The sequence below is a fragment of the Parambassis ranga genome, chromosome 9 (assembly GCF_900634625.1).
Source record: "Parambassis ranga chromosome 9, fParRan2.1, whole genome shotgun sequence".
Lineage (NCBI taxonomy): Eukaryota > Metazoa > Chordata > Actinopteri > Ambassidae > Parambassis > Parambassis ranga.
This window is the reverse complement of record NC_041030.1, coordinates 18,455,051-18,739,063: the sequence shown is the minus strand read 5'-3', so window position 1 is coordinate 18,739,063 and position 284,013 is coordinate 18,455,051. Positions and strand designations below refer to the sequence as shown.

The 284,013-nt window shown below is 43.0% G+C and overlaps 17 protein-coding genes across 29 annotated transcripts; 8 read left to right on the top strand and 9 right to left on the bottom strand.

The window, feature by feature from the left end:
* Positions 1-27,022: 27,022 nt before the first annotated feature.
* xbp1 (X-box binding protein 1) lies at positions 27,023-29,040 on the bottom strand. Its single transcript, XM_028414913.1, has 5 exons — positions 28,657-29,040; positions 28,066-28,162; positions 27,722-27,838; positions 27,461-27,627; positions 27,023-27,335 (listed from the first exon to the last, which is right to left on the bottom strand). The coding sequence occupies exons 1-5, from the start codon at positions 28,890-28,892 to the stop codon at positions 27,155-27,157; spliced, it is 798 nt and encodes a 265-aa protein (XP_028270714.1). The 5' UTR covers positions 28,893-29,040; the 3' UTR covers positions 27,023-27,154.
* Positions 29,041-41,774: 12,734 nt separating this feature from the next.
* Positions 41,775-96,620, top strand: znrf3 (zinc and ring finger 3). Of its 2 annotated transcripts, none has more exons than XM_028414272.1 (8): positions 41,775-42,227; positions 72,774-72,896; positions 88,514-88,588; positions 90,117-90,248; positions 90,949-91,056; positions 92,144-92,311; positions 94,383-94,485; positions 94,565-96,620. In XM_028414272.1, exons 1-8 carry the CDS (start codon positions 41,991-41,993, stop codon positions 96,289-96,291), a joined length of 2,673 nt encoding a protein of 890 aa, XP_028270073.1. In that variant the 5' UTR covers positions 41,775-41,990; the 3' UTR covers positions 96,292-96,620. The 2 variants fall into 2 exon arrangements, with proteins under 2 accessions (XP_028270073.1, XP_028270072.1); XM_028414271.1 differs by having other exon boundaries at positions 90,946-91,056.
* Positions 92,209-101,668, bottom strand: coq5 (coenzyme Q5, methyltransferase). Of its 2 annotated transcripts, XR_003671264.1 has the most exons (8): positions 101,461-101,668; positions 101,025-101,174; positions 100,713-100,931; positions 99,504-99,610; positions 99,268-99,356; positions 98,761-98,872; positions 98,274-98,477; positions 92,209-92,287 (listed from the first exon to the last, which is right to left on the bottom strand). XR_003671264.1 is itself a non-coding variant. In XM_028414273.1 (7 exons), exons 1-7 carry the CDS (start codon positions 101,660-101,662, stop codon positions 98,376-98,378), a joined length of 981 nt encoding a protein of 326 aa, XP_028270074.1. In that variant the 5' UTR covers positions 101,663-101,668; the 3' UTR covers positions 96,954-98,375. The 2 variants fall into 2 exon arrangements, 1 of the variants encoding a protein (XP_028270074.1); XM_028414273.1 differs by lacking the exon at positions 92,209-92,287 and having other exon boundaries at positions 96,954-98,477.
* A 2,169-nt stretch (positions 101,669-103,837) lies between these two features.
* On the bottom strand, positions 103,838-155,962 carry kremen1 (kringle containing transmembrane protein 1). Of its 2 annotated transcripts, none has more exons than XM_028415163.1 (9): positions 155,591-155,962; positions 135,982-136,144; positions 128,251-128,342; positions 115,347-115,471; positions 113,596-113,752; positions 112,546-112,878; positions 108,274-108,513; positions 107,619-107,703; positions 103,838-106,795 (listed from the first exon to the last, which is right to left on the bottom strand). In XM_028415163.1, the coding sequence occupies exons 1-9, from the start codon at positions 155,670-155,672 to the stop codon at positions 106,636-106,638; spliced, it is 1,437 nt and encodes a 478-aa protein (XP_028270964.1). In that variant the 5' UTR covers positions 155,673-155,962; the 3' UTR covers positions 103,838-106,635. The 2 variants fall into 2 exon arrangements, with proteins under 2 accessions (XP_028270964.1, XP_028270965.1); XM_028415164.1 differs by having other exon boundaries at positions 108,316-108,513.
* A 12,890-nt stretch (positions 155,963-168,852) lies between these two features.
* susd2 (sushi domain containing 2) lies at positions 168,853-183,371 on the bottom strand. The gene is made up of 14 exons (XM_028414233.1): positions 183,002-183,371; positions 182,622-182,820; positions 182,194-182,342; positions 181,632-181,980; positions 181,353-181,554; positions 181,162-181,247; positions 180,812-181,080; positions 179,631-179,774; positions 178,924-179,076; positions 178,215-178,466; positions 177,749-178,027; positions 177,468-177,644; positions 172,797-172,893; positions 168,853-169,583 (listed from the first exon to the last, which is right to left on the bottom strand). Exons 1-14 carry the CDS (start codon positions 183,069-183,071, stop codon positions 169,532-169,534), a joined length of 2,478 nt encoding a protein of 825 aa, XP_028270034.1. The 5' UTR covers positions 183,072-183,371; the 3' UTR covers positions 168,853-169,531.
* An 86-nt stretch (positions 183,372-183,457) lies between these two features.
* Positions 183,458-185,934, top strand: LOC114441138 (retinol dehydrogenase 14). The gene is made up of 4 exons (XM_028413923.1): positions 183,458-183,825; positions 184,037-184,279; positions 184,367-184,669; positions 184,839-185,934. The coding sequence occupies exons 1-4, from the start codon at positions 183,705-183,707 to the stop codon at positions 185,096-185,098; spliced, it is 927 nt and encodes a 308-aa protein (XP_028269724.1). The 5' UTR covers positions 183,458-183,704; the 3' UTR covers positions 185,099-185,934.
* Positions 185,935-185,936: 2 nt separating this feature from the next.
* LOC114441139 (protease-associated domain-containing protein 1-like) lies at positions 185,937-188,519 on the bottom strand. The gene is made up of 5 exons (XM_028413924.1): positions 188,306-188,519; positions 187,944-188,044; positions 187,725-187,834; positions 186,763-186,930; positions 185,937-186,668 (listed from the first exon to the last, which is right to left on the bottom strand). The coding sequence occupies exons 1-5, from the start codon at positions 188,379-188,381 to the stop codon at positions 186,548-186,550; spliced, it is 576 nt and encodes a 191-aa protein (XP_028269725.1). The 5' UTR covers positions 188,382-188,519; the 3' UTR covers positions 185,937-186,547.
* A 1,601-nt stretch (positions 188,520-190,120) lies between these two features.
* On the bottom strand, positions 190,121-191,828 carry il12b2 (interleukin 12B 2). Its single transcript, XM_028414820.1, has 7 exons — positions 191,752-191,828; positions 191,404-191,485; positions 191,047-191,298; positions 190,865-190,967; positions 190,579-190,772; positions 190,335-190,483; positions 190,121-190,243 (listed from the first exon to the last, which is right to left on the bottom strand). The coding sequence occupies exons 1-7, from the start codon at positions 191,752-191,754 to the stop codon at positions 190,121-190,123; spliced, it is 906 nt and encodes a 301-aa protein (XP_028270621.1). The 5' UTR covers positions 191,755-191,828.
* Positions 191,829-194,490: 2,662 nt separating this feature from the next.
* Positions 194,491-196,751, bottom strand: LOC114441324 (transcription factor BTF3-like). The gene is made up of 6 exons (XM_028414198.1): positions 196,672-196,751; positions 195,864-195,932; positions 195,662-195,775; positions 195,198-195,399; positions 195,050-195,106; positions 194,491-194,858 (listed from the first exon to the last, which is right to left on the bottom strand). The coding sequence occupies exons 2-6, from the start codon at positions 195,930-195,932 to the stop codon at positions 194,812-194,814; spliced, it is 489 nt and encodes a 162-aa protein (XP_028269999.1). The 5' UTR covers positions 196,672-196,751; the 3' UTR covers positions 194,491-194,811.
* Positions 196,752-197,185: 434 nt separating this feature from the next.
* On the top strand, positions 197,186-201,712 carry utp15 (UTP15 small subunit processome component). 4 transcript variants are annotated; one of them, XM_028414228.1, is made up of 14 exons: positions 197,193-197,357; positions 197,693-197,733; positions 197,904-198,082; positions 198,457-198,572; positions 198,721-198,813; positions 198,910-199,094; positions 199,466-199,644; positions 199,762-199,887; positions 199,966-200,101; positions 200,233-200,317; positions 200,665-200,820; positions 200,901-201,002; positions 201,112-201,245; positions 201,348-201,712. In XM_028414228.1, the coding sequence occupies exons 4-14, from the start codon at positions 198,483-198,485 to the stop codon at positions 201,649-201,651; spliced, it is 1,590 nt and encodes a 529-aa protein (XP_028270029.1). In that variant the 5' UTR covers positions 197,193-197,357; positions 197,693-197,733; positions 197,904-198,082; positions 198,457-198,482; the 3' UTR covers positions 201,652-201,712. The 4 variants fall into 4 exon arrangements, with proteins under 4 accessions (XP_028270028.1, XP_028270029.1, XP_028270027.1 ...); XM_028414229.1 differs by having other exon boundaries at positions 197,198-197,316; XM_028414227.1 differs by lacking the exon at positions 197,693-197,733 and having other exon boundaries at positions 197,186-197,316.
* Positions 201,713-204,935: 3,223 nt separating this feature from the next.
* LOC114440780 (rho guanine nucleotide exchange factor 28-like) lies at positions 204,936-231,854 on the top strand. 5 transcript variants are annotated; one of them, XM_028413262.1, is made up of 37 exons: positions 204,936-205,027; positions 205,263-205,372; positions 205,701-205,887; positions 208,009-208,192; positions 208,668-208,869; positions 209,006-209,081; positions 209,980-210,026; positions 210,443-210,524; positions 217,764-217,885; positions 217,985-218,367; positions 219,022-219,196; positions 219,648-219,759; positions 220,766-220,808; positions 222,041-222,130; positions 222,649-222,772; positions 223,474-223,618; positions 223,885-223,940; positions 224,915-224,972; positions 225,497-225,650; positions 225,881-226,005; positions 226,086-226,226; positions 226,313-226,563; positions 226,644-226,769; positions 226,874-226,991; positions 227,069-227,323; positions 227,399-227,475; positions 227,560-227,738; positions 228,232-228,332; positions 228,405-228,602; positions 228,687-228,818; positions 228,983-229,116; positions 229,206-229,253; positions 229,369-229,473; positions 229,601-229,762; positions 230,153-230,404; positions 230,483-230,831; positions 230,913-231,854. In XM_028413262.1, the coding sequence occupies exons 1-37, from the start codon at positions 205,006-205,008 to the stop codon at positions 231,098-231,100; spliced, it is 5,313 nt and encodes a 1,770-aa protein (XP_028269063.1). In that variant the 5' UTR covers positions 204,936-205,005; the 3' UTR covers positions 231,101-231,854. The 5 variants fall into 5 exon arrangements, with proteins under 5 accessions (XP_028269063.1, XP_028269064.1, XP_028269067.1 ...); XM_028413263.1 differs by lacking the exon at positions 222,041-222,130 and having other exon boundaries at positions 230,910-231,854; XM_028413266.1 differs by lacking the exons at positions 204,936-205,027; positions 205,263-205,372; positions 205,701-205,887; ... (2 more) ...; positions 209,006-209,081; positions 209,980-210,026 and having other exon boundaries at positions 210,409-210,524; positions 230,910-231,850.
* ykt6 (YKT6 v-SNARE homolog (S. cerevisiae)) lies at positions 230,562-245,874 on the bottom strand. Of its 2 annotated transcripts, XR_003671212.1 has the most exons (9): positions 245,674-245,874; positions 245,196-245,348; positions 244,939-245,021; positions 244,650-244,750; positions 244,465-244,569; positions 244,148-244,213; positions 243,845-243,946; positions 242,684-243,752; positions 230,562-230,575 (listed from the first exon to the last, which is right to left on the bottom strand). XR_003671212.1 is itself a non-coding variant. In XM_028413269.1 (8 exons), the coding sequence occupies exons 2-8, from the start codon at positions 245,297-245,299 to the stop codon at positions 243,717-243,719; spliced, it is 597 nt and encodes a 198-aa protein (XP_028269070.1). In that variant the 5' UTR covers positions 245,300-245,348; positions 245,674-245,874; the 3' UTR covers positions 242,014-243,716. The 2 variants fall into 2 exon arrangements, 1 of the variants encoding a protein (XP_028269070.1); XM_028413269.1 differs by lacking the exon at positions 230,562-230,575 and having other exon boundaries at positions 242,014-243,752.
* On the top strand, positions 231,962-237,017 carry osmr (oncostatin M receptor). Its single transcript, XM_028413268.1, has 17 exons — positions 231,962-232,114; positions 232,216-232,370; positions 232,454-232,601; positions 232,847-233,119; positions 233,229-233,352; positions 233,447-233,595; positions 233,687-233,820; positions 233,909-234,047; positions 234,157-234,242; positions 234,320-234,533; positions 234,627-234,812; positions 234,920-235,021; positions 235,351-235,506; positions 235,595-235,747; positions 235,829-235,910; positions 235,992-236,058; positions 236,386-237,017. The coding sequence occupies exons 1-17, from the start codon at positions 232,048-232,050 to the stop codon at positions 236,896-236,898; spliced, it is 2,748 nt and encodes a 915-aa protein (XP_028269069.1). The 5' UTR covers positions 231,962-232,047; the 3' UTR covers positions 236,899-237,017.
* Positions 245,875-249,171: 3,297 nt separating the features above from the next.
* gck (glucokinase (hexokinase 4)) lies at positions 249,172-252,457 on the top strand. Its single transcript, XM_028413488.1, has 10 exons — positions 249,172-249,341; positions 249,428-249,590; positions 249,725-249,879; positions 249,985-250,104; positions 250,190-250,285; positions 250,374-250,473; positions 250,580-250,763; positions 251,260-251,415; positions 251,505-251,738; positions 251,812-252,457. The coding sequence occupies exons 1-10, from the start codon at positions 249,279-249,281 to the stop codon at positions 251,957-251,959; spliced, it is 1,419 nt and encodes a 472-aa protein (XP_028269289.1). The 5' UTR covers positions 249,172-249,278; the 3' UTR covers positions 251,960-252,457.
* A 494-nt stretch (positions 252,458-252,951) lies between these two features.
* myl7 (myosin, light chain 7, regulatory) lies at positions 252,952-254,153 on the top strand. The gene is made up of 7 exons (XM_028413491.1): positions 252,952-252,961; positions 253,070-253,171; positions 253,404-253,479; positions 253,559-253,663; positions 253,746-253,824; positions 253,912-253,960; positions 254,049-254,153. Exons 1-7 carry the CDS (start codon positions 252,959-252,961, stop codon positions 254,151-254,153), a joined length of 519 nt encoding a protein of 172 aa, XP_028269292.1. The 5' UTR covers positions 252,952-252,958.
* A 1,335-nt stretch (positions 254,154-255,488) lies between these two features.
* Positions 255,489-259,896, bottom strand: agpat9l (1-acylglycerol-3-phosphate O-acyltransferase 9, like). 2 transcript variants are annotated; one of them, XM_028413489.1, is made up of 14 exons: positions 259,798-259,896; positions 259,369-259,573; positions 259,220-259,286; positions 258,169-258,317; positions 257,938-258,083; positions 257,631-257,705; positions 257,459-257,548; positions 257,289-257,382; positions 257,100-257,215; positions 256,767-256,822; positions 256,528-256,613; positions 256,299-256,427; positions 256,045-256,124; positions 255,489-255,879 (listed from the first exon to the last, which is right to left on the bottom strand). In XM_028413489.1, exons 2-14 carry the CDS (start codon positions 259,510-259,512, stop codon positions 255,768-255,770), a joined length of 1,344 nt encoding a protein of 447 aa, XP_028269290.1. In that variant the 5' UTR covers positions 259,513-259,573; positions 259,798-259,896; the 3' UTR covers positions 255,489-255,767. The 2 variants fall into 2 exon arrangements, with proteins under 2 accessions (XP_028269290.1, XP_028269291.1); XM_028413490.1 differs by having other exon boundaries at positions 259,369-259,594; positions 259,798-259,843.
* Positions 259,897-264,224: 4,328 nt separating this feature from the next.
* On the top strand, positions 264,225-279,156 carry LOC114441198 (A disintegrin and metalloproteinase with thrombospondin motifs 12-like). The gene is made up of 24 exons (XM_028413999.1): positions 264,225-264,342; positions 264,446-264,807; positions 269,165-269,342; positions 269,458-269,666; positions 269,743-269,826; positions 269,930-270,054; positions 270,169-270,318; positions 271,312-271,455; positions 272,060-272,204; positions 272,278-272,370; positions 272,442-272,587; positions 272,674-272,843; positions 273,189-273,322; positions 273,455-273,575; positions 274,464-274,708; positions 274,802-274,943; positions 275,092-275,218; positions 275,499-275,709; positions 275,855-276,937; positions 277,007-277,159; positions 277,352-277,528; positions 277,651-277,797; positions 277,884-278,037; positions 278,214-279,156. The coding sequence occupies exons 1-24, from the start codon at positions 264,225-264,227 to the stop codon at positions 278,327-278,329; spliced, it is 4,734 nt and encodes a 1,577-aa protein (XP_028269800.1). The 3' UTR covers positions 278,330-279,156.
* Positions 279,157-284,013: the final 4,857 nt, after the last annotated feature.

Sequence of the window (284,013 nt, the reverse complement as noted above, 5' to 3'; positions counted from 1 at the left end):
GCAATCTCATCTTCTGCAGTTTCCTGCTCTGTTATTGCATTTACGATGCTTTTGATTCAGCCCTCTGTGGTGCTGTTAAGACAAATGCAATACTAACAACACTGTTCAGTGTGTGTGTGTTTCTCCTGGGTGTTGTTGAAAACATGCAGGTCAACCACCACTTCACAGAGCATCTCTAAAAAGAATCCGTTTTTTTTTTAAAGCACACATGCCGTATGTACTTGTACATGCATTTTCAATGTATTCATATGCTCTATAGAGATTTTTGTGCCTGCTCAAGTAGCACAGACTCAGCAACGGTGTCCCGGTTTGACTTGAAAAAAGATCTGCAACAAATGAGCTCATCCATCAGCAGAAGTGTGTGGGGACAAGGGGGAAGAGGAGGAGGTGGAGGAGGAAGATGAAGAGAGACGGAGGTGCGGGGCAGGGGCCGAACACAGGCAAGGCTGCTTGTGAAGAAGCCTGACAGAGAAATATGATGGCTGTGGCATTTCCACGCCCTCCAGCACCTTCTCTTGTCCTTTAGACATTCAGTGTGAAGACTTGAGCCTTGTCCAGTTCATCTTAAGTTCTGTCATATGTCTTAAAAGTCATGACATTAATAAGTGGAGTAGCACTTTTAACTCTATTAAAAAACACATCAGGTCAAATTTGAGCTCTTAACTTGTAGGTTTGTGCTCGGAAACCCTTGGGATTTATTTATTTTATAGACCCCAATAAAAAACTGAAATTACAGACATTCTTCATGAATTTTCAGTCAGTTTGTTTCTCCTCTCTGAAGACCTCCTTACAGATGACCCACCACTGATAGGTGAGCGTTCCATTAACAGCAACCCTCCAGATTCCACAGGAGGAAGTAAGGTGCGACTGTTAATGATTAAGCCCACATTTATACTCCTCTCACACCGTTATCCAATTCATACTGTAGGAAAACACTGATTTATCTTGCACACCGAGGCTTTTTTTTTACTCATTGCAGTTAATTATGTAGAGATAAATTGCCTGATTATCTGTCATTTCATTAAACAATGTCATCTTTACTCTACTACTGGCCTGCTGCCCAATGTGCAGGGGTTACATTGGGATGCAGCAGAGTCTTTCATGGGTGAATAGTGCTTTGAGCTCCAGAGACGAAAAGGATAATACTTGCTTATCCTTTTAGATTTTTAAGTTTTTCTTTCTTTATCTTTTCTCCACAGTTTGCTGGTGTTTTTGTGTCCAGACTGGAAAACAGTGTCCATGAGGAAGCAGCTGGACCACACTAGGTGAGAGTTACACCTCTAGTTGTTCGACAAATTCCACCTGCTTTATTTTCTCAGTATATTCTGTTGCTATAAATCAGTATAGCATAATTTCCTCTGAACAAATGTGGACTGCAGTGACACGTATTTATGGAAAAAAAAGCCATTTAACAATAACATGGCACATAAAAGGGAAAGCTGCAACAGTTTGCTCACTGCAGGTATGCTCCTGCAGGCTGTGGGGTCTTGGCACTGAAAAAGCTGTGGCATTTTGGTTGGGTGTGTGTTTTGTGTGTGTGTCTGCAACCCCCTAACCCCACCACAGGGTGTAGAGACAACATCCTCTGGGGCCAGCCAGGGGTACTTCCAACCAGCTGACATTTCTGACAACCTCTGATAGAGCCCAGAGTGCTGAATTATTCATACAGGTGTTACTGGGAAAGGTTGCCATTTTCACAGGAGAAACGTAACCCCCATATGAATTGTGGCTGTTTATCCCTGCGAGTGAATACAGTAGTAATGATTTGGGGCTGCGGTGACTTTTAGGCCAAATGGCAGTCCCTTCCCTGTCAGCTCACATGCTGAAAGCTCATACATCTCACTGCCTCTCTAGCTACAGCAAACCTCTTAAACTTAATCAGCCTGTTTTTTCTGTTCTGACAGGTGGAAACATTTGACACACAGCTGTCTGTTTTTCAGCAATACCTTTTGTCATAATGGAAACACCAAACATCTGATAATCACGCTTACCTCTTTCACCACTACATGCAGCTTGACCCAGACCTGTTTTATCACTTACTTTTTAATGGCTTCTGGTCTTCATGCACAACTTTGTCATATAACAGAATATGCTACTCTGAAGCCGTGCTGAATATGCCAGGTAAATCTCTCTTCATTTCACTATATACCAGAGATTTGAACCCGATCTTTGTATTCACATTCCCATGCTGGGGTAGGCTGCAGAGTACGCTACAGTCAGCAGGAGTGTGTTTGATCTTATGGTGGAAACTTATGGAGAAGCATGAAAGAAAAGCTTCTAATGCTGCAAGTAGATTCTCATTTGTTGTCAGTGACTTCTCGTCTTTTAGTGCTTGTGTTAGCTAACAACCCTTGGAGGTGGGCTGGTGCATTGTCAGTTCACCATACCAGAGATAGTATGCACACCCACCTACAGTGAATCCACACATTATCAAGCTGTTTTGTACACCCTTCTTGCCAATAGGGGGTGACAAAGGTTCCAGACGAGTATAAAACAATATCACAATGTATTGTTTTATTGTTGCAGGCAACAATTCTGAAATAAAGGCATAATAATGTGAGGGAAAGTGGTAACTTCTAATTACATAATGTCGAATAATATATTTCAGGTGGCTTAATCTGACTCTGTCACACACCCCACACACACCTACAGCTATAATCATCTATTTTTTTCCCAAATTATGGAGGCAATTATGATACAGGTATGAAGATATTCACATGATTCACCTTGCTTCACTAACTTTTCTCATTTCATTTTTTCCCTTGCATGTCCATGTAGTCATAATTCAGATGCTCTGTGAAATTATGTGTTGTTTGGCCACCATGAGAGACCGATTTGGTTTCATATTTCATGCAGTTTCCTTCCTGTTTTGTCTCAGTAGTCACTACAAAGCCTAATGAGTGGGATTTGGCTCTTACCCTCGCCTGTGCTACACTCTGTCATTTATGACTGCACCAGCTTGTGTTGTCACGGTCTGCCATTTGTCTTTGGCGATGTTGACATGAAACATCCCGCGTTGTCTTGTCAACACCACTGCGAGTCCTGTTTCTCATCGCACTGTAGCTGACAGAGAATACTGCCAAAGTTAAATTCTGCTAGATATATAATCAGGATTCGATTACCAAATGCATCTGAGCTCATTTATGTCATGGAGTTGCAGAGGTTTGTGTACAACATTCATTCTTCATTCACAGAGATGAATTATGATTGTATGAGTGTAGAAGCCTTGAGTAGATTAGTAGGGAGCCACAGCATCTTAGTTCGTTCTAATCACTGTAAAGATTCTTCACCTACCGCAAACCCTATCTCTTTTGTTGCCAGGCAACAAGCTGAAACCCAAGGGCTTTCACAATCTGATCTGTAAAAAAACGGTCCCCCTCCACCACCACCACCACCATGCTACCACTATGCATAAATGTCTAAATTCTTTACATTCCAGTCAATGGGTTAACCACCTGGCAAAACTGCCTTCCAAGCGTTGTCATCTGTAGTTATCTTTTCACGCCACCCTCTGATATGTGGTCATGATTCACACTCACAAAGAAGAATACGTTGCTATTGACTGCACAGAGGAAGAGAAAAAGCATAATGGGGTTCCACTTCAGAGGGTCTCGGCTTGCAACGCAAAGTTTCAATGTGTGTGCTTTTTGTATTGATGTTACATTGCCTGCTCTGAATGCCTTTTATTTTCTTGTCACTGCAGTCTGTCATTGATTCAGAAGTATTATTCTGTCCTCCAGACTACCTACCTACGCCCCTTTCTTCATTGTTAAGCCTTTTATGTTAGAATGAAACAGTTGTTGTTGTTTTATCTGTGCATGTTGTGCCTCAAGCACACACAGAAAAACACCCTCCGGACTGCCAGTTATAAGATATTAACCAATTAAAATAAAGGTAAAGTGAAAGAGTCACTTTAGCGCCATGAGCTAACAAAATTAGTCATGTTTGAGGCAAGGTCACTGAGCCACCTCCCACACTCTTGGCAGCAGGCAGCTACTCCTGGGAGAAACTTTTTGCACATTTGAAGCTACGAGTCATTAGCGATGCTGATGGAAACACGCTTTAATTAAGACTGCTGCTTTTTGGACTTAGATGTCACATCTGAAGATTAATAAGTAATATCGGGGATGTGGTGGTATGCAAACAGAACAGATATGCCTCCCAGCTAAACTGGTGCACTCTGTGTATCACTGAACAGAGCCAAATTAGCATGCTGGAACACAAGTGCTCTGTGCCCCCCTCCTAGGCTGAAGTGCTTGGCTCCACTTGTGGGCGAAATATTACCAGCCAGCTGCTCGCTAGATAACAAATAAGAACTGGAGCAGCAGAGGGTTGGAACATGTGCAGGTGTTTGTGCCTTTTATTCGCCTCCTTTTTACCCTATGCAAAGTAAACAAAAACCCAACTTACCTGGAAATGAAAGGTCACGAGAATACTGCAGGGTCACCGTGGCTCTGGGCCTCAGTTTTTTTGCACGTGGTTTATTTTTATGTTTATGTAGAAAATGTATTTTGGGCAAGTGGAATGATGTCGGACAAACATAATGAGAATTTCCCTGCACATGAGAAATTGTAGTTTCTCTGTAGACATATATTTGGCCTGTGTGCATTAAAACATTAGATGGAGTTTATTTTATGAAAAAAATCTAAGTATAGATTTCAATAATAATAATAATAATAATAATAATAATGCATTGGTCTTATATTGTGCTTTTCTGCTCTGTTGGGCAGGCACTCAAAGAGCTTACATTGAGTTGCATTATTCATTTACACCACATTCACACAGTGGCAGTGGTAAGCTACCAGTGGTAGCCACAGCTCCCCTTGGGGAGACTGACGGAGACCGACTGACGGCCTCTCCGACCACTGCCGATTCATTCATACGCATTCATACACCAGTGAGTGCACTGGAGGCAATGCGGGTAAAGTGCCTTACCCAAGGACACACAACAATGACTAGGGAGGAGCTGGGGTGGAACCACCGACCTTGCCCACCACATCCTTACTTGCAGCTTTTTAGGTGCTAGGCTATGCTGTTGTATTGCAGATTGACACTTATGACTTTAAACTCTGTTCTTGTTCTTATTAAAGTTTTAGTTTTTCAGTCTTATGCCACCAGAAGTAAAGAAAATGTGGCTTCCATATTTTTTTTTAATGTGTTGAATATTTTAAATTATTGTCTGTTTTTGCCGTATCTACACCTCACACCTCACTGTTTTCAAATTATAGCTTGGAGTCACTCATTTGGACAGCTGATTCTGGAAAAGTAATAATTTTCGGTATCGGCAGCCCTCCAATATACACAGTGATGCTGGGTTTTTGTTCCATCCTTACATATATTTTTTCCCCCTTTGATTTGATGTCTTCTTATCTTAGAGTCTGAGTCATATTGAAATTCCTATTGACTGCTGAGGTTCACTGCGACTTTCATTTCATTTTAAAGCACACACAGTCCTGTAATATTCCTTTTGAAACCCAGTTGATTTCAACAACAAAAGGAGAATACAGCTGCCGCAGTGAACACCACCTTGACTCTGAACTGCAGCTCACTATAACAAGCTTTGTAGCAGCCTGCACTTTGACCTGCTTTTTCTCAGACTCTTTCACTCACAAGAAGGCAAACTACTCATGTGAAATGATTAAGAAACGCAGAGCTCTCCTACCTTAGCTGGTCTCTTGGCAAAGTCACCTCAACATACTACTGAATCTTTTAATTTTCACGCTGCTGCCTTAATGCAAAAGCTAATTACGCGTGCAGTGTGAGGAAAAACAAGCAAACAATATCGGAGGAAAGGCTATGGTTGGGAGCTAAACCGCCATAATTAAGTCATTAATCTGGCCAGATGTAGCACGTTTCGCCCATAATGCACTAGTTAGGTGTCATTTGTGGCTGGCTGCTGCTTCGGTGTGCTCTGATTTGGATGATTTACAGGGAGGCTGCAAGCCTTGTGACTATAACTCATAGGCTTAGATGGTATTTTTATGTCTCTGACAAAGACAAGAGATTAATGTGGAAGCTTAACATTTGTGGTTTATGCCCATTTTGTTTATGTTTTCTTTATATTGTGTCAGTATATATCATTGTAAAAACGTGCCGGCGATGACTGTATTATTTATCGTGTGCTCTTTCCTTTGCAGGCATCTGGCATCTGCAATTAAGCAAGGCCACAGCTTCTTCTACTGCTGCAGAACGAAGAGGTGGTGGAGGAGGAGGAGGTGGTGGTGGTGGAGGAGGAGGAGGAGGAGGAGGAGGAGGAGGAGGAGGAGGAGGAGGAGGAGGAGGAGGAGGAGGAGGAGTCAGCAATGAGAAAGGACGAACAGCAGGAAACCGAGCCATGACCTCCTTATCTCCTCTACATAGGGTTAGGCAACACACATCGCCTCACTTCTTTTCCTTGAGGTTAGTTTACTGGCTTTGATGCACATTGTGTATAATGTATACTCTTATTTTGCTCTAATTTAAACCTAAGCCTTGACCTAAGATTTTATTATCTGCACTTTTGAAGAGTGGTTTTTGGGCTCAGTGGAAGCTCTTGGTGGGTAGCCCACAGGCAGACAGCTGGCAAGGATTAGATGGCCCTCATTGGTCACACGAAAGTGGTCATGCCTCATTTTTGTGCATAACTTTAAGCCATCATAACGTACAGTTAACACGTTTGTTGTATAGCAGTCGTGAGCTGGAGGACCTTATCTGTTCTTTGCTTTTAACATAGGTGTTGATGAGGATTCACCTGCATTATAGTGATGATTTTTGACACTCCACTGCTGCCGCTTTCTTTCAGAGTAGGAGGCTGTCATTTAGAGCTAGAAATAATTGCAAACCTGTAGACAACTCTACAGATGCGCCTCATTGTCTTCCAGCATCACCTGTTTTTTTAGTGAAAATGCCACGCTCAGCAACGGCAACCTCTCACCAGTCCCTGACCTCCACCTACAGTTGAGTGATGCTGCAAGGTGAGGTTACAGTATACAGTCTGGCTTATATTTAAAGGTATTTTTGATTTTAGTGCATCACCACATCCTGTAATTACAGTAAGGAAAAAAGGGGTTAGGATGTTTGAAGCACACTCTAGGGGTTCTCTGTACATTTTCGACCCTCTCTTGTCTGTCTTATTCGTTTGATTCCTGTCTAACAGCTGTGTTACTACACCTCAGCAAACATCAAATAAGAACAAACAAACAGGCACATTCCTGAATATTTAATGTTAACGCACCTGAAAATGACAGTTTCTCCTGATGCTTTCAGTTTGTATTTCTTTCATACAGCAGGCTCTTTTGATGATGGTGAACTGCAGCTAACCTTTTTGTATGAGAAATATGTCAGAAAAAGTTTCCTGTGACAAATCTGCCTCGTTAGAAAATCAGGTGTTGGCTGACAATAAACACGGAGAGAACGTGGGTTCACAACAGTGACATTTAGTGTAGAGGATTCGGCAGCACTGCTGTCTGATAAATAAATGCTAGATTTAAAGTACAGTATGCACCGTGCAAGGTGTTTGTCATGTTCAGGATATAATGATGATTTCAACTAAAGTGATGCTAAAACCAGGAGGTCTCCTTGTAGTGCTGCAAGAAAGAACACACAATGGTGCCATACCCATTACTCAGATGCAAGTTTTTACACCAATAGACAACCTCACAAACGCATCATTTGAACCATAATGTAACCAAATTCTTAAACTGCAGGTCGGTATAAAGACTGACAAAATAACGGCTCCTCAAAAGTAAGGCCAAAACGTGTCAAATGCCCCCTGGTGGCTGGCTGCAGCATAGGTCATAAATCCTGCCTCCTCCATGGAAGGGGACGGGAGATGGACCACATAAAAATACATTTTTCCCCAGATAGGATTTGTTGCTTGTTGGCTAGTTGCCAACTGCCCCACCTCCCTCAGCTCCATGTGCTAAGGTTGACACAGTTGCTAGAGCTTCCCATCCTAATTCTCTTTATAAACCTCTTCATTTACAGCCTACAGTCAAAACGTATTTAAATTGTAATGTTTTCATCATTGGAGAATAATTAGTAGGCCTACATGTTTCAAAACAGTGCAGATTCACTTCAGGACTTCCTACTAATTCACTTCCTGTAAGTAACCTAGTTTATTTCTTTGTAATATGAATGCTAAACGGTATGAGTTTCTCTCCATCTTTATGGGCACAGGCGTTCTTTGCGTTTTAGTGGCTTTGTTTTATGCATTTCTACCGGGACAAATCCAAAGCCTGTGTTTATCATACATCACCTCCAACTCAATGTACATTTCCTCTGACACTGCATTATTAGTGCTGCTGCCAGCCTTGTTTTCTGGTGAGACCTGGTGAGAAAATAACAGCCCTGTTTCAAAGGCGGCTATACCTGACATCTGACAGATCCTAATCTCGCAGACCATCCGCCTGGGAGTCAAATGGCCTTGTCGATAATGAAATGAGCTTGGAGTGACCGGGGGGGTGGGGGGTGGGTTGGGTTAGCGACATTTGAGCAGAAACGGCAGCAGAATTCATATTGTGTTTGATGTGTTAGGAGAGATCATGGGAATAGATGTGGTCATAAAGCCTCGAAGCGTAAAATTGTCAGAGTGACGGACGGCGCCGTTTGACTGCAAGTGGCACTGTAACCATGCTTTTAGACAAATGACGTGTGGTATTTGTTGCCACTACAGCAGCTTGTATGTTTAAGAGGCCTCTTGTTGTGTCAATGCTTTCATCCACTATAGAAAGCTTGGCTATAAATGAAGGATATTGCATACAATAAGATCTGCAGTGGCTCCTTTTAACCCCTAACAAGGGGCACTACACCCTTACTTGATACAGTATTGTTTACTTTCACATGTGAGCCTATAATCAGAGACTTTTCATATAAAATACAGACCAACAACCACACAATTACAGTAAAAATGGTAACATAATCAACAGCTCTATACAAAAAAACCCATAAATAGTCAAAAGCTGGTGTGTTCTGTAATTTGAGCAGCATTGTAAAAATAAACATATTGGTTTTCACTTTCATTTGTCTTCAGACATGCTAACAGAAGTTTAATCATGTTTCCATAGTAACCAGTGTGGGCTGACTCTTCAGCAGTGATGCAGTATTCAGTGTAAATGACTGGATCCGTGACTTCAAATCTTAGCATGAGTGTATGAATAACCTGCAGCTTTGACACATAAGCAACAAAACTGACGAACTGTGAGGTCGTTTATTAAGGATTTGATGACCATCAAATGGTGACAAGTCCCATTAGAGATGAACTACGTAGATACAACCACAGGAGGGCGCCAAATACTAACACGCTGGTCATTTATAAGTCCTGAAAATATCAACCTCTTATAAAGTTTGTGATACATTTTCAGATAAAGAATTGAAATTAAATTTTTTATTTGTTAGCAGTTGTTGGATGTAAAAGTATCTTTGAATACATTTTTTCCTTAAACGTTAAAACAATTTAAATTACGTTTGTACTAAACAAGAACGATTGAATACAGATCTGTTATGGTTAGAGTATTGATGATGCCAATTCTTATGAACTTATAAGTATGTGTATTTATGTGTATTTGTCTGCTGCAGGGAGGTCATCTGCTGCCAGTACTGCTGACTGCTGGGGGCACTAATACCAATACTGAACTGGCCCTTCACCACCTGCTGGGACCCCAAGTAAGTCACACTGGGGTTAAAGGTTATTGCCACCCACCCACACACACACACACACACACTGCTGACCAATGATTAGTTAGAGCACATACATGGAGTAGAAGTGGACTCCTAAATGTGCTTTTTTTATTAAGAAATACACAGAATAAGCTCCTGATTAAAACTCACACACTCTAAAATTAATATTTTTCATATTTAACTTTTTTATGGATGGTATAAGAGTACATCTGGAGATTTTTAACTGAATATTTCCTGAATTTGCCGTGTGCATCTGTTAAATCTTGACCTGTGTAAGTTTATATGTTCATGAATTATTAATCCTGCAGTTATTTTAAACAGCATTCACTTCTGACAGGATAATGGTTCATTGGTGATGAACAGTAAGACACAAAAGCACAGAGAGCATTAGGAATATTTCAACCACTGTCTTCGTACTCTGAAAAAGCACCATACATAATGCATGAACTGTCATTTACTATTTAACATCTATTCAGCCTCTTGGGGCTGTAGTCCAAAGGCTAAAGCATGACAGCCATAAGGCTTATTACAGCACTGACCTCTGCACACTGACTGATGAGGACTTTCTGTCAAATCTGCACTGTTTTTTTTTTTTAAACAAGTCTCCTGAAGAGACATCTGTACTGTAGTGGTCCTGAAAATGAAGGGTGGTCGTGATCAGGTGCTGCAGGCACAAGCTGACACAGTGCTGGATGAAATATAAAGTCCAAAGCTCCAGGGGGGGGGTCTAGGCTTAGCAAGGAGATTGCATTCTTCCATCTTCGCCACCCCCCACCCTCAGGCTGCAGCTCCCGTGATATTGACCCACCACAGGCAGTCCACACTAAGGTAATGGAGAGAAAGTGCAGAAGCAGCAGCTGTGTGGGGCTTAAACTCATGTTTCAGGGCTGCTAGTACACCTGCAGCTGTAGTCTGATTTAATTTCTCAAAGGCAGGTCTGTCTACCTCTTTGTGTGTCTTTTTAGAGATTTTTTTTTTTAACATTCTTTGATTTTGATCTATGATGATCTTTACAATTTCCCTCCTACACTCATTCTGTTCCTTTTTCTGTGAGTAATAGGAAAGACCACAGATTTTAGTGCTGCAGTTTCTTCAAGTGTCAGAAGGGACCTGGGCTGTGAGAATAGATGAATTCATAAAGTTTAAAGGCGACAGCACCTCACTTTCAATAATTGATAGAAACATGAAATAAGTGGGAGGAAAAGAAGAAAAAAAAAACGCCACAAAGAGGATTTTTCGGTACCCAAACATCATCATGTTACAGCCCTCAGGGCCTTCACTCAGCTTCAAATCCAATTTCCCAGAAAGTCTTAAGCTTTATGGGCCAAATGATCCAGCTGAGGTATTACTGTACAGGAAGACAAGGAGAGAATAAAATGAAACATTATCACAAGGTTACGACACTGCTGAGCCCTCCGCCAGGCCAGGAGCAGTGATGTCGGGCATCCGTCTGGAATACAGCGCAGATTTTACGATAAAATGAATTATGATTTTGATAATGGCCGGAGCAACTCTCGAGCTGTCTCTGCCTCGAAGGCCGGTGTCGACTAGTGGCGAGTCGCAGAAGGTCAGCTGGGTGATAAATGCATCACAACAGGGGCTATCATTTTCCATTCAGAGACACTGGCCAAGGCAGGACTACAATAAACACACCGAAGATAGAGAGAGAGGGAGAGAGAGGGGCATTGAGGACAAATTGGAGACGTTTATTTCCACTAAGGTCTCTCTGACTCCTATTTCCTGTATTTATATTACTAAATGACTTGGCCAAATAGTGATGCATCCTCTGAATTATCAGTCAGGCACACAGTTGCAGTGGGTGACATGTTTCCTCGCTTCCGCTGCTAACACAGGCTATTTTTAATCAGTCCCGCCCAGACCATCCTCTGGCTCCAAATACTCACTGGAGCACCAAATGTGTGTTAATCTGCTGCTAAAAATAGCTCCAACAAATGCACTATTTACTCCCTTTTAAATAAACTTCAATTAAAACATACTGCAGAGCCCTGCTGTTTGTTTTGCAGGTGTCCACATACCTCCGGCCTTAAAGGACTTTCGAGTCTCTTCTGAGTTCTGGACAAACTCTTGATCTCAGTGGGAGGTCAGAGTTTACCCAGAGCTCATCTTGTGAAAATCCTCTACCTGCCATGCTCTATAAAAAGAAAGAAATCCTCTATTGTGACAAGCAGCTGCACATACACACACAGAAAATAAATGACAACTGGCTGCACTCTGCTGTAGAGCTAAACCTTAAATCTTGATGCATATTCAGTCAAAACAGTACTCCTAAATAAATCTTCACAGGCACACTTATGGAGTGGCGGTGGAGGACATATGGAGTGGTTCTGCCACTTTTGCTGAAGTGCCATGCTTGCTTTTACACTGATAATTAGGCTGATGGGAGGGTGTCACACTCACTTGAAGCCTGGGTCTTCCCTGACAGACACATGGAAGAGAGGCAACGGCAGAAAGAGAAATATGTGTGGCCTCTTTCTGTGTTGCCTTCAGTCGACAGAGCGGTCTCGAACTTGGTGGTTTTGTGCCCTGTTTCATGACTTTTCTTTATGTGTTTGTGCATATTGATGCACATAGATCTGATACCATACTCCCAGGGAGCTGAGATAAACTGAGATCTTTCTAACATCATACAAATTAAATCTGATGCAAAACACAGATGTGAAAGCTCTCATCGGTCACCTATGCCAGGTTTTGATCAGTCCCTAGCAAGGTGATGAATTTCGAGACATAGTGGGGCAAAGAATACATTTCGCAGCACATATTGACACTTAAAGGGACTAATGAACATTAGGAGTGTTCATCATATCTCAAACATGCATGTTCCCTTCCCATCTTCTTCTGCAGAGGCCTTGTGGAACTCCTTCCCAGCACCCACGCAGCTTCATTGCTTGGCCTCACCTCCACCACAGTGAGCAAAAGCAGATGATGCTTTTGGAAATAGTGTAATGTTTGGATTACAATATACTTGTAATGTACGCACATTTCTGGGCCAGGGATGTCATAATTGAATCAAAAAAGTATCTTGTAAATATTCTTATCGGCTGCGATGGGATTTGAGACATGTAATGCAGTCCATTGGTTGATTTTCTTGAAGGACATTGGGCGAGTCCAATGAAATCTCTCAGCGCCCCGCTCCCTCCTCTGCCCTCCCCTCCCTCCTCCACCCGAGTTAGAGAGAAGTGAGTCTTTGGGTCCAACTTAAAGTGTTAGTTAAAATGATTAATCATTGGTAGGTAGCCAGAGAAAAAAAAACAGATTATTTATAATGAACATTCCTACCTCTCTCTCACTTTATCTCTCTGTTTTTCATACTCTTTATTTCACATGGATGTGTGGTCTTGCTGAGGGCCTAATAATTGTCTTATTTGTATAAACTTCATTAAACACTAGTATAAAGACATCTCTAGCAGTGTTTCAGCTGAAAACACAGCCTCAGCCACCACCTGCTGAGTCAGAAATGAAAGCTGAAATTAGAGCCGGCCTGTTTGATATTTCTTCTCTGGGCGATCAGAGACTCAGACCTGCTTTGACCTGCACTGCTTTCCAGAGTGTGCTCCTTCAGGCTTCAGAGCAGAGTATAATTAGTCATCTGATCTCGACACCACCTCCTCCCCCCAGCCCCCGCCTACCGTAGATTACAGGTTTCATATCATTACCTCCTGATGAAAGACTGTTGAGCTAGTTGTTGCTGCCTGAGTCATTGTCAGGTTGTTGTTTCTTCTGTTTCCTCTCCATTACTCTCTCTTTCTCACATTTTTTTCTTCTCTCTTCTCCCTCCCTTTGCTTCACGCTCTCATTCTAATCATAAAAGGAGTCCAAAAATCAAAGGATTAATTCAGCGTCATTGGTTTAAAGCAATTAACTGCTGTTCCAGCTAATCCCCAGAGTTATGTCTCAAATCCAGAAATTGGCCACTGGAGATGTGCAGCTCTGCCCACACTACATTGTTTTGCCTGGTAAATGAAGTTGAAAGAGGAGCTCTTGATTTTCAAAAAAAAGGGTAGTTTTTCAAACTCTTTGATGGGGGGAAAAAAAAAGAATTGTAAAACTTTGAATAATTAGGAGGTTTATCTTTGCATTTCAATGCTTCCCCCAGTAGTTTTTTAGCAGCGCAGATAGTTAATCCGCCACATTCATTTGGGGTAATTAAAATAAGAACTCTATTTATTCAATCTAAAGCCAGCCAATTTGCAAAAGTTATTGGCTATTACAATTTTGGCTGCAGGTTTTTATAGCTATTCCTCATGAGAAATCGTGCGGTACATTTTAATAAGCGCCTCATATCCCTGATTTTTCACACTGTGATTAATTTTGTCACAGCTCATAGAGAAGTTGAATCATTTAGGCTGGTATTTAACATTTTAATGAATGCTTTTTTACTCTGGGGAAGATTTATTGTGGCATCAGAGCATGTGACATCTATGTATAAAGTAGTGGTGCTGCTGCTTCATTACATGTTAGGGGGAAACTTTTCTCACAGTTTCATGGTGTAGTAACAGCATTTGAGCACCAGGGGGAGCTATGTGATCATGGATAAAAACACTTCAACTTTGTAGTACTTTGTTGGTATGTATGCATCATAGTAAAACTTTGCAGATCCCATCATTTGTATTTCTACAAACTCTTGTATTCCACCTATATTTTTAGAACTCTGTCAGTCCTCTTATCATATAAGTAAGCTGTAGGGCTGTAGGTTTGTGCATCAAAAAACCTTTTAATTACAGTACTGTACAACAGTTACAGATGGAGAGGGGTACACATTTATAAAATCTGATATGACACAGACTGATGGTCTACGCTACATTTTTGGCAGTCCTCTACCTCTGTGTTTCTGTCAGCCTGAACCATAGTAGCAACATAAATCCCTAAATGCTGCCCATTACATGCTCTTGATCAAAGACTCAAGAGCTTGAAGCAGGATCACTGGACTTGTTAAGAGTTCCTTAAAGACGTTTTGCTGACCCAAGCAACTTGAATGAAAAATGACCTGGATGACTGAGAATCCTCATAGACACACTGTGACTAGAGGAAAAATCCCTCTCACCCTGGAATGGTTGTGTAAAAAAACAGAAAGAGGCAGGGAAGACGAAGCTGCCGATGAAAATGTATTCTCCCACTGGCTTTGTGGTGACAGCCCCTCAATTTGTGCATCTATTTTTAGTCCCCATCTCACTGGAGTACATTCTTTGTCTGGCCTATTTACAGTTATAAAGACCTTTTAATTGATCTGGAAGGCTGTGTCAGGAATCTGCTGCAAAGCAGGAGAAGAATTATGTTATTGATGAGTTGTAAAACATTATCTTGAACATTGATGCTTTCTACTACCTGATATTTACTTTGGCTGTGAAAGGTGTGATCACATGATTACCACCATTCAGTGACTGATTACTAGTGCTTCTTTCAGTAAGTAACCCTTTCAGTGATAAGGAGTTTGGACCAGCATTTATATTTGACTTGAAAAACAGATGCTAATATAATCTTATTAATCTTGCAAATTTACTCTAAAGATACAGTTATCTTGGGGCACCCTGGTACAGTGGGTAGCACTGGTTCGATTCTGGCCTTTCTTGAGTTTGCATGCTCCCTGTGTCTCAATGGGTTGTCTCTGGGTACTCTGGCCCCCTCCCGCATTCTAAAGACGTGCTTGTTAGGTTAATTGGTGACTCTATATTGCCCATAGGTGTGAGTGCGAGTGTGAATGTTTGTCCGTGGATAGCTCCAGCCCCCTGTGACCCTGTACTACAGGACACGGTGGATACAGAAGATGGATGGATATAAATACGTTTTAAGGTGCTTTTTAAAAATGGGGGCGTTATGTTTAATCTTTGTTATCTCAGGAGACACAGTGAAGTATTCTCATTTTTGTTTAGCATAAAACTTTACGCTCTTCCATTAACAGGTCATACTTGCTTCTGTAACCGTTTTCTTTTCCAGTTTGGCTGCACCTAAGTCTAAGAAATGCTTGTTCGTTGGGTGACCAAACCTGCTTCGATGCCAACAGACATCCCAACCACACCCATAGTCCCTATAAACAGATACATCTGATACTAAATCTATAGGCTAAAGGCCAGATTTAAACATTGTTCATCATTATACAGGTCATCAGGGGAAGATGAGGTGTAATACCTTGTGTCATTCTGTCAACAAGCTAGATAACACGTCCCATTTGTTACATAAACACATCACACAAAGCTATTGTAGTCGTTTTAAACTGTTAACTGGGTGGAAACTGTCACCCAGTTCCATTGTCACATCTCAAGTTGCTAGTGAGTCTGTGATTAATGACTGGTGCAGAACAATGAATGAACATGCAGACGTGCCCCAGATAACCACAGGCTGCACTGGAAGACCCGAAACATGAGCTGTTGCCTATAGAAGTAATCAGGTGTCAAACTATAGCTTAGCATTATGTTATGTTTCCATCTATCCCTCACCCTGTGTCGTCTAATCTTAGTCCTGGTATTGGTCTCCAGTGCCTTGTGTCACATGACCGGATCCCACCACTCTCCTCATCATGTGACCTGTAAGCCCCAAGACACAGAGGCAGTAAAAACAAGTGCAGCAACAATAACAAGTGCTATGCAGCCTGTTGAAGACATTATCTAGTGTGGAATGTGGAGTTGGGGCAGCTACTCTGGGTAGATTTATGTTTGCACACATCTGTGGATCGGCATGCACACGCCGCACACTGTATTTGTTGCTGCATGATGTTACAGCAGGACCTGACAGTTGTGTCGTTGTGTGTTGTTTTTGTTTGTTTGTTTTGTGGTGTTGTCCTCGCTGTCGTCTTTGTTAAAGACCTCTGTAGACGGGGCCCTAGCCTGAGGAGGTGTGCAGGGAGGGAGCGGTAATCTGGGTGGGGGGAAGCTGAGTAGTTTTGCAGACCTGCAGTGCCTCAGGGTTCAACCTCAACTCTACCTAAAGGTGCTCCAGGGTCTGGACCAGTAAGAGCTCCGTCTGCCTGATCTGTGTGTGGCCTTCCTTGTACACATTGAGACGTCTTTCATTAGATTTTTGCACCTTTTTCAGAATCACAGTAGAATCATTGTGCACTTACAAGTTCTGGTAGTTTCCTCCTAATCCGTCCCCAAGCCTGACATAAACTCTTAGACACTCCCCTGAAACCATCAATTAGGGATGTGCCTCATTTGAACACTACCAGACACTGGACCCTCTGAACATGCTACTGCTGGTCAGGAATGAGGGGGGGGCAATACATCCTCCCCAGACTTCAGAGCAAATATCTGAAAGTGTAATGGCAGGATGCAGGCTGATAAATGAGTCTTAAGGACAGTAAAGATGGTTCACTGATTTAGTGGGTCAGCAAGGAGGAACTGGCCGTGGCAAAATGGTTTCTCTCTGTGTCAGTGTTCCTCTCTGAAATAAAAATAAAAAAAAAACAGTTGCTGACTTGCAATTTTTCACGTCAGTTATTGCATTCAAACTAAGTTCACCACAGCCAGCTGCAGAGAAAATGTCAACATAAGACATATCCCAGCACCAACAACACAACAGTAAAGCTTTAGATTTTGTAACTCTATAGGGACATGGTTTTAGACATGTGAAGGCAGGGATAAAAGTATTTATTTATGAAGAAGCAAGAAGTAACAGCGCTGCATGCAGTATCTTTCATGTTTAATCTGTGTCTGTAGGGCAGTCTGACATTCACTCGACATTGACTCGAGTTATCACTCACAAATTGATACTGTATTTCCTGATTTGATCAAATCTTCAGTTCTGTAGCTCTGAACTTGTGTGTGTGCACCAAACTTCCTGCTTCTTGTGTTATTTCTGCATTTTGTGGTATTGAGATTTCATTGCAACTCTTGCTATCAAACACTACAGATGTTTCCATAGTAAAATTAATAGTAAACTCACCCCCTTCCTGTTGATCAGAACACTTGTCCCAGAATGACCCACTCTATTCGACGCTGTGTTTTTGACCATCAGATGTCCTTTTGAAAATGTAACAGGCCTCAAATTTAAAATTTAAAAAGCTTTTGTTAAATGTGCACACAGATGATTTAAACAATGGCCTGATGAGTAAATAATCAAGTATCCTGACACTTTATGGGGCTGTTGAACTCAGCTAAACCCTCATATTGACCCTTAACCCCGGGCCCCGCTTTCTGATCTGGATGTGAATAAATGCGGCTGATCCGTGGCTCTCTGCCAGCTTAGAACAATGAACTCTGGTTCACTTTTATTGCATTCATTAACATTTTGGAGGAATGGAAAGATGTGACTGTAGATGATTAAAACAAACTGGCCAAACATGTTGTTTCAGTCCTCTTTCTGACAAGGCCATCTTCCAGTAACTTCTCATCCTCTTTATCCAGTAATGATAAGATGTTCTGTGTTTTCGCCATGAGCTGGGAGAGGTCACAGTCACTTCGGTCTGTGTGTGTGTGTGTGTGGTTATGTGGTGTCAGAGCAGCACTATATAGGCTAAAGGGGGAGAGAGAGTCTTGCCTGGAAGAGGAGGGTTGGGATTGGGAATGAAGGCAGCAGCAAGCCAGCACACATTTCAAGAATGCCACACAGTCTGAGAGCTTGAGATCAACCAACCCCCACACCTTCACGCTAAATGGGGGTTGGATGGTGGGTGCGGTGTGGAAGGGGAAAACACAAGGGTGGGTGGGTGCGGTTGAGTGGGGGAGAACAAAAAATTCTTTCATTTGAACTTCTCACTGAGGTTTAAAAGCCCTCGCCTCCGGGTACAAAACTCAAAATTGTGCAAAATATTATTGCAAATAACTAAAATACTATTAAGTAAAATTTTATGAAAGAATGTTTATAATATTCTTACATTCCTCTGATTGTTGCTGATTTACCCTCATGCAAATTTGAAACCTAAATTAGATTTTTTTTTAAAAAAGGGCAATGTCAAAGGGGCATTTCACCTTTTTATAGTTTTTCCCACTCAGCGTGACAAAATTAGGTGCAGGGGGCTTTCTGGTCTAAAAAAAATAAGGATGAGCCATCAGTGATGTATTGCAGTAGTACATCAGGTCAAATTTGTAAACAGAGGGTGCATGTGTAAGGCAGTAGAAGTCCAACAAAACATGATTGTGAATTGCATTTTGGGAAAATATATTCAAAATATTGGGATCTACTTCTACTTCTTTAGCAACTACTTCATTCTGCACTTGCCAGAAAAATGACTGCAGTGGTTAGTAGTGGGTGATTTATGACCAATGTGTTGTAGACGCTTATTGGAGATGGCAGACGTTTTTGAGGATGGGAATTCTGCTGGAACAGGACAAACACCAACAAGACGAGGGTAGCCTTTACTCCTGATTGTTGCACTTTCTCTGGCACTGCCCCCTGTAGATATGCATTTACAAAGCTCTGCGTAGGACACTGACATAGAACCAGCACAGTACTATGATAAAAACTTTGTATTCAATTCTGACAGAAGACATTTGTCGCTCCTCTTGTTTTGGCAGTCATTGAACAATGCTGTTTTTTATGTTTAAAAGCAGAATTTACTGGCCAACATCAGTGTTGAGCTTGGTTTGTGCATCTTTAGTCGTAGTATGGTCCAAACAGATGTGACAGATGTTACAAACACCTGGTGGTTTTTGCAGCAACAGTAAAGAGAATGTTTCAACAGCTGGCCATGAACCCCATATTGTGGTCCGAGATATACAGTAGGGTTTAAGTTTGAGACGGTGTGGACACAAACAGCTGCAGACTGTTTATGAATTGTGGGTGTGTTTAGACTTTCTGTCATAAACACTTGTGTTTAAAGCAGAGAAGAAAAAATCTACTACTGATCTGAAAGCAGAGCACAGCAGAGTGTCAAAGACAGTATGTTAGGAGATGAAACTACAAAGAAACTGATCATTAAAAAGAAACTGAAGTCTAAATGTGGTAGCTGTAATGAACAGGAACAAGATGAAACGGCATGAGATTACAAATTAACATTTATGAGGATAAAGGCATCCATGTATCAGTTTTAGTCAAAGCTTACATTATGAGTGGAACAAGCTTAAACTTTGATCAGTGCCAATACAAGCTGTCACAAATAAGAACAGCTGAAATGATATCTACCAGAAAATATGTTTAATTAAAACTGAGAGGATTGAGATAAGGATGAATTTGTGTAGGTGTCCTGATGTCAAAACCCTGTGTTCTTTCCGCTCCGTCATATCAAAAAGCAGAACAACCAAGCCGCCTACAGGAAAATTCAATATTTACTCTCCTGCAGTGGCAACCGCTTTGTGCATGTGCAGTTATGACAGTGGATCTGGCTGCGTGCGGTATTTGCTTAAGTGGTGAAAAGTTGTGCAACGAAAAGCTGAAGCTATCTTGGAGTTACGTAAACGAGTTGTATTGAAAATCAACTTTAAATTCAGACATAAGCGTTTAAGTTCAAATTCTTTAATCACCATTAACCCTCTGTTGGCAGAAAGTATGACATTGCTACAAGGCAGGTTCAGATCAGTTTCCATATTGTATCTCCCTGCTTCTGCTTGTTCCCTTAGTTAACCCTTTGTCCTACTGATAAATGCCCTGCAGCTGGCTCTTTGCACATGCACTCACTTTTATCACTGCTCAAACAGTTGAGGGCACCCAGACTTAAAGTCATTTACACACATTTGCTGCCCTAAAATGTTTTTTTTTCCCAGAGATCTATCAGGATCAAAGCTTGATTAGACAGACTTCTGTGTCACTTTGTAATTTTTCCCCAAGTTCAAAGTGACTTGTCACACCAGTACACATTACAGGTCAAAGAAGGCTAAAGACTGTATCTTCCCTGCTGACCAAAATAGCTGCATAGTGTTATCCTAAAGGAAAGAGGGAAACCACCTGTTGTGGGTAGAGTTGGTAAAAATTTGCTGCTATACTGTTGCCTCTGATTATTTTACATCTGACTGTACAGTTTGTCCATGTCATTGTTGAACAGTGATGTAGTCGTCTCTCAGTAGAATGGAGGCAGACAGTCATAAAAAACACCCGTGAGTTCCACAGAATCATTTGACTGGGTCAGTGAATGTCTCTTTTCCCATTGAGACAAAAGCCAGATGTTGGTAGGTCTTAGGCTACGTTCAGACTGCAGGTCTTAATGCTCAATTCGGATTTGTTGGTGAAATCCGATTTCTTGGTGTTTACAAAATAATATGCGACTGCTACCACTCTCCTGTGTGAACGGACTGTGGCCCTGAAATTACCCGCATGCGCAGAAGAGGACACGATGTCACAAAATGTGTGCTTGTGTGGCTTTGTTTATGTTAATGTCCGATCGTTGCCAACATAATAACAACTAAATAATATTAAGAAGAACGCCGAGAAGGAAGAGAGCAGTAGCTGCTGGTGCGATAGTAATGTGACTGCTTTTAACGACAGTAACTTCCTTCATAATTTCAGAATGACGAGAACCTTTGAATACGTCTGCGAGCGTCTTTCTGTATCACTTTCACGGCAAGAGAGTCGACATCTCCCTCCTCTGTGAGCAAGCGAGTTGAAGTTGGGCTCTATTTCCTGGCAACAGGCGCTCGTTGCTAACTACACCGCTTGTCTGCCCGCTCTTATGTCGCAGAATTGTGACGTCTGTCACCTTTCGCTGGTGCAAAAGTCGGATATACGCCGCATAGCCGTTCAGACTGAGGTCGCATTGCAAAAAATCGGATACATATCTGATTTAGGACCACATATGAAAGTGGCCTGGGTCAGATATAAAAAAAATCGGAATTGAGCTGTTCAGAATGTCATGACAACATCAGATACAGGTCGCAAAAAAATCGGATTTGGGTCACTTTATTTTGACTGCAACACTGTTCTCTCTCTAGTGTGACTCAAACTGATGACTGTGGAAATGTTTAATATTACCACACACACAGTACAAGCTGTGACAGCTCAGGTGTTCCTGATGCAAAAACATGAAAGCTGAAATCCCAAGCATGAAAGAACCAGACTTGTGTATATGTTTGCATGCCTGTCTGCCTGTGCTCTGTGATCATCTTCAACTTGACTGATGCAGAGAAGCACAGGCTGATGGATGAGCCTTTATAACCTCAGGGGCCTTGTTCAAGCTGGCAATGAATGGACACCCAGAAGTTATGGACAGAAAAATAACAACTCTATTCTAAAAGTTTGCTCAGACGGTTAGCACTTCAGAATTTGAATTAGATTAGTCATTTAGATTAAATAAAAAGATAGACTGTTTAAATCCTCTTGATCTGCTGTGAATCTATATTACGTGGGTTTGCTGACTTTGAGAGAGCTTCAAAGGAAGAGAATCTGTTTCGCAGTGTAGGAGGAATCCAAGTGATTAATGTTTCCTTCCAGCCGACAGGCTGTCTCATGCAGACCTGCCACATGTACAGGAAGTGAAACCATGGCAATGAAGCCTTGTGTAATGTGTGACGCCAGTTCTCCCGCAGCATGCATTAGCTTGTGCCTATTAAATATCTCTTCAGGAAGCCTGGACTAACCTGCTGTCAGAGGCTATACCAACTGTGTCATCATCTCATTTTTTCCCTAATTGCTGACGTTAGGTATGGTTCCAAACAGTCTGCTGCTCCTGATGTGATGTGTGAATTTATATCTAAGGTGAATGTGGTCATCATTGTTTTGGGGGAAAATGTGCATATTTTTGTAGTCTGCTTAAATACATTATGCTTCCTGCTGTTGCTGGTGGATGTTTGTCCTTCACTGTGATGTGCAGTTTGACACACTCATTTACCTGAAATGTGGAAACATTGAACCTCATGCGCTGACCCAGGGAACACTATTTGCACAGAGGTGTGCTGAGCTAAAATCCTTGCAAAATCTACATTCAGTCCCACACGTAGAACTGCATATCCTTGACTTTCAGGAACACGTCTGGATGCCATAAGTAGCCTCAGTGTTCCTTCAGGGCTGTCTGTGCTGTGGATCAGGCATGCATTAACACACTCCACTGACCCTCCTTTGTTGCCACTGGTAACTGAGGATAACGATCTCTCTCGCAGCTTGAGAAGGCCACCTTGACTGAGCACAAGAGTGTAGTGTGTGCGTCATGGATCACATACTGTCTTTGTTTTCACATAGATTGACACACCTAAGAAAGGGTTGACTTGACTGTGACAAACAGACGAGTTATAAAGTCATGTTTTTTCTTGCATAATGATATATACTGCACAATCCTGTGGAATGTGCAACCTGATTTAAATCCAGACAATAGGAACATGCACTTTGAAGCCGGAAGACTGTTTGAACAAACATTGCTGGTTAGTAAGAGGTGACTGAGGGCAGCAGTGAGTCTTTTTAAACACGCTGGTCATTTGTGTTCCACAAACAGACGGACAGATGTTGTTTGTTGGCCATTACGTAGAGGATGACTCACTTTTCCACAGCTGAATCAATCATAACGTGCCCTAAATACCAAGGTTATACCCCCCTCTTTGTAGCTTGTGATCAGCTACTCGTCAGCCTTTTAATAAAGAGAGACATTTGAGAGATCTTCGGTGGTTGTTTGGGTCATGTGACCGTGACTTTTTCAGTGTTATCATCACACCCCCAACCAGCAACGCCATTATCATTACCCCTCACATGAGAAATCTGTCACATGAGCCTCGTTATGCGCTTCTAGCTGCCTTGACCTCTTGTTTGCTTTACACATGACTCACTTTAAATTCTGTTTGATCAGGTGCTTTTCTTTTTTTTCTTATCTTTCAAGTTGTCAATTTGCGTACGTGTTCTGTTATTGTTTCGCTTTAAATGTTCATATTTAGAACACAGCATAGTTTAAAGAGATGGGAAGTTCCCACTGTAAACCTGTATTTACATGGAGGTGGCAGCTGTCCGTGAAGGTTTAGCAATCCTCTTTATAATACTGCTGAGCGTAGTAACTTGAGACATGCGGTAAGGTTTATCCAAATCCGTGCATATGGTGACAACAGTGTCATATTAGCATGACAAATCTGGCTCTAATTTAGGCATGAACTTTGACTTCCAGAACTAAGTTGATTTCACTTTGGTGTTTAGGTGTAGATTTGGGCTCTTTTTACACATAAAAACACACTACTTGGTGGTAAGTTGGGTTGTCAGTTGTTGAATGAAGGCCATGACATTTAGATTGTGGCGTACATGTGGTATTTAGTTAACAACAAGTTAGCACATTGATGGGTACAGCTGACTGCAGTGGGTCATGACTACATCCTGTAAAGGCTTCAGCACAGAATGCAAACAGATTATAGAGTTTGCAGCATATAAAACAATACAAAACCTTATGGATTCTAGTCAAGCTTGTGTGAAACTGACAGGCTTGATTACGAGAAGAACCCGATCAAGTCATTTATGGCAGATCCAGGGTCATTTTGTTTAGTTATCAGTGTTTTATTGACTTTGATAAATTATTAATCAGGCTGCTTCAACCAGCTTTGTACAATTTAACCTTTTTTTTCCTGCTGCTTAGAAGAATGTGTGTCGTTCCCAGAGCGATTTTAGCCAGAGCCAGTTAAATGAACAGCCAAAATGATAAGACAAATTTGGACATCTCTGCCTTTGGCTAGTTACTATCCAGTCACTTTTATGTTTAACTGGGATTAAGAGAAATGAATAAGAATATTAGGAGGTTGCCTCAGAGTGCCTAGCAAAGCCTTTACCTTTGTCTTTTCAGTTTCAGTTGAAAATTTGAATATCAATTCTTAACGGTGCTTAGTTTCAAAACAGCTGACAGACAGAAGTAGCAGATAGGCAGGAATCACAGTGAAAGACGGGAAAAAGGGCGAAAGCAATACCAGCTATAACATATATATAATATATATAATATATCCTCAACTTGTACTAATGTTAACCACATGATGTAAAGACTTGTTTTACCTCACATACACCAAGTAGAAACCAAGTAGAAACAGAAATCTGTTTTCCCTAAGTGAACCAGAATCTACAGCCTGAAATCGAAACCTGCTCTTGCTGATACTTCTCAGTTTCAGCTCAGCAGCTGTACAGCTGATTTAGTCTTTGCTGTGGTTGGTATGTAGAAGACAGGAAATGGTGAATTTCTCACCACACTCTTTTTTTGATGCAGCTGAAGTGTAGGCAGGTCAAAGGATGATGTGGTTTCTTACTACGTACACACACACACACACACACACACAGAGATCAAATTTCCAATGAAATCGCTGATTTAACAGTTTTGTTGTTTGTCTATTCTAGATAATGTGCCGCAGTGCGGATTTAATGCAGAGTAGCTGCTGTGAAACAAAAGGAAGGCTGAAATACAAAGCTTTGTAAGTAGTAAAAAGGAGTTAGGTGTAATGCAGACGGGCAACGTCGTCCTGCAGAGTTGAGATCAATTACATCAGTGCTGCATCTGAAAACCTGATCTAATCAGCTCACACAACAACAGGGACTCCAGGGTCTTTTGTCCCCTGGGCGGGTCACACCAATCACTGCCTCAGATCCTAAGGAGCAACTGTTTCTGTCTCTAACACACAGAATGAGGCCTCATTGTGATGAGAATAAAGGCTACAAGGAAAAGGTGTTTCTGTCTATTCTCACCTCAAGCAAAATATGTCAACAATACTCAAATTGACCTATTTTCTGTGGGGAAGCAACGACTAAAACTATCTCAGGTTAGACTCCCAGGAAACTCCCAGTTACATTAGAAGTGTTATGTAACACAAGCAGGCCTGCTTCCCAGAAAAGCAGCAAGGCTGTGTGCTGCATTAGAGAGACACAGAATACTGTATAAACACTGTGTCTGCACATGGGAGAGTATATCACAAGTGGGGAGAGGAAGGTGACCAGATATCTGTAGAGAGGCTCTAACTTAATAGTTGTTAAGTAAACGTGATGAACCTGTTTGTGAAAACACTCCCAATACATAACCGGTGCTTCTTCATACTGAACTAATAGAGTGGGAAGCACTCGGTGCTGTAATTAACTGTCATTAACTGTCATTTTCATTATGAAATATCTGTCAGGGAGAAACATGCTAAAGCCGCCTTAATAATAGTTCCTTTTAGATGCTTGGAAATTCCTGTTTTTGACCAGAGATCTTGACATGTTTTCAGTGTAATGGCCTCGTTCATTCCATTCAACATTTTGGCTTTTGCCCACATGATAAACATATCTAGTCATCATTTGTGTTAGTGCAAGTAATTGTGTGTGCTTGCAAGCCCAAGATTACAACATCCAAGTTACTCTTATACATGTGAGGAACTGTGGAACTCTTAAATGGTAAAGTGAGAGTTGTATGTGCCTGTGCCAAATGGCCTAATCACCCTAGTCTGCATGCAAGAGACTGCACAATTCTTTTGTGCCTGAGCAACCAAGTTACACAAATTCCAGATCCTGGTAGAATCCCTGTGCTGGACCTTTCAGCCTTGACTAAATCTTTTCTAATACAAATTCCACAAGAGGCATTTAGTGTTCAGATGCACGGTAATAATAAAGTCCCAATTTTGTGAGGACACGGCAGTTACATGAAAGAGAAAAGACACTTGGAAATTCTTCTCCCTGTATACATCATTTGTCATTATAGTAGAGTAAATAGAGTCTGCATCAAGTGTGTATAAGCAGCAGTGTCCTGTTTTCTGACATGTAAACACTGGCTGCACGTACCATGCATTTATTCAAACAAGGAGACAGGATGCAATGCAAAAATTTTTTAATGCAATGAGAGCAACTACAAGGAGAGCGATCGAAAAATTAGAAGAAAAACGTTTTTACATGCGGACATATGACTCTGAAGCTGAATACACAAATAAATAAGTTGTAATATTTAAATGATCGGTCCCCATTTCCCCCTTTTTTTTAAAAAAAAAATTACAGAAATACTGGATTCCACACACGCCTTATCTTGAACAGTGAGTGAAAGATTTGTTAATATTAAATCCTCTGTACGATTAAGTTATGCTGAATAAGCCGTCTTGAACTCCCACCTACCACAAGTCATTTGAGCGAGTGGTACAGACCTGCTGTAATGTAAAGGAGATTATGTGCTTAACTTTAGCCTATATACCAGCCAGTTCAAAGGTGTTCTGTTACTACGCGGCTTTGTGTGCTGATGTGTAGTTAGTGAAGCTACACATTAGTTCTCATATATTTATATACAATATCTATGTTTTTATATTGTAACTTAAAGGGCAGAGGGGTTGGATTCAGACACTAATAAGCTGGGGGAAGAGTTCATTAGCAAACATGTCATCCCATGAGCACAGGGGAGAGGACATGTCACTGAAAGGGGAAGGGGACCCTTCATATCCAGAGTCGCTGTAGGTGTCCGCAAGACAGGCTTCCTTATCCAGGCTGCTGAGGGCAGGAGAGGAGGCTCCAGAGATCAAGCCATCCGTCTGGCTATCACAGCTGGGGATGACCACTTCTTCCGGTTCATCTTTGATGCAGACGGTTTCCTCCTCAACCACCACCTCAGTAACGGGATACTCAGCCACGTCAATCTTGTCATCCGCGCCGCTCTCCAAGTCGCTGCACTGCCCGCTGCTCACCTCCTCCACGGGCTTGGTGTAGATGTGGTCAAAGTGAATCAGTTCATTAAGGGTCTCCAGCTTAACTGATGAGGCCCCCAGAGGCGCAGGTGTGGTGGCAGGTACTGGGTCGTCTCCTTCAACCAGCAGCACCTGCGGCTCCTGGCACTCGTCTTGTTCACAAGACTTGAGGAACAGCTCTGGGTCAAGGATGTCCAGAATGCCCAGTAGCAAATCAGACTAGTGTGGGAGGGGGAAAAAAAAAAGAGAAACAGGATTAGCCTGGTAACCCATGACCCGACTCTAGTGTTATAGCAAAGCTTTCTTGGAAGTCTCGGATGCACCAATCTTTGGCAGAGACTTACCTCATTGTCTGCATTGTCAGGACTATCTGTATCCATTGAGAAGTCTTCAGATTTAGGGACTGCTGGGCCTGCACCTGCTGCGGAGGCACACATAGCCTGAGTGCTGCGGACTCAGAAGACCCGATCCCCAAACCTGCTTCGTTCCCGGTGGACAACAGAGCCTGAACCTGTGAGCAATACAAAGAAAAAGTGAATAAGATTTTCCAGTCCCAATTTCCTGATTCCACTCTTTACGTCCTTCTACATTCGACATGAACCTACCTTCTCTTTAGAGTCAAGGGTGTCCAACCCAAGTCTCTGTCTCAGTTCCTCATTTTCTGTCAGCAGGCCGCTTGTTTTTTCCCGAAGCAGCCTGTTTTCAATGTGAAGTTTCTGATTCTGTGGAAGAAGGAAATGAACAGATGTTAATAGGAAGTAAAGCACGACCCAACCAAAATAGATTTTTTTTTTACTCTAAATCGGAAGTTGACCATGCTCAACATAAATATTATAGGTTTGCATATGGTGATTCTGATCAGTATCATTTTGGTGTGTGTCCAAGTTGCACAATATCAAAAGGGCATGTTGGTGATGAGTAAAGATGGGTGTTCCCAAACAAACGTTACCTCCAGCTCCAACTCTAGGACTTGTTGTTCCAGCTCTCCCATCTTGGCTTTTTTCCTGTCTCTGGCTGTCTGTGCAGCCACTCTGTTCTTGAGTTTCCTGGAAAGAGGAAGGAAAGAAAAAACACATGTTTTTAACACATTATTTCCATGATGCTGACTAAGGCTCCCCCTCTGCCCCTCCTTTGGGTTCACAGTACTGCGCAATCACCGGCCATGTTCCTGCCACGCAGGCATAACCAGGATATCAGTGTCCTGCTCTGTAATAGAGCCGGGCGAGTCCAGGCTCAGTCAGATCATTCAGATAGCAGTTTTGACAAGCTAGTTCAAAGTACACAGTCGATTTAATGAGCCTTTTAACGGCACCATGAGCCAATCCTAGATCGCTTAGATAACCTGTTTTTAATCCTATATACTTTTAATGCAATCGTAGATTTAGTCGCCCGTTTTGATTGAATAAGACTACTATTGTTCAGATGAATGGATCGATATCTTTGGGCGTGTCTCCGTCTAATTCCAGGAACAATGGCCGCGTTTACACTACTTCTTCCCCTCCGGCTGTATAATTATAATGAAGATTTGAGTGAAACTAACCTGCGGAGTGCTTTCTCCTCCGGACTCAAATGTGTCAGCCTCTGTCTTTTTCGCACCGGCGGCCCCGCAGATGAGTTGGAGTCTGAATCCGACGACATCTGGCTGGCCGATGACGGTAAAACGACAGAGATGGGCCGGCTGAAGGCCGTCTGTGAGCCGCTGGAAGAGCCGGTTTGCTTCCCGGATATCAGGAGCACTTTGTGAGCTCCTGCGGTCCCTGGTGCTACCACCACCATGTTGGAATATTCCTTGTTGTTTGCTGTTTGCTGTCAGGAATTATCGGGTACCGGTTCTAAATTCAGTTGAACCCTTCAGGTCCCACTGGTCACCCGATCCCTGACTTCGCTCTCTACTGCTTCACTAGGGGGGGCAGCGTCTCCGCTCTTTTCTACTATCGTGGTGACATCTGATTGGCTTACGGCGGCTCTGACGCAGTTCCTTCGCGGCGTGTGATTGGCCGCAGGGCTGACTTAATGTTGCATTTGAAGCTTCACACACTGCAAAGTTAAATCACCCCAAGTTTCCAGTCAAGGTGATTTCCCGTCATCTCACTGTGCACCACACATACACAACAAAGCTGTAGTACTTTCTCTGGAGCTGACAAAACATTGCATCATTCGAACTGTTGCACATTTGTGTTGTGTTTACCCAGTCTGTACAGTAAAGACTAACAACACCGGTAAATATATGACAGTGGTTATGAATTGAGATTACAACTACATCATAACCTTTATTTGTTTTTACCTTATTTTAGTGTTTTGAAATGTGTTTACATTTTGTCAGCAGGGATGTAAACACACTGGATAATCATGGTAAACAAAGCACTTTGGAGGCCAGTGACTAATTTTTCAAATACGTCACACTAGAGAAAAAAACAAGTCAGACTCATCTGTTGGGAATGCATGTTCATATTTTATCTGCAGTTTAAATCGTGCAATCTTTTGTTACGCAGTAGTCGCACATATTGATCTACTCCATCTCTGATCAGCAGAAAAGGTGGAAACACAAAGAGTCTTGAAGTTTTCAAGTTTCCTCATTCTTCTCTTATTGACGGGACGGAGGCAACAAGTTTAACCACTATGATGGTAAAATGTTTATTTCCTTCTTCCTGTAAAGGGATTGTAAGACCGATGGATTTGTGAAGTGTTTGTCCAAGAAAATTTAAAACAGCTTTAAGAAAATCATCATTTCCGTAACAGAATTTTGAAAATTCTGCAGCAGTTGGAATCATAGGTGTGATTCAGTGACAAATAAATGATGAAAGGTAGTTTAATACAGCAGAAATGACGCAGTTTTGTTCAGACCCAGTAATACCTGACACAAAAGGTTTTTTTTTTTCTTTAGTTTTTTTGCAAGTCAACAAAAGAGCCGGATGTGGTGACAGGAACAAGAGCTAGATCAGCAGCCTCACTGAAGAAAACACGTTAACCACATGTTTGAATGAAGATCTGCAGTGTAAGATAGGAGTGAAAGGACAGATACTAGTTTACAACTTCACAAGTGAGATTGTGTCCTACATGCTTACGCAACCACCAGAAAACTTCTCAACCGGCCTTGAGTATTGTGTCAACAAACACATCTTTTCAAGTGATGGTCCTCCGCTTTCAGGCTTCAGTTAGAAACTGTTAAGAGGACACACCTGAGCCAAGTTCACAAGTACACTCTCTTTCTGTAGCTGCTATTTGTCCTCAAACAGGAATTCACATTTTTACGGCATCTGTCCACCATTGTTGTTTACAGCTCGAAGCCCTTTGCCCCGGGAGTCTGTCACCTCAGCAGGAGTTACTGCAGCAGCTAGAGCAAACACTGGCCTGTTTGCAAAGCTTCACCGGCTCAACAGAATCAACATCGTAGAAAGTGAGAGCCTGGGTTTATGGTGGTCTGTGTAGGACTGAAAAAAGAAAGAAAATAGGATTTAAATGCAGGATGTCCTTTATTTCCTGTAATATCGTTTGGTTAAAGCAAACGAGGAAACACATTGAACTTCCTATTTTCAGGTTTCTTTTATGTCAAGAAAGAGAGATGACCTTCACGCTATGCTCAGATAGTTATTTCTGTCGTTGGAAAGTCACTCGGGGACATCCCATTAAGTGTCACATTTGTCATCAGAGAAGTGACCTGCTGTATTTCTGTAGCTGTCAAGTTATGCAGGAAGAGGTGTAACACCTCAGGAATCCAGAAAATGTTTGCTAGAGGGAAATGTTCTACCTGTGTACCACAGCCAAGCTTCCCTTCCTTCTGCCAATGCATGTAGCCAGTGGTGGTTTGTCATTGATCAAACGATGAAGAACTATGTGTCAGTTAACAGTCAAATAACCTTTGTGCTGTGCGTTTTAATGCAAATCACAGTGCAAAGTGTTTCTCCATCATTTCATAGCAGAACGCCCCAATGAGATCACAGCATTGTTTTAGCCTATAGGACAGGCTGCTGTAAGTACTTAATGAAAATCCTCTTAATGCACGATTTGCTGAGACGGGTGTAACAGCACTATGTAAGCACCAGCAATTACAGCTCATTAAATACAGTGTAAGAGGAAGATGTTATTAAAATGTGGAGTACTTTGCTGCATAAGAAACTAGAGAGAACTGTACCTGCAGACAATACTTGAACTAGATTTGAAGAGTGGCAAACAATAACAGAATCAAAGACCAGTTTCACACAAAATCCAGCAGAGTTTTACTGTTTTATTTGTCTCTTTAAGGCTCTATAAACAGCAGCCTGCTAGCATAGCCTAGCAGATAAGGAATTTTACAACTTATTTATGCTTGAGTAGTTGTAACATAGACGTAGCGTATACTTAATTATAAAGGCCGTAAAGTTTCAAACAGGACTAATCAGCCTAACAAAAACCCCACTGATATTTGCATTCAAAGTGAACTCCACCTGGTCTAGTATTGTTAGAGTAACGATGGTACGCTGACTTCTATTTTAAACTAGAGTAAGCAGACCAAAGCTTTATTCAGAGGCACATGCTATGCATATTAAATGTTACGACATTAGCATAACAAGACAGCATCATTAATGTGAGACTTTGTACCTTAGTGAGGGGAAAGACAACACAGTGTTGCTCTAGTTCATGAAAAACTTGATGCACCCAACCTTCTGACCACACTATTCAATTCAATTCAATTCAGTTTTATTTATATAGCGCATATTACAATCAGACATTGTCTCAAAGCGCTTCACAGGAACTACACCACAATGTAGGCATCAAAGTCTCTCCCCTGCATTGGTGGTATGTGGTGTATCGGCACTAATCAGCAGGCAATAATCCCTTGTAACTTAGACTAAAAGGCACATGCACATCAAAGTGTCTCAAATCGCTTGTGTCCAGGCCACAAAGTTGTTCTTGGCACACAATAAAGACCACCACAGCCGACAGCCAGCTAGTGTAAACATTCTGCATCTGCATGAGAGGAGAGGCTCTCCAAACCAGCAGGGGGCAGTGGTCTGTGTTCAAAAAGAATCTTAAGATTGGGGGATATAAACACCACTACATGGGCTTCAGCATGCTCATTTAGCCAAATGACTCTGTTAAGGTTCCATCTAAGGAAAAGCAGTCATGTCTTAAACAGGCCCTTTATCCTATTTAGGGCAGAGTATCTTGTTAAGTTGTATTAAGCTGAGCCTGACCAATATTCATATTATTATTTTATCTCTATGAAACAGCGGTAGGTTAAATTATTGACAGAGGAATTGAGAAATTAAAACTAAATATTATCATGAGACTAATTGCCTAACATTACACCAGCAGTGTTAAATCATTGGTTACACAATGTGGATTCAGATAATCTCCCCTGGAGACTCTGAGGGGGGCTGTGTGCACAGTTAAACCTATGTATAGTCTGCCTAGTCTTGATTCAACCAGTACTTAAACATAGTCACAAAGCAGCAGTGAGGATCCTCCCTGCAGCTTAAAGTTGGACTCTGTGATTAAGGTGGGTGGGTCCTCCAAACCACCATTTTACATGGACCAGTTCTAAAACAGTTAGAATAAATCTATCTCAGAGTGTCTTATTTCTTCCAGATGGGAGTGTTGAAAAAAAGTGTGTTGTAAGATGTAACCGTGATTATGATTAAAGCTGTGGGATTCAAACTGAGGGCGTTCGTATTATTCTGTCTAAGTACACTGTGGTTCGTCATTTGTCTGCAGCGTTAACGTCTGTCTGAGTTTACTCTCGGCTGAGTCCCCACTAGAAAATATCTGTCAATAGGACAAGTCAACAACTTTTACTCAATTGTACATAGTACAATGCTTGTAAAAGACTTGTCCCGCGTGAGGCTCGAACTCACGACCTTCAGATTATGAGAGGAACACAAATTAGACTGGGATGAGGCCTGGATTATTGTATAAAGTAAATTGATTACACCAAAAATAACTATAACCAGTTTATTTATATATGGACTAAATGACAGTTTGAGGCTTCAATACGATCAGTTATGTCCAACACTACGCTCTCTCCTTATAATAATCCTAATTAAAAGCAATGTTATTTATATACATACATAATACTTTCATGTGCTTAATGCTATCAATTTAGCGTGGTTTATTTTGTTTTATTCAGTGAAGCCTTGTTACTACAGTGAAGGCATGGCATGTAGGGTAAACAGTAACGCCCATGTGTGCTCTTCAGGGCGGCCCCTGGTGTAAACGGCGGTGTTGTGGGTAAAGCTGGGCTGGTCAATAGAGGTGAGTGGGGTCACACCCTGGGACAGCAGCCAGCTGCAGGGGGTGGAGGGGTGATGTGTTTGCCTATACCTCCTTCTCAATGCACATACCTCTACTTTCCCACAATCCAGTGCGGTGTTTGTCTGGCCTGGAGGCTTCCTACACCCCCCACTTCTGTCTCCTGCTCATTTCCCTTCGCTTTTATTTCTATGTATTTTACTGAGATGTCTCATGAATAGTTATCATTTACACTTTGCATAACCGTTGGCTTGCTGCTGCTGCAGTTTTATTTTATCATAAAGGGACAGTTCACACCAAACTCAAATGTAATATTCCTATTTTATATTTTAGCTATGTGCATTTATGTATATTTGAGGTGAGCTGTCCCTTTAACACTGAAGTATGATGCTGGACCAGCCTCTCATTGAGTTATTTGACCCAGCTCTTAGCAGCTGGCCTCATATCTGAGTATATATATGCACTCACATATGCTCAGATACATATATATATACTGTATATATGTGTGTGTGTGTGTGCCAGCCAAGATAAGTTGCTTGCTAATTTGCATATACAGTTTCTGTGCAACACCATCAGCTCTGTCCTTCCCTTTTTTGCCTCTGGTGCTTCTCAAAATGTCTGTGCTTTTTAATAGGGGTCAACACAACAGCCAAGCCTTCTCTGTAAAAATGTCCCTAATTCCAACTGGTAGAACAGAGCTTGTTGTCCTTCTTCTTAGAGTCTCTGCAGGCTCTGTGTCTGCCCAGATAAGCCGTGCTTTGTTAGCACAGAGAGCTGACATAGCTCTGTTTTTGTTTGATGGGCCACATTTTACTCTCTGCTCTCACTGTACTGGCAGACAAACAACAACAACTCTATTTGCCAGCAGCGACCCTGTAATGTTTGAATACTGGTTGAAGATAATTCAGGGGTTTTGTAATGACCTGTTGATGCTGCTGTGCACATGTTGACTTTGGTCATAGTCAAAAACAGTGGACATAAGTGATGCTATGCCTACATTTATATCTTAAAATTGAGTCTCACATAATTTGCCAACAATTTGGCACATTTGGCAATAATATCGGGCTCATACTGTATGTGTTTAAGGCCAACATGCATGATTTGGTATGTACTTGGACTGATGTGATTGGCTCCACTCTGATGTAACCCTGATCTGATGCAACACAGAGGCAAGAAGGAAGATGTGCTTCCCTCAGAAATGATGAAACCTGTCTTGCATTTATCACAAACTGCATCTTTCATCATAACTCTTACTTCCTGTACCACAAGTCTCAAGCATTTCAACACAACTGTTAAAACGCACAACATTATTTTTCTTCACCTACTACACCACCTTCTACGGTCTGGTTAAAGGCATGATAATGCAGAAGTGATGTGTCCTGCTGCCCCCTGGTGTGTGAATTAACTCATTACAATTCCAGTTTGAACTGAATTACAATAACTTCTAATACTGTAACTAACTAATACTGAAACTTTTGATAATGGTTTGCATACATCTGATACTTACAGCTTCAGCACTACAGGAATATATATTATATATATATATTATATATAATTTATACATTTATTTTGACAATATTAATTTCATATAATGATCAAGTGATAATTTCATACCCAAAGGGATGAATGTCTACACAACTACTGCATAGTTTTCTGCAGAAATATGAAAATGACAGTGGAATTGGATGGAAATGACAAGCAGTTGTGTGGTTGTGGTCCCAACAGCAAATAGACTTGCTTCTTTTTTTTAATTTATATTATGTTTATTTAATACGGACAAAACAAAAGCATTGTTACAGTTTCAACAGCAACCGATGCCCTATCCATAGGTCATCTAGCTAATATCTAATTTACAGACCAGGTCCCTAAACGGGATGGGGGAAGTTTGCTCTTTTAATAAGTAAACATAATTGTTACATCATTGTGAAAGCGTCTGTTTGAACCTGGACCACATGGTTTTAATGCCTTGATGAGGTGGCCCACGATGGGCTGTGAAGCAGCCAGACTTAATATAGGGTTGGAGATTTTGAAAACTCAGTAAGTCAGCCAGATTTCGAAAGTAAACACACGCCGCTTTCTCTCGGAGCTCACCCTGAAGCCACGCCTCCCAATCACATGGACGCGTATTACCTGAAGACGAGCTGCGGTCTGTGACTTCGGCCATCATGCATGTACCTCTCTGGTGTGTGCAGAGCAGAAAGAGAGTGACAACCAGACAATACTCCGCGTTTTAATGCCAAACTGCCGAACTAATTGGTTGCTATCGGATTGTAAAGAGAAGTTACTCTAATTTAACAAAAAGTGCATCAGAAGGAAATCTCCTACCCTACCTTTAAGCCTCCTAGGTGAGGGCATTGGCCTGGACATGTATGGATATATGGTATGCTGCAACTTGTTGACTAGTTGTTATAGGAAAACAGGACGGTAATTCTCACAATCATCAGTGATAAAGCTGCTCATGTTCACCTGAAAAGTGCTGCTTATAATTTGTATAATTTGGTTTTGGAAACTATAAGCGGAGCACAATGCTAGGTCAGAGATTAAGCTTCCAACATAAATATTGCCAGTAAAACACACATAAAGTGATGTGGAAATTGAATTTGTGTCAACCGGCTACTAGTTTGAGTCTCTTTGATGTCTCCTTTAACAGGATCCTGCGCTGGTGTGTATGCATGTCTGTCTGTGATCGTGTGTGTGTGCACCCATTACCACATAATCAGCAGAAAACAAAATAAGTCTCGCAGACATCAAAGAGACCCAGGAGGGAAGATGATCTGTTTTCAGTCATGGTAAACCGCACTTCTCTCCCCCGACTAGTTCTTCCAGTCATGCCTCACTCCAACCGCCGTACTTACATCTCTACTGCCACCCGACCACTTGGTGGCACATGTGGCAAAGTGTTCATACTATGTCAGCATGTCCTCTCACGCTAGATCCCTTCTTTGAGACCAGCATGAGTGATGTGCAGAACGGCTTTTCATTTGGGGATTTAGATGTTTTGGATTTGGCTCTCTGACGCATTGTTTTTCTCCACAGAGCGATGATCTGTGTTTGCAGTCAGAAGAAACAAGGGAGCTGTGGAATGGGAGATATACTGAACCATCAGTGAGAGGAACAAGGAGTTACTATTGAAGGAAGGTGAGGAGAAGAACGAGACTGAAAGTTGGTAATTTGGTATCTTGCCACAAGTGGCAGAAACACAGATGGGCTCAAGTGCAGATTGTGATGTCAGCTGATGGTTTAACCAGCATTCTAACTTTAAAGTAGGAGAAGAGAAGAGCAATGCAACACAGACCGAATAAATATTACCTTTTGTACACAGTGTAACATTAGTACCACATGTAATATTTCCTGCCTGTGAGCACAGAAACAGATCTTTCTACTACTTCATATTTTAATTAGAGAGGTTTTGCTCCATGCAGTTTAACAGTTGAGATTTCTAAAGCAGAGAAAGTTACCAAACATGAACATAGACCCGCTGTTGTGCACACACACACACACAGACACTCTCTGGAGGTGTCTCGTCTATCTCCTGTTTCCCGTCTTGTTTTCTCAGCCTTGTCGCCACCAGGCAAGCCCCACACTTACTCTTTGATCACTGATGAGGATATCAGCCATGTTTTCTCTTGTCTCCGACTCGGTTTTTGATTTATCGGAATAAAAATGACCTAAATATTGCGCCTACAATGCTCACAATAGAAGTTGTTCAGCTCCGGTTAAATTACCACTCTCTGCTTTCTTTCATCTTGTTGCTCTCTATGTGTGTGTGTGTGTGTGTGAGAGAGAGAGAGTACAGATTCCATCCGTCCATCCATCCAGTCCTTTGAGAACATGTTCACGCCTGTGTGAGTGTATCAACATCATATCCCCCTATGCTCCTCATGTCTCAGCGCAGATTATGAGCATGGGAGCTGACTGAAATGACTTTGAATTCTCCAAAGCCGCTAACCCCTGGGAACATACCTGTTCTTGTAAGCCTCAAATGCACAGGTGCCTCATTTCAAAAGACTACAGCCCTCCTCTCTTGTTCTCCCTCACTCCTTTTTCCTCACCCATTTTCCCCACCTCACCCCCAACCCCGCTCTCTTACGACTGCAACTCTACCCCTTCGACTGAACTAGAGCCTATTGATATACCTCCGCTGGTCTAGTCTGCACTTCAAAGTCGACTTTCACCCTCCAGCCAGATCCGAAGGGGGCAGGCCGACCAGGAAAGAGCCCCAGCCCCTGAATAGTTAGGACTTCAAAGTCTGCAGCACTTAGTTCAGGGCTGTCTGAAAATTGGAAAACACCTTTGAAAAACTATAGGCAACTGATGGTACTGTTTGTTGCCCGGGAAGTTGATAAAATATAAAAATATGATTCTGACAAAAGCAAAAATGGTACTTACTGGTATAACTGAGTCCTCCACCTTCAGTCAAAGATGCTTATAAAAGAGTTGGAAACCTTTACAGTTTATATAGCAAACATTTATTTTGAGTGGAGTCTCTGTTTTGGTCTTTGGAGTATTGTTGGCTAAGCAAAAAAGATGAAAGTTGTTGAAAAGCACCACCCTGTAATTTAATGCATTGTTTGTTTTAGTGTTTTAACTTTAAAATTTCATAACAGCTCATTTATTTTAAAAATGTGTATTATTATTATTATTATTATCAAAGGACTCTCCTCCACTGCCCCCTCTGAGCTCGTACTTTCCCCTCCATCTGTCTTCTCAACAAATAATTCACTGCAGAGTTTCATGAGAGTTTCCCACTGCGGTCTGTGCAGTGACATCATTGCAAACATGCAAAATACTCTGAGCTGCCTGGAGTCAATAGTCATCCCCATACTGTGTCATCATGGGGAAAGCATCTCCCATAATGTGGGGGGCTGAGGGGCCCCCTAATTGCTTTATGTAATAATATGCTGTAGTGATGCGCCCTTTTGGGAGCCATGAATGTAAACGCTCCCCCTCCTCATCATCTCCTTTCTTCATTAAAACATAACGTCAGCACCGTGCCAACAAAGAGACAATTCACAGAGGCTGGGAGCCCAGTCAGTGTGCGCAGAAGACAAGGATGCATTCAAATGCTCCCTTCGGGTGTTATTTGTAATTTTAAACCATGATCATGTGTTTATTTTATATATTTATTGAAGTCAATTAAGGCAAAAGATTCACAATGACATGCTGGAAAGAAGAGTGAAAGTGTGTGTGTGTGTGTTCTTCAATTTGGAAGAACTGACTGTATCTGGCATTTGGCATTTTTCCCCCAACATTAATGGAGCTTGATGCTATTATTTTATAAGGACCCAAATTATGTTAGCTTGTTTTGTCTGATTTATCCCTAAACAGGCAACACTAATTTTTTCAAAATTAAAAGGCTTAAACTTTGAAGAAATGTGTCATTTTGGATTCATCTTATGGCTCCTCAGAGAGAATAAACTTAAAGAAAAAAAGACACAAATGATCTTAAATCAGCTAATGAATTCCACTCAACAAAACACATCCCTGAGCTTTGCACACTATTTGGAGTGATGGCACAGAAATGCACAAAGCCGAGCCAGCTATCGTGCTTCAAAGCCTCCCCTCGTCCTCAGTACTCTCTCAGCCTAAACAAGCAGACAGCTGATCCTTCTCATGGTGGCCTGAAGTTTAGACACTGGTGCAGAGAGACCGGAGCGTCAGGAGAGGCTCCACAGCTGCTGTTCAATCCAAGCCGGACAATTTGTCAGATATATTTTTGGAACTTTGATCATGTTTACTGATCTAAAATCATCAAAGTGCCGAGAGATGAGTTGTAGCATTAAAATTTTAGAAGCAACCAGCAGAGGGCAGACTTGCAATAAAAGAGGAGCGTTTCTCTCAGTGAGCAATTGGATCACTGTAACTTGTGCATTCTGTGGTCCATTAGTAAGCTGATAATTAAATATAATTTCATTCCATCATTATGCCTGCAGGCGCTGCGCCCTTTAAAGTGCCATCAGTTATGCATTTATTCATTCTGTGTCAGAATCTTACTGGTGTGTGATAGTGAGAGTGTCGCAAGGCAGCTACAGCACATGTGGTGCAGATCAGGATTCATAAAACTGAGTGACGTCCAATGTGATCTGTAAATTATTGTCATGCTGGAGGCGCTGAAGAACTTCTTAAGTTTCAGCTTTGAATTGTTTTCCGCCTCACATTTTTCTTGTCTTTGTGTGTATGTGTGTGTGTGTGTGTGTGAGTCCAAACACATGTTGACCATCACGCTTTCTTCCAGAGGCTGCTGCATTCTTGACCTAAAAAGTCCTCACAGTTGGTTTTCATAATCACACTGCCACACAGCTGACAGCAAGATGAAACCTTTTGTTTTCTGGCCTCTCTTTTTGGACATCCATCACTGTGTGGAGCTGGCCCTGCATCTGGGAGTAAAAAAACTGTGGAATTTCTGCAGCAGAATCACTCTGATTTATGCATTATTCTTCTCTAATAGTTTGTGATAGAGTGATTAAAATCAGAGGCTCTTCTAAACGTAGCAGCCTACATTAAACACAGGACAGTGCATGGATAGTATCCGCACTTGCATGGTACTATTTGCTCTTTTTGTGGATTGTTCAATTTGCACAAAGCTTCAGAACGTGTTTATCTCTTCTTGTCATTGTCCTTTCATTGTGACACATAATGAAGTCTCACACATGACGAAAAGACTCAGCACGGAACAGACTCTTTATTCACAACAGAGAGGGACTGAAAGGACAAACAGTTTAAGAATCGTAGATAATAAAACCAGTCTGTATCAATAAATGCATGATGAATCTATCCAGCCACTTATTTGACTTGCTGCAGACAGAAATTATGTCTAATTACATTTGCCTGGAAGGATCTATGATCAGGCCTGATCATAGATCAACGACATCTACTTTGAAGATCTAAGGCAACAGTTAGTTGGAGATCTGGCGAGCAATTATACGAGTACCAGTGACCTGTGACCTGCCTTTGATTCACGAGGAGAACTGCAGCTTATGAATAAACATAATGTGGAAGAAAGATCTGAAAAGTTTCCTGTCAGCACTGAAAGAAATGTCCTCCTGTCAATAGATATAGGCTTTTTATTCGGATTCTTTTTTCCTTCACCTTTAATTTTCCACAGCATTATTAAACAAGATGACCATGATGTGAATTAACAGCTCTGTAGAACATTTTTCTTAAGTTTTCTCTTAACCCTACACAAATTAAATCAACAGTAGAAAACACAGTTTCCAACCTTCTGTTTTTCTACTATATCAGATAGAGCATATGATAATATCATAAATAATCCAGCGCAATTTTGTCTAAATTGACACTGCAGAACAATAAGGTGTGCTGTTTTCATGCTTTCATGCTGGTTGCATTAGAAGTATCTTCTTCTTTTGTGCAAATATTTTTCCAGATTCTTAAATATCTTGCTGCAAAAGAGGCCGAACACACAACGATCAGCTAAGGAGCAACTTGACAAATAGCATTTCTATATATTATGATGAATAATGTGCTATAAGGTGTCTTTATCACCCTGGTAGGGCTAATGTTTTTAAGCTTAAGATTTAAGATTTACTTTATTAATTAAATTTTGTTACAATGACCAGCTTGCTGCATATTCTCCCATGTATTGCACAGCTATTTTCTAAAAACTTTTGATTGAAAACATTTTTTGCAGCCTTGAGGCGATCCTGATCATTTATATTCAAAATAAATGGACCCTTAAAAGTAAAGGATGATGATGCCAAAGTGATGTGAAAAGTGTAAACAGCATCAGTCCCAAGTCAGTGTGTTATACAGGGGCTTTATACATATATATATATATATATATATAATATATATATTAATGTTTCACAATTTTGTCTCAATGTAATGCAAGAAATGTTAAATTAAAACTCCATTAACTCCATTGTATCCTGTTGGTGAGCAGATCTCAATGAGAAAAATTAGCCCGGTTAAATCATGAAGCGTCCTGAAGAGGGTAGTGTTTGTTTTAAGGTGGACCGGCAGCAGCAAACGTGTCAAACTCGGGGGAAACCCCGCCACTGAGACGCTAGGTGTTGCAACACTGGAATGAAAATTGTTTAACTCCTTCATATTCAACCACGGAAACAGAAATAATTCATAATAGAAGGCGTTAAACATCAAGAGTTGTCCAACAGTTAAGTCACCTCGTTGTGGTGCGCACCGCAGCCTGCGGGGCCTCCTTAACTGAGTGCTGGCACTTCAGAGTGGGGAGTGCAAAGGAGAGGGTCAGAAAGAGTGGTGGGTGGGGATATAACCCTTTTGGGAGAGAGAGAGAGAGAGAGAGAGAGAGAAAGAGAGAGAGAGAAAACTAAAAAAAAAAATCACGTGTTTGGAGATCAAAAGAGATCCGCTTTGTAGAGGAGGAGGAGGAGGAGGGTGGGAAAGAAAGAGGGAGAGAGAGAGGGAGGGAGAAAGAGAGAGAGAGAGGCAGCGTTTGCAGGCAATGTAATTGACAAGGCTCGCAGTGGTGAAATAAACACGCTTCAGCCCAGGCGCAGTTTTTATTGCACAATTCTGACTCTTTTGACGCATCGCCCGCCGCCACCGCCGCCGCCGCGCACACACAGAGACCTGATTTTTCAATTACTTCACCCGATTAATTAATCCGTGTGAAATTATGTCCCGATCGGCGCAGATCCAGCCGGCAAGATGATGATTTTACCAAGGAGAGGCTCAGATCGTGTGCCCGACGACTCGGTGGTGGTCCTGGTGTTCTTGGTGGTCGCCGCTTCTCTTGGTACCGTTCTAGCCAAGGATACAGCCTTTGTGGAAGTGGTACTGTTCGAGTCCAGTCCCAATGGAGATTATACTACTTACACGACTGGTTTGCAAGGACGCTTCTCCAAAGCAGGAGCCACTATCAGCGCGGAGGGGGAGATCGTTCAAGTACGTGTAAAAAGTCTCTTTTTAAAGCAGCAACAGAACCGGGGACGCGGGGTTTTAAATTCACCAAGCTGCCCGTGATCAAACTTTTTCCACAGGAGCTGAGGGGGGGTTGACAAGAGTTGTATATTGTGTGTGTGTGTGTGTGTGTGTGTGTGCAGGCGGTGTGTGAGGATGGTACTAAGCTTGCAAGCATATGCGGTCACAAGATGGCTCCTATCTTGTGGAATTCATTCACAGGGAAAACATGCTCTTGCAAGTTATTTTGTTGATGTCTGGAGCTCACTTTAAGCGCTGCTCTCTCACACACAGACACAAACACACGACTTTGGAAAGAGTTTTCCCAAAATAGACAGAAATCCCTGCAAGCGCTTCCAACCAGAGTTTGGCAACTTTTTTTTTTTTTTTTTTTTAACCGAGCAGGCTTTTACGCATTTCGCAAGAGTAGGACGGCTACTGGGGACACAATCCGTGCGCACCTAACCCGCTTCAGAGGCCAGTTTTGGGTCAAAAAAAAAAAGTGACACATAAAACCATACGTGCTCATTTTAAAGGTGGATTGCGTGTGTTTTTACTCAGCATGCCAGCATAAAGAGGGACCCACACGTCCCGCCGCCTGCGCCCCTGTCAGCGCCGCGTTTGAAGTCGCATGTATTTGATTGTAAATAAAGCAACAAGAACTTCAGTCATCATCATCATCATCATGGAAGAAACATCCATGTTCCATCTTTTATTTCCTGGCCCCAGACAAGTGCACTTGGCTGCAGCTGGTTATGCTTGGATCCAACTTTGACTGAGTGGAAGTCACTAAACTATGAAGCTTTCCCCCCCAGTGCCAAGTGTTTATTTGAAGTTTTATAATTCTTGCTTAATCTGCTTGGCCACTGTTTGTAAAGCAAGAAGTTTGGGTCCCGGTCATGTAGCCAAAAGCTTCCATGTTATATGTCTCCTGACTCACCCTGCTGGGATGCATGCAGCTTTTTTTTGTTGTTGTTGAATGTCAATGCATTTTGTTTGAAGACTTAATTTGGTTAATTTGGATGATCAAGTTCTGAACAGGGTTTTTCTGAACAGTACCACACAGCACAAATGGTTGTTGACAGCTTGTTTTCATGCAGTTGAAAGTGTTGCGTTCCATGAGATCATGGTGTGTGTGTGTGTGTGGTGAGAGGGCAGTTCAGTGAATTTATCTTTCTGCTACACGGCTGCATCTTTCCAGCTTATTTTTTGTTTTTCCCCTTAAAATAAAAGAAAGCTGATACACAGGGATCAAAGGATGGGGACACTCAGCATAAAAATGGGCCCTGTTTATACTCGGTGATGGCCATTTGGCGCCGCTCAGCAACCGCACAGAAATGTCGGACCTCAGCTTTACATCGAAAGCCACATCTATTTAGGTTTGCTTTCTTTACTAACATAGCTTCTGACCACTTAGAGACAGCTTATATTTTGTCAGGCTATAATGAGGGGCAGTTCGTCCAGCGTGGGGCACTGTCTTAAATTTCTTATTGCGTACAGTCACCAAAAGATTTATACAAGACAACAAATGACAACCATACAACCTGAGGAGTATAATTTTAAACTGGTATCAAATTCCCTGCTTGTAAATCCTATGCTTGTGAAATAACATTGCAGTAATGTGTTGGGAAATGTCTGCGGTGTTGTTCTACACTGGTATCGGGTTGAAGACAAATATTTAGGTTCTTGTGCCTTCTGTTGTCACAGTGACCTCTGCAGCCATCGCAATGCTTTTTCTGTCAGGTTCAGTCGGAGCCTTACAGTCCTCTCCTCTGCTGTTTGATCGGAACCCTGAGGGGTTTGCATTACCGTGTGTGTGCAGCAGTGGCCAGGCCTCAGCAGGTATGGGTTCAAATACAGGGTGAAAAAAAAAATGGGGGGCTTTGGCAGCGATCCTGAGCAAAGATCCAACCACGATCACCGCTGAAACGCTCCCAACTCGCCTTCGCTAATTCCCTAAAGCTAACAACCCCTCTGCTCTGCCTGAAGAGTGCGAAATGTGGCACACGCTGCCGGGGCCAAAAATAATAAATTAACTTAATTTGCTTCTTGCTCTCCTCTAAGAGGAGGAGGTGGGGGTGGGAGGATGGGAGGCTGGGGGGGCATGATGACGCAGATCTGGCCACAGTGCCAAACCTCAGGCTTCCCAAGCTGATTGCTACAGTTCAACTCGGTAATAGCGAAGTAATCAATGTCTCCTCAAATCATTCTGTCAAGAGATGGATGTGTGTGTGTGTGTGTCAACAACTTTAATAGTGCAATTAAAGTTTTGATTCTAGCCAACCGGTGATGTGCTAGTTGTCCATCCTGCCAGGTAGTTAAGTGTATTCACCTCTTGTCCCAGATTTAAACACTTCCTGATGAGACTACTTAAGTACCTGCCCCGTGAAACCGCAGCAATGCTCTGGGTTCAGACTCATTGAGTACATGCAGCCTATCTGATATATAGAGAAACACTTATTTTGATCACCTCTGATAGTAGCTGTATACTTCTGTTGTACCTTTATCTAATCACTTCTTGATGATTGTATGAGCACCTACACCGGCAAGATTCCAGCCTCCAGATTTGCTGAATGTATACTTTCTGTGTCTGGGGTTTGTACGAGGATCAACGTGATTTCATTATTCATCGGATGTTGGTGTACCCAACACAGTTGTTTGTGAGGGAAATCCAAAACAACCTGCTGGCTTTGAAAGGAGAGGCTATGTGATAAGAATATATATATATATACAGAGAAATGGTCCAGACTTAAGTGTGTATCTGCACGGACTCTCCAGTGTTTGTGTTGTTGTATAAGTCTGGCTTCCCACCGGTGCGTTTCTTTCAATTGTCTGTCATTGTTGACATTGATCGCACAGTTTCTCCCGATTAAAACGACACTAAGTCTAAATGCCATCTGCTGCTCATCAGTCTCCATTGTCCTTTAAAACACCAGATCGTCTTTTCTGCAGCGAGATGAGCCGCGATGCGCTGCGTGACTTCACATCTGCCTCTGATTTCCAGCGGGCCCGTGCTGTCAGCATGTGAGTGAGGAGCTGAGGCACGGACGTGGCAGGGGCACAGAGAGGTCCAGATGGAACTCATAGTGTCGTCGGCCAGAACCGAAGGGAATAATGTGGCTTTTGCCTGCTTCCTCTCAGAGGGGACACAGAGCATCTCCTGGATCCAGTGTCAGGAAGAAGAGGCTACAGTTTCCCCAGCACCCATGAGCACTGTCACCTTTGAACTCCCATCTTCATGCATGTAGAGTGCCAGGAACTAAAGCTGGGAGAGACTTCATGGTGTGGTTCTTTTGAAAGTGGCATTTTTGTTTTCTGACTGGATGTGCAGGGGGAAAGTGGCGGTTTTCAGCTAAGACAACGATGAGCTTAAATACTGGAGCTCCTACCTTGGAGTTGGCAAGAGTTGTGTCGCGCTGCATTTAGACTATAATGAGAGCTTTAGTGGTTTAAGGCATCCAGTGCGCTTTCTCACCACAGGCTGGAAACCCCAAGAGGCCATAATGGGCCGGTCCCAGACGGTAGGTGCCAGGGACTGGGCCACTCCCAGCGCCAAAGCAACAGTAGCAGTACACAAACGCTGGTTTAAAAGGTTAAAAGTGCTGCTCCCTACTTTTTTCCATTTATTGGCTTGGCGGTCGCAGCTGTATTTTAAGTGCTATCGTCTCTTAACCGCCACCCTGTTTCACTTTCATGTCGCAGCCAAAGTAATTTGAGGCTGCGTTTCTCCCCTTTTTGGAATAGAACAAACTAAACTGTTTTTCTCTTTCTCTTGCTTAACACCCCCCCTCCCACATAATAACTCACCCCCCCAACCCCTACTCTGCTCTTTCTGATGCAGCCAGAATTTGTTACGCATCCTATATATTGCATGTGAATGACTTCAAGTGATGACTACAACTAAGCAGCGTCTCTTAAACCTCAGTTGTGCTTGGGTGCCTGGCCGGCCTGTGAACTGTATTGTGTCTGGAACTTTTGGACGTAGTTTCTTACCTCACTGCAGGTTTGATGTTCTTGAATATAAAGGTGTTAAACCTGTGCATTTCTGAGCAGGAACAAACTCCATATTTACCTTCATTATCGAATAAGTTACAAAAATGATTACGTTCGGTCACTCTTGTGTCATGTATGTGAAAGTTTAAAGTTTGATGTCCATAACGTTCGTGGTATTTTTGTTTAAATAAATCGAGAATTACAAGTCTGTGCTGTCTGACAAAAGTCATCCTCTGCCTTTGTTTTACAGGCTGATCAGCTACAGATGTCCACAAGGACATGGTGGCAGTCAAAGTCTTGACTTTGCACCATTTTCCAAAACAATGCTGAATTGTTATTTTTAAAAACATGTAACCGGAATTTAGATTAACCTCCACCTGTTGTCTACCTTGATCTCACCAACCCCTTCTCTGTATACACCCCTCCCAGCAGGCCTGTTGTATCCTGAAAATGCATATGTTGCCCTGGGTGAACATTTAGGCATATGTCAATCTTAAATACCCCCAATTTCCTGTGAGATTGTTTGGTACTTGTCCAGACCTCTTTTTTTTCTTCTTTAAATTGGATAACGCTGTTATCCCCTGCTCCCCTCTCCTGCCCCTGGCTCTTTTGCTCTGTCTTTTCCTGTGTGTGTGTGTTTGACTGAGCCTCACATTCCCTCTCAGTGCACACAGCTCTCCACCTGGAACAAGTGCATGTTGGTACTGGTGGCCCCAGTAGCTATGTTAGTTTCCACTGGGCTGAATGGCTAAGCAGATCTTTGATGTTCCACTCCAAAGGAGAGATTAACAGTGCTCACTGTTGCTTTCTCTCCAGCATCCAGGCCTCTCCCAGGGGAAGCTCCGTTCCCCAATGTCACTCTCCTCCTGATCTGCTATCGATTTTGTGTCCAAGTTCATTCGTAAGAACATCCTGTCTTCGTCCTCTGCGCTACACTTCATTGATGTGAAATATGTTGATCCTGCCTCGTCGTGAGATTTCTGTCTCTGCTAATGCACCGCAGGTCTGTCACACTTTTTACAGGTGAAGAAGTGATTTTGCACACTGCACATCTACACTCTGGTTATTTTTGTGACGAGATGAAGAGGAGTGCGCAGGGCGGGGGGAGGGGAGGGGAGTTTGGGGGGGGGGGTTCACTCTCTCTGAATAGTGCCTGGAGTGTTTGCCTGCGTTTGATGAAACGGTGCTGAAAGGCCCAGTCCATCCCCTCAGCCCACATTTTTATCCACTGACACAGAGGGCCTGCAAAACAAAGGCTAAGGGGTCGAGGGTTATGAAATGACAATGCTAGCAGCAGCTCATCCAGGCAGAGGCATGCTTTGTTGTGAGCCAGGAATGTGCTGACTAACCGTGGAAGGCCACAACGCCAGCCTCCCCCTTTTGTTGTACTTTTTTGCCAATAGACTAGGAAGGTAGCTGTGGAAGGGAGTCTATTTCACTGGTAACACTCCACTCTACACTTGCCTCCTTCTCCTCCTTCCTTGTGTTGTTGTGGCCTCCATCCTCGTGCATTTGTTCTCTTAAAAGAAGGAGTCTTTCCCAGTTGAAGAACACTTGGTTCAACGTTCTTTCTTTTGTGTACATCATTACATAATGATCAGCTATCTACGTCTAAAAATGTAATGTTTCTGTTAATGTAGGACGGATCTGCCCTCGTGTCACTTTGATTCACGCTAATGGCTCAACCACAGTTTTCATTTTCTCTGGTCATTGTTCGAGAAATCCATTACTGGTTTTGTGCACATGATCATTCTGAGCCTAATGCATCATATTAATGTTGTGAGAGTCCTCCTGACATCCTTTTTGTCAGAAACCCTGCAATTTTTCTTTATCCCCCCCCCCCCCCCCCCCCCCCCCCCCCCCCCCCACCTTTAATGGATTCCTACACAGCCGTGGCAAAGGGTCATTTACAGGGATGCCAGATGGGGACATAGCTGTTTCAGGTGGAGGCCCCCCCCAGTGACCCCATTACATTTATCCATGCTTCCACACTGCTGTCTTGGACCAGTTTCTCGGGGTTCCTTGTGTGTGTGTGTGTGTGTGTGTGTGTGTGCAAGTAGATGTTGCGGTAATTGGGAAATTCTGTGCTGCAACACAATGGGGCCAGAGGTATGATGGATTGGGCTTGCTTGGTCAGATGAGAACAAGCTGGGTTATCACTGCGTTCTAGTAAAGATATATCGCTGCTTCTTCCCACCTCCTCCTTTTCCTGTTGCAAAAGATGTGCCCTAGATTTGTGAAATGAAAAATTGGCTTTTTATGTTGTCCCTGTATCATGGGTATGCTGAAGATATTGAGGATACATATGTGTTGAGTTTCTTTTCACTCTCTTGTTTGCTAACAGATTCCAAAGTTTTATTATTATTTTTGAAGGGCAACTGTTTCTTTGCAGTGTAGCTGCAACCAAGGGTAAGATGAGTCACTATTTCTTGTAGCTGTGAGAGCAAAACCTCTGCCAGCGGAATCTGATTCTCCTTGAATCCCAAAGGGTCAGGTGAAACTCTTCCTGTTTATGAATCTGCAAATATAGTACGCTTACTGACATACAGAGCCAATAAAAGCTCTATAGTACAGCCTAGGGCTTTGATAAAGCCTCCACAATTCCTCCCGTCCTTCCCCTCCTTCCCATGTCGGCGGCTCAGCTCTGGCCATGCTGCCGCTCTCTCTCTCTCCAGCCTCTGGACCCTGAACAGGGAGGGGCCTGTGGGGCTGGGTGAATAGCTGCCGGGAGTCATGCTGCGGGTGTAAACCACATGAATGTGCCACCTGGGCAGATAGGATCAGGCGAGGCGGGGAGGCCTGGGAGGCCATGACGCTCGGCGCAGCACCGCGTGCTAACATCAAAGGCAGTGCTGAAGGGGGTGGCGGAGAGGAGGAGGAGGGAAAGAAGAGAGTGAGCGAGGGCTGGGCCAAACTCTTCAAAGGCCTCTCTGACTAATGCCGGCCCTGATATGCAGCGCTGCAAAACTGAACGATGATGTAATTGCAGGCCTTCGAGCTAAATCCTCTCCCATACAAATAAAGGTGGAGGTGTTCCCTTGCACAAGCACAGTAAGAAAAAAATACTGCGAGTGTTGAGTTGAAAGCACCTTTGGGTCACCCGCTGACAATATGCTACTGTGGACATTCTGACAGAACCTGACATAAATTCAGTCTGATTTCAGTAGATTCAGGTTAATCCACTGGGCGTTTCTAAAGTACACAACAGGTGGAACAGAGTTGACTTTGTTCTTTGTAAAGTTTATACAGGGCTTGTGCGTGTGTGTGTGTGTGTGAGACAGAGTGTGTACATACGCTTCTCTTGTAATGTGTGTTAAACCGTGCATGACCACAGATCCTTTTAAAAATACCCCTATGATCATCAGGCTTGATAACTCATTGACAGCTCCCATGACAGCGGAGAGGCGCTCACTGCAGGAGGGAATCTACCCTGTTGAGAGCAGGCGACAATAATTCACTGTTGTTGATTCAGATTGCCAAAGGTTATTTGCATGCCTGTGATTGAAGTTCCTTCTTCCTCCTTGTTTTGTAGGTGCCTTTTGATGTTAAATTAGCAGTAAACAGCTGCACTCTTATTTATTTGAAGTTCACGCGGAGGTCGGCCTTTTAACTCCTACATCCTGGGTCGGATTGGGAAGTCAGGACTGCGGCGTGCACAAACGCTTTTGTTGCATTTTGAAAAGAAAGAGACATCCTTGTTTTCCTGCAGTTTATGATAGGACCATCTAGCTAAACGCTTCACTACAATGGATGGAGAATAACTTTCCTCTCTTTGTTTTTCATTTTATTGCTCAGTCACAGTCTGTTAAGACACTGGAAATGAGTAACATGAGTAAAATATCTCCTAACCAGCAGGTTCATATGTTTGTATTCACTACGTGTCGGTGAAAAAACAGGCTAACGATCAGTGTGGCAGGTCACAGGTGTACCTTCAGTGCTAGTCAAGCTTTCCAATGACCAATTGTGTGTGAATCATTGCAGATCAGTGTGTAAAGTTTAACAGGAATCCTGTGGTGCAGACAGCATTTGATTTTTGCCTCGTTTTTGCCTCGTTTGAAAGGAGGACAAACAAACACATGCACCTGTCATGTGATTATTTGTCACATTGATAGCCAAAAAAATGGCAGAGAAGCTTGTTGCAGATGGATCAAGTTTTGCTTGTTAACATTGTGAAGAGTTTTGTGCTCTGACTTGACATTTACACAATAGCATTTAGAAGATAGTCTTGACTTTGGCAGGTTTTGGCTAATGGATATGACATTTTCAGACATGCAAATTTTTATCTATGCTCCTACAAACCCGCCCGTTCTCACCTTCCGTACTCTGTGTAAACTTCAGCGTATATGAAAAGGTCAGGACAATTACTCACGACCAGCTGTGTCCATTTCTTTCCCCTTGCCATCCATCTGTTCACCTCTCGTTGCCCTTGTATGTTGCTATAATGAAAAATGACCCCCTCCTCTTATGCTTATCTGGATTCATTCTTCTGTCACATGTAACAGTAGAAAAGCTGCGCTATTTTATTTTGGTACAATTTTCAGAAAGCCCAAAGATATCTTTTGCTATTCTTTGCTGACAGTATATGGCCAGTTTCTCCAAACACACTTGGCTCGCTAATGATAACTTGTCCTTGGACATGTCGAGACATCTAGTTTCTCAGAAGGCTGTTTTGAGAGAAAGGACAGATGGAGTGGGAGAAGATGGAAATGACAGAAAAAGACGGGCCAATACAGCCCTTTGCTATTCCTTCTGCATCCCACAGGCATGTGACAAAGTCAAATTGTCACCCCCAGGGTGACATGCATCCCGCAGGCATTTCGAAGTAAACACATCTCGGGGAATGTGGCTCTGAGCTGTGGATAGTGGCCTCACCATATAGTTGGAAGCATCATTCTGTCTCGTGGAAGCAAGAAAGATCTGAAATGTGCGTGTTGTTTTTGTTTAAAACCCAGTTAAAAGTCACCCCAGTACTCATTTTCAGAGCACATACTGCCATTCTGTCATCACAGGTGTTAGATAGCATGCAGCGTACCCTGTTGTGCGTTCTCTTTTACTTGGTCTCTGAATTGATTCTGATTCCCCCCCATGCAAGGTCAAAGGTGCAAAAACAGCCTAGAGCCTTGAGCCTCACATGCCTCTTTAGTTTTGCATCAATAAAGGAATGCTTTCACTTATAGTATTTGTTTTCTTATACAGAATATTAGATAAGAAACTTCACAAAATCCTCAAGTTGCTATTTTTTCTTTCAGTTTTTGCACAGATTAATTAAATGATATGTTCATTATTAGTTGTTTTAAGCTGAGCGAACCCATAGCGTTGACTAAGTAAGATGGTAGCTGTTGCAGTAGAGCTCTAACAAGATGTGTTATTGTGCCTTACCACACATTGTGCATCACACTTACCTATTCTAATCTTTATATGCAAGCCTTGCTGTCAGGTCTCAAAGGTGAGGTGCAAATGTAAAAAAAAAAAAAAAAATGCTAATTAAAACCCATCTGTAAAACCTGAAAATGTTCTGCTTCCTAGCAGATGAGTCAGTCTGGTTGTTCTAATGGTTTCCAGTAAAAATCTGCATCTGCTCACAGAGAGGATTTTATGTTTCCTGTAATGGCTTCACACGCTGCTGTGTTTTTTTTTTTTCTGCAGCATTGCTACCAAAATGATAACCAGAGGCTAGTGCCAGTTTTACAGTAACTTTACAGCACCTCTTACACCAGGCTGTCCTCGTGCCATTTCCCCTTTGGCAACCGCACACCGTGTTTTTGGGTCAGCTTTTCTGCAGCAATGCCTCAAGCTAAGCTCACGGACAGAGGATTTGGTAAGGTACTGATGCATACATTCGTCATAATTACTGTTTTGCAAAAGCTGAAGTTGGAATCACCCAGGCAACAGGAAAGCTTCAGAATTCAAATTAGAGTGTAGGACTGAGCTTTAAAGTTGGGGAGAAAGGCTGTGTTCTGTTTTTGGTTATAGCATCCCTCCTTTTCTGCGTCCTACCTCCCTGTTGATTGGTTTGTAGTTGGCATGGTGCGTTCATTCCCGTGGGGTGAAAGCAGCAGGGGAGAATGGTGAGGAAAACCCTTGAGCTCTCTTCACAGGCACAAAACAAACCATTTCATCACATATTGAAGCAGCTTCACTTATAATCGTTCTCACTGATGTTTCTTGCTCTGCTTCTTCCCTCTGTCTCCTTTGACTCTGTCCACTATAAGTAGGGAAGGAGGGGGGGGCAGCATGTATGAATGTGAGACCACACATGCTGTGTCAATGTTTGCTGGAATAATTAGAGACAATGTGGGCCAATAACGGGAGGAGTGCAGTAACCTGAACTCACTTTGTTCTGCCCCGACAGCAACACAAAAGCCATTCACAGATGCACAGATCCGTGGGCTCCGAGCAGGAGCAACTGCACTTTTAGCCGGCGTAGCACACAGCTCGGAGGCTAAGCAGGAAAATGGATTGGCTTCTATGGAGCTATGCTTTCACTTTACCAATTTGTGACCAGGTTAAAGAGATGCTGATGTAACTCCACAGGCCTTTTTTTTTAAGAAAAAAAAAACTGCGTGCACATCCCTGCCACCAACTCCAAAAAAAACAACCCTACCCCTTGTCACCCTCCCCAGTCATCCAACACATGTCCCTGGCTTAGAGAGCCCTCTTTAACTAGAGGATATCCGGCCGCCCGGTATGCAAAGAGCCTGTGGATTCCTGACACGAGTGCTAGAGCTGGACTCAGAGGTGACTTTCAGCGTAGCCAGACAACTGTTGGATTAACAGGACACTTTGCGCTTGACTCTGAGCCAATAGAAGGCAGCCAAGCCAGGGGCAGGTCGTACTTGGTTAAATACAGGCTAATAGATAGTTTGTCACCTATATGTAAGACAATATTTAAAGAATACCAGGGCTGGCTTTATCCGGGGAGAACAGATGACGGAATTTAATCACACATAATAAAATAATGTAAAAAAAATGAAGCTTTAAAGTACAGCATGGACAGAAATACTACCTTATCCCCCCAAACAATGCACATTAAAATGTTAGCTGCTGGTGTCTTTAGCAAAAATGACCCACAACAGTGCTCACACCCCTGTGGTGGACCAACTGGTTTGTCCCCCTCCTGTGTCCATCTTGAAAGGGGACACCGTTATGGGATGCATACATCCCTTGGAGGTCGCTGGTGTCATTGTTGCACCTGTCCCCTCCACTCTCAGCCTGTGTCAACAGCTCAGATTTATTTACATTCACTGTTTTCTCCTCCAGCGCGCTGGACTGGAAACGGCAGCGGAGGCTGTTGTGATTGCTGAAGAAGAATATTTCGTGATATTTGTTTTTCCTTCAGCAGACGGTTAGAAAGTCTCCACTCCACAACAGTGATCCTTGCTATTGCTTGTGTTTCGATATTTATAGGCTCTTGTCTGTGAACTTGATTGCAGTCGCTTCTTGTTTGTTTTTTTGGACAAACCGCATACGTCCCAAATCTCACAAAGAGCTAGTTTGCTTTAAAAATACACCATATAGACTGAATGCAGGGTATTTCCCTCCAGGAATAACTCATCCTTTTCTTTAACACTTTGTCCATCTATATTTATTATTTTTCATTTTTTTTGTATGACAGGGCCTCTTCTTATCTTTGTTTTTAGCCTGAAGACAAATAGCAGCTCTCATTTTATTTTTTTTTCCACACACTGTTCTCCTCTAATCATTTTCAGATTCTCCTCTCATTCTCTCCTCTCACCCTTTCTTATTGTCTTCAATTTTTCTCCCCCCTCCTCCTCCTTCGCTGCCTTCCCTCTCTATCTCTCCTTCTCTTTCCATTCCACAGGGCTGATGTTCTTTCTGTATTTCTGGTTGCCAATGTGTTCCTCATCACAGCTTGTGTTTCCTCTTATCTACAGTTCTTTTATCAGTGGCCGCCACACATGCCCAAGAGAAAGGGGAAGGGGAGGGAGTACAGAGGGGTGTGTGTGTGTGTGTGTGTGTGATGCTATCGGCAGGTGGAGACTTTCACCACAAGAGTTCAGGGGCCCAATGTGGCCAGAACCGGACCCAGCCTGGAAGGAAGGGTCTGACATAGCTCCCCCAGTCCTCCACACACCTAATTCAGCATCATACACGAGGCTTCTTTCTGGATTTGATGGAAGTTAAAGTCGTGTTTACCTTATGCTCCATCACTGTGTTCCCAATATTTATCTTGTGACCTTCTGAACAATTCCGGGTGTTTTTCACTCCTGTCACTCAAATATGTCTTTAGTGTAACACAACGCAGCTGTAAAGCTGTAAGTTCTAACAAAAAGAAATCAGGACTTTCTTTTGTTGAATTTGCTGAATTTCTTTGTTGTTGATTCTCCATGTTTCCATATATGTAATATGTAATCAATCTTTGAAACAATGAGAACTCAACAGGACAGTTTTCTAATCTCCTCTTATACACTTACATGAAGTTTTTCTGATAAAACCCTACATCTTATTTGATGCATCCAAGGATCATCAGAAAGTGATGGTTGGAGGTGTTTGGCATTTTAAAAAAACACAATTGTTTATTATTTTGTATTCGGTGTGTTTGTAGTAAAAGTAAATGTTGAGCTTCCGGCACCACAAAACTGGAAAAAAATCCTCCACATACAGGAAAGTAGCGGAGGGATGATGGGATAGAGCGCTGGGTAAACCAAAGCACAGGCTCACAAAAGCCTAAAATGATATCGCTGGTGGATATCTGGATGCTTGGGATGCCTTGGATGGCTGCTGTACACTTTTGGCTTTGTCTTTGTGGGGATGAATAGAGGCCTCTGTGGTAGTGATGACAGGCTTCTCCAGGCTGGGCCCTGGCTGGCTGGCAGACTAGGTGCTGGAGGTCTGGAGACTTCAGCACTCTCATAGGGGCAGAAGCCCGACAGGGGATGCTGGTCATCCTGGTTGTCTCCACAAAAGACACTCTGTTCTCTGCCCCTTGTTATTGCAACATGCCTGTTAGACACAGGTTTCGGACCAGATATAACCCACACCTGTGTTTTATAGAGTTAGATGTGTTATTGGCAAATGTTGGGGTCATACAGCTCTGCCTCGGGGAAGGAAACAGTTCACTAATCAGTTAATATTTTGAGCACAGATGACAGAAATTGATGCATAAACAGCAACAAGGAAGCTTTGATTCCTGTCTGCTGGCCACTGTTGGCTGGAGTGATGCTAAGATGTAGCTGCCATAGCCGTCAGAAGAGGTTTTGTCATTCGTCATTCTGCTCTAATACAGCAACGCTTACTGGCCAAGACAAATGTGAGGTAAACACACTGCTCACTGGACTGTGTGTGACTCATGCTCCAACATGCTAGCAGCACACCCTGGAGACACTAATGACAGAGGCTAGCTTTCATCTGTTCATGTTTTCTGAATTATTAACACAACAAGGAGAAGCTGCAAATGGTCCACACGCAATGTATGGAGAGTGGGAGTTCTCTCCCAGACCCTTGACATGCCCTCTGAATCTGTCCCCGGTGCCCCTCTTGAAGATTCACAGAGCCTCTTTGATCTGCATGCTGTCCTCCCAGCTGGGAGGCCAGGGGATGCAAGCAGCTCTTTTGGTCTCTCATTTCAAGTCACACATTCTTTCCTAAGGACCCAGAGGTCCTGACCCATAGCTGCAATGGAATTTCATACGCAAAAAATAGGTCGGACTTGCCAGGCTATTTGAATATTCACTCACCCTCTTTTAGTATTCATCATCCTTGGGTCTTCAGGATTAGGTATTCATCATGGAGGTGATGCGTACTGAAGCAGCCACAGAGGGACCTTCGCAGACCTTTCATCTTCATCTGTCTTTAATATTTTTATCACACAGGCTCTCAAAATGCCTTTCAAAGTAGGGTGGAGTCTCAAACCAACTGCTCCTGCAGACAGAAAGGATTCAATGTTTTTCATATTGTCATACATTTAGCCAATTCTGCATGGAAGGTCTGACTTCCAGCAAAATCTCTAATTCTTATATTCTTTTGTGACCTGTTTGAAATTACTGTAACTTTCCATAGTTTTTTTTTCCTGCTTGTGATTTGTCTCCAGAGGCAACATTGGCCATCGCTGCCCCTTTCAAAGAAAAGGTCTTGCAACCTACAATCCTCTTAGATGCAGAGCCAAATGCCCCAGAGGTCACAGTCGGCTAAGTGGTTCCTTGTTTCTAATAAAAAACAAATCAAATCACATGGATCCCTGTGGGGCTATAACACCCTAGTTATGGACTCCGGGAGAGAGAGATAAGCATCTTCCAGATATCCTTATACAAATGTATGGACGTGGAAGGAAGTCGTTTGCTTTGACTGTATCATTTATAAGCCACAACATGCTGAGGAGAGTGGTGAAAAGCATGAAAATCTCTGACCACTCAGCGATGGAACTGTCCTCTCATCTGTGAAATGACCTGATCTTTAGATGTTGGTCATTACCGTTTCAAAGTGCCCCAGTAACGCTGTGGAGAGGAAACGCTTGGTGTAAAGCAAAGTTTGATGTTTAACTCTTCAAGCAGCAGTTATCCCCAGGTTCTGCTTACTCCGACCCCACAACTCTGCTCTCTCTCCCCAGCTCCATCCGCCTCTACCTCTGGCAGCGCAACCAACGAGGACGAGAGGAACAATACTGCATTTGTGTGCCACTCTGCACTCGGCCTGCTGCTAAACAAATGTTCGGAGGAATTCTAGTGGCCGGCCTTGCCCCTGGGCCCAGGCTGATCCCACAGTGACTTCATAAACACTCTCTGGGGCGATCAAAAGAACAAATCAGCCTTTATAGGGAGCTATATGGTAATGGAATTATTTCCACACCAATTAAAATTTATTTCTCTCGCTCTCTCGCTCTCTCTTGGTCTGATGTAGACTATTTGCTTTGCATGTGCTGGGGAAAAGGGAAATGTTTCTTTGCCCCATACATTTTTTGGGAGGTGCAGTCTCTGTTATGGGCGGTGTGACAAAGGCATGACAGATTATACCACTTTTGTCTGCCGCTGATGTTGTGGTAATCCTTAGAGGGGGGTTTACATGTCTCATCCTGAATTGTTTATTTTTATGTGGATTGTTTTACATGAGGCGGCATTGCAAAATCTTATGTGGGTTAGAAAATCACAAACAAATTGAGTGGGAGAGTCTAGATCCCTTCCCACAGTGGAATGTATAAAAATCTAGTGACCCTGTCCTCAGGCGGTGGTGTGGGTTTCAGTCCATGTGGCCCTGAGGTGACTACAAAAGGATACGTATGTGCAAGAGCTTGGATTACAGAAATAATAGTTTTATAGGCTAATTTAGCCATATTTGGGTAATTTACCGACGTACCCAAACTGGAAAAGTCTCATCTGACACACAGAGCAGACTCTTTTCTCTTAACCTACCTCACCTGCTAACACCTGCTACTTTTCACCACCTCAACCAAGCCTCAACTTGGCACCTTTCTGCTTTTTTGAGTTGTATTTATTTACCTCCACCCACTAATGGAGCCAACCATTGAAGCAACCTCAACACCACCCCACCCCTCCCCAACCTTTCTCTCTGTCTCTTTACTGCTCGCCTGCACAATAGCTTCACTCGGCAGAGGTCCAAGAACAGTGTTTGTCCGATCACCGCTGCAGCAGCCCCACCCCCCTTTTATTGGTGTATGTGGAGGGACAGTGAGTAAGTGAGTGTGTAGGTTTGTGTGTGCACATTGTTTTTCAACCATCCAGAAGGAGGTGTGGCTGGATCCTTATGGTAACCGAAATTGCCCACCAAAAAAGTAGAGCTGGATGCTTGCTATAGAGTCACAATGTAGGAGGAGTTATGTGGAGCATCCAAGGTTGTGGAGGGACGGTGTTAGGTGACTTGCAGCTGGAGCACGTCCAAGCCCTCAATGGGGAAACTCTTGTGTGTCTTTGAAAGTATTAAATTATCAACACAAAAGATGAGCAACTGTGTTGTGTGAAAATATCTGGCTCTTTGATTAGGAAGGCAACATTACAGAGAAAGAAAACAGTCTGACTGCTTTGTGAGATTCAGCATTTTAAATCAGGCCACACACACACACGCTTACGGATCAGATTTGGATGAATATCGCTGAGTTTTGTCCCCACATGCAATGCTGAGGTGTTCTGAATTTGCTGCAGCTCTGATTTGTGCCTGTGATTGGTTCCTCTCCATAGCAACAGTGCCCGAGGCACATGGGTAGGGTAGTCTGCAGAGCTGCCTGTAATACCAAACGACCAGGAAAAATCATTTTTCTGCAGTACATACATTGTACATAACGTCTGCTTATGGTATCCTTAGATTGCCCAGGACACTGTTGTGTGTGTGTGTGTGTATGTGCTGTGGAACATTGAAGGAAATGAAGTGAAAGTAGCACCCTGCTTTTTGCAGCTTCTCAGTTAAAAGAGAATGCTTCAATACCCTGAATTTCCCAGCTGCTCTGCCAGGGTAGGGCCTTCCCATTCCCTTTTGTCCATGCCACTGACCTCCAAGCGCACTGGGAGCTCACCTCTGCGGTGCCTGGCCCACAGCCGGACGGTTGATGTGGACATTGTTGGAGCATTGGGTTCCCCTCACCCGGGCAACCAGGCCCCTTTGAGCCCTTACCCCTCACTGTTTGCCCAGCCACTCTTTCCTCCTCGGCCCACTCTTCTTCTTTTCCCCCTTGCTGTAGAACTGAAAGGAAGCTTGAGAGACAGCATGTTGTTTTGTGCTCACTGCTTGGTTATGCTGCTGGTGGCCGGCTTCCTATGGTGCACCAAAGCTCCCATTCACTTTCTCTCCTTCTCTTTTCTTTGACCTCCTCCAGGGAAGGAACCACTGTTTGATCACATTAGGGGAGAAAGAGAGAGATCAGTGGTGCTTTTGACATTCCCACTAGCTTTTGACAGTCTATGTGCAGCTGATCAGTTTGCCCGGCACCAGCAAGTGGCCTCTTTTGAATTTCTCCTTTTGCTTTTATGTTTTTCAGGCCAGGCATTGTGAAGCCTTTTGATTAGAATGTGTGGGTAGAGCTTAGCAGGACTGCTGCATCATTTCTTATTTCACACTTTTTTCTTGATTCTGCTCGCTCTTTTGTCGAGAAGAGCTTGTGTTGACTGTTTTTTTTTTATATAAAACGTCAACTTCTGCGATCATATCTGCAGGAAAAACGTGCGCTCTTAAGTGAAAGAGAGCCACGGTGGGATGCGGATGCACCACTTTAACTAAGTCTTTGTGGCGATCAAACCTGAATCAGTCCGACATTTCGGCCACTAAAAAAGCAGTGATGCAAGTACCACACAGTCATGAGTTGTAGAGGTTTCTACAGAAGATTTGTGTGTGTTGAATACATTTTTACATTCTACTTTTTTATAATTTCCCCAAGTTATTTCGATAGCATGTCACCCTTTCGAGCATATTAAAGAATGCTCACGTGGTTTTGTGTATGACCACTGAACATTTATTGAAGGCCGTGCTTACAAAGAAGGAGAATCCATAAAAGGCTTAAAGGAGAAGGCCTCTGGAATCTTGTTTTATTTATGCCAAAAATGCCCAGCCACAATTAACCAACCACAACCACTCTGAATGTCAATTTAGGTCATTTTCTACCCTCACAAAAGCCCTGGACTTGGAGCCCATGAAGCAGAAAAAAGCTGATGTAATGGGTTTAAGAAAATCTCCAAGGGGAGTCAAACCTCACCCGCACAACCCTAACTACCCCCTCCCCTCCCCTCCTCTCCCTCCATCTCTGTCCAAAATCCCACCCCTTAAGCTGGATCCATACTCCGCGAGACAAAGAGCGGAGAACGCGCTCCACGGGTGGTAAGAGATACAAAAAAAAGGTCTTTTCCGCACTGAGGTACCATACTCCGCGAGACGCGTGTGTGCAGAACTCCTCATACGGCCCGCCCACTAAACTATAAGGAAAGACTTTACTGAGTTTTTTTACACACCACAAGGACTTGTGCCATGGCAAGAGGGCATTATACAGAGAGGGTGCCTGCAACAGCGTGAGATGTCCGGCGATGAGTTGTGAAAATGCGACATTAAAAGTAACAATAGCAAAGATTCAGTGTTTGTGCCTTTATGACCACATTTGCACATCTACTGTGTTCCAATATGCGATACTTCAAACTGTCCGGTGATGAGCTGTGAAGATGCGACATTAAAAGTAACAATAGCAAAGATATACAGACATTGTTAACGAGCCTATTATGCCCGGGTATGTAGGAGTATATAGAATGGTAATAACAGTCACCATCTGGTATGTGTGAATGGCTGTCTGGAGTTATTGGTGACAAATCACCCTGACTTGCCTTTCTTTCTTTCTTTTATTGCTCATCATGCAAAACCGGTATGGTCTTATCTAAATCTGTTGAATCAGCGCTGTTTATACACCTACCTATATACCTGGAGAGGCTCTTGCGCTTCTCCACTTTCATCACGCCCACAATAAATTCCGACCAATCACAGCATGGTTGCCGCACAGCCTTGAAAGACAAAGTTCGGCCCGGACCCTGTGCACAGGAGTGCGGATCAGCGGGCGGTCAGAGACAAAAAATGACGTCATTTTGTGGGCGTAACGTCTGCAGGGGGGGAAAATGTCTTTGTCTCGCGGAGTATGGATCCAGCTTTATCCTCCACCCTTCAAACTTCTCCAAAGTGGTCACCACCTTCAGTCAACAACTAGAAATGGCTGCTTTGATCCATAGAAACAGAAGGTCTGACTCCAATTTTTTTAAAGAAATAGTTTGAGCTTCTTCACAACAAAAAGTTTTGTGACCAGAAAAAGAAGAGTTGATGTTTATGATTCACTGATTTTGTGTTTGGGATGGGGGGAAGGGGAACCAGGAGATGAAGGCAGAGGGACGAGGGAGAAAAATAAAGGAGGAGAGAGAGAGGAGGGGGAGAAATCCCAGCCTTGGCACACACACACACACACACACACACAGACTCGGTGCAGCGCAAAGCACAAAAGAAACCTGTAACGCCTCCAGATTCCTTCTAGTCGAGTATCAAAGACCTGCTTTGGTTTAGAACAAGAGACTAGTGGGTAAGATAGAACTGAGTGAGCCAGTGAACCCAGCGCCGGCTCGGTTGGGTGCTGCGAGTTAATCTCTCAGATAGGATTTTTCTCCCTTCTTCTTCTCCACCTCCTCCCTCTCTTTGGGGATATCGGTATTGCTGTGTAGCTCTGAATAGAGGGACTTGTCTAACCTGATCACTGGTCAGAATAAGCACAGGGAGAGGCTCAGAAAACACATGCAGAGATGACTGCTGCTTTCAAGTTCGGAGGTGGGATAAACCTGCCCACTGGTCCATCCTGATGGTTTTTAGAATAGTTCTGTTCTCAGACCTCCCAGTATTTTTTAAGAATGTTTTGAAAAGATGGTTTAAATGGACGCCTCACATGAATAATAGGTTTTTATTTAAGTCTCTTGTGACTTTTCATTTCACTTAAAACCCTTAAAAAATCGGTTTTCAGGATCCTAAAGTAGTCACGGGTACTTATCAGCTCCCCAATCATGGATGCTTGATAGACCAGTAAAGGGATTTCTTGTTGGATCATAGATACACAGTCATTGTCGTCACATACAGTATATCAATATGACTAGTATACAAACCCATAGTCACCCTCTACTGTGCATTCTGTAATGGCATTGTTTCAGTGGGAAAACCTTGCATGATTTGCCTTATCATTGAAGCTGCAACAAAGAGTAAACAACGGGGTGTTTGGAGAGCTCTCCCCTTAATAAGGAATCTAAGAAGGATGTCAAATGACATTGAGATTGAAAAGGCATTGGCTCCGTTTATTCACATTCTGATTTCCTCTGGAATATTATTGGCCGGGCCTTGAGCTCCCAGATTGAGTTCCCCCCCAGGTTGTCATGAAAGGTGATCATGCAGCCATTCACAGAAACAAGAGCAAATGAAAGAAAGAAAGCGTAGGGGAGAAAAAAAATCAGATGCAAGCTAGCCAGGAAAAGACCTGGGAAATTGTTAGAGGCTGATTCTTTGTGCGCCAGTTTTCACAAGGAAAATCAATCTCTCTAACCCCCCCTTGACCACTTATTCCTCCCTGTTTTCTTTAAAGGCCGCTTCATTTGAAACAGAATCATGAGGATAATTGCCGGTGACACTTAACACATTCCACATGTGGTCTGACAGTGCCCCCCCTTGCTCTTCATCCTCTTCCCCTGAGCGCAGCGTGACCTTAACCATTCAACCCGGAAGTGATGCCGGGGAGCACTTCCTCTGGTGTACTTTGAGACCCAGTAAGTGTTTCCTAAAGAAAACAACTCAGAGGCAGCCGAAATCTGAAACCAGTACTAATGCTGGCTGCCTCTCCACCTTGCCTCGGTCTCCCTCCACAAACCTTTTGGCCACAGGGGAAGCAGAGGTAACAGAAGGGGGGGGGGGGGGGTTGTAGCTCTTACTGTATGAAACCCACCGTCTGTGTACACATTCATTTAACTGTGTGAACATGTGCATGCACTGTAAGTCCAGTTCACATTCCTCTCAGCTCTCACTGGCAGGGAGTTACAATCCTCAGCAAACACACTGTGCGGTGTAAGCCAATGTTCAGGTTGGCCGCGTCTAGCCAAGCCCTGACAGACACCGGCATGCCAGGCCAAAATGACTTGTTTGTGCAGTTGTCGTGTGGAAGGTCATTCACAACATTGAGTGTGTGTGAGGACAAAATGAACCTGACCTTTGCAGAAAGCCCTGTCTGTCTCTCCTTTGAGAGCGGCTGGATTACAACACTCATCTCCCGCTGTAACTGTCACACACACACACACACACACAGTAAGTCCACAGTCACTCTGATTTCATGTTCGGCTCTCTACTTTGATACGCCTGGGCTACTGTGCATATTTGGCAAGTGACTTTGGTCATCTGAAGTGTTTCCATCCTCCTAATATCTCAAAGCATCAGGGTTTAGGTGCAGCTTTTGATTGCATGCCAGCAGCTCTTCTTAGATCTCTACAGGCCACCTCTGCTTTCACTCTCAAAAGAAGTCACAGTGCTGGCTGAACATGAAGTACTATCATCTGTTTTAACATCCACTGAAAGTTGTCTGATGTAATCAAGTAGCAAAAATGAATACAGAAAACTGCAGCTTTTAAAAAGCTACTTGGAGCTGCCCCCCCTAAATATGTCCAGCTCCATAGTCTTCCAGGTTAAAATATTTGCAACCTGGTAAAAAAAATCTGACACTCCATGCCTGGAGTCAGGCAGTAGCAAGAGGCTGATGGCCTGAACCCCGGCTTGGGAACTCTACAGGTAACATCACAGAGACTTGGTGCATTGTGGACTAAACATGACTGTTGTGGGTTTCTTTGGCTGGTTGTTGGCTAAGAAAATTAGCCCCCCCCCCAAACTTTATGGTTTGCCCAAAGTTGCCGCCACTCCAGAGTGCTGGTGAGGGGGAGAAAGAGAAAGATGAAGGAGGAGGTGTAGGAGAGGAAGGGCAATATGGGCCTATGCTCTAATCCCATTCCAGCGGGCTGAGCAGCAGCTTGCACTGCATTCCACAGCTCTGGGGGCTTTTTGGGGGGGGCGGAGGAGGGGAGGGTAGAGCAGCATTCCTCCATGGCCAGGGCCATCAAAGACGCCGCACAACTTCAAAGGCCACTCAGAACCTAGGTGTTGATGACTGCAATCCTCCCCTCAGTCCACTTTTAGCAACCTCAACCCCTTAGCCCTCTAACACACACACGCACACACACAGCAGAGCTGGCTGAGCCAGGTATGTGCACCCTCCAGCCTTCGTCCTTCCTCACCAGCCGCTCTGCAGCAGCATTAATCATAGCTCATTAAGTAGTGACATTGACTTTTGTTTTATGGCAAGGGTTGAAGATAAGCAGGGCAGTCCGGACAGGGGATGCCGCTGATGTTTGGGGTGGTGCTGGCAGTTGTTCTAATGTCACTGCACAGACGCTGGTGATGAACAATGACATTTTTTTATTATTTAAATAAAACGTCAACAATATGGTGCTTTAAAGGATTAAAATGAGGATTTGTGGTTCTGAAGTTGTCTTTTCACGTGTACCCACCACACTGCAGTCGTGTGCCGTATAGAATTGTTTATTAATGAGGCGCATTTTCTCCACTAATTAATTCACAGTGGCGCCTTGATGCTGACAAATTTATGCATGTGTTCTTCTACTTTTATAATCGTTGTCATACGGACAGCAGCCTCTTCCACACAGAGACAATATGTGTATCTTGCCTATTGTTACTTTATCTTTGTGCGTTGATGTTGAGACCTCTGCAAGGAAGTCAGTTTCCACTCCCCCACCCAACTCCCACCGAAATGGTGGCATCCAGCCCGATGTTGACCCCTGAACTTTGTCGGTCTGTTCTTTGTTTGTGTCACTCTAGGTTTTAAAGACTGAAGAGCGGAAAGTGACACCAGAGAGACTTTTTAGTGAGCATACACACACACACACACACACACGCCATTGACAGTTTCAGGATGCACTCGCAGAGAGTTAATAGAGTCACAAGCTCGGCGTCGTGCTCAGTGTTAAAGCTGTCAACCCCAGTGCCGTGTGCTACATATCAGGACATTTACATGATATTAGGTGTCCTCTGCCAGCGTCCCCTGCTCACACTGAAACCATGACACTTGTTTGCTTTGCCTGTTGCTATGAAGATGGCGTGGAGGTGATTTTCAGGGGAGGTTAAGGAGGGGGCACAGAGGCGGATGAAGAGTCTCGCATCACAAAGCTGCAAAGGGCAGGGCCTTCACAAAGGAAAAAAAAAATACAACTTTAATCCTCCAGCATTGACAAATCCCCCATTTTTTTTAGTCTACATGTTTATTAAACGTCTTTTTGCTGGTTTAAATTGCCAAAATAAAAGATGGATGCACAACTAGCTTGGTTAATTGTTCCTTTAGTCCCAATGGAGAAGACAAAAGGGAGGAAGTCTTCATTATTTGAGAGGCGAAGCAGAGGGATCCCTTTACGGTGATAATGTTACAGGAGGAGGAGTGTCGGCCCCACCTGTAGGGCCCTCCCAGCTGCTCCGCTGTAATGTGATCCTGCTCTCTCTCTCCTCAAGGCTACCAGCCCTCTTTGAAGTTATTTCTAGTGCTGGGAAAGAGGGACAGAGAGCCACCGAGAGGGGCAAAGAGTGACACAGAGAGAGAGAGAGAGATGTGCATGTGTATGTAGTGTGTTAGTGCATGCATTTAAGTTTGTGAGTCTATTTGTGCATGCTATACATAGAAGGCTGCAATTCAAAACTCCTGCTCCTTTCTTGTGCTCAATCCCCCCCCTCCTGTGCCACCTGACATTGAACCTCAGAGGGAGGATAAGAAACCTCCCAGATACTTAGTTTTGTTCCAAACATACTGTGATATGAAGTGAATGAATTAAACCCACAATAATACTGTTTATCGGCTACAAAACAAAACCACACAATACCTCGATTGACAGAAAACTGATAAAGCAAGTTAGACAGCAGCAGGGAAAGTTCACTGAACAGTCACCAAAGTAAGAATCTTGGTCTGTCTGACATTTTTTTCATTCCAAAATGTTTTTAACTTGGTTACCTAATTGGATTCTCAAGTTTAAAGGAAGTTCAAGGTCACTATTTGGGCAAGACGTTGGTCATTTTTGTTGGGAGACAAACAAATGTCAGCAGACTTGGCGTCTCTCAGGCTGGCTTTGTTCTAGTTTTTACAACATCTCTATCGTTATATCTTATATAGTGTGTCCTAATTAGGGGTGGGGCGGTTCAGGAAAAAAATCCGAACGTGTTTCGGTTCGGGGCGCATGTTCTGTTCGGTTCTGGATCTACGCATCAAGTAATACAGCATGGAAACGAGTGTTGCCAACTTGGCGTCTCTCTCGCTACATTTGGTGCCTTTCCAAACTTTTTTTTTTTATCAAAAGCTACTAGTGACTCTCTGGTGACTTTTGGAGACTGACGTGAAATCATTCTGCAGTCAGGCTACTGTCCCCGACAAGCAGCGACCATCAGCTCCTCTTAGTCTCTGTAGCTTCACGCAGCAGGTTCAGCTGCAGGCAGAGCAGAGAGACCCACAGAACTCTGCGTCCAATCGTGGGCAAAAGCTGCCGAAGATCCCGTCAATGCTTACAGAGTGGGATGTAAATAGCATATTTCAATGGCAAAAATAAAATAAAAACACGGACATCAGTACCGTTAGCTTAGCCTAGCGTAGTCATAGAGTTCAGGCTATCCAACTAGCGTGTCATCAGCAACGGTGGACAAAGCAACACACGTTCTCTGTCCGATGGTGTGTGTCTGTGCATGTGTCTGTGTGTGTACACACATCGTGCCTCTGTGCGCAGGCAGCAGCGCAGAGAGAAATGACATGCTGCCGTGCAAATAAGATAAATAACATGAGCTGTTTAGTTTGTTTAATAAAGGAACAAGGTGTAGACCTGTTCCATAGGAAAGGTTTTCTTAAATGGCTTCTGTTATGATCTGGTGCTATATAGAAATTAAAAAGAAATACATTTGACTTGACCTGATGTAATGATGGGGAAACACTGAACTGATTCTTAAATATGGTGAATGTTTGTGAAAGGCTGGTATTTCCAGAGTGTTAAAAGTAGAAAAAACCTCAACAATGTGAACCGAACCGAAAACCGTGGCCTCAGAACCGTGATACGAACCGAACCATGGATTTAGTGAACTGTCCCACCCCTAGTCCTAATGCACCATTTTGGCACAGACACATCACAATGATGTGCAGCCGGCCTTCACCTCTGTTAGTTCTTTGATGTCTGGTGCAGCCATGCATTTAAGACCGGTGTTAACCTCCCCACACCCAAGGACACTCACTGTAAATCCTCCTGGTGATGCCCGAGTGACTGTCCCCCCCCAACCTGTACCAGAAGCTTAACCTCACAAAGCCTGAACTAAAATGACTTGCTTAAGAGAGACTCCTTGTCCTTGGCCTGCCTTACAGAGGGGTTTTTCTGAGGTCAACATTTGGATTTAAGGCTCAGTGTCAGATTTTGCTTATCTTCAAAATGCTAAAGGTTCAGATGTGGCAGTGATGGAGGTCCCTGTGCTGGCAGAGAGAGGTCATTTTGTCTGTGTATGCACACACATTTTGCAAAAAGAGTTCGGGTGAGCTGCAGCATGTTTGTAATTGGTTAAAGCATGCACCCATGTCTTCCCTGCAGGGCACTGGAGGGGTAGAGTTGACTGCGTCCTGACCGCACAACAGTTTGTTGTCAGGAAGGTAGCAGCAAAGTGGCTGGTGGAGGTGCTGTGTTGACATTATGGTAGTTTGTGTGATTTGGCTCGCTGTTTTATGCTCGTTAGCGGGATATTACATAATAGAGCGTCCATATTGTGTGCTGGTTTGTTTTGCAGTTATTGTAGGCTTATGAGGCGGGAGGGGCTTTGTTGTTTGAATGGCAATATGTGTCTGCAATGATAGAACAAACCTTGCGTGTGTCCTATTTTTGTGAACGTAATACATTTTCTCATTTTGAACATATTTTTGGCATGACCTGCTACCTTTCAGATGCACACAAATAGTGTGTTATACTCATAAACATTGTGTTTTTTCATATAGGCACAGTTGGGAGTGTGTGAATGTTTTGCAGATGGCCTGTGTGTGTGCGTGTGTTGGTGTCTAGGACTGAACATCCTGTTGCACACTGCTCTGAGAGATGTGAGGTTTTAAAAGACACCGCATGTCCCAAGGGAGGCTCTGTAAGCTGTGATCAGACATGCCCACCCTGCTGTCCGTCCCATCCCCACAGCCCTCAACACGACCGCCTGCCACCTCTGTTGACAAGACTGGTGTGTTATTCCAGGAAGTTGACAATACTCAGCCTCCCCGCACCCCAGCCCTGATAGCAAGGGAGGTTGAAGCACAGCACTGGGGAGGGGATGGTTTTGGTGGATGTGGTGATGGGGGTGGAGGTCAGAAGGGTCAGCTGAATTCAAGACCAGGGAGGTGGGCGGGATGCTTCTTCACTGGGGTAAATGAGTTCAAGGCCAGCCGTCAGCCAGTGAAAGATGCCACTGAGTTACCCCTCTGTCACCCATGATATGTTTCAGGATACACACGCTAACCTCTACACACGCCTGTGCTCAAACAGCGAGATACGTAAACACATGCGCGGCATTGGGGAAGCAGGTGGGTGCGAGGACTGGCGCGGTGCCTAGGTTTTTCTTCTTCTACATTTTTGTGTGCATGTGAAATAGGTGCCAGCTCTTCTTCCAAAATTCATAAAAGAAACCCAATGAACAACAGATCTGTACGGTTAATCATTTAGCCAGCCTCACAAAGAACATCTTGTAAAAACTGTCTGGCAGGAACTTCAGACAACAAAGCAGCTTTGATTGTTACAACAGAAGCTCGTCCTCAGTGTGACCTACATGCCACTGCAAGAAGTCTTCGAGCCCAGTTTTGGGTAAAATACAATTCTATTAGATTTCTTAGAACATATGTATGGGGTTAATACTATTACTATCACCTAAGCACCCATATATGTAAACTATGGAAGCATTATTCCAATGTAGGAAGTCAGGACAATTGAGCTCATGGCTAGACACTAATGTATTAATTATTATCTATACTTTATTCTGCTGCTCCATGTTTTTCTTTGTGCTGTGCTGTGTGTTGGGACCCCTGTTAGTGGGAAGGTTCCAGTGGCGGAAACACAAAGGTACAGGGCACCCTCAAAACGGCCCTTAAGTTCCTGCAGTGTAAAAATAGCTTTTATTCTGTTGATTATGTTTAAAGGCATGTTGTTAAATATTTAGCAGCTTCTTTTAGGCTTTGGTAGACTTTGGCAGGTGGTGCTAAAAGGAAGAGTGTAAAATAATCCTTTTGAAATTTCTGCTTTGTCACAAAGAAAGTTTTTTTTTTTGGCCATGGGGAATTCTTACAGTTATGAAGATTTCAAAGGCTTTCTAATGAACTTTAAAATCTTGCTGATTACACCTTTTTATGTTGATCACTGCTACTTTTTATGTTGAAGTGAGGATAGTTTTCATTGAGGTGCAACATAGCGTGGTGAGGGGCAGGGTGACTGTTTTGGATGTGGTGTGGGGGGGGCTTGGTGGTGGTGAAGGGGAAACTGGGGGGCTGTAACCAGGGCCACCAATAATTTAGAGGGAGAGAGGAAAAGGGGGTGTGGTAAGGGGAGAGGAGGGAAACGGGGGAGGCATTAGAAGTGGTTGTTGTATGATCAAAGGCTTGGCGAACTGTGTCACAGACAGACGGAGAAGAATGGCATTAGATGGTGTGACTTGCATTTTGATTTCCTTTGAGAGCTGGAGGGGAGTGGGGGGTTGGCGGGTGGTGACAGTGGGAGTTTTTAGAAGTAGTGTCCTGTTTTGATCCCATTACCAACACTGATCAGGTCAGTTGTTAGACCATGAAGGACCTGGAGTGACAGAAAGTTTTTGTTTTTTAATGGTTAGGCTTTATTTAAATATATATATATATATATATATATATATATATATATATATATATATATATATATATATTCTAAATGTAACATTAAAAATAAATCATCCAAGTAAAAAAATTACCTAATTACCTAATTTTTGAAATTACAGTTTTCACTCCGGAACAAGTTTCTCCACAGGTGGTTTTCCAGAAATGGGGTGGTATGGAGGTGTGGCTAGATTGAGTGGCAGGTGGAGTTCAAATCCCTGCCAGGATTTCATTGAGAGTGTGGCCTGTGTAACCCGATATTCATGTGAAAGGCTGGCTTCCCCAGGGGCAGGGCAGGCAGGGCAGAACAAGAGCTGCCCCCTTGTGGCTCTAAAGGGGGCACCAGATGCCCTTCACCCAAACCCCCGGGTACGGAGGAGCGGAGCTAAGTGGAGCAGCCGGGTGTTTCCAGTGGGTTGAGCTTGTGTGATTTGGGGCCTTGCAGGGATAGCAATCAGTTGGAACAGAACGTTGTTTGTGTGTGTGTGTGTGTGTGTGTGTGTGTGTGTGTGTGTGTGTGTGTGTGTGTGTGTGTGTGTGTGTGTGTGTGTGTGTGTGCGCGCGCGCATGTGTGTGACGGCACGTTTGCATATCTCCTCGTTACTCTTTTGTGTGTACAGCCGGTAGCTGTGACCCACTTCACCGGATCACCATCTCTCATTCGAACTGAGTTTTGTTTTTTCTTCTTCTTTTTGCTCCCCATCCCCACATCCATCAACGCCTACATCAAGATCTGACGAAAAAAGAAAAATCCCTGTGGTGGAGATAATAGTAGCAATGGCCAGCCTCTAAAATAACAACATGGTCCACAACAACAACACTGTCCCATTTGGAGTGCAAGAGCCCCCACACAATGGCCTAGTGTTCAGGGCCCAAGGGGCGCAGGCGGGGCTCCCCACTGCCATCCAAGCTGTTAGACAAGCAGTAGGGAGAGGTCATAATCACACAAGCAGCAAGCAGAGCTCCACTTCCTGGTTCTGCTTTATAATGACTCAGACTCCTGCATAGACTTCCTCTGCTTTTTTCCCCAGAAGCACCCTCATCGCCAATCTGGCATGAAATTCAGAACATTACCTTGGTTGACTGGGATGTGTGCAGCAGGCACCAGAGAATTGTCACAGTTTGTAGAATGATAGTATGTGGGAGGGGCAAGTCGTGATGTGCAGGTTGAACGAAAATCTGACTAGGGTACACTCTTTCATCTTTGTCTTTCCCTTCAATTTTGACATCCACAGGCTGAGCGGGAAGAGCGCGCCCTGAAATTATCATACCAAATGTGTATGTAATGTATACCTGTGCAGCCTACCTGCTCCTGCCAGCCTTAGGCTAATATTCATCTTTTAAACAGCCGGAGCACTGCATCTCTATTCACACCCTTGTTTACAAGAGAAAAAGCAGCTTTGTAAATATGCACACTGAAACTGTGAAATGCAGGCAGACAAGGTGACTGCATGATGTGAATTCGCGATGACCTCGGTTTGTTTCAGTCCAGTTTGTTTCAAAAGGCTTTGTTTGAGCATCTTTCATGTTTCATCTTACTCACATTTGTCTGTGTGGGAGGTCTGAGGAGGAGGGTGCAAGGATGAGTGGGTTTTTTATGGAAAGGCGCAATTCAAGAGAGAATATGTGTGTTTTGTCTTCCACTTTTTATTCCTTATGCAGAGAAGAAAAGATTCTACCCTGTGGAGCTGCTGCATGGCACACGTTGTAAACATTCCTTCCTGGTGACATGTCCATAGTCCACCTGATTTGCATGTGACCCCGTTACTATAAGCTAAGTCCTCCCGAAAAAAACCCCTTCAGGTCAGGGGTGTGACCCCTCAGCCTTGTGGCGCTGAAGTGACTGAATCTCTTCAATTGGCCTGCTGCACAGCTAACCTGCTCCCAACTTGATGAAGTGGGGTTCAAAGGTCAGGGGTCACCAGTGGGGAGAGAAGGGTATCTCGGGTCATCAGCAGTGGCCGCCCCCTCCCCCCCCCCGGGGCCAGAGAAGACTAGGACGCAGGCGCCACACAGCTTGGTGATTGGGGCGCTGTGGTCATCTGGTTAATAGGATAAGTGGCCTGAAGGTCAGTTTGGTCCAGTTCAAATGCTAATACAGGAGCTTGTGTTTGCAGGGTCAGGAATGGATCCAGGATTTGGTGACTCCACGTAGTTACAGTTTTAATCCCAGCTTGTTTAAGCAGATCGTGCTATCGTCCAAGTGAATCGCTGTAGTCGTGTAAAAGATTAATGATCTGCTACTAAATTTGGTGCATAAAGTGGTTAAGTAGGTGCTTTGAGGTAAATACTTTTGTCTCCTTTTTTGAACACCAGGTATTAGTCAGTGTTTGCATTGTCTGCGATCCTTTACCTTTAATCTTCTTTAAGACAATGTCTGGATGCTGGCTCTGTGCAGCATCCAGCAGTGAACTGTGCCTCTTTAATGGTCTTAAGTGTGATGAGCAGACATCGAAAGATGTCTGATAGACAGCCTTCAGTGTGAAGCATCACAAGCCACTTTCTAATTCAATAACAGGAGATAAAAGGGTACCCAGTCATTGTTTGTTTATGCACAAAACCAAATGCTAGCAACATTCATCATTTTGCAGCAAGAATGGAAGTAGACACACCTTTCAGTGAAAATCTGCCTCATCAGCAGATCCCCAAAAGCACACAAGTCCCGCTTCTGCTCCTGTGCTGCTATTCTGCAAGAGGTCAGGGAGAATTCTCAGCTGTATGTTCAGACCCTGCATGATTTTTGCAGCACACAGCAAGTACTTCGGAAATGTCTAATGCTCTTAAGCTCTTATGTTTCATTATGGAAAATAGGTGACAAGTGGATTATAAATTGGCATATTCCCTCAAATGTGGTGGGGTGTTTCTGAGACAGATTAGTGCAGTTTCTAAGCTTGTTGTCTGCATCATGCCAAGACCCTCAACCCTGAAACATCATGTGGGGCGAGACACTTGCAAAAAATGTTGCTCTGAGATAAAACTCCAGCTCATTCTGCATCAGTGGAGTTTACAGTTCTAGACTTAAAATGCTGTCCTTGATGTGTGTGAGTGGCACCCATTTTGCCCATGTCCACCTTTTCAGTGGAGTTACTCCTTATGTTTGATGTTAATACTCATGTCTCTCTTGTTTCCTCTTCCAGATGCATCCTTTGGGACTATGTAATAATAATGATGAAGAGGACCTATACGAGTATGGCTGGGTCGGAGTGGTGAAGCTGGAGCAACCAGAGCTGGACCCCAGTTGTCTCACAGTGCTGGGAAAGGTAAAGACCTGTTTGTGTATCTTAATTCTCCTCGTTTTATTTACCACTGATGCACATGAATGAATGATTCTTAAGAATGCTATCGGTTGTGTTGTGAATGCTGGTTCTAGGAGGATTATGGCCGCCATATTCAAAAATCCTGGATGTTTTTCAAGGCCCTGAACACTTTAAGTAATCTGCAGCCAATTCTCACCCCTTGTGACATGAATAGACTGAAAGAATAATAATTGGATTAGTGTTTCCTTTTGAACTCAATCTTATAATTATAATTCTATCTGGTGTATTAATTATTCGTTGGGGAGTTTTTTTTTTTCTCATGACTCTCTGTGGTGTTTTCTGCTACACCCGAGTTAAGGAAAGTTCTTTTCTTTTGTACTCATTTAAACCCTTTTAAGAATTTATGGTTGACCTTCTGTAGTCACACAGACAATTCACGGAAGGATGATTTTTTTTTTTTGTTCCTTACTTCCCATTGCTGAGAGAATAAGGGCTGAATTCCCTCTCTTCTTGTCTCTCACCCAACCCCCTGTCCCCATCCTCCCTCCCTCCCAGTGCACAGACCCTGCCGGAGTCTCTGAGTGGTATTTTATCGTGCTTTAATTAAGTGTTCCTCTTAATGGAATGTACCAACATTCCCTGGAGGATGAGGGGCAGGCGGGGTTGGCTATAGTCTCATTTATCCTGTGCATTCCCGGTGACAGAAAGAGAGCAGCCATTCATAATTTAAGGAGCCCTTGTGCCATATAGACATGCTAATGGTGCACTTTCTTCGATGCTGGCTGCTGCTACCTACCTGACGAGACTAAAAACTGACTTAATTTTTTAGCATTTCGTTTCAAATGTGAAAGATCTACGTTTTTAGAAAAGGAATTCTGAACTACAAACATAGTCGACATATACACAAGGGAACTCTGATGGGTTACAGCAAAGCTAACCTAGCCTGGACAGAGCTAATGAGAGAAATGTCAGTCCGCTTTGATTTACATCCCAGGTTTGATATGAGACATAACTGTTGTTTCTTTTTTATCTAGCGAAGCTTTTGCCACCATACTCATACTCACGTTCACTAACCCACAGTGCTTCCCATTTGGTGTGCCACTGTAGGAATGTCACCACATACATCCCATTAAAATCTCCTATACAATTCTGATCTACCTTTCACGGACTTTAATCAGCACTGTGTGAATTAATTTAGCAAGGGTTTGTATTGATTGGTGTGTGACTGGGCCTGCTTCAGACCCAGACATGTGCCAACTGAGCCACAAGGACGCCCCAAGTATGAGAAACCCACACCTTCCACTGAGTGGATTCAGTCAAAGCAGTGTGCTAATGAGCTGGCTATATTTGTCTTTTACGTCCAGTGTTTGATGTTTTGCTAAGGGACACTGTAGTTAGGATAGCAGGAACCTTGGCCTGTGACCTTTTGGCCTCCTGCCAGACTCCCCAACCTCTTGACCACTCTGTTTCCTCTGTGTTTATTCAGCCAGGACTATAATTAGAGGAGGGAAAGCCCATTGTTGCGTCTTGACAAACCCTTGCCCGGGGGCCTGAGCACAGCTGGGTGCTTTGCGTTGGCACCACCGCCTTTGCCAGGCCAGACAGTTCAGTGTTTACCCCCTGCCAGTCCTGCTTACTTTGTCCAGCCAGCCAGGCCACTATGTCCCAGCCCCATTCCAGATACGATGCCCAGTCTTACACACTCACCCTGACTGGTCTGGTCTTATGCTAGACAGTCCCTGCCCCTCCCCTCTTGCCCTACCCGACTGGCCCCTGACTGAACCCAAGAGCCCACTCCACTTTGCTGCCACTCTGCCACCAACAGTGTCGGGGTCTTGTCTGGTCAATTTAGATTCCATTCAATTACGGTATCCCAGTGAACACACAAAATAGAATGGTAGTAGGAAAAAAAAGCTGTTTACTCGGGTCTAAATATAAACTGTCTGGGAACACAAGGCCCCCAGCCGCGCTGCAGGGCTGGTCAACATGTAACAATAGGCATTCCCACCTCTGTTTATGGCTGTTAAATGTCTGTCCCTCATTGACAGGGCAGATGTCAGGGGGTTACATGTTGTTTTGCATTTTGAAATATGCACTGGACGTTGTTCTTCGATGCTACCCATTTAAGTGACTCAGGGGTTTGAGGCTGCTGTCATTGTTGCACAGAGATGCTCTGATTATGTAGAATATCCGCAGCAGAGGAATGCAAGGAAGCGAGGTCAGTCATAGCAGCCTCTGAAGTCCATGTGCAGACCTCACTGAAGTGCTGGTGTGTCATATATATGTACACAGTTTTTTCCTGCACTTCCTGTCTGGTTCCTGTGAAAGCTGCCGGACTGTTAAACCTCTGACCTCCATGTGCCACAGCAGCTGCCCCCCCCCCCTCCCCTCCTCCCTGAACAGCAGGAAAACTATGAGCAACTGTAGCTAACTGCATTTGAGAATAAAAGTTGAATTTTCTGCTGCAGCCTATCAAGTCTTTGCTTTCTCTGAGGTATTTATAAATGTTGTAAATCATGCTCACACCTCTGCACACATGTATCTGCTCTCATGTTGTACTATTTATTGCTGTCAGTAACATATTCTTGGTTGTCATTTCCTCTCTGCTGCTTGACTTTCTCAGAATCTGGCTGCCTCCTCTCCTCTCTACGGCGTCTCTTCACACACATACGCTGCGATTTTTGGCAGCTCTTCTGGAACATGAAATCATGCCACTGGCTTTTCATTGGTGGCCCAGACTGGTCAGGATCTTTGTCACTTTGCCAGTTAGATATCTCTTCTTTCAAGTACCGTGGTGTCAGTCCAGTGGCTACACAGGGGCCTTAGCATGCCAGCGCCCCCCCCCCCCCCCTTTCATCCTGCTTTGGCTCTCATGACATCAGTCCCCTGAACCCAGGGCAAGCAGAGGAGGAAGGGCAGCAGGAGTGGAGTGGTGAGGGGGAGTTGGAGGACAGAAAGGAAGAAGCTGGGGGTGACTGAAATTTTTTTGCCGCACATGGCACAACTTAGAAGAATGTGACCCATCCTCCCACACAGCTCTTCAGCTTGTGTAAAGCAAGGCTTGTTGGCTGGCATTGGATGTAAAACTCCATGGTATGTGCTTGTTGTGTGTGGCCTAGTGCTGCCCTTAACCAGCTCATCTCTGAACTGTGATCAGTTCCACCTTAAACCCCAGCCAAAGACAACATTTCATCGCAGCGGAGTGCAACTGGCTCGACATCAGCGGCTACAAAGCACTTAAAAATAACTGGAGCAATGAGAAAAGATTCAGGATCTTTATTGACGTATCCTCCCAGAAAAAAAAAACCTTTCAAGTTTTTGCCAGAGGCACACCACCATAAAAAGTGTATCCTGTGTGGGAAGCTCCGTCTTTGACACACACACAAACATGATCCTTATACCACAGTTGCCATGAAACAATGTGAGTGGGCAGAGGAGTGTGTCTTTTTCTAATGTGGCCCTCGAGTTGGCACTATGGGACAGCAGGCCAGAGCAAACAGCTGCTGCGTCTTAATGCTAAGTGGCTTTTGGACTCTAACTGTGTCTGGCATCTTGGCCAGAGCTGCAGAGAGGGTGTAGTGTGTGTGTGTTAGAGGAATGACCGGGAAATAGAAACTACATGAGGGTTACAAGTACGGTCTGTGTCTGTCTGAAGAAGAGAGACCAGCATTAAAAAGAAAGAAATGGCAACAGACAGATGAGTGTGATATTGCGAGCGACTGGCTCAGAGCCTGCAGCCAGGTTAGTGTCCTACACACTCAGGTGTGTGTTAGAGGTCGAACCGAGGCCACGGCAGTGCCGGTAAGGTGTCATGCCACAGGGCTTGTTGTAAAGAAGTTTCAATGCCGGATTGAACTGGCTGCATTTGGCCTTGTTTTCAGACCGCTTCTAAAACCGCACATTGAAGGAACACAGTCTGATCAGTGGGTGTACTTGTTAATGTGTGTAAATGTCTGGATAAGAATGCTGGCAGATGAGCTTGTGTTTTGTTGCAGACGGCTGAATGACTCACTGTCTCTCGCTCTCGCTCTCTTTCATCACTTTTTTCTCAACCTTTTCTTTTTTCTTACAAAATGACTTTATAGAAGCTCAGAGAAAGAAAGAAAGAAAGAAAATTGCTGCAGTTCTACACTCTGCGGTCTGGTTAAATTGCAGTCGAGCCACAATAGTTATTGATTACAAAAAAAACGGCTTTTGTTCAGTACAGATGAAGCTTGTTTTCCTTTTCCAAGTTTTAAAAGAAGTCTTTTCAGAGCAGAGCCATAAAGATGCAGAATATTGATAGGGCAATTTTCGCCTCGGCTTACTTCCTTTCAGTTGAGTGCTGCAGATTGAAAGTCAATTTATCTTTTTGTTTAAATCAAAGCAGCTAACACTGGCAGGTGTAACATGAAGAAGAATAGACACTCTGGACCCCAAGCGATAGCTGTTTTTCTGTAGGCTCATGTTTTTTACTGCACTTTAAAGTCCTGCACCTTATTGCTATAAGTAGAGAGAACGGTTTGAGCAATAGAACACAATTATAAAGCCATAACTACATTTTTGATTTATAGCTTTGCAGTTTAGTTTTTGCCTTTTTTTGAGTTTGTGCCAACTATCAGTTGTAGTCTAGCCTTGAATGAATTTTTGCCACTTGACTGTTGATTACAAATAAGTCAATTATTGCTCATAGTTATGCCAAAAACAAAGGATTTTTCTTATTTTGGGCAGGTTGTATTTTTGCACCCTGTAAAATTTGTCTGCTGGACATTGAAAATGATGCGTTTAAGGTCCTCCAGAATGTTTAAAGCATGCATTTCAGACCTGCTGCTGTGCTCACGGTTCCATTCACATATTGTATAATGCCATAGCATCAAGTTAAATAATAAAAAGACTGAAATAAAGTTAACTAAGCTGGCCTTATGGGGCAAAGTGCATGAGCTAACTCCTCAGCTTTCTCTCCACCTGCCCCCCTGCCCCAAACATAGTGCACAAACACATTCAACCACCGCAGCATGGAGGGAGGGATAGAAAGAGAAATTGAAAAAGAGAGGAGGAGCAGCAGGGAAAGAAGAAAAAAGGGAAAGCTTATGAAGCACGGAGCACTCGGGGGCCTGCCTCTTGGGCTCTCCTTTCATGTTTGTGTACGCCTCTACTTGCTGATATTATCTTGGCCGCTCTTCCTGGCGGGGTGTCGGGAGAGGTTTCCACTGTGACCAGGCAGGGGCCTCTCTCTCTCTCTCTCTCGTTCTCTCTCTTTCTCTGTGTGTGTCTCTTCCCTCTCACCCACCTTCCTACTTTGATTCCTGCCCCCCCCCCCCCTTCCCCAAAAAAAGTCTCCTCTCCTTAATCACTGCTTCACCACGTTTCACGGCAGTTGGAGGCACCCAGGATCCCACTGCGTTCGTTTCCATGGTCACTGGGAAGCTCCTTGTGTCATGTGGCTCAAAGTGAGCCGTCCCTGGGCAGAATTACCCAGCTTTCAATGGGAGGCCAAATGACCATTATTAGACTTCACAGCTCAGGCCTCTATTTAAAGAGAGAAGAAAGGAGCCCTGGGGACTTAAGATGAGAGAGAGATGGAGGGAGAGGCAAGGGGAGGAAACACAGAGAGGAGGAGAAGAAGAGAAGAGCAGAAAGTGCATTTAGCACCACTGAGGAGTTGTTACTTTTCATTATTCCCCGCACTTACGTTGATTCTTGATCTTGATCACAATTGTTATCTGAAAGTCAGACACCAGCTTCTGCTAAGCTCTCCTGTCTGTCAAACAGCATTAAAAAAACGACGACACAGCACCGGATCAAAAGATGAACTGTGGAAAAGTAAATCTCAGAAAAGATAGGACCAGACATCCACCCACGTCAACCAAAGCCCTGTCTTTCCTCTCTTCATCTCTGTATAAGCCGGTTGCTTTGTATGGGAATGCGCTTGTGTGCGTGAGAATTCTTGTGTCCTGCGCCTCACTGTGTATGTCATGGGCCATGGTGTCTGTGAAGCTCAAGCCCACGACCTGGCACAGAGGGTGGAAACTGAAACCCCCTGGTCCCACACGGCTAATCTGATGCCTCTCCCTGCTGTACATGATTCCTCAACTGGAGGGTTAGCGGGGGTGAAAATGGCATCCTGCTCTTGTGGTTCAAACTTTCTTTTATGCTCTGCCAAGGAGGCAAGGTTAGGTTCAGTACAAGGAGATGGAGAAGAAATGATGTGTGACACTGGAGACATTGAAGTAATGGAAGAAGATAAAAGGAACCATGTAGATGGGGCTGAAAAACAGAAAAACGCCTGGCACCTAGCAGTGTTTACCGACCAATATGACAATGAAAAACCTCTGGATGGTGGCTGTACATGTTTAAATGTTATTATAATAAGTATTAATCTTTGATTTAAAAACACCCTCTGAACACAGTAAAGCAGAAGGACCTAAAATCTCTTGTAACAGGTGTTTAATTGTTGGCCAGACATGACTTGCTAAGATGAGACAGTAATAAGGTGAGCAGTATTGCACCACAAGGTTTAAATCCTGTCTGCTGTCACTATCATTGTCTGTTTTTGGTGAAGAGATGATTTTGTTGCTGCAAAAGTGAAATTTACTGTCTAAAAATGATGATAATTTGTAGTCGTTTCTATTCCTCAAGGTACAGACTCCATTCTGGGTGACAGTGCTTCGATGTACGGTAGCTTTGCTTGTTCAGGTAACATCAAAAACAAGGCTATGGCCTGTTCCTAAAACTTTTTTTGGAGTCAACAGGAGGTTGTATTTATTTTTAAAGGTGCAACAACAAACTCTGGTCTGTGACAGCGTTATAGGACTTGTTAAAGTGATTCAGGAAACGTCTTCCTCTAGATCCAGATAAAATAAAATAAACAGCCAAAGGTTAAGTCAATCTCCTCTGCTAGGAAGGCTGCACAGCGGGACATAAGAGCAGCAAAATGGGGGTTATAGGGCCGAGTCCTGACCTGCTCTGCTGTTTGCCCACGGAAAGAAGACAGCAGGCAGAGGCACCACCCCTCCTCCACCACCACCACCACCCCTCCAGCAGCAACAGCAGGATAGTGTATTAACAGCAACTTCTCTTTCAAGCAAGCAGGGACATGGTCCTGCTAATGCAGCTTCAAGGCAAGGAGAGATTAGAGAAAAATGGTGCGACTGCAAGGGAATTAAGGGCAGTTAAGAGAGATGCACAACCTGACTGAAATCGTGTTCACGATGTAACATGTAGAGGAGAGGCGAGCCACAAAGACGGTGACGTTGGTGTAACTGTCACTCAGAATGGACTCATCTGTGACAGCTGTGTACAGCAGGTGCACCGAGGTCTTGGGTTTTTCACCTGTTGATTGAGCTTAAATGGCTTTTTTCTTTCTCCATCTCAAGTCTGTTTGATGGAACAGATGCGCTCCTGCTTGAATCAATCAGTCTGTTTACCCTCTGTGTGCCGGCCAATGTTAAAGGCTAAACTTTGTGTAACTGCATTATTTTAAGGATTTTCTTCAAAATATCATTGATTTATGTCTCAGACAAATTAAGACACATTAAAATGCTGTTTATAATAAGCTGAATAGGGGCAGCAGTCGCTCAGTGGTAGTCGGAATTTCGATCCCAGCTTCTCCCTAGTCATTGTTGTGTGTCCTTGGGCAAGACACTTTACCCGCATTGCCTCCATTGCACTCACTGGCGCTCTTTGCTGGGCAGCCTTAAGCAATTTCCCTGATGGGATTATTGTATTTCAAAAAAAAATGTCCTCATCTTTCTCAGATACATTCAAGGCTGTTAGAAATGTGCTGGTCTGTTATCCGCCCAGAGATCTGCAGCAGAAAAGCACAAATCTCACTTGTATTCTCTTACTGCCGACTTTGTTTTCTTAGTTGTCATCTAACACCAGATCTGTGTGTGCGTTGGTGTTTCGTAATGAAAACAGATTAAAAATGTAATATCCAGAGGCAAAACATGAAGGGCTGTTTTAGCTAACTGTAGACCTAATCACTACAGATAAGCTAATTAAAGAATACAAGTATTTTGTTTAATCATTTCTAAGCAAGACTTGTGCCTCTTTCATCCTATTTAGACACAAGGTAGAGAAGAAGCACTTAAAAAGTAGCATTCTCGTCCCGAGCCGGAAAGCTTGTTTATTTTCCTGTGAATCACAAAGGGCCTGAGACCAAAACCGGTAAGAAAACAACATGGGAGGGACAGAGAGGAAAAGTGGAGGAAATTTAATTAGCGGTTGTCCGTTCCTCCGGCCTCAGTGTTTGGTCTCAGCAGGGCAGAGCAGTGGGCAGCGGGAGGAGAGGAGACTAAAAGGCTTCTTGATTAGCGGCAGTCTGAGTCAGTGTGTTTGCATCTGTGTTCGTGTGTGTGTGTGCGCTTGACGCCACAAGACATCAAACTGTAGAGAGACAGAGAAGCAGGAAATGCTGCCTGTGGTGCACAACAAGTGGCACAAACATGTATATTTAGAGAGGAGGAGATGAAACGCTCCGCAAGAGTCCAGTGATTGAGCTTCATCCATCATATGTTATTTATCCCATTTCAGTAGAACGCTTTCCCGCCAAAATCCCTGTGCTAGAAAAGGAAAGCGAGCTTCCAATGAAGACCAAACTCAAGCTGGAGACTGTTATTGTACGAAAACCACAGTGTTTCCTCAGACATCCTTCTTCTGGGCCACATGATGACAAGCGTTCCAATGTTTCATTATCTCCTATATATAAGCCTGATGAAGCCAAAACAATCTGCTTTTGTTTTTTTTACAGTGTAGGTGCTTTTTAAACTTTTCAAAAACATTCATAAATATCCCAGTTTTCAAAGGAATAACATATTTATAACATAGACCGTTGGTTAAATGACATGTAAATAGCTCTGGTGTCTTTTGAATACAGTGTCCTTTAATTTCTAGGCTCTTTTGATGGTCTAGTGGGTCTGACTGCCTGACTGTTGTGTAAAGGGACATCTCTGAGCATGCAGCGGCAGCAAGTGGAGGAAGTTTGTGCATAAAGGGGTGAAAAATTGACACGTTTGCAAAGTAATATTACTACTGTGTGTGTGGTTTAAATGATTTAACTCACATTTCACATCTGAAAGTGTGACGGAGTCGAGAAGAATTCAGAAGGTCTCACTTCCTGTCAGTGGGTTTGTGTCATGCTTTGGATAGGTTTTAAAGAAAAGATGCAAAACACTTAAATATTGATCCAGATTTTGAGACTCTGTCTCTTTGTCATCCACACTTTTACCTTAAATACGACACATTTAAGGTAAGATAAGACAGAGACTGGGGAGAAATGGCGAGCTCTCCTCAGTACACCTCTCTCCCTCGACTCTTTAATGGGGTCGGCTCTTTGCCAAGTTCCACTGGCAGGCCTCCTCAGAGGTGCCCCCATGCTCACACACACACACACATTTTGATAGTTCACTTGTATAATTCTGGTTATGCAATGGTGGGTAAATGGCCTCCCCACATTGTGCACTGAGGCAGATACAGAAATGGACAGGGGGAGGGGGGTGCTTCCACTGGTTAGAAAGTGATGAAGAAGAGGCAGATTTGTCAGAAATACATGGAGTGATTTTTAGCTTTAAGAGATGCTGACTTGGAGAACTTTTGTAGATGATGGTTGAAGCGTCGCTGGAGAAAACCTCAGGCTCCTTCTCTGATGTGTTGTTTCTGTCCCCGAGAGATCTCTGGGTGTTTTTTTTTCTTCTCCACAGCTGACATTACCACCTTTAAAAGAGGCTTTTCACAGCATTCCAGAAGATGTGCAAAACATCTGCCCCCTTAAGGAAATGGATTCCAACGTGATGAACCTGCAGGTTTTCTGTTATTTTCTGTTTTTCCATCTGGAAAGAAGACACATCACTCGAGGGAACGGAGTATCCTCAGGGCTGGTGTCACAGCAGGACAGTCATTACATACTGTGTGTGTGCTGGCCATGCGTAATGTGCTGCTCAGGGGGAGGGTCAAGGATCGGTGTACCTGAGGTGTGCCATGTCTTTGTCTGTTAGCGAGGTCATTGCATCTGCCTGAAATCCCTCCCATTCTGTACACACAGACCACACAAAAACCCCCTGTTTTCCCAGTGTTTATTATTTGTCTGTATGTTTGAACATGTGTGCAGTCTTTTTTTACAGCAGGTTTAAAAAGCCTGGGGCACATATGCTAAGCATGCTTATAGCTTGAGGGGTTACTACGTGGATATTTGTTTGATATCTATTGCAAAGCGAGAGAAAGCCCAGAAGACCACAAACGGCTTGATAACAACAAGCAACAGCTCACAAGGCCTACATTAGGTGGCGCTAGAGCCCAAAGTGGAGAAAAAGGAATACAAATATTAATACATCACACACAGCGACACTCTGTGTTGCTGTTGTTGCACCTTTTCAGGCAACAGGTCATCTACTAATACAAAAAAGACGTAGGAGACTTGATGCATGTTGTGTTTTTTGAAGTTTTCTTGGCTGTCAACATGTGTATCCAGGTCTGCCATCTCCTCCCTGACCTATCCCCTTATCTCCATGTATGATATTAATGGATGTCCCTGAGCTCGCCGAGTGCCTCAAGTGATTCTTTCCCCTGTGTGTTTATGTTGGGTAAACTGTCCGTTTATATGACGGCAGTGGAAGAAAGAGGAGTTTGAGAAGGTTTGTTGGACCGCTGTTCCCCCCACCGGTGTGACGCACAAGTGGATTTTTCATGTGCTTTGTAAACGGTTTTTTAATCCATCTTAAGAGATCCTACATTTCTCAGACTGCTGTTAAGAGACTCCAACAACAATAATATAAAACATTGCTCTTTTTTAATTTAAGGTGAAACTAGCGCAACAGTCGTGACACAACATCGAGCAGATCCTGTACGACCGGAGTGTCAAAACGTGACATACAGCCAATCCAATTATGTCAAATGTCTGTAAACAGAAAAAACATGTTGTGACAGATTAACAGTTTGTAAGTGTTAACATCAAACAGTAGGAGATAAGGAATATGGTGACTAATGTTCTTGTTGAACAGGGACTAAACCTGTCACGATGACTCCATGCGCGATAGTTCAGGAGAACACACGAGACGCACTTTGAACAGTTTTCCAGTCAGATGAAGCATGGCCACGTTGAAAACTTTGATTTTATTTTAGTTGAATGTAAATAATGTCTTGGCACACATGCCTGCTCTGAAAGGGAGTGAGGAAGGAGAGGGAGAAAAAGGGGGGGTGACCACATATAAGAAACTCCATGGGAGAAAAGTATGCCTTTATCTTTTAATAAACCGTAAAGCCAGGAGGCAACATGAAATTACAGCATAATAGCAGTGGAGAGTCTTCTGAAGACTTAATTGCCTTAATTATAGCAGTGCAGAGAGAGAGAGAGGAAAAGGAAAGCATGAAGAGGAGGAGGAGGAGGAGAAAAAAAGCAGAGAAGAAAGTACACAAGGAGGGAGTCTTGTGATAATGCAGGTGTATCCAGGTGTTTGCATGTGAGCACATAGGCTACGTGCACATCTAAAAATACACAATATGGTGTGTTAATATGAGAATCCACAGACCGTGTGAATGATGGAGTGAGCGCCACACAGAGAAAAGTCTCTTTCCAGACGAGTGAAAATTTCTCTCCCTCAGATCTTACAAGCTGGCAGACTTACTTAGGGATGCTAAACATAGCTTTCATTTTCCTCTGTGTCTAGACTTGACTCCTCAGTACTTTGTGCTGCGGTTTCTGTTCGCTAAGGGAAGATTGTACCCTAATTCTCAGGCCTCCCAGCCAGCGGGAAGTTTGTTTTAGCCAGTAGTATCGTCAAGTACCTGTAACCCGGTAGAGAATTGTCGTCTTTGCACTTTCATGGCCAACGGAAATATCAGGTTGAATTTCTAGATCTCGATCATACTCCACTGCATGTTAAAAAATGTTCATATCAATTGATATTAAAAAAATACAGTTTCTTACGGCAGAAACTTGTATTGATAGATATTTAAATCCACAAAGAAACAAGATTTAACTATTAAGTACTATTCATGGAATCTGAAGCTATTTTTATTGTGATGTGATGTGTAAAAATTCCATAACATGGGCAACTAGTACAGTCTGTGTCATCATGGGGCATCAAGTGAGGAGAGAGGCTGATAAATAGATAATAATAAAAGGCAATCACAAATAGGAAGTGCTTATTTTTACTGTTTAACTAATAAATCTAGCTATATATCAGCCCATCATTGATGAACGGATTTATGTTAGCAGACAGTAGCTAGCTAGTGTAACAGACAGGATTGTTCTGAAGCGAGAGGTCAAGTAGAATGTCCCTTCAGGGGTTCCGTAATGTTGTGGTCCTATGCTTCCGGGTTCTCTGTATGTTTGGAAAAAGAAGCGCGGTGGCGCGAGTGATTAAAGAAGGAAGCGGTTCGGCTGTGGCAACCTTCTGTCTCCTGTCCTGTTTGTTTTATTTTTTTGTAATAACAACACTTCTTCCAAATCCCACCGCTGCCACCAATGTAACCGAGCAAGTTGGGTCCTTCTAAACTGTGAAGCTAAAGCGTGTTTAAAGAGCTAGTTTTAGCGGTAAGAGCTCTCACTCCGTCACGCTACTACATACACACACACAAACACTGATGCGGTTGATCAGGAGAGAGTGGGGCATCTATGTAATTAAAGATCTTTGGAGCACAGTGAGGATAGATGATCGTTTTATCGCCCAGCCCTTAATAACTAGATGTCCATATTGAGTTGATATAATACTGCAAATACCTCCACGAGCTTTACTGCACAGATCTGCATTTGTGATTCTGCTAAATGAACTCATGCTCTGTAGTCTGAAGTTATTTTCCAAACATTGGAGAGCTGGGCAAGTCTTAAGTGTGGCTGTACTCAGAATTTTAATTCATCTCAGCTGAATGAAGATTAAATATAATTTGAATCCTGTCTTTTTGTAACAGTCGTATTTGAAAATATTCTCAGAAAATTGCTCAGATTTCAGCCTGATAAGACTAGACCCCTTTAAAATTCCCTTTTAATCTCAATGAACCTTGTATGAATGAAGCTTACTTTTCTGTTGTTATTCACCTGTTTTGCCTCACAGACTGAATGCTGTCTCAGATTGCTTTCACAATATCTCCTTACACAGGAGCTCAGCCACTTGAGAGTCTATAGCCAGTTGCAGCCTGTGAAGTAAACAATATTTTCACGCTGCAGTGTTTTAGCAGTATTTATCCCCTCTTTGGTGTCCGGGGTTGTCGTTTTTATGGGGCTGCAAAGGAGATGTGTCATGTTTTTTTTTTTTTTTTTAAGACAGCCAGTTTGCCTGTGGGTGCATTTTTGTTGTTGTCAGGCAAGTCCCTGCACTGCAGTGCAGGCCTGCCCGAGTGGAGATTCTTCAGGAGGGAGATCTCTTTCTTCTCAAAGCGTCTTACCAAGAGCTATTAATTATTAACTCGGAGAGCTAACATCAAAGGAGCAGACTCGCGCTGAATTAAATGGGGGGGGCTGGAGCCTGGCAGTGTGGAGCTGAGAGAAAACTGGGTGAGAGGGAAAAGCCGAGCCGAGATTTCACTCTGCTCGCTTTTGAACTTTTCAAGTACAAAAAGTGGGAAAGGGGAAAAAAAAGAATCAAAAGAGCAGTGTTAGTTTATGTAAAGAAGGCAGGACGAAAGAGAAAGTTGGACGGATTCGTATTTATAGCATGTCGCAGTTTTCATGTTGCTGTGTTTGATAAGGCTGCTGGGAAAAGATTGAAACAGTTTGCAGGGTTAATTAGTCTTTAATGAGCTATGAAAGCCAGATTCATAAACATCTTGTCTGTTGATTAACTAAAAGGGAACATCTAATTGAGCCATAGCTTAGAAACTCCAGTCATGATGTGTTTACATTTACATTACAGTGTGATATACATATAAAAACCCTCCGTTTTCCTCCTGCTGTAACTCGACAGTGGCGTGGGGCAGTGTGAGAGAGAGTCAAATAAATTTAGTGTCTTTGACAGTTATTAACTGACAGAATATCCCCCGGCTCTCGGGCTTGTTAAGCAGACTGGCCATGCATGTTTCTTTAGTTACACCTGCTAGTTCTTGGACAGCTGTGCTTAATCATTAACCTCTTTCTAAAGACTCATAAAACACACAGGAAGTTGAATAAATAATGCAAGCACCCTGCGGTAATGTCACACAGAGCTGGATCACATTACACTGGACGTCATGTAACATTTGTCAGTGATTTACATTTACTTATGCAAAAAAAAAGATTTAAATAAATATTGCAAACATTTTATTTCTTATTACTTACTTACTGTTACTGTAATACTAACTTTTTCACTCAGACATTTCAGGACTACTTTAGACTTGTAGGACTGTTTAGTGGCCCCTGTTCACTGTTCTCTGCCATATTCTAAACTTAATCAAGAGAAATGATCAATAGATTATTGAAGAATGAAGACATTTAGTTGTGTAGTTGTTCTGATACTATGATAGTATTGATGACCTTTTGCCAGCTCAGGCTAATGTTACACTAGTTGAAATCAATTTCCCTCTTTCCTGCTCTCCAACAACACCAGTAGTGTAACGTTTTCCTGAATTGTTTCGATGTCGAATAAGAACTCAAAGAACTGAAAAATGGCTTCTTGATGCTTCTAATGAGGTTTTGCCCTCTTCCAGAGTATGACAGCTGTACAGATGGGCGACAAATTAGGCAAAAAACCTTTGTGTGTGTGTGTGTGTTGGACAAAAGCTGCAGAAGCAGCTGGTTCATCATCTCACTGTTGAATGTTGTTACCTCTGAAATCAACATGTTGATGTTGTGAAAAGAGCAACTGCGCCTCCCCTGCACACGCCAGCGCTCCCCGTGTCCTCCGTAGTGCTGTCACTCTCCAGCCAGTCAGCGGCAGAGAGTCACAGCGCCGTGCGCTGTCACTTTGATCTTCAGCCCCTCTTCCCTCCAGTTATGAAGAGCTCTGGCAAGAACCCAAGGGCACTTGATAATACCAGGATATGATCCCAGCCGTGCTCTTTTAGATCATGTAGCGCAGACATCAAAACGTTGTCTAAATAGGGCACCGTGAATCACGCAGGGTGAGAACGGGTTGCAGGGGAAAGGCAGGAGTTAAGATAAAGGAACTATTTTTTTTTTTTCCCAACAAGGAAAAGCCAATTTGGATTCTGTGAGTCGATACTTGGGGTTCTGCAGATCCAAGCATTTCCTTTATCTTTTGCCTTTAGCAGAACTCTTCAAAAGGCCTCTGTGCTACAGTAGGTCTTTCTACCAGATGAAAGGATCTCACATTTTCAACAGCTGGAAATCTTTTGATAACTTTATTCAACTTTTTTCTTTTTGAGCGTGCACAGCAGAATTCAACTCAGATTCCACAGAGTCATGCAGAGTTGCATCACATAGAGGCGTGCAGTGCATCAAGGATGAAAGCATCTTGGTTTCTGTCATGCAGTTAGTTTAATGAGGCACAGGTTTACTTAGAATGACTTCAGGTAAACGGTCGTATGTTGTCACTGGAGTGTTTACTTCTTGTCTGGTTTAATTTTTCTCCCTCGTTTCAAAGGATCTGTGTGGGAGGTTACACTCAGGCTGAGAACTCCCTCTAGTGGCCTTAAGCTAATTGTGGACTCTTAAGCATCACGTTGCATATTGTTGAATATCTCTTAATTGTGGGTTTGCTGTGTGTTGGCAGGCTAAGAGAGCAGTGCAGCGAGGAGCCACAGCCGTCATCTTTGATGTCTCAGAGAATCCGGATGCTATCGACCAGGTTTGTGCACACACACTCAACAACACTAAACTGTCTGAGCTGCCTCTGAATAAGGCTCAGCAGCACACCCTGCCCTTCTGACTGGCGATGTGTGTGTGCTGTTTGTACAAACAATGATCTGTCTATCTTTAGTTCTGTTCAAAAGCATGTGGATCAGCCATGCTTATTCAACCATACCAAGCCTTTCAACTCTCCAAACTTGTGTTTTCGGAGGAGTGTGCTGCACTCTGACAGGCCTGAAAATGGATATCCAGGTTCAGCTTTCACTAGACCATGACCAAAGTCTTGTTGAGCTCATAATTGCACAGGTAGTGCGCATTACCTCACCTCCTGAGACCAGAGAGCAGTAAGGAAGTATATTCCTTGTCACACACATTCTTACGGAGTCTTATTGAGTCTGTCCCGTATAATACTCGACTTGCTCCTCTGAGCGCCTTTGTCGCAAGAATTCTCCTGCGGTATTCATTCTCGCCATGCCAGGCCTGGACTTGCAGGTTTTTCTTTTTTTTTTTTCCCCCTCCCTCCTCGCCTCTTCTTCTCTGCTGCTTGGTCGTAAAGCGCGTAGCTGAGAGATAAAAGGGATTGCGCAGAGACCACATGAAAGGCAGCGCTGGGCGGCTGTGTTAAATTCCCCCGAGAGGCTTTTCCAGTCAGAGCAGCCCGATCAGCACCGACAGGAGCCACAAGGCCGAGGGGCAGGGAGGGGGAGGAGCTTAGGGAGAATTAAGGTCCCGGGGCCAAAATTAGGAGAAGCTTTATAAAGTTAATGTACTTGACCTTAATGTACTTGATCTTAATTTATACTGTGACAACATGAAGCCAAGTGCTGCTCTGGGTTTTGTTTGGGGAGAAGTTTATTGTTCGTCAGAGGCTAAAAGCTTGGTGGAGTCTTAAAGCGAGAGGATCAAAAGTCTCGACGTCTATACTTTGCAACCAGAACATACAGTATTTCACTGGGGAACATGACGACAGCACAAGAAATAGCAATGTGAATATCCTCGGTATTTCCCTTGGGCTTTTCAAATTACAGATTCCAACCAGCAGACGAGAACAGAGAGGGAGAGGAGGAGTGTGTCAACTGACTCAAAAGCCAGAACATAGTCTTCATTGACTGTTTCCTCCTGGCAGACTTTGGCCACACTTTCCATGTCTCGGGCCTTATAGGTCATTTTTCCCAGCTGGGAGAATAAGTTTATACCTCACATGGATGAGGGCAGTGGTTTTTGAGCCGTATAACTCCTTAAAGCGAAGCACATTATTGTGCACATGTTGTGAACAGGTCTACAGAGACGTGAGAAAGAAAAATCCGAGGCGGCGTCAGTGCTGGGTTTAATAAAAAATCTTTTAACACTGCATTTCAGCTGCGGATCTTTGTCAGTTTTCGACACCCAGGCGAAGGCTGGTGGAGATCTAAAAAGCAGGTTTTAGCCATCTGTGTTGCATTTGGAAAAGGCCAAAGATACAAAACCTGTTGGGTTTAGTTTTATATTCTGTTTGATGTGTTTTGTTTTTTTCTTCTTTCCTTCAGCTCAACCAGGTGGCGGAGGATCCTCTGAAGCGGCCGGTGGTTTACGTGAAGGGCAATGACGCTGTTAAACTGATGAACATCGTTAACAAGCAGAAGGTGGCCCGCGCTCGCATACAGCACAGACCACCGAGGGTAAGCACTCCATGACAACAAAAAAAAAAAACAACTTGTTCAATGTTCACGTTTGTATGCGTGACACAAATCTTGAAGCACACGAGGACGAGGTGGACGTGTTTGTGAGGCCCAGAGAAACGTTTAGATGTTAAGACAAACGAAAATTCCAGCTGTGAAATCTGACCCTTTTTTCCTTTCTTCTCTGCTCCTCGCTGCCCCGAGGCCGAGGACTTTTTCACAGCGCTGTGAGAGATTAATATCAGCTGTTCAAAGAGCTGTTTGTTTGCGTGGAATATTTGATAAGAGACCAGCACACTTTGAGGTCAAATAACTTGACATAATGAAAGCTCGAGAGAAAAAGAGAGTCTGATAAGTTTTTTTTTTTTTTCTGGTAGGAGAATAAAACAATCTGTGCTTTCTCAGCAAAACGTTTGAGGCGTGAGTGTCACTGGAAACTTTTTGTTCTGCATCCTACAAGACTGCCACACTGCGATCAGTTCCAATTATCGTCTTGATTTTGTTTGTCTGCGACTACAATTTAAATCCCCACATCAGGCATAAACAACATTACATCACATTATGAAGAGTCACAGCACTGAGTTCTCAGCTCTCAAAACTATAATCAGACATCCTTAATGGAAATGAACTCATTATAGGCGAAACAACCCTTTTAACAAGCTCCAATTTGTGTTTATGTTTCCTTCCTTTTCCGCAGCAGCCCACGGAATATTTCGACATGGGCATCTTCCTGGCTTTCTTTGTGGTTGTGTCGCTGGTTTGCCTCATTCTGCTCATCAAGATCAAACTGAAGCAAAGGAGAAGCCAGGTCAGCGTCTAAACACACACACACACCTCGTACACACCCAATTATACGACACACACACACCTTGTTTTTCCAGTCAGTGCCACTTGCCGCTGTGAGTTGGCGGCGTTGAGCCAGTCGACAGTAGCTCTGCCGCTGATTGATTCCTCTTGTTTGTTGACAAAAAAGCTCTCAGAGGAGGCTTATGTCGGGTACATGAATCAGGATTAGCATTTAATTAATGCTGATGAGAGGTTGGCTGCCGGAGCTGAATGTACAGAGATGACATGACAGGGCAGAAAACCTGCAGTGGCATCTGTTAAGACAGGTGTAATCCTGCCTGTGTGTGTCACAGCATCGCATGACTTGATAGCGTCTTCCTTTGCTGGTTAATTAGGAGAACGTAGCTCAGGCCAGAGGCACATTCATCACATCTAACAACCTTTTCCTTCCTGATAACTGAAAAATTAATGAACTGCTTGTGGAGTAAATATGTTTTTAAATCCATTACATATTACTTTGGGCTCCTCAAGTCTTCACCCACAGAGTTAATTACAAGCTGATTTTTTTTTTTAAACCCTCGTGCTTCATGTTTGTCAACCCTGTGATGAGAAGGATTTTCATCCCAGAGTTCAGTGCTGTCTCACTGATCAGGGTATCCACATGTCCTTTTTAAAAAAAAGTGATGTATCTGTGACCCTACAGAGAGGAAGATACACCCTCTGGAGACTGTGGTTTAGATCATCCTGAGCATAAATCACTTCGTCTTGTAAAGGAGTGATGCCCCAGCAGTTTAGGCACCGTAAATCACAGTGTGTACCACATACGGCTTAATCCTGATAAGTAGTTCTGTATGTGTCACCGTTTTTAATAAGTAACATTTCAAGGCAAATTACAGATGATATGATGCCGCCGAATTAAAGACAGAGGGAGCTGCTAATGCAAGTCAAACATTGCAAAATGATGTACCATGTCAAAGGGGAGAATCGTAAATCACCAAAATTGAAACGCAGTTCACAACACTTACATGCCAGAAAAACAACCACATCATCACAAAACCAGTTTTCTGACAGTTGTTCATTTGAATCGTCCTCCTCCCTCTCCACCACAGAGCTCGATGAACAGAATGGCCATCCAGGCGCTGGAAAAGATGGAGACCAGAAAGTTCAAGGCCAAAGGAAAGGGCCAGCGGGAGAGCAGCTGTGGAGCCTCTGATTCCCTGAGCAGCAGCTCCACCTCCGACTGCGCCATCTGTCTGGAGAAGTACATTGATGGGGAGGTAAGAAAGCACAGCCACCTCTGCTTTAACTTTAGATATCTTCTAATTTCAGTTAAGTCAAACATTTCAGATATTAACTGCTGTAACAATCACACACCATTAGGATGTAACCACTGGTGGATGGTGCGTTCATGTGGTATCATTCATTTCATATTTCGGATGTAAAATATGATCATGAAACCTGAGCTTCATGTTCAGTCATCCAGTACAGTGTCTGTTTGGAATGGGCTGATAGACTTCCTGGAGTTTTTCCACTGCAGGCCTTTGTAGGTGGAGAAACATGGTGGAGAAGCTTGATGCACTTAGGATCCTAAGGATAGGATCACTTGTCATCATCAGCACTATAGTCTATGGCCTCACCTACAGCTGTGGGTACTTCCTCCCTAGACACTGTTGTCTAATGATGGACTGTTGTGTGATCTTGCAAGGTGACAGTGTCTATTTGTGGCTTTTAGCAAAAATATAGCAGCTACTCAAGTGTGGCGTAGATCACATGGATGATTGTTAAATCAAGCAGACACAGGCAGAGTTTCTTGTATTTTATTGTTGAGACAAAAACAGTATAAATGCATTTAAGTGACACATTAGATCCTTTTTTCTTGAAAGATTATCATACGTGCATTAGTGAAGCGTATGGGAGCCAGACCCCTTCACTCTGGCCGTGCTGATGTGGTCATCGAGTCTTTGAGTTTGTTTTCTTTTCATTACATATTCTGTAGACATGAAACATAATGCAGTTATGTGGACAATAGAATGGAAGTTCCCCTGATGTGCTCGGGGACCGCAGTCCTGCGATCTTTGGTGACGTTCTTTCCTGTACCTTTTTAGATGTTTAGTTCAGTCTTTCAGAGCACCTGGAGCGATAAGGGTACCCAGAGTGCACCGGGTTGTGATTATGCTTCCTGTTTTCCCAGTGTGGCCCTCTTTAATCCTTGACGGGAGTCATTGTCGAAATATGTATCCTAATCTTTGCACTTTGAGGATTTACCGTAACAGTGTTGCTCATCCTCCTTCATGGACACTGGAGGGACAAACCCCAGTGCCCAAGGGGGGACATTTTTGATGTGTGCATGTGTGTTTTTGTGGTTATGCGTCTTCTCGGTAAGGAGGAGAAGAAAACACAACAAAGCATGGCGCCAGGATTGCACAGAGGAAGTGGCGATATAAAAGGCTGAATGGCATCAAAGCGGGTTTTTGAGCAGTGAACCAAGCAACAAAAGCTTTGGTGGAAAAGAGCCTAAAGATGAGTCATATTAAGCCACAGAGTGAAGTATTTATGGCGGTGAAAGACTTCTCGCTGGAAAGGAATATCATAATTCATTGTGCTCCTGCTTTTGTGTTCTGGAATTCCTCCATGCCAGTTCTCCTTCTGAATGCGAGATGCTGCATTCTTTTCATATCAACCCCAAAGTGTACGTCTGCTGTTTGTTTTTGATGCAGAACGTGGAGACGTGGAGCTGCAAGTGTGCTGTGATAAAGAGTTGTGTTTGCTCCTCAGAGTTGGAGACACCAGCAATCACCAGGATTGACAGTTGTGTATCGCTCTACTGCCACCTTCTGGTAGCTGTATATTATCCCAACCTCTGAGAACTGAAACCTCTCTACAGACATACTATAAGCTGCACCTCTGACCTAAACAAACAGCTATTTTACACAACCCGTATCTCGGTGATTTAGGACAGCAGTGGCTCAGTGGTAGAGCAGTGTTGTCCAATAATTGGAAGGTTGGCAGTTCGATCCCAGCTCTGCCCTAGTGATTGTTGTGTGTCCTTGGGCAAGGCCTGTGCACTCACTGTATGAATGTGTATGAATGAATCGGCAGTGTGAATGAATAATGCATCTGTAAAGCATCTTTGAGGGTCCTAGGGTTAGTTCAATGTATTATTATTATTATTATTTATACATAGTACTTGCCTGTCAAAGTCCTGAAACACAAAAAATATTGATTGCTGTGTGCCATCTAGTGTTTTAAGGGAAATTAACCAGCTCTACTTATAATAATAAAGTGCACGATTATTGGATGATTTTGAGCAAGTGTTTTTTTAAAGTCTTGTTGTGTTTTCCCCTGCAGGAGCTGCGGGTAATCCCCTGTGCTCACAGATTTCATAAGAAGTGTGTCGACCCCTGGCTGCTCCAGCATCACACCTGTCCTCACTGTAGACACAACATCATCGGTGAGTTGGTGTAAAGCCTGAAGAATTTGCCGAGATTCGTTTTTTGAGATTCTTAACGCCTCACTGTGTCTCTTCACAGAACAAAAAAAGGGAAATCCAGGACCAGCATGCATGGACCCTGGAAACCCTGTCCACAGCAGGCAGCGGGTGGTGCTGCCAGTCCATTACCCCGGCAGGGTGCACCGCGCCGGCCAGATGACCGCCTACCCGACCAGAACCAGCATGGACCCACATGGCAACCCCATCACCGTGCTCACCGTGGACCAGCACCCAGATCCTCAAGGCCTGTACCCACCCCAATCAACGTCTGCCTTTCTCCGGAGCTACCACCCCGCCCTTCACCTTGAGCATTCGCTCAACCCCCATCACTGCGGCCTGGAGCACCGTGGACCCCCTGCCTACCCTGCACAGTCACACCACGCTGCTTTTAAACGACCCAAGTTTCATGGCCGCAACTTTTCCCGGGCAGCCTGTTTTTCACAGTACGAGACCATGTACCAGCATTACTACTTTCAGGGGTTGACTTTTCCCCAACAGCCTGAAGGGGGCCAAGGGCCAGCTGTGGCAGGAGGAGGAGCCCACAAAGGTCACCACAGCAGGGCTTTTCAGCAAGGGCTGTTATACCCCACAGTGGTACACATGGCACCTGCCTCTTCCTCAAGGATAGGCGATACTGGCAGCACTTCTGGCCTGAGCTGTTACCATGGCCATCGCTCAGTGTGCAGCGGGTACCTTGCTGACTGTCCGGGTAGTGACAGCAGCAGCAGCAGCTCTGGACAGTGCCATTGCTCCTCTAGTGACTCCATGTTGGACTGTACTGAAGTCAGCAACCAGGGAGTGTACGGTAGCTGCTCTACGTTCCGCAGCTCACTGAGCAGCGACTACGATCCTTATGTCTATCGGAGTAAGAGTCCGTGTAGAGGCTCTGCAGGGGAGGCAGGGGCTGCAGCTTGCACCACAGCTTCTGCAGAGGACTCGTCTTCATCTCCTGCTCCCTTGGGACATGACTGCCTCCAGCTCCCCTCTGGAGCTTCGGGATATAACTCAGGGGACCACCTCTCCAACTGCAGTTTGGAGCCCAACTACAGCAGTCGCTCATCACTGGAACCCAGGGAGAACAGCAACACTAGCACTACCTCAGCCGGGGCTTTAGAGGCCACCGGATGCGACAGGGGGAAGGGGGCACAGGAGGAGTCGGGGGAGCTTGGGGCTGCAGCCTGTAGCTGCTGCTTTGAGGTGCTTCCTCCCAGCGTGGAGTGCAAAGGGCAGGACTTGGACCAAGCTGGGCCTCTGGCCTCAGGACGCTGTCACAGGGGGTTAGACTTTCAGAGCTCCACCTCAAAGAACTATTTTGCTCCTGAGCACATGTGCCCTTCCTCAGAGCAGGTGAGCTATGAAGGGCTGCCTTGCTGCTTCTACAAAGAGATGAAGGTCCACAGGGCGGCGGCAGGGCGCTACACCGAGGACTATGCTGTCAACGTGCAGTACGCGGATTCAGAAGCCTGCTCTGGACAGGGCTGCTGCGAACTCAACCAGAGAATACCCATAATTCCTGAGGACACAGACTGTGAATTAGGCACAGGAGCAGAGACCCAGAGCAGTTTATTACCTGTCAGCGTCACAGTGGAGGCGGAGTTGCGGACAGCGGAGCAACACGAGCCCAAGGAGAGGTACTTCACCTCAGGACAGTTTAGAGGTCAGTCATACCCTCAGGAGGAGGAGACCAGGGCTTTGTTCCACCCTCAGCTCACCACAAGCCCCACTCCACTGGGAAGCAGTACAAATGAGGGAGGCCTGGGCATATAAGTCCAGAAAGACTCAGTCAGAATATGTGGTACCGTGTCTGTCAGTCAGTCAGTCAGTCAGTCAGTCAGTCGTTGAAACCCTCAGTTGCCTTGTTTCTACCCTTGCTCTCTGAGCACTGAATGTTATCATCTTAGATTGTGTGGATTTCTACTGAAATGGCCTCTCATTTCTATACATACAAAGTTCATTCCTGTGGCCACAAAAGTCTCAAGACTCAGAGACAAAGTGATACTATAAATACAGATGGAGGTCGAATTCGGTTGGTAATGGCATATTTGAATACAAGTCTGCTGCCTTTAAGGATTTGTAATCTGGGCCCATTTTTTTTTTTAAAGATTTTTTTAAACAAAATCTAGATTATTTTTAGGAATTCTCTACAAAAAAACACAAACATCTAGATGTATACATTCTGTATACGTGCGCACATGAACACTACACTGACTGCCTATAAAGCTTCAACCACCGATTGAAATAGGTTCTATGGACATAGCTATACCAAAACAGAAAGACATGATTGTTTTTACTTTTTTTTTTTTTCTTCAAGAGCAGGGAAATGGGTCTTTCATGGTGTCTGTGACCCACACATTTCTCTAAGGAGAAAAAGCTATATTACAGAAAAAAAAATGCATAGAAATGTGAATGCAAGGCTGACACTGGTCTCTAGTCAATATACAGAATTAGTTTTATGCATTGCATTTCTGTCCAGTTGTGGCCTATCTGTTTGAGATGCGACAGATGCAACATGAGAGCCTTACGCCGGTAAGCTATTTGTAGCAATAATCTAAGGACACTTTTTTTGGTCAAACTTAAGGCCAAAGTTGGTGTCTCTAAGGGGTCAGTAGATTTCTCCCTAAGTGAGAGTGTGGTGCTCTCATTTGGAAAACCCTTAATTCTGTCACTTACCCAATTTCCTCAACGAGGCACACTCTAAATAAATATCTATTAAAAAAAAAAAGGTTCTAGCACGTATCAAAAGGCCAAAGGAAAGTAGCTGGAAAAGACTCATATTTCATAAGGGTTCCTTATTGTACTGTGACTTTTTTTTTTTTTTTTTTAAATGATGCAGTTATACATACCACAGTGTATCCGTTTGAATCATATCGTGCCGTGCATAATACATTACTTGCAATGCTTGTCATTCATGCCTTTCTGTTTGTCCTGCAGACTGTTTTTTATACTGTTTCTATGAAATATACACATTCTCTCTACAGAGGAAAACCTGAAAATAACCCTATTTATAAGTTAACCCAGTGCTGTAATCAAGTGAGAATCTAATCTTGCCTTTTGCATAGATATGTACCTACTGCAAATATAACATTTTGGGGTACTTGAGTCACTATTTAATTTTTTTTGTTATTGTTTCTAGCACTTAAGAAGATAAAAATGTGTACAAAAATTAATATTTTTTAATTTTTTAAGAATATAATTATTTTCTGTCATTACCATTACAAATGTTTTAAAAAAAAAAGGCTAGAAATCAATCTGTGTATATTTCTGTACCTGTATAGCAAAAATACATTTCATAAATGGAAATATGTTCTCTGAATATTTATTTACTAATATATTTATCTTTAAGCCATGTCTTATGTTCAGAGTGTATGAACGTTTGAGTTATTTGGTTGCTTTTTATTTTGAGAAAAATCACTAACATGAGACTTTGTATATACATGGTAATTGCACACAAGACGATTAAATCTTCTCTGACCAAAAAACTGATTTTAAAACTTTAGTACCATACAGTTTTGTAATTAAAGTGTACAAAGATCTGTAAAATATACAGTTTTATTCAAGTAACTCCTGTTGTGGTGTCCTCCTTTTTTATTATGACTGAAGTTGTTTTACAAAAACGCTAATATTACAACAAATTATTTAGATTTGAACTGTTTCATTAATCTCACCAGTTGTTTTGACACAGATACAGTAAAAACAGTGTTTTTTTTTAGTGTATCTTTGGTATTTAAGTGCAAATAATGGCCACTGACCTTTGTTTTTTTCTGTCAGGGTGGAGGTGAGAGGAGCTCTGAGACTTCCTGTATGAGAACTCAGAGGCAGAGTCTTTTTATAGGAGTCATTTGGAGTGCAATTCACAGCTTGAAGCCGGAGTGAAGAGCCACAACTCCACCGGTGAGGTTGTAGTACTGCACAGAGCAGAAGCCTGCATCCTCGATCATGTGTTTAAACTCCTCCTGCAGACACACAAAAAAAAAACCTGATCAGACTGATGCCAAGAAGCAACCTGCTGTCTTTTTCACAGACAAATCAGAAAGGAGAGAATCAGACGAGGAAATATTGACTCTATTATTATTAAAATAAATATTAAATTAGCCCACTACTTGCAGCAAAATACAAATAAAGCATCTAAGAAAAACAAAGTGCACTCCAATTTAATGTGTCTTAATGACGGTTGAAATAAATCCAGAAAAAGTATGAAACCTAAATGAAAGAAACAAAATATTAATCCTGTCTCACCTGGCTGGGAAACTTGCGGATGCTCTCTACTAAATACTGATAGGACTTCCAGTCTCCTGCAATCACCTCTCCCAAAACTGGGATCATCTGGAAACTGTAGGCGTCATAAAGCCTGAAAAGTAGGACAGGATGTAAGTTCCGTGTGTTTCCCATGAGTTCACTCAGTCTGTGTTCCCAGGTAAATGCTCATTTCATTCATGACGTCAGTGAAGGTAACCATGTGCACAGTATTCTAGCTTTTATACTCGTCAGATGGTTGGTTGGCTGGTTTACTCCTCTCACATTTAACTGCCCATCTATGAAATGTGTATACCATCCAACACCAGAAGAGGGCAGCGTTTGCCTGTTCAACATCTGTCATTTGCAGACATTTAATAATCAGGGAAATAAACAGGAAAAAACATATAAAATTATAACTTATAATCCACAGATTTAGTAAACCTAAGGAAAACGTCCCCAGATGTTCCTGTTTTTTGGATTAATAAATCAGAAAACTGTCCTCCTCACCTTGCCAACACTGGATTTGTCACTTTGCTGAACTCTAAGCACATGAACCTTCCACCGGGCTTCAGGACCCGCAGAGCCTCCTGCAGTGCCTGAAAACATCAATTATTGATTAATGCAATTAATCAAGAAGACAGATGTTTTAGACTCTGGATGTCACTGTGCTGATTCTGTCTGAATTTCACACGTTTCCTGATGCCACGCTTTATAAATAATAATAATAAATAAAGTCATTTTACCTGATCTATGTGTGTGACGTTTCGAATGCCAAAGGCGATGGTGTAAATATCAAACTGGTCGTCGTCGAACGGCAGCTCCTCTGCATCTCCCACCACCCACGACAGACCTGACACACACACACACACACACACACACACACACACATTTAAGCAACCACGTGTGTAACCTTTAAATCCCAAGCAGCAGTTTCTTTTGTTTTGTTTCTCTGTGTTTATTAAAAAGTTGTTTTATGACCTTGCAGTATTTACAGTGCATCTGTTCAGGCTGCGCATGGCTGCACAGAAAGCTCCCACACTTGTAACTAAATTGTTTGCATCTGCACATAAAGTCTACTTGTTAGCACAGATTTGATTTTGATTATTTTTCTGATTTATATCACTGGAGTCCAATGCTGCTCTGCAGCTCGATGGCAGCGACTTCTATAACTGACACAAACCTTGAACCTCTTTTCTACAGAAACAGTTTCCTAAAATATGCCAAACATCTGGAAGTAACACGACTGTGTTTTTGTCTTAACACAAAACACGTACAAAGACCTCCAGCCAAACAATATTTACCTCAACTGAATCTGTCTAATTAAAGGACGATGGAACAGCTTTCATCACCGGAGAGTTTTAACAATCACAGCATCTGACTCAGCCCTTTGGAAAGTGGATAATATATACAATGCACTTCAAAACAAGCCCTCAAACCTGAGTGATTTTTAAAATGAATTCTTCATTGGAAAAAATTTCAATAACTTCCATGACATGTGACCAAGTGAGTTCAATCGTGAGCTGGATCATACTAAAACCAGACAAAAACCTACCATCAAAAAAACTATAATAAATTACATTCAATAGCTTCTATTTGTGGCTCCAAAATAAAGGTGAATTTTATTACTACAGGTGACAAACATGACACCTCTTTATATTGCATTTGAGAGCTTGCATATTGTATTGTTGCATATTCATATTTTTATAGAATAGGTTTGGAGTTTTGAAGTAGTTGAAGCCACTGAAAACAAAGTGACATCTTTGTATAAATTTAAATAAATTAGTCACACAGAGGCTATAAAAATAGGTGGAATCTGGACTTCAGAATAAACGTATGTTGGTTTTATGTAAGGCAAACAGTCATTCACTGGTCTCTGACTCAGATGCCACTGGGCTGAATGTCTTCCCTGACCTGGTCTGTGTGCAGGTAAAGAAGCTCTCTGAAACCCTTACCAGCACTGACGCCCGTGCTTTCAGCCTTCTGCTTGCCCACTCTCAGCATCTCCTTGTTGATGTCGCAGACCACCGCCCTAGATGGTTGGAGTTCATCCTCCGAGGAGTAGTTGTCAGAAATCTCCTGCCACGACGGCGTCTGGCTGGACCGAGCTGCTCGCCGCTTCTGCCTCTCCTGCTGAGAACGAACGTAGTCCAGGAACCGGAAAGCAATGTCACCTGCAGGATGGTCGCAAGGAGAGGAGAAGTGTGACGGACAGCTGCACATGTACACACACATACACACAAACACACACATGAGTTCCAGCCTACCTGTTCCACCAGCTACATCCAGGAGCTGGGCACCGGGCTGGGGGTGCATGACGTGCAGCAGCATGTCCTTCCACAGACGATGTATCCCCAGACTCATGGCATCATTCATGACATCATATTTCTGAGCCACGTTCTCAAACACTTTATAGACTGAAAAAACAAAGGATTCACTTTATTTAAACATGATACGACATTTACATATTTCATGCTTTCATTAGATTCACACACCGCAGGAAACAATACAAAATAAAGGGTAATTAGGTTAATAAATGCAATTTATGGGATTAATTATGTGCCGAATTATTTAACAGTTCATCGTGATTGTAAAAACATAACATGTCCTGCCCAGTTCAGGTGTGTGGACGCACAACGAGGCAGCTCTTTGAAATGGTTCAGTTTTTAAATGGTTTGTTGAGCAGAACAGAAGGAGTCTCACCTCTCTTCGCCTTCTCTGCCTCGGGCACCGTCTCGAAGCCGAAATGTGTGTTTCTGTCTTCAGCGGCGTCACTAAGACAACGACAGGCCGAGGTTTCATAACAGCAGCCCGACCGAGCCGAAGCCCCGGCGGCGGGAGCAAAGATATTTCTGTGAGAAAGACGGATCACTCTGCGGGCCAGCAGTCTCACGGACGCCGCCATTTTTCCTGGGTTATACAATGACGCGACATGATGTCGTCATTCACCAGCGACGGAAAAGAAGGTTCGCGAGTTTAAATGTTAATATTTTTTTAATTATTATTATTTTCAACGGTATATTATATTATATTATATTATATTATATTATATTATATTATATTATATTATATTATATTATATTATATTATATTATATTATTTACAGTGGTATTACTGGAATAAAAAAAAATATTTTGTCATTTAATTTCAGATTTTTTGTTAATATTATTTCTGCTTTGGAATATAAACAATAAAATAACATTTTAAAAAATGAAAGTGTGAAATGAAATGTTTGTATTGCATCAAAATTGGTTTAAAATTATTAAATTATTATTATTATTATTTAGTTACATTACCACATATAATAAAAAATAAATGAGTTTTTTTTTCTTGAAATATGACATTGTTCCAGCTAAATTAATTTTTCCTCACTTAAGAACCGTCAGATGGATGATAGGAAATTTACAATTTAAACAGACAGGTCCAGGTCCCTTCTTCAAAATCAGTGAAATTATTGCATTTATTGCACAGTTAAACAGCTAAATTATCCAAACGGTTGCTGATTATTTTCAGCACCAGCCAGCTGCCCTGAAGGCACGGGTGAAATCTAGTGTATATAAACAGCTTTCAGCAGCATGAAGCTCCCATAATAGAAGTAAAATCTCAGGCATTAAACAGGCAGACACATGTACTCCAAACCACTGAAGGGCGTAAGGCTGCCTTAATTGCAACAGGGTCAAAGACACACATGCAGAGCAAGGCGGATCAAAACAGACAAGTTGCTGCACGGCCAGTAAACCTTTCTTTTTTTTCAGCTCCATCAGGGGAGACCTGCTCCTCTCACAGTTCTGCTCCCTGGATCTATGAGCCTGAGTGCAGAAAGTGGCAGGCATTGTCTTCCATTCTTCTCACTTTCTCGTCCTTACAGTAACCAGACACGGCACTCTATTGTCCCATTGTTGCCTTAATTACTGGTCGACTTGGGTTCAGAGGGATCCCCTTACTGCAGTCTCCTTTCCTTGGCTCTGGGAAGGTTGACCAGAGGGGGGATCTGGGGCTTTTCACAAGGACCCAGAGGAGCCGTGATAAGGCTCTGGAGGCTGGTTAAGGATTAATGTTACAGCTACTGAGAGGAAGAGTTTAAATTGAGGCGTTGACTCAGTGATTTTATGGGTTTTTTCTGGAAGTTTGAGGCAAAAAAAAAGATTAATTTATTTAATTTATTTATTAAAAAATAAGTTACCATGTGTCACTGTTGGGACAGAAAGGGTTCAAACATCATTCCACCAGTAGAGGGAACAAGAGCATCATTTACATTTATCCCCTGAACTGGAATATGTGGTGAAGATTAAATCACTGTTTTTTTCTAAAATTTTTTTAAGACTTATTACAAGTTTTATGAACTTGTGCACCTTTGTGAGGCTCTTGTCTGTCCAAAGACGTCAATTCTGAGGCATTTACAAACACTTTGGAGGATTACTGTGGTTCTCTGTAGAAGCTACACAAGAAAACAGCCGTTAAACAGTAACAGAGGGCGCAACGATGAAAGAAACACCTTTCATGAATTAAGAAGTGTTCCAGCTTATTACACGGCCCTGTGTGTTTGTTTGTTTTTTGTTTTGTTTTATTTTGTCACGGTGTTCCAGTTGTAAAGATGGCCTCCTGCTGTTCCCTCTAAAATGTGCAGGTTGCATGCTTGACCTCATCTCAGAGGGGAGCCAATGGGTTACACATGGCACTCCAAATCCTCCCTCTGTGTGTGTGTGTGTGCATCTCCAAACAATCTGGGAGTCATTTCACATATCTGATAAGTATTTAGCTTCATGGAAAAAAAAGGCGAAGGTAGTGCAGATGTGCCACCATGAAGCTTAAAGTGCACCACAGACTCAAGAGATGTTGGAGATTTGGATTTTTGTGGTCCATATCAGGTAAGAATAAGCAGCACACAGGCTTAAGAAACATGCATACAGTGTTTATTTTGCAACCAGGACACATTAAATAAAACTACAAAGATACTTCACTTATACAAAAGATAGATTATATCCCATTCACATACAAAATAACAATAATTTACTGTATAAATTAAAAATTTTCACTATTTTGCTATTTACAATTTTTCATGAAAACAATGTTTTGGCCCCTCATGATCACTTCCCACAGGGCTCCTGGTGTTTCTTTTACAGGACATTCACATGGACTACAGTTTGGGGAAAAGACTGTTTCCACCGCTCAGAACATAGCCAGTAAATTTTCCGATTGACTGGAGGATGGGACAGAAAATGGGAGTTTGCATAATTCACCCGGCTATCCAAACACATATGCCCTTGTTAGATTTTAACTGTCAGATTTGGTTAGCTTGTGTTTGACTCGAACGCACATTAATTTCCCATCGCTCTCCTTTCCTCCCTCTTTCTACGCATGGGCTGCTCTGAACATCACAGACCCAGGGGCATGTGCTCTTGTCTTGCAATAATTAACATGAGTTACAGTTGAGCAGACAGGCAGAATAAAGCACAAACTTCTGATCAGGAAGACAAACGGTCCTGGTCCGGAGACCAGGAATCTTTCCAATGTCACCGCCGCGATGCTGCGCCCTGCGTAAAAATGTAACCTTTTGTTTCAAGTGCTCAGGTCGCTGCATGACCACATTTGTTTTGGACACTAAATGCAACATAAGTACTGTTTCACTAAGTGCAATGAAGTTTGGAGTTCTTTGTAACTGTCAATAATAAAAACATTTTGAGGGAGCAGAAAAGGCCAGTTTAGGGATACAGAGGAGGATCTGTGCTGCAGTAACATCACTTTTTTCTCAGAAATCTGTTCCTTGTTTTTTGGGGGGCAGAAATTAAAGATAATAAATGAAGAATGCTCAAAATAAAGTTTGACGTAATCATTCTGATTTTTTTTTTCCCACCCTCAGAATTCTTATATTGCCGTCAGAACAATTTCTTTTTTGGAGAATAGATGTGATTTTTAGCCGTTTTTTTTTCTCAGAAATCTTAAATTAAACTCAAATCCAGAATTTTACAGAGAAAATACACTAAAATAATTTTAATGCCAAAAATAAAGTTCTAAATTTGACCTCAAAAATCTGACTTTTTCTGATTGGTCTGATTTTTTTTGTAATTAAAGTCACAATTCTGACTTTTTCCATCAGATCTCTGAGATTAAAGTCAGAATTTTTACCTTTTCGGAGGAAAAAAAATAGATTTCACAAATAATTTTGAGAAAAAAGGCAGAATTATGAGAATAAATGCAAAAAAAAAAGTCCTAACTCTTAACAGTGGCCCTCATCTATTCCACACGGGCACATTTTGACCTTTCACACAGTCATAATTTCACACCGGTGCACAGAAAGCTGCTACAGCTGCAAACCTGCTGTCAACTTGGCGCTCGTACCTCTGAGTGCTTTTTGGTCATGTCTCTGTCTGGGCGTATCATTTGGCCTGAAATCTACACAGCGATGAAAAGCTTGAGAATCTGCAGACGATTTACTGCAGCCTAGGAGACAAAATGCTTTCCACCTTTGAGCTAAGTTAATGAGAATGTAAAAAAAAACAAAAGCAGAAGAAGCACTGTCTCTAAAATGCTCTGCCGAGGCATAAAATGAAAGAGCGGTCATAGATATCATCATCATCACCATCATCATCCCCACAGTGAATTACATAATATACAACAATATTCACCCCCTCTGTAATCAAAAGACAACTTAATATGAACAATATGTTCAGTAAATGTCCAAGACTACACATAAGAGCAGACATATTAGAAAGCAAAAACTTTTAAAGCCTCGTCTGTGATTTTATGAAGAGTTCTATGTAACAGCAGAGGTGTTCTGTTGAGTCTTTAAAAAGATTAGAATGCTGAAAGCAACCGTTTCAGAGACAGAAAACCATATTTTGAAATGAAACTCTTCAAATCTGCAGTGATTTTAAAGAAGAGCAGACGTCAGTGAGGGACCCCAGTCCGCTCTGTGAGAGAAACAGATGTGAGGAATCTGAGACAAGGGAAGAGGAGATCCTTAAGGCACTTGAACACCATCAAACCGGAAAGACTCCCACCCACAACCGAGCAGAGAAAAAAAAAAGTCCTCAGATCTTCCCAAGCCTCCCTAAATGGCAGTTTGTCTGCAAACTGCACCCCCCCTCCCCCCGCAAGCAAAACCAGGCTAACTCTACTCTCCACCCGAATCCACGAGCGAACAAGTGGGCGAGCGTGCTGCTCTTTTCTCTGTGATCTTTTTTTTGAGGTGGGTGAATCATCCCCAAAGTGCTGCGATATCTACCTTCCCTCCGCTCAGAAAGCTGGCTGTCACATAAAAAAAAACACACATCAAAAAAGAAACATTACAGACAAATACATACACAGGTCTTTGGGATGGGAGGATTCTGGCTTTTGGCTGCGAGTGTTCATCCACATGAGGCAGTTAGAAGTTGTACAAAACTGTTAAGCTGCTGTGTTACAGTGTGTGTATCGAAGTCTCTTCATCTCCTCCTCGTCACTGATGAAGATCGCTGCTGAACTGAACGGACGTCAGCCGTTACCCTGCGCCCGGCTGCGTTGTGTTTTCACGGGTGAGCCTGCAGTCTGAAGGTGGTTTCTGGAGGTGTGCTGATTGGTTGGGTGATGGAAATGGCTTTCCGGCATGTTAAAAGCATCCTTGTATTTTTTTGTTAGAGCCATCCAATCTTATAGCGCCCCCTCTCCCACACTGTGGTCACTGAAAGCCCTGCCTGCCCGTCCTCCTCTCCTCTCTGATGGAGGGGACGGCCTAGCCGCTCCGGCCTGCATTTTAGTAGCAGTCATTCAGTCAGTTGTCATTGCCACGCCATTGTTGGCTCGTTAGCGCCACATAGAGTCTCATTGTCTGAGGGCCTGGCATCTGACGGCCCTTATACTGAGTAGTTGTGGGTGGTGTTCGGCTAACGGTGGAGCGCACTAGTTCCCCACCAGGGGGCTGAGGTCACCGTGGTGGTTCTTTAGCTTCTTCTTGAAGAGGGAGATGGTGGAGGGCCGGTACAGGATGATCCAAGGCTCGGAGGACGCCGTGCTCTGGCTGCAGCTGTCGGAGCCGCTGACTGTGGGGATGTTCGGGGACCTGAGAGGAGAGAAGTGAGGACATGAGAGGTGGTGGAGAAACAGGAGAGCCTCAAGTCTCTCCGGTAGTGTGACATACAGTATAAATATGCCTGTTCTTATCATGATGGGAGAAGCACAATGCTTTTTCACAGGGAAAGCATGTCACATTTCTGTATCGCATCTTTGACATCAGTTTTTGGTGCGAGCACGCCCTGACACCCGAGACGCAGCCGGCAGGAGACAAGTTCATTTTGAGCTGATGCCAGTGTTCCCTAGTAAAACTTTCACTTCACCTAAAATCAACAAGTGGCTCTAAGGACTCTAAGCAGCTTCAGGGCAGGAAAATATCCCATTATATTCACAGAATAAAATAAATGTGTGAGAGTTAGCTCAGTGGTGCACGAGTTTGGCTAAATGTGAGTGTTTTTCCTGTTTTTTCCACCTAATAAATGCATTTAGAACAGACTTCAACATCAATATAAGTCTATATCTGCACAAATATCATAAAGTGAGTTACAGGTGCAGCTACAAAATATGAATTTAAAAGTTTAAAGTATTATTTTTATCGCCTAACCCTACAAACTTTGCCAGGCTGCACTGTATTAGAGTCGTGTATGAAATCACTAACATCAGGTGCATCCTTGTGTTTGTGGCTTCAATTTGAATTATGCTCTACTTCACATTGTGACTTTAAACGGTTGAATGTCACCGTGTTCCGTCATCTGTGACCCGTATGACATGAATGCAGCATGAGACTGCAGGTGAAAGCTTTGAAATTTGATGCTTGGCTGATCACACACACACACACACACACACACACTTCCAACGTCCTCTGCGCTTACTTGACTGTGACGTGCAGCAGCAGCTTCGCCACCATGGCGACGACGGTCAGTATGAGGAGAGCAGCCAGGGCGTAGATGGTCCACACTGCAGCAGGGATAAGAAGACATCAGATATCATACTGCGGTAATGAAAACAAACTGAAGCAGACTGAACTGATTAGCAAGCAAAGAACTATTCGAGCACTGCTGGCACACCTGTTAGCAGCGTTCAGCCAGCAAATTGTCAAGAATATGGTGATACATTATCAGTGCACATCTGCTCTCTCCTGGTTGAGAAATACATCTGATAGCTCCCCGAGACAAAGCACGTGGGGTTTGGAGAGAATAATATTTAAGGGAAGTAGAAAAGTAGAGAATATGTCAGTCCACCCTGAGCGTACAAGACAGCTGATTGTGATCAGCAGGGGGAAGCAAAGCGACTTCACTTCTGAGTCACTGACAGGAAAAAACAAGCATCGTGCAGCATTACTTCCATGTATGATCACAGGGAGTCACTCAGGGCCAGAGCTTCAAGAAGCATCTCAACACACACTGATGATTCTAATACTATATAAGAGAAAGCAGGTCAGACTGAATGGGAGCCGAAGCTCAGAAACCGGCCACAGCAGAGAGAGAGAGAGAGAGGTGCAGTGGTGCATCATGGGTGTTAACATACTAGCATTGTGGCCGGTGGTCTCGCTGCGTCCAGCCCACTGACCTGGCATGTTGTGCTCCGGTTTACCGGGGCTGGACGTGATCACATAGAGGATCTGGGAGGAGCGTCCGTTAGACGTGCTGTTGGACCTCTGGGTGACGCCAGCAGCCAGCTGGGGGCCCGCCGTGCTGGAGGCGTCTTCTCTTTCGTCCTCGTCATCTCCTTCGCTGACAGTTATTCTCTTGTCTTGGCCTCTGAGTGCTGAGGAAGCAAGAAAAAGACACGATTTTAGAGGAGTACACAGACAGTACATGTCATTAAAAGATGGCTTTTCAGTAGCAGATAATGATGATCAGAAGGTTTTTTTCAATGTTTGAACAATCAATACTCTAATAAATGCATCCTTTTGCTTGTTTTTTGCTCTCTTCTGCTGTTTCCACAGAGGTGCTGCACTTTATGCTGTGGTGATAAATGAGCCCACAGTTATTAAAAGGAGTTAAAAAAAAAAAAGTTCAAAAACTGCTTGTAGTTCAGAAAAGCCCAGAAATAAAAAGTCTGAAAATGCCTCAACCATAATGGATGGATGGCTATGAAACATTGATGATCCCCAGAGGATGATAGTGATGGAGGATTTAGAGCCACCATGACACATTTTTAGGTCAGGGTGTAGTCTGATGTACGGCGACTTCCATCCTGAGAAAGAAAACATTCACTCACAGCGTGAAGCCTTATTTCTGATGCAACTTAGAAATGACATGAAATATTTAATTTGCCTGTAATAACCAAAACAAACAACACTGTTGCCTGCATCAGGGCGTCTTTATGTGGGTCTGCATCATTTGCATTTCATTATCCATGAATAATCCACGCTTCAGCAACAATTGGAAAAAGGTTGGAAATAGGTTTAGAGAAGATAAGGAAGGCCAAGTTTCCATAATTCAAACAAATATATTATTCATTTTGTCCGTTCTGCAATGCATAAATCATTTCTCAGTCTTCTCGGTCATATTAGTAGCTTTGAGCTATATTACCCGGCTGTAATTGCTAAACCAGAATGCAGTGTGACGTGGCAGCTCCTCTGTATGGAAGCGTCTGCGTCCTCATATACATACATCACTTAGCACCTATTAAATTATCCCTGTGTGTGAACAGCAGTGGTGGAGAAAGTACTGAAGCTTGGTACTTAAGTAAAAGTACAAATACCCAGCAAAATATATACTTAAGTAAAAGTAGAAGTGCTACATCAACAATCCTACTTAAGTAAAAGTCTTAAGTACTTTTAAATGCACTTAAAGTATTAGAAGTAAAAGTACTCATGCACAGAATATTATTGATTTCCATTGGAAAAGATATCTGAACAGGTTAAAATAATCAAAAAAAAGCATCTTAAAATTAAAATGGACCATGTGTAGTTAATGTACATGTTCAGTCCAGAAGCAGCTATGGACAGGTCTGTGTGTCATGAGGCAGGCTGTGGGCATCAAGTGAACAGAGAGGCTTCTAATAAAAAAACAGGCATTCAGCATGTTTACTGTGTCAGTGTTCCTGCTGTAGATTCATGTTATGATTCATGTTAATCAGACATTAATGGATGGACCTGTGTTAGCAGACAGTAGCTAACTAGTTAGCTAACTGAGCCAGAGCACCGGCATCATGACTGAGGCTCATTATAGAAACACAGCTGGCAGCGTGACACCGCCTCCATGCAGAGTCTGACCTCACATCAGTCCAGCACAGCTGTATGAACACAACTGTATTCATAAATGTACTTGTAACTACAGACATTGTAGAAATATGTAGTGGAGTAGAAAGTTCAGATAACAGCTGCAAAATGTAATGGAGTAAAAATATAAAGTATGCACTATTATAAGTATAAATACATACAAATTTCCTTAAGTACAGTAACGAAGTACAAATACTTAGTTACATTCCACCACTGGTGAACAGCGAGCACGCAGTGAGAGAATACACCGTGTCGTTGAAAGTGTACGCTGCAGAGGCACGACTAAATCCTAACTGCATTTTTAAGAAACAGATTGACTTTGCAGAAACACTCGAGCGTGCTGTAAACATGTGGTGCTGAGAGATTCTGCCCGCCCCCTCCCTCTCCGCTCCAGACACGAATCAAAAAGTGTTTGCAATAAATTCAGTTTGCTTTCACCTGCTTGCAGCACCAGATGGGCAGAGTTTGCTTCATAAAACAACAGCACCGAGGTGCACGGACCATTTCGAATCATTTATGTGTTCCCAGTGGAAAGCAATATTCTAAATAAGATCTCTGCTTTTCATTTACCTCTCCTAAACATAGATGTGATTTATTTAAAACCTCTCTGTTACTTTAAGATTTTTTTTGTGCTTCCTCTACGAAACCAAGAGCAGAATGTCTCACGCTGATATTTATTTTATCACTGGGCTCTCTCATTATTTTTCTTAATTTGGAGGAAGAGCATCATCTCAGAAATCAATCACTGAGCTGTGACTGCAAATCATCTGCAAATCAAGACACTGTGATTTACTGATTTGCCTCAAACACATCTCACAGATGACAGAGACGTTCACCCTGTGGGTAAGAAGCATAAATTATCTGAGATCCCCAGTGAAATTTAAATTCTGTGCTTCCCATTCACAAGACATCCTGAGGCTAAACGCAGCGCCTATGTGTCCGAGTTAAAGGACACAACAAAAACCATCAGAAGCCTGTTACTGGTTTATGCAGCCCTGTGCTTATGAACATGTGCAGATCAGCTCTGAGTGAGACCTGGTCTTACAGCACGGTCCCATCAGGAACGTGTCCTATACGCCTGAAGAGGGACATTTCTGATGCGGCTCCTGGGAACTGGGGGATTTCTGTAACCATGGATGAGACCTGGATCCATGACTTAACCAGAGACCAAAGAACTATCCAAAGAGTGTAAAACAGCAAGAGTCTCTCAAATCAGTGAGGCCTGCACCACCTGAGGTGGTGGCCTCTGTTTTTGGACTGCTCCTGGAAAAGGGTCACAGGCTACAGGGGCAGACTATGCTGATCTCCGAAACAGCTAAGGGTCTGACTGTCCCCTAATTTGTCCCCTCAGACTGCTACCTCTGCACTTACAGAAGAATTACCACTATCGTGTTTGTATTGTCAGCTGCCCTGTATCTACACTTTCTAACCTTTTCTCTCTGTGTACGAGGTGAGATTTTATTTCCTTGGTGAAATTCTCTTCCCGTTCCACTCTTCCATGAATGGTGGTCTGATGTTAAAGCAGCGTGGGATATTTTTTTTTTCTTCCCTTTTTCACATAATCGCTCAACCTGACCGTGATCTTCCCAGAACTTCCCACATGTTCCCCATTTCCAAACAAAATACCAAGCTTCAAACCCAGTCACAGCTGAAGTGCTCTGCCCGATGGCATCTGAGAGCGTTTATCCTGAAATTACCGCTCCGCCTGCCACCCTGAAGATATTAGATGGATTTAGTTTTGATGCTGTTGTCTTTCTCTTTCTTTTTCTATTACTCCTCTCTGCAGCTTTTGTATTTTCTGGTGACCTTTTCTGAAATCATGTCTCAGATTCCATTTCAGGGCTACACAATGCCTCCTGCACAAAAAACACATGAGATGTCAGGAGAAAGGATCATGCCTGTTTAAGGGTCAGAGGATTTTGACCTTCTGATATTGTGTTTTTTTTTTACTGTAGGCAGAGAAACATGACGCAGGATTACAAATGGAGGGAGAGAGGGAGGAGCGGGGACAGATTGCTTTTTGAATGTCACCTACACTGAATTATATCAGGGTGTGTTTCGCTCATTCCTGCAGAAATTAATCTGTTAAATCATCTCTGCTGCAGTTGCTCGTCTATTCACCGAGAGCATGATATGAAAACTTTTTTTTAAAAAAGGAGATAAAATCATTTACATCGGATCCAAGCCGACATCAGAATTTAAGAAAGCCGGATGCATAGTATGACAGTGATTTGTATGTCGCTGGCATAAAAAGTCGCTGTGCTATTCACCAAAGACTGCACTCTGGAGAGGCGAGCAGCCTGCCGCAGCTTGATAAGAGAGTTTCTAGAAAAACAAAACATTATTTAAATATGCAGCATCACCTGCGGCTGTGAGACATTGACTAGCAAATGAAAAGAGAAAGGGCCTGCCAGTGGCGTGACAACTGCCTCACCACACAGACGATGGTCTACTTAACTAGGGCTGCTATGCAAAACTCCATCATGGAGCCGGCGCACACCTGATCATGCAAACGAGGCTCTCTGTGGGTTTGGCAGGTACTGCAGCTAGAGCTAGCTGTGGCGTCTTACCCTGGTAAAGCAGAGCGAATCCCTGAGCCTGGTTGGTGCGGTCGGAGAAGAAGTACAGAATGACAAAGTCGCCCGTGACGTTCACCAGCTCCCGCGGCGGGCTGCGCCAGTCGAAGCGGGCGATCACTTGGTTGGTGTAGCCGTCCAGAAGCTCCACCATGTCTGTCTGGTCGGAGATGTCAAAGAAGGTGAAGTTGAAGAGGATGGAGGAGGATCCCGGGACCTGGATGGTCCAGTAGCAAACGCGGCCAGCCCCATATTTGTCAGGGAAGTCAGGAGAGTAGATCACACCTGATGGAGAGGTGTAGTTTCCACCGCAGGCCCCCACCCGGGCTGAAAAACAAGAGAAGAGAAGATGTTAGAAGCTGCCAAAATCACCTACCACACCTTTTTCTTTAGGCAATACAAGTATTTGGTTACAAATAGACATGCATGTGTGACAGCTGATCTGTCTGATGTGTCATTTGCAATCAGATTCTGACTGATCCTGTGTGTATACGGGGGATAATCAATGAAGTTATCACTGTTACATAATGTGCACAGCTGTCTCTCCCTCTCTTTATAGGCATTGTACAAAACTACACAGGCTTGTCAACAACAAGACACAATCTCACTATACAGAGTTAATATATTTTAATATCCTGACAGCTGTTGTCCATGTTTGGATGAAGTGATGCTGCTTCTGTCATTTAGACTGGCAACTTTTTCTTTGCATATCAGGCAGGTAGCATTTCAACCGAGAATCTCCCCAGGGCCCAGGATAGAGGGTGGTCGTGGTCCAGTGGCCTCTTGTCCCAAACACTGACTGATCCACAAACAAAAAATGGCTTTGTCTTTTAAATGAAGTGTTTCAGATGCATTCCTTCTGTCACAGGGGGACAGTGGTTCAGTTTTTAGCCGCACATTAATGGCCGATTTCCTCTTAAATTATGGAACACACAGATTTTTACTGTTCCGGTTGTACAGTACTCAGTATCACGTCAGATTTGGTGTTTCACAACAACTTCTAACCAAATAATCAGACCCTGAATGACACCAGTCAGTGCTCACTGTCAAAGATGATGACCCAGCCGTCTCCGCCGCAGGGCTGCGTGTGGTCGCCGAAGCACACGTGGTTACACTCCATGCCTGGGGGCGACTCGCCGTGGTCACGCAGGTCCACTTCGTTGCCACAGAAACAGGCATAGCCTGACTCCATACCGGCGAGCTGCAAAACAAGAAAGGAGTTGTACAAATCATTGCATCAGTAATTCAAAACAAACTCTGGGCGTGATGCTATTCAGTGTAAATCCATTTGACACGGGTTCCACTGAGGGAAACACTGAGAGATGTTCACTGTGAAAGATTTTATACATGATGGAGTAACAGTTCACTCAGTGTGACTCCTTCTCTTTAAAGTGCCCTCGCTGTTCTTTCTCCCATGATTACAAGATGCTGTAATCTGAGTGTGTATAACCACAACCTCTCAGCTGATTAAAAGGCTCCTTTCAAACACACAGCTGCACACAGGGCGTAGAGAATAAACCCTACAGAAATAACACCTATCCTTCAAATCCAAACTGTTAGTTAACTCTTCCTCCTGAAAGCGTCGGGGCAGGAATGTGAAACGTCAAAAAACCTTCATACATCTTGACCTCGTCACCGCTGGCCGCTTCTTCTCAAAAGAACTATTGTCCTTCATTCAAAGGGACACCATTGTTCCATTTTCAAGCTCTAAATGAAGGTACTGCATCACTTCCCACTCTGCATATCTTCTCATGGAAGAGGAATTCATGGAGCTCTCACCATCAAGCTACATCCTTGTTGCATTATTCTATCTGATGCAGCAACATCTGAGAACACAAATACTTTCTGGCAAACAAGCGACGGATCGCTGTCTCGCTCATCAGGCATGCTCTTTGTCAAAAACCCACGTGGGATTCGCACTTCCGAACACTGGCATGCACTGAGGACAGTGACAGTCGAAGGGTAAGGCAGTCGATGCCAATCTGTCGCCATTTCCTGTAGCATCTGCCGAACCGAGAGAGGAGGGGGACCTGTCAGAATCTGTCACCGCGGACAGAGCTGAGGCGGATCTGCCGAGACAGAAAATGAACACCTGGCACCGTTTGTAGCAGCGACAACGGCAAAGCCAGCCACAGAGAGGAGAGAAGGCATAGAAGAGGAGGTGCCCACTGGGCTAATAACCATTCATTTCCAGCTGTCAGCCTTGATTTCTGCCATGATTTGTCATCTGGTTTCAAACAGGAAGTTTGATGGCTGAATAAAGAGGGCATCATGGAGACAGCTGTCAGGAAACGGCCCATAAATGAAGACGATTTACATAATAGTCTGAGCATCGCAGGAGACAGCCAGTGTCCATTTTGGACACAGCTTATCAAACATCTAAACCACCAACATCTGAGATTTTTCTCATTGTATTTTTTTTTTATATTGATCGTTAATTCGAACTAAAATAAAATTCTGTGCAGAGCTTCCCAGACTACTGATGATTATACTGCTGTGGTGGCTGCTGTAGGCTATGTATGGCCTAAAAAGATGAAACATTACTTGCAGGTTTATGCACAAATTTCTGCAAAGTTTATGCAAAATGTTTTTCAGCCAAAACATAAGGAAACTTAAAGCAATCTGGGCCGACAGCAAAACAGAATTTCATTTAATTTCCCATTTTATTTTACATTCTGGACCTAAATTGCCAAAACTCGTGCTGAAACCTGCTACTCAATTAACATTAGAGCAGAATACTTCTCCAGGAGAAGACATGGAGGAGGAACATGATCGATCTGACACAATTGACTCACCTTGTATCTCTGCTTCCTACAGAAACTGATGCAGTTCTGGATGGTGAGCTTGTTGGAGGTCTGGCTACTGCCGGACAGTGTCGGCGGGTCACCACTGTCTCTGAAGCAGCCCAGGTTTCCAGGCACTGCAGTGAGAAGAGAAGAGAAGAGAAGAGAAGAGAGGGAGATCAGTCACACCAAACAGTTCAGCAGTAATCTGTACCATGTAGTGTAGTGTACATTCTCAACAATCAACAAGCCAGACGATGAAACAATTGGATTTTATTTTACTGGCTCGTTTAAGTTGTTCATCATTAACACTTCACCTCACAGACACACCCAGAGGAACAATCTATGATGACACACAGAACAAGTATTCAGGCCTCGGTTTGAAAGCTTTGGTGTGAATTGCCAGAAGGGAAGCCAACTATTTGAAAAAAAAAAAAAAAAAAGGAGGAGACGAAGCAGTGAGAGGGGAGGGGGGGGGGCAGGGTGAAGGGGACAGGGATGCTTGAGTCATAACGACAGGGAACTGGAATCTAGAAAATGTTCTCTGTCAGATGTGAGAACAAGCTGCATCAGATCAGGGATAGAAAATCTTGTAGACGTGTGACTGTGTGTGTGTGTGTTTGGAGAGATCACATTTTCGGAGCCTGATGTGCCAAGAAAAGGAAAACAGGGCTATAATGTGCCTTTCCCACGTGGTAAGAGAGGCAGGGCAAGGAGTGGCAGGAGGCCGAGTCCAACACCTTAGACCTGCAATAAACCTTGATGCTTTATTTTAATTAACAAGAGCACAAAAGTAACACGACAGCATCGCTCATCACTGTATTTTGCATCTTTATAGCTCTCATCGTTGCATCCATAAATACTGATTATCGGTCAGAATTTGTGTTGTTTTGTTGCGATCGCTGACCTGACAGACAGCTAGAAGATAGATCCTGACACCTTTCCAGTTCACATTCGAGCAGATGAATTAGTCTGCCTACCTTAATCCACTGTGTATTCATCACATACTATGCAATCTTACAAAATCTAGCACAGTCATTAAACAGTCCAAAACCTTTAAATTAAGCGTAATCGCTCAGGAAGCATCACATAAGAGCCTCCAGCAGAATCTCATTTGCAATTTGTTTTCCGTTAATTGTGATTTAAATGGGCCTGCTCCTGTTTCATTTTAACTTTCTGAGGTGAAACAAATTTGACAAACAGATAAAAATGCATGCTGCAGGAGTAATCCCACCCCCTAAAAAAACTCTTTATAGTAATTGGAAGCGGTGTCATCTGGCTGCAGGCTACAAAGGAGCTCATTTGTAAACGAAAAGACGAGAGCAAAGGACAAACTAGTCGTCGACACTGCTTCCATGCATGCAAAAATCCAAATTTAAACCTCAGATACAGTGTTTCCACGTATGGGTAAAATAGAACAAGACACTTGTTTGATCATAAGTTAAACATTACACAAGAGTGTGTCCTGTCTATTTGTGCAACAGTGTCTTGCTTTGTGCACACAACAAACTTTGACAACAAGCTGAGAGACAGTGGAGCTGGTTTTGTCCCTCGATGCTGCACAGAGACTCTGTCCTAGAACTGAGAATCTCTCGAGCTTCATTTGTCGTCATTTGAGCGGGCAGAGCTCTGTCTGATGACAGCAAAAAAATTCCACCGGAGGATAACTGGCACCCAGCGGCTGGCACAGAAAAACATCATTTTTCACAAACCTGTCAGAATAAGTTGGTATTTTGCAAACAAAGAAATCAGAGTATGAAATGAGCATTACTCAAATTGCCTTCATGAACTCAAGCGACCTTTAATGAAGACCACACATGTGCATTGTCTGCGGGATGAGAGTTGTTGCCATTGTGGCCCCGGCCGACACGCACAACAGATTCTTTCTGTTTATGTGAGAATGAGGCACAAAGGCAGTGAGGGGAAAAAGTGTGACATGTTTGAGATTCCATACAAATTTTTCTCCACAAGAATTTTCACCGCAGACTCGGGAAAGTGAATCAGGGAGGAGAGAGAAATGACATGAAACACGGAGACGGCCGCTACCTGCGCTTCACTCACATCAGTGACCTTAATCTTGGGCAATTCTATTTGGTGGATTGCAGAGTTATAGACTGGATTATATGACAGGTTTAAGGCACGCATGACAGTAATGAATGCCTGAGCGCCCTCGGTGCTTCCACGGTGAGAGAGGACAGTGCTGTGAAAGCAGTTTCTTTTTTTTGCTTGCACTGGATTAACCTAGGTGAAGTGCACAAGGCAGATAAACACCTGGTAGGGAACCAGCAACCTCCCTCCGAGCAAGGCAGGCAGGCACCACTTCAATGGATCTTTAGAAGAGCAGAAGGAAAAAATGCTACTGCAGGGCTCAGCAGCCAGATTAAAGGCAGCAATGCTCTTTTTCACTCTGCTTTGACAGGAAGATTGCAGACTACAGTCAATTTATCCTTCTTTGTCCTCTTCCTCGTCCCAGAGGCTGACGAGCAGCAGGTGGAGGGATCGTATCACTGAAGATGGTTGGCTTTGCATTGCATCCTCAAAAAAAAAAAAACATGTAGATTCATTCTGTATGAAAACTCCTGAGCAAAGCAGGATCTTTTTAAAAAACATCTGCTTTGCAGGCGCAACAAGTGCAAATGACTGCACGTACAATAAAAGAACTCGCATTCAACGCACTTCAAAGCTGGTGGTGGAATTTAGACTTTAATGAGCCATGGGGGAGAAATGGAGGAAACACAAGGTGGATAAACGCTCCAGTATAGGCCCAGACCAGACCTCTGCAAACCTTAGGAGATCACAGCAGGAGGGGCAACTCCCACAAAGAAAAAAAAACAAAACAAAAACATACACACAGGGGAAAGGGAGCTAAACAAGGCTGACGACTGCAGCCTGCTGCAAGAGCAGTTAGCTGTTAGCCTTCCCACAATGCAATGCAGGCAGGAGGAAAAACAACAAAAGTTCACGGGTGTCTTGTCTGGCAAGAGAAGAGGAGACACCTCTGCCGGCGCAGCAGACACAACAACAGCGCCCACCCAAAACACACACTGAAGACAGAGAGAGACTAACAACACGGAGTATAACAAACAACATCAAACATGTGCAGCAGGCTGCGGCAAGTGCAGTTGGCAGAAAGTGCATGTAGGCAGGTTGATGAGCTGACGGGACAAACATGTTATTAAGAAATTCTAATTACAGTTATAAATTTCTATGACATGTGGAGGGCGAAGAGCAGGAGGAGAGAAGAAGAAAGCGCTTTTTATTCTTACTGGGACTCAGGTTGTCTCCGTTTTCACAACAGATTTGCTCACATGCGCCCAACTAACACGTTATACCCAGAAGGTTGGTGGTTCAATCCCAACTCCTCCCTAGTCATTGTTGTGTGTCCTTGGGCAAGGCGAGGTGCACTCACTGGTGTGTGCTTTAAGCAATTTCCCTTATGGGATTATTAAAGTATGAGGAAAAAAAAAAAAGATATTCTCAGTCAGCCATGATCTATGAGGGAACTGCAGAAAATAAGGAATAAAATGTAGATAAATCAGGCTTGTTTTATCCCTCAGGGAACATCAACAGAGGTCATTTATTCACCAAAATAAAAGCTGTTCAATCATTTTTAATGGATGCCTTTTTTGTTTTGACTAAGTGGGACTAATACTTGATAAGGTAATCCAAGATAATCTTTAATAAACATCCTTAGCAAATGATCGACTAAACATCAGAAACACTGTTTAGAGCTGTGTGTGTTGCTGCGTTGAGGGCGAGGAGGGTGTCAGCACAGTCATCTCTTCTTCCTTGTAAATGGATTTTACATTTATTACGTGGGCCGCTGAAAAAGCTTCTGTCAGGTGATGTTTTCTTGCCTCACTGAGGAAACACTGAACGGCCTGTGAGTCACAGCCTAAAGAATCCTGTACGTGGGAATATAAAAAGGTCAGTTTAAGGGGGGCTGACCGAGCGCCCACACAGATCATAAATGATATCGGCCCGTGGCTTCGCTGCGTGTGGGTTCCTGTAATGCATAATAAGGAGGTATCTATTCACATTGTCAAGAATAGGACAGGACTTCAGATGAACTGAATGATGTTTACATTTTTCTCTAACAGTTTTATAAACTGTTTTCTCTTTTTATGAATCATTACCTTTGATTTTTTTTTTCATGGTTATTTATTTATTATTCTCCCAGATTAGGTTTGACAGCTCAGAGATATAGGTTTGACATCACTCAGAAGAAAAAAGAAAGTTAAATGCTTCCAGACAAAACAAAGTGTCTGATACCGATCTTCGGTTTCAGCGTGGAAAAGGTATTTATTAGGCAAACACAGGAAGAAAAAGGGAAAAATCTAAAATGATCATTAACATCCAGTTACACTATAAGTCATCAATGCTTTTCACATTAGAGAAGCGAAGGCTGGAAGGAGGAGTTCAAAGGCGCATTCCTCAAGTGCTAAAAGGCTCAGTGTGAGTAATTTAAAACACAGGTATGTTGACGCTTTGGAAACTCTCCCACCACCAGCCCATTAATCCATCTCCAGCAAGTTCAACTCACACACACACACACACACACACACACACACACCACTGGAAACAACACACTGTGCAACACAAGTGCAACAAAGCAGGGAAACAACACTTATCACAGTTGGTGTTTATGTGCCCCCCCCCTCGTTCCATCCCGTTCTGTCTCTCTGCCTTTATTCCTCCCTCTGTCTCCCTTTCATTGTGTCTCTGCCCCCATTTATTGCCCCTTTTGTAGTACAGTATATTCAATACATAAACAAATACAGCTGCTGCATTTCATCAAGCCTGTGATTAGTCGTGTCGGCGGTGCCACAGCCTACAAGAAACAGAAAAAAATATGCCACAAAGTCCCCCAAGACAATCATTTCTGGAAACTCATGTATTGTTTGTGAGGTGGAGGGGGCTGCTGTTATGTGTTTCTGCTGGGTTTATGCTTTGTTTTTCTATAGAGATCATAAATTCTCCAGCCCGTAAATGAGGACGGGTTACAGTTAGGCAATAAAGGGGCTTATTATTGGGCAGAATGAGAGAAGTGTTTGTATCTAACACACTGACTTCACTGGTTGGATGTTCAAAGGACATTTCTGAGCAAGGAAAGATGCAGCCAGAGAGCTTCCACTGTACATTGTACATGTTTATGTCCTCCTTATTTCTGTGTGTGTGTGTTATACGACAAGATTGAGATAGAGAAGATCAATGGCCCAGCCTGGGGCCCTGGGATAGTGACTAACCATCTAATTAGAGGGAAGAGGAAAGAGCTGGAGCTTTAAATGAATAATTAGTGCCTTCTCTGAGTCCACGCCGAACAATGCAGGGAAGACATGAAAAATTACCACCGTGCTGCACTGCTGCCCCCCCCCAAGACAAACCACACAGACTCTTTCCTCAGGAGTCCCCGGAGACTTGATACCGGGTGGACTGGGAGATGAAAGGATGAGCTTTGAGCTGACACTTTGTGGCCACCTCAGGTGCCATTTATCATCATTCACTTTCAAAGAGATCGACTTTGTCATTTGTCTACAAGGCAGGTTGTCCAGGATGACAAGTATACATGAAAATTGAGAAAATATTTGCAATTCCTGCAAACCGGACGGCTCAAATATAAGAAAAAAGTGTCACAGTTCAACCCACTTTATGGTGGTGTAGGGAGTTTGCTGTGTTCTATGCATACTAATCCCAGGTTAATCCAAATATTGGCAAAGAACTGGAGCATAAGTATCTCTATTGGGTATATAGTCTGTGGGGAGGGAATCACACCCTCAAGTGGCCATTTGGGGTAGTGCAACTTTTGACATGTTCATGTTGGTTTCGATTGGGTGGCTGTTTGCGAACATCAGCCTGAGCAACTCATATCTAAATCAGCTCTATTCATACACACAGCTTTATTTTTAGATTACCTAGAAATGGGCGGAGTCAAGCCCTGCCAGGTCAGTGACGAGCCATCAACCAGCTGCAAGAACTGCTCATTAACTTCTACTTAGTCTATTGTGGGTGGTTGGTCACCCAAATCTATTCTAGTCTATTACATGTGGTAATGTTTTAAACACTAAGAAGTTGAACTCAACACCAGCCTGAAAGCGTAATTGTTAGTCTTTTAGCATACTTTCTGCAGCATGCAGCTCACAGACGATTCACCATATTACCTTCCACAATCATTTTAGCTCTTGCATTTTCATCTAATTTAGCTGAAAACAGACACACAAACACACACAAAAGTGCACACTGGGAGATCGATCAACACTTATTGTACTGAAGCCAATGAAAGAATACATTTATTGTACCTGCGCAGAGCAACTCCGATCTACATTTGGCTCAGAGCCCTCATTCCTGAGCCATAAAGTGGTTGACCTGCTATTAATCTCCTCCCTCTGCTCACGACAACCACTAAACAATGGCCATCTACTTGTTCTCATTAGCAAACATTCTACACAACCAGCTTGCCTCGTAATCAATACCTTTAATTCCCTAATGGCCATGCCTGATTTAACCCCAGCTATGTCGAGAGAGAAAGAGAGAGAGAATAAGAAGACGAACTCCACCTTGTTTTTGTGAGAGTCTCTACCCTCTAGTTTCTGTTTAAAAGAGTTTCCTCACAACGCGACAGGCAGGTATTTCCCCTGAGGGCAGGTGTGGGTGGTGCTATGAAGAGGTCAGAGGTCAGATAACAATGAGTGCCCGCAAAGCTTCCCCACCCACTCCGCCAGGTAAAGACAAGCCTAAAGCCGCGGAAAGAGTTGAAATGTCTCTTCTGTTGTTCTGTTTCGTGTGTTTTTTACATGAAGACCTCTGCAGCATCTGTGGTGTCGCCATCCATTCATAAAACTGCACTAAAAAAGAAGGAGTTTTGTATATTTGTATGAAGATGTAGTAATTAGTTTGGTTGGCAGACGAACCTCTTGGCAGGATATCTTTTAATTTAGCCTGCAGGCCTAAGGCAGCGAAGCCAAAAAAACTCAATCCAGGACGGGCTGCATGAGGGGTGGTGGGCGCAGGGACGCGCGCACACACACACACACACACACACACCTCCATTTGCTTCATCCAGTAGCCCTTTCTGAATATAACTCTTATAATGGGAGCCACATGATAAGCCTCTCAGCTTTTTTTCCCTGGATCATCTGTTACAAATCTTTCTTTGTGTTTAAACAAGTCATCATTTTGCTTTTTCCATTTCACATTTTTAACGTGTGAAAAAAATAAACAAACCAAGCAACAAAGTGACTGATGTTTCCCCAACTTCAACTCTTTTTCCAACCAAAGCAATAATAATAATAATAATAATAATAAAAATTAATTATCTCACTTCACAAAAATGTCTTTCTAAAAGTCAAAGAAATCTGTCAAAATTATGGGAACAAACACACACCCTCCTTCACTCAGTGATGCCTGAACCTGCCTCAGTCCTGATGCATGCTGGTTGTGGGAGGGTTTGGTTGTGGTGAAAGCTGCTACAGGACCACCTAGGGGAAATATTCTGCCTCTGAAAACAGAGAGAGAGATAAAGACTGCACTCACAGAACCTGGAAGCATCCCTGTTTCAGGCCACCACACTGAGGCCGGCCTGTGGTGCTTCGGTCTGGACTTCGCCTCCAAACCACATGTCCAACTTGTCTTGAGCTCTTGCCTATTTTGATTTGCACTTGTTCTTGTCTCATCCCATGTATTTGACCCTTTCTGACCTTTTTTTCCCACAACTTACTTCACAATACTATAACTGGCAGAATGACACGTGTGTGTGTGTTATTTAGAGCAAGCCTGCCCTTATTTGATCAGTTCTAAAACCCAACTAGGCCTCGCCCTAACACGGACTCAGCTAACAAAGCCTTGACTTACTGCAGAAACAATACAACCAGGCTGGGCATAAATGCCACCGGCTCTGAATGTTTTTTTTTTGTGCTCAGCTTTATTACACTGTATTTTGCCATTTTACAAGCTGAACAATCAGCACCTTATATGAGCTGAGGATGCATCCTGTCATTAAAATTCATCCTTTCATCAAACATGAATGCATCATATTTCACGACACATGGTGTCATTAAAGTTAACACTACAAGCTGACACTGCCATATCAATAAATCAGTAACTGAAATATCATTGTATCCAGTAAAAATCCTCCCTCCACACCATAAAGAAGCCATTGTGTTTTTTGCACTTTATAAAACTTAACAGCTTGTGTTTGAGCAGAGACGATGGACATTTACAGCAACAAGTTAAAAAAAAAAAAGGACTTGTGGGAAAGCTTGTAAACCTCTGACCAACGTGGACACTGGTATCTGGTTGCGTTCGTTCAGAGATTGTCTCAGGTGTCCCACAACTTCAAAGAGCCATTTAGCAGCTCCATAAATCAGTCTTAATGAAGGCAATATCTCATCACAGCATATTTTTCCTCAGCGCTCAGCAATAAAACCTCGACCAAACACACTTTGTTTTAATGTCTTCAAGGTGTGGCTGGGAGGCTGCCAGATGGATGTGGTGTCGCTGGTATTGAAACTATTGTTCAGTGATGACAGACTGGGTTAATCAGGCATTCTCAATCATTGTTCTCCACACAGATGAAAGTACTGTAAGTAAAGGAAGTACTCATACACCGAGGAGGCTGTTGACAGCTCGGTAACAAAGATTATGGAAGCTGTGGTGCACAGACAATGAGATGTATTGTCAGACCAAAACCATACATAATATACACACAATAAAAGTCATAAAAATGGATAATTCAAAGTATGAATATACCTAATTGTTGCACTATAAAATGTGGGATCACATTGCCCACTATTTAGCAACCCTGTTTTTACTTGAAATAGAATACTGTTAATACTGTTACTATCAAAACAAGTGTCCTACAAAGCACCGAAACAGAGTAAAAACACCCGGCTGCTGCGTGTCGCTGTGCTGCATTAAAGCGCAGCGGCATAACAAGTTTTTCTTGGTTACATGCTGTTGAGAGATGAGCTTCCAATGTGCAGATCAAAGCAACTTTGTCTTGGCAAACGCTTGAGGACTTCACCCTGACAGTTTCAGTCTGTGTCAGTCAAACTCAGTCAGGGCATATATCCTCGACGCATGTCAGCTTAAAGGAGCCATGCCAAAACAAAACGACGTTCCAGTGTGGAACGCTCCGGGGGAAGGAACCATCATGCTGTCAACAACAAGTATTTTAGAACATCCCAACAATCTGGAGTAGAGTTTAGGTTTCTGTTTTTTTGCGACAATTAAAATGACTTAAAAAGAAATGACTAGTGGGTCAATGCACCAGCTATTTCTCAGTCTAATGGCCTTTCTACACTGCGATTTTTAGCGATCTTATAAGACCATTGCATGACGTGAATCTAATAAACTTTGGTACGATTGCCAAGTTTGATGCATTCACATTGTACGATGACCATTTACTGAATCGCACGTCAACATGCAAGGAGGAGAAAGACGTGAATGTGGAGTGACAGGTCGTAGCAGCTGTCACACTGTGAGTCAGTCATCCTAAATTTCTGACACCGCTAGACGCTGACAACGGCCGTCATGGAACCTGCCTCACAGTGCAATGTAAAACCACCGATTTAGAGCCATGACCAAAGATATCTCCACGATTCTCCTACAATGCTCATCTTTCGTCTGCCACAGCCCAAAATCGCACAGTGTAACCCGGGCATAAGAGGAAGAAGGAGTGCTGCTCAGGCAGGGTTCTGAGCATTCTGACCTGGACAGGGTTTTATTATCTTGGCTTGGCCTCAGTGTTGCCTGATGCCAGTGGCCAGGAGGACACTATTATGCTGTGTGCTAGAACAAGAAAGCAAAGCAAGAAGGGCAAGAAGAGCAGCCAAGGGGGGCTAATGTGGACTACACTGGACCATGTAGTGTGTATTTTGAGCGTCAGACATCAGTTTGATTCCTAACTCAACATTAAATGGCTTTAAATGCTATTCACTAACTGCAGGTGGTGTTGGATTGACTCTGTGGTTTAAGTTTCGATTATGCATGACTAATACGAATACTGTGAACTGATGATTTAATATGTGAGTTGTGGATTTTTTCATACAGAAATAATCTGTGATAAAAATGGATCAAAGTCTCTTTTATGGCCTTCCAGGAATGGACTGAACTGTCAGCTCTAGTTTGTAATTTGGTTAACCTCGTGGTTTTGGGCAGTAGTTCCTCACACCTAATTAGAAAAACACTTCATTGCTTCGTTGCTACATCAGGCAACACTTAAGCTATCCTACTCAACACAAGTCACGAACATCCACCCTCAAAGTGCAGCTTCTCAAGTATGGCATTCAGCACATTTCAAAAGATTGAGATTGAAGATGAGATGTTTCCAGCAGAATGAGGCAGGTCAGCTGTGCAAGCACTGGACTTCAATAAATAATGATGCATGTGTGAAGGATTTAGTGGTCTGGGAGTGAGAAGGGCCTTCAACCCGCAGGACATCCTTCCACCATGGAAATGTCAATTTGTACAGTAGACGATGAGAACTGACAGCACGCCTTTTTAAAAATGTTTTGACAATTCCACCATGTAATAACTGCTGCCATGAGGGATTACTAGGATCAACAAATGTAGTGACCTACGCTGTAATCCACACTGTTATGTTTGTGTTCCTGGCCTCATGTGACCTGTCTGGCAGTGTGTGCTCCAACAGGGTGTGTCACTCTCAACAGGGTGGCATGACCCTAGATGACAGGGAGCCCAGCTGGATAACAGATGAGTGGTTGGCAGGCTGCGGCAGGTGTCTTCTGAGTGGCGACCAACTATACCCACCACGCGACATCAAATGTAAGCAAAAAAGCAGCCCAAATGAAGGCGCAGACAAAACAAAAGCCAGACAAAATGAAAACAAAGACCAGTGTTGCCCGTTCTCTGGCACAGCACAGTGTTTTTCAGGCTATTGTTGCCAGCCTCAGACTGAGAACACTGACACCGAGAGAGAGCATCAGCATTCTCTCACTTGGCAGCTGAAGCTTTCAAACACAGCAGATTGAGAACAGGCAGCGCCAGAAGGTGAGGCACCACGTGGCGATTGTGGTTTCACAATAGATGAGACTGAGCATTCATGTCTGAAAGCTCCCTGCTACCCCTGCAGGGAGAAACCGTCTCCACTGAACAAGCATGTTTTGATGACACGGGATGCCTGGCTCACAGCAAAGCTCATCTCGTTTTCTTAGGTTACGGAGCTCTATTTAACGTTTAAGACCCAAATAGAAAGGGCAACGATCATGTAAGACAGCATTTGATATGGGCAGAGCTCTCTAGGCCACTAGAAATGGGCCACATGTCGCAAGGATGGGTTACAACAACGCTGCACTGGTACTGGATCCTTGACAAAAACAAGGCTGAACCAGCACATGGCTAACCCATCTGGAACAAAAGCTGGCCTAATTTCGCCAAAGATAAGAGACAAGCCCAGCTCTGCAGAGAGTGGTGATGTGGGCTGCGCTCCTCTTTTTCTCCAAAAAACCACAAAAGGTTTAGGATATCGACACATGGAGGTAAAATGGGCGGTTGTCTGAAATAGGTCAGTCAAAAGTCTAATGGGATACACACACAAGCTCCAATGCAAGCAGAAATAACCATAGATAAATACATAGATACACACACACAGGCCATGCAGGCATTATTAGATGGGTTAATGGCTCCTGAGCTATTCAAACAGCAGGCTTTTTTTAAGCATGCTCCTCAGACAGCATAATGGTGATATGGCCAGAGGGGCTGGGAGGTTCTTGAGGCCTTGTCGTACCTATTGCAATAAAACGCTGCAGCTTTGCTCCTCCACTGTCTGATTACACTAGTCCACCAGTTTAAAACACATTTAAGGCTCACTCTGTTATTTGATGCAGTTTCAAGTGTTATAGCCACCCCTCATCTATCTGGAGGGAGGTGGAAAGGCTGGAGGCGATCCTCCTGGGTCAATCACCTGCCTGTCACATCCAGACTCACACTCCCAATTACATGCAATTTAGAGTCGCCAGTCAACCTAACATGCATGTTTTCAACTCTGGCAGGAGACCAGAAGCTTCTTCTGCTGTGAGGCAACAGTACAACAGTCCACTGCTGCAGCAACAAAGTCCATATGCACAAAAATACTAGGAAAGAATGCCGTGGTCAGGGGCTGTGATAACAGAAGGAAAAGAAAATAGAAGATAGATAAGAATGTGTAAGTTGCAAAAGTTGCATAAGAAAATGGAATGTTATTTTTGTTTATTTTAGTTCTGTTGTTTATCTTTCAAAGAGTAGGGAAAAGTGAAATCAGCATGCATGATGGTTACACACTTGCAGGAATTTTGATCTCTGAGTGTAAGGCTGATCCACTAGAGTCTCTTTTCAACAGAGGTGATTATAAAGGTGGAGGGAATGAGTGTAATGGGATTAAAGACAAGCAGTTCTTTGAAAGTGTTGCCAAACTGGTTGAGAAGACAAACACACACACACACACACACACACACAATCTCCCAGTGTAAATAGTCCATCATGAATATTCATCCTGGAATTTCTGGACGTGGAAACTCTCACAGCCGAATGTGAACAAAACATGCAAATACATCAACAAACTGGTAAATGCACATAATCACATGCATCAAAAAAACGTGTTAAAACAAGCTGCAAAGCCAAAGGGGAAACAAATGAACACACATACAGCACACACACACACACACACGCACAGGGACAGTGATTGACAGCTTGCATTAAAGTAAGGGCAGGTCGGGGCATGGCAGGAGGAGTGGTGATGGGAGGCAATTAGAGACATTTTTTAGATGATAATGGCTGTGTACAAGTCACACAGTCTATCAAAACGTATTCATAGCAGGCGAGGAGAAGAGCATAGCAATGAAAAATGCCCATGATATGGCCCGGAGGGCATGGAAGGTTAAGAGCAGAGACAGACAGAGATGAAGGAGTGGCATTGTCTTACTCTGGCATGTAGGGATGTCGCAGTATTTCCAGTAGATCCCGTCCTCATGATCGGCGATGTAGCACCATGGCTGAACGTCCCCATCGGGATTCCTGCAGGTGAAGAAGGAAGACATTATTTGGTTGTCCAGTGTTAAGACTTGGACACACACAGAAGGGCTAACAGCGAGATGGACCAAATGTCCTTTCAAAAACGTTGAAACCTTCCGTGGATAAGGTGCAAGCACATAGACTGGAGGCTGGCTGCTGTGCAAGATAAGCAATATAAACTGTGCACAAGGCAGCACTTGCTTGCAAACAGGTTCTGAGAAGGGTTTTTGTGCCAACAATGTGGGACACACACCCCAAAATTACCGCCACAGATTGACTGATGGTCACCATTGGCCGGTAGCTGACCAGCTGGGCAGAAAAATAACCATGATATATGAGACATCACACCAATTTCTTCATCTCAGAGTGTAACAGAGAGGCTCTAAAGGGGGAAAATACCTGTGACTTGCTAAAAAATAAATCTTTGTGTAGGATTATAATCTCTGTTTGTTGGTGCAGGAGTCTCCTGGTTGTATACATCACAATAAAACTGACTTCATTCAGCTGCACGTCGGATTGTGTCACTGTGCTTTTTCTTGATCACCAAAAGGTAATGAAGACATCAAGTGTGGACGGACATGTAATGTGTTGATGCATGCAACTGTGTTTTCATTTTTTTTTTGTTGAGGTGATGAAGGTTAAAAAGAAAAAAAGGTGATGAGGGAAGGAAGAGATGATAGCAGGGATATCAGGGCAAAAACATAACAAGAAGACGGGATATCAACTGAGAACTTCCTGCGCAGAGAGCTGAATGCTTTCAGACGGAGATCATCTCTGCCGTGTCAATCATCCCCAGCAGCACCCTATGGTGCTTGTTGGGTTTAGCCTTTTCTCGACCATGCATGTCAGTCAAGAGCCAGACCAATTGGTCCGATTGGAGGTCGGTGGAGGGAAAAGGTTCTTTGTTCTGGTCTAGACACAGACCTGAAAAAGGGGCCAAGCTTTTGTCTGAGGGCCGCAGTCTCTTTTGAACCTCATCAAGGCACCTTTAACCCATCATAATAAAGCTGACAGGCCCCTCAGTGCTTTTCCTTTTCAGTTTCACTTACAAAGGCGATGAGGATTGAAGACTGAAATACCCAAATGCTTTGTGCAGGCTCTATATCTGCAGGGTGATCATATCCCAACGTAGTAAATCACGAGCCTTATGGCAACTTCTAAACTCCTGACAAATGAAATCAAAGCACCTTATGTGCAGAGGAAGCTCACGTTGGTGCTGCTTCAGCTTCACTGTGAACTGTAAAAACTCAACTTTTTTTTTTGCCCTGACTGTAATTGCCAGAAACCCTTTCTCTTCTCTTTTGACACACCTCATTGTAGCATCTTGAAAAAGCCCTGCAGCGCTGCACTATCCTGTTTCGCCTTTTGTCTGCAAAGTTGTGAAGGGCGTTTCCATTTCTTTTCTTCTCCTATCAAAAACACTATCCCGAGTTTCCTCCTCTCTTTTCACACTCAGAATGAGGTATTGACAAAGATGTTGCTGCAAAGACTGTATCTGGGGGATTGAACTGACGTTTAAGCGACTCAAAGCAAAAATTTAGTGAACAACCGACTGCTCATTTTTTTCCCCTTTTCTTTTCTCAGCCTGTCGGCGAATCTGTGAGGAAAACTCTCATTTAGTTACTTCGGTCAAAACAACTCTCAACCTGAGATTTTCCCATGTTCACAGGAAACCAGCCTTGTTTTCCAGTAAGTTTGGACACCGTATCATGAACCCAGATCTGTTTGTCGCTCCACCCAGATTGGAGGCAGACACCTGTTTGTTTAGCCCGAGGCTGCCGCTGAAATGCCTGAAAAAAAGCAAAAACTGGGCTCAACCATCAAAACACAGGCTCACATGGCCTTTCTCTAGTTCTCTCTCCTCTTCTCCTTTTCATGCCCGTCAACACATAATAGCTCTATTTGAAATAAGACTCCCAAGAACCCACAGAAGATACTATGGCCACTTATGTAATTTACTGCAGTGTCTTAATCACGCCCTAAGGGGGCAGACATAAATTAAACCATTAGCTCAAAAAAACATCCTCAGCTGGCCACCCATCCCCTGTCTGACCCAGCATCATCTTTGATCAGTAATTGATGTGGTGTGTGTGCTCCTCCTCTCTGAGCTTCCTCCCAAATTTGATCCTTCTCTCTCACACACACACACACACACACGTACCTGCACACACACACCCTTTTAGCAGAAGCATGGGAACATCATCCACAGGGCTAAAGTGAACAGGCAAGCCCACATGACAGAGAAACATAATCAAACCTGCCCCGAGGTGCCAGAGTGTGCGTGAGGGGAGGGAGGGTCGAACAGGAGGTGGAAAGCAGACAGATTAGCAGAGGTGCCACAGCGCCGATAAAAGCACACCTCGATAGATGGAAATCCTTTCGTTTAAACCCGCCAGCACAGAGAAAGACTTTGGTCCTTGTGGAGATAAAAGTCTCTGCTGGTGTGTATGAGTGTGTTTAATAGTGTTTGGGGTGGTGGTGGTGGGGGTGGTGGTGGGGGTTGCATTCACTTCCATATGCGTCAGCGAAGGCCCGCTTGGCTCTAAGGAGTTGAGCTTGTTGAAACACTCCCATACCCAGAGGTAGATCACAGAAGATGTTTGGACACTTAATTGGCACAATTACACTGATTGACTCATTTTTGCTGGAGTGAGCCACACACTTCGGTGCAGAGCCAATTACAGCCACATCGAGTTTTTGCCTCACAGGCAAACATGCAGACCTGCATTTGGAGGCAAGAGTGGCTAACATCTGAACACTGAGAGAAAAACAGCTGTTCATAGCTGGCTGCTGCTCCAAAGGTTTCCTTTACGTTAATCAGAAAATTTATGATCGCCTTTACTGTGGCTGGCACGGTGAGACTATACACATAAAAGTCTAAAATAAAATCGTTTACATCAAACTATGTGTGCAGATTCTGGGAATAACATGCAATAGGCTTTTTCTCAAGATGAACTTTTAGTGTGATTTAAAACTTTTGTTCAGTTAGACGTGTAAAAAAGATGAGAAGCTTAACTTTCCTCATGTTGAAGGAAAAATGCTGATTGCGAAGTGGTGGTGAGAGGCTTGTCTGGAGCGGGATTTGAGGTCAACAGCAGATCAGAGTCTGGCAATTTACTGCCTGGGAGAAGACTCTTTAATTGACTTGGATGATTTAGCATGCAAACTGCTGCCTGCTGCTGCGCTGCATGAATGCATGCATTGAAGACGAGTGCTTGTCGGCTGTGGGCTGATATGTATAGTCTACTGTCTGTTGTTGCTCTGTCACTACTTGTCTACTTGTGCTAAATATGAGGTTGTGATATGCTTGCGTTGTGTGTTGCTGGTAAATATGCCACCAGGTTTGTTGACATTTCTCGTCTTTTTTCAAATTTTCTGAATACATCTGAACTCTTTTATTCGGTCTGCATCATGTTGGGCGCTCCACATACCTCTTTTAACTGTTTCTTCTTTGAAGCAGACCCAATAAAAACTGTTATTAAGCCTTTTACCCACTGCCTGACCTTGTGCCAGATACAAGTTGACACCAGTGTTTACAGGAACTGCCCCTTAATTGACCCTATGAGGTTTTCTATGTCCATTTATTATAGCATCATGACTCCAATGGATCCAATGGAACACCACACTGCTGCTGAAAAAATATAAATGTAGATGGCTAAATTATACTTGAATTCTCTTTATGTTTATGTTTTAAACTCATTTAGGTGCCTTATTTTGTTCGAAAGTGCCAGAGTGTCATGGGTAACATAGCTTTCTGAGTCATGTAACATGTCATAACATAAACCTGTGTGACTCGTGTGATTTATGGATGAAACTCCAGTTCTGTTGCATTTATCATAAGCAATCTAAACAGAAACAAGTCAAGGTATTCTCATTTGATGGAAGCAGAAACCTCAGAGATGTCACAAAACCAAACTTTAAGCAAACCGAGCTGGAAAACTTGTCCCTAATCGTCTTTGCGGACAAACGTCTCGACATAAGTGATGCAATTTCTGCCTTGCAGCACATCTTCTTATGGGACATTTCTATTAACCTCTTTAATTTAACAAAGCAGCACGCTGGGATCATAATATAGTCATATAAGCAGTGGACAGCAGTTTCCCTGACCTCAGACTTGCACCTGAAATCATGGAGATTCAATTACAATCAACTTGGGGAACACTATTCACGCTGGCATTTCCATTATCTCATCTATGTAAGGGGAAAGCATTAGACTCCATAGTGAACACTCATAAATTCTACAATACACACACACACACCTGCATATAAATAGCCATCAAATGGCTGGCAAAGCTATTGAACCACCCACTGAACCATCATGCACTTCACACACTCATACTAATGCATTTTGGGGAGGGGGAGAGGAGACTGCAAGGACCAATAAATGAATTATAAATCAGGCCTTCGATTTGTGGGATGTTCCCCTTATGAGTGTGATGAAGCCTTCAAAAAAAGGTCAAACAAGTACTTAAGGACTGAAAAAAATGGTATTGTTTAAGTGTAAAAGTGCAGAATGATTGCAAAGCCACACCCAAGCTCAATACCGGCCTAAGAAGAAGATTATTCACCTCGACTTCATGATGTGAAATTAATGCTGGATTCAACCATGCTGGTGATTAGTAGTGTGAAATTCACTGCTGAATGGAGCCTCGCTAAGTCTCAGCTTAGACACGAGAGCTCTTGTCCTTTTCCTGAGGCTTTGTGCTCCTTTTCTTTGCAGAGGGAATAATGTGACATTTCCCCTCTGCCCAGTTTCTCCCTGTTTTCACTGGGGTATTTTATAGCGGGCTATAAAGCTGAAATGTGCGGCCTGTAAGGACTCTTTCTTCAGCACCCGTTCCTTCTGCCCTTCCTGACTGTATGACTGCCAGAGAAACACCACTGATGGGACCAGAAGTCACCACTCGCGTGTTAAAGGTAAAACATGTAGTGATTCCCTGTTTTGCATCGTCCACCTGTGCCCCAGCTTCAGCTTTTATCTCAACATCACAACTGGCCTTAAGGGCAGATGCCCTTTTTTTTTCTTCTTCTTCTTGTTTTTAATTCTGCCATCTTCTCCTTTTGTCTAAGGATGATCACCTAAGGTTGAGTTTTCTAGAAAGCAACTTGTGCAAAAATGAGTTTGAAGGTTAAAACAGGGTTAAAGAAATATCGCAAACAATTTGAATTGCAAGATCATGTAAATAAGGACATTTGCAATCCAAATTGGGCAACAACGTCCAAGACAGTTTACCCACATGGCTGGAAAACTGGCTCTTATGAGCCAACTTTCTGCGATCAAACAAATCAAACATCACACATCTGTGTAAACAGTGGGGTGGACCCCCCCACCTCCCCTTTTTTCTGTTTATGTTCACAACATGTGCACACACATCAACAGACACATGGGTGGATGCATGCGAAAAACACTTGTGCAGACATGTCATAAATGCCATCCCTCATCTTTTCATAATGATGTGATCGGTTTGGTTCCCATGGCCCTTGCTGACAGGTGACTTCCTTATGAGGATGGTTCCTGAGAGCAGCGGATTCACAGCCGCAGCCACAGAAATCCCTCCGTCGCTAAAGAAGCAAAGCTATGAAGCCGTCAGGGAGTTGGAAAAGCTGCATCGGACGCCAAGAAAACAGCCAAATCCAAACAATGAAGATGTCCATTTTGAATCGCTTGTTTGGACGTAATACACTGCTAATGTGCAGGGAACGCTTTCCTCGATCCTCTGCATGTATGCTCCTCATAAATCTTCTGAATTCCCATCCAGTTCAAGTAAAAACAAATCTGTCTGGTGCCACTTCAAAGCATTGCTGCGTTATGAGTTTACAACCATGACTTAGAGAAATGTTTCAGAGGCTTTGGGCCCGAGGAGGGGGGGGGGGGTGTTCTGTTTCTTATGGCCGGGTGATCTGAGCCAAGCCACTGTTCTGGACGTCTCGGTGAATTTGAACTGACTCATGAAACAGGCTCCCTGAAAACACACAAGTTTGACATTGCTGTGTATGCAATGCTGACAAGTTGTACTTGGGAGTGCGAATGACGGATAGAAAAGGGCTTTCTAGACACCCAAAGCCACCGTGTCCCTTCACATTCCAGGGATGAGGGATGGAGATTTGCTTACACAAACTCTTCGAGCGAATTTGCGCCCTTGTGATGACAGGGCTAAACGTTCTCTTTACCATCAATAAAACATTCACAGGGAAATGTCTGAGCAGGTCCCCTGTGCTCAAACCCAGAGCAACAATCTGGTTCTACATTATTCAGGAAGTCAAGCGCTTTGTCTAGGAAGTACAAAGCTACCATCATTATCTGTCTGTCAGTGTCTGCTGCTACCCACAGTGTTTTTACATCAAAAGCATAAATTACAATTATCAGGCCCTGAAAGAGCATACACAGACTGACTAACTGCTTGGAATCTGAGAAAATCTATTCTTCTGCAGCTTGAAAGTGTGGTTGAACTGCTGTAGAAAAAAAGTCAGATCTACATGTAGCCTCTGCGAAACACACACATAAATCAATTAATGATATGTAGTGTCGATGCAGGGGGGACCAGGATTAGTGTGTGGCCTCTTAATAAAAGGTATCACAATCAAGACCCTGTTTTGGAGCAACAATTCCCAACCAGGAAGTCACCTGTTTTCCTGGTAGAAAGCATTACAGCGCTCAGTTACTTCATTGAATGAAATGTGTCACTGAGATGGATGAACTAAGAGTTGGAGCCAATAAATACCTGAAAGGTAATTGTAACCTTGCCTTTGCAGGTAGAAGCCAGGTGTTTGTGGCCTTTTGACCTTCAGAGGTGCTACTCAATGTTCTTTGTTACCTGTGCTACAGTTTATGATTTATTAACAATATTCTCATCTAATGAAACATACATTTACTTTTAGAGAAACTGAGAAGGGGTGGCACGGTGGTGCAGTGGTTAACTTTTGTTGTTGTTTGTCTGTGTGTTGCCCTGCGATGGACTGGTGACCTGTCCAGGTTGTACTCACCCAAAGCTAGCTGGGATATGCTCCAGCACCCTGTGGCCCTGCACTGCAGGATGAAGCGGGTTAAAGGTAGGGTAGGAGATTTCATTCTGATGCACTTTTTGTTAAATTAGTGTAACTTCTCTTTACAATCCAATAGCAACCGTTTAGTTTGGCAGTTTGGCATTAAAACAAAGAATATGAATCATCTGTGGAAGCTATAAAACTCTAAAAACATCAGCCAATCCTCCGGGTGGACCCTGCGCGGAGTATTGGCTGGTTGTCACTCTCTTCCTGCTCTGCGTGCACCAGAGAGGTACGTTAATGATGGCCGAAGTCACAGACCGCAGCTCGTCTTCAGGTAATGCGCGTCCATGTGATTGGGAGGCGTGGCTTCGGGGTGAGCTCTGAGAGTGTTTACTTTCAAAATCTGGCTGACTCTCACTGAGTTTTCAAAATCTCCTACCCTATATTTAATAGATGATAGATGGATCTGAGAAGTTTTTTTTTAACTACTTTCTAAGGTTTCTAAAAGTTAGCACCTGCGTCGACGACATGACAAAACAATTGGGACAGCTGCAGCAGGTCTTCTGTGATGTGTCTTTGATTTTGGCTCATCATCATTTTTGGTCCATCCTGATAAACCTGTTTGGATGCATCCCGATCAAAATCAGAAACTCACCTGCAGTAATTGTGGCTGCCCAGACCTCCTTCTCCATTTGGATATTTGAGTGTGTTGTAAGGGTGTTGGAAGGTCTCGTTCCAGAAGAGGCAGGGTTTACCACCATGCAGGCTGGTCTGGTTCTGAAAGCCCCTGTAGTCCTCTCCGTTGGCAGTGTAACACTCTGGAAAGAGAGCGAAAAAAAAATATCTATAAATCATCTGGTGTTTGCAAAAGTGGGATTAAACGTCTTTTAAGATGGAAATCAAAAGCCTGAAAAAAGCTTTTAAACAGTAAAAGGCAGCAGCCACACATGTGACCTGCTTTATTGAAAATCTGGATTTCTGTGCCATTAAAACATTTTAATGTGTTCTGGAATGATTACAGACAATAAGTTTGGAATAATTGTATTCTTTGCCCAGGCAGGCAGCATACATTTTTAAGCTTGGGCCAAAAGTGTTAAAGCGAGATCAATGACAGCATTGTTTCAATTAATCCTAACACACAAGCATGAAGGCAGGGGGGGGGGGCACAGACATACAGCAAAAGCAAATATGGCTTGGATTTCCAGGAAGTGTATAACAACCATATGGCCAAGTCAGAGAGAAACAGAGAGTTCCCAAGGCAAAACAATGGCCTGTGGACGGCTTTTCTTCCCTGAGAGAGGGAATTCAAATAAACAATGGGCTGATGGAGGGATGATGAGCCGTCAGCACTCATCGCACTGAGCCTCGCGGGGCTCCCGTCAAGAGAGTTTTAACAGCTACAACTGAATTCCTCTTTTGATTGCATTACAATGGAAAATATAAATTTATTATGTGACTGCTATGATTACTCATGCTGCAGGTGCTCATAATAATTACTGCAACTGACGGCGCAGGATTCCTGTTCAGTGTAACCAGCTGAGCTACAATCAGGCTTTGACATTAACACTTTTTTTAAATGAGCGCACGTCCCACTCTCTGCTAGCCGTGTTTCAAAAAGTCGAGCAAGAGCACACGGGACTATTACAACAATTTCCCGTCATGCCTGTCAATCAAACATTAATAAAGGGGGAAGAAAAAAACAATACGTGCTTGTTTGGCTGGTCTCCATGGGGTCTTGTTGCTATGTATGTGGTTAGCCAATGACCGGCCCCTTTTATCAAGTCAAGCTGTCTGGGCTGAGCATGAGCTAATGCATTGCAATATGACAGTCATTATACCCTTTGGTGAGCCAGCTGTGCTCCAAGGCTCTTTCTGATTCTCTTTCCAATCCAAGGTTTCCCAACTCCTCTCCCCACCCCTCTTATCATCTGTTCTCTCCCCTCTCATCATCCTCTACTCTTTTCACCTCTGTCAGCTCGCGCAGACAAACCTTTCTTTGGGGATGTTTTAGTCTCTCAGCTGCATAATGCAACTTCTGTTGCATCCCAGTCACACAGACAAAAGTGTAACAGCACCAAAATATAATCAGTTCACCTGAAAGTAGGGACACAGGGTTTTAAAAACCTGATATTTAATATGCTGATATTGTTCAATTGATTTTGGTTTATCCATCTGATTGAGTGTTTTGTTTTTCCTGCAGCGAAATTAGCATGTTAAATTATCAATCGTGTCGATCAGCAACAATTTTAAAACCTCCACACTGAAGACATACTTCTTTCATGCCTAATGACATCATTTTTAATAAGTATTAGTCCGTGTCAGCTGATCTTCTGATATCTCTTTTTATTGTGTAATATTACATTTAAGGCAATATATCTGTTGATATTGATGTCTTGCTGACAATATTGTACGATATTTATTTTACTTTTGGCAGGAGGGGGAGAATAAAGGAGGAGGGAGGAGTAGAGCCCACCTGATACAACACATGTGCAATAATTTTATATGTGCATTAATCCATCTGTTCCATCAATGCTGGTGTGCAATGTTGTATATAATTCCTCTCATCTTTGATTTTAGTGTACTAAATTCTATTTTATTCTATTTAACTCTTGCTCTGACAATCAGTGTTGTATTGCTGCTGGTACCCGAATTTCTTTGAGGGACCTTCCCAAAGGGATTAATAAAGTATATTCTATTCTATTCTATTGTACAATCCCACCTTTAAATCTCGGAAAAACTTGATGCCTAAGTTGTGTTAGGGCAGGACTGATCGCTAAAGTTGATTTTTGACAGATAAGTACTATGTAAACATGATCGTTTCTGGAATCTAACACAGCAGGAACTGAGAGTGACAGAAAACAGTTGCACAAAACTACATAACCACCAGTAAAAAAAATAAACTTAAAAAAATATTGTCCCACATGAGTATTAAACTTAAATATATCCCTTAGTCGGCCTTTGTCCATGCTTGTATGCAAACAGAAATCAAAGATTTGAATCAAAAACAGGATTAACGGTTGTCATGTCTGTCCACCCCCGGAGAAGCAGCTGAGCAGCATCAGTAATGACGGTTAACGGTTTAAAGTGTTTTTAGAAGAAGCCCAATTACATTGCTTGAACAAGAGCGTTTCATGTAATTAGCTTCCCGTACTTTGGATCACGCTGTGCAATATTTACGGCAGTTTGTTTGCACGCAAACACGCTTCCACCACAACAGTACAGCTCACACTTAATCACTAAAGACTAAATCAGAGGCCCCGGCTGCTCTCAGTGTGTTAGCCAAAGTTGCTTTTAATTAAAGTAGTTTTTGCTGCGTTGCTCAGTCAAGCTTATGAGCCATCCATCGTCTGGCTGACGGGAGTTCAACGGCAGCAAGGAGCTGCAGGGTGTCAGGTTCCTGCAATTATGATGCCACTCTATTGTCTGTAAATGGCTTCCCTCTCTCTTAGCAAATTAATACTACAACGGCATGCGAGGATATCAGCCGCCACATCGTAAATCCACCTGAGAGTGGCTGAGGCAGAACATGACTCCATAAAAAGAAGAAAAAAAAAACCAGCTTAATGGTGTTACAACAGGGGTCATGCTCCTGCCTCCCTCACACGAAGGGGTGGAGGAAACAAGCTATCAGGCTGACACCCAGGTGGAGTTTATAGCCTGCGGAAGGCTGTTCTGTTATCGACACAAGTGCCAGCTGTAGTTCACCTATGAATCCAAACATATTCTACTCGGATGGGAATTACATGACGGATTTTCTTTGTGTTTACATTTTTCTGGGTGTTGGGAGCCACGGCAACAGAAATAAAGAGGAAGGAACACACGCAAAGAGTTTGGCAGCGGCACAACTGCAATTATGAGTCACTGCTCCCCATAAGCAATCACGACTGTTTCTGCCCCAGTCAAAGAGGATAACATCAGGCAGGGACAGGGCAGCAGGACTGCATCCCAAATGAGCTCACGTCCTTCAATCTCCCCATCATCTCCCCTTCAAAAGGAGCAGGTATTAGAGTGACTGAACTTGGCTGCATGCGGTACTGCTCATCGCACTGTATCAAAACGAAAGAGCCAAATGACTTTGTGAAAGTCTTCTCTCTCTCTCTCTCTCTCTTCTCCTCCTTCAGGAAACTTTTACTCTTGAGTTTCTGGATGAAGCATGGCTTGTCTGCACATGGTCTTCTTGGAACGGGCTGCAGCTGGCAACAATCCCGCCCTGCTGTGGCCAAGTTAGCTTTCCAGGATGAGATGGTAAATATGGCAGCATTTTGCCACTGTTATAGAGTGAGGGTGGGGGGGCGTTCCATGTGGTTTGAAGGCACCATTTGCTTGCGGTGGGAATGGGAAGTCGCAGATCTGCAAGGACTCAGAGATAAGTGAGGCCATCCTAAAGATGAATGGGCCATTTAAAAGCCCTGCGGATGCCCACACATCTATCAAGCTAAAAGAGAAAATGCCACTTTTACATTGGAGATATGAGCATTTCATCCTTGTCCTGGAGGAAATGAAGAGCTCATCCACTTGATTGGGCCGTCTCTCCTTCAGGCCGACACCCTATCCAAACACGTCCAGCCCCAATTCCTCACACCCGTTTCCTTGTCACCAAGCAACTGTTGCGCTCTCGTCACATGGTCTTTGGGCTTTCTTGTGGTTTCATCATAGGCCGTGATGGGAAACAGAACCACTACCGCATGAAAGTTAGGGAGAAGGGGGGGAAAGCCTCCTATAAAATACATGCAGATCTACAAATAGAAAAAGTCCGGGAAAGGGAAGAAGGAGGACTCGCCCTTGACCAAGCCCTGTTTGCGCTCACAGAATACAGCACCACCCCGGCAACAAGAAAAAAAACTAGCACAGAATCACTGCGAAAGAAAGAGAGAGAGAGAGAGAGAGAGAGAGAGAGCTAATCGCCCTGTTATTATATTTGTTAGGATCTGTGGCTAATGACTTCCACATTGCAACTTCAAATGCACTTGATGCTCTGAGAAAAGACGAGTTGAAGAGAAAGAAAGAGGCAACGATCATGTGATCTCCAGAAGATAAACAAACAAGCTTACGAACAAATCGTTTTTTTCTCAAACACACTGCCAGGTCGCACAAGAGCACTTATTTGTTGTGTTTGCTACGAGGGATGAAAAGCAGCGATAATTACAGACAACTGCTTCCTCACAGAGGGCCGACATAAAGAGCTTCCTTCCATCTTTATTATATGCTTTGCGCTCTGGGGACAGCTAAACCGGCTTAGCACATGAGCAATATTTCCACTATAATAAAATGAAAGAAACAAATGATAGAAGCATGCATGTGGAGTATTTTAGCAGAGGCAACAACACATCCCAAAACTGGAAGCTGCCCGCTGAACAGGGTTCCAAAGTCGACAAAAACGACAAATTATTGATATGTAGTCTGTTTCTCCTCCACAGCGTACTGGTAGCCATTACAGTTGTGGTGCTCATTAATGTCAGTGTAGTAAGAACGGAGGCCAGGGCCAGGCCAAACCGGGCCAGATGTAGTGGGTTACTGAGTTCTTTTCTAGGGGGACACAGCTGGCTGTAACACAAGTCTGGTTCCTCTTCAGCCCCCACCGACCTGAACAGAATCCCATTTCCACACAAAAACCACATCAAGCTTCAGGAAGACTGCTTCACATTTATTACCCAGGTTTCACAGATAGTCACACATTCAGTCAGGCTCTTGTAATGAAGTTGGATGCTGTTAGTGACTTCTCAGAGAGAGATAGAGAGAGGGAGGGAGGAGTTAATGGACCACACCTCACCTCCCCACTTCTCCTCTCCTATAAGAGGTTTTTTAAAAGCACCCTCATCTGAGAGGGTCAATGAAAGTGCAGGGAGTAAAAAAAAAAAAAAAAGATGGGTGATGAGAACAGATGCCTCCAACTAGTTACGTCTGCAGACAATGACTCCTCAATGGGGCTTTTAAAGTCTTCTTCCTTTCATTTTGTGCTTTTGTCATAGGTTGTAGTCCCAGATAACCAGGCCATAAACCGAGACCTCATTCAGTCCCAAAATAGCCTCAATCGCCACCATTCTTCGTGCAAAAAACCCTCCGCTGCACCACCCCCTGAGTTCACTACCACAGTAGCCACAGACCCACAGGACTCCCTGCCAGAGCTGCTGCTGGGTAGCACCTATAAAACGTGGCCCCATCTCATTTTTGTGCGGCCCCTATTATTTAGCTCCGTAATGGAAAGAGTCTAATCTGCTGGAGCCAGTGGTGGGCTACAATCGCTGCCAAAATCCTCTCTGTTTGAAGTTGTTAGTTGCAAAAAATGGAAAACATAAAAGTTCTTTTTTTAATGCCACAAGTTCCTCACTGGCTCTTAAATTAAGCATTACGTCTTACGCGATTTTAAAAACATCAATCAGCAATCATGCTGAAAAAGATAAAACCTCCACCTCTGTAGGATTTCCTGTAGTGGTTGAAGTGATATCTGACAAAACACAGCACAGATGGGCAAGGTTAGCTTTGGCTCAGTGAATGGACAAGGATGGAACGAGGTGGGACGTTTCAGAGTTTCGCTTGGCAGACGTTCAGGGAGTGACTGATGGGCTGCAGACTCTGACAATGACGTAAAAGGACATTCAGAGACTTCAGAGCCGCAACCCTCAGGGGGAGAAGCCGCTGGCAAAATATTGACATCAGGGACCCATCAGCCAGCCTGACATGAGGGTGGATGGATGCGGTGTTTGGTTGAATTACCTCCCTCTGGTTATCTCCTGAATTTCTTTTCAATATGTGCCAAAAAAACAAGCTTGCATTTCCAAACATTATAAAAGTTTCTTCACCTCTAACACTGTCCTCACACACAATTACATCCATCTCCTTACAGCGAGAAGACAGGGGTTACAGGGTTAAACAAATAGAAGGAGAAATCTCCCGCATACTCAACACATGCAGCTGAACCTGCTCTAAACCAACTCTGACACCAGAGTAAACAGACTTCATGCAGCCAGGAGAAAGTAGGGACTATATGAATGGGTATAGGGAGGCGAGCGGAGGTAGAGAAGCTGAGATGGCCTGAGATTCAGTTCAGAGCTTCCCAAGGTGCTCAATTAGGGCGTCTGGGATCGATCCTCCTCAAATGAAACCAAAGTGCAAATCAGAGAGGTGCATTCAGACTGCAGGAAAGATTGTAAAAGACTAATTGAAAAGAAAGAAGAGTCAGGGTGGGACAAAGACCATTTTTATGATGCCACAGATTGTTAACCCAGGCTCTAATTTTCTCCTACTTCTACACAGCACCAGTTCAGCGAACAATTCACATTTCCCCATGTTATAGACAGGGCCGACAAAGACCAGGCTTGTAAAATTAACAGCAAACAACAGACCCCAGCGCCAGGGGTCTGACTCTGAGTGTGCAAAATCTCATTCCAGAGGAGCTCTGTGGCGCAGCTGCGTGCTGGGGCCCTTTAGCAGCAAACAAACAAGCGATGCAGGGCTTTAGGGAGAGAAAATATGTCCCGGTAATGCGTGTGAAGAAAATAACACAACCCCATATGGGCAGGCTGCCTTTGATAACCAGAGGATCTACGGCTTGTGACACAAGTCATGATGGCTCACTGTTGCTAATGGCCCTATGCGCCTCACATGGGGGTGTTTTAAGCTTCTTTTTTGTTTTGCCAGTAAAATGATCTCTCAGTCAACTCGCACTGTCAGATGCCCTGATAAACATATGCAGTGACAAAACATGCATTGATGTGCGCTCCAACCCACATCGTTCCAGCTCTTTCTGTCTCCCCTCCCATTGCACTTACAGTAAGAATGAAAGGGAGCAATTTTCATCAGTAGAGCAGCCGCAGTATTTTAAGATAGATCCGATGTGGAGGGAAGGAAGAACACACACTTGCACACACACACACACACACATACACAGGCTCCTTTGTTCCCTCAGTGGTAGGGCCAGTGTCATTGTGGTGATGCCATTCTCACCCACTCATCACTGCACAGTAGATATCACCCACCGAGGCGTTGTGTCTGTGTGGACATGTCTGTCAGTTCCCTAACTCCTCTCCAGTGTTTTCAAAGGCAGTGATCAATTTGTGGTAACATTATGTAAGCTGTGCGGTCAGCACGGATTCAGCTCGCCTCCTGTCTGCTCTCTCATTCCAGGATTTGTTTCCTACACGGTGATGCACCTCAGATTTATACCCCATAAGTTGATGCAGCTTAAGTTAACATAAAAGCCATAAAAGCGCCTCAAAGGAAGGTGAACCATGAAGAACTAAAAGAAGGGTTGTCCCTGAACACACCTGTTTTCGATCGTCCTGTTTGCGCGCAGGTTAGCTGGTATCTGTGGAATGTAAATTATATGTGGTTTGGTTTGAGCTGAACTTCTGTCAGTGCTGTTGCAGGAGATCATGTGCAACCATTACAGCAACCCCACCCCCCCACCCCCCACCCCCCGCCCCACTGGTGTGATTACAGGTTCCAGAGAAGATGAGGTTTGACTATGATAAATAAAGGTCTCAGGTTTTAGGGGTGGGATCGAAGTGAGCTGCCCTGCTAATGCAACAACCAAAACAAAACAAACTGCGGCACCAGATCAAAGGCTCGCTGCATTTTCCTGTTTGTTCTTGAAAGACATATTGAAACAAAATTATGACTGTATGAATGTTTGACAAGAAGCAGGAGGAGCTGCAGTGTTAGCCCTGCACGATATGAGAATGAGATACTGTGATGACGACCAAATGTTGCACACCACCTGGCTAACCTCACCACCAGCATCACCACCTAGTGGTTCCTGTTTCCCCATGTTATGGTATGGATTGTGTCTGGATCTTCACACCAGATCCTCGGGGAGGCACTAGGCTCCAGATAACATAGGTTTGAGAATCATACAAGCCCTTCAAGCCAGGACAAGACTTCAATCTCAGAAGGGCAATGCAGGAACACCGCGGTCATCCAAGCCATTTAAAAAGGAGCTATGGAGCTATGGTGTGCAGCAAAAAAATGTGATCAGAATCAGCTTTTTAGCTGTACAGCCCTGCCACGAGGAAGAAACAAGGTGTTATTAGTACATTTCTCTTTGTGAAATGTGAAGTCGTTTTTATGAACTCTCTAGACAGTGAATGCAGATTAAATTACCTGGTGATTTAGAGAAATAAAGTGTTATTTTCTGCTGTTCTAAAGCATAAACATGCCTCTGCACAACCGGAAACCATACCCAGCTAGCATCACAGCCTATAGTGACGTATTTGTTGCACATCACAGAAGTAATGTAAAGGCTGCTTTGAGAAATTAGAAATATATATTGGAATTCTAGCTTCTAGTAGCTTCTCATGAAGGTGCAGATGTGGCTTGTAAGGGAGCGCTATATTTTCGTTCTACTTTTTTGATGAGTTATTTCCTGTTGTGGAGATTTATTCTTTCCAGCAGTCGCACATGACACCAAAAATTTAAGGAGTAAGTGAATCAGTGGCAGCTTAAGGAAGGGAGGCAGTGGAAAAGTCATCTCCGTTTCAGCTGAGTGGATAAACAGGTGGTTTTTGTCTTTGTTGCATAAATATGATAAAGAGATGTATAAAGACAAGAGACAAAGTCAGAAGGTTTCTTATCAGTTATCAACATAGTTTGCTTCATTATTGTGTGAAATGACATAAGTAGAAAAGTAGAAATCTAAATCAGTCATCTGTGTATCTGTAATCCGACCACCATGACCAGGAGTCCCATCATCTGGAGGATCCTGAGCTTTAAGGTTTCCTTTACGATAATTGTTACCTTCAGAAATAAAACAATGCGGTTAACTGGAAATTCAGCTTAAGTTGATCAAGTGTGTGAGTGAGGCTTAGCCCTGTGTTGTGATTAAGCGTTACTAAATCAGACAAACATTTCATTCACACTTTGGGCAGTGTGGAGAATGAAATAGATTGAGGAGGAAAGTCTGCTGGAGGGAGGTCAGTGCTGACAGAAATGCTAACAATGTATACTGAATGCTGAAGTTCGAGCAACTTTTACTTCTTTGCCTGCAGTGGCTGATTAACAGACTCCATGTGTGGAGCACAAACATGCACCCATCTGCATCCAATGAATCTCCAAGTGTGCTCGTTTGGGGGAGAGTGGTAAACACATCAGAAAAAAGGCCCCAGTGTGTTTGTTTTGTCTATCTTTGTAAACTACAGATGGAGGCACTGCTCTCAGCATTCTTCAGTGTGTTTGGATTTGGTTTTACACTTTTAATCTGTGTACATTTTGAAGAAACATTACAAGATATTTGACGCAATCGCTTATTGCCTTTTGTTGGCTTTGGAACAATCAGGGATCATTTGTTTCGATGTGTGGATGGAGCGCTGTTTTCTCTTTTAATTATCTTGCGTGAACGACCAGGTCAGAGCACTGCTGGAGCCCATGTAGGCTGTATAAAATCACAAAAGGTTGTCAGATAAACCGCAACAGAGTGCACTTAAAGGGACACAATAACAACAGCACAATAGGCTACAACAGAGGGGACCACAGCGTTCAACATCGGACCCCTTTTGAAACAGCCACGTCTCCAGTTCCTGATCTTGACTTTGAAAGCGATCCTTTTTCATTGTGGTTTGTGCGGCTGTGGGAAGAGCAGCATTACTGGGAACCAGATGGCTCTGGTAAAAAGACAGGGGGCATCCCAGTGGCCTCCCTGAGAAGGGGATCTATTACGGAGGATCTATTGAGGGTCATAGATTTTGTTTCATGGCATCGGCCGAGTGTGACCACCCTTTGGTTGGCGTGGGTCGTGAGCTGGTGCCACGTAGGCTGCAGCAGACCCGGCCCGTTTTGTGCTCACTTCTGAGAGCTGTATTCACCTTCAATGCAGGACAGACAACTAAATCGGGGGCCTCTTGGCGACTTGGGTTACATCCCTTTTGACTCTTTCAAAGGGCCTAGCATTGCAATGGGATATGACCGGCTCTATGGCTTTTTGGGACAATGGCTGTTTGTAAAAACGGTTGACTGGGATGTTCCTCTCTGCACGAACTGTTTACCTTTGAAAGCACCTCAGCTGGCGTTTACTTCCATATTCTTTCAAACCGGACACACACTGAAACTGCCGAACCTCTCTTCTACGCTCTCTGATCCACTGATCCACAGTTCTCTGTCACGGCTTCTTAGCTCTCTCCACTGCTGGCTTTGTTCCTTTGTTTGCTGTCCACTTACCAATGTCTGCTCCCCTCACTTGTCCAAATGTTTGCTCTGTCCACTTAGCCATGTCCACTTAGTTGGCCTTGTCAAATCAGTGCAGTCTGTGGGCGTTTCCTGCAAGAAGGAAAGGCGACAATTTGCCTCTTCGGCCACAAACTGCAGCAGCTGGACACAAACCAGACCCCGAGGCTCAGCAGCGAAATTACTCTCCATTTATTTAAAGTGGTTGCCATTACTCTACCGCAGTACAGCACAGACCTCAGTGGCCCTGACCCAAACATAACTGCAATATAAAAAGAACTAAAGTTCGCCGGACAGGTCATGTCTCACACAGTAGCAATTCAATATCCTCCCGTTATGTTCTTGGTTACGCTTCTCAAAACTCTGAATTGCATGTGACACCACAAAAATACATGGTTGCTTTGAAACTCAAGCCCGTGGAGATTTTTACAAAAACACCCACACCAGTCACTGGCGAGATGATTGGAACATGTTACATGTTTGAATCAAAGAAAGAATAACAGCTAATTTACCTCAATCCCTACTATGTCAAAAAAGCTGTATTAATAGTACGTTCGAAAAGAGAAATACAGACACAGGAAGCCGGGATGGTTCTGGGCCTGAACCAGAACAAATCTAACTGAAGCTGACTTTTTTTTCCTCCTTAAAAATGCAGACACAATACATCATCCATACAGAGTAGCAAAGCTGCACTTCCTTTCAGAGCCGATAACAGTCACTTCACGTCATTATATGAATGTAGCTCTGAGGCAGGAAGATGTATTTTGTGTAATGTTTTCATGCATGAGACACTTCCTACCTGGGACCTTAAAACCTCTCTTATAATTCCATTCAGTGTGAATTAAATTGAGTTTTGATAATGAAAACAATTGTTTGTTTGAGAGTTAATAGAATTCATGGAGGAACATAAGGCTCCATGGTATTTCATTACTGTTCTCTGAGTATTTGATTTACCCTCACGCCCTGGAGTGTGTGTTCCAGCTGATGGGCTCTGACTGCTGCAGAGAGCAGCGGCAAAGCTGAGAGAGAATGTCATTCGGCATCGACTGGAGTGGGTCTCCTCATGCATACGCAAATGTCAAGGTACACGAGGAGGCCGGGGAACACAGCTCATGCATAATGGTATTAAAATGGGAAGTTGAATAGAGTGTAAGGGAGGAACGGAAGAAAACTTCTGAATAGTTTGAGATAGCGAAAGCTATTATCCAAAAACCAACATGTCACAGTCATTTAGCAAAACACTCTTGACTGGTCTTGAATGACCTTTGAGCAACAAAACCTCACAAACCAGTACTCTACCACATCAGTACACTCTCCCACCTAAACATTGTTTATCTCTTTCAAGCTTGACAGTTGTGTACAACTAGCAGCAGCTTGACAGCTTAATTCCATGTTGTCTCACAGGACCGCCTCTGTGGATGAGGGACTGGAGTGACACACTCCAAACCTTACAGCACTCTTGCCTTTTTTCGGGGATCCTTCTGACGCAGGAACTGGTCAGGGTGCTTTGCATGCAAGGTCGCCTCAATCAGCTGCCCGAGCAGGTGGTGATTTGCACAAGGTGAGAGCAAAATGAGAGAGAGCTGCAGTCAACACCGGAAGTTGTTTTAAAAAAAGAGAAATGGACACATAGTAAGAGGTACTTCGATCAAACGAGGGTAAGCCTTTGAACACGACAGGACGAGAATCACATTGGCATGATAATAAGCATGATTGTGTTTATAATAACTAGGTCTGTTTCTCCGTCTTGGTGGTTGGTGGTTTCGTGGGCGGTCCAGTCCCTTGGCATGGGAGAACAAGGGCGTTGCCCACAACTTGACCTTTTGCAGGGCACCTCCCAGAGGTCGGCAGGAAGTAAACGGGCAGCAGCTTGATACAGAAGCACACATTTCAGACCTGGGATTTTTTTTTTCTTTTTCTTTCCAAACTATGATCCAGATTACTTTTAGGCAAGCAAATGATGGAATTCTTCAAAATGCTTGCCTGCCTTCACAAGTTAAGACACGCTGGGTATCATAAGTGTTGGTATATGCAAAAAGGAAAATACTTTCATTTCAGACTTTCATGTCTGGCTTCTAAATGAATGTAAATTACACTGTGGTTCCATCTATCACTGTATCTATTGTCACGTAAATATATGTGGAGATTTGTACTTTGTCTCTCTACCCTCAGCCATGACATGTGCTGTTTCCATAGCGATGCAGGACATGATATTGCGGTGCAAAATGAGCTCACACGGACTAAAAATGTGAAAATAGGAAAACTACTCAGGGTTTAGAGGATTAATTATGCAAATGGTTTAATTAGCTATACAGCTAACTCTAGTCTAGCCAACACATCCTCAAACTTTAATGACAGACAAGGTCGGTTAGCAATGTCCTCCAACACCAACAAAGCCCTTTCATCCAGGAGACTGAGAGCTTTGTGTCTTCTGTCCAACAAAAACTTTGCTGTTGTTCCATTCACAGTACTTTGTTTGTGTTAAAACTCTAACACAGTGTTAAAAACACAGATCTAACTTCTCCCATCTTTAAGGTGTTGACAGGTCATGTCCTGACTTTTTGGACTGTTGTCTTGTCAAACTTTTTTCATAAACAGATTTATGAGGGCTCCAAAGGGTGTACGAGTCATTATGCACATTCACAACACACAAGAGTTTACTGTGATAACATCCAGAACACACTGAGGTGACCTGTGTGTCATCTACAGGACATTTAAAGGAGCACTTAGGGAGTGGTGTAGAAAAGTTTTAGTGAGATTAGCCCATTTGTCGGAGCGCTCATCATTCAGGTGAGTGATGAGAGAATAGACAGCTAAAGCAACCATGTGTCGCCTCGGTAGATTGTTCTGCTCCTGTGATGGATGCAGACACTTCTGCATGTCCTTGAGTGGAAAGAAGTTAAGAGAACAACAGCTCTGAAACTTTTTTCTTAGGAAGAGTGTAATCTATTTATACAAATAGTTTAAGTGTGATGTGTTGAGGTATGAAGATTTTTGGCCAAAAGCTCAGCTCAGAACGGTGGTAATTATTGTCACATGGGAGACACCACTCAAAATGCATTTTCAAAAGACAAGGTACTGTCCCAGCAGCTATGAGGAGGGATTGTGACCTAAGGTAGAAGGAGACGAGCTGTGTTAGTCACATTGCATGATTGTGCACTTCTCATATTTGACTGATTATGCAGAACTTATTCCATGGACAATACTGGCCTTTGTGCAGTCATCCATTACCCCGGTGTCGACGTGTTATCACCCACGAGGACCCGTGTCAAAACAAGTGGGGGGTAGAGCACTATGAAGAGTGCTGAATAAAAACATGGTGCAGAGAGGTTTAGCCCTAGAAGGCCAGTCATCATCATGGCCACATAGTAGACCATGACATGATCTTCATGAATAGAACAACAGCACTTCTACCTAGAATGAGTCTCTTCATTCTAGCCTCTGTTTTCTGGGAAGCAAAGGGAGCGTTGATACCAGGAAGAGGCTCTGACAACACTAAATCTAAGACAGCTATGGGAGAAAATCTCCAGTGGGAAGCTGACAAGAGGAGTGATCTATTCGTAACACTGTCAGGTTTAAAAGTATTATGGTTTATTTTTGTGTGCTGAGGAAAAACCTGCAAATACAACCTCAGTATGACCTTGATAAAGCTTATTGCTTTATTGCTTTGGCCACAACAATGCTGATGAGACAACAATAAAGTTAAAGGCTGTAAAAAAAACTGAGACAAGGAGCCAAATGATTGTGCAGAACAAAGAAGAACTGCAGAATTAGGTGGTAAATCCCTGTGAAAGAGCTGCACACAAAATTAATAAGCATTTTTAAATCCAAGTCCAAGTCTGGGAAGTAGTCAGGACAACAGTCGCACTGGTTCCTACACATCCTTAATCATTAGTTGTGTATCTCAGCGCGCACACTCTGGTCTCTTAGAGTGGTTTGTCTGCTGCACAGAAGCTCACCAGGGGAGGAGGAGAGGTTTCCATCTCCATCTCTGAACCGGAAAAGCAAGAGGGACCACAGCAGCCACATCTAAGACCCAGACCCCATGCACCCTCTTCCCATAACGCCCTCTGCCACTCACCACACTGAGCGCAGAGGCTTTACCCACACACCGAAAGCCCTTATGTGAAAGTCTTTTACAATCCGCTGTCTCTCCTCAAACCAGCGCTCCTCTGCGACCACCTCTGCCAACACAAGCTCGTGTTTCTTCAAACGGCTGAAGATGGTCTGTTATTATCTTTCTGAGCCAGACGATTCAGAGTATCTCTCCTTCACACACACTCACAAAGATCTCTCTGTCTCACGGGGGTTACAAAGGTTGCTGGAGCCGAGTCATAAACTGCAGCGTATGGGCTGCATTTACAAGTGGAGAAAAGATTAAGTCAGGAGAAATATAGTGTCTGGGTGTATAGGGGGGGAGTTGAGAAGTGGGGGACAGGCAGACAGGGCTGTGTGTTGGGTGAGGTGTGTGTGTGTGTGTGTGTGGGAGGAGGATATGAGACCTCTTGGTTTGACACCTGACATGGCCCCTTTAAACTTGGGGAGTTTATAGAGACTCCAGATGGTTGCAGCTGCCTCACATTTACACACACAATGGTGATGTTGAAGTATATTAACTCTAACTTTAACTCATTTATTTGATTCATTATCAACATTATTTCAAAGGATTGATCTTTGGCTCAATTATTTTTCACATTTCACAGACTTATTAATTGATTTTCACACATTGATGATCAGAATCAGCTGTTCATTCATGTGCACCAGCACTGCAAAGAAGACTTTGTTCTAAAGTTGTCATGCCTCCGCCTGAGGGTTTTATTTTGTCAAACACCTCTGAGATACTGAAGCCACATTCAGCACAATGTGCTGTGTTATGATTACACATATTTGTGTTTGACAAGACAGGTCATTAAATCAGTGCAGGACTTTTGCAGGGAACAATTATCTGCCACAAATATTGTCACACAAAGCAAAAACATAAACTGCGGAGTTGATCCACCACTGCACAAGTGATGAGAGCTACGAGTTGATGTAGACGTAAGAGCCACCGCTGCAGAACTCACTGCACAGAGCTGCATTTCTGACACAACAGGAGGCGAGCACATACAGCTGAATCAACACTTCCTTTCCGAAAAAAAACGCCACATTTAGACAATAATACACCTGCCAGATACGACACATGGTTATGTTTACGCTAACAGAACATATGGACGTATTGCCAGGTGTCAAACCCAATCAGGAGTCAGGACACAGGTCAAGGTTGAAGGCTGTTTAGGTTCGACTCAGTGTTTTTGTTTTTTAATCGTGGCTAGATTTGGAATATTAATACTAAAAAACCAACAGGAAAAGATCATCCTAAAACATTCTTACTCATAACATTAAACACATTTACATGGTTGTGCGGCTGCCATTTTCAGCTACCATTGGGATAGGTCCCTGGCCCTTTGAACACGTAGCACAGAAGAAATATGTACATATGTTCTGTTTTAAAAGACTAAAATATTAACCCCTTGTTACGTTATCCAGATCTCTCTTGGTGAAATCGGAGCTGCAGCAAACTCTAAACTTCACCCATGTAGTCTAGAACCTTCAATTTATTCTAGTGATTAAACCTTACAGCACAAGTAGGGCTTGTCCACCTGGGTTTGCTTTTGAGTCGAGCATGGACCTCCTTCTCCCTTGTCAAGTTTCTGCTTCATCATAAACTGTTCCCTCAGACTCCAACATATCATCATACACGTTAACTGATGTTCAGACTGAATATCACTATCTACAGCTAGCTGGTTTGCATGCTAACTTCTAGCTTTTCTTTGTCCACAGTCCAAACAAAAGGTCACTGAATGTGAATGTTACACCAAACATGTGAAAAAAATCCACTTACAGACTTTCCAGCATCAGAAGAATGTGCATCAAGCTACAATCACTCTGCAGCAGCTTCTGTAAACCACAATCACATCGCCTGCTGTGCTGCACAACGCTCAGTTCTGCATGTGGTCATGTGCGATGACTGACAGAGCCCAGGCCAACATAGTGTCTCGCCGGACAGCGATCAGACCCGGGGCAGAAGAGGAGGCGGGTTGCCAGATGCAACAGAGAGCTGCCAGTTTATGCAGCAGCTTACACACATAAAGGGAAATCACAACATATGCTGTCAATCCATCCACCCATCACTCTGTGTGATGACTGCACTCCCTCAATTACCAGTGTTGAATAAAGGTTTTAATATCCCTGGTCTAACAAGTCATTTCATGCATGTCTAGTAAATAAGGATATAGCACTTCTTGCCTCTTTCGATCAGTGGTCAAGAACAGCCTGATACTAACCTGATGTTTCTTTAAATCAGGTCTTATTCCTGACAGCTCTGTCTTCTGTAATCACATAATGAGAGTGCATACCATAATGCTAAAATGTCACAGCATGCCCTTTTCAAGCCTAAGCTTGACACAAAGTGTTTTCCTTTAAAGGTAAAAGAAAGACAATCCTGTGAAACACATTTGTTTCATGTTGCTCATGTTGAAGATCTGTCTGTGAAAAGTGGGATCAGAGAGCTCAGTCGGTGCTAACTTTGAATCAAAGCAATCCTTTCTTACAATTCTTTGTAAAAATCGGCCACTTAAGAGCTCTCTGAAGAACCCTTTACATCACACTTTTACTTGACTTTTTGCAGAAAGCAAAGAAGAAATGATTTAAGGGAAAAAATAGACTATTACAAACACCCTTTAAAGAGCAAAGCTGAAGTGAGACATCACATGTTTGTTCTAGTTCTTTCCAGTCATGTAAGCAAACTACTCAGTTGCAGGCTGTCCTGTGTCAGAGTGGCATCAACCTTCTCTTACCCAATACGCAGAGCTGCTCCTTTAATCATTGCCTGACATCAGTTGGGGAACCATTAAGACACATTATGGGCTCTACCTGCACTGGCAGCCTCATCAAACAGCTTCCACAACTTCTATAACATGATGCATCATTTATGTAAACAAACCACCCATCATCGACCCACCAGTAAGACCAGTCACTAATACCAGGAAGATCAAAAGGAGGATAAATCTCTCCTCATTAACCAGCTCGAGCTTGTTTAGGGCACAAACACCATGAGCTACATCATTACCGGCTTATAGAGCAATGGAGTGAATTACGCCTCATCCTTGACAGCCCTGACACGATTCAGCTTCCACTCTGTGTGCACGTTTGTGTGAAGCAGCTGCCAAAGAGAGCAACGGCAGGCCGCAGTCAGACACAACAGCATGCGGGAGTTTGAATGAGGTGGAACTGTATTCATTTGCATTATGGCTAAGAGTGTGTGGCAAATCGTCGCTCATCAGACAGTCCACTATAAATAGATGTGAAATACGTGTGCTAAATAATAGCAGCTGTTTCTAGACTAAAGTTTTTTTTCTCAAAACTTGTGCACCAGTTTCATGATATCATTTCTGCACATTGAGTCTTGAAAGAATCGGGTCCCTGAAGCAATGCATTGTGGTACTTGTATGAGCACAGCAGCTCAGACTGGGCCTTGTCTGTCAGTATGGCACACATGGAGGAGGTTTTTGGCTTCGGATACCTACACTGACTCTGCACCAGCATACAGTTGGTCAAATGTGTGCAGAAGAAGATGCTGGACAACAAGACACGGAAATTCCTGCAGCACACTAACAATATGTGTATCAACTCCAGCTTTGCTCGTCACTTTTCCTCAACTTAATCAGTTTATCCTGAAGAACAAAAATAGCCAGCTGCAGTATCTTTTCATTTGAGCAGCATGGGTTAGTTAGAAAACAAATCCCAATGAACTGGCAGCTGCGTCATCGCTGCACATGCAGACGGTGGTCAGGGCTTCATATTCAGTTTAACCTTTTAATTCAGTCCAAACATATGAAGGGAGGATGAGTCACTTCTTTCATTTACAACAAGAGACTGACTTCTTGTAGACACATTAAATTAATGTTTTACTGTATGGTAAATATGGCACAGCTGACTTAAACTAAACATAAACTTGGCCTCTTTTCTCCCCCAGTGTTATGAGGGGGAATACCATTGCTTTAAATACTTTGTTAATACATAGGTACACATGGGAGTACTTACGCACTAGCCCAGATGGTGGACCCTCTAATTTGAAATCCAAGGGTATAATTAAGAGACAAAAAAATTAAAAAGGAAAGCACGAGGATTTGCTGCTTCGACATGAAACGCGGCACAAATTACAGCAAAAGAGAAGCCTGGTTTGTGTGGTCGTCATTATTAGACATCCACATTAAAACTAAATATTCTCGGGGAAGGGCAGCTCTGGAATGGAGATCCGGCTGTAACTTTAAAGTTCTGCAGATACACGGGCGCATGCCCCTGAGGATTAATGTGAACTTGATGGCAAATTAAATGGATGATATCAGATGACAGAGCCAAGGGGTTTATTCCTCCTCATACAGGGGGAGAGAGGGTCTGATGTCTGAATGGTTCAATTAAAAAGCAGCAGAAGAAGCCAGCAGTGCATATCTGATGGAGATTCTTATAAGCATGAACATGCAGTAAAATGGGTAGACAGTGTGACAGTGCAGCTCCGAGCTGCGGCAGGACAGGTAAACAGAAGCAGCGCAGGATGCGTTGGAGAGGCCAGTGCGTAAAAGCGGCTGCGTCAAACAGCCAGACGTTCCCATAACTGCTCCGACATGACACATTTGGGGAACATTTAGCAGAGATTCCCTATTATAAACACAACATCTTTTAGATTCAGTTGAACCCCTGTTGGGGTAGGGTTTCATCGCGAAGGCTCCGGGACACCCGGCTGGGGACCACAGCGTTTACGCCATCGGCGTGGAGGTAAGAGTGGAACACCTCATTCTGCTGTATTCCAGCTCTATTTGTGCGTGTCCATTGGCTGCAAACTTCTCAATTAAATACCTCTGCAGAGAGGGAGTGGGATGCCTATGAATGAAGTTGCTGCGGCTGCAAGCTGTGGCATGTTCGACATTACCGAACAGAACAAATATTATCATTATAATAACTTTGTGCCGTGAGTCGCACATTCTCTAATAGGATGAGAGCTTTGTGCGTTAAAGAGAAACTTTGGAGACGTTCCCGAGAAACAGCGAGCAGAAAAAAAAAGTTTGTCTTACCGGTATCGATATGATCAACAGCCGCGCACAAAATAAAACCAGCGAGAAGAAGAAGCGCAGAGGTGACGGTCCAGGAATCCATGGTGTGACTGAAGAGTCTCAACTGGCTCTCAGGTGAAGTGCAGGCTGACGGACGGATGCGCAGACCCAGGACAGTGTCGGGCTGACTTAACTTAAACCTGCCTGGTGGGTTGACCGTCTGCGTCTGTGCTGGAGTCGCGCTTTGGTCGGCGTTAAAAGTCCCTGAACTTCAAGGCAGGTCCTACAGCTACAACTACACTGACACCACAAAGACGAGACCAGATAGTAGAAAACAGGGATCCTATTTCCAACCCATGTGACAGGAAATAGGGGCAATGGATTCAACCTGCAGCGCTGAGGGGAAGCAGCAGAAAGAAAAGAGGAGGAGGAGGGAGGGAGGGAGGAAGGGAGGAGAGAAGGGGAGGGCGGGTGGCGGCCGGGGCTGGGGTTTGGAAGGTGGTCTCTGTGGTGCAATGAACAGCAGGTCCCCAAAGTTCCAAACATGATTTAAAGCCGTCCCTGCAGTGATAATACGATGATTAGAACTGTGTTACAACAAAACTAAAACTGCACAGAGAGAAGTCTCTCTGAAGGTTACAATGCATTTCCTTTCAGGTCCTTGTGGTGATATTACAGACACACAAGTGATGCACAAAGAGGATCAGGACAGTAAGTTGACTGGAAACCTGCTGTAACACAAGCCATGCAGGAATACTGAGGAAGCTTTCTGTAATGTTGGGGCTAAATCTTATTGGAAAGGTGAAAAGTAAGAAGGATTGGCACATGGTCCCTACTAATAATAAGCTACATCCTAACACGAGGCAGATCAATTAAGATGTGGATGAGTTTTCTTTGAGAGGACATTTTTGTTCCTGCTTCTGGAAAAACATCACAGTATGGTGGAAATAACAGCCAAGGACAATCTCTGCTTCTTATAAGCTCCAGAAGCTTCCGAGAAAAGGCTCAAATGTTTTAACAGATTATATTTAAATTCCATATATATTCATTTTAAAGCTTTCTCTTTGCATGTCTTTTTAGTAACATATCCCATATTCACTGGACAGAAACAGGTGCACAGAGCCCGCTGTCTGTGCCTCTCACCCCCTTTGCCATGTTTTTTTTGTTTTCCAGACTGGCAGCCTGACTTTAAGTGAAAAACAGCACCCTCTTGTGTTTGACTGTGAGCACCATGCAGCACAGTGAATGAGCGTCCAAGCCAAAAAGTAGCCAGTGAGCCTAAAAATAGAAAAGCCAGAATGAGCTCACCACTCTTGAAGGAGGAAAAAAAAAAAGGCCCAACATTGATTTTGCCAAAACCGACGGGGTTGAGATGGGGCGCGCTGGGAAAGTAATCTAGCATGACGTGTGCCCTTTAGAGGAATATAACAGTATGGCCTTCAGATACTGTCCGTTCACTGTGGTTGTGACTGAGATGTCATCGTTTTCTAAACAGTATTGCTGCATAACTGATAGTTTTCAGTTGACAGACATGCAGCAGAGCATTTGCCAAGATTACAGCAGTTCTTAAGAACAATTCTGAAGTAATTCTCTGCTACTTTATACTTACTATCAATTAGCTTTTCAGAGTCACTCCACTGCATTTATAGTTACAGTACAACTCGAGATTTTAGATGCAAAACATACAGCTAAAAAACACACAACTCGCACTGGTCTTTAAATTTGAAGAGAGCTCACTGCACTGCAACCCAGGACAACACATGACAACAGTGAGCAATCTCAGAACACAAGCAAATGCTGAAACAACAGAAATGCTCAACATAAGCAGAGCGGTCACTTTTTTACACAGAGCTTTTTCCGGGCAAAGCAGAGCTGCAGCAGCAGCAGCAGCTTAAATGTGCCCCGACATTCAATGTGAAAGGTACAGAGACGGGCTGGTTGCACCTTTGAGTTGGCAGTGGAGCCACAATCACTGCGTGAAAGGGTTTAATGCAGCAAATGCACCGCTGCAGCATTATCCTGGTTTTGTTTGTGAACAAGCAAAGGTGAGCAAAGGCAGACCTACAGAACAACATTATAACACAATCACTGTGATAGGGGCTAATGAGATGCAATGTAAATACCCAAAATACAAATATGGCATCCTAAAAAGGGGACACATTATTTGATGTTCAGCTAATTTCCAACACTGATATGTAGCAGACATTAACTATTCAGAGCATTAAACAACAAGTGTATTCCAGCCAGGTATGTACTTTTTGAGGTCCCCTAAATCCCCCATAAAACTGTGCCTAAAACATATTTAGGAGCCAGTGTGTTATCAGTACAACTGTTGATGCTAAATTACCTGATGTATTTGTATATTTGTGCAGAGTGGACCGGAACAATGTACATGTTATGGGTATGTCCTCATGCAAAGCAGATCCTCTGCCAGACTGAATACAAACTACCGTGTGTCTGTATGAAAATGAACCTGAGTCCTGTCATTACCTCCTCTTCTATCAGTCTGTGATGCTGCACAGCTCTGGTAGCAAGGCTTCCTTTGTCTTCTTTGTCCCTCTCTTTCTGGTTATGTATATGTGTGTGTGTGTGTGTGTGTGTGTGAACACACTGGGCTTGTCTGTACATGCCGCCTGGCCACATTCCTTGTGGTCTGCTGGAGTTACTGTAATTCTCTTCTGTGTTTTTTGCTCTCTCCAGATAAAACTTGGCACTTCCACGTTTTACATTCACACTTTATTTGTTGGCATTTTGCCTTTTAAATTTTTTTTTCCAGGACCATGTGTATGTGTGTGTGTGTTTGTGTGTATTTCTAGTGTGGGTGACCACTGCAGAGCCACTCGCTCTGCTTGTGTGTCCTGCCTGTTGAGTTATGCAAGATGGAGGCTGGAGGTCACAGCGAGAATGTTTCACCGAGATGTATTAGAAGGTACATCAGCATCCCTGACCTGCCTGCCAATGGGAAGTTATGCATAGTTGAATTAGAAGTTGGCCCAGATGCTTTGAATTCACAAATTCTGGAGCCAAGACTATGTCATGTCCTTGTTCTCACTTGGGTAAACATGAGTGTCTCGCCCTGAATCTTAATGCCACATTTCTCTCCCGTGTAGTCGAAACTATTTCTCCTTCTAAGCTTTTGTTCTTAGGATTAGAGAGGAGGATGTTCAGTTAGTTCTTCAGGATCTCAAATCTCTTTCCATCAGGGGAAAAAAACTAAAAACATAACTTAAAAATGAAAAATTGATAATAGGCCACACACATGATGCCTTGTCACACTAACAAAGGCAGAATTAGCAGATTTTCTCCAGATTTTGGAATAATTTGTTTACAAAGATAATCTGAAAATCTTTTGTTTTATGTTAACGGCACATATTGCCTGACGTCATTCGATCATGGGCCTGATGCAGCCACGAAGTAAAGATGTCGGTTGGTGATGGTGGTGAGATGCAGCAGGCTTTTACTCAGGAGTTTGAGGTTTGAGTCCCCCTGACACTGCAAGCTGTTTAGTTTCCCCCCTGGTGTCAGGTTTCGCTTTCACCTCACAGCGGAATTTGGCATGAAAAAAAAAAACTCGTTAAGGTTTGGCATTAAATTAAACAGGCTAAGGGGTCAGGTAAAGCACACAAATTCATATTGTACAATAAAAACCATTCTCATCGCACGGCCCACAAGTCACTGCCCCCATAAACATATAAAGATTGAGCCGGAGAAATACGCTCACATGTTCTGTGTTAAAGGACTGAACCTCATGTTGGTTGAGTTGGTGAGGACCGGCTGGTTTAAAGACATTTGACTTGGTTTCCTGCAGCCTTTGTAAAGGTCCCGAGGATGTCAGGCAACAGAATTCTGGCACGTGGACGATCACAGATCCTTTTTTTTTTGCTTACACATCTTAATTACTCATGTTTCATAGTTGTGAAATCAAGCTTAGAAAAAGTTCAGTTCAGACAGCTCCCTGCCCTGCGGCTGTCCTTTAAGACAGTGGTGTCCCCCCACTGATTTGTCTTCACATTGGAATTTAACAGGTAAAGGGAACTGTGATCTACTTCCTGCTGCGGTTTATCTGGCCAAAGCTTGATTTCCTTGATCACAATGTATTCAGAAGTGGAGATCTCACTATAAGTTAAAAAAAAGACTATCTACAAGTGAAGACAATGTATTTTCATTCATTAAAAGTGACACATTTGAGTTAGGACACATAACACTTCTCAGGCTAAATTTAGGAGAACAGGGACGTGCGTCTCACACCCTTGTGAAAAAAAACCCTGTTTTTCTGATTTCGGCAGCAATGTGACAAGAAAAAGAGGATGATTCTGTCTCCCTCTCTGACATCAACACTGAGTCACTGTTTGCTGTCGGGATCATTCTCCTCAGCGCCAAAATAATCTCTGCCATCGCTTGGCTCATGACATTAATTAAAAACAAAACACCCTGGCACTAACGTTGACGCACAACTTCTTCTGTCTGCTCCTGTGGGGGACACAGTGAGTCAAAGCGATTACTCAACAAAAGCATCTGGTTGTGTTTGAAGTCTGAGCGACCCCCCCCCCCCCCCTCCACACATCAGCGTCTATATGATCCACATCATTAGTGGTTGCGCACACAACACAACACACATTACTGTGTCACACTCTGACCCCAGCAAAGCTCCGCCAAAGACAAATGGCTACCTCTGGCTCTTTTGGTGTAGAAGCTCTCCAACCAATATCTCCTCTGGACTCCAATCTTCTGCACACACACACATAGACACACACCTGTGCAGGCCCCTGAGCCTACCTGTGTTCAAAGCATCCAGCCACCTGTGTATAACCAGCTGCTGTAGCCCCACAACCTCCCCCTTCGCCTCCTCCTCCTCCCCTACTGAGACACACAGTAGTCATACATCTTGCTCAGCCTCCCGGGTCTCTAATTAGGTTCCGGGTGGGTGACACCCTCAGGAATGTTTATTGTCACATCGCTGAGCTTTATCTCCTTTAAAGGGAAGAAGAAAAGAGGAAGAGATCAACGATAAAGGAAGAGAGATGGATGGAACATCTTCCTGTACATAATGAGATATTTATCAGCTCTTAATTACTTATATTAATTACAACTTCAATGTCTCACTGTCCTGTTTTACTATCATAATTACATTATACGCAAAGTAGATTTAAACACAGTGACAATGCATTTCCTTTAACTAGATTATAGAAGACAACCTTGTATAGACAGTCATCCTGGAGTGTGTTCATAATTCTTCAAAATTATTACATATTGAACGTCATACACCTAATGCCTGTATTGCCATAATTGCACTTTGACCTCCTTTGAGTAAAAAAAATAACATGAGAATGTAACAGACTGCACATGCTGGTTATTGCAACCACTGTTTACACTATTTACGAAAACATAGCAACACTGCAAATTATCCCTTAAGATGACATATCCATGTAGTGAAGGAGGACACCGAGTGTCTGCCACTCATGTTTCCTGCACCCTGTCCATCCGCCTCTGAGAGCAAACCTACCGAGGGCCTCAAAGCTTTCATAACCAAACCACAAACCAAACCTAAAGCATTTCAGCCCTTGTAAACTGGTCCCTGCATAAGCCATTATTCCATTTTTAGGAAATATTATAAAAGTGACTGATGCAATAACATAATAAACAAGGTGGCAAGGGCAGCAGACGTGCTGGGAAATTATACAAAATTATTAAAAAATAGATGATTAATCTTTATTTTGATCAGCATTCCTTTACTACTTATAACCTCTTGAAATTTAACATCCACCAAACCAGCAAAACTCCTTTTTCTGATGCACAAGCATTAAGAAATGACAGGTTAGATGTCCTTCCTGAAACACACGATGTTATTGTGAAAGCAGCTTTTTAGGATTGACATCAGCATTGATGGTTTCTTTTTGACAGCAAAAGTAAAGTAATACTGCCATTAGGTGGAGTCATGACATTATAATATCCATTTAGCTCTTATCCAACAAGCTATTACAGTAAATGCTGGTGAATTTAAGGAATAATACAGCATAAGTGGCGGGACAGTGGTTTCACTCAACATCCATTTCTGGCTGAGGACTGCATGACCTTGTTTTTCCTGATTACTGTGAGCTGGATAAATAAGTCAATTTTTTTTCTGTTTGCGTTCGTCCATTACTGCCAGCAAAGATAAGAACATCGTGGCCACCATCACAATCATTTTTCCAACTCATCACAGAGCAGGAAAGGAGCCAGAAGCCAGAGTACTGCTGGCTAGCGATTCTACACTTCCCGCCATGAAGTCCTCATCCAGTAACCCGGGTTGTGGGAATCATCTCGAGAAGGATCTCTGTTGTGGGTTCACAATGACAGTACATCTGACTCACACTCAGGAAGGGCTGCTAATGGTAACTGAGCATTGGAAATATGTCATATCTACTTGGAGAACAGTATGGTGCAGAGAGGGCGGAAGCCATGGCAACAAAGCTTGATGAAGCCTCTAAACAACAACAATGAAAGGACTCACGATACAAATCTGAGTTGTTAGAGTTGTATGTCTTCGAAGGACTGCAGAAAGTCACCACACTGAGCACAAACAACTGCAGCGGGTTTCGCTTTGTGGGGTATCTTGAGGCCAAACTTTGTTTTTCACACTGTGAATCATTTTTTTCCCCCTTCCATGTCAGACTTGACAACATTTCAAACATCCTGTGATGGGCGTCCTTCTTCGTGTCATCAATACAGTGAGATAACCACAATCCACCATATGCATAATGTAAACAATGTAGCCGTACCAAAGTTCGCATCCTCAAACTACGGTTCCCATCTGCCGTTTACAAAAAGACGATGACAAGATTTCAGCAGCTAAACAATTTTGCGGCCAAGTGAAAAGACAAACACAGGTTTGTGGAGTCACATATCCGCAGTGACACAATCCAGGAACCCAGCTTCAGGCCACAGAATGCAGGGACAGGTTTAGGGTTTCAAGACATAAACAGTCGATGCTAATACACCATGTTGTGCTGATGATTTGGCAGGTCTCCCACAATATCTCAGTCCTACTTTGAAATGAAACTAGTCAGGGGAAACTGTGTACTCCATGCAATCTTTAAGCATTCAGTTCAGAAGGCATGAAAAATCCAACGCCTGCAAACCAAAGTGCAACTTGAGGAAAAGAAACTTAGAAGAATTTTGCTTCTTGCATATATAGCAGATGGATAGCTAAATCCACAACAGAACTTTGCCAAGTTAAGTGCTGGTTTATTTATTTCTGTCCGTAAAATAATAAAACATGTAACAGAATAATACCAGTGAGTTGACAAAATCATTTGATATGTACACATTTGTGGCGCTTTGTGCACTGTAGTGAATATAACTAGATGGGAAGTCATCCTTAAAATCAGTTTGGAAAGGGCACACTCTTTCAAAAAAAAAACATTCTTGATGTGATTGGATAAAATATATTTACAAAATTAAACACATTGAGGCAAAACTTTCACATTTGCTGCCCCCATTTTCAGCTGTCATGCTGAGGAGTCCCGCCTCCAGACTGAATGTGCTACAGCAGATACACACAAACGGGTTGTTTCCAAAGCCTGGAACTAACTGATCACTTTCTATGTTTTCCTGGTGAGGATAAGCTTCATGAAGACCGAGGATGTGAGATGGATGGTTGCAGTATACTCCAGACTTTTTAGTCAGAAAAATACCTCAGTAGTGATTAAAAGACACTTTTTAAAGTCGAACTGTTCCCACCTGCCTTTTGCTACTACAGCTCTGTCTACTCATCTATTACTATTTGAAGTACCAATCTGTAAATAAACAACTCAATATGACTCACTACCTGGTGTTTGTTGCACCTAAAGTAGCATTGCTATGATGAGGATGGCTTGTGCAAGGCGGTGTAACCATGGTAACTGTGGCTACGTTCAGACTACCAGGCTGTCGCGACTCAAATAGGTCTGTATGAGCATACAAATCTGGATTGAGTCACTTCAGGACGTGGTCCTTAGCCGTTTGCTTTGTTGCCATTTGACATCAATGAGAGTGTGTGTCAAACTCAACAATAGAAGAAATTAGCACCGTGGTGCCGACAACAGCTCCACAAACAGCTAACAGTCCAGCCTTTCCTTGCCTTCTTGTTGTCATCCTCTGGAGCACTTTATCTAAAAATGTGCTGCAGTCACTCTCATGTCCTTTTCTCTTAATATGAACCACATTCGTCAGGTCTTACATGGTCTCATGAATATCACGTTTTTAACAGATGACACATGCGAGCGAGTCGATGTACACATGCGCGGTGTTTCAGAGGACACAGTGACGTTCACAGACACAAGTCTGATGAAAGACACTTGTAATCATGAATGTGAACCATCAAGAGGGGCAAATCTGATATGCGTAAAACATCCAAATTGAATGATGTGGCTTGGAATATGTAATAAGTCACGCTCAGGACCAAAGGATGCACAGCCTGCGTGTAAGCTCTGAACAGGCAACAAGTGGTTAAAAAAAAGCCTTTTGTTATTTCATGGAGCCTCTATAGATAACTAAACAACACTGTGAGCAAAGAAAACACTTAATTTAAATTACAAATACAGTACCATTGATCAGAAGCAATCCTGAAACACAATTACTCTCCTCTATATAAATATGAATAAGAAAAAATGAACCTGACGATGCTGTGAGAGCTGTGTCTTTGTCAATTAGAGCAGAACTGAATGGATACGGGGATATGAATACTTATGAGATCTTTGACCTTGTACTGAGGAAGAGAGAGAGTAAACTGTGGATCACAGCAGTGAGAATTCATAATGAGACAGAGAGAAATATAAAAGACCTTCAATGCCATCAGTGATATTAATCACAGGTGTATACAGACCCAAACTGTAAGAGGCACCACCAGCAAGTGTGTCTAGACAGTAAAACATTATCTGCCTGTAGGGCCTGAGAATGTGGGCTAACTAAACAAAACTGATTACACTTGAAAGCAAACGTCTACATAAACAACTGGATTTACTGAAATGAGTATGACATAAACTGAAAGGCTATCAAGCCACTTGTATCAAATTCTAATTAAAAAAGAGAACTCCACGCGGCAATCACTGAATATGAAGATGTTCCTATAAGGAGTTGTTACTAAAACTACATGAAAAAACATGAGACAGAGGCAAGCCCAGGCTAGAATTGACTCATATGGTTTCCTCTGAATTTGTGTGTGGTGTCCCTGAACTACTACTACTACTACTACTTACAGGGTATCAGACTGAAAACATACCCACACACAGACAAACCATGCATGTACCCTGAACAGATATTTAATTCTTTCTTTATCATATCTGTGCATCGTACAGCCACACGGTGCCTGATAAGAAGAAGAAGGGGGGAAAAAAGAGGGGAAAACACAAACCAAGCGTGGAGGAATATGTGCCGTTTGAAGTTGTCTTTCTTCTTGGAATCAGCTTTGTCGTAACGCAGCTAGTTAAGCAGCTCATTAAGTGTAATGGTTAGTGAGGATTGTGAAGCTTTATCTCTGATGGCAGGAACAAAGTTCTTGATGATCGGGGGGGATTCTGGAGCTGGATTTGATGGGAATTCCCATGCCTGCTGGAACAGTTTACTTTGAGTTTTGAGGAGTTTGATCTGTGCTAACAGACAGGTGCTATCATAAATCTACAGGCAGGGAATTACTCACTCAGCTTTACACGCTGAGATTTGAGGTATATGGGGATAAAGTTATCTTTTGACAGATTACATCTTCAGACGCAAGATGTAATCCCCCCCACTCCCAGCCCCAACCAAACCCAACCCAACCCAGCAGAGGCCAGTATTTTATATGCTGGCTGTGACATGTGACAAGTAAATCATCTACTACACAGAATGCGAGCTGCCAGTCTGAAATTCATTTTGCCAGCTCACAACATCAGTCATGAATAAAGACAAAAAAGGACAATGGTGCTATGAGATGTATCCTGAAAAAAGTCTGATTTAGCTCCCAAATTTGAGACTTGGCTGAGGGAACTAAAAGCCTGAGATACAAACTGTCACTGCTGTGACTTTGTTCCATTTTGCTCCATTTTTAAGGACTAAAATATTGACTTCTACATTTTTTAATGTCAAAACCAGCTGTGATTAAAAACAAAAACATAACAGACAGCACAGTCCGGAGGATTCAAACCTAAGACTAAGACTAATAGGCCCCGTTTACACTGAAGAAAGTCAATCCAGCTAGAGTAGGTTGGATCCAGATGGACTTTAAACTGGACCTACTTTCAAATCTGGCTATCACACATGCGTGTCGGCACTCAATCCAGCTTAATCCAGCTTGTTTGTTGTCCTCCACACCGCTAGGTGGCGCCTCGTAATATACAAAGTCCGTTCAGGCTGCGGTAGGACCACGTTTTTTCGTCCCGTGTCACTCATTCTTTGTTTTTGTTTTTGGTTCAAAAAGCAGTTTATTCCTTTGTAGCCCTGTCGAAAATAAACTTGGGGCAAAGCTGTCGTAGTTCAACGGTTGTTTACATATGGCTTTTGTACGTGACCCGGACACTGTTCCCGTGAAGTATCACACGCTAGCCGGATTTGCGTTCAGACCTGAGCCAGATTTGAGCCAATCCGGATATATATATATATATATATATATATATATATATATATATATATATATATATATATATATATATATATATATATATATATATTGAGATAAATCCGGATACGGCTCGAATCCCACTCTAGCCGGATTTATTTCCACAGTGTGAATGGGGTCTAAGAGTGTGATTTCACTGGGTCGAATGTGTTGTCTCTAAGAGGGACTATCCAACTGGAGCAAAGCCAGCAGCAGCAATGGGGAAGTAGAATATTATCAAACCAAACCTGTGCATGTATTCCATACAGCTATTTTAAAAGACATTTACGTTTTACATAATTTGCAAATCACAAGCATTGCATGTTTTCTTTAAATCTCAGTGAGTCCAGATATGGAAAGCAGAGCAGAGAAGTTTGTATCCGGCTGAAGATATTTAAAGAGAGGAACAAACATGCAGAACAACAACTTCTTTGCATGCTGTAAAGAGGTGCCAGGGTGCACATTGTTATTCATGGGAACAGTCGACTTATGCATAAAAGTTTATTTTGAAAATATTTTGGTATTCTTTTCATTTCAAAAATCAGAGATGGATGCTGTTTGAGGATTATCACCACTAAAACGATTTCTCTCAGGATGAGCTTTGGAAATATTTCCCCTCTAGGCAAATAAAAGGCAAACAACAGCAATTCCTTTTTTTTTTCCTCCTCTCACTTCTCTTTTGTCACTGCCCTCCACTGCTTTGCATTTGAATCATTCCAGATCAGGAAATCACTTCAACCCATTTCTCCTGTTTATGAAAACACAAGTTTCCAAGAGCCTGCAATGAATTTATATTTGGTACAACTTGTGTAGTGCATCTCACTCCCTTGGCAACATGCCCTTCCACACAAGCTTTCCACAGAGGTTTGTCCCCCACCAGTTTCCACAGCGCTGTCTGATTGATTTGCTTTTTAATGGCTTCCTGTGTTGGGCATGGCCTATACGACGAACATCTGTAAGGGTGGATTGGGCCTGTTGGGTCTGTTTTGCTCTGCTTCGCTCATCTGTGGTGTAGTAAAGTGAGGTATCTGCCTTTTCTGTGGCCTGGGAGAATGACGTGCTCCATTATAAAAAGAACTGACTCCAATGAAAAGTGAACCTCGGGTCCTAACGGCCTCTGGTCGCTGAGTGGATTATAGCGCCTCAGGGGATGAAGTTTAGCCTCTGATGTTGATGACTGGGAAAGGGGGAACAATAGTAGCTGGCCAAAAAGTGATAAAGTTTACTGAGTGTTTATGTCAAGAGCACTCTGTGTTTGAAGAGTCACTTCTGTGAGTCCTTCCTCACTTTTTCAGACATCTTTATGGATTTATCAAACCATAAACAGCAACTGATTAGCTGATGCTAGTTACATTAATATACATACTACACATATGGTGAAATTGACAATAAAAAGTCACTGAATCTTGAATTATTTTCCATAATTTTCTTTGATGGGTTGTTTGATTAGGGATTGCAGTGTGTAAAAAAGGAAGAAAGCAAGGCCTTTGTTTTAATCTACTGCAGGATTAGCTGCCTCTGCTCCCCACTGTAAAGTGTTCATGTTGCCAGTAACAAAACCTCTGTGTTTGGGCAAACACTTTAATCCCTGAATCAATCTTCATTTCAACCTACGCCTTAAAATTAGGAGTTAACATCAGAAGGTGCTGTTCAGCCATGAGGCATTAGGAGGTAAGGGACTAAGCACACCTGCAAAGCTGGAGTTGACATGAAACAAAAAAAAAAAAAAGCGCACCCAAAACAAAAGCCTCATCCAAAAAAGCCACTTCAGAAGCCTTTTTTTTCATAATCCAGGGATGGAGTGCAGATCTGAGAACTGGGAAAAGTCCCACGTGAAAGCAACAAGCTTCCACAGAGCACATTAGCATTTACTTGTGTTTGAATATGATTGAACTAATTACGCCGGGCTGTTGAGATGTTAAGCGAGCGTAAACATTCAGGGTTAGAACAGGCCCCCACAGAGATGAAAAATCTACTTTCATCCATACACAATTAATCAGCATCTGACTCTGCAAACAGATGCAGATGCTTGCTCCATTGCCTCTCCTCTAAGCACCGACTGACACATGAAAGTGGGGAAATTTGCACCAAGTCAGGAGATTATCAAGCAACAGAGTCAAATCTGAGATGATACTGCAGAAGGAGCTCAGACGCTGACACACAGGGAGGCTTACGTGCCCTTTGTAAGGGTATCAGGGCTGGTTTAACATAGAAATAGGTGCACATATACACTTATTCATGTCTGTAAGAAACGTGTGTAAAACAATAGGATCGTTGAGGCATGCCAGCAGCAGCAGCAGCAGCAGCATTGCACAACTGCTAGTTAGGAAACAGTGTTCACATGAAAAAAAAAAACTTCAAAGCCTTCCATGTGCAGCAGGCCAGGTTATTTCAATTAGTTCTTCAACAAGACCCCCTCTTCTTCCCCAGCTGGACCCCCACCTATCACTGCCAGAGATCAGCCACACGGGACCCTGTCATTCTGTTTCCTTTTACCCCCCCAGGGGCTTTGTTTTGGAAAAGGAGAAGTGAGTCAGGTTCAAAGTAGAGGAGAAGACCGCGGGGTAACATGAGAGGACTGTCTGTCCGATGGGGCATGCCGCTGTGCCAGATGCTGCATGCCTGCCTGGCTGGAGCGGGGATGATTTCTGAGCAGTAAGCAGTACTGCGGACACATAACGCACATCAGTGATGATAATAATACAATATAATTTATTGATTTTCTTGCTGATTGTTTGATGCTTTCACTCAACCATTGTTTACAAGTAACAGGACAGAGATTCAGAAAGTGAAGTGTTGTTGATACAGTGCAAAAAGTTGACCTTTATGTAACATTTGTGGATTTTACTGGCTCAGTCACTCAGCAAAACCCTTCATTTGACTGAAAGCTGCGAGCCCACACATAGGCTGCATGAAAGTTCAATGTTTTTCAACCAAAAAATGATCCGGTTCACTTCACATTTGACATGAATTCAAACACATCTGGTCTTATTTTAGACTGAATGGCAGAAGGGAGTGTTGATTGTAATGATGATATCTCCGTGTAGTATTTATACAGTTCTCTCTCCTGCGAAGATCGGATGCTCAGTCATGCAAAGCGAGGATATAAAAACAATCATGGCATTTTTTCCTTTACTTCAGTTCACTCAATCGTCACCCCATGCACCATTTACCACAACCTGGAGGTTTTCCAAACTAAACAAGAAGCCAAACAACATGCTGAAAACTTGATGCCTGAGCTTTTCCTGATAAGGTCAGGAGGTCAGGAGAGGACCACCATCCCAATGGGTAACACCACTATATGCACCATATGCTCAAATCTAAACATATTTGTTTCCTTAGGCCACATTGCTGATCCATAATCCAAAAGGACTTCAGCAAGCCTGTTGTTGGTTCACCACCTGGCCCGGTTTTTCTTTTCTTTCCCTGAAAATACAAGCAAAAGGTGAGTCACTGAAACAACTTTAATAAAGTTTTAAAGCAAGAGCAAACATGACATTCATTTTACATCAGAACTCATATTTATACATTATGTTGTTTTTGAAGATAATCATCCTCACCTTTTCAAAGACATTTTAGGGAAAAAAGGCATCCAGACTGTGTCTCCTGCTGCTTTATTGAAGTTGAATAAGTGAAGCAATTGAGAACACTTGTTGAAAATCAAAGCGAACTGCAGGAAAAACGTCTTGTGACCTTGCATCAGGGCAGCATTTATGTTCAACCTGGATCTTAATAACACCATTTTATAGCTCCTAAAGGTGTTTTATTAACAGCTAATTTAAAACTTTCAAAACAGGGAAATAAATGGCAAATGGCAACTTGACTATTAAGCTCTCGATTCCTGTTTGAACTGGTAACGCATTAGCTGATTTTTGACATTATATACATGACATTACAGTAAAGAAAGCAAGAAAACAGGAGGGCTGCAGCAACCACCGCAAATGTTGTCGAATACTGAACAGACATTAGGACGGGAAGCAGGAGAGTACTATGTCAAGGCAGAAAAAAATGTGAATCTGTCCTTTAGGCCCTGTTCAAAGGAGATCCATTACACCAGTGGAGGGGTGGTGGCCAGTCCGTTTAATCCCATTCCATTTGAGGGGTTCTCAAAAGTCCAAGTTCTAATACCACAATGTTATTTTGGCACAAAGCTGGGCATCTATGCAGTTATCTGCAACAAATCCCAGACAGACTAATCTGTCAGCTGGCTGGGTCCTCACACTTCTTTTGTCTAATGAGGCAGAAATTCAGCTCAACATGTCAAGGGGACAACCTGCCATTTTTAAGGCAGATCATGAGAGAGTCAGGCGAACCACTTCTAACCGAAATTCTAGTCTCAAAATTAGTAAGATGTTCATCAACGTGATGGCCTTTTTTCTAGGATGCAAATCTGTATTTTACTTAGATTACTTAGACTATTGGGGCTGATCTACAGGACAAAATCGACAACAAGAGAAGCAGAGAACCAGGCCCACAATAATGATGGCAGCCATCGTCCAACACAATGCTGCTCACAGATTTATCACCCTCACACTACTAACCTTGTCCGCAAGATAAGTTGCCATTTCAACACTGATGGTGACAACACCCCTGCTGTGGAATGCTTCACTGAAATCCAAGATAATGACAAATGAAGCGAATGTAGAAATGAACTACTGTATGTTGTAAAACTATGTGCTAGTTTTTCTGATATAGACTCCCTCTATTTTAGACTAAGGATGAATCAATGGTCTTCAATACATGCTTTAGACAAAGGAATCCCTCCACCTTTTTGATGTGTTATTTAGCAGAAGCTGAGGAGACATGATGATACACACACACAGACACACAAACACTCTTACATCTTATGGTGTAATGACTTTCTTACTCCTGTTGTGAGCTGCCAGTCGGCCTGTTGAAACCTGCAAAGTAACCCTAGATGTGGAAAGTACCCCTGCAAGTCTGAGACACATGGAGGAGAAGCAGGAGGCCTTCACTATCTACATGTCACACACAAACACACACAGGGCAGTGTGGTATCTCCTCTTCTTTACTCCAGACACGCAACCCAGACATGATTTGAAACACAGTAAGACCCCAGCTACTTCCACCCTGCAACAATTCTTCTGATGTTGATGAGAGGAATCGATGTGTCTGCGCTTGTTGGCAGGAGTGTGTGTATAGGTGTGTGTGTATTCAAGCATGTCAGTGTGAGCACTCACTGAGGGAATAAGTTGTCTTTTTACATGTCTTTTTTACTGTATGTCTTTCCTGGCTGTGTGTGTGTGTGTGTCCCTGCCTTCTATCACTAGCATGTGTACCAGCATGTTGTATGTGTGAGATCACCTCCCTCTCATCTCTAGACCTTTTGACACTCTTCATCTCTTTTTACACCTGGCCTCCTATGATCAAGGCCTGTAGTGAGGGCAGGTGTGCTCTCTCCTTGCCCCCGTGACTCTGTGAAAACTGTTTCTTCGAATGACTGATCTAAGAGCTGCTGGTAGTGGAACGTGACTCTTGACTCCTAACATCCATATTTTCCCTTCCACTGCCAAAGTTACGGTGGGGGGAAAGCCCAAAACGAAGTCTAAGGGCTCATAAAACAGGCCTTTAATTTACTTGTATATGCCCAGGAGCTAGCGCTACCATTAGCCTCTTGTTACTTTGGACTGAAGTCATGAGTATGATCCCACAGGGCTTATCTGGTTTGATCTGATCAGAAAGGAAATTTATGAGCAGAGGTTAGGAGGCTGAGATATCAAATAAGCAGGTGGGATTGTTTGCCTTTGTGTTTCTCTGCTAGTGCAGCAAAAAGGTGACTTGAGAGGAAATGGGAGTGGAACAAGACCTCTAGCTATGTAGCAGTTTTCACAAGATAACAAGTACCTCCGATTTTGAACATATAATCTATTTGAAGACAGAATGAAAGATATATGGGTGGCTGTGACTGGAGGCCTTCCAAACAAAAACATGCCATTATTTGTGTCTTAATTCACAACTTGCTTGACCTGCAGAAACCTTTAGTGGTTTGTACTGAGAGGGACAAAATAGGTTTTTATTTCATTAATGTCTTGCTTGGTACATATATTAAATAGTATAATAACATTATTATTATAGTATATTTCATGTTTGGTTTTGGTTTCATGTTTCATTTCTTTGCACTTTTATTTTATTCCCTTAAATTGTATGGTAAATCACAGAAGGCAATGTATGTGAATTAAACCAACTTTTATCTTCTATCAACTTCATCATTTACTGTTGGTACTGCTTCAAAAACCAGGGACTTAACAAAAAGGAAAAGGAATAATTAGCTTTTAGATGTGGAGCTGCAGGTGACAGGCAACCTCACATAATCCTGCATCAAGTGGCTTTGAGGACAAGTCTGCACACACACACACACGACACACTCTTGGACATGCAAACATTCCTGCAGAAGCCCACATTCATTCTAGGATGACAGAATGTGTGTGAAACACTTGTATAACTTCAGTACGGTAGCTTTTCTTTTCTTCTTGCGGTGTAATAGTGAAATCTTAGCTGACAGGAACTCAACAGCCTAGAAGCCAGTGGCTGAATCTTAACACGGTTTTCAAATATGCATTCATGTTTCTGTCCTATTTATGCATTTTTGAATTTAATTTTTGAGAAAATTGAACTCACCTCTCCTGTTTCCTGTTGTGTAGCTTTATCATTATTGCCATTGTGACCATCGATGAGAGGAAACCAATGGCACCCAGTACAAACCCCACCTTTTCATCTGAGTAACAATAAGAAGAAGACAACATCAGTCACCATTATGAGAAAAAGATCCATCAATGCAATCCATATAGGCCTATCTGGTTTTAATATCTAAATCCATAAAACTAGGGAAGGAGTACCGATGAGGACAAAGAAAAGTATGTGTAATAGGCTTCATGTGAAGTTGACATACAGCTATATGATACAACATCTACCAAATCTGGAAATAATCAGAAATTCTGTAATTTCTTTAGGGATTATGTAGCCGAATCTTAATTAATTAAGTTAATTATGTCAATACAACTGTGATTTACCAGTCTGATTCACGCACATGACATATATTGGCTATACATTGGCTTCAGTTTACTCAAAGATCTGATCCTATGGTACTGATACTAACTCACTGAATAAATAAAAAGTTAAACTGATTTTTGTTTTATTTGCTTGATTAGGTTCTTCCATTGTCTTGTCGACTTGTGTAAAAAAAATCTGCTGCTGATGATTTATTCAGAATTATAGAAAATTCTAAAAGGGTTCACAAACTTCAAAGCACCACTGTAAGTGTAGATAAAGGTTTACCGAGAAGATAACTATCAGAGTACAGTCGCTTTGTAATGCATGAAAGCATGACCATAGGTCACATGTACATGTCGGTTAGGCAGGCTCTGCAAGTGTTTTGAAATGTCACCATGAAGACAAACACAATAAACAGCCAGAGGCTCAGTGCAATACAGGCCTGCATGTGCAGACATTCCCAGATGTTTCTAAACTAATCTACTTTGCAGCAAAATGCAAAAAAATCAAAGGTCTTGAATGCAGCAGCACTGCTGGACACTTGAAGCCTTTGGGCATCAAGGTGACAAGACTGTAACTGTGAGTTTATGGAGGACTGGCATTCAATCAGCGTTAACACGCACCTTTTTCCTTCTGCTGACAAAACCAGAAACTGATCAAACAGAAAAGCTTTAGGGAGCAACAGCGCTGCACTTCCAGTGAGAGGGGATTAACATATGACAGACGTCGCTGGTCTGGACTGAACAGGTTTCTGCTCACTGACAGCAGAAAAGGTTATTTTCTGTTTATTCAAACATGGCACACCATCCATCTGTACTGGATGGAGATATAAGGAACATATACATTACATGCTACCAATCCAAAGCCAGAAACACGTCTGAGTCCATGATGTTCAGCGTGATTAAAATATATTTTCTGGTGTTTATCTAGCCCTCAAAAAAACTGCACATCTAAGACTGTTTTCATAGCTCTACCACGCCCAGACATCCCTGAGCTAGACTCTTATCACATAAAGCTTTTCTTAAGATAGAGATGAGGTTTTTTTTTTCAGAGCTGATATCATCTCAAAATAATTCTGTTGATTTCTCTCTCCCTGGTAACAGCACATGTCTCTGCTCAGAGCTACTGTTGTCATATCTTACCCTGTCTGACTTCATGTGATGGCTCTGAGTATTCTTGGAATTTGAAACATGTGTCAGGTGGAAACTTCAGTCATGAAATGTACCACATACTAAAAAGCACCCAGATGCACAAACACACGTAACAAACATGAAGTCAGGCAGTAGCCAAGTTAAACAATACTTGTCACTTCTGTCCACAGAGAGTTACACTGAAACAACTCACAGTAGTGTTTTTAACAACTACACAAAAACAGGTGAGTCTGAACATGTTGGCAATGTTGTTTTCCATGTATAAATCTTACACAACTTAATGTTATTTAACACTAATAATTACTTTAACTATTTATTTTACCTCCTCTGTTTACTTGATTCCTCCCAACATACACACACAATCAATGAATTCTATAGGCAGCTTAGTAAAGTGATCATTAGAAAAGACACAGTCTTTTTGGCCGATATTGTTCACTTTTTGTTAAAATTTCCCATTATTAGCAGCTTTGTTTGGTGTAGATATCAGAGCTATGAATATCCACTCAGACCTTTCTAATAAAACCGGTTTTTCCTGGTACAAAGTGAATGTTGCTACACGCCATTATTTTCTCTTTAACTATGCCAGAAAAGACAAATATCTTCAAAGTGATTTTATTCATTTCTTCCTCCACGCATTCTTTGACTTATTATTCTAAACTCTTCAAGATTTAAAACAAAAGATCACATTTCTTACGGCCCTAACAAAATAGAAACAAATATAGAAAGGTTCAAAATTACGTGGCACGATGCAACATTCTTCTATTTTCTTGACCACCATGTCAACACATACCACCCTGACTAGGAGATCTATCATGGCCTTATCTACACTGCCACAAGAGGTTGTGAGCTAGACACACACACACCCTTAAAATGTAAGCACTACTGTCATTTTCCTGCTGAGGGTGGGATGTACATACTTTGTGCGGGTAGCTGCAGTACGTACGTATGTTCTCTGACAAAGACGAGATGTTTGAGTGCTGTGGCTAGTTTTAAAGTCTTAGGCTGTTCCAGGTTGACATTTTAAAACTCCTTCCTCTACCTAACCTGCATTTACCAAACACTTCTCTCTCAGCTGCTCTATCTCAGGGGGAATCTGACAAGAGAGGCACAGGCAGAAAATTGAGTGAGGCTTTGTCTTGCAACCCTCGTCACTTTTCCATATATAAAAAAAAAACCTCTCTATCCCTTCCTGGCAGCTGTCACCTTTCCTTTAATCACTTTCTTCTCCTCTGTGCTGGGCTCTCAGTTAATATTATAAAACCATTAAAGCAGGGGAACCTGTTATTGGTATGCATCTGATACTCAACCAAGGATATTGTTTTTCAGAAGGCCGTGACAAAGCACAGCCGAGTTAGCAATTTCTATAACCTTGTATGTCTCCTGTACCCCCCTCCTCTTCTGTGCCTGGATCAGAAACACTCCAAGGACTTTCTGCCCAAACTCCACCCCATCCCCTCTGCAACACTCATGTCCTTCCAACAGTGGATAAAATTAACATTGATTATCACAACATGATGCACCACTAAGTCTACTGTGCATCCGCCTCAAACAGGTGGGCTTTTAATGATGGGCAGTTTCATATGGAGATCCACTTTTTACTGTTACCTCAGCTGACAAATGCCATTTTAACAGCAGCTCATTAAAGTGACTCAGAGAAGAAGTCAAACTGGAAGCGGTGGCATTTGTTGTTCAGCGGCACGTCCTTTTCATCATAACTCCAATTCTCTGGCTGTTCAGCCTACACATCATGCTGCAGTGATTCATACGAGAGGAGGAGGAGGAGGAGAGATCCGTCAGGGCGTCTCTGGCTCACTCTGTATTTAGTATTGTTTACTTGGCTGGAGGTCACATTTCAATGGCGGAGGTAACAGCTCATGCAACACCTGCCATTGAGCACCTCGGGTCATGTTGACAGTTGTTAGCTCAGATTTGTGTAATGAGAGTGTCACAGCAAGTGTAATCGTCACATAGCTAAAAAGGCCTACCTTTGCGTGTGTCTATATAGATTGTGTTTATCTGTGTGTGAATATATGTGCGAGGTTTTATATATATATATATCTCCAGTCACTTATTAGGAGAGAGACATATATCACTGGCGTCATGATGAAGAAATCAAATACTAACACTTTAGCATGACAGCCAGACAGCAGGTCACTGTGAGAATCCTAATTAAAGAAAACTAACAAAAATATCACTTGGCTTTTCTTAACAGGTATGCACTGGATAACCAAGATACGAAACTGATATATTTGTCTAATGAAAGAATTACGATCAATTGTGTCCAGCTGTGTTGTTACATATGCCTCCAAATCTGATCTACTGAATTTTCTAAATTTCCCCGATTACTATCAAGAGGAAGTCTCTGTTTGTAGCTTTAACAAGGAAAGGATTGAGGATTGGGGTGAAGCCATGAAGTGATGGAAGTAGAGGTGGATCAGATGTTGATCAGCTCTCTTTTTATTCTGCCTCTATAGTGCTGAAGAAATTAACCTGCTCTATTCCTGGAAAATACTGCCACCCGATGGTGGCATCTGACGGCTGCAACAATTATGAGTTCATGGCAGGGGTGATGAATGAATGAAACCATTAGAGGAACCCAGGTGGTTCCAATTCAGAAACACAAAGCAAAGCCAATCTGGGTTCAGAAGTTTATAGCTTTGTTGCTAATGGTCTGCATGAACAACCCTGAGCTGAGTCTATTTAATCTTTAATTTAAACGAGACTACATGAGAAGAACATGATTCACAGTGCAGCCAGATAAATGTCCATCATACTTGTGTAATACAGTCCAATGACAGTATATATATGTAGTTACAAACCCCTTGAGATGTCTCATCCATCAAGATGAAAAAAGAATCATGTTTTGGAAAACAAAAATTTGGAAATTTTATTGACATGTGGTAACTGTTGCTGCAGGGGGGCTGTTTTTAAATCTTTCCCTGTTTGCGTGTAAGAGCATATAAATTTAATTATTTCACACAATCCTTTCCACAACATCCACATGTGCTACAGACTTGTTTGTCCTCTGGGTCTGATTTTCAAAGAACATAGCTCACGAACGCGATGCTTTGCTGCAGCTGACTCTCAGAACTGTCCTATGAATAAATCATTCAAATAGAGTCTGTGTTGTGTTTCATTTAAAACCAACCTGTGATACAATATGGCTGCTCTCCTGTCCAGCTCCCATCATCCAGACATATGCGCTCTGTGGAACCGTACAGTATGTAGCCTTCATTGCAGGTGAAGCTCAGAGTCTCCCCCGCCAGGTAACATGTCCCATTCTTCCTCCCATACTTCGGTGTGGGAAGCCAGCCACAAGACACCACTGAGAAATAATAACACATTCACACATTAATACTGGAATCACTGCGTTGTCTTACCTATGAGGAAAAACTAAAAATCAAAGATGAATCTTGTTTCTTGTGAGACCTGGTTTCAGGCCTTCCATTAAGTTCTGATGACTCTGATAGGTCCTGAGAGTGGCGCTTCCCATTGTGAGGCTCCGGGTGGTCAGGGTATCATATTTACAGAACTCTGCCCCTTCTCCAAAGCACAATGTCAATATGTCTGACAGCAAAGGGTCGTCGGGGCTCTCAGGTAGAGAAAAGGCAGGTACAAAAGCAGGGTTGTGGCTTGGTGGGAAATGGTATGTATCCAAAAGGTGTTTTGAGTCATATGTGAAAAGGGAAGATTCCTTAGAAATGTTCCCTGTGGACAGACAGAAACACACACAACACTTGGTATATTCAAGTAGGGCTGGGAAATGAAGCAGAAGTAGAAATTAATTAAAAACATATGCAATGCAATGTCTCTGAGGCTCTTGCCTTCCTGGTTGTCAGCATTTCTCACTTTGATTGATCACATTTTCACAGATTGAATAGTCTTTCACACTCACAGCTAGCGCCAAAGGTAAAAATCTCCTCCAACGTGGCCTCAGTAGAAGAAATGACCTCCTCGTGCTCTGTCGTCAGGTCATCTGAAGGGTCAGAGTTCATCAGGCCAAGGAGCCCCTGGGTGTGATTGGAGAACTCCGTCGGGAGCAGGACGGTCACTGCCATGGATCCTTCACGTATTCTGACCTCCACACCAGCACCAGAGGGAAAGATGACTGTTGCATTCTGAGGACTTGGGACGAACACAAACACTCCTAGGAAATAGTGATGTATCATTGTTTAATTTTTACTGATGACTAAACACTTAAATCCTATTTTATGATACAATTTACAAGTTAATATGTCGCTGTGTTTTCTACCTCAGTAAGCTGATAAAACAACTTAAAACAACTCAAATAAATGTTGACTTTCAGATCAGATAATTTGATCATGTTTCAGTTTCTAATTAACAATGCTTTATTAGTCCCACAGAGGGGAAATTTCTTATGGCTGCTGCCAAGCAATGTTGTACAAAGACCGGCAAGGCACACCACCCACCAGTGAGTGCACTGGAGGCAATGCGGGTAAAGTGCCTTGCCCAAGGACACACAACAGTGAGTTGGGATCGAACCACCAACCACCAGCCACTGCTGCCCCCAAGTTTCTTGTTGAAACTTGGAGCTAATTAAATGCAACAATGTCCAGTGTAGCTTCAAAACAACAGTGTCTCACCGTGGAGGTCCATCCATCTCTGCTCAGTGAAAGGAAGGACCTTCTGGTTCCTCAGCACCTGAAGGTGGCCCTCTGCTCGTCGCACCTCAATGACATCAGAGGCCTTCTCCTTCATAGCCACTGCTGACAGCTGTGTGGCTTTCACCAAGGAACCTTGTTGGTAAACACAAACATTACATTATGGTTTTATCACACTGCAGTTTCAAATAATCCAGATGTTTGACCTCACTGATCTAAATCCAACTGACTGTAGATTGCCAGATATTAATGTCATCTGGCACTCCACAGTCAGTTGGCTCATGAATGTTGTGTAATGGTTTGGAGAAAGTTCTATCCTATTATGCTAACATCTGTTATTTTTCTCTGCATCTGACACGGAGCAAACAACAATAGAGGATTAAAGAAATGGCCTGACATTTTACAGCACCAACATGTTTCACTCACACAGTAAAACATGACATCAATAGCTCCGAGAGAAGGGTGTCAAAATAAGCACAAATGTTAAGCAAAAGAAGACAAACTGCACATAAAGATATTACAAGATCAATGTGTGTGAGCAAACTCCAACAGCAGGCAATCAATCAAAAGCACACAAATCACACAGTGAATAGGTCCCTGAAGACATCCTGGAACAAGTTTCCTCCAAACAGTGCTGTGGGCTATCATGATGGATGAAGACGGGCATTCACATTAAAATGTGAACTCACCGTTCTTGAGTTTCACCTCTTCTGTCCTGGCTTGAACACTCAGCTCTCTGTTTGGCGAAGACACAAGGTAATACTCTCCTTTGCCATTGAACGTGTACCTGAGGCCATCAAATGTTATGAAATGTGGATCCCCAAGGACAACACCTGTGAAGCATCAGGACAGAAAGCACAGATTTTGAGCTCTCACTCATCAAAACATTGTTTTCTGATATCAGCATGCGGTTTACTGCTGTGTTATACTCTCTGGAGAGCAGCTGGTCGATTGAGTAATACAATATATTTCCATATTTTAACTTTCAGCTGCGGTCTGTAATTCATTTACTTCTCCTGGAAACAGATCTGGTGTCACCTGCTGCTCTAATGTCCATTTGCAGGGTAAATTATGTGTGTGGAGAAACCCACAGGCAGTCAGACACAAACACACATACAGTGTGTGTATACACTCAGGCTGCAAATTAAACCACAGAAACCAACAGAATCATGGCATTACCTTTAAATGATATTGATATTTGATGTTAAAATATTATAAACTGTGCAGCAAAAGTTTAGAGAAGCTGCTCCATGTTTGTTTTTACAGATCTGTCCCTTCCACACATCCTTTAAACACACAGACTGGCCTCCATTTGTGCTGACAGATATGCAGCTTGGTGTGGTAAAGCTCACCGTGGTGGCTGGTGTGTTCATTGACTGTGTAACAGATGAACAAAGGTTCATCCTCTGCACATTGCACAAAAGTGAGGCCAACATATCTCGCTTGCAGGCATGGCCATGTTGGAAAAACATGCCGTGGTAGGGAACCAGAGTGTGTGCAGTAGAGGTCATGAGGTGAAGCTGCACCTTCGCTGTTCTGCCAAAATATTCATCTATTTCCACATTGAGCCAGCAGGTCGGCTGCTTCTGTGGCTGCCAACTGTGACATTACTTCCTCCATTTTTAGCCAACAATACTAATTAATTAAAAACACAATTGAACACAGATGAGCATTATAAAAACTCATGGCAAACAAGCCATCAACCATGGCTGTAAAACATTTATTTGAGCAGGACTTTTCATTTATAGATGAAGTTCAAGATGTTTTAGCCTCACTTTTAAGAAGCTGTCAGGGCACTTACACAGTCTCTTGTGTGTTTACATCAACTCACTTTGTAAATACACTTGATTCGTCTTAACAATAGCCTCACCTGCTCTTGGTGGTTGGTAGTTACGACACCCACTTGAAGGCCGGTGGCTGAAGTAGACATGGCAGTGGTCAGACCACAGGCAGCAGTAGTAGAAACTCATGACATCATAAAGCCAGTGGGAATAACCTGGCACCCGTGGGGGATCCCTGTATGGGGGTGAGCCCCAGTCATGAGCCCTGTCTGGGGTGCTGCCGCCGATCGAGTCACCTGTCAGGACCAGATTGCCTGCAATGTCATAGCAGCACTGCTGTCCTGATCCATGCACAGGACTGAGTAAATAAAAGAAGAAGAAAGAAGAAATTGTTTAAAGATATTTTTTTTAAAAAGTAAATTTGATGTATCCCCCTTACCTGGCCTGAATTGCTCTGACACAGTGGATGCTGCCTGGGTGGTAAGTGCACACACTGCCCCTGTCAATGTCACAGCTGTAATCAGTCTGAAAGATCAAGGTAAGAAAAACATCCCTTTCTCACTTTTTGCTATTATTCAAACAAATAACAAAAAAAACGGATGATAAGATAGTGATGGTGGTTGTACTCACATGAAACCTGCCTGTGTCTGCTCGGGCCTGTGCTAAAGTACAAGGACAGTCAATGAGTTCATTCAGGAAGTTGGGCAGTTTCTTCTCCAAGGCGTCCCATTGCAGACACTTGTTGTGTGCCCAGGCTGCAGAGTTGTCTCTGAAAGACTGCTCCAGGTGCCAGGCTAAAACATGTCCACCACTCCAGAGGGCTTCTACATCCCTATGTAGAAACAGCTTTAGTCAATTAAAGTAAACAGTACATGAAATAAAAGCCCATTGCAACTTGTGGATAGGTACCTTTCTCCTTCTGATGTAAGACTGGCGGTAATGCGGATATTTCCCAACTCCCAGTCGGAGCCATTTTCTTTGGGCTCAGGGATGAAGCTGAAGGCGCCAGCGTTGGGCATATTCTTGCCGAGAGAGTACAGAAAGCTCAGTTCAGCCTGCAGAGAGGATGTCCCAGCTGCCATGCTCCTGTTGACCTCTCTGTAACCCCACAGCTCTATGTTGACCCGGTCTGCCGTAATCAAAGAGCTGTTCCACATCATCGTAAGCTCTCCTGCTGTGTTTGCCGTGCCATAATACTGCCACTGTGTTGCATTCACCAGGGTGACTTGAAACGCACGGTCTGCTTTACTGGGATGGACTATGACAATAAATAAGTGAAAGTCAAATAAACAACTGTTAATCAGTTATGTTGGGAGATTAAGAAGATTAAGAAACCTTTATTAGTCCCACAATGGGGAAATTGCATTAAAAAAAGCAGATATTTGTTGATCCAGAGCAAATGTTTTCTGCTATTTTTCCATATCCCCATAAAAAAAATCAAACAGCAGGTTCAGATACTGAAGCAACTCACCAGACAAGTACTCTCCAGATCTGTCAAAATCAATTCTGTTTGTTGAGACATCAATCGGAATCCAACCCGTCTCATACAGCAAAGGAGCAACACAGTATGCACGACCTTGAGTGTCAATTAAACCGTCTCGTACGATCTCACCTTTGAACCTGCAAAGCAATAGACAAACTTCATTTTTTTTTGCCGTATTAGATTGTTTTGTTTTATTTGGGAGTATGAAACCCTGAACTAATTTCCTGAACAATTTTGCATTTGTGTGTTTTTTAGAATGAATGAATGTAACTCAGTACAACTAATTACAACCTCCATGATGAAACCTCTCCAATGGTGCCAACAGAACCTGAACTATTACGATTCCATCGCATTAAACTGCACAGATCCACCTAAACATGTGTCCATCCTCATTCTTTTTGTTGACAAACACAAACCTGCAGGTAAGGCTCCCACCAGGCGGAAGGACCAATCCATGAATCCTCAGTGCTCTTCCACCCAGCATGGAGCTGGAGTGAGGTGTCACCTGGAAACAGGTCTGGCTGTAGTTTGCACAGCAGTTCAGCAAAGTCACACAGGCTGCACGGCAGGAGCAGTCTTCCAGTACATCTCCACACTTCCCATTGCATGTTTGACCTTGTAAACACAAGAAAAAAAGAATGACACTTAATTTAATCCCCCAAAAGTCATTATACAAGGAGATAACTACGAATAATTCTCAAAAAAACACCACATAAAAATCCCCTCCATCATTTTGCTATCACTTAATGCATGCAGTGCAGTTTTAAATATAAAGAGAAAGCTGAAAGTGACTTACCGTGTGTTTTGTGTGATAAAATAAGAAGAATTCCGCTGAGGAAAAGGGTCTCTCTCAGGTTTGCTCTCATGTTTACCTCTTAGAATAAAACACCACTGATTTAACACTCATGCCTGTGTCCATCAACCATCCTTGGCTGAGACTGTCAGAGAGTTTAAACGTTTCAAAGGTCATTATAATCCGCTAACTAACGACGCAAGTTTAGTTTGAGTTAAGAATTCTAAGTTATACATTAACAGAAGTAATTTTGGTCGACTGTTTTTGTCGTCTGGCGTGCAAACAAATATCAAACTCAATACATTTTCTTGATAATATGCGCGTCACGTTTCATATTTAATATTTACCAAATTTAGCTAAGTATTGAGTTTAAGCTGTGTTTGTTCATTGGAGCGGTAGCATACTCTCGCGAGACTGACTGCACGGGATTTGGGCTGGTTCGCGCATGAGCAGATCGTTCACTTTGCATGTACCTGCAAAATGAATTGGATTTTACTGTAATAACGAAGCTGCTTTGAGGCGCAGGGAAACATCTTCAAGCAACTCTAACATGTCCAGTCGCTCTGCTTCAAGCCTTTGAATGAAAAATGACCTGGATGACTAAGAAACCTCATCGACAGATGCTTTTCTTAGTCGTCTAGCTACCAGGCTAACGAGCTAGCATAGCAAGCATCCTCTACGTTTAGAAGACTGTGCTCTCAGTAAAATGTATTTTCTCTACACAATTATCGCGTCTTTAGTTCTGTTTTTCATTCTGAAATGGATGAAAAGGAGGAGATATTTCACTGACCTGAAAAGACTGGACGGCAAGACTGTTCTTATTACAGGTACGTAAACATAGGTTGAACATTGCAGCAATTATCTCCTTTTAATGTCCTCATTTGCTAGTGGACTTAATAGATCATTGTGACTTTAATAGTGACTGACTTAACTGAATAAAACAATATTTTCTGTTGTCTCGTATTACTACAAAAAAGTCATATTAATTCTGCCTTCTTTTCATAAACCTCACTAACACATTTCTATTTCTTTGTCCAGGTGGAAATTCTGGTATTGGCAAGGAGACAGCTGTTTCCTTGGCCATGAGAGGGGCCCGTGTCATCATTGCTTGCAGAGACCTGGATAAGGCAGAAAAGGCTGTGAGGGAGATCAAGTTTAAGAGTCACAGTCTTAATGTCTTCCACATGGAGCTGGATCTGGCCAACTTGCGCTCTGTGCGGGAGTTCTGTAAGAACTTTCTGCACAGAGAGAAAAAACTTGACATACTGATCAATAATGCAGGTGAGGGTGTTACCTACTATATAGGTATAACTTCTAAAGGAGGACATGTTTGTGACATATTTCTGTTCCCTTATGTTGCTTATCCAGGTATGCCGAGTGTCCTGGACTGGACCGATGACGGCTTCAGCATGTGTTTTGGTGTCAACCACTTGGGTCACTTCCTTTTGACCAATATGCTTTTACCTCGACTGAGGGAAAGTGCCCCTAGCAGGGTGGTGAATCTCACATGCTCCAGCTACAAATACCAGAAACTGAACTTCCAGGACCTCAATTACAACCTACTCCCTTTCTTCACATACTGCCGGAGCAAGCTGGCCAACATTTACTTCAGTCAGGAACTGGCCCGTATCACTGAGGGGAAAGGAGTGACGTCCTATGCTGTGCACCCTGGTAAAAAGCTGAAAATACCACAAAATGTATTCTCTTTCTGCACAATCATTCAAAAAATGTATTGCTTAAGAGCCCTGTAATTCACCTCTGTATGTTTTAAGTACTTACCAATAAGTGAATATGTGTATTTTTGATATTTGTCCTGACATCTCTGTTCATGTTCTTCCAGGTTTTGTCCAGAGTGGTTGGACTTGCCACTACTCGTTCCTTTTCCGGATGCTGATGCAGGTCATCATGTGGATGTTTTTTGTGCCGTGTGAGATTGGAGCTCAGACTGTTGTCTACTGTGCTGTGTCAGACGAAGCCACCAAACACAACGGCGGTTACTTTGTAGACTGCCGGCCTGCCACTCTCCGTCCTTTTGCACGAGACCCTGGTGTGGCAAAAAAACTGTGGGAAGCTAGTGAAAGACTGGTAAAACTGGCTTAAAGCTGGAAGCTGAGGTATGACAACTGTATCACGCCCTTATTTAAAGAAATGGACATATTAATGTGTATGTTTTTGTATGTTTGTCATGAAGATTTTTGTTGTCAAAAGTGCATATTTCAGTTTATTTATTTGTGTATGAGCTTTCTTTGAGTAAAACAGGTATTCAGTTACTCAAATAAAAGAATGACCCTACTGTAAAGTGAAAGGTAATTGCACCCTCTCCTGGTGAAAGAAATACAGCTCACATTCAGTTAAACGGGAAGATTAAAATTGAAAGCTTACCAGCTAGGCCACCTGTCCAGCTGGTCAGTGAAAGGGACATAAAGGGTCTTAGGTTTGGCTCTGCTCATTGTGGCCAAAACCTGAATGGAGCTAAGATGCCATTACAATGAGTAGAATTTAAACCAAATTACATACATATATATATATATATAGATGGATTGTGACCTGTGATTCAAACGGGATGTGTATTTTGATGAGTCTAAGTGTTGAAAATGATCCAAATATCAGTTTAAATGGCTGAGAAGATTGCTTCTCTTAAAAAAAGTTTCCTGAGCACTCGTGTTTGTTCAGAGAAATTTACAGATCCTGTGATCTGCAACCACATCTTCTGTTCAAACTGCCTGGAGAAATTCTGTGAACAAGCTACAAACAAAAAATGATTATCTTTGTAAAACAAAATCATCAAAAAACTATTCTAGATGTGAATCTGAATTATCTGAGATGGAGGAGGCGGTGTTAATGGTGATCTGTGATAAACACTGAGAAGACCCACAATTCTTCTGTGAGGATGAGCAGCTGCTTGTATCAAGATCATCCAAATTACTTTAGCAGGAAATCCATTTAAGACTTTCATTTTATTTTCAGCACATTGATTTTTCACACATCTTGATTATCAAAAGTGATCTAAACACATTTATTGAATCAAGAGAATTTAAAATATTGGGATTATAAATAGCCAAAAAGGCACAGCCAGCACCAATGTCTGCCTTAAAAAAAGGCAATAAATGCGACACTTTTTTATGTCAAAAGCTTCATGTACTATTTACATTAAAATAAATAAGGTATGTTCATTACTATCATGCAGGATGGTCATGCTGTCATGGCCTGGATTTGATAAGTTTCTTTCCTAAAATGGTGCACATAGCAGTTGGTAAAATTTGACAGAGGCAGAATAAAAAATAAAACTTCACTCTTCACAAGTAAAGATCTAATGATCTATTGATTGAAGAGCAATCAATAGATCAGCTGAGAGCCTGTTCTCCTGGAGGAAACACAAACCAAAAAACAAACAACAGTCTTCAAGCATGCATGTTTATTTATGTCTATCTCTACCTCTGTGACCAATTAATGTGTACATATGCTAGTTGTATTAGATCACCACTGGTGTTTGTGAATTTGCCTATTCATTACCAAAAACTTCCTGTTGAGGTAGTAGATGAGTCATTTCTACCACAGTGTCCATGGAGGCTGATTGAATGGGAACGAGGCCAAAGCGGACACATTCACTGGAATTGAAATGACAGCCCACGGCAGCGCTTGTCTCTGAAGGGATCGTCTGATCATCATCCTAGAACACAAATAAAAGAGGAAAATGTGTTAGAGTTATGCTTCAATGAAGCAGATGTGAACAACATTTTTGTGTGGCTCTTCGTTTATCTAACCCATCACGTCCGAGCAAGAATAGTGCAGGTATGCTTGGTTTTGCAGTGCTTCCATCAGCAACCATATCGAGGTACTGACTGTCGTTGTCCTCTGCATTATCGGCAATCAGAACAGCTTTGCCTCCTGCTTCCTCCACATGCCGTGCCTTTTGTACAAAGGAGCACCCCCTGCAGCACACACAAAAAAAACACAGGAACAGTGTGTTACAGCACTAATGACCTGTGGTCTCTATTGTTGAAGGGCTCTGCCATTGTGGGCTGTACCAGCAGAGGTCGGGAGCCGGAGTACATAAGTGTGGTGGACAGGTTCGTGGAGTGGTGCGGACAAAACCACAACTGAATGTCACTAAGACAAAAGAGCTGGTGGTGGACTACAGGAAGCACCAGACACTCCCAAACCCGGTCAGCATCAAAGGTACCAATGTGGACATTGTGGACAGCTACAAATACCTTGGTGTCCACATTGACCACAAACTGGACTGGTCCACAAACACAGAGGCAACATACAAGAAGGGACAGAGTCGCCTGTATCTCCTAAGGACACTTAGGTCCTTTAACGTCTGCCAGACCATGCTGCACATGTTTTACCACTCGGTGGTCTCCAGCATCATCTTCTATGCTGTAGTGTGCTGGGGCAGCAGGATGAAGACGGCCGACACCAACAGACTCAACAAGCTCATTAGGAAGTCTGGTTCGGTACTGGGAGTGAAGCTGGAGTCTGTGGTGGAGGTGACGGAGAGGAGGATACTGAGGAAACTCCTCAGTAACTTAACATTTAATGTAACTTGATACCTCTGGCACAAGAATTTCCTTCGGGATTAATAAAGTTTTATCTTATCTTATCTTATCTTATACAGGTGCGTCTCAATAAATTAGAACATTGTGAAAAAGTTTAAATGAAAGAAGTGAATTATATAGATTACCTGTACATAGTACATTCTGGAAATACTAAAGTGACATACCCTCTTTCCACCAGGATTACTTGTCCCTGAATGACGTCTTGGTTCTTCATATCTGAGCAGCCATCAGCAGGGTCGGCTGGCACAAGAAATATCTCATCATAAAATGACTTCTGTGGATCAAAGAAGAAAAAAAACGAACATGATCATTCAGGATTGAGAGAGTGAATATCTGTCTAAAGCTCAAGGAACATTTGACAGAAAGGAAGGGACAATCCTCACAAAAGTTCCTCCGAAGTCTTTAGCAGGTGCTGCACTGAAGATGTACCCTATTTCCTCTGGACTGATGATTCGGAAATACAGCAATTCATTGACCCCCAAAGCTGAAACAATCAAAAACATTTACTGAACTAGCAGGTAAAGCATCAAGCAAAGTAATATGAGATTGAAAATCACAGTGTATTACACAATGCAAGCCCTTAAACGAATGACGTGTCATGGCGACTGTGAAGTGTTATGCTAGGTGTAATGCGTTAAAAGTCAAAAAAGCGAAGCAACATTTTCTAAACTTGAGCTAATACAGACTGTTGGCTAAATTAGCTGTTTACTAGCATTTGAATTTGCCCCCCGCCGCTTGTCCTCACCTGATATGCGGCTGGACTGCATGAACACACTCCAGAGGTATAAAACTAAAGCTGCTGTCCGAGCAACACTTTCCATGTTCAAGGCATTTGTAGAGCTCTTTGATGAAAAAAACAGACGAGACTTCAAGGTGCTTTAATATTTCAGAGCGATACAGCGTCCATTTGTTGATTGGCTTTTGGCAGGTTCAACAGAGCAGCAGCCACTTCCGGGATTCTTTCCGTGCGCATGCGTATAAGGCAGAACCTTATACCAAACTGCTGGGGTGCCGCGGGTTAACAAAAGATGATGTATGAAAACTGAATAAGCAGTGATGTGACACGAATAAGTCATAAACAATGATTTTAAAAAATTTATTTGACACTACAAAAATATGAATTTCGTATGTTATGTAATAACTTGAACACATTAGGCACACATATTTACTTGTTGGCTGGAAGGAACAGACATTTGGGGAGAGGGGGACCATTGCATTATCCTAATAAATAATCTGTAACACATCTAAACATTTTTGCCTCTATTCACACATTTGTAGCACAATTCCAGTCGCGGTACTTGTTCATCTCAAGATGTATGACTCTGCTTTGCATCTTTAGTCTTTTTTTTCCTGGCCTGTCTCCTTGTAGTCCTGGAGTCCAGACTGTTAGGCTTAGCATCACTTTTTGTGTGCTTTCTGCACCGGCAGGGGTTCTTTTTCCCTGTCCTCACCTGCAAGGAGTTGCAATGACAGATTATGAGCTTTCCAACAAAGATAGCTTGAACACAAACATTTTTTTCAGTGACATCCTGAATAATGTTAAATTTAGACTGTACAACATTATTTTATATTTTTTTATATATTCTATTTTTCTCATTCATTTCGAGTCATTTACAGTGGGTCAAGACAGGAAAGCTCTGTGTCAAGTGTCTCAGTGTAAAGTAGATGAACATGAAAGTATCAGAAGGTACTTTACCTTCCTACCTGATAAAATAAGGGGTAATTAGGTTAATTTCTTAACCCCTTTTCTGTAATTCATAGCCACAGACAGGCTAATATTGTAAAGTACCTTAACTATGAACTTAGTAACTACATTTACTAGCATTTATTTTTGCTTCTAATATGGGATTTCCCTTTTTACGCGCTCAAATGACCTCAGATCTGTTGCTTTCAAGGAAAATAGTTCTACACTCAAATCTACATCACACTGTAACTTTACTATGTCTGAACTACACACACATGTTTTTAACATTGCATTAAACAGAAATTTGTATTTGTACGTGTGACATGACTGGCACATAAATAAAGGAACATGTAAAAGGAAGGAAGCACAAAGCTCTTTTAATAGCTGGCTTTCACAGCCCCAAACCACCAAAATACACAGAAACACCAACACATGTACAGAAATAACAAGGATGAGAAACACAACATGACAAAGACTGTCTACTCTCTGAAATGAGTCATGTTAAAATGCTTTTCTTTGACGTTAGTGTCCTTACATAGGCAGAAATGACATCATTTTCCTTTTAAAGATTCAACTTTGTATTAAATGACAGAAGTGCCAGGGCTTCTCTTTTCGGACAATTTGTTGCCTATATTGATTTATTTGATTGATAATTTAAAATAAATATGGTAAATAAATATATATATTTATATATAATATAAACAAATAAATAGTTTGAGTGTCATAAATGGAATAAATAATAAAAATGTGTTGTACTGATGTTCTGTAAATAAATAAAAGCTGAAACACTGAAACACACTGAAACAGGTGAGAGGACATGAGAAAATGCTGCAGACAAAAAAAAGCAAGAGCTGACAGTATAAACTATAAATAATATCAGTGGGTTACATTTTTCCAGGGAGTCCACTGACTCCAAGGGGAGAGCACCAGTGAGTCTCTGGAGCGAACCCTCAGCTTGCTGATCCTCTTCGGTATCAGAGCAGATGAAGAGCGTTCAGTCTACAAAAAGATCACAGGATAAGAAATCAGAAGGAGAGACCTGCATTCATATATCAGCAGAAAATGTTTCAGTGTGAGCTTGTCTGTATACCCGGCCATCATCTTTAAGGATATATTCAATCTCATGCTCAAGACTGAAAAAGCTGTGAGGCACGGACCAGCTGGGTGGAGGGTCAATGGTCACGTTCAGGTCCTGCTCCACCTCCTGACACCTGACTATCTGAGGACTGTCAGGTTGGACTGGACAGAGGAAAAACAACAAAAAAATGTGAACTTTTCAAGAAGATGTTTGCTTGATACACTTCTGTTGAATTACTCAGTTTTACTCAGCTTACCAATGTCTCTGAGATAAAATCTCTTGGTCCTCCTGAGCATAGAGTCGTTATCAATGGCCTGAGCGTGAAGCTCGAGCATGGTGCTTTCCTCAGCGTAGGGTGAGAGGGAGTGGGACACCTCAAACTGGAATCCCCCATTTGAATCCCGCTTGCTGTTGCTGCTGATCCAATTACATGACTCGTGATCTTCACGGCTACAAAAACATGCGGTAAAAGAGACGTTGAGTGAAATATGTATTAAGTGGTGATAAGTGCGATGTAATAGGGGCATAGTTTTGGTCTTTACCACTCATGGCCCAGTCTAAGACGTACTGCTGTGTATTTACTGTTGGTCCAGACGCAGCTAAAGGAACAGTCATAAGACTTTGCCCGACATCTGAGGAGAGTATCTGTGATCATAACACAGTGTTAGTTACATGTGGGAAATGTTTGGTCACAAGTTGAGGAAAGAAAAGTAGATAATCTCACCTAAATCATCTCCCTCCTCATCCTCCAGGAACAGATAGGTGGATGAAAGCATCTCTCCTCCTCTCCAGCAGCTGTATGCTCCCAACATCGGCGTATCTACTTCTGACACGATCAGATTTTGACCTTTCTTCTGGACGTTGTCCTCAGATTCCTCTATCACCTCACCGTTAAACTTCCATGTGACAGTTTCATCAGACTTAGCGCCACAGGTCAGTGTGACAGGCTTTGCAACATTCCTTTTTGCCACCACAACTGAACAAATACAAATACAGAGAGATGGGTATACTCACCGACGTGATGTTAAACACATAATCTGAGATTAGCCAAAATAAATATGAGGAAAATATGTGGACATACACTTCTCTGGAAAGTTGTTGAGTCCATGTGCTCCTGTGAGGCTGATCAACAGAAACCCAAACATCCACCGTGACAAGGTTTCCTGGAAAGCAGCAAGAGGATCAGACTGACATTAGAAAATCATCCATTAGTCACATTAAAACCTACGTTTATCTTGGTAGTTTCTTCTGATTATTCTCCATTTTATCTTCAGTTCAGATGAAATATTTGCAAAATATCATACAAAAAAATATAAATCTGTTCAGAAGACCAAACACAAAATAACAGGAATTATTACATTATTACATAAATACAATAGAATTTCAAAAAAGCTTTTTCATTTTCAGCTGTTAATCACAGTATTCTTACCATCTGGGTGAAGTTACACTGAACTGATCCTGTAAAAGAACAAAAAAAAAAAGAACAAGAGCAGAAGTTCAGCTGTAGCACTGCTGATGATCGTGTGATCCAAACATGCACCAAGCCTAACTTTTATATCCTTGAACACAGCTTGCATCATCACCACCACCATCATCATCATCACCACCATCATCATCTCGTCATTACAGCACCTTTAGAGGTGCGAGTAAAACTTACAGATGTAGTAAACTGATAAGAATCTATTCACACATGGCAGGCTGTGTATTCCCATGCTTATTTGCCTGTCAAATGTTGTACACAGATACACTACGTGTTTCAAACAAGGGACTGAGAAATGGAGAGAAGAAGTGTGGGTGTTTACTGTTGGTGGGGTGGGGGTTTGCCCTCAACCTTTTGGCAGCATACAACAGTGTCTGACAAATTAACAAATATTTGGTATTTAGTGAAGACACATTTGACTACACACACAAACACACACACACATCACATATACAGTCCTGTATGACTTCTGAGGACATTACTGCGACTTACATCCAGTACATCTAACATGTACGCACCTTATGGTTAAATTGTTTTATTTGAGAAATTGCTGAGTGTCCTCACAAGCACAACACGCTCCTATAATGTTGCTGTGTAGACATGAGGAGGAGCAATTCAACAGTTCACTGGCAGTAAATTATGTGTGAAATTATAATATTTCCATAATATAAAATCTAATATTCTCACTCTTAATCCCGGTCTTCCCTATAAATAATCTAGTATCATTGTCTAGGAAATGACACACACACATGCACGCACACACCGCAGAAAACAGGAAAAGACAGAGGAACAGACAGCAGGACTTTCCCTTCCATTTATTCATGTACGGGGCAACTCTTTTTTTTTTTTTTTTTTTCATTTAGCCAAAATGTCAGCTACATGTCAATGCCTCACATTTAAAAGAACTTTTTGCTCATGTGGTTGTGCTGTTATGTAATGTACATAGACTGTAGGTTTCTGTCATGTGTTAAAGTGTTAAATACCCTTATGGTGAACAAACACAGACTGGGTTGCAGCATTAGTTTTAGGGGTATTTGTTCTGAATTGTCCCTCTTTGGTTGTGACGTGTCAGCAAAATTCACCTTTTTACAGTGTGTATTATTGTGACCGCACTGCTGACCCAGAATTCTACAAAATCTGTTAAGTCACTTGAGATCAGAAATAGTGTGAGCGCCAGGTTTCGGTTCCCCAAAAGTCGAAATGACGCTGTTCATGTCATGTTAAAATTAAAATAATCTGCACCAAAAAATATGAATTCATCCTTTATTAATCTCCTCATGCACAGAATACAGGTGCTCTGTTGTCGTTGCTTGACCCTGTTTTCTGCTCACTAAATTCACTATTTCACTTTGAGTTGTGACTCAATCTAAATCGAATATTTCTAGATTTCACAGTTTCGCTTCATATAAGCTTTTCACGTTATCTGTGAAGGTATTGATCCATCTTGCACTTTGAGGATCAAAGACAGTTTTGAGTCACTCAGTTTTTTCTCCTTTCACTTGGAAGGCTAAATCTGAACAAACCTAGAAAGTCCCAGTCACTGCATATAAACCCAGAGTATTTGATCTGTCAATCTCTGAGGTCATTTCACTCCAAGTTATACAGATCAACCCAAGAAGGGGGCGAAGAATGTGTTTGACCTGCTGGATTGTCAGGACATAAGCTATCTGCCATTCGGTGATGCTGACAGATGACCATATTAACTCTATGATGTCAGAGATAGTGTTATCTGGTACTGATGCAGAAACCCCTTATGTAGTCAAATTATATTCTTTTGAACAGCTAACAATATTATGTTGGAATTTCCACAAGTGTTGATTTATGAAACGCTGCAAAGAGTTATTGTAAGTAAGCACCTTTTAATAGGACACACAGCTCATAGCCTTTGTACAATATAGGTAAATCTCTTAAAGGTGAGTTTTGTATCTTTAGTTATTTTGTATTTTTAAAAATATCGGTATGGTAATGGATAGATTATACAAATGAATGCCAAGAGGATTGTTACTGACTCTGGCCTACAGCTGTACTTCTTATTTCTTTTTTTTTTTACAGTGTATCTACATTGAGAAAGTTTGCTCTTTTTGGTGTAACAGAACAGACATGCTTCCAGTGAAACCACACCACTGTCACCTGAAAAAAGCAAAGAAACCGCTCTCTATTTTCATTCTGGAAATGCACTTATTTACCGTAACTTGCATGGTTCACAACATAAAAACATCCTTATTTTTCTCATGCTGCTGAATATGCCCTTTCTGTGCATCAGCCTCCTGTAAGTCACACTTACCAAAAAGCCCCGTTCTGTCTAAATGTCAGGTTTTGACAGAAACCTTTCCTCGTGAGCACAAGCTCATCCCCTTACCGCTGTAATACAATGCTGATTTGTACATAAGTAACATAACCCTCACTCAGAGAAGCTGAGCCTCCCCACGCCACTCAGTCAAATAATCATTGAACAATGTAAATATTATTTTACTATGGTAAGGTAATATTTAAACGTGCTATGAGGACACCATGTACTGCTATCCCTGCATAGTGGTGTTTATTTTATTTTCCCTGGTATACACCTAATAAAAATGAAACCATGGCTTTGACAACTGTTACACATATGTACAGAACCAGAATGATGAATATAATTAAACACTTAGCACATGTACACAGTCTGAAAGAACTGCTAGAGCACAGGAAGGATACATGTTAATGTAATCTTTATTACATGAGAAATTCCACCAATACATTTTTGATGTGTGGGCATCACATTTCAGGAGAGACAGCATAAGAAAGAGAGGGGTTTGCACATTCCACTGAATTAAATAACTTGCCCTTGTACTGCAGGACAAGTAAGACACAAGAGTAAGCCACGATCGACATAAAAAGTTGATTTGTGAATCCAATTGTTAACAGTTCCGATTTGAAACGTTACTATTGTTCCTAACCACAGAGCTGAACAAACTGTTGCAGTGCCAAAGTACGGTGAGTCAAAAGGAGAACTGAAAGGTTTGCTGGTGTTGGCTAATTTGCCTCGTTCTTTGATGCCTCGTCAAAGTTTTCAACAAGATCTGGAAGCGGAACAAAGCATGGTGGAAGTTAGAAAATAGTAGGAAACAAAAATGAATAAATATATCAACTCTAAAGCTCATATCCAGATACACTGCAACTAAACCTACACCAAATGAACACGCAATCCAGTCCGGAAAATCGTTGTGTCTTATAAATGCAAACGTCTAGGTTTTTGTGGATAATTTCATACCTGGAACCTCATCATCCTCCTCTTCAACAGCAACCATGGGGGCTTTGTTCTCTCCAACTATTATAGAGGAGACAGCAAAACTGTGGTAAGTCTAAACAGAACACTGCTGATTCAAACACAGAGGTCAATAAAAGAATGATGTAAGTACCTGATTTGGGCAGGTTCTCTGCTAATCTTCTGAGGCTGGTGAGACTGTCGGCTCCGAGCTGGTTTAGGATTCCTGGGAGCATCTCTGTGAGCTGTTTGTTCTCAGCGTGTCCTGTGATAGTGAAAGTGTTGGCAGCCAAGGAGGCCTGAACCTTTGGGTTATTGAAGTGGATGACTGTTCCCTGGTTTGTGAACATGTTCACCTGTAGCGAGGAAGACACGAAATGAAAAGGGAATTACATTTTGCTGCATGATGAAGGATTCATGACTAAAAAGAGACACGATTTCATGAGTAAATCATTCTGGGCCTAAGAAAAACATGAGCTTTCATTAGATGTATGTGGGGTTCAACTCTTTGAGTAATTGTATTCTTTTTCAGGGCAAGAGACTTAATTTTAAAGCTTTAATTTCATTGAGAGGACTTGTTCACATTTGGCTGTACGCCACAGGAAGAACTTGCTGTACCTCTTCAATGCCAGAGATGTTATTGACTCCCAGTTTCTTCAAGGAGAACTGCAGCTTCTTGTCATCTGCGGTAGCTGTTCTGTGCACCACCTTCTTCTTTCGGCGGGCTGACCCCTACACGGTACAAAACATACCATCTATAATTTCTGTGCACATGGTTCAAAAATAACACTTATTTAATAACATGGGGGCAGCACCTCACCTTTCCGCCTATGCGAACCTGTGCCTGCAGTTTGGCAAGCTTTTCTTGGTTCATTATCGACTCCTTCATCTGAGACATACACAAAACATATGTTAAGGGAAAAAACTATTCTCGATAAACACAAAAATGGAAACATGAAAGCACCAACTACTCATCCAGTTAATGTCATTGATTCCCCAATCTAAAATGTGATCTCAAAATGATATTAGTTTTTACACTTTTGCCTGACAAACTATAACCTTAAGTGTGATTGCAAGTCAACACTTCACAGGAAACATCATGTTTGTCATTACAGTAAAGTGCCTAAACTTCCCAAATAGACCCACCTACTAGTTTCGCCTTTTTGACGCATCAAACTAGCAAGAATGCCCAGCTGTCAGACGGCCAAAAATAGTTGCACACTTTTTAAGTCTCGACTCAAGTTCTCCATGAATCAGACAGAGGTGGTCAGCTAAAGTTAGGGGCCAAGGTAGTCTCGAAACGGTCCCCTTGAGCACCGACGGATCAATTATCTAACAACAACGGGCTTAATAAACCTGCAGAACATATTTAATATGAGCTTATGCTTAGTTTAGAAGTTTTCAGGATTTCAGGAGGAGAAACTATTTTAAGTGAACTGCCGGGTAGTTAGCAAATGAAGCTACATAGCTAGCTTAGGCCTTGTGAAAGTGATGTTAGCATTTAAGTGAAACTGTTTTTTTTCACACATTTAAAGACATGATGTGACACAGAGGTTGTTCACTGTCTACTAAGGCAACATTATACGTATCAGTGGCAGCTTAAACACCCTGGACAGACGTGAACTGACCTGGGAGTGTGTAAACACGCGGGTCCCACAGTCGATAGCGGATCGGAGAAAGGAGTGAAGACAGGAAATGACGCCATCAGATGTTTTCTTGCCGGAAGTCCACAAAGTTTTTCCAAATTTGTGCTAAATTAATTAATTTTATTATATTTTTAGAGCTGGTGCCTATTTTTTTTTTACAGTGGTTTAAACATTTTTAACAACTACATAATATACTAATAATACATTTCTGTTTAAAATATTCTGACAAAGGTAAAATCTACGTAAATACTACATATAAAAATAGTACAATTATTGATATATATGTTCAAATCAGTATAAGTGTAAATCAAATTTTAACATAAAAATGAAATAAAATGAATTGAAACGTGATTTTAATATGACCACCGTGCATTCTATTTAACAATATAACAATATACATGAGGATGTAAGACCAAGGAGACGGACTGCTTACCTGTTGGTGGCGGTAATGAACCAAGACTTCGTTTTCCAATCGCTAATACACAACAACGAAGAAGTATAACGGAAGTAGTTGCATTATTGTCATGGCGTCCTCCTGTACCCAGAGAGGCAACGTGATCGTTCGTTAAAATGAACAATTTTGGCTGACAGCCACAACCGATATCATCTAACTTCTGCACGTCTTTGGTAAAACATAAGTATTCACTTTTGGGCGTTTTACTTAAAAGGTGAGAATAACCAGTTTAGCAGAAACTGCTAGCCGGCTAAAGCGCAGCGTGCTAACAAGTTGTGGAGAACTGAACACGTTGGGTCACTTAGCTGTCTTATAAGCTGCTTTTGTTTTCAGGTCTCCTTACAAAGTATTTATAGCGAATAGGAAAGTGACTGTAGACGTTTTTGTTTTGTTGAACACTGCAAAACTTATGTGAAGCTTAGCCTTTTGTAATTCCATAGTTTCGTTGTTTTTTTGCTGCTGTGTGATTAAGCCTAGCCTACAACAATTTAGCAGATTGTGTTGTTGTGACTTTAAATAGTGTTTCATTTTATTCCCTTGTTACTATAGACCTCTGCCCTGATCGCTAGCCCAGTTAAGGGGATGTAAAGGTAAAGGGAGTGGTTGAATGATGATTTCTTGAGTGATCCATCGACTGAATTTCATGATGATCCTCGATATTCTGACACACTCTAACCTGCTGTCCTAGTCTGTCGTAAAAATGTCTGGTCGTAAAAATATACTGATGTAAATTTTTTTCTCTTACTGTATCTTTGCTCAGAGCTGTACATTTGACAGACTTCACCTCAGACCGGTACCAGATCCTGACAGGGTCAGATGACTACACCTGTCGACTGTGGGACATCCCAAGTGCTACTGAGCTCAACAACTACCAAGAACACACAGATTACATTCGCTGTGGTGTTACGAGCAAACTCAACAGAGATCTCTTCATTACAGGTGAGATGGATGGTTGTGACTTTAAGATAATTACCGAGTTTAGTTTTCTTCATGTGGTTTTCTGTGTTGGTCGGTTCCGACCCCATGTTGAAAAGGCATCGTGTTTACACTGGGTGGAACTAGCAGACTTCGATTTAACACAACACCAGTCCTTATTAAATCAATATTTATACCACCTGCACCAGTATGTTAGTATGGCATATTTAGAATATTATGTGAACTATATTATGTGTGTGTTTGAATAGATTTTGGATATTTTTATATTTTGTGCCCTAAAATAAGAATCATTAGGATGCAGGCTATTTAGTTTTAGGCACTTTGTGTCATGTGTCTTTATGTTAATATTCATGTTTTCACTGTCTGCATCTTCACAGAGTTTTTTTCCTGTGATCGGCACAAAATGGCTTCATTTAAACCCACAAAAATCCAAGTCTATCCAAAACTTGGAGAGAAAGTTACACAAGACACACTCTACTGGAAAAACTACAAAGTAAGTGTAATCTGCTGTTGTAAAGTAAAACTTCCCATGAATAAAGTATTTCTATCTAGCCATCTATCTACCTACCTAATCTACTGTAAACACAAAATGTCTTGCTCTATGCTTGGTCACATTCAATGTGTGTTTTGCTTTCTCACAGGCTCCAGTGCAGATAAAAGAATTTGGCGCCATCACAAACATAGACTTCTCCCCTGTATCACCACATAATTTTGCTGTGACAGCATTCACCAGAGTATGTTGGCTTGTTTTTTAAATTCACATCAGTTGTGTTCACTCAGTTTAACCCAGTTGAGACTCTTCTCATTCTTACATGCGATATTATTTCCAGATCCACATTTACGGGCCATTCTCTCAGGAGCCTGTCAAGACATTCACTCGGTTCAAGGACACTGCTTATTGTGGCAGGTTCAGGTCAGATGGTCAGCTGCTTGTGGCAGGATGTGAGGACTCTGTTGTCCGGCTTTTTGATGTCAGCGGCAAGGTGGCACTCAGGATGTTTAAAGGTCACACAAAGTAAGTATTACACTTGTCACTTGATGACAACTCTGATAGTGTTTAGAAGAGACTTTAATTCATATTTCTGCCACCTTGAGGTACCTCTAAACCGGTTTTTTGTTCCTTTAGATATATTAAAAGCACAAATAGTGTTTCATTTTATTCCCTTGTTACTATAGACCTCTGCCCTGATCACTAGCCCAGTTAAGGGGATGTAAAGGTAAAGGGAGTGGTTGAATGATGATTTCTTGAGTGATCCATCGACTGAATTTCATGATGATCCTCGATATTCTGACACACTCTAACCTGCTGTCCTATTCTGTTGTAAAAATGTCTGGTGTAAAAATATACTGATGTAAATTTTTTTCTCTTACTGTATCTTTGCTCAGAGCTGTACATTTGACAGACTTCACCTCAGACCGGTACCAGATCCTGACAGGGTCAGATGACTACACCTGTCGACTGTGGGACATCCCAAGTGCTACTGAGCTCAACAACTACCAAGAACACACAGATTACATTCGCTGTGGTGTTACGAGCAAACTCAACAGAGATCTCTTCATTACAGGTGAGATGGAAGATGGAATCCCACTACAAATGCTGCCCTCCAATCACATATTGCAGCAGATGGAAGGATATGGACCAGAATAAAAAGAAAAGTTTTTGTGTGATATTTTTATTGTAGGATCATATGACCATACAGTAAAAGTCTTTGATGCCAGAGTGGATAAGAGTGTGATGACCATGGACCATGCCCACCCAGTGGAGAGTCTCCTTCTGTATCCCTCTGAGGGACTCCTGGTCTCTGCAGGTAGCCAGCAGTACAATCCTCGTGTTTAGACACAACAGTAATTATTTGGACTCATATGTGCATTGTTTTATTTTCCAGGTGGTCGCTATGTGAAAGTGTGGGATCTGCTTAAAGGAGGCCAGCCTCTGGTGTCACTGAAGAACCACCACAAAACTGTCACCTGTTTGTCTCTTAGCAGCAACGGGCAGAGACTGCTGTCAGCTTCTCTGGACAGGTAAGGGGACACTCTTAGTGGTGTAAACCCTGACGGTTGAATACAAGATGAATGGATTGTTTTTACACGGGTCAAGGGGGAAGGCTGAATGAATGAATCTGATCTAACCCGGATTCTTATTTGTCTTTCAGGCATGTGAAGGTGTACAACACAACCAACTACAAAGTGGTCCACAACTTTGACTACGCTTCTGCCATCCTCAGCCTGGCTTTGGCTGTAAGACACATTTTATTACTGCTTATAGTCAACCACCTTATTTGACTCACTGAAATATGGAAACATAAAAAAACACACACACAGATTTGTCTTCCTCAGAGAAGAGAGATCAGCTCTGCAAAGTGATAGATTCTGTTTCTGCACAGGCCAGCAGAAATATCCAGTACTGCCTGATGAAAGAGGAGATGAAACACTACATCCTCTCCTCTTTTGAGAGCACAATGTACAAGGCCTTAGTCACCAGAGCAGTCTTTGAAAAAGAAATTTCACCTGAGCAACATATACCTATAAAATGTATTTTTTTCGTAATGAAAACACTAAATCTACGAATACATCTTTATCCTCAGCCCGATGATGAGTCCATTGTCGTTGGTATGACCAACAACATTCTGAGTATCAAACACAGAAAAAGCCCAGAGGAGTCAAAGGAAAAGGCTGAACAACAGAGGCGGCGGCCATCATATCGCGTTTTTGTAAAAGGGAAGAATTACATCCCCAAACAGGTACGTTGACATTCATTTTTTTTTTTAAACTGTGAGGGACTCTTCTCTTTCTCACCTCTTTGGTTCTCATCTTTTCCCAGGATGATTATCTTGTCAGTAAGCCGGTGAAACAACATTTGGCCAAATATGACAAACAGCTGAAGAAATTTAATGTATCCAAAGCTTTGGATACGGCGCTGGAGGTAAGAATTCATTCATTTAAAGCTTTAACTACCTGTTGCTTAATTGTAAAGTGTGGAATGGCAAAACAAATGCACAAAGTGATGATTGTTTATTGAATGTTGTTAACAGTCGTGGACGAGGCTGAGAAAGCCGGAGATCACAGTGGCTGTTGTGAAGGAGCTGGATCGAAGAGGGACGCTGAAGAATGCTCTGGCAGGAAGAGATGAGCAGTGGCTTTCTCAGTTTCTCAACTTTCTCATCGGGTAAGATGCACATAAGATGTTGTTACTTGTGTAGATTTGGTCTCAATGTTTTTGTACAGCAGTAGTGCCACTTCTTATGCTCTCTCCTGGTCTCTTCTTCAGGAACTTGGTCGACACCAGGTTCACTCCTGTCCTCATAACCCCGGCTGAGATGATCCTGGACATCTATCAGTCAATAGTGGGCCAGTCGCCAGTCGTAGACAGACAGCTGCTGCGCCTGCACGACCTGCTGGAGAAAGAGATCGACTACCAGAAGGACCTCCTGGAGGTGTTGGGCATGTTGGACACACTGTTTGCCTCCACCTGCCCGAGGAAGGAGGTGCCATGTTCTGGCATCAGCAGGTCCAATGGCCTCGCTCAGGGGGAAGCAAGTAGTACATCCAGACCAGAGCTTCAGGTCACCTGAAGGCCACAAAAAGAAAAAAAAACTTCAGACTGGGTTAGAGTGCCTTTATGACTCTAAAACATCTGACAGCAGACACAAATTTTCCCTCATGTGACGGACCACATGTCACCAAACGGAAACTTTTTGGAACAAGAGACTGACAACACAACAGGCAACAGAGACAACATGCTTTTACTGTATGGAGAATGTCTGAATGTGTGTGTGTGTGTGTAAAGCAGGTCATTGCTTTTATTGGAATACAATTTCAAAAGTGACTGTGTGTGAGTGCTGAATGAGTTTACTGTGACTGTCAGCTTTGTGTTTTCATAATAACTTGTTGCATTGTTTTATAAGCAAAAAAAACAATATTTGTCAATCAAAATAAATAAATAAATCTCACTGGAAGTGATTCATTTTGATACAATAAGGTTGGATGGGTTTGAAGAAGAAAAAAAAATCACCTGTGGTAAATTTCCACTGTTCCCTCGCCTGCCACTAGAGGTCGCTGTTCCCTCAGAGAGACGGTGAACTTTCATTGGGAGGAATTTGCATGTAAGCAGACGGAAGACAGAACGCATCAACAGTGGAAGAGACGCTGTGTCAGAGCAGGCTGGAGCTCAGACTGCACCCAGCACGGACTGAGGGCCGCTTCTCAGCTCGTAGCCTCAACACTGTAGCACATTAGCAGTTAGCGGATCAGAGGATGAATCTGCAGTAAGGTGCTCTTCAGGGGGGATTTGAAGCTGCTGTCAGGTGTCTTCTGGAGTTGGAGCTCCTGTTGCGAAGGTAAGTGCAATAATAATGTTTGTGTCAGCTGGTGACTTAGTTCAGCTTGTTTTGTTTTTTTAGGATGTCACTGACAGTTTTTTTTTTAAATAGTCCAATTAAAAGAGCATGCAGATTAATTCTGTTGCTAAATAGGTCAGGTTAACTTTGCAGCACTAAGAAAAACGTGCATTTAAATCTAGGTTAATGAGGTATTAATAATAAAACTGTGATGAGCACCTTTGCCTTCAATGTTTTGCTTATTTGCAAAATGAATATCTAAACATAACTCAGATGGTGGCTGCACAGGAGACCCAGCTGCTGAGTCCAGTTTATACTAAGTGGCCACTGATGAAGAACAGATCTGAACCCTGCAGCACTGAAATTCAATCGATTTCCTACTAACACACACACACACACACACACTTTGTAGGAGTTCCTGCATGTGAAGATTTGGGAACATTTGGTGTTGTGGTTCTGTCTCAGGCAGAAAAAAAGTGAAACCATTAAAAGCATTATTCACATACTTGGGATCAAAAGATTATCCTGTCTCATCAGAGGACCTCTGACTCTGCTTGGCACATAAAAAGGTTTGATAATCTCTTCAGGATCAGAGGAGATGGCAGAATAACCAAAATAACCAAAGAAGCACTGAGGAGTCACATGGCTACACCGAGTGTGTGTTTTGACTCTGTTTTCTGTCTTGTCCTGCAGTTGTTGTGTTGATGGAGCTGAGCAGAAGGAAAGTACCTCTGTATGTAAGTATGTGTTCCAGTTTGCAAGTCGACATCACACATTCATCTCCAGAATTTGTTATCCTGGTGGAAAATCTCTGCAAATTGAGTTTGGGATGCAGCAAGAGGTCAGCAGTCTCAGTTCTATATTGTATATTTCCATTACGATTAATGAAAATGCCACTAATGTATGTGAAAGGATGCATCTGTGTTCTGCTTCTGCACCAGTACAGTACATGTAATTTCATTTTCTGACCTGAGGTCGCTTCTGTGGTAAATCTATGCTCAGATTTGGCAGCAGTTGTACTGTAAATGTTGTTTGGATGTTTGAATGCGACCTTGTCCGGCTGTTAATTAAGCAATGAATCAAGGTAAAGCTATCCATCAGCGACAACAGGGTGGTATTTGTGTGCTCAACTAGCAAATCAGTAACTCTGTCCTTTACCTACAGTGCTGCTTTTTATTTTATTGTGCACCTTATCACCTTGTTAATGGAAAAGGTAAAGGGGGCCAAGTCAGGTGAAAACAAAGTTTTTCCTGGATAGCAGCCACTGTGGACTCTCAATCAGTGAGAGCCGAACCCTCCATGACAGAGATCCCCCTTTAGACTTATGCCAAAAGTACATAGAAACCAGCCAGATGTCATACTAACAAATAATATCAGTCCTCTTTGTATACATGTGCACACACACAGCCACACAAAATGCGGCATATGGCTCCACTGGCACACATTTTAATATTCTGAGTTCCAGCTCCAGTCGATTCTTTCTTCCTTCAGTATTTCATCTCATGGCCCACGGCATCATTAGTGGTCACCAGCTGGTCAATCATGAGAAGACTTAATAAGGGCACAGGAGGAGCTGAGGATAGAACGAACGATTTAAACTCAAAAAGTGAACCTGGATGTTTGATATTAGGACTTCAAGAACATGTTAAGACTGATCTGCGATGTTTATTTTGTACACGTTATATTTTTCCTGTCCTTTTTCCATCAGCCTGTCTCCTCTACATCTGCCTCACACAGTCAGTCATTTGATATGTTTCCAAGAATAACCCACGCGAGCTGTCTTGTGGCCTCAATTCAGTGGTCTATTGAGGCCACTGTAGGTGGACAAATTGATATCTTCTACAATAGATTTCCTTCTTTGTGACTGCTGGTAGGTGGAGGAAGGCAGGCTGGTTTTCCCTGGAAGATTTTTTTTTTTTAAAGCATCCAATATTAAAAAATCACAAATCCGCATTGTTGATTGTTTTTGAATACATTACCCTTTTTATTTTGATGCTTTTATCAGTGTGTCTGGAGTCTGAACAGCTCAGATTTGGCCTTTTCAGAAAAGGATTACAGTGTAGCAGTCTGACATTTAACATGTTTGTACACCCACATCTGACCTACAGAAAGTATTTTAATACCAATCACTGTATTTATCAGTGCCACTGTTGTGCCCTGTTTCACTCTGAGAGAGATGAGAAGTCTAAAGTGTTCTGGCCTGTCAGGATCAGGGCAGGTCTTTAGAGTAGACGCTTAGGCATTCCTGTTTTTATTGAGGGGGGGGGGGGGGTGTTTTATTGTACCCTCAGGAGGAATGCTCTCGGGGGATTTGGTGTACTTTAAAGAAATGCATGAAATGCTGCATCACAGAATGAGGATGAACTCAAAAATGAGCCTGAATGCTTTGAAATGGAGAGATTTTGTTTTGTTTTTTTTTCTTTTATCTCCCCCCTCTCTCAACCTCTCTCACTTTTTTCCTAATCTCAGGGCGAGGCAAAGGTATTTGCATTGCTGGAGGGTTTAGACTCGGTGCCAGAGGATGCAGAGGTCTATATTGTTCTGGAAGGATCCACACTGGTCCATGTCACCAGGGCTCAGAGTGATGTCATGCTCTGCTTCATCGTGCCTGGTAAAAATGCATGCATGTTTCTATATACGATGTCCATATTAATGCATTAATACTGACCAACACATTTTCTTAAGGGTCTGGAGGGACACAGAGTCTTATCTGCTGCCTCTCTCCATCAAACATATGTCAACTCCTCTGAGTCTGTGTAGGTTGAGACATGCAGCAGGCAGCCCGTCTCCCTGGAAAAATGCCTTTGTGTCTAAATTCTCAGACATCTTCTGTTGTGTATCTTTAGGGCATAACCTGGCTGAGGTGGTCTCTGTCCAGGCCTACCTGTGCTCCAACACCACACCCCTCACCTGGGTGGGCGGGGCTTCATTAGAGTATGTTCACGATGACGCTCAGGTGAAGAACACAAAAAAGCTTTCATGCATGGTTCTTCTTCTGCAAAGCATCAATATCATATGTGTCAAATAATGTACAGTAGAGAACAGAATGGATCAGAAGACTCTTTGGTGCTTGAAAATCATTATTTTAATGCTGAGACTGACAAACTAGCTGTGCATGAGACGCTTGTAAAATGAGATATATGAATCCCCTTTCATCCAATTACTAGCAGAGCAGGATGCAGCGAGTCTGTGTGGAAGCTTGCACTCGGTGACCCTGCCTGTTTGAATAAAGATTACAAAATGTATCACTGATTGTATCTTATCCATGACTGGCTTTCTCTCAGGACCTGGCAGAGCACCTGGTAATCCATGGACATTGTCTGAGCTCCACGGATCATAAGGAGCTGAGCAGCCTCTTCAACCTGGGCCAGGAGAGCTCTCGCTGGACCATGGATCGACGTGTGGCTCTGGCCATGGCCAACCTGGATATCCCACAGAACTGGAATGTTCTGGGGAGCCACAGTGGAGACGGTGAGAGGAGAGGAAAGCTCTCTGGCCTAGAGAGATCTTTTTTTAGTTTTGAAATTTAGAACATTTTTTTTATTAAGTGTAAAATAAGTGGACAGTCTTTACTGTCTTGATGAAAACTTGAGTCCAGCATGAACTCTTCACCTCTGCTCCTCTTTTTTTCTGCTCCATCATTCCCATTTTCCATGCTCACCGGCCTGAAGTCGGAAGTGAACACGGTCACATGTGTGTTTCTGTCGAATTCATCACATCCAATTAAGCAGCCAGTAATGTGGTTAATAGAGCCTTTCCATCTGGAAGTAGCCCTCGGCAGAGCCCGATGAATCTGAGGGCGTGTGTCTGTTTGTGTGTTTGTGAGTGTGTGTCTTCTTTCTGTGCTGACCACTGTGTTTACTAGATGCCACCATCTGTTTGTGTGATCTGAGTGTAGGGCCACCTACATAAATAACAAACTAGATTTAGCACTAATGTAGTTATGGCAGTCTGTTTCATCGCAGCGTCTCCTTCTGAATGTCTGCAGTTAATTTGATAACTCGGCTTGTGACATCACTCTATCGCCGATGCTTTATGTAACTCAGTCGGCGGTTATCTTACAGTGCATTCAGTATTCTTTATAAACCTTTCTGAAAGTAAAATGCAGACATTAAACGTGTTAAATGGTTTTATTTTGCGAAATCTTTTTGAATACAGCAGGTCCTTGCATGACTCAGTATCACAGTATGTTAAATGAATTTCTATGGCATACAGTGAAACACCTCAGAGGCCATATTTGTGCAGTGTTTGTCATTGAAAGTCATTTTAAAGGTAGCTGTATTTTTGCTGCATTAGTGCAGTGTTTTTCAGGTCTGACAGCATCTCTCATGTTGCCTTGAAAACTCAGTTTGAAAACAGGTGACTGTCAGACCTTCGTGCAAGCTGTCACACACTCCTTGTTATTCAGCTCAGTTAATGTGACTCACTTCTCCTTTTGTCTTCATATTTAGTTTGATTGCTGCAAACTAAATATGCTTCTTTTTTCATCTTTCTTATTCTTCCGTACGTTTTTTGGTGCAGCGTATCTTCAGCATACATTGACCGATTTCAGCCATTCAACTATCAAAATGTTCATCCCACAGAGGACATTCCAGGTCAACTTCAAGTTTTTTTCAAAAAATTATAATTTTTCAACTATTAAGAAATTTCTGTGTCATTTTTAACATGGGAGTCTATGAGAGAGCCCTTCAAAGAGGGTCATCTGCCAAATGTATCTCCTCCTACAAATTTCAAGCTACAGACTCCATTTTAGTCTTAAAACGCTCATTAGATGCTGCTCTATCAAACTTGTATTCAGAATTTTCTAATTCTGAATCTTTTCCGCACGCCAGGCTCTCAAAGTTGGAGTGGTTTTTGAGGTCTCCTCTGCTGTTACCATGGTGACAGGCTGACACACAGAGGCATACAAAGCTCTGAATTGCTCTGATTCTCCAGCAATTCAGAGCAATCCTTCGCATCAGCATTCAAAGCAATGCTTCAGCTGCAGCAATCAAACTTGCATTTTCTTCAGGAAATGCCCTTTTCTAGTTATGATTTAGAGTTGCAGGAGAATCTCACCTGCTGCAATATTTTAGATGAAATTTACCGAAGTAATTTCCAAACATACAAAAACGTTTGTCCATCCCTCTTAGAAGAAGGCTTAGCTGAACTTATCATCTATATTAGTGTAAATAGTTTTAGTCTAAAAGTCAAATTAAAACAGTCAAAGATTATAATGGGGGTGAATTTATGCCACAGGTTCAAATGCAGTTGTGTTAACAGTGTTAGTTGCTTTGGTGCTGTACAATTACCTGGATACAGCTCTCTCCCAGGAGTGCACTAAGACACAGAAACAAGAACCTGTCACCACTTTAAAAGGCTTTTATGGCCTTAAACTGGGTCAGTGAAGCAGCTGTGCAGGAAAGGGAAATTCATTATTGGCAATTAATAATCATGAATAGAGGTTCAACGTGTTTCTTCCTGTTTTTCTTCCACCACAAATGTTCATCCCACTTCCCTCTTTTATTCTGCAGCCGTCTTAGATCCCCCTGCAGGCTTTAATCTCTGCACCATTATCATCTTTTTTTATGGCGTTCTATTCCTCCTCTACAGAGCAAAGCCCCAGAGAGTCTCCCCTCCACCTGGCTGTGCGCTGGGGTCTGTGTCGGCTTGCGGAGCTGTTGCTTTGCCAGCCCGGCGGATTGATGGCTGCCAATCTGCCAAATGAGGACGGAGTCACACCACTGCAGCTGGCACAGACAGCGGGCAACACTGAGCTCCTGGAGCTGCTCTCACAGTAAGATTATGAGCTCCAGCAGCTCGCTTCGAGCCTCCACGCTGACAAGTGAATCACTGTTATCGCTGAAACATTATGCATTCAGCTTCCACACACACACACACACACACACACAGTGAGGGAGAGCTTTCCTTCAAATGTAGACGCAACCCAGTTTTACACAAGCTGTTAGCCCAGATAATTTTCATTCTTTAGATTTCTGAAGTGCTGCAAATTTACTGGATAAGGCCGATTTTATGATGACATAAAATGCTAAACACACGTCAGTATTACCTGTCAGACTCAATCAGGCTCAGCGTGTATCCATAAATCTTCAGCACAGCTTTACAGCTCTGTTTACTTGGCCTGAAAAACAACAAGTCCTCCATCTGCACTGCATTTGTGTCTAAATATTCTCTGCACTTCTATAATAAAAGCGTTCCTACAGACTCCTGTTGTGTGTTGTGACTAAACTAACACTCCTGTCTTGCTGCAGCCCACCCAATCCTCTAGCCACACCTCCAGCTGGTCTCTCCCAGGTGTGGGCAGACCGGTCCCGCTTGCTGAGGTACTGTCACGACACAAGGAACCTAACACTGACCGTGCGACAAAACCTAAGGTGGAGCTCAGAGGAGAGCCGGCACGCCGACATCCTGCTGCTCAGAGACCGGCTCAGAGATGAGGATTTCCTCAGAGAGGTGAGCCACCAGTGTGTTAACCCACAAAATCTGGGGGGAACATTGTTTAGCCTTTTTCTTCTACTGATAAACCCAAATATAAATTGCGTAATTTAAATAAGCATACCAAAAGTGTACTTTTCCTTTTGTTTTTTAGATCAAAGCACTAAAAAGGGAACATGTGGAGACCATCTTAGGGAAGGAAGAACTCCTGGACGATCCTGCAGACAACGGTATCTCTACAATCAGTCTGTTTTCATGGGATTTGAATCTTAAATCGTGGCTTTCATCTTGCAATAATCTGCTAACAGTGTGTTACGTAGAGATAATGTAGTTACATGCAATTGGCTGCCCTCTTCTGGAGTTTTACTGCTACTAAAAATATTTGGCAAAAACATAAGAAAAGATTTTCTGCTTTGAATTATAGATGATAATGGCAACTTTAATGAAGGTTCATCCAAAAACCTGCTTTTTCTGCCAATCTTTTGAGAGGCTGTTATTTTTTATTTGTACATTTCACTTGATGAACTTCAGCCTGCAGGTGGTGCTAGAGGACAAAGAGGAGATTAACAAAGTCTTTAGGATTTGGCCTCCTGTGCAGCATGAATGTCTGCACAGCATCCATATCAATATCCATAAAATATTACACCCCCTCTTTCTCTCTTTCTGTCCGTCCCACTGTCTCCAGCTTTGCTAGAGCTGACATTACAGCCGTCAGTGTCATTTTTCTGGTATTTAAATAATGCCTATATGGTCCTAAGCTATATTTTGTTTATGTTTCCTCATTTTTTTCTCCATCTCATCAATCCTTTATGGATGGTTATTACTTCCTCTTCCACTTCCTGTCTCCACTTCACTAATCAAACCTGAACCAAAGGTTTAATTTGTGTGTGTGTCCCTGCTTTGTTTCTGGTAAACGATCACATGCTGCACACTTTGATCTGGGACGGTAGGTAAAGGAAGAGAAAGGAAATCAAGGCAGCACAGTAAATATCCGCCTGAGGTTATGAAAAGAAAACAAAAATAAAACTTTACATGGTATCGTTAAAATCTGACAAACATCTGCCTTTACTTTGAGCCTCTTTTGATGTTTAATGGCTGTCTGAATATGTTTACTCTCTTTTTTTTCAGCCCTGTATTCTGATATAAACGGAGGAGACTCTGCTGTTGAAGAAAATGTAAGTAGAAGACAGTTGACTTCATATTAATCTGAACATGTAAGGCTAATTTTGTGCCTTGTATTCCAGTTTAAACTCACACCTCTCTTCACTTTCAATGAATATTTGCACCTGCTAGTGGCAAAATGAGGTCATGGCTGCAGCAAGTCTCAATGCTCCACATTGTTTCTCTGTTATTGTTGAGGTGCGGGAGTTGGCACCTTGAACACGCCACTGAATGGCTGACTTTGTTAAAGGTTAAAAGTGTGTTTGGAGAGGTGTGGCATGTGCACATGATTCTGGTCGTCCAATAGGACCGGTTTAATGTGATACAGATGGTTACCTCATTGATCTGTCTCACACACTTGCCAAACAGTTGTGTTTTTGTACTTAGTCAGTCTGTTTGGTCTCACTGTGAAAATGCTGTTTTGGTAAAGGTCCCCAGTTTCTTCTCCGAGGACTACGAGGAGCCGCTGATGTTTTGCCTGAATGAGGAGGACGAAGAGGAGTCTGACTCTGGTAACGATTTCTTCCTGTCTTTCACAGAAGCCTGTTTTTAGATATGGTTTTAATTTTAGAGCTGGCAGTGCCTCGGCTATAGATCATTTTTCTATGCAGACTGAAACTGATCATTGTTGTTTTAGGTGCTGTTTCATGTAGCTTCCAATCATTAAGTGAGTCCAACCAACAGCCGGAAACATTTCCTTTCCTGAACAGAACTGGGAATTCAGCTCTAATCCTCGATTATGGCTATGTCTGACTGTAGGCTCACATTTCAGGCCCCTGACTTGTCTTGCCTCCCCCTCTCCTCTCTCTCTCTCTCTGGGATTTTGGAGTCTTGTCATTCTGTGTTTATAGTTTTTGTGACTCTGAGGAGCAGTCTTTTTTTTATAAGACATGTAGAGAACTCTAGCAGTGCCAGTGGGAGCAGAAACAAACTAGGTGGGTGAAGGTGGCTTCTGCTTCTGGACGGGAAGGGAAGCATTTGAGAGTGGGAACATCCTGTGGGTTAATAATTGGCCTGAAAGTGCTGTGGAGCAGACTGATGCCTCAGTGTAAGAATGCTGTGGTTACAAGCTGAGGCTTCGGGCTTTGTAACAGTTGGCACTGGACATCTGCAATCTTAACGTCCTGCGGCTGGTGTAGTTTTCCATCCTAAATGGTTCAGACATTTTGTACTCTGTATGCATGTGTGTGTGTGTGTTGGCCTGTGGAGGATTTTTATACTTGCTGGGTAGTCTCCGATGACCTTGTTTGACCCCTTTTTTTTAAGCCTTTTGTGGCTCAAATGAAATAATATTGGTCATTTGAAACCTGTTTTCTCCCTCAATGGCATGTTTGAATGAAAACACAAAGCTTAGACTGGAAATGACTCAACTTTTTATACATGTCTTTAATCTGGGACAACAAAGCTCATCTGACCCTTAAATCTGACCACCGACAGAAATGGAATAGTGAAGCTTATATTGTGCTTCAAGTCTGTTTGTTGACACATGCAATATGGCTGCTTAACTCGAGCCAATGCGTCATCAAATAGACAGATAGAACTTGTGTAGCCAGAGACTCAGCAAGGGATGAGGAATTTGGAGCATAGCTGTCATGTTCCCTCTGCCCTCTTGATGTCATCTTTCCTCTTTACACTTTAATTTACTGCAACTGCACTGGCTTGCCTGTAATTGTATATGTTATTGCCAGAAAGGGATTTATACTGTTTACTATGTAAATATAATACATTTGAATATTAAGGAGAAAAGACAGGCCTTTTTCTGCCTCCTTATCCCTTTTCCCCCTATGTCTGCCCTCCTAATGCCCCCAGTATTTAAATACCCCACCCAAAACACACACTTGCACCTAAATACCTATACACACACACGCACACAGCCCTACACACCCCATCCCATCCTCCCAGGTCAGCATTTTAATGTGAGTTTTAGTGAACAAATAGCAAAGGCCACTTCATCCTGAGGAGCCCTGCTCTCCACAGCAGAAGAAAGGAAGGAGGTTGTTGTATGTGTGTGTGTGTGTTCACTTGTGTGTTTGAGAGGAAGAATGCAGCAGGGAAGACCGCTCTAAGGGGGCAAGGGGTATAGGGAAGTATAAAAAGGGGTGTTTGTGGCTGAATGGGGGTTGCCAGGGCTTTGCTGAATGTAGTTTTCCAGCAGCTTGTTGAGATCCCCAGGGAGAGGAGAGTGAAGGAGTGTTAAAAGTGTGTGTGTGTGTGTTTGTAATGGGGGAAAAATGAGAGTGAAAGAGAGCAAGAGAAAGGGATTTATGATATGGATAGTTTGGCAGGGTGACAACAGACGATAAGTACAACGCCAGGAGCGCCAACAAGAGTCTCCGACCCCGACCGAGGGATCTAATTGGAGAACGGAAAAAAGGATTAAACCTCACACAGACCCCACAAAGGCAGCATTAATGTTCACCAGTACAGTGCCAACACCCTCCACCACCCCTTCCCATGCACACATACACACACACAGAAACTATAGTCACTCACAGTGTACCTCTTTTTCCCAAGTCTGCATATATTCTGCTTACAAAGAGCTTCTCATCCCCTCTTTTCTCTCTGTTTTTATCACATTCCTTCATTTATGTGCATTATAAATGCATGTTTCCACAGTTGCCATTGTGCAGTTTGTCTCTTAAACCTCATTTACCACCTTACTTTGCTTGTATCTCTGTCGCTGCAAGTGGAGCACCGCACTCTTGGAGGTTGTCAAGAGCAGGAAAAGGAGGAAAGAAACAACATGGAAGAAGAGAACAGCCGCAGCTCTCACTGCTGTCTCCATGGTGAGGCTGCTGACCTGGCAGTCTGCCCCCCTCTTTTTCTCCTCTTTTCTCCCTCAGCTTGGCTTTGACATGCTAAAATATAAAGAAAGAGAGAATGGAGTGACTGAGAAGGACTCTCTTCAGATGTGGCATGAAGCATATTTGGGCTGAATGGCTTGTACCTTGAAGTGTGTGGAGTGTGCAGCTCTGCAGCCCGGCATATATATCTGAGACAATCATGAACTCACAGAGTTAATGATTTCTCCCATGTCTGAGAGACTCACCTCCGTTAAGCTGTCTGCCCTCATGTTTGTCTTCATTGCAGGCTCTGAAGTCACTCCTATGTTTGACTTTGACTATCTCTGTTTCTCTCCCTCCTTCAGTCACTCTTTCCGGCCATCAATACCTCCTCCCCCCTGCTCCTGTCACCATGTGTTGATCTCACTCCGGCTCCCTCCGTCCGTCCTGTGTGTGGTGGATGAGTGACTAAGGGAGACAGAAGTTGGCTAAGATTTGAGGAGAACAGTCAGAGAACGGCAGGAAAAAGTGCATAGATAGAGAGAAAAATCAGAGGAAGAAGTCAGGGTTTAGTCCCGGCTCTGTTGGACAGTTGTTTCATAGTTGTGGAGGGGGGAAGGGGAGGATTTAAGGGGGGGAGGGGTGGCTGGGGTTGGGGGAGAGGAGGAGACCGAGGGGAACATGCTTGCTCACTCCTGAAGTGTCAGAGCGTCTACAGCAGAGCTCTGGAAAAAGTGCTGTGACTAGTCCGCAGTCTGTTCGGCCCTGAGGGGAAAGGATGTAACGTAACGCGCTGCTCATATCCAGTATTTGTCAAACTCGTCCAGCTGCTCGGATGAAGATTTTCTTCAACGCCAAAAGTTATGGATTCTGACTCAGACTCTCCTTTTAACTACTCCTGGCCTTCATTTCCTAAGATGAGGATGCGCAGGAAGATGGGAAAGAAAGGTAACATGGGGGTCATTAACGATGTTGAGTTGTCTTTTGCATCACAACAGCAGCTGTGTGAATTTTAATTCGGCCATTCCTGCTTATATTTGTGTTTCTGGTGTTGATATGACCTTTAAAGGGATGAATGTGGGTGTTTTTTTGTTTTTTTTACACACAGCTTCTGTGTTAGAATGGCGAATGAAAGTCTCCAAACTATCCTCTTGGCAGACATGTTTCACCATTCACTGTGGAACAATAAAGTTAAAATTAGACTGTTCCCATTACACATTTGTACTCGCAGGCCTCCACTGCAGCAGTCACAGTGAGATAACTGCATGTTTGCCAGTGATGTAACCTGATATCTGACAGTATGTTGGGGAATGTCAGATGTCCACTCCAGGCTGATTGAGTGGTTTTTTCGACATCTTGAGGCCACACTGTTGTTTGCATGAATGAGCCCCGCTGAGGAGGATTCCTCCTGTGACAGCTGGGGTGCAGTGCAAAAAAGAGAGGCCCGCTGCTTAGTACTGTATTTATCTTCCTATAACACAAAGACTTGAATCAGTTGTATTGTTTAGGTGTCACTTAAGTACAGAGTTTATAATGGCACACTGAGCTGAAATCAGCTTTAAGTTGGCGTACAAGTCTGTCATTGCTATTCATGCGGGATCACTGATGTTGGTAGTAGTGTAGAGTTAAACCAGAGTGGTTAAACAGTTCATTGACTGTGTGTTTGTTAGGAGGAGAGAGAGAGAGACACACACACAGAGGAAGATCCAGTTACTGCCATGGCTGTGTCATGGCTCAGCTCCAGTGATCTTTTCCTCATCTTTCACCATAAACCTCTGCAAGATTATCCATGTTATTGCTTCTTAATTGTGATTGACGTCTGCAGATTTTCTACACACAGACTGTCTGCGATCCTCCACCGAAGAGCACAGACAGCGGTGCTGCTGCATAAACTTCTTAGACTGGGCCATAATATGCATGCCTTCAAGTGGATTCAGACATTTTTAGATGGCAGCTCTGTTGTAACAATGCACCTGCTCAGAGAGATGTGATTTCAGGTGTGCACAGCCACAACCACAAGTTTATTTCTTATAGCTCGGAGGACTGCTCACTGCTCACTCTGGCTTTACTTCTTCCTGGATCTCTCAGGCAGGGTGACACATTCAAATGTAAACACAATGGGAATGTGATGCTTGGACCGGGATGCTTGACCGCAGGTGTCATAACTCAGAGAGAGAGAGAGAGAGTTTGTGGATTTTGGTGGACAATTGCTTTAATGATTTAACTGTCTTGAACACAGAATAATTATCTCTCCATCTTTATAAGGCAATAACAGGCTCTGTTGTGCTTCTTTTAGACTCGGCTTGTTATTTTATTCTGATCCTAATTTTCTCTCATCTCTCTCCAGTGACAGTTGTTTTCTGTGGAGCTTGAAAACCCCCATAAGAGAAAGGACAGCATGAAAAAATAACCTTTCATACTGATAATAAACAGGCCTACATAGGTGTTTATACTATTAATAGCCATGATTATGTGTCCTTAATATTTTGTTTTGCCGTACAGCCTCTAAAGGGAGTGAGCCTTGAGAAGGAGCCCTTGTGATAGCCCTGCCTCCCCCTCTCCATCCTGCCTTCCTCGATCCCTCTCTCCCATGGGTGTTCATAGGTTGAAGGGTCACTCTCCGTGTTAAACTGCCCTGGTCTGGAAACCTGGCACTGACTGCGGTCTTTGTCTGACTTCTATACAGAGCTCGCGGTCCCTCTTTTTTCTCTTTGCTGCTACTCCAGGCACCAGCTACTGTATAGGGTTGGCTCTCACTCAGGGACATGCTCTGAATATCACATCACTCCAAATATACCTTCTGTGAGCAAAAACGCTACATAAATAGCCCCACACACTGCTCTGTGTTTCTAAAAAAACTCTTTCAAGTGGGGACGGCTTTTCTCTGTCTCAGCGATAAAGATAGCTTCTCTGGTAGAAAGATTGATTTCGTGGAGCTCCAGTTTGGTCGTAATATGAACTCTCTGCTTCTCTATTATTCCCCCAGTTAACTAATGTTAAACACAGATCACACTGGCTGACAGTAATGTTCGCTGAGGCAGTGTTTATGGGTCAGAGGTGTGTGAATGATTGAGCCCATGGCAGCCAGCTGTGGCTTTGGACCTGGCCCAGAACCTGAACTATTAGGCCTGCTTGTCAAGTCCCTGAAGTGGGTTTATATGAAATCATATCTGCTTTCAAACACCAGCAGACTGACCCGAATTTAGGATCTAAGCGCCCCTGTGGATTTGATGTTGGACCAAAACTAGTCTATAGTAGGTCTAACGTGACTTTTTGGATTTGGATCCAAGTTAATGGACAGTATAATGTGTTCATGTTGAACTAAGACAGCAGGTTGTAACATTTTGCAGCTATACCATCAAATCTTTGGAGGCTTCAGCAGTGTCTCTATATCCTGCAGTGGATTTAATTCATTTATAGCTGATGTGGATGTAACAGGAATCATCTGGTGTCCTCATCAATGTCTCCTTGCCTCCCTCTTGCCTCTCAGATTTATTGGACTTGCCGCCTACAGGAAGCACAGCCAATTGTTGGTCTGATTTATTCCCTGTTACAAATGCTGGACGTCTCTTCTTCTTCTCTGTGGTGCTGGCAGCCTGGAAGTGATGGATAAACTATGGATTTGTTTTTAAAGAAGAGCGTTGAGGCTCGTTTTAATAACTGCTCCAGGGGTTGAGGTGAAGGCAGCGGTGCCAGAAACATGTTTTTGCCCCGCTGGTATCGCTGGAAGCACGGCTTAGCTTGGCCATCGAGAGGTGAGGCCTTCATTAGGAGCATAATAATAATAACTGAGCTAATGAGGCTGCCTCTTCTGGTTAGTGTGACAAGTGCTGCACAGGCTGCTAATGTGATTTTTTTTTAAATCCTGAAATCTCTCATTCAATAGTAAACTTCATAGTCTACAGTAATTTGTCAGCTGCTGAGTTTACATATTCAGAAGCTCCACTGAGGGGGGGCGATGATTGATTTATGAACAGCGAGTGTGTTATTTATTATCTGGTGATGTAGTTATGTTTTGCCCGACAGGCAAAGAGGTTCAGATGAAGCTGATGTCGTGCTTTCTGGCTTTTTCGGTCAAGATCTCCTTGCACAACAGTGAAAAAAAATCACTGTTGTTTAAAGAGTGCAACACTTCTAGGAGCAGTATAACTAATATACAGTGACAGTGCTAGCATCACACCCCCACTCAATGGCGGACGGTGCTTTTTGATCACTTCACATGATCGCCATCAGTAGATGTAACTTAAATATGTAAGCATTCAGACAGTTTTTCTGTCCTTGTTTGCTTTACAGTCCAGTTCTTCTACTTTGTGCTGATACTATACTTAAACAATACTCGACTGTAAATGCCTCCTCAGGGGTTGGTTGTTGCTCAGTGACTGGTAGCTTCTTTGTTTATGTGCAAAGGTTATTTTCTACTCTCTAAGAAATTGTGTTGTTGAAAGGGTGTGCTTTGAACAGTTCTACATCCCAGAGGGAGCTGTGTGTGTGTGTGTGTGTGTTTTGGGAGCAGGAGTGTTTTCCCCTGTTTAACAGCGAAAGCAGACTGCTGCTCACAGTGACTCCACTGTGCTGCAAAGGCTTCCTCTCAATGCTACTGTGTGCTCACCAGGAGCTATTTCCACTCACCCGCTGTATCGGAGCCTGGGTGGGGAAGAAACATGCCCACAGATGTCCACTCACAGCTCCATGCACACACCCATTCACGTGTGTGTGCAAAGAGCCATTCAGACAGACACACACATACATACACACACACACACACACACACACACACACACACACACACACTCATACAGAGACTCTTGGTCCTAAACAATGACATGCAACTGCCCAGGATGTCTATGTCACTTCCCGTGTTTGTGAGAAGTTATTTGGTGTTGCTGTGGAAACCAAATGTAATATTGAAAAATCCCCCCTCTCTCTCTCTCTCTCTCTCTCTCTCTGTGGCTCCTTCTCTTTCTGTAGAGAAAAGCCAGTCCATACGGGAGAGCCAGGCCTCATCCCCGACTCTGGCTGCAGCTGCCAGACTGTCAGCAATGATCCACGGTAAAGACCAAGTGTACGCCAATGCCATGCTGGTGGACCAGGTAAGGCAATATTTCTTCCTATGAAGTGAAAAATCCATAAATATAGTTTATAACATTATGTCAAGGAGTATTTGGTGAAACAGCTTCTTTCTGTTCCAGGTGGACGACGCTGACATTAAGTACCGCTCTCCAGGGGAGAAGGAGGTCAGTCCTGGGTCACATGTTGGCAGCTCCTGCTGGAGTTCCTCACCCACGACTCCCCCTGATTTAGGCAACTGCTCCCAGAACCAGCACCCGTCCTCACCCCACAGTGGGCAGAGGCGAATCCAAGGCCCTGGCCCGGAGAGTCACAGGGAGCCATCCCCTCGTATCTCTCCCCCTTCTCCCTTCACTTCCTCACCGTCTTTTCCTTCCTCTCCCCTGGCGTCCGCCCTCCGTTTGTTTGAGGGAGCACAGAGGCGTCACACGCAGACATGCTCGCCAGTCTCGCCAGCTTTGAATCGGAGAGGTTGCAGCTTGAAAGAGACTAACCGGGGCCTGAGGTAGGACTTTCTTCTAAAAAGAATCCATAGACTATGATATTTATGACACAAACGTACACTTTCCATTGGTAACAATCTCCTTAACTCACTAAAAAACAAAATCAGTGCAGCAGAATATTAAAATCAGCATTAATTTAACAAACAATCCTAAAAAGCAAACAGAGTATGACCTGTTAGGAATTGCAGTATTGTTGACATTAGTCAGCTAAGGTGTATAACGCACAGGAAGCTTGAATACAATCGAGTTGTTTGTGTTGCTGAGCATTCCTTCCAGTTTCCTCAGAGCTGCAGGATCTGACATAAGCCGTCAAAAAGCCACATGGTGTTTAGATGTGTCCTAGATAACTGTCCATTGTGAACATTTGGGTCATGGAGATCATCAGCTTTGATTAGGTGGCTCATTATAAACCTGCATAATATCTTGTCAAGTTTAGAAGTGTAGAATATAAATCTGCTTCCTCCCTACTGAGCTTTCCACCAGCTGGTCACATCCTGATGCTTCAAGACTTAATTTAATCAGAACAAATCTGAATATGATTATGTAGTTTGATCTGGAGTCTGAACAGTGTGTTTATCTAGTGTGTGTGTTCTTAATACAAAATAATAACGCAGATACTGCAGAATCATAACCTCTGTGTCTGTGTGCTTAAACAGTCCCAGTCTGGAGTGTGACAGCGGAGAAGAGGATGTACTGGGACACTCGTACCCCTGCTCCTCGTTAAAGCAGCAGTCCATTCTGCGGTCCAGCTTGGGAGAGGAGAGGGACTCATTCGACACGTCACCAGACTTTAATCGCACACTCTCTGACAGCACACACACGGCCGCCAAGGTACACCCCACGCCTCTGTGTTTGTGGAGAATTTGGGGCATTTATTTATGCCTTTAATGGATTGTTGACATAAGAGTAAAGAGAGTGGGATGACATGCAGCCTTTAATCAAACACTACTTTCAAGGACTATAGCCTCTGTTCATGTGGAAACGTTTCTGAGCTGGGGACAGAATTTGCTCGCAGAAACTCCCCCTCTGGTTCACCACCAGCAGCTGGATCCACATTAAGTGCCTACTTCTCTGGGTCATCTGGGTCTCAGAAGTCTTCATAAAACACTAAAAATGTGCTTCTAGTACCCAATCATTGCATAGACAATCATTGATAGACTCACATAGTCAACAGATCAATAATGAGGGCCACTCTGCTGCTCTCCAATTTTCTCTTTCACACTGACCTTCTGATCTCTCGATCTGGTCTGATTCTTCTTCCTGGTTTGTCTTTCTCATCCAGCACCCGGAGGAAGCTGAGGTCCGTCTGCGCTCCTACTCCTACTCCTCCCCTAAAGCCAGGCCTTCACGACCGCTGCTAAACCGAGACGCAACTATCACTGATCTGGCAGAAGGTGAGTGAACTTTGACCCCCTTTTGCCCTGAGACCTTTGTGTTCCCAAGAGTCAGCTGAATAGACAAATGTGCCACATGTCTGACGGAGAGAGACCAGACCAGGTGTCATAAATCAGCGGAAGCTCAATAAAGTATATGTGTGTTTAGTGTCAGCTCTGTTTTGATACAGTGCCGCTCATGAGGGTGTGAGTAAATGCGGTTTTATTGAGGCCGCGGTTTTGTCCTGTGTAGATGGTGCTTTCAGCAGCAGCGGCCGTTCTCTGCTTCAGGCTTTATCTCTTTCTAAATCCCTCTCTCGTCTCAACCAAGTTAGTAAGTAAAAGAACAGCGTCAGTGGTCGGTGAAAGCATTTTTCTCTTTTTTTTCTCTTTCTGGTCAACCATGGGACAGACGGGTGGCTAACAAGAGCTGCACAATGAAACGGCAACTTTTTATGATCTCCAATAAAAAGTATATTATACGAATATTTTGATCGTGTTGCTGCACTTTGTCCCCAAATGAAAAGATGTTGCCCAAATTGTGCAGCTCTGTATCTGTGTGGTGCAATTAAATTCTTGGTCCATTGTCTCAGTTTAAAACATATTTATTATTATTTTCAAATCAACCAGTGATTAAAAACAGACTTTTCTCCAAACAATAGTCATCCAAAAACTCATTTTTATTATATAATGACTGACAACTAGAGGACTGAGGCTTTGGAAAAATGCTCAACTCCAATAGATCATCTGTGGGAAGAGTTGTTTCTACTCTGTTATGGGTTTTGTTTCCCTCTGGGTTTTTTTTTTATTATTATTTTTTCCATCTTCTCTGTCATCTGGTTTTTCAAGACGAACTCTCCGCCGTGTTTGCTTTTTCTCTGTAGAGGTTTGCTGCATCCAGACTTCTTCTTTCCAGTGATCCTTCTGTTTGCTTCTGGGAATGAGTGATCTTTAACCTGAATCCAGTCAGAATGCCTCACCTGTACCGACATGTATTCACTATATTTGTTTGTCCTCTACATTACAGAGCAGAGAGCATTCAACCTGACTGAGACTCCCCGAGAAAAGAGGTAAAAAAAAAAAAAAAAAAAAAAAAAGAGCTCAGACACGATCCACTCAGCTGTGTAGGGTCCCGCTCGGATGTTCATCCTTTTTTAGGCATTGGTGTTGACCAGTCGTTGGAGCCTGTCAGTGTTTTAGTGTGTGTGTGTGTGTCTCTAGTGTTAAACCTGTGGTTGGGGTCTGACTGCGCAGGATGTGTCATACTTCCTGCTGCGTGGCCGGGGGCCGGTATATATTCTCTGTGATTGCAACCTCAAAATAACTCCTGAGTAAACAGGGCTTTCTTGGATGTCAGACCTCAAGAAACTGCTTGCTAATTTCTAGACCACATCAGTGAGACTGAATTTGTAGTATGCACATATTGAAGCGTTTATCTTGGATATAGATTTTACAATGGCTCAGAATAACATCTTCACATTCATTTATTCATGTCATTCCATTGCCTCATACGTTCATCATGTGCTAATGTGTTTTCTTTGCTAATAACCATGCATTGCTAACAGAGGAAACATTGTAGAAGATCATATTAAGCAATTCAATTATCATGTCAGATTATTTCAGTAGAATCAATCACATTAATTAATTAATTAATATTAATTAATATTACACTAGTCTGATCAGAGCCATCTTAAAGGTACAGTTCACCCCAAAATTAGTAGTATCCATTTTTTTCCCTGTAGCCTGCAGTGCTGTTTATCCATCTGGATTGTTTTGATACACTGGCTGTAGAGATGGCTGACTTTCTTTTCAATTTCATGGAACTAGAGAGCACTCTGGTTGAGGTAGGAATGTGGCTTTCCAGTAATCATGACCCAGTTTCCCAAGAAAGTCCTCAAGACATGCTGTGAGAGGAGTTTTATTTGGATCTATTTGCATTTAAACTACCGTATCAATGTGCTGGATTTACACATGCCACCTTCTGCACAGGTTCCCAGGTGTTTTTCTGTAATAAATACCGAGCATAAAACATTCCGAGCATAAATCTCAGTGTTAATGTTAACACATGTAGTCAACTCACACAAAAACAATCAATATGGATAAACAGCACTGCAGGACACTGGAAAAAAACATACATTCTCAGGTTAAGCAGTATGTAAAAACATAGCCTTCATAATTCACAATAGTCCCAGACTTGGTTTGTAGAATCTAATCGTAGGTCGCACAAACTTTATTATCAAACTGAGTCAGCTGATGAGCAGAAACGCTACAACCTGGTCTGAGGTGTTTTATATCCATGCAGGGTTTTGGGTTTCCGTAAGCGGGCCCAGTCAGCAGAGGAGGAGAGCAGCGCGTCGCTCCAACACCTCACCCTCACAGAGTTCCTCAAAGAGTATGTTTTCACCAGAACGGCCTCACAGCCATGCATGTGTGGCTTAACCCATCCTAACCCCGCCGTAAAATCCATTCCCCAGCTCATCCATTAACCATGTGGATTTCTTTTCTGCAGATTGCATTAACACCGCGTAGGTTTGTAGGTTCGCATGTCTTCATGTTGTGTCATTGTTTGCCTTTCACCTAGAATGCCCGGTGTAACTAGCAAAAGCTGTAAATAGTTGACACATTATTAATTGCGTTTTGCCATGGTTGTACTATAAATAGCATCCACTAGAGTCCATAGTGACTTCCAAGCATGCCAAGCATGTTGCTAAGAGTAATAATCTGTAGACCAGGGGTCCTGAAAGACTGTCTGGACATTCTTTCATTCCAGCATGACACCAGTGTACCGTACACAATTATTCATCTAAAATGGAGTGTGCATGTTGGAAACGAAAGCGAACGCAGTCTTACAAAGGACAAAGTGATTGCAAAGGAATTGTGATGTTCACTAAAATGTTCACACTGACACAGGATCGAGGGTGAGGAGTGGGATAAGTACATAATCCCATCCAAGGTCGAGTCAGAGAAGTACAAAGTCAGCCGGACCTTCAGCTTCCTCAAGAACAGGATGTCCAGCACTCGCAGCAAGACCAAGGTGAGGCAGCATGGTGGCACAAATGATTCCCGCTGGCTAGGATTTCCCCTACATGAGTGAGGATATCTAAGCTGAAAAGCTTTTGTAAAGTAGCACAGTAAAAGGTTTTACCACCTCTTGGACAGGCCGGGTCAGAATTCCTGTGCTGGGGGTCCATTGTCTGAGCACGCTGCCTTTATTTGGAGAGGGAGAAAATTCCCTCTCTTCAGGTCTTAGCAACAGGACACAGTGAAAATATTCCCTTACATAATGTGGAGAACCCCCCCCCCCCCCCCCATCCACACAGCATGAGGAACCAAAACACATTCTGTGGTACATGCTTAATCCTATGAGCACATGTGCGTGTGTTTCTATGTACTTACAGACACACAATGCACGTGAACTGTCAAAAAACAAACTCTTAGACTTCCTAGCAAAGAAAACAAACATTGCTCTATTGCACATATGCACAGAGGAATCCCCCCCACCCCCCACCCCCCCATGGATAAAGCACCATAACAGCAGTGGTCCCTGTGGACCTTAACAAAGTAAACAGAGACGCTCACTCAGAGGCCCCTTTATCTCTACTAACTTCACTTTAACAGGTGTGTTTGGCAGCCATGAGTTATTTTGACTATTTTGACTATTTTTACATGAAATTGTGCCACTAACTGCACTAAACGTCAGCTCAGCGAGTAAACTAATAATATTTATGGCTTCAGGTAAAGGGGAAAGAGGTGAAAGAGGGGAAGGAGAAATCAGGAGCTGCTAACGGGCACCAGTTCGTCCCCGTGTCTCCATCTGGTCCCGCTCTCTGTGTGGCCTGTGATAAGTCTGTTTCTGGGAAGGAGCTGCTGCAGTGCTCCAGTAAGTATTACACTGTCAGTACTGTTGTTGCTTTATGTCCTGCAGTGGCCGCGCTGTTTACAGTTTGTATAAATGTCTTTGCACGTGCTGCCTTGATGTTTTGTGTATAGTATAAGGCATGAAGTCCGTTGTGTTCTTTCTTTGAGGTTAACATTGCTCAGGAGGAAGAAGACAGTTTGACAGGCATCTGGACACTGAATCCAGAGATGTGGTAATTCTGTTTATTATCAGTTAACTTATGAAATTAACTGTGATTTGATCTGCAGACTGTTTCCTGAACGTCCATAAAAACTGCAGAGAGTCCGTTGCAGCCTGTGGAAAGGTAACAGTCAACATCATACATCTCATTTTTATCTCAAAACCAACAAAACCAACAAGAAAAAAGTTCATTTAAAGGGACAGTCAGTCTAAACTGCTGTTTGTGATGGAGAATAAAGACCTTGGTGTTCATCATAAACAACTTAAGCAGACAATACGTGCCAGAAAAATCAAGATTTTTTGCAGAATCTATGCAGTATACCAGCTTTTAGGCATATGCACATAATACATTTTATGTAGTGTAGGTTCCCTGAGTGGGAACTAAACACCAGCTACACCTTTGATCATTTAAATCTTCTCCTTTCCTGCATGAATGAACCAAATCTCCTGAATTAATGGAGCCTTGCTGGTTTCAGTGATTTAGTTTCCTCCCATCACTTGACCATTTGCATGCATTATTTACATCCATGTTCACCACCAACTGTCAAACCTCGACCCATTTTCACAAAAATACGGCATACAGAAGAATCATTACAACATTGCACATAGAAACCAAACATGCATCATAGTTTTGTGATTGCTCTGAATCTGAAATATTCTGGGACACGTGCTGCGTGGCTGCCTTGTTTTTTTAAATCCACCTTTTGTGTCTGGTCTCCGTCTTTCTTTCCTATACACACACACACTCTGCCTTTCTGTCAAAATGCCCAAGAATAAATAAATAAATCAGTCAGTGTAGCAGTGAGGCGGGCTGAGAGGAAGTGTGTGTGTGTGTGTGTGTGTGTACCACAGGAAGCATACATTCCATCACTTGGTGACAAAAGCACTCCTGGAATGTGTTGAACATCACAAAGTGGTGCTGCATAACCACAATATATGAGGGACATTTTCTCTTTAATTTGTTATTTATTTATTTATTTTTGTCTTAGAATAAAGGACTTGTAAGTGTTTACTGGATCCATCACCTCATCACTTTGGTATTTTAAGCACAAACACATTTACAGCTGCTGATGTTGATATGATTATGTGTTTCCCCAGAAGCCGCAGGAGAGGAATGCACCACTGATGAAAAGCAAGACCTTGTCCCTCCCACACAGTGAGTGACCCCTCCACCTACACTACTAATGTCCTCCCATGGCTCTTTCATTCATTTAGTTTTCACCTGTCCTCCCTTATCCTGTGGTGGATTAAGTAAGTCATTGCTCCTCACCCCCAACCTCACCCTCCTCCCCTTTCTGTAAAGAAAAAAGTTACTTTTTAATCCACCTCAGTGGGGGATCTGGCCTGGAGAGTGTGTGTGTGTGTGTGTGTGTGTGTGTGTGCGTACAGGGCTTTCTCTTGCACATTTCTTTATGTGGAGCTCTGTGTCTTCACTGACATCTACAATCAGCTTTGATTACTACAACAACTGTCATCATAACTGTGAAGTGCGTGCCCAGTTAAACAATGAAAGATTACAGCCTCACTCCTCCGCGCACTTTTATGATCCTGTTACTGTCAGTGACTCCACAGATATAAACAAAACATCCGAACACTAAACAAACTGTTGAAGTATTTATTTGTAGAGTGGGAAAGCCTCCAAAGTTACTGAATCCGCCTCCTGCTGATCTTTCCCTTCAGACTCTGTGAAAGACAACACTCCAACTGCTATTTTATCCTCCTCTTCCTCCTCCTCCTCATCCTCCTCCTCGTCCTCTCTTCCAACGATGACCAGAGATAAAAGAGAAACAGTCGTTCCTCTCACCAAAAGCCTCTCGATCTCCATTGACAGCAGGTACATACAAAAAAAATGTTTATTTACCATAAATGAATCCTGCAATTTTACTATTAGCCAGCCTGCCTTAAAGGACCAGTCTGTTGGGTATAGTGCCATCTGGTGGCGAGGTTGCACATCTCAAACAACACTTTCAAGCTAACAAATGCACAAAGATGTAAAGTTACAGGTTATATTTATGCTATTCGACGCAGCCTACTGAAGCCTCATGTTTACTTGTTTCTCTGCAGGCGGCTGAGTGATGCGTCAGGGACGGACGGCGAGTCCATGGTGGCAGCTTGCACTAACAACTCTGATGAGGGAATTCTTGCACCAACAACGCCCCCATCCACCGACCCGCCAGTTGCTTCACAGGGTGAGAAAGACAGACTTACTAGATTAGGTGCACGCAGTGATTGAGTGATAAGACATCACTGATTGATTTTGTTCCTGTAGATGCTGCTGATGCTCCTCCGCTGAGTGACCTGTCAGCTGACCTGCTGGGACTCGAGGTCGAGTCCTGGAGCCAAACAGTCACCCCAGATTTCTGCAGGCAGCATGACCGACGTACCATCAAACGACAGGATGTTATTTATGGTGAGAAAAACATTTTTTTTACCATGTTTTTGCCCACAAAGATTTCTTTTCAGCCTGTGAGACACCTTTCACTGCCTTTCCTGCAGAACTGATGCAGACTGAGCTGCATCACATCCAAACCCTAACGGTTATGTCGGAGGTGTTCAGGAGAGGCATGCTGGAAGAGCTGCAGCTGGACTGGGACTCCGTGGCTCGGATCTTCCCGTGCTTAGATCCCCTGCTGCTTTTTCACAGGAGCCTCTTCAGAGCGCTGCAGGAACGCCGACAAGCCACCACACAACCTGAGAATCCACAAAATTACCTCATCCATCAGATTGGAGATATTCTGCTTCAGCAGGTTGGTTAAGTTCGATGGATGCACATAAAATGCACACTGACACATATCTGGGATCTGAATCTGGATGCGGTGTCTGCCAGTTTTCAGAGGAAAATGCTGAGAAGATGAAGCAGGTCTATGGAGAGTTCTGCAGTCATCACATGGAGGCGGTGAATGTCTTTAAGGAACTGCAGCAACAGAACAAGAAGCTTCAAAACTTTGTCAGAGTGAGACATCCTGTGCCCTTTTACTGTGATGTTTTTTCTCAAAGATATTCAAAAAGCAAAGCACAGGACTTGAGCCTCATTTTTTCTGTCTGATCATATCACAGCAACAGAGTAATAACTCCCTGGTCAGACGGAGGGGAGTCCCAGAATTCATCCTGCTCGTAACTCAGCGTATCACCAAGTACCCAGTGCTGCTGGAGAGGATACTACAGTACACTCAGGGTGAGTCTACATGTCCGAGCACATTTAAAGCACCCCTTCTTACTTCTCTTACACGGAACTACTGTTTCTGTCTGCAGAGGGAAGTCAGGAACACTCTGACTTGTCAAGCGCTTTGGCACAGATCCGTGACATCATTGCAGAAGTGGACTCGACTGTGAGTAGGTATGAGAGATGTCAGGAGCTACAGGAAGTGCTGGCCCGGCTGGAAAACAAGAGCTTTGCCAAGCTTAAGAACGGAAAAGTGTTTCGCAAACAGGACCTGCACAGCAAGCACAGGGCTCTGCAGTACAAAGGGCTGGTCTACTGGAAGACTGCCACAGGACGTCTGAAAGGTGTGTGGGAGATCATCTTTGGATTTTTTCTACGTTTTGAGACAAACATTCTAAGTTTGTGTTTTCTGTTTTTAGACACTTTGGCTCTTCTGCTAACCGACGTTCTGGTTTTCCTACAAGAGAAGGACCAGCGCTTCATATTTGCTGCCGTGGTAAACATCAGTCTGAAACCTTGTCCAGCTGTCCATTCATTTCTCTCCATCCCTTAACCCAGTTGATTTGGTTCACTGCTGTAGGACCAGAAGCCTCCAGTTATCCCCCTGCAGAAACTTATCGTCAGAGAAGTCGCCAATGAAGAGAGGGGGATGTTCCTTATCTCTGCCTCCTCAGTGGGGCCTGAGATGTACGAAGTTCACACCACCAGCAGAGAGGAGAGGAATGCATGGATGAGACACATACGGCAAGCCGTCGAGAGGTGTGTATCCTGTTTACAATCAATATGTGTGTGTCTGGTTAAAGGTAGGGTAGGAGATTTTGAAAACTCAGTGAGAGTCATCCAGATTTCAAAAGTAAACACACGCCCCTTTCTCTCGGAGCTCACCCCGAAGCCACGCCTCCCAATCACATGGATGCGCATTACCTGAAGACGAGCTGCGGTCTGTGACTTCAGCCATCATGCACGTACCTCTCTGGTGCGAGCAGAGCAGGAAGAGAGTGACAACCAGCCAATACTCCGCGCAGGGTCCACCCGGAGGATTGGCTGATGTTTTTAGCGTTTTATAGCTTCCACAGATGATTCATATTCTTCGTTTTAATACCAAACTGCCGAACTAATCAGTTGCTATCGGATTGTAAAGAGAAGTTACACTAATTTAACAAAAAGTGCATCAGAATGAAATCTCCTACCCTACCTTTAATATGTGTTAATGTTGGTCACTCACTATCTAACCTGCTGCTCTACATGGCAGCTGTCCTGAGGAAGAGGAGGAGGAGGAGCAGCGCAGTGCTGAGACAGAGGAAGCCAGGCAAGCTGCAGAAGTGAGAGTGCAGAAAATCACCAAGTTCCAAGGTAGAAATATACAGTATGTGTGGAAAATCACAAATATAAACAAGTCCTAACCTCGGTGTTTGTTTTGTGTAGATACACTTCTGGGTCAAGACCAGCGAATCTGCAACAGCTTGGAGGAGAAATTACAGCTTTACGCTGAGCTCACAGATTTAACCCTCCAATCACCAGAATCTGCGCCACACCGCCATCTGCTGGTACAGCCAGTGCAGTACACCGACAGTGAGACGCCACGTCAGGCCTCCTCATTGCTCACAGCTGCACTTAGAGAAGGTAAGAAAGTGCTCAACTTTCAGCATCGAATAGTGATGAAAACTACATGCTATACTGTAGGTTCTGTTGTCACTTTCTCTGCAGCAGAGAACCTGATCACCCTCCTTCAGGCTCGTGACGGCCTTTCTATACAAAGTCTGAGCTCTCCTGTGCATGGACCAGAGTGCTGCAGCTACAACAGCCACGGCAGCAGCATCCAGGAGTCTCCCTCAGAACGTGAGCCACAGACATTCGCTGCAGCCCTGAGTGACATTTTGTGATATTTGTCTTTTGAGTTCACATTGCTGCCCACATGTTATCTGACCTTTACTGCTGTGGGTAAACCAAATTGCATAATACAGTATGTGACATTTAGCCCTCTCCTTTCCTTGTTCCTGCAGCGGATTATCTGAGCACACTCAGTATGAGCTCCACCTCTCTTGGATCAGACTGCGAGTCAGCCGGGTTGGACAATGGTCTGTGGGGCCCAGCTGTCGAGCTCAGAAAAGGGGACACAAAAGGGACCATGTTAAAGGTTCAGACACCTTAATCCTCCATGAGGAATGTTAGTTAATGGATAAACATACCTTTCCATTGCAATTGTAATAACACACTGTTCTATAGGTGGCAGAGAGCATCCAGAGCTTGACACAGCTGCTCTACAGTCTGCAGGTGAGCACACAGGTCTCTGATAAGTTAATGGTAATTAATATTAATATTAATATTAATGTTAATATTGCACTGATTACAGGTAATAACGTGACTGAGTTTCTCCTCTTGTTTGCAGGCAGCTGTGACCCTGCAGGACAGCTGCTATGAAGTCCACAAACTCCTCCTTCAGGAGGGAGAAAGACCTCAGCTTCGAGCCCTCTCTTCACTCCAGAGCAGCTCAGTATGAATCTCATGTTATAAAGTTCCTTCTTCATACTACTGGTGAATCCAGTGTTTTGAAGACGTTAAATGAGGGCATCCATTTTGGATGACAAAACATAGCTAACCCAGGTTCTGTTGTTTTTCAGGAGCAGGAGAAGCAGAGGAATACTGACAAGAAGAAAGAGGAAGTAGAAAAGAAGGGTTTAGACAGGAAGAAAGAAGAAGTGGAGGTGCAGAAACTTCATGTAAAGCTAAAACAAGAGCAGCAACGCTGGGACAAAGAGTGTCTGGTCAAAGAAAAACAACAGGTGAGTCTTGTCAAATGAATGCAGTTTCTCTGGGTTTACCTCAGGCTGCACAATACGAGTTAGCAGAATGACAGAAACAGTTGCATATTTTGAGGTTTCCGTATCTTATAAAGTGAAGAATTTCACAAATCACACTTGAGATTTCTGACCTATGACTTTACTTCTCTGGATCAGATATTTTCAGTTTATTACAGATACGCAGAGATGTGTTGTAACTTCCTCTTTCCGTTGACCTGAGGCCTTTGCCTTCAAGCCTAATTTGTTCCACTAGCTTACAATACAGTAGATTTGCAACTATGATATATCCAGGTTGACATGTAGAATGTAGAAGCACGTTGACTTGTTTAAAAGAAGTGCAACAAGTCTCTCTCTCTCTCTCTCTTTTTGCAGAGCGAGCAGGAAAGCATGCTGGAGCAGCGAGAGCAGCAGTGCCTGCTTGAAGCCGAGCGGCTCCGGTGTGAGCGGGAGGAGCTGGAGGCCCAACTGCTGGAGTATCAGCAGAATCTGGACAGACTGAGGGAGGGTCAAAGGAGTGTGGAGAGGGAGAAGGAGAGGATCGAAGCACAACAGAGGCTGCTGCAGAGCTGGAGACACAGCCGCCAGAGCAGCCTGCCCGTAACCATCCCGCTGGATGGGTACAAGGTAAGAGAGGGAGGAGAGATGATGGGAAGGTCATTTAAAAGGTAACATTATTACCGAACAAGCTTTTTGATGTTGCAGGAATCCAACCACAGTCGCTCTAGCAGCCTGGATGGTAACTGCTCCGTGTATGAGAATGAGGCGGCTTTGCTCGCCTCCCTCCAGCAGAACCACCTCCAACAGCCTGCCAACAACAACCAGCACCAGCACCTGCTGTCCGTGCCGAGAAAGAACAACGATGGCCCTCTGCACGGCTCCAGCTACACCACCAACCTGGGCCTCAGCGCCAGCCTCTACAACAGCCTCAACACTCTGCTGAGCCAAACGCACAGCAAACAACCTGTGGATGGACTCATGTACTCACATGGCTACAATAACAGCCATGCCTCTCTCCATCCATTCACTGTACAGCCACAGAGGACCAACAGCAGTAAGAATGCCTTCTATTCATAAAGTTCATCTTAAGTAACCGCACTCTGAGCACCATCTCTCTCTTTTCTCCTCTCAGCAGACTTCAACCCACTGCTGGACAGACAATCTCCTGGTCCATGGAGGTCAGAGGTCACGGGTCACGGACTTTACGAGGACAACTACTCTTCCTCGCCCTCTCTTACCCCGCTCCTCCCCTCACAGGCTTACCTCTCACTTGATGGACAGAATGGGGAAGAAGGAGGCGAGGAGAACATTGTTTACCTCTGAGTATGGAAAGAACCGAGCAATGCAAGCTGCCTGATGTATAACTGGACAAAATATATATATAATATAAAGTATATCTTCTATGTGTATCTGTGCATTTGTATCCATGTGAATGTGATTTTTAAGTAATCAAATGATGTGTTAGCTGCAAGGAGGAATAGCAGACTGTACAGTATGTGCCTTTATGTTATGAATCCTCCTCCTCCTCCTGTGAGATCGAACCATCGTGCCTTTTGTAAATCTGCTTTTATACTTCTCCTACAGTTCTTTTTAGCATCTGTTGCACTTGTTTGATGACAGAGGTACCTTTGTGCTATGACCTAAAGCACCAGGAATTCAAGACAGCTGTTTTTCCTGTGAGCACTTAAAACACACAAGTCAATCAAGCCCTTCACAGACTGTGTATAGAGTGATCTTTAATTATATTTATAAGGGATTGTGTGCATCTACAAAACATAGAAATATACTGACATTATTGTATAAATATTAAATATATGTATAGTTTTATGAAATGGCTACCTATGCACAAATGATCTTATATTCCTAATGTTATTTTTCTCACAGAAGTGCCAAAAATCTTACAATCTATCTGATACTGTAATTGATTTGTGTAAAGAGTGGCTGTATTTTATCGCTTTGTTTCTGATAATTTATTGTGTATAAACTGCTTAATGCACTGTCAGCGTTAATAATATTTTAATACATGTAACTCTATAATCATAATGTGCCATAATGTGTATATAAAAAGTATTGCTATTGGTGGCAAACATCAGGTTTTTGTGTGCGTCTGTGTTTTGCTTACATCAGTTTGATATTGACACACTTGAGTTCCGTTGTTGCATCAGGAAACGCACTCACAGCCAATAAAGTAAAAAGCTGTCATTTATCATCGAATCAGGCAGCTCTCAGTTAGCACGCTCTTTTTATTTGATCATTTCACAGCTAAGAGGATGGTGTGGATGAGTGTTTTCATTAATCTGCTTGGGTTGTACCTGATGTTTTGTTGCGTTGACACTGGTAAGTTGGATTTTTTTTTTTAGGGTCATTTTTACAGCCCCCTGACTGTGTTCTGTAAAGTCACATGTGTTGTTTTGTGTCGGGTTTGTGTTGTGTGCCAGGGGTTCAACCACCAAAACCAAGCATCTATCATCTGAAAGCTATCAGTGACAGGCAGAGTCTGGTAGTGAGCTGGCTGGTAAACCACAGCAGCTTAGTGGATGACATTTATGAGCTCCAGATCAGCCGTGTTGAGAAGCACAACGTTATTTACAATGTGAGTTTTGAGGAGGTATTCTGTCTGGATTTTATGGTTATATTTTGTGGCATTTTTAATACAGCTATGATTTGTTAATGTAGACAAATGTGAGCGTATACTCTGAAGATGTGGCTGAATGGACTTGGATCTCTGATCTTCCTCTGGAGTGTGTGGATCACTCAGTGAGGATACGACAGATCTTTAATCGGTCTGTATCGGGTCCTTGGAGCAACTGGATGACCAACTATGGTGAGATAGTTATTCTGACCCTGTATGTATGTAATATATGTAGATAAAAAGCACTTTTTTTTACTGATGCCACCATTCCTTTTATTTCACCAGTGTTTCTCTGCCGTCTTTTGCAACATTTTTGTCATTTAAAAGGCAGATTTCTGCCAATATTGCTCATTTTCTAGAGACTAAGAACACACCAGAGATTATAGATATTCTGATCTACATTAGTCTGAACTGTAAGCCTTCTCATTATCTGCTAGGATTCAAGTCAAAGGGAGAGATCCCAATATTTCCCTCCAATCGGGTGCTGAGAGAGGGCACCAGTGCCACCTTCTGCTGTGTTCCCCGAATAGGAGTCAACATCACCAGCATGGCCTTCAGGAACAATCCATACCCTTTAATAAACATTGGAGCTGGAGTAAAGGCTATTTCTGTGCACAACCTGACAATCCCGACAACATTCTTTAAACAACTGCTGTTTGGTTGCAAAGACTCAACAGGAAGAAGCAACCATACCTGGAACTATGTCAGCGGTGAGTTTGAAAGCTGATGGGCCCAAGCACCGAACGGTGTGAGAGCCCTATAGAAACCCTAGGGGTGTGTGTGTGTGTGTTTTTATGTATAAGTGTGTGTGTGTTGTAGTTCCTCCTGAGAAGCCAAGAAACCTCAGCTGTGAGACCACAGACATGACAACTGTCACCTGCACCTGGTCTGCAGGCAGAGACCCAGATGATGGCAACAAGCAAACACACACTCTCCACATAGAGTATGCAACCAACACAAATTCAGAATGCACTTCCATAGAAGAATCTCGTCCATAGCTGGCAGCGTTTCATCAACACTGGTACTCTCCATCACAGGAACTCAGACCAGGCTCCAATCACATGTGAGCCATCATCATGTACTTTCCCAGCTGTGCCACAACTGCAAGAGTACAACATCAGTGTGGTGGTGAAGGACAAGCTGGGAGAGGAAACAGAGAGCTACAGCTTCAACATCTCTGAGAGAGGTCAGAGGTCATGCTAAGATGATTTGCTGCAAAACCTACATAACAATGTGCTTATCAAATATCAATATAATTTCTTCTGTGTGTGTGTTAGTGTTTCCTGTTGTGGAGTGGAACATGGTGAGACCTGAGGTCACAGATGCCACCCTGTCCTGGCACTTACAGGGGAACTTTAGAGAAATGAATGTCGACTGTGAAGTTTCTACAATCCCAGGCAGCATCATGAAGGTGAAATTAACTCACACATGTTCATACTGCTGAAAAAACACAAAAATAGTTCATCATGTTTTCCTTTTACTGTCCATCTGTGCAACAGAAGAGCTGCTACAATGTGAGTTTCTGCAAAGTCAAACTGGAACATCTGCTTCCCAACACCCGCTACTATACTAGGGCACGCTGCTCTGTCAATAACAGAGTCTGGGGAGAGTGGACGATGCCCAAATACTTCACAACATGTATGTTCCTTTTCCCCCTTTCGAACTAACAACAATACAAGTCCAGCAAAGTAGTTTAATAGTACACACAAATGCATACCAGTTATGTTGGTTTAATAATTTTCCTCAGCTCCACTGGTGACCGTGGACTTATGGAGGAAAATAAACCAGCCGTCCAGCTCAAACACTCGTCTTGTTACTCTGCTGTGGAAGCTGGTAAGCTTTCCTCCAGCTGTTTATTTGTCACCACTAGTATAAACTACTTCCACTCTCACTAACTAGTTTGCTTTCAGCACATTTCTGGCACAGCAGCCACAGTAACGGTCCAAGGATACACGGTTAAGTGGTCTCAGGAGGGCCACATGGGGATAGAGTGGAAGGACAGTGGACACAGGCAGGCAGAGGTGTCCATTGGTCCAGGAAAGTGTGACTTTACTGTCCAGGCTGACCTTCGCAGGGGCTCCTCCATCCCTGCTCACATCAGCATCCCACCAGTGGAGCACACAGGTAAACAGCTTCTCATGATGTTCATTGTTTTTGTATTATACATGTTCAAATCTCTGAATGTATAAGCTGTCTTTAATTTGTGTGCCTGTGCAGAAAATCCTCCTCTGCCGAAGCGGCTGAGCAGCACCGCAGCAGGTGGATTCAATCTGTCATGGAACAAGGAGAGTGCTGCCACCTGTGGCTACACAGTGGAGTGGTGCATTCTGGGAAACGCAGTGCCGTGTCCTCTGGAATGGATGCAGGTTCCAAAAGGAAATAACACATTGTTCCTAACTGTTGGTTTGTTCTGGTTTTAGTGTTTTCTTTTAGTCATCATCATATTATACCTATTATTACTATTATTATTGATTTGTATGATTTGTGATTTTGATATGTTTATTTCATAGGTAATTTCAAAGCAGGCTGCAGGTATGCGTTTAATATTTATGGCTGCACTGAGAATGGACACACACTCCTGGAGACACAGACTGGATACTCACAGGAGCTCAGTGAGTCAAACTACTGAAAACTAACTGAGACACATATTTAAGATAAGGAACAGTTAGTTATAAATGTAACTAAAGTGTAGAGCCTTATCTGAGGGTCTAAAGAGGAAGAACAAAAGACACCGCCTTTCCTGTTTTGTTAGATATGTAGAGAGGACTAATCTACAGAAAACACATCAGTGCAAATGATACCATAACCAGCATTACATTTTATTTTAGACAACTAAAAAGTAAACCAGCTTTGTAATTACATGTTTCTGAGGTTGGGGAAGTGAGTTTGTTACTTGATCTTATCGGGCTTCCTTCCTCAGCGTCATCTCCTTTTTTCTCAGAATCTGTACAGTCCCCTAGTCTGGTTGAACCAGTTCACAGTACTTCCTCATCTGTGACACTGGAGTGGCATTACAACGAAGATGATCCCACTCAGCCTGCATTCATCACTGGCTATCTGGTTACTGTGCAGGAAGTGCTGACAGCTCAAGCTGCAAGTAGGAAAAACCTGTGCTAATTATCCTTCATCCTGACATTTGGCAGGTTTAACTGTAGTTAAGCATTTATAATGCTCTGTACATCTAGAGCTTTTCAATGTGTCAGTGGCAGACCCTCAGAGGAAGTCTGTGACCGTGCAGGGTCTTCAGCCGCACCAAGAATACATTTGTTCTGTGAGCGCTCTCACTAAAGAAGGGCCTGGGCCACAGGCTAGCATCACCTGCAGGACCAAAATCAACTGTGAGCTTTACACCGTCACAGCAACACAACAGTCCAGTCAGTCATTTTTCACAACAGCTCATCCTGTGTTTCTGCCTTCAGACCCTGCTTACTTGGCCAAGATATTGACTCCTATCCTGTTAGTGCTCACCTGCACATTTCTCCTGTGGCCACAAAGAAAGGTGTAAGTCTCCCCAACTTAATTCACTCCTGAAGAAGATGACCTGGAGCCATCATCATTTTTCTTGGTTTGCTTGTTTTTCAGAATAAAGGACATACTTGTGTATCCAGCTGGTATGAACATTAAAATGCACGACAGCTTCGTGTGTGAGGTATGGACACACCACTCACACGGCCAAATAATACAGAGAAGACTGATCATCGACTGACATTTGCCTATGACAGATATGCAATGTTTGTGTCATTTAAAAATGGTGGTTTAAAAAGGTTTCACCATCAGAGGGCGCTTTATATTGTTTACAATGTACTCATAGGACACTTTGGAGTATCTGGGTCATGCAGTTAACTGGAACTTGCTGACTAGTTTGAGAGGACTGTTTTTTGTGCTTATAAAGCATAAAAGAATCATAACACTGGTGGACAGTAGACACAGTAGATTCTAATCAAGGCTTTACATCCCTATGTGCACCCCTATCCAGACTGATTACCGGCTGCACCCTCAGACGGTGGACGAGTGCATCACCTGTGACATTGAGTTTGTGAACACTGTACCTCCTCCAAATGAAGCCATCACACCAAGAGAAAGCACAAACTCACCAAGTCCTCCTGGTTTCCAGGGCCCTCTCTCATCCGTGCCACTGCAAGCAGAGTACTGTCCACAGACTGCCATGCTGGGAGTCTGGGACAGAGCAGACCCTCCACAGACTGCTATACTGGGAGTCTGGGACAGAGCAGACCCTCCGCAGACTGCTATACTGGGAGTCTGGGACAGACCAGACCCTCCACAGACTGCCATGCTGGAAGTCTGGGACAGAGCGGACCCTCCACAGACAACAGGCCTTACAAATAAGACTTACTTATACACCCTGGTGGAGGACTGCTCTGAACCACAACAATGCGATTTTAGTGAAATCCTGCTTAGCTTTCAGCCGTCTGATGGTCTACAGGAGTGTGATGTGGTATATGGTTACATACCCAGTGATGCGTCATAGGTGTTTTCTACATTTGTTTGTTTAAAAGCAGAATTTGTTGTACAGAAAGGAAGACAACCACCATGACCTTAATGCTAAAAAAGTGTGTAAAATATAAATCTTACACTCAAACTGGCTCCTTTATTCTCCTCCTTCACATCACTGACATGGCGTTTGACAGTTTAGATAAGCCAGATGATGGTTATAGGCGATAATGACATGTACGCAGAAAGTGAATCTTTGTGGTTAAATACCTCGCTCGCACTTCTTGTTGAGACATCACACATTTCAAATATCTCAGAAAGTGAGAGGGATGTACGGTCACTGATCTGCAGCCTCATCAGAAAAACAGACAGAACTGGTTTGTAGCAGGAAACCAGTTGCACACGTTCCCTCTGTCCCTGTGTGTGTTATCTTTACACTGATCTTGCCGAATGTCATATTTCTTTTTATAAAGTCCATAAAGTGGTTATTGAAGCCAGTTTATACAGGTTTCCCATAAGGTTACAGTGTGCATAAGCAGTTTTATTAGACCACATGTTTAGTTTGTCCTCTGACCTCTGTACTGAGTTAAACCATTTCCCCAATATAGAGGTGGACACACCTTACTGACTCTTCAGAGCTGATACAAAGGGAATACAGGTTCTGCTTGGATCACATTTTCATTTTTTAAATCAGAAATCCTACACTTGAACAGTTACTGAAGGTTCCATTGACCTTTTTAGTGTAATCAAAACTACCCACGCGTTTCAAAACTAAACGCTGACAGTGCATTCAGTGTCATCAAAGTCAAAGCTGTGACCGGACGGCACACTTCAAACAAACAGTATCTTATGTATCACTTAACAATCAATGAACAGCTACAGCAGCTGTGAATAACTTTCACTACTGGTGCCGGTTTTACACAAAACTAAATTCCCTGCTCATTACTCAGACGTCCTACTCTGCTTTTACAAGTTGCAGAACTGGTTCAGACATCTGCAGTGATGTGACAGCAGGTACGGACAGAGCATGAGTCCGACCTGATTTTACTCTGACACACACACACACGAAAACTGATGAATTAGAGAACATTCCTGTTTTGACTAAAATGTGAGCTTTGTGTTTATTCATATCACTGTCCACACCAAAGTCAGTTACAGTCAGAAGCCGTACAGTAGATACAATATCCTGAGAAGAGTGACTCAAACCATAAAGATTTTTAATATAAAATATAATAAGAATCAGTTTGTGTCTCCTCTGTCTTTTGCAGAGGCTGATTGGCTGCCAAACACATTAAGAATCAAAGGTAGATTAAAATGGGGGTTGCAAAATATTCTAAAGAAATACCATCAAGACATGCTTAAAATGTAACTGCCCATTAAGTCCTGGTACTTGGTACCTGGTAAAACATCTAGTAAAAACAGTAGAATCTCTCTCTCACATGCAGCGTATTGGTCACTGAGACGGGTTGGGGCCTGAAGCTGCGGCGCCCCTCAGAAGTGCAGAATTCATAGAACATGACAGAAGAAAAAAGCAGCACAGTCTGACCCGTGTTTCACATCATGACACAGTCAACAGCAGATAAAGCACTTGAGGGAAACATCAACTCTGAGCTGTGGATCCATTAGAAGGATCCTCTCCAAAGAGTCTGCTCTCAGAGTTTAAGTCCATGAAGGTCCGAAACGACCTGCCGAACCGACAGAGAAACGTGCAGGATGACGTCTTCACACAGACGTCTTCTGTTGGACTCTGACCCTCACTTTGCTGTGCTTTCTGAAAGGGCAACACAATTTAAAAAGGAGTGCAGATCATGTGAGATGATTTGTGGATGAGCTGACGTGCAAAGTTCAGACACTATAACGCAGGTGGACAGTTTGGAAGACTGCTGTGTCAACAAAAGTCCTACAGAGTCAAATCAGAACGTGTGTCTCTTTCCTTACCGCTGTGGTGGTGACACCATGCACTTCCAGAGGACAGCGTAGAGAGCCAGCAAGAAGGCGATGAACACCGTGGCTGCAATCGTACCTACAAGCACAAAGACGTGTACGATGTTTACTCTCACTTGTTGAGAAAGTTTCTTAATAGTAAGAAGTTCTGCTGCCTGACTTTGTGATCTCACCAGATACTTCAAAATGAATGGGATCTTATGAAGCCCCAAAACAGTAAAGATGATAGAGCTCCAGCTACCATTGAAGGGCTCTGAACTGACCAATCAGCAATCAGCTAGCATGTTAACATCAAAACCACCTCAGCTCTGAGAAAGATGAAAGGACTTTCTACTTTTTCTGATATTTAATTGATAAAAATGAAGTCAGCTCTGAGATCTCATCAGTCTGCATGAGGAAAAAAAAAGCTCACAGCAATATGTCAGCGTTTTGATGTCATCACAGTGCTGTACTCTTTTACCAGCATCTACAGACATAATAACACTAATCACTGTTCTGGGATTTGACTTGCCGTTCCAAATTTCTAGCCTGGATGCACTGAGGTCACACAAACGCGTCATTTCATCCTGACCACTAATAAGTTGTAACAGTGAAGCTGACACTTTAAGTTTCAGGGCTGAGGTTTAACTCCACGGTTTGGTCAAATATCTGCAGTGAAACACACACACACACACACAAGCAAACGGTGGCATGGAAACACGAGGGAAGACCCGCGGTTACCAAAGTGCAAAAATGTTTCTAGTTCAAGGTTCAGGTGATAAGCTGGAAGCAGATTTGCTAAAGTGCGTCACCAAAACATGAAAAAGTCACATATAAAACTCAACGCAAAGAGCAAAATGTATGCATTATGGAAGTGTGAATGTGGAAAGGCAAAAAAATACAAGTTTTACATGTTTCTGGCAACATGTTAAAAATGACATAACGGCTTTGTGGATTCTTTTTAGGCTGTACTCACTACTCCTGTGAAAAAGAGGTAAACCTCAGATGAACAACTCATGACATTATTACACTGTGCCATAAGTAAAAACAAGCTTCCATAGGAATTAGCAAGGTAGCAGTAGCAGCCAGGTGCTGCCAATTAAATGCTCTTGACTAATTGATTATCAGCACACGTTTTGGCGCAAGACACGTCATAGAATAAACTACAGCTCCATTTGCACATGAGGATTTATGTTGTAATCTGAACAAAATAGGTGTTTTTTTTGTGAGGTGGTCTATCTAACAAATCCACTGTTCTCCCCTGAACCAGGTCCTACAGGGCGCTCACCGGGGATGATTCCGCTGCTCTTTGTCAGAGACTCCTCTGTGGATGAAGGATGAGCCGCAGCTGCCGTTGAAACTTGATGGAGAGACATAGACAGAAATACTGAGTGTGAGCGTGTGAACAAAAACAGATCAGGATACAGGTGTTTTATTCCAGAGTTTGTCAAAGTTATTCAAATGTGTGGTTATTTTTTGAATAATGGCGCTACAGACTGCATCCAAGCACTGCTGGCTGTGAGGTGTAGTATGAAGTATTTTCCCTTAAGCTTTTCCCTTAACTGAATAATGTGCATTCCTTTACTGTTGTGCAGAAATGACTCCGCTTCTGTGGAGCTTTGTCCTCTTTGTTTACAGTAATGACTGTTTTCAGTGACATACAGTTGACATATGCTACTAAATGAAATTTACCTTGAGTGGATCCCTGTTTATTTGGCACGGTTATGCATTAGTGGAACACACACAGCCCTGATGAGCTCATGTTTGCAACTCAAGGACAAGACAGAAGAGATAAGAACTCGAACTCACCATTCCTCTGAACAGTGTGTAAAAGCTGTCCTCTCAGATCTGAGTCAACCATCTGAAAATGCAGCAAGAGTCACGTTTGAACACAGAAAATGGACACACCTGTGTCAGACACTTCAACTCAAACAAGGCTGAGAGCAGATCAGCAACAAGTCATGTTTCTTTCTGCAGTGGAGGTGGAAACTTGCTGCAGGAAGTTAAACAATGTGGGAAATCAGAGTTGCTCCAGGAGCGAAGATAAGAAAGCATGCGAGACAATAAAATGTAAGTTTAAGCCACATTTTTCCAAAACATTTGCAACACGTGTGCACGTTTAAAGGCACAGTAAACAGTCGCCAGAAAGAACACATAACTAACTACAGCAGGCTTTTAAAGGAAGCAGCATTCTAACAGCGGATCCCGAGAGACTCGGGAGTTGTTTTGGAACAGGTCACGTTCGCCAGAAACGTTAAAACTAAAAAAAAAACACGCTGCTTCGCACTTTAGCCTCTCACCTTCGAGCTGTTTCCGTTCCCCATGACAGTCTGGCTCTTGTTTTTCACCTCCGTCCACATTTGTGAGGCGGTGCGGGCACACTTCATCAGCTCATGCTGTTTTCTTCTCACTCAGCTGTGCGCTGAGACGCGCCTGTCGTGCTGCGTTCAAGTGCTCCGTTTGTGGAGCGTAATTCTCAGCACTGCACACTTAAAGATGTTCTGCAAAATGTAGTGATTTTCGATAACGCTCGTATTTGTTTTCATTTTTAAATAATACTTTCAGTTATGTGATCCTCAGTTTAAATTGGATTTTTGTATTAAATTAAGTTTAGTGTAGGCTACTCCTGGGCCCCTTTGCTAGTTTACAAACTGCATTTGGCATTTTGTTTTTATTCTGGTAATAAAGGTCACATATATTTTTTCACAAGTTAAGTCTTTTGTAAATCAGCCTAAAACAGGCATAGGTTATTTGTTCTCAAGGATAATCTCGTTCCGCAGAAACGGGACTTCTGGTCTCTGAATGGAGGCGTGGGTTCGAATCCCACTTCTGACACATTACTTTACAACAATTTCCTTCGGGATTAATAAAGTTTTATCTTATCTTATCTTGTTCTGCTGGGTTTTCTGGTCAGTTCCAAACAGGTAGCTTTCAATACTGCTGCCTACATCTCAGTATAACAGCAGACATTAACGCTAAATACAAGAATCAGGCGTTCAACACTATGAAACACTTTTTTGACCAACTGAGAACAACCTGACTTTCAGAGAGGCCACACATTCTAAAGGTTTGCCGATTAAACATTCAGATAATGAAGATAGCACTGTTTACTTCCTGTGGCTGTATTGAACACTTTCTATATCCAGACTACAGGATGCCCTAAATGGAACAAAACATAGAAACAATAAAGACATGGCTCACAAGAATTTGATTTTCTTGTTTATCTAAGCAAGATTACATGTTCTGCAAACAGTGTTTGAACAAAAAAACAAAATGTTAATACAGACAGAAAATAAGTTTATTATCAGAAGTGTTTTAAATTTGCAAACTGACCACACCTGGATCAAAATGTTTTAATGCAGACAGCTCAACACACTGGTCACTAAAGCCTGGCCTTCAAATAGCTACAGTGTAACTCCACATATCTGAAAGATGAATTCAACGAGTTGAGAAATTACACAAATCTCAGAAAGAACCATGGACAAGCTGTATGTGGGTATTATAGGCATAAGAAGAGCCTATACAAAGATCAATTTGCTGTCCTTTATGAGAAATATTTCCATTTATTCTCTCTTTTATACAGAGACACAAAACAGTCTGCTGATATTGCACAAAAGTTTACACCATAAAAAGCAGAAAGAGCAAATTCACGCACACAAATCCTCACAGCATACACACAGGCACTCGACATCAATGCAGCCTGCAACCGGATGTTGTAGATCGGCAGAAAATACACACATACAGCAGAGAAACATCTAAAATACACAAAGGCATCTCTTCATTTTAAGCTCACCAGCAGTTCCTGAAGAAAAACAAAATCTACCCAATCACACCAAATATGTGGAGTGTGTTAATGTAAGAGTGGGATCACTCGATATATGTCTGTTCTCCACAGCAACCACAGCACCTGCAATTTCCCCAGAATCAGCTCAGTCACTGTCAATGACAAAAACATGAGCGATCCCAGGCTTCAGAGGTACAGATGAGCCTGGACTGCAGGCGTCCGAGCAGGCATGTTAACACCTGCTTAAAAGTGTGAACAGTGAGGTTATGGCGCACAGAATATATGAGCTTAAATTGCAAATAAGGCTGCTTCTATCATCTCTACACATTTGACACCCCACTCCCCACTCCTCATCCGCATCAACCACTTACATCATCACTCATTAACACAAGCATCCAAAGTGGGAATGTTGAAGATTTCAGTTAACACTATCAGACAGAAAAGAGCAAAGAAGTCATGTAACTATGTCCAGAATAGCAAAGACGTTTAAAAAAAAAAAAAAAAAACAGTAAAATTTTGATATCACATGTCCAAGCAGCCACTTGCTCTCATGGCTCACATAAGAGGTTTTAGATCCACCTCAATGTCGAGGCTCATTGGAAGAATATAAAGTAAATCAACATGGCCACCTAGTGGGTAATTGAACTGCAATGGTGACACATTGTATGAACACATAAGACTGTGAGATTGTCGAGTTGCCTTGAAGCAAAAGCACAACCATGGTTAATACTCTTTCAACAAAAAAATAAGAGCCGAGACCGAATGATCGGATTCAATCTGAATAACATTAACTGGTTTGAAGACGTTTCAACGACACGTCACCAAAACACATCACACTATTATGTTTTCAGCTGGTATCGAAACACCACACAGATGTTTACCCATTGAAAGGTTTAAAATAATTCAAATGTTACTTCTTCCCCTGACCAAACCCCGTCGCTCCTTCAGCCCCCATCAGTCACAATCCGATCAGAGCTCACACTCAGACTGGCCACCCTTTCTCTTACTCTCATTGTGGTTCCCCATCTTAAATAAAGACTGCGTCCGCTCTGTCCTTTCTGAGAGAGCTGGTGGCTGGTGCATGATGGGAGTTGTAGGAAAAGCAGAAAGGCAGAGAGAGGCTTGTCCACAAGGACGAGGCAGCGACATCACATGATTTCACAGCACGAGTTCTGTTTCCGTGCCTGCACATTGACACAAACACACACGGTCTCTAAAGTGCATCAGTGCAAGTGTTTACAGTCCAGAGTTAGTAAGGCCAATCATCAGTACTTACGGTTTTGTAGAAAGCTTTCGACTGGTTTCCCAGGTGCTCTGACTTTGCCACAAGATCGTCCAGTTTCTCCCCTCTTTCCAGCAGACTTTCCATAGTGTTATGCTGCAGATAGCAAAGTATTTATGTTGAAAAGGCTGCACAGAGCGATGATGGACTTTCAGTTAGCTTGAGACACAAACAGAATGTAGCCTGAAGATTGTTGTACTAATATTTGCCCAGTTTAATCAGCTGTGTGAGACAATTTCTCAAACATTATATATAAATGCAGCACCATCCATGTTTTTGTACAAGGAGACGGCTTACCAAAATGATCTTTGTCTCATCCAGCTCTGCCTGAACTTTGGTCATTGCATCGGCTTCCCTCGGGTTCTGAGGAGAAAAAAAATCATTAAACACAGAACAACCACCCATTAGGTACACGGCCACCGCATTCTGTTTGAAAGCACTGCATGAAAAACACAATATTAAATTAAGGAGTCCTAAATTAGTTAACATTATAAAAAATACATGTAAAAATCATCCACCCAAATCAATTTGATATTGTTCTGAATAGTAACGAATAGTCGAGTCATACTCAAAGGCTATCTATGTTTTCTTTGACAGGAGGATGACAGACTGACCTGGTATTTAGAGAGATGAATGTCCAGAGCTTTGTAGTTTATGGTTTCGGGACTTCCACTGGGCCAGTCTATACTGTCAACCTGCCTAGAGAACTCCTCTAATACCTTAAAAAAATAGAATGAAGCTCAATATTAAAAATTAAAGCAAATCACGATATATTAATATGCAGTTTAATTTAACTCACCTTGTCGAGCAATGTGAAACATACTCTCTGTGGGTATTCAGTGTCTGCGATGACCACAGCGCCCAGGTTGTCATTTCTCACATACACATGGCACAAGTACTCTAAATGAAAGAGAAACCATATGAGCAAAACGAAAGCGGAACAGGAGGCCATCTAGTAGAAAACCCATTACACCGAGTTCACTGTCTTTATAAATTAAAGTATTAATCAGGGCAAACTACCTCATCTTCACCATGAACCCCTCCCATCCCCTTCACAACCTTGTTCTTACTCCCCTCTGTTTCTTTACCTTGTTCTTTGACAGAGGCACGGGTTCCTTGAGATGTTCTTTCAACAATCAAGGCACTGGTGAAGGTCATGAATTCCTGTACACTGCACAAACCATAACAATAATCAGTCAGCCATGGGAAAAACAACATATTAGTCAATGATAATATAATAGGTTATGTGCATTCACATGGATGTTTGAAAGAATTCTATTCCTCTGCGAACTGTGGTTAAATGTTTTGTCAAACAGGTGCAATGTCAGTGGTCAGTGAGACGCACCTGGAGCGCTGAAAGAAGCTGAAGGAGGACAGATCGTAGGCCGCCTTGAGAAGATTGGCTTTGGTCGCTCCTTTGAAGATGACGCTCAGGCTGTAGAGCTTCATAGTGTCGCCTAATTAGTCAGTCACAGAGGACGCAAACAGTCCCGATGGTCTAAATGACACAAGCAGAATCACATGAGAGCATTATCCCTTATCCAGCTCAGCTAGTTAGCCTCCTTGCTAACAATAACGCAGCTAAAGAAACTTGGGTGAAGTTGTTTTAGCTAACAAGTGAAATTAGCCGCCAACCAATTAGCTCATTAGCTCTGCTTTGGTGAATGTTTTACCCCAGGCAACGACTAATATGATGATTGCAAATAGTCGGAGTGACAATAAAGTAAATTCGGTTTTAAAATTGTATACATCTGTAAAATTCACTCAAGTACACTGCTAGCTACAGATGCTATCAGGTCTCCGGGAGGCCTTGTCTAACTTACCAGGAGCTTTAGCAGCAAACCGTTTGATTTCGTCGAAACAAGCACATAAACCTCTTACTCCTCATAAACTACACCTCGTATGTATAGAAAACATGCGCCGACAAAATTACTATGTTTTTAAAAATTACTTAGCAGTAGGTAAGCGTTACAGATGCACTTTAGTGACCAATCACCACCACGTCACAGTCACCAAGCGGTACGCTCGATATAGTGTCCGGGTGGAACAAAAACGCATTAACAAAGTTCCGCAGGTTTTGTAGTAGTAAATAAAATGCTGTCTTTTCTGTCAATGAAACTTATAATATTCGGATTGCGTTTATTTTATTATTATTTCTAATTTAATATTTAATGTTTTGAATGTTTGAAGCATGTATGTAAAGACTTTATTACATCCGATTCAAAAGAGCATAACATTCTTGCTTTCGGATTGCTACTCACCACTTCCTAATAAAAAAGACCAATCAAATGGCTTATAAAATTCGAATAAATAAAAATGGGTGGTTTTGTGCCAGCTGTTTTGTCAATCTACAAAAACACGGCACCCTCAATTGAAATTTTCTCTGGTAATCTTGCTCCATTTAACAATTTCCTCCTGGCCACTTAACTCACTGTAAGTAAGTGTTTTCCATGGCAACACACTGAAATCATTTTGGCATGGAAACCACTAAGACCTTAGCTGCATCTGTTGACGGGTCAGCTGTGAGGGAAGAAATGATTTCTCTTTCCTGGAACTACTTTTGGTTAAAATATTGAAGTGACATTTTCATTGAAACAGAGCTGGAGGGATTTTCTTGCTTCTGCTCAGTACTGTACTTGTTAATGGAATGAAGTTCTGGTTCTATTTTTGGTTTAGCTGACTGTTGGATGGCACATGCAATGCACGGGCACTAACTGGGACTTACAAGACTGAAGACGGAGTGACAGGTTTTTGCATTGTATTTGTAATGGCAAATATGAATGCTAATCTATTTTTTTCACTTAGGCTAGAGGCTGTGACATATTTAATACCTTAAAGAATGAAACAGATGCATTTTTTATAGAACGTGTGCAAGATTGAAGAGGATTTCTGAATATATATATTTTAAATATTTGCCAGAATGAAGAAAAACCCTTAAAACATTCCTTCCAGTTAACATTCTTTCAGGTTTACCCTTAAGCCTTGAGGATACTGCAGAAATGTGACTGTGTTTGAGAGTCACAGTGGAGCATCATGTAGATCAAATGCTGGGATATATGGTTGGACGGGTTCTCATCAAAGGATGACGTTCTTCTTTATGCACCGACGCTGAGGCAAAACACCACCTGAGCAATAATTTGGGAATCTCTAGAGCTCTTGGGAACAGGGACTGAACTTCCACTGCAGAGGACTGATGGTCGGCAGAATCCCTGGGATTTAATCCTTGTCTTGATAGTATGGATAAGGTAAAGAAACTATTTTTATTGATTTAGTTCAAAAAAAGCAAAGTTGTCTTTCACTATGGCTTCTGCTGATCAAAAACATTGTACAGTTTGTACCAAGCATACTGTCTACACTCAGACATTTAGGTGAATATTTGTGGTTAAATTTGGTCAAGTAGTCAAATTTTATATAACTATAAAAGTAAAAAAGTAAAAGTAGGTAATGATACATGTCACACAGCATGTGTGTGCAGTAAAAGTGACACAAATTCCTTGATGTACAGTTGCATAACATAAACACACAGACATTTACGTGCTTCCTTGTAATCGAGTAACATACTGAAGCTGCTCGAGAGAGACGGCTGGAGATCCATCAGGCCGGCCTCTGTGCAATAGCAAAATATTGGATAATCAGCTATTGACGAGCACTGGGCACATATTCAAAGAAAAAACAAACATACAGGAAGAAATAAAGATAATCAAATTCAACACAATAAAATGAATGAGGGAATGAATGAATAGGGAATAGAAGAATGGTATGATCTTGACACAGAACAGCTCCAGGAGAGTGCTGACCTAAATATGGTTCTAAATACGGTTGTGAGGAACCAAGAACAGGGGGCAAGGTTTCAGTGTGATCCAGGAATTCTGAAAGATCTGGGACCAGCAACTCTTTCTAGGTAATATCCCGGCTGGCCACTGATTTTGGACTAGTTGCAGGTGGTTATGGAAAGCTTGACTGAGGCATGAGTGGAGGGAGTAATTCAGACGGCTAAGGATGAAAGTTTGTGTTACAGGCTGGAGAAAACTTATCCAACACAACAGAAACACACACACACAACATAAAACACACTCGATATGTCAGCTGGCTGTTCATCTGCATTACTCTGTCACATAGCTTCTATATCTGTGAAGAGACATGAAACGTGACAGGTCAGTGTCACAGAGTGGCATTTTTTTTTAAATCTGTGCCTCAAAGGTCAGTGTCACTGTGGATTTACTCAGAAACGTTCAGTAGGACACTGGTAGAGGTCAGGACTAATAAAAGCACTGACCTCTGGTCAGGTAAACTACAGGTGCTGATAAGCTCCAGGCCTTCACCTCTAACATACTATCCTTAGTTTAGTTTTTGAGGTCATTCATCCCTCACTGCTACTAATTTTAAACATGTTTCTAAAATTAGGAAACTTAGGAAACCCTTCGTTTCAACACTGAGCAAACCTGGCTGCAGTCCAGGGATGACCATGTTCCGTTACACGTTAAGAAATCTCAGCAAGCATGTAATTAATTACCAGAAGTGAAATGTAACCGTTTGGCTGTTGAATTTTTCACACTGAAAAATATTGATTATCGTAATATTATGTTTTAGTTTTACCCTATTTTATTAGGTCAAACCATAATCTGTCTAAAATGTCTCTTTATAGACTGTAATGGCAAAGGTAGCAGTAATTAATATTAGAGACGATGTATTGTCTTAGAATATATGTGCTGTGAAACCATTTCCAAATGTAATAATTCAGAAATCCTCACGTTTATAATGTCACCTGTTGTGATATCACAGTAAGGTCACCCAGGCCAGTTTTATAGGTCCTCTGATCAGCACAACAGTTTTCAGCTGTGCTAACATAATTTCAAAAGGGTTTTCTAATCATCTATTAGCCTTTTAACAAGATTAGCAAACACAATGTAGAAGACAGGAGTGATGGGTGCTGGAAAAGAGCCTCTGTGCACCTATGGAGAATAGTCATTCACCACATTTAAAAGGTCTAGAGTGTATGTCTCATTACGTTAATGTCATCTTCATTAATAAAAATTGAGTTATTGAATAACATATATAAAAAAATATTTAGAATCTTTTCTCCATAAATAATGGACTTTGAAACCTTAAAAGTTTTACAGTTGAGAAATGAGGTCCCATGTTGTTGTCACTCTTAACTTTGTACAGAGACTCCACCGTGTGTGTGTGTGTGTGTGTTTGTGTGTTTGTGTGTGTGTTTGAACCTAAATCACCAGATGGGGTGAGTCTGAGCAGGGGGTGGGCATTTGCGTCTGGTGCGTTCAGCCCACTTTACCTGAGCATATAAACAGCTGAGGATCTCATTCAGTGGTACTCACACTTCAGTGACTCTGCACACACACAGGGTGGACACACACTCACCACACTCCTAGAAACACACACAGTCTCAGTTTGTTTTAAACTTACGAAGATGCCGTGCGTCAGCTCTCATCTCGACCAGATGGTGAAGATGCCCTGTAGCCACATTTCTGAGGTGAATATCTGGAAACAAGGCTTTCTAGTAAGCGAAGTCTCGGCTCTGATCGGCTTCTAATCTGTGATTCTTTCTTCTGTTTGCAGGTGGAACAGATCCTGTCAGAGTTCAGGCTGAATAGAGAAGAGCTGAAAGAAATCATGAAGAGGATGCAGCGTGAAATGGACAGAGGACTGCGTATAGAGACACACGAAGAGGCCAGTGTCAAAATGCTTCCAACGTACGTCTGCTCCACCCCGGAGGGATCAGGTAGAAAACCATTCCTATATCTTCAATGTCAATTTTATTAATATAGCACAATTATAAAGCCAAAGCATTTAAAATAGAATCCTGAACAGACTAAGGTGTAATCTGGTGCTGAATGGCTGTTGTTTCTGTGACAGAGGTGGGCGATTTCTTGGCTCTGGACCTGGGGGGGACAAACTTCCGTGTGATGCTTGTGAAAGTGGGTGAAGACGAGGAGAGGAGCTGGAAAGTGGAGACAAAGAACCAAATGTACTCCATTCCTGAAGATGCCATGACAGGGACAGCTGAAATGGTTAGTCACTCTCAGTGCCCTGTGGTGTCTGTGCTCTTAAACACTGACTGAATCTCTAAAGAAAAGAAATTAATCAGTTGTCACTCCCTCCATTTTACCCTGAAGCTGTTTGACTACATAGCAGAGTGTATGTCGGACTTTTTGGACAAACACCATATCAAACATAAGAAGCTTCCTCTGGGTTTCACCTTCTCCTTCCCAGTACGACATGAGGACATCGATAAGGTGGGATGTAACGCTGTTCGTTTGTACCGACCCTACAGTTCCCTTTGCTCGTCATGTATCTAGACTTTGTCTTTTATATCTACAGGGAATCCTGCTTAACTGGACCAAAGGCTTCAAGGCATCCGGAGCAGAAGGGAACAATGTTGTGGGTTTACTTAGAGATGCGATCAAGAGACGAGGGGTGAGTGACTGTATATTGGAACCCCCTTTTCTTCTTATATAACCCCAGCTGGATGACTTACTAATTGTAACGTTGTGTTGGCACACAGGACTTTGAGATGGATGTGGTTGCCATGGTGAATGACACAGTAGCAACCATGATTTCCTGCTATTATGAGGATCGCAGCTGTGAAGTTGGGATGATTGTTGGTAAGAGAGTGTACACACACACACACACATGCATGTGTTTACTCTTATACACTTGAACAGAAATCTGCAGACTGCGTATATATTTCCTGTTGTTTTTGTTAACCAGGCACTGGTTGTAACGCCTGTTACATGGAGGAGATGAGGACTGTGGAGCTGGTGGAGGGCGAGGAGGGCCGGATGTGTGTGAACACGGAGTGGGGTGCGTTCGGCGACAACGGAGAGCTGGAGGAGTTCAGACTGGAGTACGACAGAGTCGTGGATGAGAACTCAGTTAACCCTGGGCAGCAGTTGTGAGTATTGTCTTCATACAGTTTGATCATGTTAAAACACAGCAGAGCTCCCACACACTTCCCACCCCCACCCCCCTTTACTGTTTCTACTCATCATTCAGCGGCGGTCCTCACCTGACTCTCACCTGAGTAGTTGCTAAGCTCCCTAAGCTTTTCCTCAGGATGTTTGTAAATGAACAGGGCCCTCATACGTCAGTGGTCAGTCAGCAGATAGGGGGGGGGTCAGATTAATGATCCCTCTCGGATGCTGCTGGCCGTACTGTCTGTCAGCCTAATGACTGTTTACCTTTTGCACCGGTAGTCCCTTCACTCAGACAACTGCTGAGTCCAGCTTCATTTAGCCCTGACGATGCCCTCCTCTTCTGCTCCCCATCATGCAGCTCATGCAGAGAAAGAATAGTGTTTGCTCACATGTTTTATGATGCACTCAATCCTCCATTTCAGCCTCCCGTCAACATTTCTCTGTTTTTATTGTGACTTCCTTTTTCTTCTGCAGATATGAGAAGCTGATCAGTGGGAAGTACATGGGTGAGCTGGTGAGGCTCGTACTGATGAAGCTGGTTAATGAAGACCTGCTGTTTAACGGTGAAGCCTCCGAGCTGCTGAAGACACGTGGCAGCTTTGAGACACGCTATGTCTCACAGGTGGAGAGGTGAGGATCAGTGAATCCTAACTCAAGCATGATTTTAGTGCCCAGACTAAGTAGGAAAACATAAAATCATTTGTGATTTTTCTTCGCAGTGACACTGGAGACAGAAAACAAATCTACAACATCCTGTCCTCTCTGGGTGTTCTGCCCTCAGAGCTGGACTGTGACATTGTGCGTCTGGTCTGTGAGAGTGTTTCCACTCGCTCTGCTCGTATGTGTGGCGCAGGGCTCGCTGGTGTGATCAACCTGATGAGGGAGCGACGCAGACAGGAAGCCCTGAAAATCACCGTGGGGGTCGACGGATCTGTCTACAAGCTCCACCCATGGTGAGGAACTAAACATTGTGGAGGAAGTAGCTGGAGATGTGACTGGTACTGAGCAATTGTTTCTGTATCTCAGGTTCCATGACAGGTTCCACAAAGCCGTCAGGGAGCTGGCACCTCACTGTGAGATCACCTTCATCCAGTCGGAGGAGGGCAGCGGCCGTGGAGCAGCCCTCATCTCAGCAGTGGCCTGTAAGATGGCTGCATGCATGCTGACACCGTAAAAGGGAGCTTCTCACTGAGCTGAGCAGAGCAGAGCAGTGAAGAAGAATCTGACTGGAGAACATCCACAGTTTGTTTGTTTTCAGGCTCAGACGGATGTTTGTTAGGAAGCCGGTGCTGGATGATGTGAGGATCAAACAGCCTGTATCATTAACTGTGTTATAGACCAAATTTAACTCTTCATAGACTGGCATACTGTTGCACGAACAGCAGAAAGAGAAATGCTCCTTTCGTGTCTCTTCATGTTGATAACGTGGACTGGAGCATTTCAGAAATGGGCTCCTGTGTTACTGGTGATACTGATAACAGGCAGCACCAACTGTTTAACACAACAGATTTGTAAATGTTGTAAATGATGTCTCAGTTGTTGTTTAATTCCTGTTTGTGAGCAATTAAATATTCTTATTATTATTTTATTTAACTTATGCATATTAGCCAGTATTTCTTTTTTTGCATGTGAATAAGCTGTAAACTGTAAATAATAAAAGTCTTTAATTAAACTTAAAAATGTTTTCATGGTCTACATATGGCAAAAAAAATATTTCAGCACTGAGAAAACACTCATCATGTTCAAAGAGAAACACACCAGTAACACGTAAGGAGACAGTAAATCTCTTTGAATTCTGATTCATCATGTCTTACTATCCCAAAACTTTAGGAGAAAGACATGCAACAGATAGATCTTTACAGCATTACACAGTCTTACTGTATTTTTAAGCTTTGACCTCTGGAGTGTAACTTCATTTTCTTGTCTTCAGAGGTCACTCCCCCTGCCTCCTCTCTCCTCCTCTCCTGTTCATATCTCTGTTTCCAGCCCAGAGGAATCCTGCCTGCTTCACCTCTTATCAGGTCCCTTCAGTGGCAACACTGAGATCCTCCATGTCCATGTAAGGGACTGTGCTGCCCACCGCGGGCTATTATAAGAGGTTAACAGATAAGATGGGGCATACATAAAAACCCACCCCAGCATCACACCTTTGCTGGGAGTCCAACATTCAGAGATGGTAAGTCACACAGCTGTTTTCAGTCTTTCTGGTTTAAAATATATATCAGGCTTTTCCTCACATCCTCGTGTGTGTGTGTTTGAAAAACTTCTGAATGTATCTTCTCAGGCAAGTAAGAAGGCTTCCAATAAGAGGCAGAGAGGGGCACAGAAGTCCTGCTCTAATGTCTTCTCTATGTTTGAGCAGTCGCAGATACAGGAGTTCAAAGAGGTGCAGTATCGGTTTCCTTTGAATCTTTGGATGAAATTGATAATTTAATACATTCTGTTAACACTTAAATATAAACTTTTTGTTTTAGCTAACATGACCAGAATTATTAAGAAAATCAAATTTAGTCTTGTAAATATCAACATCTCTTATTCAATGCTTTGAATAAATGTAGCTCTGTTGACCCAAGATATTGAAAAATAAATGTTTATGTATGATCATCTTCATCTTGCAGGCCTTTGGCTGCATTGACCAAGACAGGGATGGGGTTATCAAAAAACAGGACCTGAAGGAAACTTATGCCCAGCTGGGTACTGATTTATTTACTTTTAAACATTTATCTTTTAAATACATTTATTAACTGCACAAATGTTTCCTTATCCTAAACAGGAAAGCTGAACGTCAAAGATGAGGAGCTGGATGAGATGCTGAATGAAGGGAAGGGTCCCATCAACTTCACTGTGTTCCTGACTCTTTTTGGGGAGAAACTCAATGGTGAGAGTTTCCTACAGATATTTGATCTTTATATTTCTCTGAGTGACATTCATTCATGGGGTATTACGATGTTTGGCTCCAGGTACCGACCCTGAGGACACCATACTTGCTGCCTTCAAACTTTTTGACCCCAATGGAACAGGCTTTGTTAATAAGGATGAGTAAGATATATTTTAATAATTCATGTTCATGTAGTTTTTACATTTTCATATCAGCTGTAACATTCTTTTTTTTTTTTACTTTTACAGGTTTAAACGATTACTGATGACCCAGGCTGAGAAATTCACAGCAGAGGAGGTGTGTGTGTGTGTTTTTTTTTTTTCTACTTGTGTCACACATTCACAGCGTACTTTAAGCTTTAACTTGTCACTTCACAAACATGCAGGTGACTCAGGCCTTCTCTCTCGCTCCCATCGACCCAGCGGGCAACATCGACTACAAGTCGCTCTGCTACACCATCACACACGGAGACGAGAAGGAGGAATCCTAAACAGAACGGCTGTCAGTGTAGTCAAGTCAATAAAGTCAATTAAACATGTGAATGCTTCAGATTGGCTGCTTATCAGTTAAAAACATGATTGATGGCTGAAAAACAAAGATGAAACATCTGAATCACTCAAAATGCTGCAGTTCTATAAGATTTGGATTGATTTAGTTGGAAGCAAAATAAAGTGTTGAGCTCCTCATTCGCTGCTTTATTGTGTCCTCGTCATTATTTCAACTTGAAATGAAAATAAACTACGTGTGTGTGTGTATATAAAGTTGCAATTTAAAATTTTAATTCATATTAAATAGAAGAACAATAAAAAATGCATTTTGCATTTTTTTTTTGTTTTTTTATTTTTATTGTTTTTTTTTTTTATTTATTTTTACAAACTGGAGTTTACCGCAGTTACATGAAATAAAAGTTAGTTGTAAAGTATGCCATTAGACTGTAAGTTACCGTGAAGTGTACACATGGTAACTAATAGTCCTGGTAATACAACCAACTAACTCCTTTCACATGGTGAAAGGTCTCAGAGAGGTGATTTGACCTCTCCAGTTACTGTTGCTGTCAGCATCGTTTTCAAGGAACAAGGACCAGAAAGGCTTCTCTTTGTTTAACCCTTCTGATGCTGTTTCCGTCTCTCTGGCTGGGCTTTTCACAGAGTCCGCTCCTTGTCTCGGCTGGTCCTCCAGAGTGCTGCTCCGGGCAAAATGGAGCTATGTCCAGACCCACGGATGAACAGCCCACAGCCTCCTCTATGTTCTTGCTTTGACAAGGAACTGCCTCCTCCTTTGGAGTCCTGTTGCTGCCACCTTTGGTTTTTTTTGGAACAAGCACCAGAAAGGCTTTTCTGATTTTGTTTCCATCTCTCTGGCTGGGCTCCTTGAGTCCACTCTTTGTCTCGGCTGTTCCGCCAGAGTGCAGCTCCGGGTCTTCATGACCTGACCTGAGCATCTTGGAGCTTCCTCCAGATCCACGGTTGAACAGCTCACAGCCTCCTCTCTTATTGATCGTTAATGCCAGCGCCTGCCCTGAGTGTAATAAACATTGCATTGGATGTGGTTGAGAGCCCCCTGAAGATTTGTTACAACGCCGCTTTATTGCCTTTTATTGCTGAGAGTTAAAAGCAGCTTGATTTAAAGGCTGCCTGACTGACTCAACAGCAACCTGTTTGTCATCTGAACTGTGCAGAGGAGGACACAGATTTCAGGCACTAATCTGGCTCATAAATATTTCACCATCCCATTTGTTTTTCCAAGCTGGGTCACTGAAAGAAGAGATGGGAAGTCACTTAAAAAAAACACTGGGTTTGTGAAAAGAAGAGTTCAGGCTCTTAGGTTCAATTTGTACAGTAAAATTTATTTAAAAAATAAACATTCACACATTTCATTCCGTGCATTCAACAGCATCAATATCCAATCACATCATCTAAAGCAGCAGTTAAAACAGAGAGCTGTCTCTCTTCACGGTCAGCCTGCTCCTCATAAAACTCAGTATTGCACTTGTCACCCAATCAATCACTCAGATTTTCTTTTCAGTATCTGTTCCTGGCAGTAGTCTTCCTTAAAAACACTCAAACAAAAGGGGCATGTTACCACTATAGTACTGTATGTTCTGTTAGTCACTGTTGCTGCTGCTGCTGTCGTCACCCACCACCATGCTGCTGTACTTTTTCTGCTGCTGCTCCTTAAACGTCTCCTTCACCTTGGCTCTCTTCAGGCCTCCATCCCTGAAAAAAAACGGCAAGACGTGTTAGGATAAACTGATTGTAGTGCAGATCAGTGAACCTCCTGTCAGTGCATGTTCTGACTGTTCCTCTAATTTCAGGCTTGACTTTTGAAGAAGAAAGCACACCTTTGAGAATAACTTAAGAAGCAGTGAGCTTAAGTCTTACCACTGTAGATCTACCAGCCCTCCCTGGTGAGCAATGGCTGATTTCACTCTGTTGGCAAACTGGACAGCATCTTCTCCCTCCTGACATTATTGAATAAACAACAAAATCAGTTAATGTCATATCATGCAAGCTCTCCTAAGTCATCAGATTTACGTAGTTTAACAATATGGTTAGGTGAGAATGGTGAAGTTAAGGTAAAGGGAAATAATAAATCCCTTTGACTGTCCTCTAAAGGGATGGGACATTACACACACCTGCTGATGCATGGCTGGCAGGTACCAGACGTTGCAGACGAGGGCCCAGCTGGTCATCATCATGAGCAGGTAACTGACCATGCTGTACTTGGAGCTGTTCCAAAAGGCGTCTCCAAACTTTGGGTCATACTAAGAGCAGTTCAAACATACACAAAACATGTCCGATGAGGAGCAGAAACACTCAGAAAGGAAAGATGGAGATTGACTGCTGCAAAGGACTGAGCCGTACCTTAATGGCTACTGGATATATAGTTGTTCCGATTTCAAAACTTCCCTTTTTAAACATCATGACAGATGTGTTGTTGACACAGGTTCCTGTGTGATTAAAGAGATGTGTGAGCCAAAGCCACATTAAACATCTGCTCATTTGTCAGCTCGGGGGCCAGACTGCCCACCAGACCCTGAGCTAAAATAACAACACTCACTGAGGCTGGTATGAGTAAAGTAACTCTGTCTTTCCACACTTACCCTCTGGAAATATCAATATGGGAAGCTTCGTCTTGTCTTTCACATGATCCTTCAACCTGTAAGCAACACAATAGGTAATGGAAACCTCTTCCTCGCTGTATAAATATATACATGTCATCTTTTTTTTCATATTTGGGATGAAACATCAAACATCTGGAATGGATACAATGAGAGACTGGAAACCAAACTCCATGAGTCAGTGCTCCATGAAACAAAAAGAGACACATAAACTCTTCGTGTTTTTACTGCCAGGAAAATGCCACCGCAGAGCAGCAACAGAGAGAAAACACACACACACACACAGACAGTGACCAGCCTTATAGGAAGTGGTACCTTTTGGTCACTAGATGGCGATCTTTCATCTCTGCTCTCTCAAACCAGACATGAGGACAGGCCCTTACCATGGCTCTCTGAACAACTCCCATCAGCCCTCCGTGGACCTGACCCACCTGGAAAACGAACCCTGACATGTCAGAGTGATGAACAACACAAATATGTGTTGAATAAAAATGTTAAGCATACCATAGCATAACAACCATCGTTACAGAGAATCACAGTGTCGATAGGTGTGGTGTGATTGGCAACGCAGATTCCTCCTTTTTGGGGTTTGTTTTCCCTGTTTTTGTAAAACAGAAAGTCAGAATCAGTAAGATGAAGCATTGGATTCTTGTTAGACTCAGCTGTTGAGATACCTGTTGTGATAGTGAATAGCAGCAGAAAGTCCCCGAGCACAGATTCTGTAGCACATGACATGGACCCATTCACTGAGCCAGTTTTTGATCCTACAAACAGACAGAAACAGACACATACATGAAGCCAGGAGGTGAAGATGATTACTTTAGAAGTCTTTTGCTTTGTTTTCACCTCCAGTTTGGAAGTAATCCAACCATGGATGTTCCAATTACCAGCCAGCTCAGGCCGATGCAGGCCAGTGTTATCCTGCAGACACAGAGTGCGTTATTTGCAAGCCAAACTAAAAATAAGTTTGTCTCAGCTTAAACACAAAATGATTTTCCCTCAAACAGAGAGCACTTGCAGGGCTCCACCCACCCGAGGTTTGCCTCCACCTTTGAAAGTATTTCTACCTGGAGGGCAGTGCAGGTCTTTGTATCACTACAATGACTTCCTGAATGACTGAAAGACTGCTGAGTTGTGTTGTGCTGTTGTGTACCTGAGTGGGGCAAGAATGCAGTATCTTACAAAGATACCAAGGCCATAGACCAGAGTCAGCCGCAGACTGATGTACTGGAAATCATTGTTGGTGCGAGTCAGTAAGTTCCAGGACAGCAGCTCCTCAGACGAGAACCGCTGGGTCACCTGAATCCACCATCGAAAGAAAATTGAAGTTATACAATGCATGTGATAAACTGTGTAATTATTACTTATAAAGAAATGAATGGACCTCATCCTCTACAATGCTCTCGATTCCTTTTCGAGTGAAATAGAAACAGTCACTAAGTGTAAAATCGCCCCCTACTGGTGGTTTAGGGCGACAGCGTCTGAGCTCCCCTAACTCTTTCTCCATAGAGCCGTTTTCCCTTTGGATGAGACCTGACACACACACAGAGAGAGAGAGAGAGAGAGAGAGAGCACTATCTGAGTAGTTATCTAAAAAAGATAAAACTGCATTGAAGAGACAAATGGAAGACAAAATGATTTGAGTCAACAGAAAGAAATTCAAAGTTCATTCAGGATTGTACTTCTTGAACAGATGTTACATTTTCTCATTTAAAACAAACAAAGCCATTCAGGACATGAACTCCACTGGAAATATGGGAACTTGTGCAGCAAAACAAGCCGCAGATATCACATTACTGCACAGCACATGGCATTCACCTGCTGACGTCAACTATATATGGTAAAAATAACAACTGACACTGCTTCTTATCGGGTCCCTTCAGGTCTTAGAGCAGTTAAGATTCTGCCTCTAATTTATCTGATAACTCAAGGGACAAAGTCCGGAGAGTAACAAACTTATCTGTTTTTAAGCTCTCTGTCTTCATATATTCACACAATGTGCCACTGACACACTCCAGGTTTAAGAGATGACAACATTTTACTGACAAAACCCTGAGCAGCTAAGTGACTGATAAAGAGTTGTGTGATAGGCACAGTTCCCAGGGCGAACTGTCGTAAAAAAGTCCTCAAGCTGAGTCACAGTAACATACAGAGACTTCTCCATGTAGAACAGTAGATGTGGTCTCTATTATGCTAGATACAGCCCTTTAAACAAGCTACAAAATAAGCAACTTTAAAGGTAAATGAATTACTTTTAAAACCAGGCAGTATGGTTGCAACAGGCCTGCCCAGGCTTGTAATAAACTTTGTTATGAAATCCAGTGTTGCAGCAAATCTGTCCCTAAACCATTTCACAATAAATGACATGCCCAAAGCTTAACGTGAATCAATCTATCTATCGGTCTATAGATCTAGATGCAGAGTTTTCTACTCACCATTTGCTGCAGGGGCTTTGGCCGCCTGTTCCTCTGCGTTTGCCTTCTGTATTTTCAGGGTGGCCCACTGTGGAGCAGCACATGTTTACACTCAGTGTCTTAGTGAATTATCTGCATGCATTGAAACACATTCAAAGATTGAAAGTTACCTCTAAGGTTTTTATAAGGATAGTCATGTATGTCTCAGAAATGCCCAATGAGAATCCAAACATGGCTGGGAACATGATGAGGCTGATGATGAGGAACAGCCAGATCTTCATCGCCCAAAGAGCCCCTGCCCAGAAATCCTCCATCTTCACTGTAATAGTCCCTGAAACCAGCAGCAGCCCCCCGTGGCTCAGATGTAGTGTAACCCTGTGTGTGTGTGGAGGCAAACTACTCCTCATTATTTCCTCCACAGTAATACACACAAGAGAGTTAAGCATGCACTACAAACACACCATAAAACACATGCACTCATGCTATCATAAACAAATCAATAACTTATCAAAGCCTCTACTAGAGCTACTCTACATGTCTACCAACAAAACTACAGTACTTCTGTTTGCTCACACCAGGCTGCACCAGCTGAAACGTACCTCTCACACCTCAGTCCATGTCCTTTCTCACTGAGAGGAATACTCAAAGGACTGAGCACACAGAGCAAACACGCCCATTTACTACTAGAGCAAAGTTCACGGTGCTCAACAGCGCCACCCAGTGGTCAGAAGGAGAAGTGAAGAATCGTGGAGACGTGGATGTAGTTTAACTTTCCCTGCCCTCAGAACACCTCGGGATACCTGGAAGAAAACTTGTCAAAGTTCACCTCTGTGGGCTGAAACTTGGAGGAATCTTTCACTTGAACAATTACAGAAACTGACTGCTCCTGTTTTCAAGTGAGGTAATTCTAGGTGTCTAAATATTTTACAAGATACCTTCATGAGTGGAGACAGGAGATGAGGAGGGCCCAGGCAGAGGTGAAGGAGAAGATTGTAGAGGGCAAGGAGAGCTACAGGAGGAAGCTGGAGAGCCAAATTGCCCGGAACAACTTGAGGGAGGTATGGAGTGGCATGCGAACCATCACCGGCCACAATAGGATCTCTGACCAGCTGATGGCTGGAGATCTGCAGGAGGCCAACCAGCTGAACCTGTTTTTCAACAGGTTTGACAGGTTTGATAGTCCACTCCCTGACCACCCTCCCCCTCACCCCTCCTGTGATGCACCATTAACACCTGTCTATAATAACAATGTACCTCCTCCCCCTCCCCCTAACCATACTAACCAGTCTCACACCCCCATTAATAACATCACCCTGCCCCCCTTACCCCACCTTCCATTAACAACCCCCCAGCCTCCCTGCCCCCCTCCCCCATCAGATCTCTCTCTCTGCTCTTCTGTGTCCACAGTTACCATCACCACAGAAGATGTGAGGAGGGAGTTCAGTCGCCTACGACTGGGAAAAGCTGCAGGACCGGACGGACTCAGCCCCAGAGTACTCAGGGACTGCGCCACACAGCTGTGTGGGGTCTTCCAGCACATCTTCTCCCTGAGTCTGAGCCTGATGACCGTCCCTGCCCTGTGGAAGACAACATGCCTTGTTCCTGTGCCCAAGACCAAACACCCAAGCACACACAGCCACTACAGACCAGTTGCTCTGACTTCACATGTGATGAAGTCTCTGGAGAGGCTGGTCCTGAAACACCTGCGTGCTGTTGTGGAACCATCGCTGGACCCCCTGCAGTTTGCTTACCAGCCCCGTATTGGAGTGGAGGACGCCATCATCTACCTGCTGCACAGAGCACACACCTACTTGGAGGTGGCAGGTAACACTGTTAGAATCATGTTCTTTGATTTTTCCAGTGCGTTTAACACCGTGCAGCCTGCCCTTTTGAAGAGGAAGCTCCTGGACATGCAGGTGGAGACCCCACTGGTCACCTGGATCACTAACTATCTTACAGGTCGACCACAATTTGTGAGGCTGAGGAACACCGTCTCGGACACGATAGTGAGCAGCACGGGGGCACCCCAGGGCACGGTACTGTCTCCATTCCTGTTCACACTCTATACATCGGACTTCAGACACTGCTCACAGTCCTGCCACCTGCAGAAGTTCTCGGATGACTCTGCCATTGTGGGCTGTACCAGCAGAGGTCGGGAGGCGGAGTATATGAGTGTGGTGGACAGCTTCGTGGAGTGGTGCGGACAGAACCACCTGCAGCTGAATGTCACAAAGACAAAAGAGCTGGTGGTGGACTTCAGGAAGCACCAGACACTCCCAAACCCGGTCAGCATCAAGGGTACCAACATGGACATTGTGGACAGCTACAAATACCTGGGTGTCCACATTGACCACAAACTGGACTGGTCCACAAACGCAGAGGCAATATACAAGAAAGGGACAGAGTCGCCTGTATCTACTTAGGAGACTCAGGTCCTTTAATGTCTGCCAGACCATGCTGCAGATGTTTTACCACTCTGTGGTCTCCAGCGTCATCTTCTACGCTGTAGTGTTCTGGGGCAGCAGGATGAAGACGGCCGACACCAACAGACTCAACAAGCTCATTAGGAAGGCTGGCTCGGTACTGGGAGTGGAGCTGGAGTCTGTGGTGGAGGTGACGGAGAGGAGGATATATGAGGAAACTCCTCAGTATTCGTAACAACACGTCTCACCCCCTGCATGACACACTGCTATCCTACAGAAGCACATTCAGCCGTAGACTGAGACTACCGAGGAGCAGCACAGAAAACCACAGGAGGTCCTTCCTGCCCGTGGCCATCAGACTGTATAACTCCTCTCCTTTCTGTAGGGAGAAGAGCTAGAGAATCATGTCAGGCATCACTGTCATTCCCTCCACTGGTCTATATTTATGTTTACTTAGCACATTATATCTCCATATTTGTATCCATGTATCATATATTGTGCTCATACTGCGTACTGTACTCTTATTTGGACTCTATTTGCACTCTTACTCTGTACTTAACTGCATTTAATGTAACTTGATACCTCTGGCACAAGAATTTCCTTCGGGATTAATAAAGTTTTATCTTATCTTATCTTATCTCTTATCTTTGGTTGTAGCTTCTTTTAGTTAGTAGACTTCCAGTCTCATTACCAGCCCAGGTGCTATAATGTTGACCTTAAAGTCTTCTAAAGCCTTTAAGGAACCAGTCACTCCAATAAAACGCCTCAGACATGTTACTCGCCACAACACAGGGAAGCCTTAATGAGGAATGTGGCAACAGTCTCTCTGTGTAAAAAAAAAGCCTCTCTCTCTCTCTCTCTCTCTCTCTCTCTCTCTCTCCCACCTAAAACTAACAAAAGGTCCTGATTATTTTCCAGGTTCAGGCATTTCACAGTCTGATGCACATTACTGTAACAGGGGACTTCAGGGGGTCAGTTAGGGTAATGTCTCTGAGAATGATAAGAGGGGCGATTCATTCTGATCCAGAGAGCTTTCTGGAACACTGTCTGGATATTTGGCGAATATGATTAGGCAGTAACATGAATGAATATCTGCCACATGACGGCACAGCCTTAAAAAAATATGCAATCAATTTGATTAACGAGGCCGTTAAGAGAGAAACACAAATGCTCCTGCCAGCAATACAGTGATACATCTTTGTCCACTGTCAATAAATCAGACAAACGAGGCAGTCCTGCGAGTTTACACCAGGTAGACATTCCAGATGTGTAGTAAAACGCAACACAACAGCACACCATTTGTCCAGTCGCTCCATTAAAGCAGTGCTTGTTCTTTCAAGTTGCTTTCTCAACACAAAGAGCTCACAGCTAATACTGCACACTGGTTTTATTGGGTCCTGTTGGACGGGAACACCCAAATGTGACCCATATTAGTGCTGTTATTGTTGGTTTCCCTGCCAGGGGAAGGAGGGGAGGAGAGTCGGGAGATTTTAGGGTCGACTGAGATCAACTCAAAGCTGAAATCCCAAAATGATCTTCACCCTGGTCCAGAACAGATTTCTGGGAAAATCTGTGGGTTCTGTTTAAAGCTAAAGCTCGTATGTGCAGCCAAATAAGTCAATTATATGTTCAGTGGTTCACATTTAAGCCTTTATGAAGCTTCTGAGTCTGTGGTAGGTCTACAGTCATACACAGGCCCAGATAGACAGATAGACATTGATGCTATCTGACTCCACAGACTAATAAGTCTAGTGTGTTGTCTGCCCCATGGACGGAGACAACGCAGGAGGGAATGTGTCATGTCTCAGGAGCCATTTAGTCACACATAAATCTGCTCCAGACATAAACATTAGGAATCTAAATTAACTATATGTGCTGAGGGGGGGTTACATCCAATTTCCTGAAACGTGGCACTCACAGGAAATCTGACTGATGAAGAAAAAAATTGGCACAATTGTCCTTTAATTGAGATTGAGATAAAACTAAAGAATGCATCACGGGTGCTCACAAAATATTGCATTAAGCCATGTAACTGTCACCTATAAGTGACAGATAAGAAATGATATAAACGGTGAGGAGTCGTTTGTGGGTTTTTGTCAATAAAGCTTCAGCAAACATTTTCACTGGAAAATATGTTTCCACGTGTTAGATCAGTGGCGTTATAATGCAGGATTCCTGCATATATTTGCAACTTTAATGGTCCAGGTCATTTTGCAACAGCGTGCTCTTGCGTTAACGACACGTTAGAGACACGTTTCAACACAGATCATTCAAATCAGAGACGCTTCTTCCTCCTCATGCACTCTGGCTCCTGCTGCGCTGCTGCCCCCCCCCCCCCCCCTTCTTCGCTCCCGCGAAGAAAGTAGACACTGGTCCAAAGAACACTCCTCCCCTCCTTCCTCCGCAGAGACGGAGCTTTTTCCCTCTTTAAACCATGATCTGGCTCCCAGTCTTCCTCCTCCTCGGCGCATGCTTCCCCTCTGAGCTGGTTCATGTCATGACACAGCGCAGCGCTTGCAGGCTCGGAGCGGTCCCCTCTAACGCCGCTGGAACTCCAGTGCCGAGGACTCTTTTCCAGCACTTTGCGTTTGGTTGCATGAAATATGCGATGTTCGCAGGAATGCACGGTTCTTTTTCTGCTGCACTTTGTTTTCATTCTGGCAGCAGGCCACGGAGAGCTCTCCGGCGCAGGCAGACTCCTCTCTCTCTTTCCAGGACAAGGTCAGTGCAGGAATGATCATCAGAAGCTGCGTGTCTGTGCATGGCTCATTGGGGTAAAGTGCACATCAACATCACAATGCATGTGTCTAACTCTGTTCTGCAGGTCAGCTGTCCCCCTCAGACCTGTCCATTGTCCACCCGGTGAAAACCAGCGCTGATGGAGAGTTCATCTCCCACTCTTTGTCTCACCGCTTTGTGGCTGATGGGAGGACCAAGCGAGACCTGCACTCCCTCGCTCTGCAAGGACAGGTTTACTACAAGGTCAACTACCAGGGCCGAACTTTAACCTTCAATCTGACTGCAAACAGTCACCTGGTTTCTGATGGCTACATCCTGGAGAGGAGGAACGGCAGTGCCAACAGGACCGAGCACCGTCTCTCTGAAGGGAATTCCTGCCACCTCCTTGGCACCGTGGAAGATTCAGATGTGCAGGGAACTGCTGCCATCAGCACCTGCCACGGGCTGGTAAGGTTAATGTTTTATAACCTCAGTCTCATTCATCAGACCAGATAGTCTTTCTTTAATCAGCCCTGAGGATCATATCTCTGGCAGGATTAAAAAAAGGGGCTGCTATGTGGTTTGGGCATTTATAGGACTGTTTGGCAAACCCCTCCACCTGACAGTGCCCTGTCTGTTAGCTCAACCCTTCAAAGACTTCCTGACACTATTTGCAGAAGGACTGTGCTGCAGACCCGCTGACGGCTGCTGCTGCTTCTACACCAACCATGAGACCCTTTCAGTCCTCTTTGTGTTTCAAAAGATTTCCTCTTTCACTGTCACCCTCACTCATTCATGTATGCATTCATTCACATCACTGCCTGTTTCTGCAGAAGCTTTTGCTTTGTTCTGTGTTAGAAGAGAGCTTCAGTAATCGGCTTTGGCACTTTTTTTATGTGTGGGATCGTAAGGTTTGACAGACGCAAAGACAGGAAATATGACCATTCTTTCTGTTCAGTTTTCTTTATTTAGGCTGTCATGTTTTTAATCATACAGTCTGACTACAAAGGGAGAGGACAGCTGGACAGCAGAAATACAGAGGAGCAGTCCAACATGTGTAGAATATAGGGAAAGGATGTATGCAACATGTGAAGATCTTTACTCAAAATTCACTCAATAGTTTGAAAAACCAACAAAGGAGGAGGAATTTCCCACCTGATGTGTCACTTTAAGTCATGAAGAAAGTTTCTGTGTTCATATTTGATTGTGTCACAGTAGGACACTCCTGCAGGGGCTTGCCTCCTGCCTCTCTTGTATGTTTGTGTTGGTTGTGCTGATGAATTCAGAACAATGAGACTTAACTGACAGCCAGCTCAGCAGCAACATAATTTATATCTGACCCACTTTACATGCTCTCAAGTAATCCTCAGAAGGAAAAAAATGTGTTATGTCACTCTAAATTCCACATTTAGAAATTTTTTTTTCTGCAATCCTGTATGCCCCAGTTTGGCCTTTTCCCTTCCCAAGCTACCAGGGAAACTGTTACGTTCTATTACACTGATTTTCTGTTTAGAGGAAGAAAGTTTATAGCAGCTAAAACCACAAGAGACCACAAAACAGCAAGATTCAGCCAGACAGATGTGAGGAGTGAGATCCTGCCAGCTGCTGTGGAGGTCATTCACCCTCAGGAGACGAGGAGCGGCTGCTTTAAAATATATATTTATGATCATCAATTTGTGGTGAAGAACAGGAAGCATCATATTAATACATGTATTTGCTGCCTTGTGAAAAAGTAGTGGTGAGTTTGATCTGTGAGTTACAGTAATGATAGTGTGATCTGTGATCTGCCTGCAGCTGGCACCGTTCATCAATGACAACAACAGAACAGAAAATCTTCCATTTCTAAAGCCCCAGATATTATGTTATATATTAATTTATGTTGTGTTTAACCAACAAAGATGCTTATTAATATTATCGCACTGAAAGAGAATCAATAAAAAAAGCCCACATGGTAGATGCATCATCATTTCAATCTATTGATTAAAGGCTGCAGATGTTTAGGGAACTAAACATTGTTGGTGTGTTGCCTATAGACTGTAAATAAAGATGGCTGATGTAACATCCCCAAAGTGAGGCCAAAACATCTGGATTGCCCCCCTAGTCGTTGACTGCAGTATAGACCATAGATCAACAAACTTAAGAGTTCTCTTCTAAAGTATTGTGTTCATATGCAATAAGTTATGGTTGTCTTAAAATGGAGTAAATAACATTGCAGTCAGCAGGAGATGAAACCAAGCTACACAAAAACTGGGCTCTGGTTCTCAGGTGGCTTGCTAGCATCAGTTTCTCCGCCCCCACACACACACCTTCCAGGGACATTGGAGAGTACTCTCACTCTTCTCTTTTTTTTTGATGGTTTGTTAGGAAACCATCAAACCCAGTGTTTGATCCCTGAGGCACAACACTAAACAAGAACATGCAAGTTCAGACCTATTATATTGGTATTTTCCTCGCCTAAATGAATGCGTCTTTGCTCTGTTAAAAAATGGTAATAATGTCTTTGACCTCTGACCTCACAGGCAGAAGTTATCATGTGATGAAAAACCTGTGACCATTAAGTTCAGTGAAACCTGTAATTATCAAGAACAAGAACACATGCACATTTGTTTGCTAGAAAATTGTTGTGATTAATCATATTGCGGTAATGAGCACCATCAGCCCCCGCCCCTCCTGGTGTCCCACTAATCACTACAGAGGCCACAGGCTGTGTAACAGCGGAGACTTTATTTCAAGCCCAGTTGGCCAGGACTCCAAAAAGCCACAGAAGCAGGAAACAGAGGTAAAGCAGTTCCACATGGCTGATGTATTTAGAACACAGACCTGTGTTATGGTAACCTCCCCTGGCTCTGGCACCTCACGCCCAAACGACATGCTTCCTCTAGGTCAGAGGAGTTGGGGGGAGGAGGAGAGTGGCAGGAGGTGGCAGAGGGAAAGTGCAGTGTGTGTGTGCTCCAGTTTGAGGCTGTTTCAGTGTGTAGGGCGTTCAGAAGTCACAGCTGACACTGTGCCAGAATAATTTTATGTTAAAATAGAAAACAAAGTTGGTATCCTTTCAAGTTGCCTTTGTTTGTACAGCAGAGAGATCACTCAGGATCTGTACATGGTAATTTAAGGATCACCAGTAACACCATAACCACACTGTACAAGCAAAGCTGCACAGGCTGTGTTGCACAGTAGGGCTGCATTCGGTATGCACATCATACACATCATGCAGAGCCGTGGTCTGAGTGTTTGGATGGGCCTCTCTGAAGCATTCCTTCCTGGTTGATCTGCACTCCACCACCTGCCCTTTGTCTGCCGGGACTCACTTTAAGTTTAACAGTCTGGAATACATGCAGGAGCTGACGGGACAGTGTCATAACTCAGAGAATACCAAACATATCAGTGTATTCATACAACATGTATATTGTTTTGGAGTGAAATCAGCTGAGCCTTCTCTGCACAGGGCTTCTGGGAAGTGTTCCCAGCTGACCACAGATATATCAGCCTGCATGCTTTGCAGATGAGCCCACCACAACTCTGGGAGATCTGGCTGAAGTCCACACACTGAGTCAGTGATCGAGAGCACAAAAAAAAAAAAACACCCAACTTCCATCATATACAGAGGACAGTTGTTTGGCTTTTGCAATATTTCTGTTGTTGTGGTGGGAGGGAAAAAAAACAATCCTGAGCAGCTAAGCTTTTTAAGCCTTTAAATGTCTGTTCTACTATCTTGTTTTAGAAGTTTGACTCCTAACAGGTGGAGTAACACAGTCTGTCCAGAGGGACCACAGATATGTACTTTCTGAACTCCCTGAATGGAGCAATGCAATCAGAGTTCTGCAGACTGCTGAATGAGTGGGCTTGGCCAATGTTTTTTTTTCTTTCCTGAGAAACATATGTAAAACTTGTTAGGATGACCCAGAAAGCTGAGCGGGACAGTAAACAGCGGGGTAGACCTCTTAAACCAACACTAGTCAAAAACTGCATGGCCTGGTTTTTCACATCTGCGTCTAGCTTCTCAAACAAAAACATAGAGTAGAAGAAATCAGCTGCATCGATCATACTCTGAGAGTTCTTTATTTTATTATTTATGCACATGCAAGCAATAAAACATTTGTTCAACTTTACATCTGTTCATGAAAGGAACATGCATTTCTGTCTTGTAAGTTGGTTTAGTGAATGAGGTGTGGGTTTACTTCTGGAACAGTCTGGACATGTTTTGACTTCACACACAAAACCAACACACAAACGCACAAACACGTTAATGGAGACAAACTGCAGCATTCCTTATGCATGTGTTTACAAGAATAAGTCATAAATGTGCTTCTTATAAGCGTTTCCATTCCATTTGCATATTGTGTGTGTGTGTGTGTGTTTTAAGCTAGCATTTGTGTTATTCTGCATGTGTGTGTGTGTGTGTTCATCAGCAGACCTCACTGATCAGCAAGTGAATAGCCTGCACCAGTAAGAACATGCAGGGCATACTTAGGAAGAAGTTGTTGTATTGTGGTTGCAGCAGACAGAGAATGTGCCTGAGGGAAGGAGAAAGGTTCGTATTCAAAAAAAAAAACTGTTGACTAATGACAGATTCCACCCAGATGGAAATTACTGCGAGGTTTTCAGCAGGCTTTAAAGGGCAGCGTCTACCCTCTCACCTTTTTCAGTCTGGGAATTACTGAAACGCCACATTTTTAGGTGATTTGTTGTGTCACGTGCATGTTAGGCTTTTCACAGAGAGATTTAAAGCTGCATTAAGAGCGATTAGATGAGAAAAGTCTTCACAGAACACGTTGTAGATTTGTTTAAAATGTCTGTATTAACAGTTGATTTCTTTTCCCCTCAGAGAGGCTTCTTCTCCCTGCCGGAGGGCCACTATTTTATTGAACCTACCCAGAAGTCTTCTAATGAACCTGCAGGGACTCCAGAGCCTCATGTTGTCTATCCAAGAGTTACTACAGAAAATGGTAGAAAAAAACGCAGCACAGAGTCGAAGGAGACACCCAGCCCCTGTGGAGTGCGAGGTGTGTATCTGAATGTGTGCATATGTGGGAGTGTATGGTGCTGCAGGTGTTCGGATACTGTCTGTGTCAAGCAAGGATAAACCACCAGTGTCTTTTTCCATTATCTACGCTGTAGATGCTCCAGTTGACTCGCTCCAGGTGGAGAGGGAAAGGGAGGAATGGGAGAGGGAGCAGCAGAGCGGGGAGGATCAGGCCCAATCACGCTCGCAGCGCTCAGTCAGCAGAGAGCGGTGGGTGGAGACTATGGTGGTGGCTGACTCCAAACTCATCGAATACCACGGCAGCGATAATGTGGAGTCCTACATCTTTACTATTATGAACATGGTGAGTGTTCTAAATGTACTTTTCATTTAACCCTTTTACACTTTAAAGTTTCTGCTACTTGCATGTATGTTGGCAGGTGGCTGGGATCTTTCATGATGCCAGTATTGGAAATGCCATCCATGTCATCTTAGTCCGCCTCATTCTGCTGCAAGGGGAAGAGGTAACACTCATCAAACAATGTCCTCTAAAGGTTTTTATTACAGTTCCCTCAATCGATAGATAAAAGTGTAGATAAATGAGACTTTGATTGATTTTTGTTGCAGAAAGGGTTGAAGATCGTTCACCATGCAGACACAACTCTGAGCAGTTTCTGTGTCTGGCAGAAGAACTTGAACCCGCAGAGTGACACTCACCCAGCTCATCATGACGTGGCCGTGCTGGTCACAAGGCCGGTGACACACAAACGTGCATGTTTGCATTTGCAAATGAAACATTTGCCAGTCTCTGTTAGGCTGGAAGTGTGGTGTAAGTTTGAATTTTGCTTTTGTTTCTTCTTCACCAGGAAGGACATCTGTGCAGGAATGAACCATCCCTGTGAGACCCTCGGTCTGTCTCATCTCTCTGGGATGTGTCAGCCCCACCGCAGCTGCAACATCAATGAGGATTCAGGACTACCTGTCGCCTTCACCATCGCTCATGAAATGGGCCATAGGTCTGTGCGTGTCTGTGTGAGTCTGTTTGTGTGTATTTGTTATTGTGATAGAATTTCACAACAAAGGGCTACACGACAAAAGAAGCAGCTTGTTCCCATGATCAGATACTATAGAGGATATATACATGTACAGCTGTGTCATATAATATCACACCATGAGCTCATCGGCTTATTATTGAATCGACTATGTGCAAGTAATAATATCTAGAATCCAGACACAAAGACAAAGATACACGAGAAGCCAGTTGTATTGAGTTGATGGATTTGTTTTCAGCTGCAGACTGTAGTCAGAGAAGAAGTTTATGGTAGCACATCATTTAGCGACAGACTACTGAACAAAAGTAAGCACACAGAAGTACGAACAGAGGTGCAGGCAAATGCTTGGGGTCCCGAGCCAACCAGGGCTACGGAGCACCAACTAACTTTAGACCACAGCAGTGCCGATGTTCACAATGTAAAACAGTTCACAATGACAGGGCCTTTCCACTCCCACCTGCTGTTGCAAGTGTTATTCCTTTCTAATGACAATGAAGGCCACAGAGAATGAAGAAATAGTTTGTTGGTGTGATTAGTGTGATTAGCCTTGGCAGGCTCATGTGGCACCTCAGAGTGTGGACAGAAACAGCTTTAATTTCAAATTATACAACACTACATCGTCCTTCCTGGCTTTTCAAATCTTTACAAATAGCCTGCTGTTTAATAAGTTTTAGTGACGTAGGGCCCCATGAGGCACTGCACAGCCATTTTGATAAAGCTTATCAAAAGAGGAGCAGCAGCAGAGCCTAAGAACAAACCATCTGCCTAGAAATTGTTCAAGAAGCTTCTGATATTCCAGACAGAAAAAAATTACTTTACTAGTTAAAGTGAATCGCTAGGAAAGAGCTAAAGGCCTCCGCCATGACAGCCAGAGCACATTAGTCATGTGGTTACGTCAAACACTTGTAACTGTAACGATAAATCAGAAATGGTAATGTTGATTGTGTTTGAACGCAGCTTTGGGATTCATCACGACGGCCAGGGGAACGACTGCGAGCTGGAAGGGAGGCACCCATTCATCATGTCCAGACAGCTGATGTACGACAGCTCCCCTCTTACCTGGTCTTCCTGCTCCAAAGAGTACATCACACGCTTCCTCGAGTAAGACTCTGTCACCTGTTTTATTTTTTTTCTTTAGGAGGAACACAGTCATAGTCATTGATCGCGAAATCTCTGTAAAAATGGGAGTGAATCCAAAATCCCAGAAAAACACCTGGATTAGGATGGATTACGCTGATGAAACACAGTGGGTGTAAGGTGTGTTGGAAACTAAGGCAGGAAAGCACTGACATGTTTGTTTTTAAAGATATGCAAAGAACAGAAGTACATGTTGACATTTAGAACAGTTCATTTGAAGCCAGGAAATCATCAGAGGACAGCTTCCCTTGTACAAATATCTGCCTTGACTCTCATTATTTAAAATGTGTGTCAGTTGATGGATTCAAGAATTCCATAGAGTTTCACCAGCTGCTGCAAAGTCAGAGGTCAGAGCTCATATTTGTTGAGCTTGGGAAGGTTTTATCATTACAATAGTTGCCTCTTAGTAATTTTATGAGGTTTGTGTGTTTTCCCATCAGGCTTTTTAATTTAACACAAGGCTCAGAGAGTGAGCAGCCTGCTCACTGGCATGTTGACATGGGAAGTCTCCTCTTTATCTCTTTCTAAAGGTCACAGTCCGTATCTCATCTTTGTTTATCTGTCCTAGTCGCGGTTGGGGTTTCTGTCTGGACGACCGCCCATCCAAGAGGGATCTAACCACCCCATTGGCTCGCCTCGGTGTCCGCTACACCACGCACCACCAGTGCCAACTCCAGTACGGCCAAAATGCAACCTTCTGCCCTGAGGTTGATGTGAGTATCATGCCTCAGCTGAACATGAAAAGAGTAGCCTCACTTTTAATGTTTTTTTTTGTGTTCCTTTCAGAACGTTTGCCAGATTCTTTGGTGTTCAGTGAACGGCTCCTGTCGCTCCAAACTGGACTCACCTATAGATGGTACTCGTTGTGGACCAGAGAAGGTGAGTTGGCTTGAATTCGGGACGGTGCTTATTATTTGAGTGTTCTCACTGTTATTTTTTTGCTCATGCAGTGGTGCATCTCCGGGGAGTGTGTGATTGTGGGTAAACTCCCAGAGACGGTGAATGGAGGATGGGGACAGTGGAGCACGTGGTCTTACTGCTCCAGGACCTGTGGGACCGGAGTTCAGTCAGCAGAGAGGGAATGTAACAACCCCAAGTAAGGCATATATCCTTCACACTGCATCACTCGTTTTTGGTTTCACTGTGGGTTCAATGTGATGATAAAATCTTAAATTCTCTCAGACCAGAGTTTGGGGGCAAGTACTGCACAGGCGAGAGGAAGCGATACCGCACCTGTAACACGAAGCCCTGCCAGATTGATAAACCAACCTTTCGAGAGATGCTGTGCAGTGAGTTTGACACCGTGCCTTACCACAATGAGCTCTACCAGTGGACTCCTGTGGCTAACCCATGTAAGTGGTTACAACTTCACACACACAAGGGTAGCACAGATATGATTAGAAGGTGTAAGTGTATATGTCAGCCAACAGGGGGCAGCATTTACACTTAAAAGCTCTCCCAACAAGCAGACCTTGAGACCTTGAATATTTCACTGCACTACTTAAGATTCTGTTGTGTTTTTGTGTAATTTTGAATATACAAATAAACTCGTCTGCAACTATACATACAAAATCAACATAATTTTACTGGATTCATGAGATGATTTTCTGCATAAAACAGTCAGAAAACAACATAGAATTCTCATCATCAGGTCTCATTGGATTTAATAGCAGTCGTCTTTTCTCAACCATCATTAGTAAATCCGTGTGAGCTGCACTGTCGGCCAGTCAACGAGCATTTTTCTGAGAAGATGCTGGAAGCTGTGACGGATGGAACGCCGTGCTTCATGAACAACAAGTCCAGGAACATCTGCGTCAACGGAGTGTGCAAGGTAGTGTGGCTGGGTAAGAGATGTGTAATAAAGACCGAGGGAGGGGATTAGAGTGGATCAAAAAAAGAAAATCCCCGATACTGTCATGTCCTTTAATTATAGTTTTATGTGTCTTGCATGTGTTATCTGTAGGAGGTGGGCTGCGACTACGGCATTGACTCGAACGCAGTGGAGGATCGCTGTGGTGTCTGTTTGGGCGACGGCACGAGCTGTGAGACTGTTTATAAGTCGTTTGATGATGAAGAGGGATTTGGTGAGTGCAACAACACACCATGTGACCAGCTGGAAACAAATTGAATTATCTCATAACATAAGAAATCATACAATTATGAGATTGTAGTAACACAAAACAGACAAGCTATTAATGAGGGAAACACTTTGATGTAGCCACCAAAAGAGTGTGAAAAAACACAGAAATCGATTTTATGTCTACAGGCGGAAAAAGTCATTTCAGGACACTTCATTAGCATTACGCCATTGTGTTGTTTCTTTGTTGTCATGGTATCCATCATGCTCACAATGTGCAGCTGTTTGTCCTGCTGCACTTGGCTGGTGTGGTGTGTGTGTGTGTGCAGGCCCTCTTGTTTGCATAGTCTTTGGCTGCTTTTTACTGTGCTTGGAAAAGTGTAACTCACTCGCTAGATCAACATACCATGAAGACAGATTCATAAAGAAAGAGGCTCTAAAACAATAAAAACTCCACTGCTTGCCTGCTTTCTCCCCTCTTTCTGTTTGCCCTGCATAGCATCCTTTCCAGATAACCAGCCCAGATGTGTAAGACTTCAAAAGACTGAGACCAAGGGCAAACCTCCCCCACCTTTCACAAACACAGAAACACACACACCTTCCCACAAACATCATTAAACTCCAGAGACCCACTCATTGCTGCTTTCGTCCTCCCCCATCCAGTCCTCCCACCCCTCCCTCATCCACACACAATAAAAAACAGAGACAGGGCAGTGCCCCCCACGCTGAATTCGCACACGTACAGTCACGCACACATACATGCCATCCACCCCCGCCGACTGAGCCCACCCTCTATTAAAGATCAGAGAGAAGCTGTCTGGTAGTCTGGATGTGAGTGTGGCAGCAGCCATGGTGGGCCATCCATTACCTCTGTGTGACTCCCCGACTCTCCCAGGGTACATGGACGTGGGAGTGATACCTGAGGGGGCCCGGGACATCCTGGTAAAGGAAGTGGAGGAGGCAGGTAACTTCCTGGCTCTGAGGAGCGCCGAATCAGAGGACTACTTTCTCAACGGGAACTACATTATCCAGTGGAACGGGGAGTATGAGGCCGGAGGGACAACGTTCTTCTATGAACGCAGCGGGAACATGGAGAACCTCACCGCTCCTGGACCCACCAAACAGCCTGTCATACTTCAGGTAGACCAACAAAAATTTTGAAGCAGCTGTACACCTGGAAAAACAGCTGATGATACTGTGATGATAATTACAGCAGTTCATGTGTCTGTCTAGTTGTTGTTTCAGGAGAGGAATCCAGGTATTAAATACGAGTACAGCATCAAGAAGACCAAAGAGACACAAAACGAGGTGACAGAACCGATTTACAGCTGGAGGCATGGGGCGTGGACTGACTGCAGCACTACTTGTGGCTTAGGTTGGTGTCCAAATTTATTAATATATATATATATATATATATATATATATATATATATATATATATATATATATATATATATATATATATACATTTTTTAAATATACTCATAGATTCATGACATTGGTTGTCACTTGGTGTGTCTTAGGTGAGCAGCACCAGCCTGCGCTCTGTTTTGAGGTGGACATGGGTGTAGTGGATGAATCTCTGTGTGACCCAGAGAGCCGCCTAGAAGACAGACACAGGAAGTGCAAGAATATGGACTGCCCTGCTCGGTGTGTATTTGTGTATTTTATAAATTGGCTTTAGTTGATAGATCAGATTTATAATCACAATTTTTCATTTTTTCTTGAGATGAAAGTTCTAAAAGGTCATTTTTTGCAAACTGCAGGTAAACAAAATGGCAAAATTGCTTTTTATAATATTATGGAAGTCCAAAAACACATTTTTTTCTAAGAAATAAATTGTTTACTAAGGTAAAACTAAGGTAAAATATTATCTATATGATGGCAACATGGATTGCTTCTGGCTTCTTCCCCTTGTTTTCCCGTCCAGGTGGTGGGTTGGAGGTTGGCAGCAGTGTACAGCCACCTGCGGATCAGACGGGCTGAGGAAGCGAACGGTCCTCTGTGTCCGCACAGTTTCAGGAGAGGAAAGAGTGCTCCACCCTGTGGAATGCAAGCATCTCCCTAAACCAAAACCTGTGGTGCCGTGCAACAGAGATGTACCCTGTGGACAGGAGTGGGCTGTCAGCACCTGGGAAGAAGTAAGATCTGATTTTTATTTTCTTTGTTCTGCCTGACCTCAGACTTACAGATCACAGGCTTTCATCACATGCATATCCCCCACCATAATGCCTTCCTTTATTGCTGAGGTAATGCATCCTGTGTGTTCTTTTTTTTTTTTTGCAGTGCCCTGTCACGTGTGGAGGAGGTGTTCGCTCGCGTACAGTCACATGTGCACTGGCACCCCAAAAGACCTGTGACCTCTCAACCAAACCTCGCTCCAGATCGCTTTGTGCCCTGCAGAGCTGCCCCAAATCAAGTCTCCGTAGGCAACCAGGGGCTCCACCTAAATACCGCCGCGTTTACCCGCCCAAGACCAACTCCACTATGCACCCTAGATCAACAACTCCAATGAGCACCACAGCCACAGCTGCCCCTACAGCTGCTGTCACTGTGAGGAGGAAAGCAAGCACCACAGAAACGACAACTGCTTTCATCCCTACCACCACATCCCCTTCAACCTCTATGACCACAGTCATAGATGCAGACAATTATGAGTTTAATAAAATGGTGAGTAAAAAGGAGGATGAGACTAAATCCAGTTCTGTGGAAAAGGACGAGCAGGAGGAAGTAGAGGAGGGCAGTACTCCCAATGTGGTGATGTACACTCCAGGGTATGATTATGTTGTGGAGGACAGGACAACAGAAGAGGAGACGATTATCGACCTGGATGTTACCACGGCGACATTACACAAATCAACCACACCAACAAGACATTTACTCATCACACCCACTGCACAAACCAGTCCACTCACCATGCCAACCACAACTACTACCTACCCGAGCCCACACACCAGTACTGAAACATGGGCAAAGACCACTCACTACTTATCAAACCCTCACACCACCTCACGTGTCAGTCCGCCCCGCAACTGGACACCCCGGGTTCCCCTGACCACCCCTGTGTACAAGAAAACTGGACCCCACACCGAACAAACTCCTTCTACAACTGCAAGAAAGCCCTTAACCACTGCAGCTTCACCTCAGCCCACAGTGAAGATTATTAAGCCGAAAAAGTCTGCTGTGACCCCCAAGAAAAACAGCTCTGTTTCTCGGGCAAAAAAACCCTCTTCCAGGTCAAAAGGTGGTCGCTCAAAGGGCCAAAACCACCAACCAGGAGGTTCCAGGAGCACCACTAACCAAAACAACCTGATGGCCCAAGAGCCGGTTAGCATGGATGCATTCTGGATTGTAGGAAACTGGAGCGAGGTACTCTAATCACTTTAATGCTAACCATTTTTAAATCACTTTAATCTGAATGCACACCTGCCTCTGCAGTGTTCAACAACATGTGGACTTGGAGCAATATGGAGGGCAGTCATGTGCAGTTCTGAGAATGACGAGGACTGTGCCAAGATGAAGAGACCTGAGCCTGCACGAACATGTCACCTGCAGCCGTGTGCCATCTGGCAGAGCGGCAGCTGGAGCAAGGTGAGTAACGTTAGATTTCCTGCAGTCACTGAATCTGATAATTACACTTATTACTTGTTAATTACACTTAATACTTAATTATAATTCCAAGTATTGCCTCTCACTTTTCCAGATGACGCAGTGGGCTTGTTTTTTTTTTTGGTAGGCTCTCAGAAGACAGATTTTTACTAAGCTTTGTCATATCCTCCACAGTGTCCAGACACCTGTCCGCTGGTGGGAAGGAGGTACCGTGATGTCCAGTGTGTCGATTCTCAGAGCAAACGCCCGCTCAGACCTTTCCACTGCCAAGCTGTGTCCAGCAGACCCATCAGCAGCTTGACATGCCCCCACAAGCCCTGCATGACCTGGAGCGTATCCCCCTGGGGACCGGTAAAGAGCCTAGCATCCTCAAATCTGTATTCTTCTACACAGTGTGGACATTGAGATATGATATGAGTTAGAGGGTTCTTACAGATTTTGCTCCATTCTCGACCTCTTTATATCTGTCTCAGTGCTCCGGCAGCTGTGGTGAGGGTGTCATGGAGCGGCTGGTGTACTGCCCCGAGCCCCATCGCTGTAGCACCACACTGAGGCCAAACAGCACAGAGCTGTGCAGCTTAAAGCCATGTTCTTACTGGAAGACTGAGGACTGGGAGGAGGTCAGTCCCATGTTGCTTTGATAAATAATTAGATTTATATGCAGCCTTGATTAAAAGTGTATTTTTTGTGTGTTCTGAATTTGTAGTGCTCTGTGAGTTGTGGTGGGGGTCAGCAGGAGCGTGCAGTCCACTGTGTTAGTGAGCAGGATTTGGCCATAATGCCAAACAGCCTCTGTGAGAAGATTTCCAAACCAGAAACACTCAGGAAGTGCAATATGCAGGAATGCAAGACAAACACAGGTTTGTATACGCGGATTTAAAACGCCGATTCACCAAACACACATGCAATTTAAATGACTTTACAGCCTCGATTTTATCAGTGGTGACGTATTTGCTATCTATATTACATATCTGCCTGCCTGTTTACAGATGTGTTTGACCTCCTCCTCCTCCTCTTCCTCCTGCTTCTTTTGCAGGTCCAGTTTGCAGGAAGAACACCATGTCTTCTCGCTTCTGTGACAAGCTGAAGCTGTTGGGTCGCTGCTTGCTCAGGTCGGTCCAAAGACAGTGTTGTGTCACCTGTGGGCCGTAGGTAGAGCTGGATACTGGTGTAAAACCTGCGCCATAATATATATATATATATATATATATATATATATATATATATATATATATATATATATATATATATGTATAGACTGACAAGCCAAAGTACTAATGATCACTTCCAAAAGCACAAACAAGCCTGGGTCGATGAGGATTTTATTTTTTTAGTCACCTATTGTAACTTTTCCAATGAAATATTTGTCATCAAAATGTGTTCACTGTCAAGAAACACTGACAACATCATGATTGAAATGTTATTTTGCTGAATTTAACAGGCCAGTTTCTGATGTTTAAGGAGCTCTTCTATGACTTTACATTAGATACATTAGATACTATCACAAGAAGAACAGACGATGACCTACTGTACATGTCTGGGTGCTTTTATAGTAAATGAGGTGCTAATGGTTCACAGCTCAGCAGCCAGCTTACCAACCTTATATTTCTGGTACAAACAGAATGTAAATACAATTTTTATAAGACCTCTTTTTTTTTTGTTTTACTTATAAATGTTGCTTTGTTTTCTACCTGAATTTGTCCTCAGAGCTGGCATTGTGTTTACTGTGTTTATCCTCAGTACATTTTTTTTAAACTAAAAGCTGTAGAATCTTCACCATTCTGCAGTCCAACCTGTGGTGCTCCTCGTCTGGTTTGAGATTTATCAATGAGAAAGAGGTGTTGCAGGTCATCCCTCTCAGGTAAAGATGGCCGCCGTGTGGTTGTGTAAAATGTTGTCACCTCGACTGATTTGTCCTTTGCTTGGCTACATCATTAAATGTGATTATGCTTTGAAATAATAAATAATATTTTGAATGATTTGGAATCCAGCATCCTGTTTTTAAACCAAGAATGTCCTGGTATTAAATTAAAGGTGGTTATTAAAAGCCAAAGCTTAAATAAACAAAGTAATAACAGAGTGATTCAGATCATATCTATGTATGTTGCACCATGGTCTCCTGCTTTGTGACCTTTCGTGTCAAGAAGGTCATTCTCGCCTCTGAGTGCTACATGCTGCTGGATGTGTAACGCCCGAATCAGCAGCACCACCGAGCTCCGTTTCAGGGATCGGGTTCAGCTGGCCCAGATTTCTCAGGCTCTGCTGTGCCAGATAACTTGACACGAACGGACGTCGCACTGCTCGCTCACCCTCCTGCTGTCATTCAAGCCAGAGACCATGGGTTAGTCAGCAGTAATGGAAGGAGTAACGTAATACTCTGTCAATGTGGAGGATTGTGTCCTTAAAGCCAGCAGCTTGTGCGTGTGCGTGATGCGTTTGTGTTGTTATCATGACGACGCAAACAGCATCCAGTTGTATTACCTAACGGCATCACTCATCCTGTTATGTCACTGTGTGTTGCTTAATTTGCTGTGCAATGTAAAGAAGTGAGCTGCATCTCTGTTCTAGATATTTGTATCAATTACTGGATGATTATATTAAATTAAACTTATTTTCATGGCATTTTATATACAACGTAAACTGATCCTGCCCAATGCGCACGACTGAAAGAAAACTCTGACCTGCTGTAGCTTATTTTCAGCTGTTAAAAAAACTGGAATGTCTGATGACTGCTCGTTCTCTTAAAAGGGCAAAGGGATCGTAAAATTACTCTTAACAGCTTGGGCAACTCGAGTTAAGTGTTGTAACGCCAAACATTTATGGGTTTGGATTCAATACTCAAATGTTTACTTCATTATTCACAGATTTTCCAGACTTGTTTTTTTTCTGCACTTTGCCAACAGTAGCAAACAGATGTTGCCTTCAAAGACATTTTACAATAATTGATGGAGAGTCTGATTGGTGGGTGAGTAGTACATTTAAATTCTCTATCTAGTTGTAAGGTGGTGCACAGGTTATCACTGCCATCTCACAGCAAGAAGGTTCCTGCATGATTCAAATCTGGCTGGAGCTTGTCCATGAGGAGCTTTCTGAGGAGCCAGAAAATCAGAAAACCAGACTTTGTTTTGGTTGCTGGGTGTAATTTTTAGTAATATTCCTGCAAAACAATTGCTCACAAATCAAGGTTGAATCATGATTTCTACAGGGAGACAGTTAAATTTTGAGCATCACAAGCTGCCGTTTGAGAGGCAGCAGAAATTTCTATGGGCGACACCTTCAGACTTACATCAAATCAGTCCAGATGGATAAAAAGCAGAATTTGAACAATTTTTAAAAGGACTAAACTACCCAATGCTTTAGTAAAATTTCAATAAATAAAAAAAAAACAGATGCTATTATGCTAAACATATTTTCATAAATAAAAATGTGTTGCCATAAACATGTCATTCATGTGCAGCTCTGCATCTGATTGGTGGGGCTGTGTTTGTGTGTATTGCATTGTCATGTCACATCTCATATTGCCCTGAGAAAGATGGAGGACAGTGGAGTGTGGATCAGTTGATCCAGTGTCTGACCTGTAAGTAAATTCCTTTGCCCCGCTGAAACCTGACACTTATTACAGATGATGTAAGTGCCTGTCGAAGACAGGGAAGATAACATGGCAAACATCTATTGATCACCGTAAAGCAGGAAACAGCAACCTCATCTTGTAGGTTACCAGACACCCCCCACAACACGACGGCCAGGAACACATTAAATATTTACATTTGATGACCAAGAGAAAATTGAGGCCTCCGGCATAGGCCGAAATAACCTCTTCAGAACATGAAGTAACACATTTCATGTCATCTATGAACAGCTTTAAAACACAGCTAAGGGAGAATGTTGCTTTAATTTGGCTGCTTATCCCTCAAATCCCAGTGTAAACCCACGGAACGAGGCAACGTAACCCATGCACCAACTGGCTGTTTTTTAGGGGAAGAAGAGGTCCAGTCTGGTGGCTCTCATCTGGACCCCATCAGGTTGCATGTCCCCAGGCAGTCAGACTGGCATCCCTGTACCAGGCCTGTTTCTTTATTAAAGCCTCTGCCTCCTCTGACCCAGCACACACAGTGCAGGCCCCAGGGAACACAGACAGAGACACACACATGGTTCCCATAGGTCAGTTTGGTTGTTTGTGAGTTGTGCGTTTGATTCCCTCATAGACCACATATGGATTTGAGCTCAAGTAACTCGGAGTGAGGTGCTTTTTTTTTTTTTCGTAAAACATCTGCTTAATGATAGTGTACCAAAAGGGAGGGTCCAATATACTCACAATGAGGCCAAGCCAAATCAGAGACACATGACATGAATAAGGTGAATTTCCACAGTTCAACTCGCTAATGTGATGCTGAGCAGATACAACTAAAAGACTGCATGGTGGTTGGATCCACCTGCTGCCACGATGCACCGGACAAAGCAAACTCAGGACACGCTTCACTCCAGATTTAACATTTAGCTTTGGTTAGCACTGAGCACTTTTAGAAAGAGCACATTCTTTAGAGAAAGGTTTTTAAATTGTTATGTTTAAACACATATTGTTATCTATTTAAGTTAGCATGCTAACCAGCTAGCCTCAGCCTGTCTATCCTGCACTCAGTGTGTCCATGTCGAGCTTCCAGCAGCCACCCTGCATGGTGACCTGCTGTCTGAAGCCACATGATCGCCGCTTGCTGCAGGGTTTTGTGTCACCTGATGCTGATGGCTGGGAGTCACGGGAGTTTACAGACGGTTTAAGCTCTGAATGGCATGAAATTGCTAGTTTTATGCATAATTGTCCCTTATCCGCTGCTCCTACATGGATTTAAGAATCTTTTACACAAATCTGTGCACCTCAGAGCACAACAAATTGTGACAGACTAATAGAAACAATGGGGGTTCCTCCTAGAACGCATAATTACACACTAAAAGGAACCTTTGTCACCTTGATTCATTTTTCTTCCAGGCAATATGAGACCCGTGTGAAATAAAATCTCCTCTGATACATATAAATTTCCTGTATTTGACTTTTTACATTGTCTTTATAATAATTATGTTGTTTTGAAAACAGTGTAAGAAAGCAGCCAGAGCCGCAGCCTGTAGGGAAGGATCAGAAACACATTTGCCTGTTCTATTATCTCCTGTCTTGAACTTTGAAATGCAATTCAGCTAGATAGATCTATAAAGATACACTAAATGCTAAAGCTGTGTAGCAAGGAGGGAGATGAGTCCATCTCCAGACCCTGCAAATCTCACTTATATTGCGTTTAGGAGGAAAAAAACAAAAACATGGACGTGGATACGTTACAAAGAATTTGCTCCTTGGCCTCTAAAGAAATCCTGCAAATCTTGAGAGTCTGTCAGCACCATTTCAATCCTACATCCCCTCTGAGGCGGCAAGGACAGTATAACCTTGGTGGAAAGAAACGTTTATAAAAGCCTGAGGGTTTATCTGCACAGTTTTGTCCCAGGAACCTGAATAATAAGCTCTAACAAATGCAATAAAAAACACAAATTCAACCTAATTTGATTTGATTTCAATACAATATTCAACATAAATGTTGCCCTCAGTAAACCTGTGAATCAGAACTTCTACAAAATCTGACAAAAGGTCTCCTCCATTATAAAGTGCACACATGTTTCTCCAATATCCTGCTGTGATGATATTTAACTGGCTCTCCATCCAGAGTTTTTAAGGTTTGTTTGTATAAAGACTTTCGTGATCCGCCCCCAACATGTATTACAATAAAACATGTGGGAAACATTCTTCACATGCATGAATGTCTTGGCAGCATCCACAGGAAGACAGTTTCTAATTTGCCTAAACTTTCCCTGAAAAGTTGTATTAAGTACAAAAAAGTATTAAGATGTGATCCACTCATACATGAAAACATGTGTGTAGGTGCTGTTTAAACATTTCACAGGAAGATTTTTGCATATTCAAAGTACAAAAATTTGCATTCGGTGCATTCACTGTTCACACTTCTAATATTATTTTGGTTAAGGTCAATAAAGTGCGATAAATACATCTAAAAAAAACACTATTATTGCTGCGGCAGTAATCAATATAAATGCTACCTTCCTCCTCCTAGCTGTGAGTCCTCAGTGTTTCCATCCAGGTTATCACAGTGGGAAGGAACGCCACAAAGGAAGTCCTGATAAGACTGTTTTGTTAGTGTCCCTTAGATAAAGCCTTAATACCAGGGCTGCAGCTCTGGCTGTAGATCGTTGACAGACAGTAAAGCAGGCACTAAAAACAACTGGGAACAGGACAGATGCTGACTTTAAAGGCACGTGGATGACGGAGAGTAGATAAATCTGCCAGCAGAGAGCTCTGTTTATCACATTGGATTGCTAAAAATGTCACTATACGGTCCTACAAATTCTGACTGCATCATTCCAGATCTGAATTATGTGTGTGTGATCTGTGTTGTCTCAGAAACAATCAGTGTTCATGACTTCGTGAGAACACTGACCATCCCTAATACCTTGCACATTCGGGGCACATATTGTACATTGTTGTCTAGTCCACTATGACATTGTCCATCCTGTGCCTGCCTTGCCTTGAGGAGCAAATGATGCATGGTTCTTAAGAGAGTCTCATTGGCGTATGGCCACTCAGACACCTGAGTCACAGAGGAAGGCAGAGGTCTGGTGAGTGAAACAGGAGAGCTTCATTGCATTACAGCACTGCAGGAGAGATAAGGCGTTACGATAAAGTGCCTTCAGGGGAAAAAAGAGAGGCCTGAGCAAGATGGCAGTGATAAGCCGGCATCCAGACTTGAAGCGGCAACAGAAACTTTATATGATTTTTATCT

Bases quoted from the DNA above. Each gene is read 5' to 3' on its own strand.
- znrf3 (XM_028414271.1), top strand. From the start codon at position 41,991: ATGATGATTTTACCAAGGAGAGGCTCAGATCGTGTGCCCGACGACTCG. The intron at 88,589-90,116 runs GTTTGTGCACAC...TCTTTCCTTCAG, and splicing joins ATCCGGATGCTATCGACCAG to CTCAACCAGGTGGCGGAGGA. The intron at 92,312-94,382 runs GTAAGAAAGCAC...TTTCCCCTGCAG, and splicing joins AGAAGTACATTGATGGGGAG to GAGCTGCGGGTAATCCCCTG.
- agpat9l (XM_028413489.1), bottom strand. From the start codon at position 259,512: ATGGAGGATTTCTGGGCAGGGGCTCTTTGGGCGATGAAGATCTGGCTG. The intron at 258,318-259,219 runs GTGAGTAGAAAA...TGTGTGTGTCAG, and splicing joins CAAAGCCCCTGCAGCAAATG to GTCTCATCCAAAGGGAAAAC. The intron at 256,428-256,527 runs GTACGGCTCAGT...AACTGCTCTTAG, and splicing joins TATATCCAGTAGCCATTAAG to TATGACCCAAAGTTTGGAGA.
- susd2 (XM_028414233.1), bottom strand. From the start codon at position 183,071: ATGAGAGCAAACCTGAGAGAGACCCTTTTCCTCAGCGGAATTCTTCTT. The intron at 179,775-180,811 runs GTGAGGCTATTG...GATGCTTCACAG, and splicing joins CTACCAACCACCAAGAGCAG to GTGTTGTCCTTGGGGATCCA. The intron at 177,645-177,748 runs GTCTCACAAGAA...ATTATTTCTCAG, and splicing joins AATGGAAGGCCTGAAACCAG to TGGTGTCTTGTGGCTGGCTT.
- ykt6 (XM_028413269.1), bottom strand. From the start codon at position 245,299: ATGAAGCTCTACAGCCTGAGCGTCATCTTCAAAGGAGCGACCAAAGCC. The intron at 244,751-244,938 runs GTAAAGAAACAG...TCTTTCATTTAG, and splicing joins TGCCTCTGTCAAAGAACAAG to AGTACTTGTGCCATGTGTAT. The intron at 244,214-244,464 runs GTCAGTCTGTCA...TTTTCTCCTCAG, and splicing joins TTCATCTCTCTAAATACCAG to AACCCGAGGGAAGCCGATGC.
- LOC114440780 (XM_028413262.1), top strand. From the start codon at position 205,006: ATGCTCTGCTTCATCGTGCCTG. The intron at 222,131-222,648 runs GTATGTTTTCAC...ACACTGACACAG, and splicing joins CTCACAGAGTTCCTCAAAGA to GATCGAGGGTGAGGAGTGGG. The intron at 226,227-226,312 runs GTGAGAAAAACA...CCTTTCCTGCAG, and splicing joins ACGACAGGATGTTATTTATG to AACTGATGCAGACTGAGCTG.
- LOC114441138 (XM_028413923.1), top strand. From the start codon at position 183,705: ATGTATTTTCTCTACACAATTATCGCGTCTTTAGTTCTGTTTTTCATT. The intron at 184,280-184,366 runs GTGAGGGTGTTA...TTGCTTATCCAG, and splicing joins CATACTGATCAATAATGCAG to GTATGCCGAGTGTCCTGGAC. The intron at 184,670-184,838 runs GTAAAAAGCTGA...ATGTTCTTCCAG, and splicing joins GTCCTATGCTGTGCACCCTG to GTTTTGTCCAGAGTGGTTGG.
- gck (XM_028413488.1), top strand. From the start codon at position 249,279: ATGCCGTGCGTCAGCTCTCATCTCGACCAGATGGTGAAGATGCCCTGT. The intron at 250,286-250,373 runs GTGAGTGACTGT...GTTGGCACACAG, and splicing joins ATGCGATCAAGAGACGAGGG to GACTTTGAGATGGATGTGGT. The intron at 251,416-251,504 runs GTGAGGATCAGT...TTTTCTTCGCAG, and splicing joins TATGTCTCACAGGTGGAGAG to TGACACTGGAGACAGAAAAC.
- myl7 (XM_028413491.1), top strand. The intron at 253,480-253,558 runs GTACTGATTTAT...TATCCTAAACAG, and splicing joins GGAAACTTATGCCCAGCTGG to GAAAGCTGAACGTCAAAGAT. The intron at 253,961-254,048 runs GTGTGTGTGTGT...ACAAACATGCAG, and splicing joins AGAAATTCACAGCAGAGGAG to GTGACTCAGGCCTTCTCTCT.
- LOC114441139 (XM_028413924.1), bottom strand. From the start codon at position 188,381: ATGGAAAGTGTTGCTCGGACAGCAGCTTTAGTTTTATACCTCTGGAGT. The intron at 187,835-187,943 runs GTGAGGATTGTC...TTTGATCCACAG, and splicing joins AAGACTTCGGAGGAACTTTT to AAGTCATTTTATGATGAGAT. The intron at 186,931-187,724 runs GTATGTCACTTT...TGTGTGCTGCAG, and splicing joins GTAATCCTGGTGGAAAGAGG to GGGGTGCTCCTTTGTACAAA.
- osmr (XM_028413268.1), top strand. From the start codon at position 232,048: ATGGTGTGGATGAGTGTTTTCATTAATCTGCTTGGGTTGTACCTGATG. The intron at 233,353-233,446 runs GTATGCAACCAA...TCTCCATCACAG, and splicing joins ACACACACTCTCCACATAGA to GAACTCAGACCAGGCTCCAA. The intron at 235,748-235,828 runs GTGAGCTTTACA...TTCTGCCTTCAG, and splicing joins CTGCAGGACCAAAATCAACT to ACCCTGCTTACTTGGCCAAG.
- xbp1 (XM_028414913.1), bottom strand. From the start codon at position 28,892: ATGGTGGTGGTAGCACCAGGGACCGCAGGAGCTCACAAAGTGCTCCTG. The intron at 28,163-28,656 runs GTTAGTTTCACT...TCCTCTTTCCAG, and splicing joins GAGGAGAAAGCACTCCGCAG to GAAACTCAAGAACAGAGTGG. The intron at 27,839-28,065 runs GTAACGTTTGTT...CTTCTTCCACAG, and splicing joins TCCTAGAGTTGGAGCTGGAG to AATCAGAAACTTCACATTGA.
- il12b2 (XM_028414820.1), bottom strand. The intron at 191,299-191,403 runs GTATGTCCACAT...GTATTTGTTCAG, and splicing joins CAACAACTTTCCAGAGAAGT to TTGTGGTGGCAAAAAGGAAT. The intron at 190,244-190,334 runs GTATACAGACAA...ATCTTTTTGTAG, and splicing joins TCCTTAAAGATGATGGCCGG to ACTGAACGCTCTTCATCTGC.
- LOC114441324 (XM_028414198.1), bottom strand. From the start codon at position 195,932: ATGAAGGAGTCGATAATGAACCAAGAAAAGCTTGCCAAACTGCAGGCA. The intron at 195,776-195,863 runs GTGAGGTGCTGC...TGTACCGTGTAG, and splicing joins AGGTTCGCATAGGCGGAAAG to GGGTCAGCCCGCCGAAAGAA. The intron at 194,859-195,049 runs GTATGAAATTAT...TTCCGCTTCCAG, and splicing joins GGAGGATGATGAGGTTCCAG to ATCTTGTTGAAAACTTTGAC.
- utp15 (XM_028414227.1), top strand. From the start codon at position 198,483: ATGGCTTCATTTAAACCCACAAAAATCCAAGTCTATCCAAAACTTGGA. The intron at 198,573-198,720 runs GTAAGTGTAATC...GCTTTCTCACAG, and splicing joins TCTACTGGAAAAACTACAAA to GCTCCAGTGCAGATAAAAGA. The intron at 198,814-198,909 runs GTATGTTGGCTT...TATTATTTCCAG, and splicing joins CTGTGACAGCATTCACCAGA to ATCCACATTTACGGGCCATT.
- kremen1 (XM_028415163.1), bottom strand. From the start codon at position 155,672: ATGGATTCCTGGACCGTCACCTCTGCGCTTCTTCTTCTCGCTGGTTTT. The intron at 136,145-155,590 runs GTAAGACAAACT...CTCTCTTTCCAG, and splicing joins TGTTGATCATATCGATACCG to AGTGTTACACTGCCAACGGA. The intron at 115,472-128,250 runs GTAAGACAATGC...TTCTCACTGCAG, and splicing joins CGACATCCCTACATGCCAGA to TGCCTGGAAACCTGGGCTGC.
- LOC114441198 (XM_028413999.1), top strand. From the start codon at position 264,225: ATGCGATGTTCGCAGGAATGCACGGTTCTTTTTCTGCTGCACTTTGTT. The intron at 270,319-271,311 runs GTCTGTGCGTGT...GTTTGAACGCAG, and splicing joins GCTCATGAAATGGGCCATAG to CTTTGGGATTCATCACGACG. The intron at 271,456-272,059 runs GTAAGACTCTGT...TATCTGTCCTAG, and splicing joins TACATCACACGCTTCCTCGA to TCGCGGTTGGGGTTTCTGTC.
- coq5 (XM_028414273.1), bottom strand. From the start codon at position 101,662: ATGGCGGCGTCCGTGAGACTGCTGGCCCGCAGAGTGATCCGTCTTTCT. The intron at 101,175-101,460 runs GTGAGACTCCTT...TTGTTTTTTCAG, and splicing joins GGCAGAGAAGGCGAAGAGAG to TCTATAAAGTGTTTGAGAAC. The intron at 98,478-98,760 runs GTGAGACAGGAT...GTGTGTCTGCAG, and splicing joins TCCGCAAGTTTCCCAGCCAG to GAGGAGTTTAAACACATGAT.